Raw genomic sequence first — 288,358 nt, 5'->3', positions numbered from 1 at the left:
ATGAATAGTGAACTGACCTAGCTTGTTGAAGGGCTGCTGACGAACATGTTTCTGCTAATGTTTGTTCACTGAGATTAACTTCCACTTAGGCTCCATGCCCATAACAAAAGGAGAGATGGCTTAGTGGCTAAGAGCACTTGCTGCTCTTGCAGAGGATCCATGTTCATGTACCCAGCACTGGCATGGTGGTTCACAATCATGCCTAACTCCAGTTCCAGGGGATCTGATGACCTCCTCTAACTTCTGAGGGCACCAAGCAAACACCTGGTACAAATACATACATGCTGGCAAAATACCCACAAGCATAAATAAATCTTTTTTGCTGTTGTTTGTTTTTCAAGACAGGGTTTCTCTGTGTAACCCTGGCTGTCCTGAAACTCCCTTCGTAGACCAGGTTGGCCTCAAATTCAGAGATCTATTGCCTCTGCCTCCCCAATGCTGGGATTAAAGGCGTGTACCACCAGATACAGAATAAATTTTTTTTGTTGTTGTTGTTTTCGAGACAGGGTTTCTCTGTATTGTTTTGGAGCCTGTCCTGGAACTCTCTTGGTAGACCAGGCTGGCCTCATACTCACAAAGATCCGTCTGCCTCTGCCCCTGCTTCCCGAGTGCTAGGATTAAAGGCATGTGCCACCATTGCCCAACCCCATAATAAATATTTAAAAGAAATCAACCATGCAGCTGAAAACAAGCTACGGAATGTTAGATAGTCTTATAGAGTGTTTGATGTTTCACGTGATGTATATGTCAGGGTCAGTGGTCTGTTTTGGCCACTTTACATTCAGCCACTTCTTCATAATAGAATTGCCTCAAGACATCCAGAAGATCCAAATGAATGAGACCAAAAGACTTATATACTCAAAATTAAGATCTCTTTTCACAAGATAAGGAAACTTCTCATCCAAAGATAAAGGAAACACAGGGACTATTTGAATAAAGAATATTATTTATAGCCAGGCATGGTAGTGCATGTCTTTAATCCTAGCACTTGAGAGGTAGAAGCTGGTTATCACTGTGGGTTCGAGGCCAGCCTGTTCTACATAGTGAAATCCTATGAAATCACAAAAACAAAACCAACAAAAAGGATGCATCATCATAGATTATTTTGACCTTGGGTAGAAATTAAATGGGTTGTCCTCAGACCCAGAAGTGGGGAAATAGGTTGTTAGGGTTCTCTTTGATGTTTTATGACCACTGAAAGGATTGCAGCTAGGAGAGGATCATAATTTCTGACCCAGAGAGAAACAACATGCTTATGGAGTGAAGTTAACACCAGAGGTCAGTAGAACAGTGTTTCCTGGTATATACTCCTTGGGACCTTAATACCAAGTGTGTCAGCAAGTATGGTGAGGCAAGCTGTTTTCTCAACATTTGTGTTTTTGGGGGAGGGAGGTCTGTGCCACAGGGGTCAAAGGACAGATTGTTGGAAAAGTTCTGTCCTTATACTACCATGTGGTTTCAGGAAATGAACTCAAGTTTCCAGGCATGACAGCAAGTATATTTGTCTGCCAGCCCAAGCCCCTCTCCCAAATATTATTTTTAATTCAAAGGGGGATTTTATTTTACTTAATTAACTTTATTTGAGACAAGATCTTACTGTGTAGACAGGGTAACCTGGAATTCAGTATGTAGAGCAAGCTGGCCTCTAACTTGATAGCCACCTGCCTCTGTCTCCAGAGTGTTGGGATTCCAGGCTTGTGCCATAATAGCTGCCAGGAAAAAGTTTTAAAAATGAGGACCAAATTAACTGATAGAAAGCATCAGTGTTCCAAGAGGCAGACTTTAATTAGAACTTTTAAAAACATTTATTTATGCCTGGTGGTGGTAGCACATGCCTTTAATCCCAGCACTTGGGAATCATAGACAGACATATCTCTGTGGGTTCCAGGTCAGACTGGTCTACAAAGTGAGTTCCAGGACATACAGAGCTGTTACACAGAGAAACCCTGTCTCAAAACGCGCACACACACACACACACACACACACACACACACACACACACACACTTACTTTATGTGTGTGTGTGTATGTACATATATAGTTTTATGTGTATGAGTATTTACCTGTATGTATGTATGTGCACCATCTGTGTACCTGGTACCCAAGGAGGCCAGAAGAGGATGTCAGATATCCTAGAACTGGATTGTGAGCCATCTTGCAGATCCTCTGCAAGAACACTAAGCACTCTTAACTGCTAAGCCATCTTTTTAGTCCCAAGAATGAATTAAAGGCAAACAAATATGGTCTTATTTGTTTTCATTTAATATAACAGTAAGTGACTGCTGGTTGTTACCTTATCAGCCTCCTGCTTCGGCTAATGTTGCTTCTAGAATTTTGTTACTATTTCCAGAATGATTAGAGATTTTACTCTGTCCTTCTCCATAAAACATGAACTGCTTATTGTCCTTTCTCCCCAGGTAACCTGACACTTTCTGTTTTAACTAAGAAGATTGGTAGTGAAAATATCTGATTACAATTCCTTTCTTCTCCAGGATAGAGCACTTGTCTAACATACACAAGGCCCTGGATTTGGTCCCCAGCAACCCCATACAAGGTATATATAGCATCCTACCACAAGAATTCATTTCAACATGATGGAATAACACTACAGGAATAAAGACAACTATATCATCATACAGCCCTTGTCTACCCTCTAGCAGGATAGCAAAACAATGTCAGGTGAAGATCTTGAAGACTCAGTGATGTGTAGCCAGCAACTAGAATAACATGCAGTTATACAAATGACTAAGTTCTCTAGGCATGGTGGTGCATCCCTTTAGTCCCAGCACTTGGGAAACAGAGACAGGGGGAGCTCTGTGTTTGAGACCAGCCTAGTCTACAGAGTAAGTTCCAGGACAGCCATAGCTACAAAGATAACCCTATTTCAAAAAAAATGCAAAAATGACAAAGTTCATTGACAGAGGAATGGCTAATGCTGAACTCTTCAGGTTCTGTATTGTGGTGAGCATCATCCCAGCATGGATCCAGTTGTCTGGGACAGAAACTTTTTCTTCAATTCTTGCATCAGTCTCCTCAGACTTTAGACATAATCACACTTATCAAGAAAGAAAAATACTCTGAAAGCAGCATAAGTCTGATTATTCTACCGTTTCTCAAGATCTGCTGTGGTCTCTTATTAATCTTGAGCAAAAGTCCAGACACAAAAAATGAGTCTGAGTTCTTAAATGTGGGCCAGGGGATCCCAAGTCGCATGCACAAGATCATCCTCTGGGCGTGGATAGAAATGTAAACTTCTGCTAACCAAGAGTAAGAGACAAACAGAAAGAATATTTAAAAGTCCAGAGTAAGCTATGCAAAAGTTAAAAAGAGGCAAGAACTTAGAGGGAGAAGGGGGAATTAGAGTAAGATGGAGAAACAGGAAAGAAGAAACCATTGATTTGTGGAGCTTTGATCTTGGTAGACAGACTCCTGCATCAAGTTTCATCCTATAGCCATTTTCATAATATATGCTCCTTTTCCTTGAGGCCATTTGCATAATATTTGCTCCCTTTCATATAGCCATTTGCATAATACATGCTCCTTTTCCATAAGGCAATCTGAATGGATTTTCATGATTTTTTTTATTTTGTTTTGGTTTGTTTACTTATAAGACAGGGTCTCACTAAGTAGCTCTAACTGGACTGGAACTTTCTATGTAGACCAAGAGGGCCTTGAACTCAGAGTTCTTCCTGCCTCTACCTCTCAGATGCAAAAATTAAAGCATATGCCACCAAGCACCAGATTTCTTTGCATTTTTAAAGCACTTTAAGAGCTGTTTTTGTTTCCTGATGCCATAAAAATCTATCTAATGGGCTGGGGATGTAGCTCAGAGGTCAAGTGCTTGCCCAGCAGGCAGAAGGGCCTAGGATACCTCCACAAAAGTGTCTAAAAATACTTAGTTTCTATCTGTAAGGGATTGTTTAAATATAGCATATCCTTCAATCCATTAGCCAAAAATTTGATCTATGTAGTGCTTCAATTTATTGACATAGATGTTACCGATAAGAGATTAGGTGAAAAAGTCAGAAAAATAGGCATAGTATTTTTAGAGATCATAAAAAGAACGCTATGGTATGCATATGAACGTATTTATTTTGGGGGGAGTAGGTAGGGAAAAATTGGAAAGATATATACCAAAATGTAAGCAGAGGTTATGTGTATTGTGTACTGTGCATGTATTGTGATTTTCAGTTTTTGTTTTCCCTTTCAGATTATCCCAGTTTTTAAAGTGGATGTGTATGCTGGGGCTGGAGAGATGGCTCAGCAGTTAAGAGCACTGGCTGCTCTTCCAGAGGTCCTGAGTCCCAACAACCACATGGTGACTCACAACCATCTGTAGTGAGATCTGGTGCCCTCTTCTGGCATGCATTGTACATTTGGGCAGAATGCTATATATAATAAATCTTTTTTTTAAAAATGGGTGTGCATATGTATATGTGTATATGTGTATGTATATGTACATGTATGTGCATATGCATGTAGAGGGCAGAGGCGACCTTAGGTGTCATTCACTGAAAGGTCATTGACCTCCTTTGGGACAGGATCTCTTACTGGCCTGGAGCTCACCAATTAGGCTAGCCTGGCTGACCAGCGAACTGTCTTTCTCTGCCTCCCATACGAGGATTACAGGCATGCACCTCTACTCCCAGAATTTTCACATGGGTTCTAGGTATTGAACACAGGTCTGCATGCTTGCAACGGAATTATCCCTAAGGGATAATTGTTTTTTTAGAACTAGAAATAGAGACGTTTATAGTAAGAAATTACCAATACGGAGTCAGGTAGAAATATAAGGGTATTTAATAGGGAAAAGCCTTACTTACAGAGCGAACCAGCCAGCCGGTGGTAGTCTGTACAGCAAGAAGCAAAGAGAAACCGAAACCGAAAACTCAGTCCCCCTACTCACTCTGACCACGCCCTCACAAGCCCTCAGGTACTCTTGTAGCCAGCACCTAAGAAGGCGTGGCTACAGCTTCCCCTACAATTCCCCTTTTAGTCTAAAAGAAGATTAAAACTTAAGAAGATAACTATCTATTTTAACTAAACCCTAAAGTCATAAACAATAGGAAGCTATTCCTAACTAGGTATATACACTATCCTAAGTGACAACAATGGGGAAAGGGGGCGTAGCATTTTCCAAGTTACTTCCTGCTGAAATGGGACGATGATAGTCATGTGGGGTCCTGTAGAAAGAAAATGTTAGTATCCAGTCCATGTTAGATGGGATTCACTTGATTGAAGATCTCGCTTGAAATCCTCAACTTGATTGAAGTCAGTACCCGAACCTCTGGCCAGAGTGTCAGTTGAAATGGAGCAAGTTGGATCCAGTGCAGTCGAGGAGATGTGGCCCATTTTCTTTCCAGGGTGTCCAGGGATTGCTGTCAGGCAGGTCTTCATTGGCTGTGTGGGACTCAAACATAAACAGTTAGCAGAGAAATGTTTGCTTGTGTATGTACACATGCTAGGGAATGCAACCATGAGAGCATAACAATTATGAAAGGGTGTACACCTTGAGAGAAAGATCCAAGAAAAGACAAAGACAGTCCCCAAATTCTTCTTTTATTCTGTATTACATCAATTGGCTTCTTGATACAACACAGAAACACTAAAGCTTAGTTAAATAATGTGCTTGGATTTTAGAGGAGGAAAGCCAAATCCACCTCTAAGTCCAGCATTGGTTTAATTGAATAGGGACTAGGAAATAAAGAGAAATAGAGTTTTTTGAGAGACAGCTGTAAAGTTTACCGTATGGCACATTCCTTCTATTTGATGGTTATAGCTACCTTTTCTTCTTAAGTATCTACCCATGCAGTGTCTTTTGCCTTCTGAAGATGAGTTTTCCTGTGAAGATAAAAGCAAAACACTTCCCTTTCCTTTGGGAGGCTTCTATTTAGTTTATAAGATATACCTTAGTAGAATACCTGTCATTTGTCCTTGTCGAGAGGTTTTTCCTTTTTCAGTCGAATCTTGATCAACTTTGATGGTATCCAAAGTGTTTCTTCTCCTGTAGAAACCAATGTAAAACCCCTACCCCAACGTAATACATGTCCTGGTTTCCATGCAGAGGTTAGTACATCTTTGAAGTATACTGGCTGATTGAGTTTAGTAGTTTTTTCCGTAGTCCAATGTCTTTTTGTAGCTGTTTGTCCTTTTTTATTGGCATTAAGAAAGTTTAGTGTTAATAAAGCATTATGTAACCTATGTTTGGGGGGTTTAGTCTTCCAAGCTTGTTTGTTGAGCATCTCCTTAAGTGTTCTATTAGATCTCTCAACCACTGCTTGTCCTGTAGGATTGTGTGGTATACCAGTAACATGCTTTATGTTATAATATTTGAAAAATTGTTCCAATTTCGTAGAGACATATGCTGGAGCATTGTCAGTTTTTATTTGTGCAGGTATACCCATAACTGCCATCACCTCTAGCAGGTGTATAATAACAGAATCAGCTTTTTCAGAGTTAAGAGCAGTAGCCCATTGGAACCCTGAGAATGTGTCTATGGTATGATGTACATATTTCAAATTTCCAAACTCTGTAAAGTGAAAGACATCCATCTGCCAAACCTCATTTTTTCGAATGCCCTTAGGATTACAACCTGCTGGCAATGGAGTTTGATTATAAAAGGAACAAGTAAGACAGTTTTTCACTATCTCCTTGGCTTGTTGCCAAGTGATAGAGAAGTCCTTTTTTAAACCTTTGCTATTTACATGATGTTTCTTATGAAATTCTGAGGCTTCTAGCATACTTCCAATTAATAAACGATCAATCTCATCATTGCCTTGTGCTAGTGGGCCAGGTAGACCCGTATGTGATCTGATATGTATAATATACATAGGATTACTTCTGTTTCTGATAGTTTCCTGTAATTGTAAAAACAGAGAAGTTAATTCTGTATTATCAGGAACAAATTCTGTAGTCTCAATATGTAACATGACTCTCTCTGCATATTGAGAATCAGTAACTATATTAAGAGGTTCTGTAAAATCCTTAAGTACCATGAGAATTGTATATAATTCTGCCTTTTGTACAGATGCATATGGACTTTGAATTACTTTACTTACCTCACCTGCTTTATAACCTGCCTTACCTGATTTGTTGGCATCAGTGTAGAAGGTAAGAACTCCAGAAATGGGAGTTTGTCTTACAATACGTGGAAGAATCCAGACTGTCTTTTTTATGAATTTAATTCTGTCAGTTTTGGGATAGTTGTTGCTAATTGTTCCCAAAAAGTCAGTAAGAGCTATTTGCCAATATTCATTATCTTTCCATAAGGAAGAAATTTCTTCATTAGTTAAAGGTACTATAATTTCTGCTGGATCTTTTCCAGTCAGCTGGCGAAGTCTTAATTTACCCTTTAAAATCAAATCAGAAATCTTTTCTATATATGTCTTTAACTTTTTATTCTGTTTATGTGGCAGAAATATCCATTCCAATATAGTGTCTTCCCTCTGCATCAGAATTCCAGAAGGGTATTCTCTGGATGGCAAGATAACCAGAATACAGTCTAAATTAAGGTTTATCCGATCTACATGTGCATTCAATATTCTGTTTTCTACCCATTGTAACTCTTTTTCTGCCTCATCAGATAATATTCTAGGACTGTTTAGGTCCTTATCACCTTTAAGGGCCATTTTTAAATGCTTTAAGTCATGTCCTTCTACACCAATAATTGTCTGTAATTGAGAAATTTCCCCTAATAATTTTTGAAGAGAATTAAGAGTAAGAAATTACCAATACGGAGTCAGGTAGAAATATAAGGGTATTTAATAGGGAAAAGCCTTACTTACAGAGCGAACCAGCCAGCCGGTGGTAGTCTGTACAGCAAGAAGCAAAGAGAAACCGAAACCGAAAACTCAGTCCCCCTACTCACTCTGACCACGCCCTCACAAGCCCTTAGGTACTCTTGTAGCCAGCCCCTAAGAAGGCGTGGCTACAGCTTCCCCTACAGACGTTTGTTAAGAAGAGAAAAGCACACCCAAGAATAGGTGTGGACTAGTAGGCTGAGGGAAAAGCTACCAAAGTTTATTTTTTTTATTTAATTGCTATTTTTTGAGCTTATACATGATTACATCATTCCCCCTTTCCTTTCCTCCCTACATACCCTCCTACATACATATACATCTCTCTTTGCTCTCTTTCAAATCCATATGAAATCCTCTTTTTTCAAATCCTCTTTTATCATTAATTGTTGTTACATACTCACATACATACATACATACATACATACATACATACATACATACATACACACACAGACAGACACATAACTAAATACTACCTCTTCTGTCTATGGCTGACTGCTCGCTATTGGATATCCAATCGGTGGGCTCTCCCCGGGAAAGACTATTATTTCTCCTGCTCTCAGAATTCCTTGATTGGCTGCAGTTCTTTGTGCAGGGTTGAGGCCTCCTGAGCTTCCCCCATCACCTCAGCATGCCTATTGGTGGTGTCCTTGCTCAGCTTGTGTTTAGACAGTCATGCTGGTGAGACTTTATGGGTGTAGCTACAGACATTCCTAAAAGACCCAAGCTCACAGCAGACTTCCTGATCCTCTAGCTCTTACAATCTTCCTGGCTTCTCTTCTGCAATGATCCCCGAGTCTAAGGTGCAAGAGTTGTGTTGTACACAAACCAGTTGGGACTGGGCCAGCAGTGATTCTTTAGTTGAGTATTCATTACTTTCAGAAGTGTTAGAAGCTATAGAATTGTTTCTATTTAAAACACACACACACATACACACAGAAAAAATTAATCTTGTCAGGATTTTCCTATGTTGTAGAAAGATCAAGGATGAATAATTGGCAGCCAAGAGAGGTACATCATCTGTCAAGCATAATACTGACAGCCACAGTGCTAAATGATGGAAAGATAAGAAGAACTAAGTTTGTCTTTAAGACACTCATAGTGTATAACCAGGATAAATATGCAAACTATAACTCTGTTCTGGCTAAAAACATGGAGCGTCCCACATAGAAAATGAATCTAGGAGAGGCATTTAAATGTGAGTGAAAGGATTTAGAGAATGCAAAGGGAATGTAGTCTACGGAAAAGAAACAGCGTACGGGGCACAGAGCCGGGAGTCACACAGCATAGACAGTGCCATTGAGTCATATATAGTCTGACTCAACTTACTTGGCTGTGTATATTGAAAGGACTTCTTTAAAATACCACTAATTGTTAATACAGATGTTAAATAACTCCAGTGGAGTCCAGATAACAAAAGGAAGACTGTATGTTCCAACATAATGTGAATAAAGATGACTATGGCAAAGATACTGTTATCACACGGGTACAAGAGCCTTCTTCCTAATCTCTGGCTGATTCTCTGCCTTGAGAGGGGATGTGGCAAATGAAAACAAAGCACGTGAACAGGACCCTGAAATGGACTCAATCCATCATCGTGTCTACCGGCTGTACATCAGGGGATCTCACGGTTGAAAGCTGCATGCTGAAACTCACAGACTTAGTGGAAGGCTATGTAGGTTAAATAAAAGCCTTTAGCTTCTGCTTAAAGCTCAGACAATGGGTAAGTGAGGCTCTGCTTATGAGGCACAGTGGGACACATGCACAGCTCTGCTCACAGCTGTTTCTGCCACCTGAAAGTTAATGGGGGAGGATTTAATGTGAGACCAGGTTAGCTTTTGTAGCAAGCATGCTAAGAGGGAATAAAGAGGGTAAATAGTAGTAGTTTGGACACTTACAGGCTAATTGTTTGGAACCAAGTCCATGTAAAGTTTCGTTGCATTAAACAGGAACATGTTTAATTGGGTCACTCTACAGAACAATGTCTCACAGAGAAAGCCACCACGAGAAGATTAGATGAACTGCAGTGCAGAGAACAAAAAATAGGGCACAAACCTTGGGTTTTCTGCCAAGTCCAGAAAAAAATACATTGCAGCAGCCTGTGCAGAGACATGGCTGTCTTTTCATTGGTTGCCAAGAACCTAAGTCTGGTTTTTAAAAGCCGTAAAGGAATAGAAGCAAACGTTAAGGAACACAAACCATTTTTTTTCTTTTTCCTTTCTCTCTTTTCCTTCCTTCCTTCCTTCCTTCCTTCCTTCCTTCCTTCCTTCCTTCCTTCCTTCCTTCTTTCCTTCCTTCTTTCCTTCCTTCTTTCTTTCTTTCTTTCTTTCATTCTTTCTTTTTGAGACAGGGTTTCTCTATGTAGCTTTGGAGCCAGTCCAGGAACTCACTCTGTAGACCAGGCTGGCCTTGAACTCACAGAATGCTGCCTCTGCCTCCCAAAGAACTCATTCTGTAGACCAGGCTGGCCTTGAACTCACAGAGTGCTGCCTCTGCCTCCCAAGTGCTGGGATTAAAGGTGTGTGCCACTACCACCTGGCCCAAACCATTATTTTTCAAATACGTATTTTTATTTTAATATTATGTATGTGTTTGTGTCTGTGTGTGCAAATGAGTGCTGTGCCCAAAGAGGCTAGAAGGAGCTGCTGGGTATTCCTGGAGCTGGAGTTACAGGAGGTTTCGAACTGCCTGACACGGGTGCTGGGAACTGAACGCAGGTCACCTGGAAGAGCAGCAAGCACTCTAATCACTGAGCTTCCCTCCAGCCCTGCCATTACAGTTTTCAAAAGATTGTTGAAAAATAATGACTTACCAACCAAAAATATTTATTTAACTCCTACTGTGTGCCACAATATCACAGGCTCATCTATGGTCTACCAACTGAGTGAGAGATAGGAGAAAGAGATGCAGCTGGTGCCATCTGGCATTTGTAGCTAGATGAAGAGTCAAGACGCATTAGTGTGTAAGTGTGGAGAAGCAATGCTGTAGTGTTCACTCTGTGAGTATTTCCAAAACAATGCCATTTTGTGAAGAAGTGTGTATCCTGACCTTGCACCGGCCTTTGAATAGTTCAGATCTTCATTTATCAAGTGGCTATTTCAGATGAAATAATCTGTAAATTCCTTTCCTGTCCTGTTTAAAAGAGTGTTGTAAACATACTTCAGAGCTGGCAATGTAGCTCAATGGTCCAGTGCTTGCCCAGCATGTGGAAAGCTCTGCGTTTTATCCCTAGTGTACACACACACACACACACACACACACACACACACACCTAAGTCCAAAGACATTGGAAAGAAATGAGCAGTCCTGAAGAAAAACAACTATGAACTTTCTGGGGGCAAATATGTCACACATAAAAAAAAATTCTTCAATTTGATATATCAAGAGATGCTATTCTGTGGGAGCACAGTAAGACCATGCATATCTCTACTGGTGAGCAACAAGAAATGAGAGGTGTCAAAATTGTGTTCTAGAAAGAAACTGAATTATTTTAGACTTGATGCTTGGGTCTTTTGAAGACCCTTTCTTTTTAAAAAAATGTTTTATTTTTTAACTCTCTCTCTCTCTCTCTCTCTCTCTCTCTCTCTCTCTCTGTGTGTGTGTGTGTGTGTGTGTGTGTGTGTGTGTGTGTACGCACTCATGTGTCCATATACAACTGTGCATATGTGGCCTTGGAAGCCCAAAAAAGGCATTAGCACCCACAGCTGGAGTTGTGAGCTGCTTGACACACGTGCTGGGACCCACACTCCAGTCCTCTTCAAAAGCTATGAATGCTTTTAACTTCTTGGCCATTTCTCCAGCCCAGAAAGACCTCCATTTAAAAAATGAGTAAGTAAAAAGCCGACAAACATCATAGAAATAAACATAGAAATCTGGGTATGATAGCACATGCCTGTAATCCAAGCAGTTTTATCGAAAGCAAGAATAACAAGAGTGCAAAGTCATCCTAGACTGTATAGTGAGTTTAAGACCAGCCTGGGATACAAGAGATCCTTCCTCAGATATACAAAAATAAGTAAATGAGTAAACATATAAATTTAAAATCAGGACCTTTCTTCCTCTGCTGCATCCCTTCCATTTCCTGCCACTAACAATACTGTCTGGCACATGTAGACAGCCAATAGATGTTGGATTAATTAACTTGTATTAATGCATTCATACTCCATTGTATAAAGACTTGAACATAGTAGGTATCTAATAAATATTCTACGATGTAAAAATTTTTAGATTTTCATTTATACGTATTATTTAATTAATAATAATTTTTCAGCTAATATTTTTCAACCAATGATTATATTTACATCATAATAAAAATCATGCGGGTGTGTGAGAAATTTGTAACACTGGTATTGAGAACAAATAAATTAACAAATGGACTGTCGAGAAAGACGAAAGGAAGTTGGAGATGCATTCTAATATAAGGGGAAGGCCAAGCAAAGAGTCACAGACATACTACCACGTAGCAAATAAGATATTCTCAAGTCATAGGGATATGATGGAAAACTGGGCTATGAAGTTTGGTAAAGTCTAGGTTATAGTCATACAAAACTGTAGCTGGAGATGTGGCTCAGTGGTAGAGCACTTGCCCATCGTGAATGAGGCTGTGGTGTCAATTCCAAACAGCTCTATCCCCAAATATTGCAATAGCCAGACATGGTTGGCCAGGCTTTTAATATCAGCACTTGGAAGGCTGAATTGTGAACTTAAGGCCAGCTTGAGCATTGTAGTGAGTTCCAGGCGAGCTTGGGGTACACAGTGAGATCCTAGCTCAAAAAACAAAATGAAAGACACGAAAACTGTGGGCTCCCTGGGTAGGTTAGTAATACACCTATAATTCCAACAACTTGGAAGGCTGAAGTAGGAGGACTGTGAATTCAAGGACAGCCTGGGAGAGATAGGGAGACTGTATAGCTTAACGACGGGGGTTTAGGAGAGTCCTATTCTCAACTGTGAACTTCACATGACTGCATTTCCTTGCTTTCTTGGTCTCTGGAGCCATGTGTGACTAATTTTTGGTTAATGAGAAGTAAAGGAACATGTATGTATACACATGAAGAAATATTAAAAAGTTGGGGTAGACTGTTATCCTTCCTCCTACTTCCTAGATCAAGAATGTCATGATCAGAGATAAACAAGAGGGCTGGAGAGATGGCTCAGAGGTTAAGAACACTGGCTGCTCTTCCAAAGGTCCTGAGTCCAATTCCCAGCAACCACATGATGGCTCACAACCATCCATAATGAGATCTGGTGCCCTCTTCTGGACTGCAGGGATACAAGCAGACAGAACACTATACATAATAAATAAATAAATCTTTAAAAATGGGAATACTAAGAGAGCAGCATAGAAGGAGCCTGCCATAGTAGTTTTAACAGCCTGCTTTGGGTTGAGTTTGTTTAGTTATTGGTGCTAGAGATTGAACCAGGACCCTCATATATGCTAAGTGTGAGCTCTATTACAAAGCTCTACCCCAACTTTGCTTTTGAATTTATTTTATGTGAAAGAGATGAAAATTCTGTATGAAACCATGATTGATTTTAATATGCTATTTCAGAAATGAGAAAACAAGAATATTGGGTAGCTGTCTGGTGTTACAAAATTAAGAAGCAAGCATGACTTTCTTTTTTATTTCTTCATAGTTCCGCAAGCATATCATGCAAAGCTTGATGAAATGTTTGGCTAAACCTAAGTTGTTTGGCATAATAGTTTTCATTTATACTCTCAGGTGCTATGTATCTCCTGTAATCAGGTTTTGTTGTTTGCTTTTTTTTTCTTTTTCTTTTTCTTTTTTGTCAAATTAACACAAACCTAAACATACCTGGGAAGAGGGCATCTTAACTGAGAAAATGTCTTCATCAGATTTGCCTGTAGGCAAGTCTGTGAAAGAATTGTAATAATTCTTCTGTACATTGTGAAGATGTGTTGCTCTCATTGTTAACAAAAAGCTGATTGGCCAATGGCTAGGCAGGATTTTGGGGGCACAGAGAATGCTGGGAAGAAGAAGGGCAGAATCAGAGTCATGAGACACAGAGAGAGCAGGGTTGGAATTACATAATGAGATAAATGAGCCTCAGGATAGCACATAGATTAATAGAAATGAGTTAATTTAAGTTATCAAAGCAAGCTAAAACTGAGCCTAAGCTATTGGCCAATCATTTATAATTAGTAATACATTTAATAATAATATAATTAGTAATATAATTAGTTTCTATGTGGTTATTTGGGAACTGGCTGGTGGAACAGAAAAGTCTGCCTAGAAATGACATTCCGGTATGGGGCAAGAATTTCCACATAAGACCTAACAAAGCTTAAAAAAAGATTCTGAACAAACAAAAATAGTGTCAAATGAGGCTTCCTGATAACTGTCATTTCTCAGGTTGGATCAACAAACAGAGGCTCAGCTCCTTTAAGAGGTGGCTTCCTTGGCTTGGTGCTATTGGCAAGCACAGTAGCAGCTCTTTTAAGAGGCCCTGCTACCAAACACTTAATGGGGTTTATGAGCAGCAGACAGTGTGACATTTAGTGACAGTGTGGACCCAACAACTTCCCAGAGCTGGGGCAGTAAACATGGCTCCTGCTGGTGCTTCCACCATGAGGCTAAGCTCTCAAGAAACCAAGTGAGGAGGAGCCAGCTGCCAATGCCATGTCCTAAACTGAGCCATGGCAGAAACTAATACAGCAGTTTAAGATTAAATGTGAAAAACCAAAAAAAAAAAAAAAAGATCTCATGCAATCAAAGAATAATACAGATGTTCAGTAAAAACAGATTCAGACAGAAAAAAACCCTAAATGGGTTAAAGTGTATTTAAAAATATACATAGAGAAAAGAGAAAGGGTATATAGAGTCATAGAATAAAAAATAGTTTAAAATAATAAAGCCCTCTAAACAGGAATAAACTAAAAAAATTTAATAAACCACATAAAGATGGGAAATACACAGAGAGTCTGGATTTGTATGTCTTTAGATTTTCTGATTGCTAATGAAGGAGCAACAGCTACTAAAACACATTGAATTATGAAAATTCCTAGATTAAACCAACCTATATATTTTTAAAATGTCTTGACTTAAAAATGGAGGTCAAAAGGTATGTTACTTTGAGGAGAAGTTTATGCATTTATTTCCACAGGAGATGAGAGGCTGTGGGTTCATTCCAAGTTGATATGAATCCGGCTTAATTGGGGAATACCCACTGCAAATCCTGGCTATAGAAATAAAGAAATAAGCCTAATGATACCTGCTGCCTGCCAGGGCCTGGCCGAGACTGTGGACAAAGCTGCTGGACACTGGAAAATTGATTGCACCCTCTTTGCCTAGACAAAACAAGGTCAGTCTTTTCCATGTCCCTCTTCCACAGAGAGGAAAAAAAAAAAACCTCTCACCTTATAGGCCTGGTGAAGATTGCTATTCTTTGAGACATCTGCCTCCAGCGATAATGGAGAGACTTGGGTATGGCTAACTGTATATGGACTGGCTTCTAACTGGCTTCTGTCACTTTTTAGTAGATTCGGATAAAATATACCCTTCTCAGATCTCTGAAATATTAATGGTTGTCAGCTTGACAGCATCAGACAGTCAGATCCACTATAGGCTATAGTCAGCATGTTAGCTGATAAAGTAATCACTACCTACTGTTCAGTCACAAGTTCAAGGTTTTTAAGTTTATTTTGGTTGTCATCTAGGTATAAACTTAAAGGGCTTTTCATCAGGCCAAAGGCACCTCTGTCCAATCCATATCTGGCTCTCTGGACAGAAGAAAAATGTACATGCTTCTAGCCCAAATCTGTAGTTATTGCTAGGACTCAAAATTATAAGTATGTTCCTGCTGTTTGAACAGATATCCGGATATCTGCTTTTTCTGCACTGTGGGATTCAGTAAATAAGTTTTAACTTCTGTTCCTAGTTTAAACGTGTCTTGAACAGGTTTCTGCTTCTGGCAGACATCTGAGTATCAGGCTGTTCTAAGTAGACTGCAAGCCCTGGACTTGCTGTGGATGTGAACCAGTCCAGCTGATGTGGACACCCCCTGTCTCTACAACAGTCTGTCAACAGCCCCTGGTGGATTCCCCATTGCCTAAATTCCCTTCTTTTGCTTTTGACTAGCATTTCAACCTTCTGGGGTCCCTAACTTCATCCCAAAGTCAGCAGGAAGTAACATGGGAAAGAATTCGCTGCCCATTTTCCTTGGTTAAAATGCTAAGTCAGAAGGGACTCCCTTGCATGGGGATGCCAATATCTCTCACTCCCTGATGGGGGCGCTAGAGAGACAGCAATTCCATGATTGGAATTTAAAAAAAAAAAATGGGGATGAAGGGACCAGCTCCCCATTTCTGCAGCCATGACAGTAACACGTGCTTGTCATGACCTTTTCCTAGTCCCTAGAAGTCAGATGCCTGCCTTATGGCAAGGAACCAATCCAAAGTTAGCTGGTGGCGCTATGCTTTACTGCTCTGGGCGTGCTTTATGGACAAGTGCACACAATGACATGCAGAGCATAGCAACCACCCTGGGAGGGCCTATGGGCCATAACAACCAATTGGCCAATCAACACAGGGCAAGCCCTCCAAGCCTGGAGGCACACCAATCCTAAGCCTGTGCGTACCCCTAGACACTCCCCTTATGCTGCCCTACAAGATCTCTAGGCAGCCGGTTTGAGCTGTCTTTGCTGGCCGTCCACCATGGCGCGTGGGTGAAAGACCCGAGCTAACATGGGGTTAGCTTATTAACGATAATAAAGCTTCATGCAGTTTGCAGCAAAAAAAAAGAAGGAAAGGAAGAAAGGAAGAAAGAAAAAAACCTAGAAGAACTACAAGACATGTGATGTATATTTACCTGCTCAAACATAAAACAAAAAATTATCTTTGGCTGACTTGTGTAAAATGCACAGCCCCTGCTTGTATTCATGCAGATATGTATGTTACCTTTAAAAGTTTATATATTTTCAGAACAGGGGGGCCAGGCACCAACAAAAACAGATGGTCCAGGTGATCCAGCATCCAAAACAGCTTCAAGACTGCTGGCTGAGATGATCTAGCTTCTAGTCAAGACTTAGCAATTATCCCGATTTTCTCAAGGTTCCCCCAAAGATACCAGCACCCACAAACAACAAGAAGTAGTTCCAAGACATGAAGTATGGGTGTGTTTTGGCTATTCAATGGATTATGAGTGTTTGTCATTGTCTGTGAGGGGGTGTTGGTTACAAGTTTTTATTGGTCATAGTAAGAAAAAAAAACTAAACAAAAGAGTTAAATTCAAAGATCTCTTTCTAAAGGGAAAAGAGGGATATTATATAAAAATTATAAGGATAAAGGGTAGACTATTGAATCTACTTTAATTCAAAAAACAACTATTAATCTCAAAATATTTTACATTGGTAAGGATTTTGGTTTATTGATAAAAAATTTAAAGTTAATTTTGTTATACTGTATATATGTTTTTACTCTTGTTTAAGATACTTTTGTAAACTGGGTAGTGGTGGCACACTACCTTTAATCCCAGCATTTGGGAGGCAGAGACAGAAGGATCTCTGTGAGTTTGAGGCCAGCCTGGTCTACAAAGCTACACAGAGAAACTCTGTCTGGGGGCGGGGGGGGGATATTTTTGTATATTGATACAAATTTAAGGTTATTTTTGTTATACTGTAATATGTTTCTATTTTTGCTTAAGGTATTGTGCCTATGCAGCTCATTTAATTATGCAAGGTAAAGTTTTAGTCCTTGAAAGCTACTTAGGATAGTTAAGAAATACAGGTTAATAGTCACACATACCTATCAAACTTATAGTTATGTTAGTTAGGTTTTCAAGGTCATACAGAAATATATTTTAGATAGATAGGTGATCTTCAAACTCTTCAAAGTGTGAGTGTGAGTGTTAAAGCTCTGGAGCTGCAAAGGTATCCTGACTTGGAAGCCAGGCTACCTAGAGCCTTAGGACAACTCTGGAGCCACAATGGGACAGCTCAGCCCTGGAGGGAAAGGTGTCCAGATTTGTCAGGAAGCCAGGCTACCTGAAACTGGAGTGTGGTGGGGAATGGTCTCCGGGCAGGATATAGCAATCCTGCTCCTCTCCTAGAGAGCTGTACCAGTTGAGCTCTGCTCTGTTTCCCCTAAGGTATCGTCCTAGCAGAGCTATCCGCTTCTTCCTCAACCCAAGATGTTACTTCTACTACACTTTTCTAAGGGGGAAGCCCTTACAAGAATGTAGCAATCTCCTCTGGCTCCAGGGAAAAGTTGTTACTTTTTCTGATCAGCCTTGCTCGCACCCCCTAAGGGAACATCTCAGCAAGGTTCTTTTGTTCAGCTTTGCTCAGCCCCCTCAAGGATATGTCTTAGCAAGGTTCTTCTCTTCCGCACTGGTGAATGAAGATCTTCACCCAAGACTCGTTTGAGAAAGATTTATTTGGGAAGGAGGAGTCCAGGAGAGTGGCTGCCTTGCCAAGGTGGGAAAGGACAGCCCATAACTGAACAGGCAGAGGGGCTCATATAGGGTATCTTAGGGACAGAGTTTTCCCTGAGGGAGAAGTTTCTCTGCTCAGGGATTGGTTAGTTTAGTTGGCCAGAGGCAGGGATGGCTGTGATTTCACAGTCAACCTGTGTTTCCTTTCACTGGTCCTTTTTTTAGTTTTGGAGCTCTAATTTTAAGACCAGGACTTATTTCTTTCATTGTCTCTGATTCTAGGGACAAAGTGTGTTTCTTTGGCACTGCTTTCAGAGTCAGGGTATGCTTCTTTGGTTCTAGATTTAGGGATAAAATATTTCTTTTACTAGCTCAGGTTTCAAATCCTGGGTGTGTTTCTTTTACTGAATCTGGATTCAGAGCGGCACATGCGTTTCTTTGGCTGACCCTTTTACCCTACACAAAAACCTACAGAATATAGCATTTAAAATAGGCTTTTCTTGACATTGAGACAGGTCTGCTCTGGTCAGCACTGACCTACTTCAAAAAAGGATGATAGGCATCAAAGAAATTCCATATAGCGTTTGCTTTATTTAGGCAAGAAACTGCCCTTGCCTCAACTGCTGACAGTATGCTGTCCCAACTGGATGAGCAGGTCACAAAGAAAAGTGACTGCCAAACTTTATCCAGACAGGGTAGGATAGTCCTTCAAAACTTTCTGCTTCACAAAAATGTCTGTTAGATATTCTACACTAGTAGGTTGAAGGTGGATGCCCCAACATTACAGAGGAACCCTGGGGTGACTATTCAGGCAGCCAGCTGTTTCTGTCATTCCTCTTAATTTTTGGAAGTGGATTGCTCTGCACTCCCTGTTCACTAAAGTAATATTATATCCTTCTCAGGTCTTTGAGGGGGTTGAAGACTAGATAGTTAAGTTACAATTCTACATAATCACAGTAGGAAGTAAATTAGGTATGAAACTTTGGACTCCCCAGGAGAGGACAACTGATGGGAGTATTTTCTCTATTTTGCCAAATAAAAGTAGACTGGCTATTGTAATTCTTATTCAATAACTGTTCTGTTGTGTATAATTTTGCTATGTTAAAGCTAAAACCTTCCTTTTTAACTAGACAAAAAGGTGGAAGTATGAGACATTTCTTTTACTGTGTGAATATATGTCACTGTGATGGGGTTAATAAAGAAACTGATTGGCCAATAGCTGGACAGGCAGAGGTCAGGCAGGACTTGCAGACAAAAAGAAAATGCAAAGGGGAAAAGGGGAACTGGAGGAGTTTTAGGGTAGATAGGAAATATGTGTTAATTTAATTTGTTAGAGCTAGTTATTAACAAGTCTAAGCTATCTGCTGGGCATTTATTATTAATAATGTCTCAATGTGGGTATTTGAGAGTGGCTGCCGGGACACAGAGAAACTCTGCCCACACAAGTCTGTGTGACATTTTCTTGATTAGTGATTGATCTAGAAAGTCTTCACCCACTGTGGGTAGTGCCATCCGAGGCAGGTGGTTTTAGTGCGATAAGAAAGTAGGCTAAGGGGCTGGAGAGATGGCTCAGAGGTTAAGAGCACTGGCTGCTCTTCCAGATGGACCAGAGTTCAATTCCCAGCAACCACAATGTGGCTCACAACCATCTGTAATGACATCTAGCACCCTTTCTGGCATGAAAGTGTACATGCAAGCAGAATATTGTATGCATGATAAATAAATAAATGTTTTAAAAAAGAAAGAAAGAAAAGAAAGCAGGCTGAGCTGGGTGATGGTGGTGCACCACTTAATCCTGTTTATGAATGCCTGGCTTTAGCTTGGCTGGTTTCTAGCCAGCTTTTCAAACTTACATTACCGGTTTCTTTTTAACCACAGTTTGCCTCTGGGCTTTTACCTTTCTTTATTCTCCATGTTTTTCTTTCCTTCTTACTCCATGGCTGGGTGTGTGGTTGGGTGGCTGGCCCCTGATATACTCCTCTCTTCCTTTTCTCACTATTCCTGTTCTTCTCCCTCAAGCCTAGATTTCTCTTCCTACTTATTCTCTCTGCCTGGCAGCACTTATACCGCTCTTGGTGATTTCTAAATTAGACTCACTATTAAGAGGATAGATTGAGGAGGCAACTGTGGGGGGTGGGGATCCCAAGGAGGAGAGGAAAAGAGTCCCTCAAGCATCAGCTCAGTGATTCCTAGCTTAAAGTTCTAGAAAAGTTACATGTGAGTCTGTAAAACAGAGTATAGTCAAATAGTGCTTTTAAGCACATGTTGGGAAAAAGTTTGTACATGTGTTTTGTGTAATGTAGATGTCAAATCCCATTTAAACAGACAACATCCTTGGGAAGAGCCACACTTTAAGCAGTTAATATCATTTAATGGATTTTCAACTACTGGCTGAGGTAATACATAGTTATTAGTAGAATAAATGGTTAAGATTTCCAGTCTGGGTGTAAGCATTGTGGCAACAGCTCTGATGGGATGGGAATACTGAGTGTTACAGCTCGGATGGAAAGGTATTCTGGCAATTGGGAGCCAAGGAATACCACCGGTCACAGTAAACATAGCAGCTTACAGCCCTACTTCAGAGAAAGGCTTCCCCAGTATAACAGTTCTGCTCCAACAGGGGAGGGTTTCCGGAGAGAGGAGTTTAACAACTTTGCTTCTCCAGGGGAAGGTTTCCCCAATGAAAAGTGGGGGGTCCAGGGTCGTCTCTGCTCCAGCAGAAGAAGGTCTTCATCCAAACCTCATTCAAGAGACTTATTGGGAGGGAAGAATCCAGGAGAAAAGGGCAGCTGGGCAGCTCAACAGCCACAAAACTTAACAGGCACAAGGTTTATATAGGGATTCTTAGGGGGCAAATTTTTTCCAGGAAGACTTCCAGGGTGGGGATTGGCCAGATTTCAGTCCCTGAGCTCATATTGACTGGATCTCCTGCTCAGGGATTGGTTAGTTTTCTGCACAGGTTTAGGGGCAGATTTGGCTCTGATTTCAGGGCCAAAGTGTGTTTCTTTCACTGGTCCTTTTAGCCTTTTGGCTCTAATTTTAGGGCCAGGGTGTATTTCTTTCACTGGCTCTGATTCCAGGGCCAAACTGTGTTTCTTTGGCACTGGTTTAAAGGTCAGGGTGCATTTCTTTGGTTCTGGTTGCAGGGCCAAAGTGTGTTTCTTTGGCTCTGCTCAGGGCGTTTCTTTGGCTGGCCCTTTTTCCCTATACTGGGGACTGGGAGAGGACTCAGTAGGAAAGGCCACATGCTGCCAAGCTGGATAACCTGGGTTCGATCCCAAGACCCACTTGGAAGGAGGGAAACTGTCTTCTGACTTCTAAACATGTGCCATGGCAGGCATGCCTCCCTCCAATAAGTAAATGTAATAATTCTTTTAAACTCCATTTTTGACCTGGCTTCATTTTGCCAAAGTCTGCTTGGTTGGTATCTGAGACAGAAGACTTCTCAGATCTTCTCAAGTCAGGGCTCAACTTTTTGAGACATTCACGTTGTATGCATCCCAAGCTGGATTCCAACTTCTGCCTCAACCTCCCAAATGCTCTGATTACAAGCAAAGCTAACCCAGGCTAAGAGGATAACTTTGATGTGAACTAAATAGTAACAAATTCTGGTGTTGTTTTTCTGTACAATATAAAAGATAAACATCCCTCTGTGAAGGCACAATTTTTTTGGAAGCAGACAAACTTTATTTTTGAAATACACAGGAAGCACAGACACAATTATTCAAAGTCTTTCTGTCTCAAAACTCTCAGCCAGTTTGAATAAAAACACACTAAATTAGTTTGTGTTCTTCAGGGCTTATACTCTTGGAAGTTCTTGACCCGGAGTCTGAAAAAAAATAACAGCAAGTCCATCTCCTGCTCACACAGGTGAAAACCAGCAAACGTTTGTTTGTTTCAACACGTATTTTTTTTTTAAAAAGCATGCAGAGGGGACAAGCAGGGCCTTCTGTGGAGCACTGAAATTAATGATAGGACGACACCTGCAACAAAGCAGCGAGCAACGGTGGTGGTAAGAGTCCCGTCCCTTGGTTTCCAGTCTAGCTCAGAAAAGACAGGGCTTTGAGGTTTCCAATTATCTTTGTGTCCTGGCTTTCTCATCTGTAAAAACCGTTATCGGGGGAGGAGGGATCTAAAACCAGGCGTGGAGAAACAACTTGTAAGCCCCTCTATTGCTAATTCGGAATGTGTCAGCCGTCAGTAACGGCGCATTAGCTGCCATTCACGGGGTGGGGACAGGGGAAAGCTTCTGGACTTTCTCCTCAGCCCAGGGGAGGAAAAAGCAGCAGGGTGTTTTTAAAATAGGAGCACCGCATTCTGGAATTCTTTCTGTCCGTGACAGCAGTAACCTTGGAAACCAGGCTGCAAACACATCTCAATTCCAGAGCTTCCGAAAGAAAGCTCAGCTTCTCCTGCTTGCTTTTGGCGTTGTCTGGGCACCGCTGATTTGTGGGCCTATGGTAGTAACTGTGTCGCTTTTTCCACGCCGTTGGTGCAAACAGGAACGAGCAGAAAACCCCTCTAGACACCTCACCAGAGCCTTCCCTACTAGGTGGTAACAATCCCGGGTTTCATGACAGACAAAACTGCCCAAGGGCAGCCCTAGAGCACGCTCTCCCTAGATCGGGCTTCACAGGGGCCACCCAGGTAGCAGCGGCGGCAGCAGCAGCAGCAGCAGCAGCAGCGGGCACACCCACCCAGGTACGCAGCGCCACCCCGACACCGCAACCGGGACCCCAGAGAACCCTCGCGAGATAGGACCGCAAGGGGACGAGAGTAAGCCCACTATCTCGCGAGAAGAGGGGGCGTTCGGCGGAAACGAGCAAATGGCCCCCTGGGCGCCCCGGCCCCAGCCGGTGGGCGGGGACGTAGGAAACCCGCCCCCTTCCGGCCCGCGTCCCCGCCCCCAGCCCTGAGGCGTCGGGCCGCGGGTACCGGCGCCTCCGTCTCCCGGTCCCCCTGCGGCGGGCGCCTGCTCGGCTTCGGCTCTCTCTCGGAGGGCTCGCGGCAGGGGGCGTAGAGGGGGCGGGGAGGACCCGCGACGCCCCGCCCCTTCCGCGCTCCGGCCGCTAGGCCCGCCTCTGGGGGGAACCTGGTCCCGAGGCGGCTCGGAGCGCAGGCCGGCGCTGCCCGCAGGTGTCGGCGGCGGCGGCGCGCGGCGGCGGCGGAGCACCGGCCCCATGGTGGGTTTCGGGGCCAACCGGCGGGCCGGCCGCCTGCCGTCCTTCGTGCTGGTGGTGCTGCTGGTGGTCATCGTCGTCCTCGCCTTCAACTACTGGAGCATCTCCTCCCGCCACGTTCTGCTTCAGGAGGAGGTGGCCGAGCTGCAGGGCCAAGTCCAGCGCACCGAGGTGGCCCGTGGGCGCCTGGAGAAGCGCAATTCGGACCTCCTGCTCTTGGTGGACACGCATAAGAAGCAGATCGACCAGAAGGAGGCCGACTACGGCCGCCTCAGCAGCCGGCTGCAGGCCAGGGAGGGCCTGGGGAAGAGATGCGAGGATGACAAGGTAAGGTCGAGCCCTTTCCTCGGCCCTCGTCGAGTTTTTCCTTCTCCTCTCCCGGATGAGGTGCTCAGATTAGCCCACCGGCGGTTGCTGTGTGCCTCCAGCGTGGTAGCGCTAGAAGCTCCCCAGCCCCCAGCAGCCCCGTTTGTTGTCAGACTTTGCCGGTATCGGCGCCACATTCTCCCCTCGCTTCCAGAGAGACTGGCTGTGTGAGTTCTAGTTCTCCAGAGTGGCCTGTGTGTGTGTGTGTGTGTGTGTGTGTGTGTGGATGCCACGCCGCCTTTTCTGTAGGAGCTCAGCTGCTGAGCTGGCAGCGGTAATCACCTGGCTTGTGTGGCCGCCTTACGTTCCCCGGGCACACAAATCTGCAGACTGCCAGGTATGATGGTGTGGGCATTGTCTCATCCTCAGTCTGTGCAGGCTGATCAATATTAATTTCTTTATTCCAGAATGGGGCCTCCCTCCCTTCCCTTTTGGTGCTCAATATACATTTTGAAACAGTATGACTTTTAGAATCTCTGTAAGTCGATGCGTTTTATGAAGTAGGTTTTGAAGAACAAATTATTTTTTGTGTTGAAAGTGGTGTGATAGATGAATCAGGAAACGTATGAGCCACACTTGTGACTTGGGCACCGTTAATCCATTATCCATTTCAATTTGAATTGTTAATGGAATTAGCCAAAATGATAGGATCTAAAAATAAGTTCTTAGGAACAGAATCTTAGGTCTGTGTGATTATTATTCTTGAAAGAAAATAAAATTGTGGATGCTGAATATTAGGGCTGGTGTTAAATGCAGATAAAAATACAAAATTTTAAATTCAAAAAACTTGAAACTACTGCGACTGTATCCTACTCATTTGTATTTGTTTTTGTCATTTTATTGATAGGCAACTTCAGTCGGTATAGCAGAATTTTGAAAATCTGGATGGGCACTAGAGTAGATGACTTATTTGTTGTGTGTGTGTGTGTGTGTGTGTGTGTGTGTACATGCCAAAGTACATGTGTGGAGGTCAGAGGACAGCTTTCTGGAGTAGGTTCTTTCCTTCCATCCTGTGGGTTCCAGGGACTGAACTCAGGTCACCTGTCTTGGCTGCAAGTGTTTTTACCTGCTGAGCCATGTTGCTGAACCTTACATTAAGTCTTGTGTGTGTGTGTGTGTGTATGTACTCACCTGAGTGTACATGACAACTTGTAGGAGTCATTTTTCTCCTCCTACCATATTGTTCCCCGGGGATGAAACTCAAGTTCCATGAGATTTCATGAACTCCCAACCGTCTTACCCTCTTTGACCTCTACCTTGCTTCCTATTTCATGAAAACTGAGTCTCTCAGTTGTTTCTTGTAACACTCTTTCTTCTTTACAGAGTATGGACATCTTCTCAGATGGCTAGAGCTCAGCAGACTTAGCACTTGCTACACACTAGACTCTAAACCATGAAAAACTCTTGGATACAGTAGGTAGAAACCTGTGAGAGTTTGGAGTGTTAAAATAGGGGCTTCAGGATGGACCAAGGACACCCTCTTGAGTTAGCTTTGTCTGCCTTCTGATAGTGGATCACACTGTGAGCTCTCAGCTGTTTCTTTGCTCTACCATCTGATAGACTTTAACCCTGTAAAACTATGAGTATTTTAGTTTTCTATTGCCATGAAAAAACACCCTGATCAAGGCAACTTATAGAAGAAAGCATTTTACTTTTGACTTAAATTTTTATTATTTTATGTGTAAGGGTGTTTTGTCTGCATGTTTATCTGTGCACCACATGAATATATGGTTCCCAAGGAGACCAGAAGAAGACTTTGGGTCTTGAGCCACGTTGTGAGTGCTGGGAATTGAAACTAGGTCCTCTGCACCAGGTACAGAGGAACACTGGGAAAGACACGAGTCCTTTGAAACACCAAAGCCTGCCCATAGTTGATTTTTTTTTTTTTTTAATTTTTTGGGGCCTGCCACCCAGCTCCCAAATAAATACATGGAGTATTATTCCTACTTATGAATGCCCAGTCTTGGTTTGGCTTGTTTCTAGTTAGTTTTTCTAATAAATTACCCTGTTTCTCATTAACTACAGTTTGCTTCTGTGCTTTTACCTTTATTCTATATATTTTTCTTTCCTTCTTATCCCATGGCTGGCTGTGTGGTTGGGTGGCTGGCCCCTGATGTCCTCTCCTCCTTTCCTCGCTCTTCCTGTTCTTCTCCCTTGAAACTAGATTTCTCTTCCTAGTTATTCTCTCTGCCTGGTAGCCCTGCCTATTTCTCTCTTCTTCAGCTCTTTATTAAGCTAATCAGATTGTTTTAGCCAGACAGAGAATCAACAGCTTTACAGAGTTAAGCAAATGTAACATAAAAGAATGCAGCACATCTTTGCATCGGTAAACAAATATTCCACAGCATAAATGAATGTAGCCCATCTTAAACTAATATTCCACAATACCTGACCCCAGTGACATACCTTCTTCGACAAGGCCATACCTCAAAATCCTTCCCAAACAGTTCTACCAACTGGTGACCAAGTGTTCAAACATATGAGCCTATGAGGACCATTCTTATTCAAGCCAGCCTTGGAACCAGGAAGGTGATATTTGCTTCCTCCAGTTTATTGTGCCATTTCTGTTATGAGAATAAGAGATCTTGAAAGTGTTCTCATCACTGTCCAGGAACCTGGGAAATCAGACCCATTTCTCTAGATTCTCCCCAATTTACTCTATTTTATTCTGTTCTGTAAAGGATTTTAACTTGGAGGAGTTTTTGGTTTGCTGGGGCTGCCATAATAGTACTGCAGACTAGATATAGAACTTAATTTCTACATAGCCCTGGAGGCAGGGAGGCCCAGGTCAAGGTACTGGCAAGGACTGGTTTTCTCTGAGAGCTCTTGCCTTGACTGCAGATGACGACGGCCTCCTTGCTCCCATTTCCTGCCGTTTCCTTGCTGCCGTTTCCTATGTGTATGCGTCCCCAGGGCTTCATCTTCTTAGATTCTGGGCATTTGGGATTGTGGGCTCTGTTGTACATGACTATTCTTCAAGTAAAACAAACGTCATCATCAGGAGTTTACCTGTGCCTGCTTAGAAAAGAGCATCCCAGCTGGGCTAGTTGAACTGTTCACATCCCCTCATAAATGGAGGAGGGTTCAGCCACTTATACAGCTGTTGTATGCAACTCTGTACTAATTGTTCAGGGTTTCAGGGAGGGACTAGAGTGTATAGGCTGGTGAAGACAGGGGAGAAGGGCTTCGTCTATGTGGCTGTGGGAAAGCTTTCATTTCTCCTGAGTAAAGACCTAGCTTGCCTTGGTTGGCTAAGGGGAGTGCCCACTCTCCTATAAGTAACTCATTACCTAATTGCTGTAAGGAAATCCAAAAAACTTACTGGCTTCCTAGGGGTAGATTTTTTTGTGTGTTTTCCCCTGGGCCCCATACTAGTAGCCTCATTTAGTCACTTCATTAAACTCCAAATATGACTATATTCTGAGATCCTGGAGGTTGAAACTTCAGCAATCATCCTGTATCTTAGAGGAAGCAATCATATACACAATGTAGTCTTTTTCCCCCTTCTTTCTACCAAAAAGACCCTTTGTTACAAGTACTGTATTTTTCTTTTTCTTTTTTTAGTAGACAAGAGTCTCACTATGCTGGGTAGTGGTGGCTGAGCACTTGGAAGGCAGAGACAAGCAGATCTCTGTGAGTTTGAGGCCATCCTGGTTTATAGAGCAAGTTCCAGGATAGCCAGGGCTACACAGAGAAACCGGTTTGAAAACTGAAGGAAAAGAAGAGTCTCACTATATACCAAGGCTGGTTCCAAGTGCTGGTATTTATATGTGTGCCCTCACGAAGCTTGAGATTAGATTCTTGTCATTTTGTCCCATTCAATGCAGCAGATGGTCCAGATCAAGCTCTTGATTGGGGAAAGGATCTATTTGAGTGTAGACAATGTCTTCCTCAAAAGCTATTGTTCTGTTATAATACACATACACAAAGGTTTGATTTTGAAACTAGGTGTGGTGGCATAGGCCTATAATCATGGCATGGGGAGGTAGAGGCTAGAGAGCCATGAGTTCAAGCCAACCTGGGTTACATAATGAAACTCTGTCTTGAGAAAAGAAAAAACACTCAGTTTTGAGGTTTGGAGCTGAACAATTAATTACTCCTTTTTCTCTTAACTGCCATAATCCTGACTGTGAATATATAAATCCCATACTTGTGAGGCAGAGGCAGGAGGATCTCTGAGTTCAAGGTCAGCCTGATCGACAGAGAGTTTTAGGATAGCCAAGGCTACACAGAGAAACCCTGTCCTGAAAAACAAAACAAACTATATGTATGTATTTATGCATGTATATGTATACATATACATACATATATATAATGTGTATATATACATGTATATAATTATATATATAGCTTTAGTTGAATGAAGAAAAGACAAAGAATTGAGAGCATATTATATTTTTCCTTCAAAAATTATCTTCACTCTGTGTACAACACAGTGTATAGGTATATAACATCCACACCCACCAAACATGTATATAAAAGCCCTGGCACACTGCAGATATTCACTTAGAAACCAAATCTGGGCAGTATGTGTGCCCTTTGCCACACTGCATTGCATATCTACTATCTGTATAATCAGGCAAATTATTTCTCTGTGCTTCAGTTATTCTCATCTATAAAAGAAAGATGGCAATCTTCCTTATTGTTTAGAAGTTTAAATAAACAAATTAAATTCATTAAAATTCTTTTTTGTTAAAGGTGTGCATCACCATTGCTCATACATTTTAAAATAAGGCTGGAGAGATACCTCTTTGGTTAAGAGCACCGGCTGCTCTTCTAAAGGACTGGGGTCTGATTCTCAGAACCCATTGGTGCTCACAACCATATGTAATTCCAGTTCCATGGGATCTGAAGCCTTCTGGCTTCCACAAACACCAGGCACATACATAGTACACAGGTATACATGCAGACAAAACTTTATACACATAAAATAAAAATAAGTAAATCTTAAAAGAAAATCTTAAAATGGTGTCTTAGCTATTATTATTCCTTTACTGCTTCTTTATTTATGACTTCCTTTTCTCCAGGATGGGGCTTTGTCTGTGTTCCTGCCTCTAGCTTACCTGTCATAATCTGGCCACTTTATAACTAATTTAATTGATACCTCATGTAACTCAAAATCATGCAAAATCGGTACCTTCATTCTGAGCTTCCTGTCCTACCTTATTAGTCCTGTGCATGATGTTCATATAACAATTATTAAAGCAGGTTAGAATTTTGGGCTTTCCCTTTAAGCAGTTCTCCCCATAAGCAAACCCAAGCACCCTCAGACCTTACTTTCAGAGTGGCTGTATCAATTACTTCATGACGTCAGAATGTTGTTTAATCTTTGAGGTCTTCTGTAGAGTGGCTGCAACCACCTGTGTCTTTCATTAGCTCCTGATCCAAGTTGTTCAAGACTGGCGGTTCTGCTGAATTTTTTCTCCATGTACCTTTCTCCATGTGTCATTATGATTCTTTATGTCTTTCTTCCTCTTCCTTGATTCATCCTCTTGCCCCACCCTTTAATCTACCTTCTGAGCCTTGTATATTCACTCTGTAGCCCCTAGGAATTCTGATCATGCTTTTCTTTTTTATGTATAATTTACATGTGTTATTTGAGCCACACTAGTTTATTTGTTTAGCTAATAGTTTCCTTGTGTTAACCTCCTCTTCTCAACATTGTAAGTTCCTCGAGCACAGACTGCTTTAAATTTTCTCCTGCGTGGTTTCTGTTAGTGTTTACAGCTGACTGAATGTTAAGAGTTCATTTCTGTATCTCTACCATATCTCCACCCCAGATTCTATTAAAGTTTTAATCCCTCCTATTTCAAATGTCACTTTTTAGCTTCTGACATTCCTAGGAGAGACACTTCACAGCAAACTCTCTGTTTCTCTGACTCTTACAATCTTTCTGGCCTCTCTTCTGCAGTGATCCCTGAGTCTTAACTGCAGGAATTGTGTTATAGATATATCAGCTGGGACTGGATTCCATAGCTCCACATTTTGATTGGTTGTGATTTTTTTTAAAGATTTTATTTATTTGTTACATAAAGTGTTCTACCTGCATGTTTGCCCGCACACCAGAAAAGGGCACCAGATCTCACTATAGATGGTTGTGAGCCACCATGTGGTTGCTGGGAATCAAACTCATGATCTCTGGAAAGAGCATCCAGTGAGTGCTCTTAACCTCTGTGCCATCTCTCCAGCCCCCTGGTTGTGATTTTTTTTTTATATGATGTCCATCTGTTGCAAAGAGAAGTTTCCTTATGAAGGGTGAGGGCTACACTTATCTGTGGGTATAAGGACAAATACTGAAATGTAGTTAGGGATCATGGTGGTTTAGTAAAGTGATGACTGTAGGTTCTCCTTTAAGATCCATGGCCTCACCGGGTGTTGGTGGCGCACGCCTTTAATCCCAGCACTCAAGAGGCAGAGGCAGGCAGATCTCTGTGAGTTCGAGGCCAGCCTGGTCTCCAGATCAAGTGCCAGGATAGGCTCCAAAGCTACAGAGAAACCCTGTCTTGACTAGGTTTCTAGTTCCAGACATGATTTCCTTCTCATTGAACTGGTGATAATTCCAGCTGTTGGTTACTACCAAGGTCTGTTTCTGCTCTACTCCAGTTCTCCTGGCTATTAAACTATACCCAAGTAAATGTACAATCATCTGGCTACTATTTTTCTGTCCCTTATCTACAATTATTTACACTTTTACTCCCAAGATTAACTCACCACACTTCATTTTTATTTAATCTGAGAGCTCTCTTCACACTTGTACACCAGTGGTGTCTATTCCTCTGTGGTGTCCGTCACTTCTGTTCCCTGTCCTCAGGCCCACATTGCCATGTTGTCTGTAGTTACCTGGGTTTTTGTGTACAACTACTGTTACTATAGGGTTATCAGACCTTGCTGGTGGTTTGTCAGTTCTAACTCAGAAGTCTCTGGGCCCTGTGTCTGAAAGGCATGAGTTCTTCAGCAAGGGACTTATTTTCCACCTAGGAGGCAGCCAAGGATGATAAGAACAGCTTATAACATTGGAGTCTCTTGGACAAGCCTGGCCAACAACTCAAAAGAAGGCTTCTGATACCTGGTGTTGGAGTTTTTGTTTGATTTTCTTTGGTACTTGGATGGAGCATTGTAAGCCCAGATAGGAAAATTTCATTAAGCTGTACATGTATATTCATACACCAACTAATTGTGTACTATAGGTATTTTAGGTAGATAGTTAATAGTATAATTTCTTAAGACTTTTTCAGAAATCCTTTCTGTATTTATCTCTCTCCTCTTCCCTAATTAGAGCCCCCTTGTTTTTCCGATTTCCCCTTCAGATGATTTGTACCCTGCTATTCTCCTCTTGTGCCTTCCACAAAAGGGTCCCATGGTCCCCTTTTTTTTTTTTTTTACTTTCCTGGTTTCTGAAGTTACTCCAGGATATGCACTTATATCTGAATATTTGGAGCTAGGATCCTCAGAAGGGAGACAATGCGACATTGTCTTTCTGAGTATGGGTTGCTTTATTCAATATGGTCTTTTTTATTCCTATCCGTTTACCTGGCTAGACCCTGAAAAAAGATAGGATAATCTTATTGATGTGTTTTAAACTTTGGCTTATTAAAACAAAAAAAGCCGGACGATGTTGGCTCACCCCTTTAATCCCAGCACTCCGGAGGCAGAAGCAGGCGGATCTCTGTGAGTTCGAGGCCAGCCTGGTGGCCAGAGCAAGTGCCAGGATAGGCTCCAAAGCTACACAAAGAAACCCTGCCTCGAAAAACCAAAAAATAAAAAAATAAAAAAAGGGGGGGGCTGGAGAGATGGCTCAGAGGTTAAGAGCACTGACTGCTCTTCCGGAGATCCTGAGTTCAATTCCCAGCAACCACATGGTGGCTCACAACCATCCATTATGAGATCTGGTGCCCTCTTCTGGTGTGCAGATATACATGGAAGCAGAATGTTGTATAATAAATAAATAAATAAAATCTTATAAACAAACAAAAACAAAAAACTCAGCTTTATATTTATTTTTTAATTTATCATTATCATCATCATCATCATCAAGCATCATCATTATTATTATTATTTTGGTTTTTTGAGACAGGGTTTCTCTTTATTGCTTTAGAGCCTGTCCTGGAACTCACTCTGTAGACCAGGCTGGCCTCGAACTCACAAAGATCCTCCTGCCTCTGTTTCCTGAGTGCTGGGATTAAAGGCGTGCGCCACCACTGCCTGGCTGATTTCTAATTTTTTTTTATTTTATATGTTTGAGTGTCTAGCGGCAAATGTGTCTGTGCACTGTGTGTGTGTGTGTGTGTGTGTGTGTGTGTGTGTGTGTGTGTGTGTGTGTGTGTTACCTAGTGAGGCCACAGATTGTGTTGTATTCCATGCATTGGAGTTACAGATGGTTGTGAACTGCCATGTGGGTGATGTGGGTGCTGGGAATCCAACCTGTGTCCTTTGGAAGAGCAGTGAGTACTCTTAAAAATAACATTGTTGAAGGCTGGAGAGATGACTCAGAGATTAAGAGCACTGGCTGTTCTTGCAGAGGTCCCGAGTTCAATTCCCAGCACCCACATGGCAGCTTATAACCATCCATAATGAGATCTGATGCCCTCTTCTGGTGTGTAGGCATGCATACAGACAGAACACTGTGTACATAATAAATCACTGGGATCGACATGTAAAACAATCTTGTTTCCAATTCAAATAAAAAAAATGGAGGAAAAAAAGAATACCACACACACACACACACACACACACACACACACACACACACAATACAAAACATGTTGTTGATAATTTTTTCATCCGTGTTCATCAGAGAGATTGATCAATGATTTTCTTTTTCTATTGGATCTTTGGTTTTGGTATCAGAGTAATAATATTGGTTTTGTTAAAAGAATTTACAAGTGGTGGTGCACACCTTTAATCCCAGCACTTGGGAGGTAGAGGCAGGCAGATCTCTTTGATTTCCAGGCCAGCCTGATCTATAGAGCAAGTTCCAGGACAACCAAGGCTATACAGAGAAACCCTGTCTCAAAAAAACATTAAAAAGAAAAAAAAAAAGGAATTCACAAATGTTCCTTTCTTTTCTTTTTTATGGAATAATTCAAGGAGTGTTGGTATTTTTCTTTGGAGGTCTAGTAGAATTCTTTGTTGTTTTCATCTGATTCTGTTTGTTGTTGTTTTTAGTTTATATTGCAGGTGTGCACCGTTCTGGTTGGACCTACTTTTCTCTTTTTTTCCCCAAATATATACTATCTCGAGTTTGAAACTCTAGTCTGCACAGGGAGGATGTGTAGCTCAGTAACAGCATGCTTGCCTGTCACGCAGTAGGGGTGTGTGTGTGTGTATGTGTGTGTGTGTGTGTGTGTGTGTTACAAAGAATCCAACCCACGTCCTTACCAATGGTAGGTAAGCACAGTACTGGTGAGCTGTATCTCCACTTGAAGCCCTCAGTTTGATCCTTAGTAATGCAAGAACAAAACAAACTCCAGTCTGGTAGGGAGTAGACAATTGGGAGAGGTTGAGCAACAGGTGCAGTGTTAGTTGACAGGATGAATAAGTTCTGATGTTCTCTTGCACAATTGGCTGACTACAGGTAACAGTAATGGACTGTGTTTCAAGATAACTGTAAGGATTTTAAGTATTTGACCAGCAAGAAATGAAAAGCATTTGAGGTGATGACTGCATTAATTACTCTGCTTTGATTAATATACATTGAATATGTATATCAAAAAATCACATTGTGCCCTATGTATGAGTATTATATATCAAAATAAAATAGAAAATTAGAAAACTAAACACAGATTTGTCACTACAAATTATATGTGGACTCAATAAATATTTGATGACTGATGTAGCAGTTTGCCCTGGTTTTGGAGCCAAGCATGTATAAATATGTGCTGGACTACCCAACACAGATTACCCACTTCTCTGAATGCACTACTTTTAGAAGATACGGTCAAAATATTCTGTTGTAAAACAGTTCATTGTCTTTTTAGCATGAGGAGAATATTGGTTTTGGTTCCTTCATATTTTTTCTCCCACACACCCTCCTAGATTAGTTAATTTTATGATGGAGTCTTTCGATGTTGCTCAGACTGATCTTGAAATCCTGGGTTCAAGGGCAGATGGAGAGATGGCTCAGCAGTTAGGAGGACTGACTGCGCTTCCAGATGACCCTGGTTCAATTCCCAGCACCCACATGGCAGCTAACAACTGTCTGTAACTCTAAGATCTGACACCCTCACACAGACATACATGCAGTCAAAACACCAATGCAAATGAAATAAAAATAAACTATTTTTTAAAAATCTTGGGTTCAAGCTGAACTATGGAAGTCAGAAAGCAAGGTTAGTACATTTAGAGTCTTTCCTCATAATTATGAGTCTTTCCTCATAACTATGGACTTTGATGGCTTGTGCTTTAGTTTTGGCAGGTGCTGACTGTATGCCAAGTTTTACAGCCAGAATGGTACCTCCACTATAGACAGACTTGTGCTAAAGTCTCAGGGCCTACTAAGTCTGGGGCTCTGTTACACTATACAGAGAAGCCCTATCTTGAAGGAAAAAAAAAGTATATATGACTGTTTTGCTTCATGGTATGTCTGCGCACCACATATGTGCAGTGCCTGCAGAGATCAGAAGAGGCTGTTGGGTCTCTTGGAACTGGAGTTACAGACGATTACGAGTCACTTTGTAGGTACTGGTAATTGAACTCAGGTCCTTTGGAAGAATAGCCAATGCTCTTAATCACTGGGCCATCTCTTCAGCACCCACTTCCTTGCCCTTCTCCTCCTCCATCTCCTCCTCCTCCACCTCTTCCTCCTCCACCTCCTCCACCTCCTCCTCCTCCTCAAGGAAGACTTTACTTCAGCTTATGGTTTAGGGGATATCAGGCTGTCATGGCAGCTATCAAGGCTTCCTTTGTTCATTTTGTTTTAAGATTCATTTATTTTATGTATTGAGTGCTCTATCAACTTTATGGCAGAAGAGGGCATCAAATCCCACTATAGATGGTTGTGAGCCATCATGTGCATCCTGGGAATTGAACTCAGGACCTCTGGAAGAGCAGCCAGTGCTCTTAACCACTGAGCCATCTCTCCAGCTCCCAACCCCTTTGTTTATTTTTATATCTAACGTTGTTAGACACTAAGCTGTCATTCTTTATGTATTCTTGGTGTCAGACTCAATTAGACCTGATCTGTAATTTTTTCCTAGATTTTATAGGTTATGTTTTCAGTTTGTCACTAGTATTGTTTGAAGTTTTGAATGTTGATAAGATTCAGTTTTATCTATTTTTTATTTTTTATCTTTTTTTATTTATTTTTATCTATTTTTTTAAATTTGGTTGTCTCTGCTTTTGTTATTAAATTTAAGAAATAATTATAAAATCCAAGATCATGAACATTTTTTTTCTTTTTTTTCTGTTCTAAAAGTTACACAGTTCTTCTTCTGTTGAGGCCTTTGTTCCATTTGAGTTGATTTTCCCATATGGCATGATACAACATTGCTTTGCATGTGGTTTATTCAGTTGTCCCAGCATATTAAAGAATCTAGTCAATTTGATTGGATTGACAGACACGTACGGGGTTAGCATGTCTCTAGTTGTGTCTGTAAGGATGTTTCCAGAGAGTTTATGATGACTCTGACCTAACAGTGGTTTCATCTTCTGATAGATTCAGTATTTGAATAGACTGTTGGGGAGGGGTTCCTTTAGAAGATAAATCTTGGCACTGGTCCATTTTTGTACTGTTCTCTGCTTTATGCTATAAGGTAAACAGGCTCCTGTGTCACACATTGGTGTTAAGATATTCTGCTCTTAACTAGGCTCAGGAGCATTGAAGCCAGCTGTTTTGAAACTTCTGAAACTGATCCAAATAAATGCTCCTTCTTAAGTTTATAGCAGGTGTCCTGTCACTGTGGAAAAACTGACACAGGTCTTTTTTTTCCATTGACTGTCTTGGCATCTATGTAGAGAATCAGTTGATTTACATGTTGATTTGGTTTTTGGCCTCTTAGGGATAGACACTTAACAGTCTTAAATGCCATACTAAGGGAGAGGGTACGGTGTGTGTGGGGGGGAATAATACAATAAAATTTATTTTGAAAAGATAAGAGCTGGACATTGTGGCACATAACTATAAACTCAGGAAATGGAAGCATTTAAAAGTAATGTTCAACTGGGGGAGGTGGGAGTGCCCAGCTGTAATTCCAGCACTTAGGAGACAGAGGCAGGTGGATCTCTGTGAGTTCCAAGCCAGCCTAGTCTACAGAGTAAGTTCCAGGACAACCAGAGAAACCCTGTCTCAAAACACTACTACTACCACTACCAATGATGATGATGATAATGATGATGATGATGATGATGATGATGATGATGATGATAATAATAATAATAATGTTGAGGAGATAATTTTCAGTAAAGTACTTGCCTTACAAATATGAGGACCTAAGTTTGATTCCAGAACCACATAAAAATGGGGGGCTAGAGTATAACGGTTACTAAAGACTAGAGGAGAAGGGTTCCATCTATATAGCTATGGGAAAGCCCTCATCTCTATTGGGTGTGGTCTGTTGGGGGAGACCAGTACCCCCTCCCTTAAGTAACCCTTATCTGTGCTCTGCAAAGAAGTCCAATAAACTCATTGGCTCCCTAGTGAACTTTGGTTCACTTTGGTGGAATCATGCCTCTGCCTGTTGTTGGAATTTGAAGAAAGGGTAGACATTGCTTATATCTCCTCCTGGGAGGGAATTTGACTGACATTGTGTATGTCATATATATTTAGAAGTCAGAGGACTATTTGTGAGGTTTAGTTCTCTTCTTCCACTATATGGTTTTCTGGGATCAAGCTGAGATTGTTAGGCTGGAGGGCAAGTGCCCTTCTTCATACTGTCCCATAGTTAATATTCTTTTGTTTTGTTTTGAGACCAAGTCTCTGTATAACTCTGGCTGTCCTGGAACTCACTTTGTAGACCTCAAACTCAGAGACCTGCTTGCCTCTGCCTCCTGAGTGCTGGGATTAAAGGCAGGTACTGACATTTCTGACTCATAGTTGATGCTCTTGAAGGAGATAGCCACAGGAAAATCATTAACTATGTATTCGGAGTGGAGGATTGAAGTAAGTAGGAGAAGATAATCCCAAATGTACTTTCTTGTAATATAATTAGCTGAGAGCTACTAAAGAGTTGAGAATAGGCTGGATGTGACAGCACATACTTGGAGGCAGAGGCAGGTGGATGCTTGTGAGCTTGAAACTAGCCTGGTGTGTTTAATGAGTTCCAGGCCATCTAGAGACATACAGTAAGACCCTGTCTCAAAACAAAGACTTGGGACCCCCCCCCCAAAAAAAAAAACAAAGCAAAACAAAACAATGGGTAAAGCTAACAAATCTGGTAAAACTTCGTATTACAGAACCAAGACACACAAATCAGTTCTGCTTCTGTTTACAGACAGTGAGCTGTTGGAGCATATCATTAACAATTATGTTCACATTAATAACAAAACAAATAAAACAGTTGGAATTTTAAAAAGGAATGAGAGACTCCTATATTGAAAATTATAAAACACTGATGAAGGAAATTGAAGCATACAAAAATAAATGGAAAGATATCTCCTGTTCATTTAAAGAAAGAATACTGTTAAATATCCACACCAAACACAAACATGGACTGAAAGTGAAAGGATTTAAGTTAATATTCCAAGCAAATGCAAATTGAAAGCAAATGGTGTAGCTGTTCTACTATCTGGTAAAATAGACTTCAAGTCCAAATTAACCTGGAAAGATGAAGAAGGCCTATACTAAGGGAACAGTTCATCAAGAAGACATAATAACTATAAGTATTTATGCATCAAATATTGGGGCTCTCAACTTTGTAAAACAAAACTAATAGGCACCAAGGTATTCATAAGTCCTGATAAAATAATAGTAGATGACTCTAGTTCCTCACTATCATCAGTAGATAGGTCATCCAGATTAAAAATCAAGAAATTTAAAGGTTGAGCTGTACCATACATAAAATGGATTTAAGAGACATTTATATACTATTCCATCCAAGTCTAAGATACATACAAGCAGTGAGATTGAAGCAGCAAAGAAGAGTTCCAACAAAGAAAAGCCCAGGATGGACAGAGTCACTGCTGAATTCTATTAGACTTTTAAAGAAGAGTTTACACCAGTGCTCCTGTCATATAAAATAAAAAGCAGAGGAATACAAACAAATTCATTCTGTGAGTTCTTGTATTACTCTGATACCAAAATCAGGTAAGGACACAGAAAAAGAAAACTTTAGACCAATCTCTATCATGAACATAGAAACAAAAATTATCAATAAAATATTTGCAAACCAAACCACACACTATGATCAAGTTGGTTTTGTTCCACAGTTTCATCCAGGGATGGTTCAAATCAATAAATATAATATAACACATTCATATGCTTAAAGACAGAAACCAGGCTGGAGAGATGGCTCAGTGGGTAGAGTCCTTGCTGCTTAAGCATGAGGACCTGAATTGAGATTCCCATTACCCATATAAAAGGCATGGCAACCTGCCTATAACCTGAGTGCTAGGGACTGGGAGGGAAATGGGGGAAAACAGGTAGATCCCAGCGGCTCTTTGATCAGCCACTGTAACTGAAAAGGTGAAGTCCAAAGTGAGAGATGGTGAAACTGTGAATGACCCTCAAAAAATACAATGAGAACTCATTAGAAGGCAATACATCAACCTCTGACCTTCACACATGTGAACAGTCAAGCACACACACATACATCACATGATCATCCCAATAGCTATGAAAAGGCCTTTGGAAAAGTTCAACATCATTTCATGATAAAAGCCCTAAAGAAACAAATACAAGGAACATACTTCAGCATAATGAAGATAATCTGATAGACCAGCTGCCAACATAATACTAAATCAGTAAGGCATTTCCTTTAAATTCAGAAATGAGACAAAGTATCTCCTCAGTATACTTGAGGACTTAGCTAAAGCAATGAGGCAAGAAAAAGAAGTAAGAGAGATCCAAATAGGGAAGGAAGAAGATAAATTATCTCTGCATGATCCTACACTTAAAGAGCCTGTAGACCAGTGGTTTTTGACCTTCCTAATGCTATAACCCGTTAATACAATTCATGTGCTGATCCCCAACCATAAAATTATTTGAGTTGCTACTTCATAACTGTAGTTTTGCTACTGTTATGAATCATAATGAATCCTATGTGCTGGATATCTGATATGTGACCCTTGTGAAAGGGTCATTTGACCCCCAAAGGGGTCGCTACCCACAGATTAAGAACCACTACTATAGACTCCTAGAGAACTCTTAAAGTCTCATAAATGCTTTTAGCAGTACAGAAGGATACTAAACCAACACACAAAGATTAGTTGCTTTTCTGTCTTTTAGTAATGAACTTTCTGAGAAAGAAATAAGGGGAAGGGAAAAACATTTACAGTAGCTAAAAAACAAATAACAACAACAAAGAAACCTAAAACTAAAAATAAGCCACCAAGGATATGAAAGACTTCCATGATGAAAACTTTAAAACATGGAAGAAGCCGGGCGGTGGTGGCACATGCCTTTAATTCCAGCACTCAGAGGCAGGTGGATCTCTGTGAGTTTGAGGTCAGCCTGGCCTACAAGAGCTAGTTCTTGGACAGCGAAATCCTGCCTCAAAAACAAAACATGGAAGACAGATATTGAAGAATACATAATGGTTTGGCAAAACTTATATTTTAAAAATGGCTATATTACAAAAAGTGATCTACATATGCAACACAATCCCCATCAAAAATTCTAGTGACATGCTTCACAAAATTAGAAGAAAAAAGCCCCTAAATTTTTTATGAAAACAGGAAAGACAGAACAGTTGAAGCAATCCTAGGTAGAAAGAGTAATGCTGGAGACATCACAATACCTGATTTCAAATATACTACCTTAACAAAATTCATGTTGCAGCATGTCACTGAAACAAAACTGTAAACTGACTTGTAAATCAGTGGAATAGAATTGAAGAAACAATTCTCAAAAGAAGAAATAAAAAGAGCCCATGAGATGGCTCAGTGGTGAACAGCAAGAGGACCCAGGTTCAATTCCCAGAATCCACATGGCAGCTCACAACTGTCTGTGACTCCAGTCCCAGGGGATCTGACACCCTTGTCTGACTTCCTTGGGTAGTAGGCACACAAATGGTGCACAGAGATATATGGAGACAAAATACCCCTATATGTAAATATTTAACTTTTTAAAAAAAAGACCAATAAATGTATTTTAAAATGCTCAGTGTTCTTAGTCATGTGGGAATGCATATTAAAACTGCATTGAAGGCTAAGGATGCAGCTCAGTTGGCAGAATGTTTGCCTAACCCCCTCCTTTCCCAGCCTGTATATCCTGCTCTGGAACTCACTATGCAACTTAGCAAGTCTGGAGAAACTAGCATAGTTGGAGAAAGTCCTGTAACCATACTTGTAGAAATTTTTGGTCAGCAAACCCAACAGCCACACCTTAAGTAAATTTCTCTGGGCAGTGTGCCCTTAGAATACTTTTCAGATCTCTTCCCTGTTCAGACCAACTCCTCTTTTCTCACCCTTTTCCTCATTTAAATTCCTTTTCTCAAACCTCAAGGCTGCCCCCTGCCTGTTTAAGAATTATATGGTAAAACTTATTCTACCAAATCTCCAGGCATGCTCACATCTGCACTGTTTTACTCTTTAGTTAAAGTAAGGCCTTCTGCTAATCTTCCTACTTGTTCTTTGGGTGTAATTCAGGGACCTTTAATAAATCTCTCCATAAATTTGTTCCCTTGCTGGGTGGTTCTGAAGCACACCTCTTATACCAGAGGCAGACAGACCTCTGTGAGGATAGCCAGAGCTACATAGAGAAACCCTGTCTTGAAAAAATAAAAACAAAAACTCTATGTAGCATTTAAATACTTGAATCTTCCCCCTTTGCGGTCAGACTTTTTTTGGTTTTTTGAGACAGGTTTCTCTGTATTGCTTTGGAGCCTGTCCTGGAACTCCTCTGTAGACCAGGATGTCCTCAGATTCACAGAGATCCGCCTGCCTCTGCCTCTACTGATGATGCAGTCAGACATTCCTGAAGAGAATTGTTCCTCTCATGTCTGCAGTTTCTTTGCCTACTCCTGTTTCTCCAGTTCTCTATGCTCTTGACTCCCATGATACCAGTTTTCCCTGTTTTTCTCTTTCTTACTGTCCTTTGCTAGATTCACCCCTGCTTAACATTGTTTAGTACTACTCATTCATTTTAGATTGAATCCTCTGTATTTTATTCCTTTCCTCAGTAACCATATTTGCTCACAAAACTTCAGTTGTTTTCTACATGCCCATGACTCCAACAATTGTATCATTTAACCAGAACTCCCTTCTGTTTCTTGTATCTTTCTTTTTGTTGTTTTTTTTTGTTTGTTTCTTTTTGTTTGTTTGTTTTTGTTTTTGTTGTTGTTGTTGTTGTTTTCGAAACAGGGTTTCTATGTGTAGCTTTGGAGCCTATCCTGGCACTCACTCGGAGACCAGGCTGGCCTCAAACTCACAGAGAGCTGCCTGCCTCTGCCTCCTGAGTGCTGGGTTTAAGGCGTGTGCCACTATAACCAGGCTTCTTGATCTCTAATCCTTGCAGGGTCCTTTATCTCCTGGGTACTCAGTATTTCCTTGTGACTGGCTAATGGAATGAATGATTTCAGTGATTTAACAGACCAACAAAATACTTCTTATGCCCCGTCTTAGCACATAGCGCACTCAGTAAATACATTATAAATTATTGATTGAATGAATAATGAATGTGCGCCATAATAAAATACAATTAATGATTAAACAAAAACAATTTTGGTTCATTATAGCCAACCATGACCAAAGACTTTCTGTGCTGATTTTAGTATGTAACCAATAGGGCCAGTGAGATAACTAATGGTCCATCAGGTAAATGCACTTGCTGCCAAACCTGATGACCTGAGTTCAATCTCTTCACCCACATGGTGAAAGAAAGAACCAACTCTCCTGCATGTTTTCCTCTGACCTCCACACGTGTATATAAACATACAAACCTGCAATAAATAAGTTAATACAATAAAATTATTCTTAAAAGCATTTAATAAGACAGGTGTGCTGCATACTTTTAAACCAAACACTCAAGAAGAAGCAGGAAGATTGCTGCAAGTTCAAGGCTATCCAGAGATACATAAAAAGACTTTGACTTACATATCTCACTCCCCATGTAGCCAGATATGGTTTCTACTATTATTTCAAGAGAGACAGATCTTAATGAATCAAGTAAAAGTTACAAGTGTATTTAAAATGTCATTTGCATCTTATGGAATGGAAAAGGTTACTCTCCTGTCAGATCTAATACATGCACAGTGGTCACAGGCACAATCTTTGGATTGGTACTGCTTGGAAGATCCTGAATCTGTGCCTCTGGGAATGCTGCAAGTGCTCTTTGCTGTTGAGCCTTCTCTTCTGCCCCTAATTTAGAGTTCAGACATTGCTCAAAAGTCTATGTGTTAGCCAGCACTCGGGAGAAAAAGGCAGGTGGAGCTCTGTTTGTTTGAGGTTAGCCTTGTCTACAGAACAAGCTCCAGGACAGGCTCCAGAGCTACACAGGGAAAAAAAAAAAAAAAACCTGTCTTGAAAAAAACAAACAAAAAACCCAACATCATTCATATGTACGTACATACATACATACATACATACATACATACGAGTGTGTTTACATAACTACTAAATATTAAAGAAGATAGAATTGTTTGTAGAAATCATTTGAGTTTGATGTGAGATGGAGTTTTAAAAATGGGGTGGGAATGGGAGGCAGACACTGAGATTGTTGACTTTTTGGTGTTGGAGACAAAGGAGACAGAAATGAGGGTAACTTATTGAAAGCTAAGTATATGTAACCTTTGTAGTAATTGGTCATAGCTGTGCTAATTGCCCAAGAACAAGCCATAATGAAAGTGAAGCAGACACAGCTGAGCCATTTTCAGGGCCCAGATGAAAAGGAAAACAGCAACTGGTAATAACTGCCAAAATTAATCTAAACAAATCACAGAGCTGGAGAAAGCATTAAAAAAAGAATTTCAGAAAGGGCTGGTAGGTATAAAGACAATGTTTTAGGTAGTAGATGATGAAAGATTAGAGGAAGTATATGAAATAACTGGGATGAATAAGAAGTATGCTGGGAAATACAAGAAGATAATTCTTCCTGAGGAGACAAGAACCTCAGAAAAGAGGTCACAGGAAGGACAGTGTTGCTGTTTGGACATGAGGTGTCCTTAAAAAATGCTCAGGTGTTTAGGGCTTAGTCCCCAGGAAGTAGTGTTATTTTGGGAGGTCTTGAAACTTGAGGAGATGGAGTTTGAAGAAGTAGATGTTTGGGGGTGGGTCCAAAGTGGTATTTCAAAAAAGAAGACAGGAAGAGTCAGGGATAAAATACCTCAGAGCGGCTCCCTCCCTACACACAATCCTGCTGCCATGATAGTCTGCCCAGATACATGAAGCCAGGTGACAAGACTCCACTCACTGGAAACTGTAAACTAGCATTAAACCTGGGTCCCTTTAGTTTGCTTCTCCACTGTAAGTACCAACTAAGCCCCACTTTGTTTAGGTCTCAAGATCAGATGAGATACTGTGCAATTAGGGCTGTATAACTATAGATTCCCTTAGGTTGTTTCTGTTGATTATTTTGTCACAGCAGTGGAAATGTAACCAGTGAAAAAAAGATGTGAGTGGACCGTTTTTTGTTGTTGTTGGTTTGGTTTTTTTTTTTTTTTTTTTTGTATTACAGAAAAGTAGAGGAGAAATAAACTCTTCAGGCAGTGAAAGTGTTGATGGAATTAAGTGAGGAAGTTCAAAAGTCTGTGAGGGCTTAGGAATGTAGCTTAGTTGGTACAGTGCTTGCCTAGCATGTACTAAACTCAGGGTTCAATCCCAGCACTACATAAACTGGGTATGGAGGCGAAACCCAGCACTGAGGAGATGGATGCAGGATGATTGATTAGAAGTTTCAAAGTTAGCCAGGTGATGGTGGTGCATGCCTTTAATCTCAGCATTGGGGAGGCAGAGGTAGGCTTATCTCTGTGAGTTCAAGGCCAGCCTGATCTACAGAGTGAGCTCCAGGACAGCCAGGACTATACAAGAAACCCTCTCTTGAAAAACAAAGGGGAGGGGGTGGAGAAGTTTCAAGGTCATTCTCACCTACGTACCTACTTTGAAATCAGACTAGGATACCAGACCCAGCCTCTTCCCCCCCCCCAAAAAAAAAAACATTCTTGAAAGCTAATTAAAATTATGCAAGCATGAATGAAGGTAATTTTGCAGGGTACAGTATGAAGTACAAAGCATGTCGAATAAAGTATAGGGGGTCACTCAGCAAGCATACATTTCAGGCTGGCCTCAAACTCAGAGATCTACCTGCCTCTGCCTCCTGAGTGCTGGTATTAAAGGTGAGTGCCTCTTCCACCCAGCTGAGACATAATTCTTATTGAGGGTTGAAAAAAACAAAAAATCTTCCAAACCCTGACTCGAAAAACCAAAAGAAAAAAGAAAAAAAATCTTAAGTGGTATTGTTAAACCCCCGAAAACTCAAGTATCCGGGGTCTCAGGCCAGGTTCGAGGTCACCCCAATCACCAGGCGGATTCGAGAGCTTGCTGCAAACTGCACGAGGCTTTATTGTAATTTAACGAACTAACCCCATGTTAGCTCGGGTCTTTCACCCACCCGCCATGGCAGATGGCTAGAAAAAGACGGCTCCTAAGGTCTCCCCAAAGATCTTATAGGGCAGCGTAAGGGGAGTGTCTAGGGGTACGCACAGGCTCAGGATTGGTGTGCTTCCAGGCTTGGAGGGCTTGCCCTGTGTTGATTGGTCAACTGGTTGTTATGGCCCATAGGCCCTCCCAGGGTGGTTGCTATGCTCTCTACGTCATTGCTGTGCGCTTGTCCGTAAAGCACACCCAGGGTCGTAAAGCATAGCGCCACCAGCTAACTTCCGATTGGTTCCTTGTCACGAGACAGGCATCTGACCTCTACGTGACCAAGGCAGGTTTATGGCAAGCACGTGTTCGGCTGTTATGGCTGCCAAAAGGAAGCTGGTTCCTTCAGTATTTGCATTAGAAATAAGATCATATGTAACTTTTGAAAAAAGTTGTTTTAAATGGACTTCGTATGAGGAGATTACTAGTAGAATCTGAGGCCAGGCAAGTTGTTTCAACATTATAGAACTATATTTATAGTCTCTTTCTCTCTCTCTCTCTTTCTTTCTTTCTTTCTTTCTTTCTTTCTTTCTTTCTTCCTTTCTTCTTCTCTCTCTCTCTCTCTCTCTCTCTCTCTCTCTCTCTCTCTCTCTCTCTCGCTCTCTCTTTCTTTTCTTCTTTCTTTCTTATACATAGTGTTTTGCTATATTTTTCGCATTGTCCTGGAAGTTGTGGGCTAAGTAGTCTTTCTGCCTCAATCTTTCCAGTAGCTAAGAATATATAATTGAAGGTCAGTATTCCCAGCCACCATTTTAAATTTTTGTAATCTGGATTGGTATCTGCCTTAGTCACTGTTCTATTGCTGAGAAGAGACACTAGGACCAGGGTAGCTCTTTTAGAAGATTTACTTGGGACTTCTCTATAGTTTCAGGGGTTTAGCTCATTATCATCATGGCAGCATGCATGCAGATGCTAGAGCAGTAGCTGAGAGCTACATCATGATCTGTAGGTAGAGAGAAACTCTGGGCTTGGCATGGACTCCTAGTGACACTTCCTCCAACAAGGCCACACCTCCTAATCCTCTTAATCCTTTCAAATAGTGCCACTCCCTGGTGACTAAGCATTCAAATATATGAGCCTATGGGAACCATTTTTATGCAAACAGTGTCTGTCTGATTTTAGATGTAATTTGAGCAAGAGATGGGCTATGTTTTTAACTGTTGTCTGTCTGTCCACCCAGCTATACCATTCACCTGCAAAGAAACTTGAAGAACATATATAATAATATAAATAATGCTTTGAGTTCTTGTACTGTTTTCCTGTCCAGAAGATAGAAGAAAAGCTCAAGTTTTTCTAAAGCTTTCTAGAGCATTGACAGTTTAATAGTGTCGCTATGTGGTAAAACCAAATTAATTACTAATTAATTTATAATTAGTCAGTAGTAATAAGAACCCAGATTAGGGGCTAGGCAGATGGCTCAGTGATTAAGAGTACCTTGTTTTCTTCCATAGGACCTGAGTTTGGTTCTCAACACCCACGTTGGGCTGCTGACAACTACCTGTGACTCCAGCTCCAGTGATTTTCAGTTAGCTCCTCATATCTTACTGTACTTTAAACTGTTCCTTGACTGACTTGTCTGTGTGCCTCCCCCACCTCCCCACCCTCCACCCGGCCATGAGAAGTATAACAGGATAACTAATATTCAACAGGCCGATCTACCACATGAGTAACAGGGAGCTCTATCTTGCAAGGCCATGGAGTCACTGGCTGTGGAAATCAGTTGCTCCTGTCTATAATTTCTCTCATGAGTCAGTTCATCTCTTCCCTAAGAATAGCTTTGGGTGTTTCCCACTGCTTGTGTGTATGTCTCATGAAAATATTCCATCTACTGGGCATATGTATCTGTGGGGAGTCATGAGGATGACTTTTCATTTGGCTGTATAATATTGATATATAGAATATATATTGGGTGCCTTGAGTTCCTGAAGGCCCTGGAGGAAGGAAATTCCTTCTCACTCGGGCTTCAGCTGGAAGGCTTAGCCCGAGGTTGGGAGAGCCAGCCTCTGGATTTTACACTACATAGCCATAGTTTTTCCCTTTGATTAGTCTCTAGGGCAGAGAAGTTCCCTTTAATCAGCTAACATTTGGTGAAAATGCTAATGCGGACTAAGTGCCATCCATTTTCCTCCAGAAGTTATGCTGGTTGCCACAACGATGTTTTCCCAGCGGAAGTGCTCAGAGAGTGCACACAACACTGCCTGCAAGTTTTCTTCCCTTTTTCTACATTTACTTGTAACAGACTTCTAGCTTAACCACACAGACATTGTTAACACAGAAACTCCCTTTCTCTCCTCTTAGAAATCATAGCTCCTTCCTCTATGGACCCTTTTCAGATATGCCCATGCACTTCATAGCCACACCCCTTCTGAGATATAAAGTAAGGTAACAGGCACCTGCTTTGTCAGCCTTATCTGTCTTATTGGCCCTGAGAAACACCTGCCTGTAACCTTGATATTGCCAGAGAATTACTAATTGTGTCTCTGTGGGCATATAAACTGGAAACCTTGTGGGAGGGCAGATTTTTTTTTTCTGGAAGAATAAAGAGGCAATGATAAGACACATGTGAGTAGACTCATTCCTTTAGTCCTCAGACCTTAGTCCTTTCACTTATTGTAATGTCTCTTTTGAACCCTGAGCACTTGGTGGTAGGGGATGTTAAGGCTGGCCCTTAAATCCCCCTTTAAGTGTGTATCTCTTTTACATTTATTTATTGGGGTGGAGAACGTGCTCGTGCCATTGTACTTATGTCAGAAGACCATTTCAGGAGTCATCTCTCTCCTTCTACCATGTGGGTTCTAGGAATCAAACCCAGGTCATCAGACTTGGTGGCAAGCACCTTTAACCACTTAACCATCTCAAGGTGCTGCCTTTCTATTCTTGCTCTGTTAGTGTAGGAGTAATCGGACCTTTTCTATAAAAAGCCAGACAGTAAGTACTTGAGACTTTGGAGGCCATATACCATCTCTGTCACTATCACCACAGCTATCAGGCAGGCATAGACACAGGCAGTGTGGCTCATGTCCCACAAAACTATTTATAGACATTGGAAATTGAATTTTATGTAATTCAATATCATAAAATGTATTGGGGGAATTTTCCTCCAATGAATAAACTGTAACCAGTGACCCTTAGTTACTATCCTTAGTTGCTGACCTTATTCAAACAGGCCTACTAAGAGACATTTTCTCTCACCTATACAGTGACCTGGGTTCTTCTGTTTAGTCTTGTCCCCTCTGGTCTACTCATCATACTATAGCCAAATTTACTTGAATATTGAATTCATGCTCTTGCTTAAAAGTCCTTTTAAAGATTCCATGGGAAGTGCCTGCCTTCTTTGTAAGACCCTTGTACTACAGACCTTGATTAATTTTTAAGAGATACATCTTGCTATTTCCCCTTATTTCATTATTCCAGCTCCTTGGGACTGATGGCAGGCAGCTCCTAGAATGTTCACTGATTTTCGATTCTAAGTTTTGATACTTCCTTAAATGATTTTCCTCTTTAACTTCCCTACTTCCTGAGTGAGCATTACTCTTTCTGTAGGAGTCATGTCAGACATTATTGTCATCTCCAGAAGCCCTCTGTTTTCTCCTGAGGCTGGATGGATTTACTTGCTGCTTCTACTGTGTTCTCCTACATGTCTGGAGAACATGGTATCATTTATTTCACTGTGCGTAATTGCCTGTTTTCTTTAGTGTCTCTTCTGAGTAATGAGCTCCTTGAGCACATAGTGTTTGTTCTACCTGCATTTTCCTGTGTGCTGTTCATAGCACACTCAGTATTCTACGGCTCTTTTTTGCATTATAAAATGTAGATGTAGGGCTGGAGAGATGGCTCAGAGGTTAAGAGCACTGGCTGCTCTTCCAGAGGTCCTGAGTTCAATTCCCAGCAACCACATGGTGGCTCACAACCATCTGTAATGAGATCTGGTTCCCTCTTCTGATGTGCAGGCATACATTCAGACAGAACACTGTATACGTAATAAATAAATAAATCTTTAAAAAATGTATATGTAAGCCAGGCATTGGTAGCGCACTCCTTTAGTCCCAGCACTCGGGAGGCAGAGGCAGGCAGATCTCTGTGAGTTGGAGGCCAGCCTGGTCTCCATAGCGAGTGTCAGGATAGGCTCCAAAGCTACACAGAGAAAACCTGCCTCGAAAAACCAAAAAAAAAAAAAAAAAAAAAAGTATATGTAAAAAAATGTAGACAAAAATTGATATAGCAAAATTAACCCTTTTAAAGTATATAGTTCAGTGGGGCTTTTTAGAAGCAAACTTAATAGTGTTGCATAGCTGGTCACCATTGTCTAATTCTAAAATATGTTCATCCTCCAAAAATCCTGTGCACATAAGAAGTCACTCTGGTTTAGTGTTGGTGGCTCATGCCTTTAATCCCAGCACTCAGGAGGCAGAGGCAGGCGGATCTCTGTAAGTTCAAAGCCAGCCTGGTCTACAGAGCAAGTTCCAGGACAGGCTCCAAAGCAATATAGTGAAACCCTGTCTTGAAAAAGAAAAAAAAAAGTCACTCTGCATGGCTGGGGATACTGCTCAGGTGTAACATATGTGTTTGTGAAAGATTCTGGTTTATCCTTAGAGACTCCCCGTTACCTTCTCTCCCTAGGTAGTAGCCATTGTCTTTCTGTCCTTGTAGACTGGCCTTTTCTGTGCATTTCATTCGGATGGGATCACAAATTGTTTGCCCTTTTGTGGTTTCAGAGTGTACCTGTGTTATGCCATGTACTAGGCTTCATTCCTTTCTTACAACTGTGTGTCAGGGTTATTATTTAACTTCTTCAAAGCTCCCAAGACTTCAGCTAGACTCCTGCTCTTGGAACAATTCTACTTTCATCTGCTCTTTGTTTATGGATAAACTTTCACCTTAAGTATTAAGTAATCAGAATTCAGGGCTGAAGAATAGACCCTTCTTGATTCTAAAGGTCCTTCCTTGCCTTGTCCCTCTAGCTCCTTTTCTTACTATTCTTTCTACTGTATCACCAGATAGTACTTTGGAGTCTTCTTACATACCTTAGGCCTTCTTGACACTATACATTTTATTGGTTATTTTCTCTTTCTGAAGTGCTCTTTTCTACTTGCTTCAAATTTTACCTAGCCTTCAATTCCTATTTCAGACAGAATCCTTTCTTCCATGGACTCTCTGAATTACCAGAGGAATTATACTCTTTAAGGTACTACCTTGCCTATTAATTCCTTGAAAATGCTCATGTGCTTTCTCTGTTGTTTCACATTCTTGTCAGTATGTTGGCACTAGATGGTAGGGGAAAAGGAATGTGTGAGAGCTGGTGACATGCCTGTAAAACTGATAACCTGAGTTTGATCTCCTGGATCCACATGGTGGAAGAAAAGAAACACACACACACACACACACACACACACACACACGCACGCACGCACGCACGCACGCACGCACGCACGCACGCACTCGGACATGCACGTGCATATGCACGCACGCACATGCGCACCTATTACTAGCATACAGCACAATGACTACCACTTGGAACCCTGAACACATACCATCCAGAAACACTGCGTTGCCCTATAGAAGTATGATAAGCATGAATTAATTTTTGATTTGATAGTGAATGTTTCAAACAATCTTAGCTTAATATTTAGTTAGTAAGAGGTCTTCTGTAAGATTTGGGGTGGGGGAATCATTAAATAATGTTCAACTCAAACTTTAAAACTTGAAAATTCAGGGCTGGAGCGATGATTCAGCAGTTAAGAGCACTGGCTGCTCTTCCAGAGGACCTGGATTCAGTTCCCAGAACCCACATGACAGCTCACAACTGTCTGTAACTCCAGTTCCAGGGGATCTGACACCTTCATACCAATACACATAAAGTTAAATAAACTTTTTAAAAACTTGAAAATTGTTATACTGTGTGTCAGGTAAACATTCTCATGCAACTTTAAGCATTACAGAATTAGAATTTATGTCTTAATTCTTTTTGAAATAGAGGTGGGGTGTAAATAGAGTTTTATTTGCATTTATGATCAAGTTCCAAGTGCATGTGAGTAAATATGAATGAAACTACGCATTCTTGATGGGTGAAGTGGTATACACGTGTTAGCACTAGAGAGTGGTGGCATGAATATCAGGTATTGAAGGTCACCCTTGACTTAAAAGAGAGTTGAGGCAGATGTGGCGGCACACATCTTTAATCCTAGCACCTGAGGTAGAGACAGGCAGATCTGTGTGAGTTAAAGGCCAGCCTGGTTTACAGAGCAGTTCCAGATGAGCCAGGGATGCATAGATAGACCCTGTCTCAAAAAGAAAAACCTAAACCAAGCAAACAGCAACAACAAACGTAACATAGGGAGTTCAAGAATAGTTTGAGCTACTTGAGCTACTTGGACATTGTGTTAAAGGGGAAAAAAAAAGAAACTACATATTATTAAAATGAAAAACAATTTCTTTTTTAGGTTAAACTACAGAACAACATATCGTATCAGATGGCAGACATACATCATTTAAAAGGTAAGAAACCTTTAATTATAGAGGAAAAGTAAAGACTACTTCATGTCTGAAATCTTCAAGAATTAAGAAATGGATGAAAGAAATAAAATTTTCTGGACATAGTTATTACTCTTATGGCAAAATGTCTCTTTACTTTAAAATATTAAAAAAAAATCACTTAATGTTGCTCTGTATGCAATAAGTGTAAGAGTTTGAGGCCTGTATTTTAATCTTGTGCATAGACAGGGTTCCTACAATAAAATATTCTTTAAAGAATCCTCAGAAGGAGCTGGAGACACGACTCAGTAGGCAAACTGCTAGACCTGTAGGGATAAGAACCAGCATTTGAATCCACAGAATCTATGTAAATCTGTGCAAAATAGCATTAGCATCTGTAATTCTAGCACTCCTGAGGCAAGCAGGAGACAGAAACAGGAGGATACATAAAAGCTAATAGGCCAGTTGGTGTCTGCAGCTGTGAACAAAGAGACCCTGTCTTAAACAAGATGGAAGTAAAGGACCTGTGCTTGAGCTTGTCCTTTGACCTCCGAGAATACTGCATGACACAAATGTGTGCACGTAACCAAAAAGAATTCCTTAAAGAAGGGCTGAGAGGGTTGGTCAGTTAGCAAAGTGCTTGTCATACAGTCCTGAGGTGCCCACATAAAATGCTGGATGTTTTGGATTTGGTAATCCTAATACTGAGGAGATAGAGACAGGTAGTCTATCCTTGGAGCTCGTTGGCCTGGTAGTCTTACAATATGTCTAAGTTCCAGGTCCAGCGATAGATTTTCTTTTTTTGGTTTTCGATTTTTCGAGACAGGGTTTCTCTGTGTAGCTTTGAAGCTTATCCTGGCATCGCTCTGGAAACCAGGCTGGCCTCGAACTCACAGAGCTCTGCCTGCCTCTGCCTCCCAAGTGCTGGGATTAAAGGCGTGAGCCACCAACGCCAGGTTCCGCAAGAGATTCTATTTCAAATAAATAGAGGAGAAGAATAGAGAAGACACGCAGTGTTTGCTCTCTGGACTCCACATGCACGTGTATGCATTTGTGCAAGCACATAAATATAAAAAAGTTCTCAAAGAAAATTGAACTGTAGCTTATGTGACCATCAAGTTTCTAGAAAAAAATGGGGTGTTTCTTCTGCATTGTGTCTAGCATGTGAGGTTCTCTAAGCTTAATGCATTGGGCACTCTGAAGACAGACAGAAACCTGGAATGTAGGGAAATGAGTAATAAATGAATTAAAAGCTCTAACTGTAAAAGTACTCTGTATTAGTTATTTTTCTGTTAATATGATAAAACACCATGATCAAAGCAACTTGGGGAAGAGATGGCATATTTCCTCTGATAGATAGTAGTCCACTATCCACGGAAGTTAAGGCAGGAACCTGGAAGAAAGCAGGAATTGATATAGAGGCCATGAGTGCTGCTTACTGACTTGCTTTCCATGGCTTGCTCAGCCTGCTCTCTTACAGCATTCAGGGCCATATGCTGTTTTGTTTTAGATGAAGTAATAGGAGATAGTTACCACCTTTATAGAAAGAATAGGTAAGGAGAGCAAGCTCCACAGCACTTCACCTGTCAGTTTGTTTTTAGGAATTGGGACATGTGATGGTTTAATCTTCATTGTCAGTTTGACTAGATTTATAATCACCTGGGAGAAACAACTCTGGGCATGTCTGTGAGGGTGTTTTTAAGTGAATATAATGGAGGAGCTAAGACTCACCCTGAATGTGAGTGGCACCATTTCATAGTGTTTTTTAGAAGTTTTTTTTGTTTGGATCTCCCCTCCACCCCACCCACCCACACAGGCTTTCCCTGTGTAGCTTTGTAGACCAGGCGGCCTCAAACTCACAGAGATCCGCCTGCCTCTGCCTCCCAAGTGCTGGGATTAAAGGTGTGCACCACCACCACCCGGGTTTGGAGTAATTTTTTATAAAGTTAAGGTCTTCCTATGTAACTGAGACTAGCTTCAAACTTACAGTGGGTGCTGGCATATAGGCACTATATCTGGAACCCCAAGAATCTTATAATAGTGGCCAGTAGCACCTTCACTGAACATTATCATTGAGTTCATATTAAGGAAATACAGTGTAGCTAGGTATACCTTTAATGCTAGCACTTGGGAGGCAGGGACAGGCAGATCTCTGAGTTCAAGGCCAGCCTGGTCTACTGAGTGAGTTCCAGGACAGCCAGGGCTCGTACACAGAGAAACCCTGTCTAAAAAAAAAAAAAAGAAAAGAAAACAGAAAAAAAAAAAACAGAAAAAAAGAACACTACCAAATAAATAACAGTTAACTAGACATTCTAGTGCAATCCTTAAAGCCTAGCACTCAAGGCAGAAGCAGGTGGATGGCTATGAATTCCAAGACAGCAGAGTTACATGGAGAGACTGTCTCAAACAAACAAACAAAAAAGTGGGACTGCAAGACCATCACTGGTAATGCAATGCAGGATGCATCTAAGAACTTGTGTTCAAATCCTACTGAAATATACAAGTGTTCTGTTACCATGGACCTGCTGAGGAATATAGTTGGTACAAGAGAAGTAAATACAGACTTCAAAGTTGAAGCCAAAGAAAAATGTAAAAAAAAAAAAAAAAAAATATGACAAAGTTGGAAAACAGGTGATATTTGAAATTTCTGGTGCCCCAATGATGAAGCAGCATGGATACTTTTAGAATTTGAAAAAGTTGAGACAGCAACTAAAGCTGTTGTAGAGCTGAATGGGAGGTCTTTGTTAGATGAGTGGTAACAACACGTTTCTATAGTTTGGATGAATACTGGGTTCTAAATTTGGCAGTACAAGTTCAATTTTGAGAATTGGAGTCATCTCAGTGATCTTTAGATGAGCCACAGTATGAACAATGAGGAAGGCCTTAGTAAGCCCTGGAGCTTGTTGACCAGCCAGCCTTGTCTGCTCAGTGACCTTCCAAGGGCTTTTGCATGCATGTGGTACACAGACACACACTCAGGCACATAGGTCACAAAAACATCCAAGGTAGAGGGCTCCTGATGCGCTACACCCAAGGTTGACCTCTCACCCATCACACATGCTATCGCTGTCTAACTTTTAAGAGTATGAGTAGAGCCGAGCATTGGTGGTGCATGCCTTTAATCCCAGCACTCGGGAGGCAGAGGCAGAGGCAGGCAGATCTCTGTGAGTTCGAGGCCAGCCTGGTCTCTAGAGTGAATGCCAGGATAGGCTCCAAAGCTACGCAGAGAAACTCTGTCTTGAAATCCAAAAAAAAAAAAGAGTATAAGTAGAGAAATTGAAAATGTACATAATTGCCAGATGGTGGTGGCACCTGGCTTTAATCCCAGCACTTGGGAGGCAGAGGAGAGGCAGGTGGATCTCTGTGAGTTCTCGAGGTCTACAGATCAAGCTCCAGGACAGGCTCCAAAGCTACAGAGAAACCTGTCTCGAAAAACAATAAATAAATAAAATGTACATGATATAAAGACCTCTTCATAGAAAGTATTTCAGTTTCTTCTGTACCAGTTATGGGCTAAGCTTCATTTCCTTGACCAAATCTCTCTCAATTGCTACATTCCACTTCTGAGAACTGCTTGGAGTGGTTGGTCCAGGTGAAGGTCCCTCACAAATCAAGGTCAGGAGGTTTGAGCCAGGCCTCTTCATGGGCTCACCACACTGTGGGAAATAAATGTAATTCTTGCAATTTCCTTGAAAACTGAAAGATTAACAAAAAAAGATTAGATCACATTTTTCTGGAAGTAATCAGCCCCACAGTTCTGCAGGTGCTGTCTCTTTGGTAAGGTCTGGTAGGCCATTGGGATAGGATCTTCCTCAAACTCCTCAGAACCTTGCAGGATCCCATCCTCCCCTGTGAGGAAGTACAGATATTTGTTGCACAAGAATTGTTACTTTAAAATAGAATTGCCTTTTTCTGGAAAAAAAAAAGGAAGAAAGAAAGAAAGTATTGCAGTAAGTTTGATTATTTTTTGGCTCTTCCCCTTGTATGGCTAGAACAACTGGCTGAGCTTCGTCAGGAGTTTCTTCGACAGGAAGATCAGCTTCAAGACTTCAGGAAAAACAACACATACCTTGTGAAGAGATTAGAATACGAGAGGTAAGATGCTGCATGCTGCAGCCTCTGTGAGTCCCAAGTGTGTGTCCAGTTTTGCACATAATTCAGTTCTTCCTTCCTGTCCTCTACTCTTTTTTTTTTTTTTTCCCATTTACTTTATCTTATCTCTCTCAAAGATTTGGAAATTTTTTTATCTTAATACGTTAAACACTATGAAAACTCTTAATGTGATATGGTGGGTTTTTCTAGATTGTAAAATAGAAAAAAATCTTACTAATGACAGGAGTTATTGAATTGGATATGGTAAGGACTGAAAGAAGAGTCTTTCCTTTTGAGGGACTTCCAAAAGATGAAACAACACTGGGGCATGTCCTCAAAATAGACAAGGGACTTTGCTCTCATGCTTCTGCTGTGTGCTACTGCCTTCTCACTCATGCCTCTGTGTAGTGAAGAGATGGAGAATTCCTTAGGGCCAGATGCTTTTAATCAGCTTTATGGTAAAGCATTGTTTTCTTTAGGTCTGTACTCCAGAAGTTACACTCAACAGTTCATCTGTTTCTGACTACTATAATTATCTGTGTATAATGTATGTATGTATTTTAACTGCCGGTATTTAGGGTTTTTTCATACATCTACAGGATAAAAGACTAAAACAGTGAGATATACTTTATTTTCTAGCATATCTATTTATCAAAACTTAGTTTCTACAATTTGTGAGACCATTGTAGAAATTTTACTTTTCTCTGTATTTCTTGGGCTGGCAAGATGGCTCAGTGGGTAGAAGGCACTTGCTGTGGAACTCCAACTTCCTGAGTGTGATCCCAGGGTCCTGCCATGGGAAGGAGAGGACTGACTCCTGAAAGTTGTCCTCTAGCATCTACACATTCGTCATGGTGCACTATGGCACACACATGTCTACACACATTGTACACACAAACATGTAACTAACAATAATGGTAAAGTAAAATAAATAATCTTAGATTGTTGCATTTTTATTTTTATGTAAGAGATTGTTTCCCCTCTTAGTACTTCACTAGTATATATTTAAAAACATACATATACTAAAAATGTTTTACCAATTAGCTGCTGTATAACATAAATGAAAGATTGCATACTAAATAATTGTGCTAATTTATAATGTAGATATTTTCTCATAGCCCTACCAACATTGTTTATAGTTTGAATTTAATCTGGGAGATGTAAGAATAAAGAAGTACAAGTATATCAGGATCGGAAGTTTAATTTGTGATCATAATGTAAATATTGTGTGTCTCTGTATTCATTAAATGCTTGTTCTTTTTGCAATGTCTATTTGTATTCTTTGACTACTTGTCCAGCAGAAAGCCACCATTTTTATCTGTTTTGACTTTTTTTTCCTGATTCTATAGTGTTTCTCCCTTTCTCCTTATTACATGGATAAACTTGCATTGTGGTGTTTAGAGTACTGTTGTAGGGTAATTTTACGTTGTATGAAGATAACATTGCTATGATTGTAATAAAAACTGAATGGCCAATAAAACTAGGCAGGAGGTATAGGGGGAGTTCTGGGCAGAGAGAAGTAGAAGGAGGAGATAATCTAGGCACATGGGAGATGCCAGGAGACACAGAGGTACAGCATGGAAGAGAGGTGATGCCACATGATAGAACACAGATTAATATAAATGGGTTAATTTAAGTTATAAGAGCTAGGCACATGCCTAAGCTATAGGCTGAGCTTTCATAGTTAGTAAGAAGTTTCTGTGTCATTATTCAGGAGCTAGCTGGTGAGACAGAAAAAGACTCGTTATAGAGGACTATTGAACAAATCAGTAGCTGCCATTCCTTATTGACTCCTAATTCTAGCATTTTTCATGTATTTGATGAGAACCAACAATTTTCTTTTTTACAGTATGCCTTGACAGTTGTTTCTTAATAGGTGAAATTTGTAAAAGGCTTGAGGAAGGATTGTTTGCATCTGTCTGATTTCTGTTTTTTTTTCTTTCTTTCTTTGTTTTGTTTTGTTTCAGTTAACTTTAGCAGTATTTCTTTTCCCCTGTGAAAGATTTAACTGTTCTGTTATTCTTACTGCATTTCACTGTTTTTCTTTTCTGCTGTTCTCTACTGACCAACGTTTTGTCTTTCTAAATGTATGTGCCAGCTTCTGGACAAACTTGGAGAACTCAGTCCAATGGAGTCTAAAAGAATGACTTTCTAATTTAGTTTTCAGTGTGGACAGCAGATCAAGGAATTAAGAGCACAACATGAAGAAAATATTAAAAAATTAGCAGATCAGTTTTTGCAGGAACAAAAGGTAAATTAAAAATAAATATCTAAACAATATGTGCTTTAGTTGTAATACATGTAATTTAGCAGAAGATGTGCTTTTGTCATAACACGTTAAGTATTCTGGCCTGCCTAATTTAAAAAAGGATGTGTATTAACTGGGTGAAGTGGGTGTCTGTAAAACTGTATCAGCTTACTTGTTTTTTCTTATGGCTAAGAATTGAACTTAGCACCATGCATATGCTAGGAAAATTATTATTATTATTATTAATGTTGTTGTTATAGTTGATATCAAATTTTAAGGTGAATGGGTTTTTACTGAAAAGCCTTCCTTCTCTCTTCCTCCTTTTCTTCATTCATCCCTTTCTTCTTCTGGAGACATTGTCTTACTGTATAGCTCAAATTGTCCTTGAACTCCCAACCCTTTTGCCTCAGCATTTCAAGTCCTGGTGTTACAGATGGCTGACACCCATACTCAGATTCAGTTTTTTTATTTTATGAATTTGAGAAAATAGAACAGAATTTGTCAAGCTTTGTAGTAGTCTCTGGTAGTCTGGCATTCTATCTTAAAACAGAAATAATACAACTGCATACTATATAACTGATTTTGATTTGTATTTTCTTCAAGTAATGTGGGTCAGATCTATAGCTCCCTGTATGCTAAGTATATGTTCTGTTGAGAGCTACATGCCCAACCCTGACTGATACAGTTTGAGTCAGCAGACTATTTATTCTTTTTGAGTTGATCTATCATAAAGGTCATTGTAGAAATTAGCTGGGCATGGTGGCACACTATTTTAATCTCACCACTCAGGGAGTCAGAGGCAGGCCGATCTCTGTGAGTTCAAGGCCAGCCTGGTCTACAAAGTAAGTTTCAGAATAACCAGGACTATTACTGTTACACAGGGAAACCCTGTCATGGAAAACCAAAAAGAAAAAGGAAAAAAAAAAAAAAAAAAGAACAAGAAAAAGAAAAAGAAAGAAAGGAATAGAGGAAATTTTATAAAGATCACTAAGGTTTTTTTATATATATACTTTTCAATCTCAGTTGATTAATGTGGTTTGTATAAGATCTTGTAATTAAAAATAAAGTGTGACTCAGTAATGGAAAATATTTTCTTCTTTGGTAACATATAAGGGCTAGAAGTCAAGGCTGTCAGGTTTTTGTTCTTCATTTTTTCCTCAGTTTTTCAATGGGGATATTGAGGGTGTTGTGTCTCTCACAGTTTTTCTGTGTACAAATTGAAACAGTTGCTGTTAATCTGTCTCTCTGCTTTGAAGGGTGAGACTAGGCTAGTGGAAGAAGACAGGTTTGAGTGATCCCTCAGCCATTGTGTAGACGCTGAGTGTAGTGAGAAGACAGTATTGAGATCCTGGAAGTTTAGAGGAGTATAATGAAGTATGAAAAGAAGGAGAAAGGTTTGTTGTGGTGTCGGTTCATTCGTTGCAAGCTTTTATTACTTTCCATGTTTTTACAAAAATAGCTGACAATAGCAACTTAGGGTTGAAAACCCAAAAGAATACTTTTGCATGACATGGAGATACTATTAACAATTCACTGTGTTCATAAATAAAATTTTATATTGTTTTTGTAATACAAGGACAGAAAAACTAGACGATCAGAGGAGAATAAGGAGATTTGAAGACTAAAACACTTTATAGTATATATACTGAGTTAGATCTTGGAATAGAGAAAAGACATGGTGGAAAAATTGGTTTTAAAAAATCTAAATGAAGTCTGAAAGTTTAGTTAATAATAATTTTTTCTTTTTCTGTTTTTTGTTTGTTTGTTTGTTTTGAGACAAGGTCTTGTGTAGCTCAGACTGATCTTAAATTCCCTATATAGTGGCCTTGAATTTTCAATTTTCCTGCCTTTATTGCCTCTGTGCTGGTATTATAGATGTATGCTACCCTGCTCAGCTCATGCAATTCTGGGTATTCAATCCAGCATTTTATGGATGGCTGGAAAGCAATCTACCACTGAAGCCACACCTCCAGCCCAGTAATACTATTGTCTTTGTTTTATAGGTATATCATGGCAATATCTATTTTAACATCAGGAGAAACTGGGTGGGCAGCAATTAATTTTCTATAAATCTAAAATTATTTCATGCTGAGTGGTGGCAGCATATGCCTTTAATCCTAGTACTTGGGAGACAGAGGCAGGCGAATCTCTTGAGTTCGAGGCCAGCCTGGTCTACAGAGCAAGTTGCAGGACAGCCAGTACTACACAAAGAAACCCTGTCTTGAAAGACCAAAATAAATAAATAAATTCCATATTAAAAAGTTTCCTTAAAAACAATGAGGAGTCCACTCACAAAATCACAAAACATTGTTTTAAGATAATTGTCTTGGTCTGGAGAGATGACTCAGCCATTAAAGGCTAGATTCATAACCAAAAACATAAGATAGTGTCTTACCCTACCTAGTTCAATTCCCAGCACTCACATGGCAGCTCACAACTGTCTGTAACTCCAACATTTGACACCCTCACACAGATATACATGCAGACAAAACACTAATAATTCACATAGAATAAAAATAACTATAAAAGTAATTATTAAAAGAAAGAAATTTGTCTTACAGTATGTAAGACTCTACATGGTGTCTTACACTATAATCCCAGCACTTGGTAGGCAGAGGCAGGAAAATCACAACTTTTTAGGCTAGCCTTGTCTATCTTATCTAGGCAGCATAGACTATAACCTTGTGTCTCAAAAGAAGAAAGGGAGGAGGGGGAAATAGACTATTAAAAGTTATCCATTCACACAAAGGTAATAACATTAGAAGGAAACTATCTCTGTTAACTTGTTTTGTTTTTTTTTTTTTAAATATTTTTGTAGCCCTTAGATGATTGAGTGGGTAAGGGCATTTATCAATAAGTCCAATGACCTGAGTTTGATCCTCACTCCCCACATGGTGGTAGGAAAGAAATGACTTCCATAAGTTGTCCTCTGACCTACATATACCTGGCACAACATGCAAACGTGCACATGCACACACACACACACACAAATTGATAGTTTTATCAGTAGCTTAGTAATTCAAAACTGAAACATACTTACTGTTTACCAAATTTTATCTTTGGCAGGAGACCCATAGGAGTCAATCAAATGATGGAAAAGAGTTGGGTATAAATGATCATGTAGCACCTAAAATTATTCCAAACGTGGCTGAAAATGATGCAAATAAGAATGAGGAACCCTCAAGTAATCATATTCCACATGGGAAAGGTAATATTATTGTTTTGTGTTTGTTCAGTCATTGAGAACATTTGATTCTGGTTTTGAGATGATTTAGTGTCTGTATTCTTTAAAATTTTGGTCCTTTGATAGAAGAGAAAAAAGTAAGATAATTTTAGTTAAAACTGTATCAGGGCCAGGGAGTTGGCTCAGATGGTAAAGGTACTAGCTATGCAAGTATAACAACCAGAATTCAGTTCCTCAAATCTACATTAAAAAGTTGACTGTAGTGGCATACCTCTGCAATCTCAGAACTCCTACGATGAGATAGGAGATGGAAACTGATTTTTCTGGAAGCCCTCAGGTCAGTTAACCTGGTGTTTGCAGCACACACAAGAAACCCTGTCTCAGCAGTGAAGGAAGGTGCTGCTTCCCTCTGACTCCACATGTGGACATGTGCATAGACACACACACACACACACACACACACACACACACACACACACACACACACTGAACAAAGTGGGTTAAAACAAAACTAAGTTCTAAACAAGGTGTTCAGTTGTAACCTGTGGCTTTAGAAACTGATTTTTGCTTTCCTTCAAAGCTTTCCCGATTTATATAAGCATAAACATAATTGTATCTTATTTTGTTACTTGAGCAGAACAAGTCAAACGAATTGGTGATGCAGGGATGCCTGGAGTAGAAGAGAATGATCTAGCAAAAGTAGATGATCTTCCTGCTGGTAAGTGGAAGTTACCGGAGAATTGACTAAAGTGATTATATTGTTTTTATGTGCCCCATTCTCTTTAATGTTGCAGTTTTGAGACAGACTTCAACTTTGTAGCCCAGGCTGGCCTTGAACTTTCTTTGTAGTACAGGCTAGTCTTGAACTCAGATTTTTCTGCCTCAGTTTCCTGAGTGATGGTGTTACAGGCATGTACCACCATACTCTGTTCTCATTGTGTTTTTGTAGGACCTAGAAAACCTACAGATATATGTGTGGTTGGTGCTGCTCATTAATTATCAGAATTTAAAACAAACCTTTTATTGTATTTATTAGTGTGTGTGGTGAGGGGGTTAAGTGTAAGCCTTGACATATGTGTGAAGGTCAGAAGACAATTTGTGGAAGATAAATCAAAGTCAGGTTGTTAGGCTTGTTGGCAGTTACCTTACACACTGAACCATCTATCTGGCCAATTGCCAGGATTTTTTTAAATGTAATTTTTATGAAGTTTTTTCTAAGTATACAGTAGGTTGAGCAATACACAGAGGCAGAAAGAGATGAAAGTGCTTTGCTGCTCTGTTGTTATATCACCTACACTTTCCCTTCTACAACACAGAAGGCTAATATGAACATGGTGGTATCATGACAGAAACCACTGTTCACATGAGTGTTCATAAAGAACCATCCAGCTTTGAGAAGGATAATAAAGTCTTTATTGTTTTAAGCTACTACAATTGGAGGATGTCTATTGAGAGATCATATCCTAGTCTATCCTAACTAGAATATGTTACTTGGGTCATTTTTATAATTTGCTTAAATCATTTTATGTCACTTATTATTATATAGTTTCTAAACTTAAGTATACAGGAAGTCTGGCATTTACTCTGAGAAAAAGCAGCACTCAAATACACATCACTGGTTCTCTCATCACTTTGTCACCTGGTTTGTTTCTACTACCATCTGCAATATACAACACACATTTCTGCACACAAAGCAGCTGGTAACGACCAACTAAAGCCTTTAGAGAAGAGCACTTCGCTAGGACCAAAAGCGTAACTGTGACTTGCTAATGTACCCAGGGACAGCTTGGTACTGTCTTTAAATCTGCTGGTCACTGTTGTCCTTAGCATAAAAATCCTAAGACAGATGGAGGGTGCTTGTTGGTCTTTGGATAAGATCAAGTACAGAGCCAGGCATTGGTGGCGCAATGCCTTTTATCCCAGCACTTGACAGGCAGAGGCAAGTGGATCTCTATGAGTTCAAGGCCAGCCTGGTCTACAAAATGAGTTATAGTACAGGCTCCAAAGCCACAGAGAAACCCTGTCTCAAAAAAACAAATCAAAAAAAAAAAAAAAGTGCAAAAGAGAGAGAGGCATCTCCATTACTAATACCAGTGATGCTAAGATTTATATTATATACACAAGGATGAACCTAGATAAAACTCGAAGCAATGGTGGAGAGGGTACCTGAACTAGCCTCCCCTGTAATCAGGGGATTATTGTAATTGTAATATTGTAATTGTGTAATTGTCATCACTGAACCTTCACCCAGTAACTGATGGATCCAGATGCAGAGATCCATAACTAACCACTGGGCTGAGCTCCCAGAGTCCAGTTGAATAGAGGGAGGAGCGATAATATGAGCAAAGGAGTCAAGATCATGATGGGGAAGCCCACATAATCAGCTGACCTGAGCTAGCAGAGCTCACTGACTCTGGACTGACAGCTGGGGAACCTGTATAGGACCAGGCTCTATCCCTAGTGCACAAACTGACTTTTTGGAGCCCATTCCCTATGGAGAGATACTTTGCTCAGCCTCGACACAGGGGGGAGGGCCTTGGTTCTGCCTGGTGATGGGGCAGACTTCATTGACTCCCATGGAAGGACTCACCCTCTCTGAGGAGCGGGTGGGGTGGGTGGAGTGGGAGGAGGGAACTGGGATAGGTATGTTAAAAAAAAAAAAAGATAAAACTTGTATTATATTGCCTCCTGCTCAAGAACAAGGTGACTTTAAAAACAAACTATGGAGTTGGGCAGTGGTGGTGTATGCCTTTAATCCTAGTACTTGGGAGGCAGAGGCAGGATGATCTCTGTGAGTTTGAGGACAAGCCTGGTCTACAGAGCAAGTTCCAGGACAGGTTCCAAACCTCCAGAGAAAACTTGTCTTGAAAAACCAAAACCAAACAAACAAACAAAAAACCTGACAAAAAAATATGGTTTAGATCAGTGGTTCTCAATCAGTGAGACCCAACCTTTTCACAGAGGTTTTCTAAGACCATCAGAAAACACAGATAATTCCATTATGATTCATAACAGTAGCAGTTACAGTTATGAAGTAGCAACAGAAATAATTTTATGGTTGGGGTTTACCACAACATGAGGACTGTAGTAAAGGGTCACAGCATTAGGGAGGCTGAGAACCAACCATCTAGACAGACAGGTAAAACAAGACTGGACTAAACAGACAACCCTTTATGAGACTCCTAGAGAATCTTACAAGTGATATAACAACAGAGCAGCAAAGCACTTTCATCTCTTTCTGCCTCTGTGTATTCCAAGCCCACCTGAGCTACAGTGTGAGACCCTGTCATATAGAAATAAATAAAACTCATGTTTTTATTGAGGGTTCAGCATGATGACTCAGTGGGTAAAGAAAGGCACCCCTCCCACCACACCTGATTATCTGAGTTCAATCCCCATGTAGTGTCTTGCCTCCCCATGCCCCCAATACACTCATCTACACAAAATAAGTAAATGCAAGTGTAAATTTTTGAGCAACTGAGAGTACTTACTATATTCTTAATGTTTTACCTAATCTGCAAAGTGCAAATTTTTGGTTATACTTATTTATATACAAAGATCTATCTCAATATATGAGATAAGCCATTATATATGAAAAGATCAACTTGTTTGTTTATTCATAAAATCTTTGCTGAGTATCTGTTATGTGCCAGGATGTGTTAGAATATAATAGTCAGAAAGACAGAAGAGATAGTACAGTGTATTAATTAATAATCATAACAAGAAGGAGGAAAAGAAATGGTAGGGACCTCCTGCTTTGGAGCTTTGAGGAGTCTGAGAGACCCATGGAGGTTCTGAGTGGTGACACGGCAGCAGAAAAGGAGTCGGCAGAGCCCAAAATAGTTCTGAAACAGCCAAAGAGACAAAATGGAGGGGGGACGGGACGGGACAAGTCTTATGTGAGGAAAGAAAGACTTTAGAATAGTTCTGTGCATTGCACTTCGCCGCCACATTTCAGCTAGCAGACTGCAAACACAAAAGGTCATGTTCCATGAGCCATGGGACTGCCTGTGCCCATGATAAGGGGATGTGTAATGGCTTGGAACTGCCACAGAAACAGGTCCTTGCTGAATAAGGCTGGGCTGGCCAGCCTCTAACATGGAGCTGCTGATACTGATGCCTGTGCCGATTGGCCTGCTGAGAGATGGAGAGTGTAGGGCTGTATGTGATGGAGAGACGGGAACGATGGAGGAATGGAGCTGTGAGTGCACATTGGGGAGAGGCAGAGCTAGAGATGCAATGGCAGTGACAGGTGTGAGAGAAGGCTACAAAGGCCGTGGTGGATAGGGGATAGGGTGGGCACCTTGCTGAGTAGGGCCGACAAAGTGGTGTGCAGTATCTGGAGCTTGAGCAAACTCAGACCCTGAACATGCTCCCCAGCTGCATGATTGCCCTAGTTCTGAGCAATGACAGGATGTCTAAGATGAAGTGTGGTTCATTTAATAGATTGGACTTCCTTGAAAGACCTCTGTGGTCCATGGTGCTCCTGGAGACCACTTTGGTATCCCCTGAGGTTCATGTGGTTTTCAGTGGTCCTATAGCAGCCAGGTGCTGTGTTGATGTCCATGGCCCACGTTACCACTGAAGTCCATGAAGAAGCCTGTGCTCTGTGCTGCCATCTCAAGCCATGTTGATGTCCATGGGGCTGTGTTGCCACCAAAGGCTGGCCATGATCTGTGCCACCACCTGAGGCCATGTTGATGTCTGTGATCTGTGCTGTTGCAGAAGTCCATGTTGGGATCGATGGTCATGCTGCAGCCAGGGGTGGTATTGATGTCTGTGGCCTGTGTTTTCACCATAGACCAGGCAGATGTCTATAGTCTGTGATACTGCCAAGGGCCATGTTGATGCTCATGGGGCTTCAGTTGACACTGAAGGCCATGTGGGTATCTGTGGTCTGTAATGCCACCTGAGGCCATATTGCTGAATGGAGACCATATTGGTGTCCTTGGCCTATGCTGCCATCAGGAGCTGTGATGGTGTCTGTGGCCCAGGCTGATGCAGAGAGCCAGGTTAATGTCTGTGCTGCCACAGGAGACCATGCTGAGGTGTTTGACACATGCTGATGCCAGAGACCATGAGGATGTCTGTGGTCTATAGTTTATATGGTCACCAGAAATCATGTGAAGTCCAGGATCCATGCTCCCACTGACTTTAAAGAGCATAGAAAGCTACTTTTGCAGTGGTATTAATACCTGCAGATGCACAATTATAAAGAGGGACATAGAAGGTTTCTGTGACAACCCCCATCCCACCCCCCAAAAAAAAGTAATAACCTAGACAGAAAGCCATGGAGGAGAACTATTAAAAACTGTGATAAGGCTGCTGAAGTGTAGCTCTCTGCAATTAATGACTTCTGCAGGTGGGGTGGGGTGGGGGGAACTGGGAGTTTGACTGTGCTCCAGTGAGTATATAGGCAACACAAATTGCATTTGTTGGGGTTTTTTCCCTCTCCTTTTTTCAGGGGGAGATATTACAAGAGTTGGTGGGGAGTGCTAGGAGGACTGGAAGGTGGGTGGGGTACACGATGTAAAATTCCCAAAAAATCAATAGAAATATTATGTAAAAATAATAATAACCATACAAGAGTTATTTATTATGCCAAGGATAAGGATTATAAAATTAGGATAAGTTGGGGCTGGAGAGATTGCTCCGTGGTTAAGAATACTGACTACTATTCCAGAGAACCTGGCTTCAATTCCTAGCACCCACATTGCTGGTCATAACTGTTTGTAACTCCAGTTCCAGGGTATCTAGCATCCTCATACCAGTGCAAGAATTATTTTAAAAATTAGCATAAGCATCATAGGATTACTGCAATGTAAATTGATTCCTGGTGTTTGGCTTTTAGGAATCATAGTAATAATGGGAATAATGTGGATCTTTCTTGTCTTGTAGCTTTAAAGAAGCCCCCTGTGTTAGCTTCTCCACATGAAAGTCATCAAACAATCTCCCATCTTCCAACTGGACAGCCTCTCTCACCTAACATGGCTCCAGGTATAAAGTCTCACTTAGCATTCAAGTGTTACTATAGAGTGAGTAGAACATGCTATTTTAGCAGCATGGTGAAGTAGCATTCATTCTTGAAATTAATATTTTTAAATGATTGGCAAAAAGTTCAGGGAGAAATAATCATCTAAAGCTGCACTTTTAGGTCTGAGAACGTTGCCTGGTTGGTAGAGTGCCTGCCTTGAATGTACAGAGCCCGGGGTTCTGTTGTCATCATCCCACAGAACTGGCCATGATCGTGTATGCTTAGAGTGTCTTAGAGTTTCTATACCTGTGAAGAGATACCATGACCATGACAACTTTTCTGAGGAAATAATTAATTGGGGTGGCTTATAGTTTCAAAGATTCAGTCCATTATCATCATAGTGGGCAGCAAAGCGGGGAGCATGGCCATGTGCGGGCAGACATGATGCTGGCTACATCTTGATCAGAAGGCAATAGGAAGGACAGTGACACTTGGTGTATCTTGAGGGTAGGAAACCTCAAAGTCCATCCCCTCAGTGACATACTTCCTCCACAAGGCCATACCTACTCCAACAAAGCCACACTTCCTTTTTTTTGTTTGTTTGTTTTTGTTTTTGTTTTTTGCCAGATAGGGTTTCTCTGTGTAATAGCATTGGCTGTCCTGGAACTCACTCTGTAGACCAGGCTGGCCTCGAACTCACAAAGATCTGCCTTCCTCTGCCTACTGATTGCTGGGATTAAAGGTGTGTGCCGCCACCACCCTGCTAAAGCCACATTTCCTAATAGTGCCATTCCCTATGAGTTTATAGGGAGCAATTACATTCAGACTATCACACCAGTATACCAGAGGATGATCAGAAGTATATGTATAGTGTCCCACAAGCTTCTTAAAATTAGTATGTCTATTAAACCCTTTATTTAGGAATGTGTTTGTTTTCTCCTTAACACCAATTTGATTTTACAGTACTATTCTAACATAAAAATAGGTGTGATTAAAGGAGTTGCTGTGAGGAGATAATGAAAAAGGACAATATAGAAACTAGGACTAGCCCGGCGGTGGTGGCATGCATACACCTTTAGTCCCAGCACTCGGGAGGCAGAGGCAGGCAGATCTCTATGAGTTCGAGACCAGCCTGGTCTACAAGAGCTAGTTCTGGGACAGCCTCCAAAGCCGAAGAGAAACCCTGTCTTGGAAAAAAAAAAAAAAAATTGCATTTTTTAAACTTGATGTTTTTATTCCATAGATTCACAACTAAACCAGAATGAAAATCCTGGGATTTCAAAACAGAACCCTTCAAATCCTCTTCAGCGCTTAATTCCAGGCTCAAACCTGGAGCGGGAACCCAGAATTCAAACAGACACACTAAAGCAGGCCACCAGGGACAGAGTCAATGATTTCCACAAATTGAAGCAAAGTAAGAATCAATTGACAAATACTATGCTAATAGGAGTTCTTTAAATACAATGTATTTGCTTGCAAGACTGAATTATGGTCTCATTGTTATGCTCTAACAAATCTATAAAGAGAAAGTATGGTTCTGTTAAAATTTAAAAGAAAATAGGTTTTAAATAGAAACTAGTCTAAAGAAATTATAAAAGGCTTGTCTTGGTCACCATTGTTAATATATTACAGGTGAGTTGATTTCTTAAAAAATGCTCGGTTCTTGTGCATTTGAATTTTTAAGAAGTAAGATAAAATACACTTTGTGAGTCTAATGACTGGGAACTTTGATTAGAAGGGCAGAAAGGTAGTTTTGAAAAGTGGCGTATTCTGGGGCGAACTGGTACCTGGTGCGGCTGCTGTAGTGGGAGGCTCAATATCACTCCCTCCTCTGTTTCCTCCAATTGTTTCTGTTTCATGTAGGTGTACAGTCACAGAACTGGCAAGTGTGTTGCTTAGTTACTTCACAGGCATTGATTTTTGGCAAGTTAAAATTTCTGTGAATCTATGGAACTCTAGTTAGTAGATTCTTGAAACCTACAAGGAAAACCCAGGGTAGCAGAGAGAATTTACTGCAGGAGCTGCCCCTGACATCAGCTCTTTAAACTGTGCTTTCCATTCTGTTTTCTTTTAATGGCTTCTTCTCTTCTCCAGTTCTGAGTAGACAGAATGTTTAAAAGCTCCAGTTATGGTAGACTGTCCAGAACCATCGTTTAAACACAGGTTGCTTATAGGTTGAGAACTGGACCGCATATGTAATTATTCAAATACTTCTGTTGTCTTCTAACAGTTACTTATATGTATGTATACATGAATATAGAGTTTAGCTATTACTTGGCTTTCCTTCCATATTTTAAAGCATATGTGTGCATCTTGATTAAAATGATACATAATAATGTTTTATTTGTAAGAACGTAGTTAACATCTTCAATATGTTGGGAAAAAATATTTTCTTAAAGTCCCACTGTGGAATTGGCCTGTGCGTTAGTTACTCGTTTGATTACTGTGACAAAAATCCCTGAAGAAAGTAGTTTAAGGAAGGTTTATTTGGCTTACAGTTGAAGGTACAGCCCATCAAGCTGAGGAAGGCACGCCAGCAAGAGCTTGAGGCAGCTGGGCACAGTGCCGCCTCAGGCAAGAAGCAAACAGTGCTGAGTGCTCTTGCTCAACTCACTTTCTCCTTTTTATTCAGTCTGGGATCCCAACCCATGGGTGATACCACCCACGTTTAGAGTCTAGATAATCCTCCACAAACATGTCAGCGACTTTTCTCTTCAGTGAGCCTAGATCCTGTCAACTTGACAGAATTAACCATTACAGCATGAAAACAGTTATCTCAACAAGGACAGAGGACAACATCAAACAAGAGGTTTGAAGAATTGGTCCTGGTGGCTAATGCCTATACTCCTAGGCACTTTGAAGGCTGAGAGGAGGATCACGAATTTGAAGCTAACCAGCCTGAACTGCAAAGTGAAACCTTGTCTAAAAAGGGGTTCGGGGTAGGGGATCTGAGGGTGCATCTAATTTGATAGGGTGCTTGTCTGTCATGCATGAAGCCCTGGATTTGATTACCAGCACCACATTAACCAGGGTGACAGTGCATACCTGTAATCTCAGCCTTAGGAGGTCGAAGGGGTGTGAATTCAAGATTATTCTTGGTACATGTTGAGTTTGTGATATTTGCAATTCTCTCAAGGAAAAAGAAAAAAAAAAAAAACAGGGCTGGTAAGATGGCTCGGTAAGAGTGCTTGCTAACAAGCATGATAATCCAAGTTTGATGCCCAGTGAATAAAAGAGGTAACTAACTTTAGCAGACTGTCCTCTGACCTCAATATGCATGTGCCACATCACACATGTACTAATGCACAGGCATGTGTACACACACACACACACACACACACACACACACACACACACACACACACACACACACACACACACACGTTGAAAAAAAAAAAAAGTAGTTTTTAATGACAAAATAGGGCCAGGCATGGTGGTTTATGCCTTTAATTCCAGCACTTGGGAGGCAGAGGCAAGCTGATCTCTTGTGAGTCTGAGGCCAGCCTGGTCTACGGGTAGTTCCAGGACAGCCAGGGCTACACAGAGAAACCCTGTCTTGAAAAAACAAATAATAATAATGATAACAAAATAAAGTACCTTAATTTGTCACTTTAATTAATTATAACATTGATGCTATAGAATTTTTTGCTAGTATTGATTTGTATTTATGTATATGTGATCATTCTGTAGTTAAATAATGTCTGTAAATGCTAGAAAATTACAAACTTATCTTGGGAGGACCCTCACTGAGCCTTAAATTATTTTCTGTGTATCATTAATGTATATGAAGTACTGCTGTCACTTTCTTTAAAGAAAAAATGTGTTTTGCTTACATGCATGCATATGCACCATGGACATGTAGTGTGCTTGGAGTCAGAAGAAGACAGTGTTGGGCCTCTTAGAACTGGAGATACAGGCAATTGTGAGCCACTGTTTTGGTGCTGGGATCTGAACCTGGGTCCTTTGTAAGAGTAGTAAGTGCAGCCGGACATTGATGGAGCACACCTTTAATCCCAGCACTCAGGAGACAGAGGCAGGCGGATCTCTGTGAGTTCGAGGCCAGCCTGGTCTCCAGAGTGAGTGCCAGGATAGGCTCCAAAGCTACACAGAGAAACCCTGTCTCGAAAAACCAAACCAAAAAAAAAGAAAGAAAGAAAGAAAGAAAGAAAGAAAGAAAAAGAAACAAGCCTGTTTCACATGTCAATCTCTGCTCCCTCCCCCGTCCCCCACCAACCTCCCACTCCCCAGGGAAGGTGAGGCCTTCCATGGGGATCCCCAACGTCTGTCATACCATTCTGGGCAGGGCCTAGACCCTCCCCCATGTGTCCAGGCTGAGAGAGCATCCCACCACATGGGATGGGATCCCAAAGTCCTTTTTTACTCCAGGAATAAATACTGATCTACTCACCAGAGGCCCCATAGAGTGCCAAGGCCTCCTCACTGACATCCACATTCAGGGGTCTGGATCAGTCCTATGCTGGCCTTCTGATGGCCTGTTTTTTAAATAGTAGTTTTGAGACAGGATCTCACCGTATTCCCAGGCAGACCTGAACAGGAATTCACTTCACTGCGCTCACATGACTTCCTTAGCCTGCTGAGCAGCCTGGCTGTTGTTTTATATGAGAAATTTTATTTTATTTTATTTTAATGATTTCCTGGTATGTACTCTGTATGTTGATTTTTTTTTTTTTTAGCCACTTACCCTGAAAGTTTTATAGATTGTTTCTGTATACTTACATCAAATATTTCAGAATAATTCAGATACTCCCCTTTAATAAATTACTTCTTAATGTTTATCCTACTCTTGTGCCTTTCCTAGTTGAAGGCTTTATTTATTTATTTATTTATTTTCTTTAATTGATTGATTTTTTTATTTATGTGTATTTTGGCAGTAAAGGATGTGCAAATGTATGTACAGGTGCCTACAGAGACCAGAAAGTTCTGGGTTCCCTGGAACTGGAGTTACAAATAGTTGTAAGCCACCGTGTGGGTGCTGAGAATTGAACCCTCATCCTCTGGAAGAATAGCCATTAAGTTGTCATTCCCTATTCTCTCCTAAGAGCCCCTGGCAACCACTAATCTGCTATTGTAGATATTTCAGTAAATAAAATCATAAAATATGTGGCTTTAAACCAAGTGTGGTAGTACACTCCTGTGAACCCAGCCTATGAGAGATAGAGGCAGGAGGATGTGAGCTTCAAGATCATAGCAAATGAGAAGGTGCCCTTTAGTGCCTGGCTTCGTAGCATGTATCACTGTTTTGTTCCTTATAAGCTAGATAGCAATCAGTTTATAGATGTATTTTGTTTATTCATCTATTTTTTTATTTTATTTATTTATTTATTTATTTGTTGTTTTTTTGAGACAGGGTTTCTCTGTGGCTTTGGAGGCTGTCCTAGAACTAGCTCTTGTAGACCAGGCTGGTCTTGAACTCACAGAGATCCGCCTGCCTTTGCCTCCCGAGTGCTGGGATTAAAGGCATGCGCCACCAACGCCTGGCTTGTTTATTCATCTATTAATGGGCACTTGATTTACTTCTACTTTTTGACTATTATGAGGATTGCTATCATGAATATTCACACACAGGTTTCTTGCTAGACACCTGTTTTCTGCTTTTGGGGTATGTACCTAGATGTGGAATTGCTGAGTCACATAATTCTATGTTTAGCTTTTTGAGGAACTGCCAAGCTGTTTTCCATAACAGCTGCAGTATTTTATTAATACATTCCTCCCTGTAATATGGAAGAGTTCCAGGGCAGGGAGTATGGCTTCGTTGGTAGAATGCTTGCCTAGCACACAGGAAGCCCTGTCCTGTCTTTGATTCTTTGATTGTCAGAACCACATAAAACCAGACATACTTGTAATCTCCGCTTCCATAGTGAGTTCAAGTCCAGCCTGAACTACGTTGAGACAGTTTTCAAGAAAAAAGCTGCCATTTCCCCAGCCTCCAGCAACATTTACTCTTCCCCGTCCCTGCCTCTCTCTGTGTGCTGCCACCCCACTGTTTGTTTTCAGGGCTGGGGGGTCCCACCCAGGCCTTGCACTGGCATCCTAGGCTTTGGTTCTTTTGATACTGATTTGTGTCCCTCAAGACTGACCTCCTTTTGGTGTTCTGTTTGTGTATCCTCTTTGAAGAAATGTCCATTTAAGTCCTTTGCCCAGTTTTAAAATTGTATGTTTTGTTGTTAAGTTGTAAGAAATTATTTTTTCTTTTTTTTATTCTTTGTGAATTTTATTAAGAGTTTCTTATATATTGGGGGTACTATAGCTATTAGCTTTCAATATGTATTCAATGCTAGAAGCCTTAGCTATAACATCTGCAGTCTCCCCTCAGACAGGGTTTCACTGTGTAGCCCTGTCCTGTGCTCTTAACCACTGAGCCATCTCAGCTCCTCATTGTTCATGTTTTGAGATAGTCTTGTTTTGTAACTCTGATTGGCCTGAAACACAGATCAGTCCCCAAAGCCTCCTAAGTGTTGAAATTACAGGTATGAGCCACCATAAGTAATATTTAAAAATTCTTTACATTTACTTTGTGTGTACATGTGTGTAGTCTATTCTCTTCTGGCACCGTGTAGGTTCCAAGGATTGCATTGTCAGGCATGATGGCAAGCTGCTTTACCCACAGGGCCATCTTCTCATTGGCTTAACATGGTTTTTTGCTTGTTTGTTTGTTTGTTTTAAGACACGGTCTCTACCTCAAGCAGGATGGTACTCTCCTGAACTAGCTGCCCTTTCAACTTCTGATTCTCTTACCCCCTACCTCCACTTACTCAGTGCTGGGTTGTGTGATAGCTATGTAATCACCATACCTGAATAATTTTTTTCTTCCCTTTTAAGTTTATAATGACTCAAGTTTTCTTTATATCTATGTCCATTTGTTTCAGCATTGTTAGTAAAGTTCATTTTACTTTGGGAATGATCTTAGTTAGATTTCAATTGCTATGATGAAACTTGATGACCAAAAGCAACTAGGGTAGTAGGAAAGGGTTCGTTGCACCTAATAGTTTACAGTCCTCATAAAGGAAGGTCAGGACAAGAACTCAAGACAAGAACTAGAACAGAAACCATGTAGTAGTGCTGCTTACTGGGTTGTACCCCCTGGCTTGCTCAGTTGGTTTTCTCATACACCCCAGGACCACCTGCCCAGAAGTGTCACCATTCACAGTGGACTTCTAAGTAAGTCATTAATTTAAAAAAAAAAAAAAAAAAGTGCTTTCAGACAGTTTGATGAAGGCACTTCCTCAGTTGAAGTTTCTTTTTCCTAGATAACTGTAGCTGTGTCAACTTGGCCAAGAACAGTGAGGATGGGGATAGTGCTTGTGGTCAGTTATTTACATATTAAAGTATCTTACTTAAAACTTTAGTGGCACATACCTTTAATCCCAGCACTTGAGAGGCAGGGACAGTCAAATCTCTGATTTTGAGGCCATTCTAGTTTTCAAAGTGAATTCTAAGCCAGCCAAGGCTATAAAGTGAGACCTTGTTTTGTTTAAAGTAATAATTTTTTTTTTTTTTTTAATTTTTCGAGACAGGGTTTCTCTGTGGCTTTGGAGGCTGTCCTGGAACTAGCTCTTGTAGACCAGGCTGGCCTCGAACTCACAGAGATCTGCCTGCTTCTGCCTCCCGAGTGCTGGGATTAAAGGCATGCACCACCACTGCCCGGCTTATAAAGAAACTTAATGCCAGTTGTGGAAATGATTTTATAGAATTATTTTCATGATTCTTAAATTACTAAAATCAGCATTTCTGATAATGTTTAAAATGTTAAATCTCATGTTTTTCTTTTTAAGTATAAAACTGGCCTTTGTGATTAAGTTCACCTTAGAGTCCAATTTTTTAAAATGCTATCTTGAGATCTGTAGATCTATGACTTTTACTGCCATTATTATTTATATACTCAGATAACGTCATCAGTATTCTTACTTTCATTCAGCTTTGTTTTCCAGAGGCTAAACATCATTGAGTCATGACTAAACTTTAAAGTGTAGTTTCACCTTGTAATTTTCTTCCTTTTGGATTTTATATTAGTTACTTTCATTGCTGTCACCAGAACATCTTGCAAGAAGCAACTTAAGAAGGGAAATGTTTATTTTGGCTCATAGTTCAAGGTGGCAGGGTTCATTATGGTAGGGAAAGCATGTGGCTGGGGTGTGATCATAGAAAAAATGGAAAAGGACGAATGCCTATGTATGCTTTCTCTTTTTCATCCAGAGACCCTAGCCCATGGGATGATTCTATACACATTCAGGGTGGGTCTTTCCTCTTCAGTTAAACCCTTTCTAGAAATTTCCTTAGACACATCCAGAGGTGTATTTACATCAGGATTTTGAATCCAATCAAGTTGACAGTGAAGATTAGCCCTCACAGACTTTTCAGTTTCTTGTTTGTTTTTGTTGATTTTTTTTCTTTCTTTTTTTTTTGTGTTTTTTTTTTTTTTTTTTTTTTTTTTTTTTTTTGAGACAGGATCTCTCCAAATAACTGTCTGGCGTGGAACTCCCTATGTAGACCAGGCTATCCCCCAACACATACATCTTTCCTGCCTCTGCCTCCTGAGTTCTGGGATTAAAGGCATGTGCCCTCATAAGCCGATATCCTTGTTAAGTTTTTATATCATGGTCAACAATTTTTAATAACAGGATTGTTAGAACTGTACTGCACAAAGAACCGCCAGGATGATCTTAGGCAGCACTACTTCTCAAAGAGTAGGTGAATAACAAAGAGCAGCCACTGTCAGATTGCTCTGAAGATTGTGGGTCCTGACTTAGACCTCTTTCTACATGTACACTGAAGCTTGAGAATGCTGCTTTGGGAACATGCTGTCTGCTCAGGTACGGGGGACAGAGTCCAGGGTGTGCTCATGCTAGGCAAGTGCTCTATTACCTATTTCCAGCTCTAAACCCAAGACTTTTACTTGGTAGTAGAAATACTCTTTATTGTCTTTGTTCTGTTTTTAGCAAACTCCTATTTGTATTTTGAAACTCTGTTGTACTGTCAGATATTTGCTACAGTCCTAACACATGTCTGTACAATCTTGTCCAAGCAGTTTTTCTTCTCATACTCTGTCAAGAGTATGTTTTCATTAGTATGTACAGCATGTCACATTGTTCTGTAATGGCTGTTTACTTTTCTCTCCTTCTACTAAAGTGACAACATCAGTAGGGTGACAACATCTCCCAGCCTAGCAAGCATTTCTTAAACACTGATAAAGTTCTAACATCATTTGAATTTTGTATTTCTTTAGATAAGAAATGAGATTGTTTATTTAATACACAATCATACTTAATGCACAATTAATGTTTTCATTTTATATTTTTTGGTTTAAGATTATTAGCCCTAAACAGGGTTTCTCTGTATAACAGCCCTGGCTGTCCTGGAACTAGCTCTGTAGACCACTCTGGTCTTGAACTCACAGAGATCCACCTGCCTCTGCCTCCCAACTGCTGGGATTACAGCCATGTACCACCACCACCTGGCTAACTTAAACTTTTTGTATCCTCTTTTATTTAAAAATGATAAGGACAGCCAGGAGGTGGTGGTGCACGCCTTTAATCCCAGCACTCTGGAGGCAGAGGCAGGCGGATCTCTGTGAGTTTGAGACCAGCCTGGTCTATAAGAGCTAGTTCCAGGACGGCCTCCAAAGCCACAGAGAAACCTTGTTTCGGGGGGGGGGGGGGGAAGATAAGGACATCTTTAATCCTATAACTCCAGAGTCACAGATAGATGGATCTCTGTGAGTTCCTAGTCAGTCTGGTTTACATAATGAGTCCTAGACCAGACAGAGCTACAAAGTGAGACCATGCCTCTAAATAAATGAATGAATAACCGTGTGTGTGTGTGTGTGTGTGTGTGTGTGTGTGTGTGTGTGTGTGTATTTCAGTTTTTATTTAATCAGTAGGGTGGAAGGGCTCACTGGTGGGCCAGCCTAACTGAAATGAAGAATTAATTCCAAGTTCAACAAGAGACTTGGGGGGAGGGGTGCTGGAGATAAGGCTCTGAAGTTAAATTAAGAGCACCTAATACTTTTGCAGAAGACCTGAGTTTGATTCCCAGCACCAGATCCAAAGGATTCAGCCTCCAAACTACACACACACACACACAGTCCACACAGTCTCCCCCTCTCTCTCTTAAAAAAATAAATGAAAATGATAGAATATTTTGCTACTTTATTCTGTTGATGGAAATTTCTGGCATGCCTAGTCCTGTTGCCATTTAGTCACAAATACAGAGGCTTATATTAATTATAAGCTGTTTTGCTAGTGGCTTAGGCTTCCTACTGGCTAGCTCTCTCTTAATTATTAACCCATAACTATTAATCTGTGTATCTCCATGTGGTCTTGGATTACCAGAGAATTCCCAGTGTCCTACCTTCCCAGTGGCTGCATGGTGTCTCTCTGGAGAGTCACTCTCTGCACCCCTCTTCCCAGAATTCTCCTAGTCGGTAGCCCTACCTATACTTCCTGCTTAGCTACATCCTGCCAGTCCATTGGCCGAAGCAGCTTTATTCATCAACCTATAAGAGAAGCATATATTCACAGCATACAGAAGGACATCTCCCATCATTATTCTGATTTTGTTCTTCATCTAGAAGCATTAGAACATTTTTTTCCTATGAGTTTTGTTTTGTTTTGTTTTTCGAGACAGGGTTTCACTATGTGGCCCTGACTATCCTGGAACTTTGTAGACCAGTCTGGCCTTGAACTCAGAGAGATCTGTGTGCCTCTGCCTCCCAAGTGATGGTATTAAAGGTATGCACTGCCATACCCAGACTTGATTTTAATTATTTATTTTCTTGCTTTAGCTACATTCCAAATAGTGAAAGAATATTTGGGATTAAAGGTAAGGATTAAGCCTTCTTCTTTATTAGAAGATTAAGGTTAATAGGAATGGTCACACTTCTATTACATTTGGCTGTTTGATCTTTTATTGGGTTATAGCAATGTTTTGTTAAAAAAAAAACTTTTGCAGAGATAGAAAACATTATGATCCATGGCTATACCTAGCTAACATGGAATTGTTGATCTATGTGATGTTTTTTAATTGGAAATGATTGCCAATATTTATTACATTTATTGTGTGTGTGTCATACACTTCCTTCAGTGTGTACATGTTAGCCAAAGGACAACTTGACCCTCTCTCCTCCCACCTTTTGCATTTTGGTTGTTGTTGGTGGTTTGCTTTTTGTGTTTGTTTGTTTGTTTGTTTGTTTGTTTGTTTGTTTTTCCTTTGAGATGGTTTCAGTCTATAGTCTTGGCTGTCCTGTAGACCAGGATGGCCGTGAACTCACAGAGATCCACCTGCCTCTGCCTTCTGAGTGCTGGAATTAAAAAGCATGCACCACCATTGCCCAGCTCACTGTGTGCCTTTAGGGATGGAATTCAGGTCCTCAGGCTTTGCTGCAGATTCCTTACATCCTTAGTAAATTAATCTCATTCCTATTTGGCAATTGCAACAATTTTCTTATTTTTTAAATGTGTGTCTACGCACACCTGTGCACCATGGTAAGGTATAGAGGTCATAGAGTAAATTGTGGTAGTTATTATTCTCCTTTCACCTTTGCTTTAAGTTCTGGGATTGAACTCAGGTAGTCAGACTTTGTAGATAGCACCTTTACCAGCTAAGTCATCTCTCTTGCCCTTTAATATTAATTTTAATGCTGATAAATTTAATGTTAATGTAGTTATGTGGAGGTTTTATTGCTTGCTTTGTTGTAGGTCTAGGAATTGAACATATAGCCTTACATATCCTAGACAAGTGATCCACCACTAAGCTTTACCCCCATCCTTCCCCGTTTGTGGATTAGATTTTAGTGTACCTGGATTGTTTACTTGTACACATTTTGGAATGTGTGTTTGTGTATCAGGAAGAGAGAGTCAGGCATGGCAGAAGGCCTCTTACCTGTTGAGCCATCTCACTGGCCCCAGTTTTGCTTTTAATGTCCAGGTATTGAACAGCTTTTTATGTGAGGTATTAAGTTTATTGCCTTTCTTGAATTTTCATTGTTAATGAAAGTATAATGATTTGATATAGACCAATTTCTTTAAGCTTCCATTGACATTTAAAAAAAAAAACCTGACCTAGGAAACTGCAAGGGATAAGCTAGGGTTTTTTTCAGGGCAAATACTAGTAAGGATCTGATTTGTTCTGTCTGCCATGTCTCCTTAGAAGCTCATGGCTATGGTGAGTCAGTATTACTGAAGGAATTTGAAGTAGTCTTCAGATGGTGTTAGTTTGTCTTACAATGCAGAGAGGATTTAGCTTGCACAGAACTCATTGATTGCTTTTTAAAAAGTCTTCAGATCATTCATGATATGCAGCAGTAAATGACTACAGATTTCAAGTATGTATTATATTCTTTCCCTAAAATGTCACTTTCTTTTCTTTTTAAGGGTTTTTGAGGCAGGGCTTCTCTATGCAACAGTCCTGGCTGTCCTGGAACTCAGTTTGTAGATCAGGCTGGCCTCAAACTCACCACCTGCCTCTGCCTCCTGAATGCTGGGATTAAAGCCGTACACCACTACTGCCCCGCTAAAATGTCACTTTCCACCAGTACTTACATTAATGAAATATAGTGGTACACGCCATTAGTAGGTCATTAGTAAAGGAATTCTAAACATGGCACCCTTTTCTTTAAGAAAACTTTCAAGTCACCAGCATTGGGGAGACCAGCCTGAGCTACACAGTAAGACTTTGTCTCAACAAAACAGCTTTAAATCTTATTTGGTAGGACTAGCTGTCCTGGAACTGGCTCTGTTGACCAGGTTGGCCTGGAACTCAGAGATCTGCCTGCTTCTGCCTCCCGAGTGTTGAGATTAAAGGCATGTGCCACCACCACCTGTTAAATCTTAACAGAAATACTAAGCACAGAAGAGAAATTGTTGACTAAATTTTATTTGGGGGTGCAAGCAGGGACAGAGTTGTTGCTCAGCCCACTATTCTCTTGAAGTATGATCGATAAACTGATTTTTTAAAAGGTATTTTTAGTCTTCATTCTTAATTGCTTTTGTCCTGTATACTCTTCATGAAATGTGTTCTTTTGTGACCAGTACCCTGAAAGTTTCTGGGTTTCCCTTGCCTGCTTTCTCATCTGTCTTCAGTACAGGTCCCTTCTTTTCTGCTCTTTACTCTTGAATTAATCCTCTACCTACTTCACAGGCCGATTCTTTGATGAAAATGAATCCCCTGTTGATCCGCAGCATGGCTCTAAACTGGCGGATTATAATGGGGATGATGGTAACGTAGGTGAGTATGAGGCAGACAAGCAGGCTGAGCTGGCTTACAATGAGGAAGAAGATGGTGATGGTGGAGAGGAAGACGTCCAAGGTGAGCCTGGCCTGGCTTCCATGCTGTGACCGTGAAACTCACCTTTTAGGTTTTTGTTGAATTTGTGTAGAATTTCCCCTACTTACAATCGTAGCAGTATCTTAATCTTAAGAGGTTCTATGTAATTTTTCAGTTTTGAGAACTATGTTATGATAGTAGAAGTTTATCTATGAGTAATTGGAAGGGTCTTTTCATTTTTAGTTTATATATATTATTGATGTAGTGACAATTTGAAATGCTGAGTCCTCAAAATTTTAGGATTAAATAGTTTGAAATGACTCTAGGCATTACTTAAGGAATTCCAGAAGAATATCTTTTTTTAAATTTCACTGGCGAACCTTACTATTCTAAATATATACAGATATTGCTCAGACAGCCTTTTTGTTAAAGCAAAGCCACAATGAAAATGGTCTCCATGAGGAACAGAAATCTACTCTGCCACTAGGACACAAGAAGGCGAAGTGTTAGAACTTTGTATTTAATGAGGGGTTTGTAAGATTTGTCTTCATGTTTGATACACAGATTCAACACATTTTTTCTTGTTAACCATTGCTTCTGAGCTTTTTAACTTGGTGAAAGTTCAGAATCTTTCCTGTGTGCATGCCTCAGACCACACTGCTATGCTGTAGTGGGGCTTTGGGCTTCTTTTCTGCCTGCTTGTGTTCGGTAGTATTTATGGAATAAATTAAAATTATGGAATTTTAAACTCTTTTCTATAAAAGTTACCTATGATCTTGGGTAGAAAATATAAGATTTTTTTTAATATAATGCATGAGTTTTCTGATGTAACCAGTTTTGATTTCTTATTTCTTTTTATAGTTATTAAAATTTTACTTAGGTTCGGGGCTGGCTCAGAAGTTGAGAGCCCTGGCTGCTCTTCCAGAGGTCCTGAGTTCAATTCCCAGCAACCACATGGTGGCTCACAACCATCTGTAATGAGATCTGGTCTGCAGGGATACATGCAGACAGAATACTGTATACATAATAAATAAATAAATATTTTAAAAAATTTTACTTAGGTTCAGGACAAGAATTATTTTCTTTAAACTTAGAAAATAATATAATTGCCCTCATACTATATAGTTAAGATAAAAAGGAAAACTAGTGATCTGACTTCCCAGGCATTATTTTGTGGTGCATTCTAGTTTGGGGATAAAATGTAGTTATCTGTGAAGGAGATTAATAGGTACTGGAGTTCTATGAGGACATCATCTCATTGCTTTATGATTTGATTGAGTTATATTTGTTTGCCATTACCTATAACACTTTATGCCTTTTCTCATGCATGTGTATCATATCACCGATTAAACTGTAAGCTCTTGAGGAACAGGAATTTTCATTTATTTTACTTTGCATTTTATTTGTGTTCTTTTTTGTGCCTGTTCTTCCATAGTATTTGCACTCAGGGCCCAAACAGTGCTATTAACTATTAATGTTATGCTTTTTCATTGGCTTCTGTTCTTATAACTGACTGGGTGAATGCTCTTTAACTTTGGTCACAGCTTGCTTGTTTGGACTTTCAGGAGTCTTTTTTCCCCCTTAAGGTTCTATATCATTTAATTAGATAAATTTAATATTTGCATCGGTTTTATGCAGTGATTTATCTTTGATGATTTCTCCCTTTCTTGAATTCTCCCCACACCCATTTCTCATTACTGTTATGTTTTTCCTGTCACAAAAAATAATAGTAAATTCATTGGTTCTAAGGAATGTAAGAGGCCTAAAGATTATTTTCAGTGAAGTAGGGAGGTGTTTTGTTTTTCCCCCTTAGGTTCTCTTGTAACCCAGGTTCACACTTGGTATATAGTTGAGACAACCTTGAACTCTTGATCTTCCTGCTCCGTCTCCCAAGTTCTGAATTACAAGCTTATGCCAGCACATCCAGTTTTATTTGGTGCTGGGGAAGAAACCCAGGGCCTCACAGGTCGTGAGTGAGCACTCTACCAACTAAGCCATATCCCCAGGTCTAATTTTTTACTTCATTATTTGCAAGTAAATTTTACTTGAGTTGAGAGTTGCTACTTAATGTTTATCTTATTTTTGTATCTATTAGTAATAGTGGAGACTCATCACAGAACAGAAATAAGCAGGAAATAAGCAGTCCCAGGAAAGGGAAATAAACTGGATAAACTGACTTTAACAGAAGTATTTAAAAGACCTAAAATAATTTCAGACATTTTTATAAACCATCCAAAGAGTGGGGAGGGAGACTTAGCCCCAACTTAACAAGTTGGATTCCAGGTGTAAGGTAAGAATTTGAAGAGTTGAAATCATTTTGTCACTGTGTCAATATAATTATAATGCTTTTACAGCCCAAGCAGGTCTTAAAATGGAGTAGTAGGGACTGGGAGGACAAAATCATATATTGGACTTAGAGTTAAAACAAAGTCTGTGTACTGCTTCTTAAATAACAGATATTCTGTGTAGTTTTCATTTAGAACTGGAATGTGGCCCACATTTCAGTGGAGTTGTTGTATATAACTTAATTACTATAGGAAAATACAATTACGATTTCAGAATGCCTGAGGCACATCTACCCCCAAACTCAGGAAAGAAAGTAATGTTTTTGCCACTTTTGGAACCTTAAGACCAGAGACAAAAACCAACCAACCAACCCTGAAGTGTGGCTGGGTATAGTGGCCCACACATGTAATCCTAGCACTTAGGAAGCTGAGACAGGATAACAGAGAGAGCTCTAGGCTATTCTGATCTACAGACTCATGCGTTTTCTTTTACTGTAAGAATTTTCCCCTATTTTATGTGTGGGGGTGTTTTGGCTACATGTGTGTCTGGTGCCAGAGGAAGACAGAAGTGGGTGTTGTGTCTGTCCGCTGGAACTGGAGTTACAGATGGTTGTGAGCCACTATGTAGGTGCAGGGAATCAAACTTGGATCCCCAAAGAGTAGCTGGTGCTCTTACTGCTGAGCTCTCCCTCCAGCACCAAGACCTTGAAAGAAAAAAAAGGGAAGGAAGGAGGACTTCAGAAGCATTACTAAGTTTCTCTAGGCACAGATTCTGCTCTGCTAATTGTGGAAGCAGTGTCTTGAGGTGTGGGGTGTGCAGGGTGAGACTCCAGCTGAAGGGCTAAGAGCCTGTTAAATAAACTCTGACTTGGATATCAAACAAGTCAGGATTGTGAAATGGTAGCTTTGGCCACTAGGAACCTAAAGCATTCCAGCCTTACTCTGTTCTCTGTTCGTACATACTGATACTGGAGTCAGCTGAATTACTGTTACTTCCAGTGTTTGCTTATAGAATTAATAAGGCCTTCTTTTCCTGTGTTGATAATAATGACTTATTTTTGTTTCAAATTCTTAGTGTTATCCTAAAGGAAATAATTTATTTTCATTAGTTTAAAATTTTGATTTTTTTTTTTCCTGAGACATTGTTTCTCTGTATAAGGAGATCTGCCTACTTCTGTCTCCCAAGTGCTGGGATTAAAGGCTTACACATCATTCATTGCCCGGCTACTGTATAAATTTGAAAAGAGTAACTGTGGAAACACTGTGTCTCTAATAGATAACAAATCTTTTAGTTCATTCTTTTTGTTCTGTATTTGTTTTTTGTTTTTGCTTTTTGAGACAGGATTTCTCTTTGTAGCCCCACTGTCCTGGAACTCAATCTGTAGACCAGACTAGCCTCAAGCTTAACTGAGATCCCCCTGTCTCTGCCTCCCAACTGCTGGGATTTCATTCTTTATTCTTATAAGAAGGTAGGAACTTGGGACTAGAGAGATGCTCAGCTGTTCTTCAGAGGACCTGGGTTCAATGCCCAGCATCCACATGGCAGCTCACAACCATCTGTAACTCCAATTCCAGGGGCTCCAACACCCTCTTCTGGCCTCCAGCCCATGTAGGTTGGGCACAAGCAAAACACTAACAAACATATAATTTTAAACTTTTTAAAGATTTGTCATTTTTAAGTGTGTGTGTGTGTGTGTGTCTGTCTGTCTGTCTGTCTGTCTGTCTGTGTGTGTGTGTGTGTGTCTATGTCTGTGTCTGTGTCATCAGATACCCTGGAATAGAGTTACAGATAATTGTGAGCCACCTCTTATGAGTGCTGAGAACTGAACTCAGGTCCTCTGAAAGAGCAGTAAGTGCCCTTAACTGCTGAGCCATTTTTCCAGCTCAAAAAAAGAAATTTGTAAATTTCCTTTACTCTTTAATCTCAAAGAAGTTCCCAGTTTACTTGTAAGTATAGATAAATATTAGGAGCTGTCTGCATCTGTAAGATTAGCTGAGTGTTTCAGAGCCTGCCTCCCAGCAATGAAAAGTCTCATAATTCCCACAACTATAAAGCAGAAATATATGTAGTTATCTAACAAAAGTTATGTAGACTACATGATTTGATAACAGTCAGCACTTAAAACAGAGCTCTTTATTCTTTTGCGGCACATTGTTCTATAAAGCACTGAGTGTTTGCTCAATGATTTTTTAAAATACTTTATTTAACTTTATTTTATGTGCATTGGTATAAGGATACCAGATCCCTTGGAACTGGAGTTACAGACAGGTGTGAGCTGCCATGTTGGTGCTAGGAATAGAACCCGGGTCCTCTGGAAGAGTAGCCACTACTCTTAACCACTGAGCCATCTCTCCAGCCCCACTCAATAATTTTTTTAAGTAAAAGAAAATCTAGAATTTTCTCTGTGGATTGCTTCCTTTGAAGGCCACACTGTGGGTGAGCTTGGACTTGTGGGACTCAGTGTCTTGGCAGCTCTTTAGTTGCTAGTCCTTTCTTACATTTACAGGGAGCTTTACACTGACATCACAAATAATGGCTATCTCTCTGGTTGTATTTCCTTGGTTGTTTCCTCATTGTTAGCTACATTCAGGTTCTGCTGCTTTCTGCAGAAACTAAACTCTCAGTCTGTATAGTTATCTATCATTAGTGTGTCAGTTGATGTATAGGTTTATAGCCAATGTAAAGAAGCCATTGATAGAAACTGGAATTCTAGGTAGAATAACTAGACTGAAAACAGACTGTAGTCTATAAATTCTATGAAATTTATATGAAAACAAACTATAAGCATCATATTGAAATTGTGCTAAAGTGGGACAGGGGCTATCTAGCTCAGTGGTAGAGTGCTTGTCCAGCATATGCAGCTCCTGAAATTAGTCCTTAGCTACACGCACATTCATGGACACACATGCACAAGTAAAGAACATAGACTTAGTTTGTCAAATTTCCCTTACATTTATAGAGGACTTGGCAAATGAAATTGCAGTTACATCATTTTATTCTGAGGTAGGACAGTTGTTCTTGTACTGACAAGGTACAGTGCAGGTCCAAAGAATAGGAACTAGATTGTGTTTAAGTATTTGAACCAGAAGCAAATTTCAGTGCTTTCTATTCTTAGAACCTTTGCTTTTATCTCATTTTCTCTTCGTATTTATTCATATAAAAATTTAGAAAAGTAACATTTTTCCTACAGTAACTTCTGTGTTGAATTTCTCAGAATGTTCCATTGCTCCATAGTGATTGTCTTCATTTAATTACTAATGTCTTGAAAGATGTGTTCATAGGCATGGATTGAGGCCTCATTACTCAGGTTCTCCAGAGAGCATTCTAGAAAAGTCCCCCTTTTAAAACCAAAGATAGTTTTTTTGTTTTTGTTTTTTGTTTTCTTTTTGAAGTGCGGGTTTTGTTTTTGCTTTTTATAAGAAAGTGGTTGTCATTATTACAACACATAAATGTGGATATAGTTAACTTCAGCCTTTACAAATGTTATAATAGATCTGGGGTATATTTTACTTTAGAGATATGTGATCATCAAGCTAGGCCTGGTGGCACAGGCCTCTAATCCCAACTATTTTGTAGGCTGAGAACAGGGGATCCCAAGTTCAAGACCAGCCTAGCAACTTTTAGTGAGATGCTATCTCCAGAATAAAAAGTCAAAGCAATCTAGGGACATGACTCAGTGAGCAATATGGTCAGAGCCCTGGGTCCATCTTTAGCACCATAAAACAGATGAAAAGCAAACGAGCCAACAAATAGAAACAGGCTGAGGGTGTAGTTTGGTGGTAGAGCACTTGACAAGTATGCAGACAATTTGGAGTTCAGTCCACAGCACTCCCCTAAAAAACAAAAACATGATCATTTTTAAGGATATGGCACAAAATGGTTGCCTGCAATTCTATGATTTTAACTGGAAAGTTGTTGAAAGAAAAAAGAAAGTTGGCTTTTTTTTTTTTTTTTTTTGTCATTTTTTAAAAGACCTAAATTGCACATGGAAGGTTAAAACAGGAGGATTATGAGTTCAAGGACAACCTGAGCTACATAGTGATATTGTCTGAAAAACAAACTATTACAGGACAGTTTAGATCTGGGAAGAGTTGGGGTGTGGGGAGTGGGAGTTAATATGATCAGAACATATGTATGAAATTCTTAGAAAAAATAATAAAAAAATTACTTCAAGATTCAGAGATGGTTCCTAATTTATATTGATCCAGCATATGATTTTTCAGCTTTCCAATAGTACACACAAAAGCATACCCTGCTCTTCATTTTCAGTATGGTAGTCAATAAAGTGTGGGAGACACTAAAACATAAATAAAAAAAAAAAAATGAGGCATTGAACAAAGAAAGCCAGCTCCTCAGGCTCTAATTCCTTTCTTTTTTTTTTTTAATTTTGGAGTTTTTTTTTTTTTTTTTTTTTGTGTGTGTGTGTGTGTGTGTGTGTGTGTGTGTGTGTGTGTGTATGTGTGCTAGTTTGTTTCTCAAGACAAGGTTTCTCCGTGTAGCCTTGGCTCCCCTGGTACTCACTCTGTAGACCAGGCTGTCCTTGATTCACAGAGATCCACCTGCCTTTGCTTTCCCAGTGCTGGGACTAAAGAGGTGTGCCACCATCTCCTAGCTCTTCCTTTCATTCTTATTTTAACATGATTTTACTTATTTTGAACATTTATATTTTTAAAACTCTTTTAAAGAGATTGTTGTTGAGAGATAAACTCAAAGTACAGAAATGACAGCTGACAGATAAGCAGACTATAGCCAGAGAAGGCATACAGCAAAAGGTACTCATTAGTCACTTAATACAGCTGCTCCAAAAGGCTGTGAGGGTCTAACATTAGTGTGGGTGTAGTTTTTGTTTGTTTGTTTTTTAAGAAAGTTAAGTTTTGGTTAGTGTGCTGCATTTAGAAAGTCAAGAGAAAGCTATTTGTAGAGATCTTAACTGGCATGTTCTATGCTGGTACTAGGGAGAGCTTATATTCTCCTATTTTCCCATTTTTTTCATGACCACTATAGATTACCTTTATAATTTGAAAAGATGATGGTCGCTTTTTGAGAGTATCTCCTTCAGCTTAGGCTGCCCTTGAACTGGCTCTGGAGCTAGGAATGACCTGAAACTGTGACCTCACAGGCACATGCAAACCCCTATGATCAGCTAAGACGCCGGTTTTTAAATAACATGTGCACAGCACTAGCTCTTTGGTTCTGGGGATTACTAACATTTTGTTAGCTCTTATCTGTGCGACATTTTTCTGTCCCCTTAATACCTGTCAGAGATGGTTCTTGTTCTATTTTTAGATTGGGGATGGTTGTTGTTCTTTTGATTCTTTGAGATGGGGTCTCATGTAGCCCAGATGGACCTTAAGCTCTCTGTGTACTCCAGTTCTTGAACTCCTGATCCTTCTGCCTCCGGTTCCTCCCTAGTGCTGGGATTACAAGGGAGCCACCAGGCCTTACAAAGTAGTGATAGACTTTTCACTCTTCAACCATGCAGCTAAGAAACAGTACAGCTAAGATTGCCATTAAGCCGAAAAACTGGAGACTGTTTGAAGCTGGCTGTCTGTGGCAGCTTTGGAGCCCTATTCTTGATACATATTATTTTGTTTGCAGATGATGAAGAACGAGAGCTTCAGATGGATCCTGCAGACTATGGCAAACAGCGCTTCAATGATGTCCTTTAAGTCTAAGGGATGCTCAAAACCCAAAGTGCTGTGCATCGAATCATCTCTACTTGTCAATTTTGACTTCTGTTGTAAAGATCAATTGTATCAGTTGTAAAGATACATTGAGATAGATTTAAGGAGATTTTAATGAAGGAATGTACTAGTGTACATATGTGAACTTTTTCATATTGTATTATCAAAGCAAATACTTTTTTTGGTTACAACACAGCTGAGCCAAAAACAGTTAATCTTTGCATTTAAAGCAAACTAATGTAAATTTCACATTTTATTGAACCTAATTTTTTTTTCACAAAAAGACAAACAGGAACAAATGTTTGTACAGGTTATATGTTGCACATTGTGTAACAGCAATGAGAAGTTAGTTATTCAGCTGAAAAGTCTAGACACTAATACATTTTTATTACTCCCCCCATAGGTATTCTCTACCACCCCTTGATTAACACTCTTTAAAGAGTTATGTTAGAATAGTTACACACACAGAAAGTGGGGAACGGGATGCCAAGCCATGGGCAATGTGTGTACAGAATGACCTCCCTGCTCCTTTTATTTAACTTGAGTGCTGATGAGATAGGCCTGAGGCCCGATGAAAGCCCAGGTCATCATAACAATATTTATAAGTTATTCCTTACTTAGTTCTTGAAGTGGCAGAATGCATGGTTGACAATGAATTTTTATTTTTTTCAAGTAATACCAGTACTGTTTAACTGTAGTCAGCACTGGCTAAAATTCTTTATATTTTCGGATCTCAGTATGGTGAATGTATTCACCATTCACATATCAGATCCTGAGAGTGACTAAGTCCACTTTGAAATGAGTCTGCAATCAGTACAGCAAAGCTTTTCTGGTAGTTTTAATGATTGTATTTGATTAGACTTTTCCAGAACTACTAAGTAAGGGATTTTAACAGGTTTTTATTAATAAACAGATGAATAGAAGTACCGTGAAGTCTACAACTGTTTTATTGAAATAGCTGAAAACTTTGTAATAAAAATGAACATTTGTAATTAATGTTAGTTAAGAACCCTCCAAGCTCATTTGCTAGACTTACAGAATTATTTTTAGTGCGTTGTGTCTTTTGCCATTATTCCATTAGAATGTATAAGCTAGCTAATCCTTGTATTTTTGGTTTCAAGCACTTTTAATTTGTGTGTGTGTATGTGTGTGTTCCCTAAAAATAAAAGGTTTTGATCATAAGGGGGGAAATGTAAGGCTGTAAACCCTGTTTTTTGGAAAGGCTGTTATTAATTGCACATAAACATGAAATGGAAAGTGACATAGCTCAGTGGTAGTGTGAGGCCTAGGTTTGGTTTCCAACACTGAAAAATAAATCATTATACATGAAAAGTCCCCACACTAAGGCTCTATTCAAAATACTAACCTATAGAAGAAATGATTGTTCACTTACTGAGATACTGAAGTTCCTATACTTCAGTCCAAAGTTATTTAATGGCCAGGAAAAGATGAAGTAATTTATTAAAATTTGTTTTTCTACTGTATCAGGTCATCCAGTGTTGAGGAGGCAGAGACAAATGGATCCCTAGGGCTCACTGGCCAGCCATCCTGGCCTAATTATCAAGTTCCAGGTCCCAGTAAGGGACAGCGCCTGAGGAACACACACACACACACACACACACACACACACACACACACACACACACACACACACACACACACACACACACACGTTGACCTCTGGCCTCCATATATATGCACCTACGCCTGCATACATGTAACTGCTTGTGCACACACTCTCACGTGTACCAAGAAACCAAACAGTTCATACTTTTGTTGTCGGTGAAGTCAGGCCTACAGTCAAAAAGTGACAATTTACATTAAAATGTAGGGGGGGTGATCCACATCCACAGGGGTGAGCAAGGGGAGCTGAATCTATAGTGCTTAGTGGTACTTCATGCTGTACAGAACCATAAGGTCTCCTGCCAACTCCATTGTCATAAAAACGGTCTCTTGGTGGTGTGCTAGCTATGCTTACTCGCAAAAAACTTCATTTAGCAGCCTAGACATTTTATAAACTGGGGAATCTTGGACCAATTGATAATACTTTTGACTGTATTAACATTGTAGTGCTATAAAGTACTATGTGATCTCTTTACATTGTGACATTCTATACAGTCTGTATTAGACATGTGGTTTTGTTTTGTTTACAGTGTTTTACTTCTGCCTTAAGAACTAGGGTTGTTTGTTTTGGTTTCTTTTAATGTATTTTCCATGAATTAAGTGTTATTTTGACAGGAACGCTGCTTTTAAAAATCTTACTGGGTTCTAATAAATTAAAAGTTAAACTTGTTTCACAGTTTTGATTTTGGTACATATATATAAAATTACATGAATATAAACATTTGCATCTTGACACTGTAATATGAATAAATGTTAGCATTTATTTTAGGTTAAACTGAAGTACATGAGCAGGGTTGTTTCCTGTAGGTCCAGCTTATTTGGCAAAGGTAGAAAGTCTTTTGTGGGCTGGAGAGATGGCTCAGAGGTTAAGAGCACTGACTGCTTTTCCAGAGGTCCTGAGTTCAATTCCCAGCAACCACATGGTGGCTCACAACCATCTGTAATGAGCCCTTTTCTGGCCTGCAGGGATACATGTGGGGAGAACACTATATACATAATAAATATTTAAAAAGGAAAAAAAAATCTTTTGTATCCTTAGCATCAGTTCTAAGTAATAAGTGAGTAAGATAGACAAGTTTTGTTGGAGAGCTTACCTTCAAATGGAAGCAGTCAGCACCCAAATGAATCAGACAACATGGGATAAAATGGAGAAACAGGAAAGGGAGGGCTTTACCTGGGGAGGACGGTTAAATAACACTAAGTATACATCAGACAGACACTGGACCTGGATTGGGCTTTTGAAACCTCAATACCGCCCCCAGTGACACACCTCCTCCAACAAGTGTCCACACCTCTTAATAGTTCCACTGCCTAGTGACCAAGCATTCAGATCTTCAAATCTATGAGCCTGTGGGGGCCATCCACCACATAGATGTATGTACAGAGAGAGAGACGGACAGACACAGAGATTGTCTTGGGGCAATAATGTTTCTTGAAACAGCCATGTACTATCTAACAAAACTTCTAATACCATTCATGAAAAACCTCTCTCAAGTTGTTGGGTAACGTAATTCCAAGAGACACAAAACAATATAGGCTCTTGGTGTTGCCCCGGCTGTCTCATTGCTGAAGACTCGATACACCTCAGGTAGAACTTGGAGTAATGGAACTGATCTGGGAATGTCTTCCCTGAGGAGTGGCTCTCATAGTGTCAGTGCTATTCAGGCTGCCAACGAAGAGCAGCACTGGGTATTCCTACCCAGCTGTAAGGTATATGAACCACAATTACTGTGCAATATACCTACTATGGTAAGATAACTTAAAGGTCTGCTGAACAGGAGAGAAATCATGCCTGGTACTATAAACCTAGGCAGCTACCTGTGGCTGCAGAGGTTGTCGACTTAAGAGAAGAACCTACTGTCAACACTTTCCTGACCAGTATAATTCCTAATTGTACTCCAAATACAGATGAGTATAGGTCTCACCCCTCAAAAAAACCAAACCAAGCCAAAGGGGAAAAAACAAAATCAAACAAACTTGTTTTTTGCACCCGGAGACCATTACAGAAAGCCACAGCTAGTCAAAATGCAGAGTACAAGCAGGGCAGTGGTGACACAGGCCTTTAACTCCAGCACTCTGGAGGCAGACCAATCTCTTGAGTTCCAGCCAGCCTGGTTTACAGAACAAGTTCCAGGACAGGCTCCAAAGCTACACAGAGAAATGCTATCTCAAAAAACAGAAAGGGGGGCGGGGCGGAGAGAACAACTGACCATGAGGTACTCAGCCACAACTGAGACATCCACAACACAACTCTTACATTTGAGGGTCGAGAAATAGTTCTGAAGAGGGAACAGAAAGATTGTAGAGCCAGAGGACCAGGATGTCTGCTGTAAGACTGTAGCTATGACAGGGGAACTACACCCATGAAATATCTACCACATGGTTGCCTAAAAAGGACCTGAACAACTGATAACCCAGTATAGATGGGAGCAATCTCATGGGACACGACCCCTAAAGAACTATAAGCAGTTAACTGCTATATTTGTATGTTTATTCGTTTATATGTATATTTAACAACAATCGTTAAAGAGGAGGCCCTGTGAATTTAGGATAGCATGGGGATTACATTGGAGAGGTGGAAGGGAAGAATGATGTAATTATACTTTACATTTTTAAAAGTAAAGATAATTTCTTAGTATTTGTTTATGGAGAGAGAGTTTCTCTGTGTAACCCGGCTGTCCTGGAACTCTGTTAGACCACGCTGGCCTCGAACTCACAGAGATCCGACTGCCTATGCCTGGGATTAAAGGTGTACAGCACCACCGAATGACTTTTAAAAAAATGTAATTAAAAAAAACATTAAAAGTCGCTGGGCGGTAGTGGTGCATGCCTTTAATCCCAGCATGCACTCGGGAGGCAGAGGCAGGCGGATCTCTGTGAGCTTGAGGGTAGCCTGGTCTATAGAGTGAGTGCCATGACAGGCTCCAAAGCTATACATGAAAACCCTGTCTCAAAAAACAAAAACAAAAAATTAACTGTCTAGTAAGACAGCCTGGTGAAAAACATAAACAACTTTTTAAAAAGGTTTATTTGTTATGTATACAGTGTTCTGTCTGCATGTATCCCTGCAGGCCAGAAGAGGGCACCAGATCTCATTACAGATGGTTGCTGGGAATTGAACTCAGGACCTCTGGAAGAGCAGCCAGTGCTCTTAACCTCTGAGCCACCTCTCCAGCCCCCTAAACAAATTTATTTAATATGGAAGCCAAGGGGGATCAAATATCCTTGGTTCTGCACTACTGACCCGAGCTTTGAAGACTCAAGTCCAAAGGCAGGAGGCATGCATAATTAGGTAGTCTTGGTCAAACTGTTGCCTGGCCCTATGTTGTCTCAGTTCTAGTATTTGGAGGCTCTGGAGTGAGTCTCACCACCTGTGGGGGCAGTTTGGGTCTTACTGTGAGGTGTTCCTCTTGTTTAGGGGCCAGGCTCACCACAGAGTCATGTGCAGATCACTCTCCCTGGCAGGTTTGGGGCAGTGGGGCCTCTGGGAGCCATTTCAGAGGTCTAGAAAAGAATATTCTTAAAGGTGGCTGTGGTAACCTGTTGCTTATATTGTTGGAAACTCTTTAAAATACTTTTGTCTTAGTGTCTTGGACCTTGCAGAAGAGGAAGGATTACCTTCACTAGCTGCAAACCCCTTTAGTGATAAGCGCCTCTAGATGTAGAGTGAAGGAGAAATCCAACTCAGTTTAAGACAGCAAGAAGGATAGTGGTGGCGCACACCTTTAATCCCAGCACTCGGGAGGCAGAGGCAGGCAGATCTCTGTGAGTTCGAGACCAGCCTGGTCTACAAGACCAGGACAGCCTCCAAAGCCACAGAGAAACCCTGTCTTGAAACCACCCTACCACCAAAAGACAGAGACAGAGACAGAAACAGGATAAAAACAGAGATGCCAAGCTTTATCCTGCTTTTAGTTTACCCTGTTTCTGCTTGGCATTGCAGAGTCAACTGAGTGGATGATTCTTAGCAAAAAGAAGCTACCAAGCTCTTACTACAGTATTAATACATTTCCATCTCCAACTCCAGCTTTTTTGTCTCTACATCACCTGTGAATCATCAGCATCCATGTCTAATTAGGCCACATCTAGCCAATCCAGCTCCTGTCTATTGTTACTTTTCCAGTTCCTTCAGACTCCTCTCTTAATGTTTCAAGTGAAAATTGAGCCAACTAAGGAAAGGGAAGAAATTTAGTGATCTATGTAAGTGTCTTAGTGTTATTTTTGCTGTAATAAGACATCACAACCAAAAGCATACTGTGTAGCAAAGAGTTCATTTGGTTTACCTATCCACTTCATCAATGGTGGAAGTCCCGGCAGGAACTCAAACAGGCCAGGAATGTGGAAGCTAATGAAATGGCCATGGAGGGCTGCTGCTTAATGGCTTGCTCAACCTGCTGTCTTATAGAAGCCAGGACCACCTGTCTAGGGTTGTCCCCATGGTGGGCTGGGCCCTCTCTGACGAATCACTAATTAAGAAAATATCCTACAGCACCCACATAAGCCAAGTTCATACCAGGCAGTGGTGGAGCATGCTCTGGGAGGCAGAGGCAGTGGATCACTGAGTTCGAGACCAGTCGGGTCTACTGAGTGAGCTCCAGCACATTCAGGGATATACAAGAAACCCTGGCTCAGAAAAAAAAAAGAAAGAAAAAAGAAAAAAAAATGCCCTACAGCTGAATCTTATGGAGGCAACGTTTTCTCAATGGAGGTTTCCTCCTTTCCAATAACTCTAGCTTGTGTCAAGTTGGCATAAAACTAGTGAGCACAGTAAGAAAACTATATGAAAGACAGGAGTCTACTGGACTTAAAGATAAGTAACTCAAACAAGAGCTTGAATGTAGCCAGGGTTTTGTTCCAGCAATTCCCATTTCTTCTTTGCCTGGCACATTTATTCTCAGGCCGGTCTTCCCTTTATCAATTGAAAGTATAGGTTCTAGAAAGTCAAATTCTCCTGTTTTTTGCTACTTGGGCAAATCTAGATCTCTTCCCTTAGCAATAGGAGGGAAGAGTCTTTTGTGTTTGTCTCTCCTGCACAGCTAGAAATTATAAAAGTGGACATGCTGGGCAGCTGTTTCCAGGCAGCCCATGACTCAGTCTTTTTGGCTTTTTGTTTTGAGACAGTGTCACCTGTCCTGGTGTGGCACACAATGGGAGGAAGCAGGAAGATCAAAAGATAGTTCTTATACTAGAGCCCAAGCTGAGCTGGCCTGAAACTCACTATGTAGCCCAAGATCACACCAAACTCATGGCAGTTCCCCTGCCTCAGGCTTCTCAATGCTGGATTTACAAACAGGAGACTGGTAAAGGCAACCATTTTTAAGAGAAAGGGAAACTGGCTGAGCCCCACAATCACCCAGCTCCCTGTGCTGTGAAAAGGTTGGTGTCAGCAAAACACAATGGCTCTGAGCTGAGAACACTGAGACCATTCATTGTAAGGGACAGCTCATACCACTGGAATCCGTTGGGTGGGCTATCAGGGGAGAGGGAGCTGTTGAGAGATAGAACCCTAGAAATCCACAATCTCATATAGGACTGAGAGCTGAGCTGTACAAAGATCAGATTGAGACTGCCTGATATTTGGTAGAGCCTGCCTAGCCTTATGTGAGGCTCTGGATTTGACCCACAGCACTGCAAGAAGAAAAAGAGGGAGGTGCCTGATATGGTGACTCATGCTTTTAATCCCAGTACCTCAGGAGGCAGAGGCAGGTGGATCTGTGTGAGTTCGAGGCCAGCCTGTTCTACAGAGTGAGTTCCAGGACAGCCAGGGCTGTTACACAGAGAAACCCTGTCTCCAAAAACCAAAAAAAAAAAAAAAAAAAAAAAAAAAAAAAAAAAAATGAGAAGGAGAAAGGGAGGGAAGGGGGAAAGGAAGGAAGGCTATCTGTCCTTGGCAGCTAACAATATGTCCTTTTTGGAGGATCTAGTCTAGACCTGCCCTGTTCAGATATAACCAGACATCAAGTCTCTGATAATATTGTCAGAGAAAACACTAGTGAGATTAAATCCTGCCAAGTTAGGATTTGAAAATCTCTTGGAACTTTCTGTAGCTAAGAATGGGATTGGGAGGGGCAGCTTGTTTGGTAGTGTGTGTCTACAATGCATGAGGTCCTGGAATCTATCCTCTGTACTGCGTAAACCAGGCATGACCCTAACACTTGGGAGGTGGAGGTAGAAAAAATCAGAAATTCAAGATTATTCTCAGCTACATAGAGTGTTCAAAGCCAGCAAAATCAAGGAACTAAACCCCAGGGAGATGGCTCAGTAAAGTACTTGCTGCACAAGTTTGGAGCCACAGCATCCACATAGAAAGCCAAATTCATGCTGGAGAGTGGTGGCGCACGCCTTTAATCCCCGTACTTGGGAGGCAGAGGCAGGCAGATCTGTGAGTTTGAGGCCAGCCTGGTCTACTGAGTGAGTTCCAGGACAACCAGGACTACACAGAGAAACCCTGTCTTGAAAAAACAACAACAGCAAAAACCCAAACAACAAAAAAGCCAAGTTCGGGAGCAGAGATGACTCAGTGGTTAAGAGCACTTGTTGCTATTGCAGAGAACCACATGATGGTTCACATAATTCCAGATCCAATGTCCTCTTCTGAGCTCTGCAGACACCAGGCATGTGCACAGTGCACAGACACAAGTGCAGGCTAACTGGAAAGCTACTAAAACAAGAATCAACACTTTTCAAAGATTGGAACAGAATCTGAATCTCTGTATATCCACACTTCCGGGGTTCAATTAAAAAATGACAGGTCTAGGAAAGGAGGTTCTGAGGTGGCTCAGTGTTCAGAGCTCAAAACTGCCTGAAACTCCAGCTCCAAGGAATCTGATACCCTCTTTTGAACTCTGCAGTCACCTGTGCTGACACACATGTCCCCACAGTGACACACACAGACACATCATTTAAAACCAATGAAGAGAAATCTTTAAGAAGTGATTAGCTATATAAACAAAATATAATCTTTGTTTGTTTGTTTGTTTTTGTTTTTAGAGGCAGGGTTTCTCTATCGCTTTGAGGAGCCTGTCCTGGAACTCACACTGTAGACCAGACTTGCCTCAAACTCACAGAGATCCACTTGCCAGGCTTGGCTACATATAGTGAACTAAAAGCCTGTCAGGGATACAGGAGACCCTATCTCAAAAAAGCAAAGTAAGCCAGGGTCTTATAGGGTTTCTATTGCTGCACTGAAACACCATGACCAAATAGCAAGTTGGAAGAAAAGGGCTTATTTGGCTTACACTTCCATATTGCTGTTTATTATTGAAGGAAACAAGAGCAGGAACTTAAATTGATCAGGATCCTGGATCATGCATCAGCTGTGAAGGATGCTGCTTACTGCCTTGCTCCTCCTGCTTTCTTACAGAACCCAGGACCATCTACCCTGGGATAGCACCACCCACCCTCCCCCATTGATCACTAGTTGAGAAAATGCCTTCCAGCTGGATCTCATGGAGGCATTTCCTCAACTGAGGCTCCTTCCTCTCTGATGACTCCAGAATGAGTCAAGCTAATACTAAACCAGCCAGTACAACCAGGCATGGTGGGCTTTATCCCAGAACTTAGGAAGCAAAGCTAGGAGGATCTCTGTAAGTTTGAGCCCATTCTGTCCACATAGCAAGACATTTTGCTGTATATAATCAAAATAGTAATTTGGAGACAAAATCACATAGGCTGTCACTGAATTCAGGCTGTCACTGAATTCCCTATGTACCTGAATTCTGATCCTTCTACCTCCATCCCCAAGTGTTGGGGTTAAAGATGTGTCCTACCATACAGAGGTAGAGATTTAGCCTTAAGCTCTAGATCACGTTTATTAGTCGGGGTTCTCTAGCAAAACAGATAGGATGGGGAAAGTGTATAAATAATTTAATGTATAACACATTAATAAATGGATTAAATCACTTTACATTTTTAACAAGTAGCAGTAGTTGGATCACACCTGAAGGGTTGAGAACACAGGAATTGCTTGGTCCTTGAGGCTGGTTGTGCCTGCATTTGGAGCTGCCCCATTGTGGCTCCCTCACACTAGAGAGGCTGACAACCTGCTAGTTGGTTGGTCAAGGCTGTGTGTCTCAGCAGTTCCAACCTGGCATGGAAAGCCTGAAAGGCTCCTGGAGAACCACTGTCAATGATGGAAGCCTACAAGTGCTGGTTCTCATATCAGCAAAAAAAATCAGCAGTGACAACAGGATAAATCAACTCAGCAGCAAGAGAAAGACCAGTGAGCAAAAAAGGTGTAACTTCCTTGCCCTTTAAAAAACAAAACAAAACAAACAAAAAACCCCACAAGCCTGGGCTGCCCTCAGTAGCCCACACTTGGAGTAGGTCTTCCCACATCAATTGATGCTATCAGGACAGTTCTTCAGTTCTAATTGGTGATGAGTTGATATTAAAACCAACTATCCCTGGATGCTGCCAAGCCCTGGTACCTCCCTAGCCTTTTAAACCATCTCAAATCTTCAAGTCATTTCTAGGCTGCTTACAGTCCTTGATACACTGTGAATGCTGTGTAAATTGTTATTGTATTGTATTGTCTAGGGGACAATAACAAAAAATGGTAGCATATACAGCATAGGCTTTCTTAAATAGTAGGGTTAATCCACTGGATATGGAACAGGTAGTATATTGAAGTTTGAAGTCCAGCTGGATTGCACATGGGGTAGAAGAAAACCCGTCTTTACCGAGATCTAAAATACTGAGGTATAAATGGATGAGAGAAAAATCTAGTTTGGGCCATATAAAGTTTCAGGTAGTCATTGCTGTCAAGTCATTACAGAGCAAAATGACTGCCTGGACATCTCAATATTTAATATATTATTGCATTAATAAATTGATTACACCATGCATTAAATTATTAATTGTGAACTTAATATACCATATAAATCAACTAAAAAATAAATAATATTTCTTATATAGGTTAAGTGATCTGAAATGCTTGGGACTAAAAGTGGTTTGAATTTCAGATGTTTTTAGATCCCTGAATATTCCGTATCTATCAATGAGCTGTGGAGGTGAGACTGTCTAAATACAGAATTTGTTTACTATGTACCTGATATACATAGCCTGAAGTTTTAGTCAACTTGAATTTTGACTGTCACATAAAGATCAAGTGTGGAATTTTCTACTTTTGGTGTCAAAGGTTTTGGATGTCTGGAGCAATTTGTATTTTTTCTTTTTTTTTTTTTTTGTGGAGTGAATTGCTACTTTTCTGTTGCTGTGATAAAGTACTAGGACTAAAAGCAAATTAGGAGTTTAAACTTGTTTCCGTAATCCCGGAACAGCATTGGAGCAGAATTGGGAAGTGGGAATCACAGTTTATCCTGATCACATTTTGACCACACACAGGAACCAGGGAGAAAAAGCAGGAAGTGGGGTAGGGCTATAAACCCTCAAAGGCCACCCCAGTGACCTATTTCCTCCAGAAGCCTGCACCTCCCCAGATATTGCTACCAGCTGGGGACCAAGTGTTCAAAACATGAGCCCATTGGGGACATTCTCATTCAAGCCACAACAGGGATGTCCCACTTGTACCATAAAATAAAGGTCTGAGACAGTGACATTATTTTGTCAATATCATATGCCATTTTATTAATTAAGGCATAATGGCACATGTCTGTAATCTCAACCCTTGCAAGGTATAGGCAGATGGGTCAGAAGTTCAAGGTTATCCTCAGCTACATATGGAGTTTGAGGTCAGACTGAGGTCAGAATCAATCTTCAAAATCCAAAGCCAACGCTGAGTGTGGTGGTGCATAACCTTAATACCAGCACTTGGAGGAGGCAGGCAGATCTCAATTCAAGGCCAACCTGCTGTACATAGTGAGTTGCAAGCCAGCCAAGGCTATATAATTAAACTGTCTCAAAAAGAAACCCCCTGGATGGTGGTGGCCCATGCCTTTAATCCCAGCACTCTGGAAGCAGAGGCAGGCCAGGCAGAGAAACACTGTCTCAAAAAAAAAAAAAACAAAAAAACAAAAGAAAAAGAAAAAGAAACCCAACCAAAATCAACAGCAACAAACCCCTTTAGATTTTTTTTTTGGTTTTTTGAGACTGGGTTTCTCTGTAGCTTTGAAGGCTGTCCTGGAACTAGCTCTTGTAGACCAGGCTGGTCTCGAACTCACAGAGATCCACCTGCCTCTGCGCCTCTGCCTCCTGAGTGCTGGGATTAAAGGCGTGCACCACCACCACCCAGCGTTTTTTGGTTTTTTGAGACAGGGTTTCTCTGGCCTTGAACTCACGGAGATCCACCTGCCTCTGCCTCCTGAGTGCTGGGACTTTTAAAAGGCGTGCGCAACCACCACCCAGCTCATACATAGTAATTTTTATTATGGCATTTTCAAATGTGTATTTTGACCATACCCACTGATCCTTTTTCCTGTTCCTAGTTTCTCTTTCTTCTGTCATGCATTGTGCTTGTGATGCAGTTTTAGTTTCATTTTCTGTCCTGAAACTTGCTCTGAAGACCAGGCTGACCTTGAACTTACTGAGATCTGCCTGCCTCTGCCTCCTGAGTGCTGGGATTAAAGGAGTACGAAGAGTTTAATTAAGTGTACTCTCTGTCTCTGTCTGTCCCTTTGTCCCTCCCTCCCTTTTTCCTCCCTTTCTCTCTCCCTTCCCCCCAACTCCGCCCCTCTCATCATGTTGCTCCACTGGCCTTGAACTATTCTCCTTCCTCAGCCTCCCAAATAGCTGAGTGTTCAGGAGTACAATTGTACCCAGTTAAAATTTTGGACTAGTTATTTTTCTTGAGATAGGGTCTCCGTATGTCAAAGCTGACCTGGAACTCACTATGTAGACTAGGCTGGCCTTAAACTCAAGAGAACCACCTCCCGCTGCTTTCTGCATGCTGGGATTAAAGTCACCATACCTGGCTTGGACATTACCAAAGCTTAATGACATTAACAGTTACCATATTAAAGGGCAAGAAAAGCACCTTGCTGAGTGCTTTATAAATAATCTCATTTGAATGAGAGGGTAGATAAATAATCTTAACAGCCTTTCACTGTGTCATTTACTCTAGGGTACAAATGGAACCTCTAGTATAAGTGAAATTTATATTTAGACTTAATTCACTTTGATAATGGGGGTGTGAAGTTAGTAGAAGTAGGCCAGAGAGCAAATAAATGTGAAAACTAGAAATAATGAATTTATAACTTTTTTTAAAAAAGATTTTATGTATACAACATTCTGCTTCCATGTATATCTGCACACCAGAAGAGGGCACCAGATCTCATAACGGATGGGGTTATTTATAACTCTTTGTGGAAATTTTTTTTTAAGTAATTTATTTTTTTTATGTGCATTGTTGTTTTGCCTACAGTTTTTGTCTGATCTTGGAGTTACAGACAATTGTGAGCTGCCATGTGGGTGCTGGGAGTTGAACAGTCAGTGCTCTTAACTGCTGAGCCATCTCTGCAGCCCCGTGGAAATGGTTTTAGAGGTTAAGCATACCTATAACCCAGCATTTGGGAAGTGAGGCAGGTGGCAGTTTTGTATCCATAGTGAGTTTGAGGCCAGTCTTAGCAACATAAAACCTTGTCTCAAAAAACAAAAGAAAACAAAAAACAAAACCAACCAATCAACCAAATGAAAAAACAAAAAGGGGAAATAAGGTAAACTGCCAAAACATTCGGGTTTATGATCTGCAACTTTTCTAAATGTAACAAATTTAACAATCTTAACATTACTGGGGGTGGGGTGCTGGTGGTGGTATAATGGACACAATGTCGCCTTTAATATTCAATTTAAAAAATTTGTGTGTCTGTGTGAGTTGGTGTTTGTGTGTGGGTAATTCAAGTGCTTGCAGATGCCTCCTGATGCCAGAGGTGTGAGATCTCCTGAAGCTGGAGTTATAGCTGCTATGTGGGTGCTCAGACCTCAAACAAGGCTCTTAACCAGGGAGCCATTTCTCCATACCCCTAAAATTATTAAAATAAAAATTAAAAAGTCGGGTTGGAGAGATGGCTCAGAGGTTAAGAGCACTGGCTGCTCTTCCAGAGGTCCTGAGTTCAATTCCCAGCAACCACATGGTGGCTCACAACAACCTTGAATGAGATCTGGTGCCCTCTGCTGGCGTGCAGGGCACATGCAGACATTAGACTGTATACTTAATAAAATTTTTTTAAAAAAATTAAACTTGTATGTTTCTAAAACCTAAATAAAACCTGCCATTTACAGACTATTTATGTATGCATTTTTATTCTTCCAGAGTTACCGGGTCCAGCACTCTCTTCTTCTGGCCACCTTGGGCATCAGCCACACATGTAGTATATAGCATACATACAGATAAAACACTCATACACATTAAAAAAAAAAAAAGGGGGCCCGAGGTGCTAGCACACGCCTTTACTCCCAGCCCTCGGGAGGCAGAGGTGGGCGAATCTCTGAGTTCGAGACCAGCCTGGTCTACAGAGTTAGTTCCAGGACAGCCTCCAAAGCCACAGAAAAACACTGTCTGGAAAAAAAAAATTTCAAACATCGCCTGGGCTACATAAGAACCTGGCTCCAAAAGAAAAATTAAAAAAAAAAAAAGGAAAAAAGTTTAAAAATCTAACACAACATGGATTGAGAACCAATGGTGTACATAGCACAGAACAAGTTTTGAGTCCAATAGTCACAGGTTCATTAAAGTTTCACCGAAAATCAAAACATAATTAATGGTTATCTAATGCATATGTTGGAAAGAAAAAAAAGTAAATCAAACATCCCCCATTGAGTACTAAAATTATTTTGTGTATAAAATGATATGAATATGAGGTCAGAAAACAATTCTGTGGTTCTCTCATGCTACCTTGTGTGATCCATAGATGATACTCCTGTCATCAGGCCTGTGCACACAAAAAAATCTTGAGATCTGCCTGCCTCTGCCTCCCGAGTTCTGGGACTAAAGGCGTGTGCCACCACCACCCGGGTGTTTGGAAGTTTTTTAACCTGCCTCAGTAATCCCAAACGAGATGATTACCTGTGTCCTACCACAGTGTAAAAACAATTTTATGCTGGGAAGACTCAAATGGACTCTTCGCTATGACAGGATCGCTTCCGAAGACAAACCATCCGTTCCACATTTTGAAGGAGAAACAGTATTTATAAAAGCAATCTACTTACACTTTTTTTTGTTTTTGTTTTTTGTTTTTTGTTTTTTTTTCTCGAGACAGGGTTCCTCTGTGTGTTGTTCTGGCTGTCCTGGAACTCACTCTGGAATTCGGGGAATGCCCGCACACCCCATGTACACGTCTACATTTGCCTTTCCCCACCAACAATCAGTGCCTCAACACAATCCTGTCTTGGAACTTTACTTTTTCTAAGAACACAACTCTTACAAAACCAGACCCCCCTTTTATGCTTCACTTAGTGAAGTCTCTTTTGTTGTTGTTTTTGATTTCCAGACAGGGCAGAATTCTCTGTGTAGCTCTTGCTTTCCCGGAACTCGCTCTGTAGACCAGGCTGGCCACGAACTGACAGAGATCCACCTTCTTCTGCTTCCTGAGTGCTGGGATTTGAAGGCGTGCGCCACCACCGCCAGGCTCACTTGGTTCTAAGTCTTACGAAAGTTGCCCAGACCCGGTCGGTAGCTGGCACAATCATAACACTTCTATAACTTACTTTACCATACCCTTAGGATTGTCTTCGGTGGAGTGTTAACTCTGGGAATGCAGAGACTTGCTTTTCCTAACTCCCTGTTACATCCTTTTTACACAGTTCGTTTCCAATACACGTTGTTTACAGAATAACCAAAACGGCTTTTTTTTTTTTTTTTTTTTTTTTTTTTTTTTTTTTTTTTTTTTAAGAGTTGCGGTCCAAAGCTCAATGCGCAGTCTAGATCAGTGCTGTCAACCTTTGGGTCTCGATCCCGCCCGGCGCGGGTCGGGTGGGTGTCAAAGGACCGTTTCGTACGGGTCGCCTAAAACCATCGGGAAACATAGCGATGTTACGATTCAGAAGGGTGCCAAAATCAGTTATGAAGTAGTAACTAAAATAACTTCATGGTCGGGGGGATCAGCACGACAGGAGGAACTAACTCCATCCGAGGGCCGCGGCGTCAGGGAGAGAACTGCTGATCTGGATGCAGGCTGTCGGGCTCGGAGACCCGAGTTCTCGGCGTTCGTACGGGGTCGCCGTCCGCCCACGGCGCGAGGAGCCGAAGGGCGTGGGTTTGTATCCCAGGTCCGAGAGCCACGGCTGCTCTCGCTAGCAAGAAAGAGAGCCTGGGGGAACCCCGGGGAAGCCGTCAGAGCGCCGGGGGAGCCACAGGCACTGGCTCCCGCTCCAGCGCGCCAAGCCGTTAGCACCGCCCCTCCCGGCCGGCCGGCTCCTCCCACCGCCGCCCAGTCTCTAACCCTGGCCGCCGGGCGCTCCGCGCGTTCTTAAACCCCGCCTCCCGGGCGAGGGCGCGCTCCCCTGGTCGCTCGGCCCTCGGCGGTTCCGTTAGCGGCGGGAGGGAAAACCGTCCCGGCTGGCGTCCCCACCTCCGCGGCTAACGCTTTCCTCCCTACTCCCCCTGCGACCACCCTACCGCCCGCTACGGAGGCCCCCGAAGTACAAACGTCCCCCAGGCCCCGTGCCCCCCCTCAGAAGCTGCGTCCCGTCAAACTCCTCGGGCCCTAAGGCTCTGTGCTCGGTTTTTTTTTTTTTTTTTTTTTTTTTTTGTCCCTTTTGGTTTTGGTCAGGAATTCGCACCGGTGAGTTCCCCAGGGCGGCAGAAACTTAAGCCTTTTCACGGAAGTAAAAGTTGCACCCTCCACCGCCTCCTCCCGCCCCCGCCGCCCAGGCCCTCCTGCATTCCTTCCCTCCCGCCTAGCCCGAGAGTGGCGGGCGGGGGAGGAGGGAGCCAGGGCGCCTGCGCGCAGAGGCCGCTTTCCATCCGGGTCCCTGTCCGTGCGGTGCAGCAGGTCGGTAGGCGGGAAATGGCGACTGGCTGAAGGAGCTGGTTCTGTTGCTGCTGAGGGCTAAGCGGGAAAGACACCACCTATTGCGCACTCGGGACCATTGCCGGAGCCTGAGGACACTTTTCTGTCGTCACAGTGAAGGTAATTCCCTTGGTCCAGACGCTGCCGTGGCTCCCAAGCTCAGTCCTCTTCCAGGGCCGTCTGTCGGGATCTCCTCCCCTTCCCAAGCCGAGCCTTCAGCGGTTCCAGCGCGTCCGTAGGCATGCACTGTTGGCGCCTTGTACGTCCACGGTGTGGAAGCCGCTCTGGCCTGGACTTTCCCCTGGGAACGGAAAGGGAGCTCACTTCCCGCCAGCTTCAGCTCTTAGGCTGCGGCCTGTGTTGTGATTTCTGGGGTTAGATTTCACTGTGCTACCCACCCCCCCAAACCCCATCTCACGTTCCTACTCTCTGACCCGGTGGTCCTTATGGCTAATTAAGTGAGATTGCCTTTTCGGACCTTCGGTAATTTTATTCTTGTAGGGTGCTTTGGGGGGGGGGCGTTGCTCTAGCTCAGTTCTTAGGAACAGCTTTTGAGAATGTGGAGAGAGAGGTTCTAGGAACTTGTGTCTTCTGTACTAGTAAAATGTTGAGTTGACAGTACTACTTTTTAAAAAAAAAATCAATAGTGGTAGTAAAAATCAGACTAGGTGGGAGGCCTTTGGTTTCCATAGTGGTCAGTTATGGGTGAATCTTAATTATACTATAGTTAACATGCTGTTTACTTTGGGTATGTCCTATGAGCTTACCTTTGCATGCTTGACCAGGATTCTGTTATAAATAACTGCATAAGTAAATGGTGTTTATTTACTTCTCACCCTAGTGGTAGCTGAATGTGTGAATGATGTTAGGCACTTCAGGAGCGCCTCAGGGAAACCTATGGAGATACTGCTGGGAAACTACCCTAAACTCCCGAGATGAATGTATTTAATAGATGTTACTCCAAGGCAGGAATTTATCTTTCTAATGTTAGTCAGGCAATACCAAGATGACTCCTTTCCGTGGTATACAAATTAGTGACATGAAATGATAGGCTTATCTGCATAATTTTTAGATCGTAGATTGCTTGTTATTTCCATTCATCAGACGCCAAGTTACACATTTTTGTTTGCGACCTAGCAGTTATCTTTATAAAAGCTTGGAAATGGCAGTTTGAAGCTATTTGTTTTACTCACTTTTTCTAAACATAAAGAGGTCCTCAGGGTTTTTTTTTTTTCCCCCCAGTGTTTTAGTCTTGTAGAATTTGGGGCATTATAGGTGTTTTCCTTCATGGATAAAAATGAAGATTAAAACATGGCTTGTATTACATATCAAATAATGTTTATCATTTAGTATTTTTCTGCTCCATAGGTCGAGCCTAGAGTATTTCATGTTCATGTTAGGATTGAGTTTCAGTAATAACATGCACATGCAAACATCATTATAGTTTTCATTCGAAAGACTTAGCCCAAGGTCATAAAGGAAGTCAAAGTAAAATGTAGCTCTTTTATGAAGTAGTCTTAGGAGTGAACTGAGCCTCACTGCTTTTTTAGGATGGTTTGACTTACGGGGGTTCATCAGTGGAAGTGTAGACATACTGGCTACTTTGGAGTCTATTTAAGAAATGGGGTCAGTTATGCTACTTAGAAGAATTAGAATAAGTTATGTGTCTAATGCAGGCTTTGTATTGTAAGATGTTTTGGGATAGTTTTTTGATAATACTTAGTTTATAGGTAAGAGTCAGTATTGTAGACTGTCTCCAAGGTTTTCCAAGTTGGTTAGTATTACATTCAATTAGTCCTAGTACCTACATCCTTTTTTGTTGTTCTTTTTTTTTTTTTTTTTTCCTTTTTTTGAGACAGGGTTTCTCTGTGTAACAGCCCTGGCTGTGCTAGAACTCACCTGTAGACCAGGCTGGCCTCAAACTCTCAGAGATCCTCCTGCATCTGTCTCCAGAGTGCTGGGAGTAAAGGTGTGCACCACCACCGCCTGCCTACCGGCTATATTCTTAATACTTTTGTGTGCATGATTTGAAAGGATGTAAAAGCTTCTAAGTGGTGTAGTCCTTAACTTTTGTGTGCTGTTTAGCTGTTTAGCAATAATAGGATTGTGTAGCAATGCCAAATAGGATAGGTATATTTTAGAATATTCTGTTCTGCATAGTGCTAGTGCCTTTTGGACATTTCATTTGAGCTGGTGATGTTAATTTTTCCTCCACCATTAGGAAATTGGTGATTGGAAAGTGTATCTTTTCCAAATTAACCTAGCATATTCCAAGACTGATTTTTGGTCAAATGGCTTCTTGGAATGGTTATAACAACATCTGGCTGTGTATGTAGCTCAATTGGTAGAGTGTTTATCTAGCATGCAGGAAGCCCTGGGTTCTATTACCTAAATCCCCGTCGCCACATAAGCCATTTATAGTGGTTTGTCAGGGAGATGGAAGCAGAAGAATCAGAAGTTCAAAGTTACCCCCAGCTGTATTACAAGTTGAAGGCCAGCTTGTGCTATATGAGGCCCTACCTCTAAAAGACATGGACCTGTTTGGAAAGGACAGTAGACTTGTAACTGCAGAATCAGTTGTTGATTGAGTGAAGTAGAATTAAGTTATCTTGGTTACAATACACTGTACTTTGATTGATGAATATAGTGGTTTGCCAGAATTTGAAAAAGGCAGCATCTCATTCTCTGTAGACCAGGCTAGTCTTGAACTCCCAGAGATCCACCTGCCTCTGCCTCCTGAGTGCTGGGACTTAAGGTGTGCACCACCAACACCCAGCTTCTCAAGTTGTTATGGAAATATAAGGGGAAAAGATACTTTTAAGTCACAAATGTCAAATATGTGAGATGATATGTTCTTAAGTAAATTTTTTTTTTTTTTTGAAACAGTTTCTCTGTGTAGCTTTGGAGCCTGTCTTGGAACTTGCTTTGTAGACCAGACTGGCTTCAAACTCAGAGATCCGCCCTGCTTCTGCCTCCCTAGTGCTGGGATTAAAGGCTTTACCACCACTGCCCAACCAACTAATTTTTATTAGTTGGTTAAAGTTGCCAAACCATATTTTAAACTGGATTGGCTATAGGGAGTGCTTTGTGCTACACTGAAGATGAGGTTGTTTATTTACTAGTTTTTGTTTGTTTGTTTGTTTTTTAATGAGACAGGGTCTGGCTATGTAGTCCAAGCTTACTCAAACTAAGATCCTTCTTCCTTAACCAGGAGCACTGAGATTTAAAGGTTAGTGCCAACATGTCCCAAAATTAGGCTATTTAATAGGCATGAAACTTGCTAGAATGAACAATTTTGACTTCAGTTTTTGCTTACTTACCCTAACATCTTTATGCCTTAACCTAAGCCATACAAGGACTAATGTTTGTATGAGTACATGTGAGTACATGTTTTTTTTTTTTTTTAAATCTCTCTCTTAAAAAGCCCCACTGTGGGGCCAGGTGTTGGTGGCGCACGCCTTTAATCCCAGCACTCGGGAGGCAGAAGCAGGTGGATTCTCTGTGAGTTCGAGACCACCCTGGTCTACAAGAGCTAGTTCCAGGACAGCCTCCAAAGCCACAGAGAAACCCTGTCTTGAAACCCCCCCCCCAAAAAAAAAAAACCCAAAAGGCCCCATTGTGTAGTGTTGGCTGGCCTGAACTCCCAGAAATCCTCTTAAAGCCATTGAGTACATCCATTTTTAAAATTAAAGTGTATTGAATTGTTATTGAACCTACCTTACAAATAAGTAGACCTAGTTGGTTGAGATTTTGTTGAGAATTGCCATGCTTGACTTCTGGGAATGCTGGGATTAAAGGCATGCCCCACCAGTATATACTTAGTCTTATGGAATTCTTTCTGAAATGCTTTGTTTAAAATTACAAATTCAGGGCTGGAGAGATGACTCAGTGGTTAAGAGCACTGGCTGCTCTTCCAGAAGTCCTGAGTTCAATTCCCAGCAACCACATGGTGGTTCACAACTGTCTATAACTCCAGTTTTAGGTGATCCGACACCTTCACACTTACATACATGCAGGCAAAGCATGAAAGCACATGAAATAAAAATAAAGTATTTTTAAAAATTCCAAATTCACCTGGATATGGTGGCACACACCTTTAATCCCAGTGCTTGGGAGGAAGAGGCAGGTGGTTTTCTGTGACTTTGAGGCCAGCCTGGTCTACAGATCAAATTTCAGGATAGCCAGGGCTACACAGAAAGAACTTGTATCAAAACAAATTACAAATTCTTAGATAAAATATCATTGTATTTTACTCATAAGTGAGAATAGCTTGTTAAACTACACATAGGTGAGGGTTCAGAGACAGTAGAATTGAGAAATTTGTAGTGCTGGCTCTTCTAGTTCAGTAGACCAGGCTGGCTTCAAACTCAGATTCATGTGCACCACTACTGCCCAGCAAAGAAAGTTAAATTTTTATATACTGGTTGTGATCCGGAGATATGTGGAATTTAAGAGTATTGTCTAGGTAAGACGAGCATAATGAGAATAAAATTTACATAGTGAAACTCTTGGTCTCCAGTGATCCTCTGGTACTTTTGTGAACCTGGCAGTAAGTAACAGTGAGATTTAAGTATGGCCTTAAGATAAGACTTTATAGACAAAGGCTTTTTATTTTGTTTTGTGGCAGGGCAGACAAGATAGGTTTTGAATCTTTTATGTAGCAGGGGCTGACCTTTGAACATCTTGCCTCTACCTCGAAAGTGCTTACATTACAGAAATAAGCCACCATGTCAGGCAACAAATAAAATTTTGACATAAAGTCACAATAGGATAGTTAACTATATTGGGATCCCATATTTCACGATATGCATAGCTTTCTATAGTAGATTGAAAGAAAGGAAGATTACTAGTATTCCATTGGATTTCTAGTATTCAGGCTTTCATAATAGCTGCAATAATTTGTAGAACAAGTACCTTTTTTTGGCTTTTTTTTTTTTCAAGACAGGGTCTCACTGTGTAGTACTGGCTGTCCTGGAACTTGCTCTGTAGACTAAGCTGGCCTCAAACTCACAGAGATTGCCTGCCTCTGCTTCCTGTGTGCTGGGATTAAAGGTGTGAACCACCACTGCCCAGCCTCTTTTTTTTTTTTTTTAAAGAAAGATGAAATAGTATAATGGAAGGTGGCACTTTTGAGTGCCTTGAAATAATTGGGTTTAAACTTCATTAATAGCCATTTGTATATGGTCTCACTGTATCTCTGGCTGACTTTTTGTCTGTTTTTATTAGGTGACAGAGAAGTCTCTCTGAATTTCTTTAGTGACTTAGGTAAGCAGGAGAGAGAAAATGGGTACATCTAACAGCAGAACATTTGTTTCACACTAGAATGTAGACTATTACTTTTTCTTTCATGGATGTCATAATGATTAGGAGTCATAATGATTTTTAAGATAAAGAGTTAATCATAGAATTTTAGATTTAGTGGAGAACAAATTCTTAATTCTTCTAAAAATAAGTTCATTGTTTTCAAACTGAGGTTTTTTTTTTTAATTAAAAAGGTTTATATTGTTTACTGTGTGTATGTGTGTGAGTTTGTGAGTGTGCATGTGTAACACATGCACTGTGGCGTACATGTGGCAGTGAGAGGCTTGTAGGAATTAGGACTTGACTTTCACCATGTGGGTTCTGGGGATCAAACACTTGTCATCAGGCTTGATGGGAAGCACCTTTACCTGCTGAGCTTTTGCCAGTCCAATTATGAAGACTTTTTTGTTTGTTTGTTTTCCAAGACAGGATTTCTCTGTGTAGCTTTGTAGACCAGGCTGGCCTTGAACTCACAGAGATCCACCTGCCTCTGCCTCCTGAGTACTGGAACCAAAGGTGTGCACTGCCACCACCGCCCGGCTAATTATGAAGACTTTTACATGTGTAATAAATATTTAATTAAAGTGCTATAGGATTACTTGTATAAGATACAAGGATGTGGACAGGTTGGATCAATGACTTGTTTTTCACTTTGATTTAGTATATATGTATGCATGCATATTTTGAGACAGGATCTGTAGCACAGGTTGGCCTCAAACTTGGAGTGGTCTTCCTCTCATTTTCAAAATTATAGGCATGATCGTCTTGCTGAGCTCAGCCTTTTACAATCATTGAACTCATGTTGTCAGGCTTGGTTGCAAGCATCCTTACCTGTTGAGCCATCTTTTTTGTTTGCTTGTACTTTTTTTTTTCTCTTAGAGACAGGGTTTTTCTGTGTAACAGAGAACTAGCTCTGTAGACCACAGAACTCACAGAAATCCACCTGTCTCTTGCCTCCCAAGTGCTGGGATTAAAGGCGTGTGCCATCACCCAGCTAAAACATTCTGATTATTTCAGTGATATAATTTTCTCTCCTGTGATCTTTTTGAGAGAAATGGGAAAATTGGGTTGAGTTCAACGAAGACTGGGTTGTGTGTGCGCCAGATTCTTAGGGTTATGGATTAGATGGTTGCCTTAAGGAGTTTTTAAATTCTTTGCAGTGCTTCTACATGCTTAGCAAGGGTTCAGCTTCTGAACTACATCTCCTGTCCTTGCCATCCGGACACATCTATTGAAGGAGATTATCTTGGTGTAATTTAGTAGGAGCTAAGGGAGAGATGACCTCAGGGTTTATAGAAGTTTATGGGTGTGGGGGTGGTTTTTTATTGGTTATATGATACTTGGGCTGAGTTTTAAATAGTGAGGATAACTAGATAATTAGTTGAAATAATCTTTGTGGTAAAGAGGACGGAAACATGGTTAGAGAGTACAGAGTGTCAGCAACTATGATTACTGCAGTACAGAGAATGACAGCAAAAAAAAAAAAAAAAACAATGAAGGAAGAAAGACTGTACCTGGGAATCCTCTCTGGGGGAAGTGGATTGCCAGTGCTGATTGTGTGCTCCAGGCTCTGTAAGACCCTGTCTCACTAAGTTGGAGAAAGACTGAGGAGCGTCCCTGATGTCCTCCACACATGAATACCTCCATGTATATGCACCCCTACACACACACTGCAGTACGTATTGTTGGATGATATATTTGCCAGTGAGTTTAGTTTTTATTGGAAAGCAGTTGATGAGAAACCAGGTAAGAGCAGTAGGCAAACTGCTGTAGTTCAAAGGGTGGATTTAAAGGGAAAGACTGAAAATTTAATTTTAGAGGTTAAAAATCAGAATTTGATAATAGAGGGTAAGGGAAGGATGTCACAACTAGGTGGTTGATGGAGTTTAGGTTTCTTGGTAGGCTATGTGGGTAAATATAGGAGAAAAAAAATACAACAGGAAGAAGATATTTGGGGATTTGTTTACCTGGGCATCAAGTAACTGCAAAACAAATCTATTGCCCAGTTTTTTGTTTTTTGTTTTTTTTGTTTTAGATTTCTGGGCAGCAAACTTTATAATCCTAAATGAGATCTGGTTGGAATGTTACAAAAATGAGTGCTTTATTTTTATGTCTCAAGTTCTTAGACTTAAAATATTATCACATTTTACCATTTTCATTCATTAGTACTAGATTTATTTACTAAACACGATCATGTCCCAGTCTTCTCCTATCTTTTTAAGTGTTATAGAGAAAAATTGTGTGGTGGGTTATAGAGATAGATGGCTCAGTGACTTAGAGTCATACTGCTCTTCCAGAAACCCTGTGTTCAGTTCCCAGCACCCAGTTAATTCATCAGGCAGCTCGCAAAGTGCCTGTAACTCAAGCTCCAGAGATTTGAATATCTTCTGGTACAAATACACATGCAGGCAAAACACCTAGACACATAAAATAAATATATCTTAAGTGTTGATTGGGTTCTGTAGTGAAGCCATCTGGACCTTGTGTTTTACATATGTTTTTTACTATATATTGCGTTTTAAATATGAGGTTAATTGGGCTGTTTAACATTGTGTAATGCTTGGATTTTTGTTGAGACAAGTTTTGCTGTGTCTCATGCTGGCCTGGAAGTCAGATACTCCTGCCTTGGCCTCTTGAGTGCTGGGATTACAGCTGTGTGCCACACTGTCTCCTGCTTGTGACTCATCTTTTGAGGAATTTGCCCATTTTACCTGAATTGGTGAATGTAAATGGTTTGGAAATTCTCCATAATTCTTTCTAAGTCTACAGTCTTTGGTTCAAGTTTTCATTCCCAATATTGACAAATTGTATGCTTTTTCTGATTCTTTTACTCAACCTGCCACCTTGCCAGCTTTTGGAATATTTTACTGAATACTGAATATTATGAATAGAAAGTAAATGCTGGTAGAATGTATTTGGAAAATTGGATTCCTGGACTTGTAAGTGAAGGCCTTTGGGATAGCCTAGTCAAGAGTTGAGTTTTGCTGGGCAGTGGTGGCATGCTCCTTTAATCCCAGCACTTGGGAGGCAGAGGCTAATCTCAATGAGTTCCAGGCCAGCATGGTCTACAAAGTGAGTTCCAGGACAGTTACACAGAGAAACCCTGTCTTGAAAAACCATTTAAAAAAAAAAAAAAAAGTTGAGTTTCAGTTTCCTGCATCATTGTCTTAAGTTCCCTTGTTATTTTGCTCAGAATCCAGCTCTGGGCTTTTGTTTATTCTCCGTGCCTCAGTGTTACCTGGTGAGTGCTATCCTAGTGGCAGTTTGCATCTTCCACCCTTTTCTTGTCCTTAATGATAGCTTCTCTTGTGCCTTAGGTGTTAACTGGACTTGCCACCCCTCCAGAGCCTTCACAGTTTTGTACCTTAGGGGAGAGAATTTGGTTTGGACTCATTGTTTCCTACACTAGGGGTTGCTCCAGCATCTCAGATCTCATGTTAGCTCATGCTGGCCCATGTTCATCCAGTCTGTTAACAGTTTTAGGGACTGGAGCAATGTATAGTTATTTTATGGGTTCATTATTTTATGAAATATTTTTGAAATGAAATTATATTTTATATATATGAATGCTCTGCATGTAACCCTGCAGGCAAGAAGAGGGCACCAGATCTCATTCAAGGTGGTTGTGAGCTACCATGTGGTTGCTGGGAATTGAACTCATGACCTCTGGAAGAGCAGCCAGTGCTCTTAACCTCTTAGCCATCTCTCTAGCCCTCTAAAATTTTTTGAATGTGTGTTTTGCCTACATGAGCATCTGAGTACCAGGTATGTGCTAGTACTTGGAGAGGCCTGAAGAGGGTGTCAAATCCCCTAGGAACTGGAGTCAAAGATTGCTGTGAACCTCCATGTGCGTGCTGGAAATCAAACCTGAGTTCTCTGGAAGAGCAGCAAGTGCTCTTAACTGCTTTACCATCTCTCTAGCCCATCTCCCCCCAATAGTTTCATTTTAAATATGAGCATTTGTATATGTGTTGCTGGGGGCAGAACCTGGGACCTCACATGCTGTACAGTATTTTACACCTTGACCTATAAATCCAATTTTACTGTGTGTGGTAAAATTGAACTCATATGGAAGTGATCCAGCCTTTTTTGTTACTCTTACATGATTATTAGTTTTTAGAATTATATTTATGAAGTTCATTCATCAAATGATAGGTTTTACCCTTAATACAGCTTAAGGTCAAAAGGACAAACCCATTCCCTACCTTGTGAAGAAGTAGAATTTTGTTGTGTAAAATAACTGGACATATTGGGTGATAACTTATGTTATTTTTCTCCTACAGGTTTACATGTGGCACCCATAAAAGATGAAGCTGAGAACACGGAAGGCTTCTCAGCAACCCAGTCCAATCCAAACACAGCGCACTGCCAGAGCAAAAAGGAAATACTCAGAGGTTGATGATAGCTTGCCTTCAGGAGGAGAAAAACCATCAAAGAATGAAACTGGCTTATTGTCTTCAATTAAAAAATTCATTAAAGGAAGCACACCCAAGGTAATACTTTAACCCTACGCCTACATAAAAAGATCATGCTTAGGTTGTTTCCTCTAAGCATATAGAAGAGAAATTGATATTGATAGAGCCCTCTTTTTTTTTTTGTTTTGGTTTTGGTTTTGGTTTTTCGAGACAGGGTTTCTCTGTGTAGCTTTGGAGCCTATCCTGGCACACTCGCTCTGGAGACCAGGCTGGCCTCGAACTCACAGAGATCTGCCTGCCTCTGACTCCCGAGTGCTGGGATTAAAGGCGTGCGCCACCAACACCCGGATAGAGCCCTCTTTAAGGGCTATACACATTTTGGCTTTATTTTGAGTAATATTACATATGAGATATTTAATGAAAGACAGACATTCCACTGTACTAATGATAGCTTTCTATCATGGTTGTTGTTTTGTTTGTTTGTTTGTTTGTGTTTTTCAAAACAGGATTTCTCTGTATAGCTTTGGGACCTATCCTGGCACTTGCTCTGTACATCAGGCTGGCCTCGAACTCACAGAGATCTGCCTCCCGAGTGCTGGGATTAAAGGCATGCGCCACCAACGCCCGGCAATTTATTTTTGAGAGGTATTTGCTATGTAGTCCAGCTAAACTTCAAACTATGGCAGCCTTCTTGCTTTAACTTCCTGAGTGTTGGGATTATAAGTGTGTGCCACTATACCACTAGCCTTCTGGTTTTCAACATAGTATTGTAGAAAGCAAAAGAGGATTTTCTTCATTCTTTTGAATTATTAAAGAAACAAAATTATTAGAAGAAAGAATGGCTTCTGGACTAGGAAGGATATGTATCTTCTACATTGATGTATGAGTTAGTATTAAACCACTTAAGGAAGTCAGTTACTCTTCTAAGCCTCAGGGAGATTGGGATTGGTGCCAAGTGCTTGGTCTCAAAATCATTTTCAGACTAGATGGTACAAAGTGGAAAATCAGTCTTAGAAACTTCCAAGTATGTCGTAAATGTGCATTGTTATTAATGGTATAGATTTTTTTATGACTTTATATTTCTTGGGACAAGTATTTTTGAAAAATAACAGTTTCTTGGCTTGTGTATAGGGATAGGTTTGGTTATATCTCCTTTTCTCTCTCTCTCTCTCTCTCTCTCTCTCTCTGTTTTCTGAGACAAGGTTTCTTTGTGGAACAGCGTGGCTGTCCTTGAACTAGCTCTATAGACCAGGCTGGCCTGAACTTGCAGAGATCCACTTGCTTCTGCCTCCCAAGTGCTGGGATTAAAGGCGTGTGCCACCACCACCCTGCTGAGATTTTTATCTTACGTGCATGGGTACTTTGCCTGTATGTATGTATGTATGTATGTATGTATGTATGTATGTATGTATGTATGACAGTGTTCCTATGAAGAGGACATTTGAACTTTTGGAACTGGAGTTATAGACAGTTGAGAATTGAACCAGAATCCTCTGGAAGAATATGCACTGGTACATCTCTCTAACCCCTTAATTACCTTCAGAAGCTCTTTTCTTCAGTTATGATCCTTTTTTTTTTCTTTTTTTCTTTTTGGTTTTTTGAGACAGGGTTTCTCTATGTAGCTTTAAACTAGCTCTTATAGACCAGGCTGGTTTCATACTCACAGAGATCTGCCTGCCTTTGCCTCCTGAGTGCTGGGGTTAAAGTCATGTGCCATTACCGCCAGCTCAGTTATGATCATATTTTGAGGTATAGCTTCAGCATATGAATATTAAGTCCAACGCCTGGCTTAACTCCTTCGTTTTATTTTTGTTTTTTACATTTAGGAATTGTTTTGATTCTGGGCTCAGTATATATAACTCACTATGTATAATAAGCTGGCCTGAAGCAGATTTACCTGCCTCTGCTCCCAAGCACTGATCTTCCGTGTAGTCCTGGCTGACTTTGCACTGAACCATGTAGTTTAGGCAGGCCTTGAGTTCCCAGGAGATCTGCCTACCTAAGCCTCCTGAATGGGGATTAAAGCCATGTGCTACCACCACCCTTGGCTCTTCTCCCCCTTTATTTGCCCTTAACAAAGTAAGTGGAATCCTCAGTTTGTTTCAAATCTAGATTTTGGCTCAAAGGCTCAACACTTCTGATTTAGAATTTTGAAACTGTTAGCAAGAACACTCAGGAATTATTTACATACAGCCTTTCTGCTTTTGGATTTCTAATATATGTTTGAAGTGAAAGTTTCACAGTTTTGATGTGGTATAATTTTAGTGAAATGCTGAAATATTTATATCTCACAGTAAATCCATATTTACGGATCTCCTAATCATGATCTACAGAGGGAAATATTTTTTATATTATATTACATATGCAAAACAAAACTCGCTATAGATGCAGACACACATTACTAAAAATTGGGCTCATGGCATTCTGTAATCTGGAGAAACAATTTATCACTGAGGTCTCCCTTTGGCTTCCCCTTCCTCATGTAACCCAGGCTAGCCTGATAGGTACTCGGAGCAATCCTCCTGCCTCAGCTTCCAGAGTGGTGAGATTGTACCTCCTGCCTCAGCTTCCAGAGTGGTGAGATTGTAAAGAGCTATAAACCCAATTTTTTCTTTTTTTCCTTCTTTTTTTTTTCTTTTTTTTTTTGAGACGGTGTTTCTCTGTATTGTTTTTGAGGTTGTCCTGGAACTCACTGTTTAGACTAGGCCGACCTTGAACTCACAGATCCGCCTGCCTCTGCCTGAGTGCTGGGATTAAAGGCGTGTGCCACCAATGTCTGGCTATAAACCCAATATTTAACTCTCAATATTGTAATGGACTCTGATCATTTTTGTTCTGTTATTTCTTTTAAAGATGATCATAAAACTAATTCCATTTTATGATTCACTGTTGGATTTATGTCCCTTATCTAAAAAACATTGTTAGGTCATTTGTTTTATTTTGTTTTGAATCAGTCTTAAGAAAAGTCTGGGCCAGCCTGGAACTAGCTGTGTAGACCAGGCTGGCCTAAAACTCACAGAGATCCATCTGCTTCTGTCTTCTCCTGTGCAGCGATTAAAGGCATGCAGCACCGTGCTTTCCCAAACAGTGTTCGTGTTGCATTTATGTATTTCCTACTCTGTCCCCTGCAGTATGCATATCTAGCACTTAGCATTTCTATAAAGATTCTTTGAAGAGCCAGATTGGGGGGTTAGTACACGCCTTTAATTCCAGCACTCAGGAGGCAGATGAAGGTGGATCTGTGTGAGTTTGAGGCCAGCCTGGTCTACAGAGTTCCAGGACAGCCAGGACTGTTAAACAGAGAAACCCTGTCTCCAAGAGCAAAGCAACAGAAGAAAGTATTCCTTGAAGAAATGTTTCATATTAGGGTTTGGATAGTAATACTGTTTGTTTGGTTTGGTTTTTTTCAAAAAACTTATTTATTCATTTATTTGGTTGGTGTTTCAAGATGGTTTCTCTGTAGCTTTGGCTGTCTTGGAACCCTGTGAAGATTAGGTTGGCCTTGAACTCACAGAGATCCATCTACTGCCTTCCAAGTGCTGATATTAAAGGTCTGCACCACCATGCCTGACCTTAGTAATAGAATTCTTAGAATGAAATAACTCAAATACCATAATATGCATTTTTATTCATTTTATTTGTTATGTTCCTGTATATGTGCATGTATGGGTGTGTATGTGCCAAAGCACATGTGTGAAGGTCAGAGGATAACTGGGAGTCAATTCTCTAAACCATAAAAAGTCCCAGAGATCCAACTCAGGTTATCAGGTTGGCGGCAGGAGCCTTTACCTGCTGAGGCTTCTCCCTGGCCCAGGACCATAATAAGTAGGTAATTTTCTCTTCTCTTTTTCCTTCCTGTGACAGTTTCATGTAGCCTAGTCTCACCGTAACCTCTTTATGTATCAGAGAATGACCCCTGAACTCTTGATCCTCCTGTGTCTACTTCCAAACTGCTGGGATTACAAAACACACATCACCACACCTGCTTGGGCTTTTAGGGATCAAAGCCAGAGCTTTGTTCATGCTAAATAAGCACTGAGCTACAGCCCCAGCCCCTTGGTTGTCTTTTGAGACAGAGTTGCTCTACTTCTGGCTGACCTAGAATATGCCATGTAGCACAGGCTGACCTTGAGCTTGCAAACAGATTTTTTTGTTGTTTTTTTTGTTTTTCTGAGACAGGGTTTCTCTGTGGCTTTGGAGGCTGTCCTGGAACTAGCTCTTGTAGACCAGGCTGATCTCGAACTCACAGAGATTTGCCTGCCTCTGCCTCCCAAATGCTGGGATTAAAGGCATGTGCCACCACTGCCCGGCTTTGCAAGCAGTTTTGATTTAGTCTCCAGGAGTGTGGAATTACAGGTGGAATTGAGCCACCACACCAAGCTTAGTATATCAATTAGTAAGCTGAGGAAAAATTCTTCCTCTTCACCCCAATCCGTACATGGTCACCCAGTTAGTATCCTGAATTGCCCTGAATCAGTTTTTGTTTTGATTGTGCCCCAAGTACAGATTCATTATAACATATTTATGTAATTTTGTCTCTTTATAAGTAATATTGTGCTTTCTTTTTTACTGTGTGTGTTTTGTTTTCATAAGTTGAGGTCTTACTAGTATCTTGGGCTGACCTCAAATGGGGCAGTCCTGCCTTAGCCTCTCAATTGCTAGTGTTTATAGGCCTGTTCACTAAGTCTGACTTACTGTTAACCGTGTATTCTGTGAGGAATCTTGGATGACATAAATAGTAACATTGGCTAATAATTCACTGAATTTGAAAATTTAGTGTTTCAGGAACACAGAAAATTTAGGAGCCTTAGAAAACTTGTTCTGGGGATGCTGTCATTACAGTTGTGTAGTATAACAACATTAACACTTTAATATTGTATATTTCATTTAAAATGAAAGAGTAATTATGCTCAATGAAATTTTTCCTATTATGTCTTAAGGAAGAGAGAGAAATTCCTTCAAAACGGAGTAGAATTGAACGTGATATAGATAATAATTTGATTACATCAACACCAAGAGCTGGAGAAAAGCCTAACAAACAGTTGTCTCGAGTAAGACGGAAAAGTCCAGTCAATGGAGGTTTGTTGATGTTTTGATGCTATCTTTCCTTTAGCTGTAAGCATAAATCCCTCTTCACCTGCTATGTTCTTTGTTTTGAAAACCTGCTTTGAGGTTAGGTATGGTATCCTATGCCTGTAACCTCAGTGGATTGAGAGGTCAGGCTAGGCAACAAATCAAAATACCATTTCAGAAAGCAAAAACAAACATTTGGAGCATTTTTAACCTTGTTTTTGTTTTGAGACAGGGTTATTCTGGCTTTGGAGGCTGTCCTGGAACTAGCTCTTGTAGACCAGGCTGGTCTCTAACTCACAGAGATCTGCCTGCCTCTGACTCCTGAGTGTTGGGATTAAAGGTGTGTGCCACCACCGCCCAGCTATTACCTTGTTTTTTATAATTATTTTTGCACTGAGTATTAATTTAAAGCATCAAGTGAAATTAAAAATTATCTTCCTTTGAATTAAAATGAGTACAGGCAGAATACCAAATTTATATTTGGACTAGGGCTAGGAGGAATAGACCTCCGTAGTATTGTGCTTGCATAGCTTGCTCAGTTTCCAATACCAAGTAAAAGTATACGTATCAACATTCATTTATCTGTCGTTCACTAGAAATAGATGTCAGGAAAAGTCTTTTGTCTGAGTGTTGGAATTGATAACTTGTTTGCTTGCTTATAATTATTTTCTTCATTTCCTGTTGTTCTGTGCTGCTTTGAAACCTTTCAGTCTATTTAGCTTTAGTTGTAAATCAACTTTGAAAAAAATTCAGTGAATGTTAACATTTATAAAACATTGTAAATAGACTAAAGTCATTTGATTTATAAGGAATTTCTCCCAGGATTTCTTTAATAAGCACTTTTGAACATTAATGTTAGTCTACATGAAATACTATGAAAGAACTTTAAAAAATGATTTACAGCATAAAACGTGAAATGCAATGTTTTCTAGACATTACTTTTTTTTCTGTTTCCTAGAAGCTGGTGGTTATGAAATGACAAATCAACATATAAAACAAAATGGGAAATTAGAAGATAATCCTTCCTCAGGTAGTCCCCCAAGGACTACATTGCTGGGGACCATATTTTCTCCTGTCTTCAACTTTTTTTCACCAGCAAATAAAAATGGTAAGTAAAAATCATTGTTTTAGATAGTTAAGCTTTCATTATAATTTAGATTTAAAAATTATAGTTTTTCTAGATTTTAAAGATCTTTTTCAGCTGGGAATAGTGGGAGGTCTGTGAATTTGGGGCCTAGCTTACACAGAGAAACCCTACTTTAAAGAAAGGACCAAAAAAGGGGGGGGGGGTTTACTGGTACATTTTGTCATAGAAGAGATGAAGGTGAACATTAAAAAAACCTAACTGAGCCTGATGATTCGAAGGGCATTGGTTTCTTTTGCCAGAACAATTTCAAAGTAACACTTTAATTTGGAAGCTCTATACTATTGACCTAGAAGAATAAAATGGATAGTTAGAAAGGTGGCAAAAGTGTAGAGGTCTGTGAATATTTTAATGTCAAAGAAAACCTAATGAAGTCACTTAGTCTGAAGGAATTGTTTGCATTTATGATATCAAACATATACGTATGCTTAAAGAAAAGAAAGGTCTAGTAGTAAGAGATTGAAAATAGAGGAATGAAAATTAATAGAGGCTATTGACTGATCTGGGGTCAGAAGAAGGGGTATGAACTTACCTGAGACACAGTGTTTTTCCTCAGTCTGAAGGGAAGAAGCTCTAAAGGAGAGTACAAATGTTGGCAAAGTGTTAATTCTGCTACATGCAAGCTAGGAGTTGTGTGTTAGACTTGTAAAATTAAGCAGTAGTATATGGGAGATGGAAGCAAAGAACCACATAGTCACAAAACATTAATCTGAAAGTAGTAGTGTTTTATTTATTTATTTATTTATTTTGGCTTATTAGTGGAAAATCACTAAACTGGTAGCAATGGAGATGAATGTATACTGGAGCTGGAAGAGTAAAAACTTTGGGGATGGGTTCCAGGCAAAGACATACTTTTAGGAGAGGGTTAACTATAAAATAAGGGAAGAGCTTCAGGAAGTTGAGAAAACTGGAAGTCAATTTTGTTATTTTTGTTTAAAATTATACTTGAAGAATTCTAGAAAGAAACACTTGGTGTGATTTCATAGTCTGAGAAGAATTAAGGAACTATTCTTTGTTACTAAAAATGGAATTTTTTCTTACATCTTTTAAAAATTATTTAGTCTTGGGTCTTTTAGTAAAAAGATTCTCATAGTTAGGGAATATCTAGCCCGTTCTTGGATAACATTCCTGTGGTTGAAAATTTAGTTGTCCTCCGTGGCTACAGTGTTTAGTGTATTTGAACTGGAAAGATGAAGAGCTGTTTGGGGTAATGAATGTTTATCAAATGACTCACACACAGTACTTTAATGGAAAGTTCTAAATTGTGGTTGTTATTTGACTTATTAGGTGTTTCTGAACTATTTGAGAACTTAAGGAAAACTTTGCTCATAAATATTACTGTAGCCATGCCTGGTGGCACAGACCTGTAATCCCTAGCTGCTGGGGAGGCTGAGGCAGGAGGATTGAATGTTCAAGCCCTGACTGGGCTAACTTAGTGAGACCTTGCCTCAGAACTTGAAAGGAGACTAGGGGTGTAACTTGATGGGAGAGGGCTTACCTAGGTTCAGTGCCTAGTACTGAAAAGCAAAAACTGAAGCCTATCTTTATTCTCCATTGTTTAGTGGGATTTTTATAGATACTTCAAACAATGGTACCCTCAGTTTTGTTTTTGTATGGGTTATCGTCTAAATAAATTGTACTTTTGATTGCATGTTGCTTTTCTAATATTTGTGTTTTGAAGTGACTCATAGTTTACTGATGGACAATTTCAGGAACGTCAGGCTCAGATTCCCCAGGACAGGCTGTGGAAGCTGAAGAGATAGTGAAGCAGCTTGACATGGAACAGGTGGATGAAATAACTACCAGCACTACGTCAGCTAATGGAGCAGCTTACTCAAATCAAGCAGTTCAAGTGAGGCCATCGATTAATAATGGCTTAGAAGAAGCAGAAGAAACAGTTACCCGTGATATCCCACCTCTTACAGGTGAAGAAAATACCCCTTTAACACATCTTATGAATAGTTATAAAAACATAGCATGTAATATTTTTTCTTTTTTTCTTTCTTTTTTGTTTGTTTTTTTGAGACAGGGTTTCTCTGTGGCTTGGAGGCTGTCCTGAAAGAAACTAGCTCTTGTAGACCAGGCTGGTCTCGAACTCACAGAGATTGGCCTGCCTCTGCCTCTTGAGTGCTGGGATTACAGGCGTGCACCACCACCGCCCAGTTGTGTTTAGTCTTTTTAAGAAGTGAAATATGGGACTGAAGATGTGACTCATTTGGTAGTTTTGTTTTTGTTTTGTTTTTTTGCCTAACATATGAGACCACAGGTTCCATCCCCATCACTAAAATATTAAGTAAAATAGATAAAATCATGAAATTTCTATAAAGCATAACCCGGTAATGCTAGGAAAGATATGCTTTAAATTAACCAACTAAAAGTAACATACCACAAATTTAGTAATACTGAGATTATCAAGCACATCATTAATATCGTGAACAGAAGAGCAAGGAGGCAGAAACAGGTGGATACCTGTGAGTTCAAGGCCAGCCTCTTCTACATAGCCAGTTCCGGGACAGCCAGGGGCTTCACAGAGAAACCCTGTCCCCCCAAAAATAAGATTGTGAATTGATAATTGGTCTGTCTCCCCCCTCCCTTCCTCCATCCTCCCCCCCCCCATGTGGTTGTGTGTCTCTGTGGGTGTGGGTGTTGTGGGTGTCTCCACAGGGTTTTTCTGTATAATAGTCCTGGTTGTTCTGGAACTTGCTCTGTAGACCAGGCTGTCCTTGAACACACAGAGATCTATCTTCCTGCCTGTGCTTCCTGAGTGCTGGGACTAAAGCTGTACACCACCACCATCTGGCTAGATAGTCCATTCTTTATAGTAAGACTTGGGAATAACTTGTCTGTTGCCTATTCATTTATGCTGGTTACTTTGTCAAGTTGTTTTTTTCTTTTCTTTCTATTTTTGTTTTGTTTTTTGAGACAAGGTATCTTTGTGTAGCAATGGATGTTCTGGAACGACACTGTAGACCAGGCTAGCTTCAGACTCAGAGATAATGCTTTCCCCTGCTTCCTGAGTGCTGGGGTCAACGAGTTGTGCACCAGTGCAGCTGGCCTTAGGTTAGGTGAAAATTTACAGTTCTGCCTCAGCTTCCTGAGATTTGTTAACTACCACTCTCAGCTACAAGTATATGGTTTTTGTGATGGGAATTATTGACATGGATGATTAAAGTAGGATCATTGACTCTGAACTTTTTCTTTTGGTTTGGTTTTTTTGAGACAGGATTTCTCTGTGTAGCTTTGGAGCCTGGACTGTGAGCTTTTTCTGATTGAATTAAAGAACCAAATATACAGAAAAATTATGATAGTGCAAGTAGCAAATGTACATTGTAATTATTCTGGAATGTTTTGAAAAGCCTGGCAGAAGTTTTCAGTTATTCATCTTTTAAGGAAGGGAGGGGCAGACAGATATCTGAGTTTGGACAGATACGTTTACATAGTGAAACCCTGTCTTGAAAAACCAAGGGGGGCTAAAATGTCAGTCAATAAATAACATCAATCATAATAAAATGGTGAATGATAAAGGGCTATTTTTTTTTAACTGAGAATATAGCCAAAGATAACAGGAACACTGGAGGCTTGTTCTGACTTTGGACTACTTATTTAAGCTCTTGAGACAGTTTCAACAGTTATTCAAGCAGTTACACTCCCCATCTCAAAAATAAGGAACTAAAAGTAGGTAACTAGCTGAGCTTCATGGCACACACCTATAGTCTTAGCTCTTAACAATTTGTATTGGATTCTCCTTGCACGTTATTTACCTTGTAAGCAGCTCTGCCCTCTTTTGCCATTTTAGAAAATTCTCATAATATTTCTTATGCTCTGTCAGTTGACATGGTCTTGGCTCAAATAGAGTGAACCATGGGACACAGAATATAGAATTGCTTCTGGCTGGGCAGTGATGGCACACACCTTTAATTCTCAGTGGGGAGTCACAGGCAGGTGGGATCTCTGTGAGTTTTGAGGCCAGCCTGGTCTACAGAGAGTTAGTTCCAGGACAGCCAAAGCTACATAGAGGAACATCACCACCCCACACCCGTCTTGACACACACACACACACACACACACACACACACACACACACACACACACACACAAAAAAAAAAAAAATTGAAGGAATGGGTTTTTTCATTTTATCTTATTGGAAGATCACAACAGACCTGAAGCGCAGAGGTCATAGAGCAGCTTTTTACTTATCAGTTTGCCCTTCATGGCTCACTCAGCTTTGCTTTTTTTTGTTTTGTTTTTTCAAGACAGGATTTCTCTGTATTGTTTTGGAATCTTGCCTCTGCCTCCCGAGTGCTAGGATTAAAGGCGTGCGCCACCAACGCCCGGCTTCAGCTTTGTTTTTTATATGAAACTTCTCAGGGATGGCACCACCTACAGTACACTAGACATTCCCATACCAGTCATTAATCAAGAAAATGCCCATAGATTTGCCTGTAGGCCATTCTGATGGAGGCATTTTCTCAATTGGGGTTTCCCCTTCTAAAAGGACTCTAGCTTGTTGAATTAACAAAAAACTAGCTAGCACATTCATTTTATGCTCATTTTTCTTGCTGAAAATGACAGTAATTATTAGACAGTAATAATAAATAGATTTCCGATTAGCTGATAGAAATCTTAATTCTACTAGCCATTTTGTAGTTTGCTATGTCATTGATAGTAGTAATTTCTTTTGGATATAGAGTTAAATCTGTTTTACTGAATGTCTTTAAATCTTAAATCTTGATAAATTATTTATCTTTAATCTAAAATATACAGGACCTCAAGAAGCTCTTGTATAAAGACAGTAAAAATGTGTACTTTGTCGGAAACTTCTGATGAGTGAATGTAATCTTCTTTTCCTCTTACTAAATAGCACCAGTAACTCCAGAGAGTGGTTACTCTTCAGCCCATGCAGAGGCCACCTATGAGGAAGACTGGGAAGTATTTGACCCGTGAGTTGTTTTGTAGTTATTAAATTTTCTTTCTTGAATTTTCTTTCTTGAATGATTTTCAGCTTCATGATGGAACTGAAAAATGATGTTTGTCCAGTAGAAACTGTACTTTGAATTTTGAAGTTCAACTTTTTCCTAAGTGGCAGTACATAGCAGGGTACTCTTTCATGTTGGGCAGAGAACTCTATCTCTGACTTATCCTGTGTTCTCACGAGGGCAGACAGCTGATGTTCTGCATTGTTTAACTTAGGCTTTATATTCTGTTAGTACTATATTTGTTAGTCTAGGTATATCATATGCATTTTTAAACTTACATTATTTTTGTTGTAAACATGGGAGATAAATCCCATGATAAGAGCTTGACCTGTAGGTAGGGTATAATACTTATAAGTGAGTTTTGGAGACACTAATCTGTATACTTTTACTTATGTGTTTTCAAAATTTAGTTTACTGGGTGAAGTGTTGAATTAGTTACTGCTTCATTGCTGTAACTGACAAGAAGCAACTTAGGAAGGGTATGTTTTGGTTAGTATCTTAAGTTAAGGATGCAGTCCCTCATAGCAGGAACTGTGGCAGTGAGACCCTGCTAACTGTGGCAGATAGGGGTATTCAGCTGCTGATGACTTTTTTTTAAAGATTTATTTATTTATTTTGTATACAGTGTTCTGCCTACATGTATCCCTGCAGGCCAGAAGAGGGCACCAGATCTCATTACTGATGGTTGTGAGCCACCATGTGGTTGCTGGGAATTGAACTCAGGACCTCTGGAAGAACAGCCAGAGCCATCTCTCCAGCCCTGCTGATGACTTTGTGTCTGCTATCAGAAAGCAGAGTAGTGAATGTTCTGTGCTGCTAGCTTTCTCCTTTGCCCATGGGACAGTGCTGCCCATGCTTAAATGTCTTAGGAAACACCCTTAGACACACAGAGATGTCTGTCTTCTAGGTGATTCTGTTAGATTGGTACAAAAGTAATTTGCAATCTTTGCAATGTTGAAATATATCTGATATTGGAATACTTAAATAAATGAGGTTATCCTACAAATCATTTTAATGTACATTTCTTTATTAATACACGCTTTTTATTTTTAGGTGGGTCTCACTACGTAGCTTTGGCTGGCCTGGAATTTGAAATGTAGACCAGGGTGGCCTCAAATTCACAAGTGCTGGGATCAAAGGTGTGATCCACTATGTCCGGCCCATACTGTTTATTTTATACTATGGAAATGATACGAAACAAAAAGCAAATTAAAGCCATTTTATTTTTTTGTTTGTTTAGTTTCTTTGTGACAGGGTTTCTTTCTGTAGCCCCACTGTCCTGTAACTTGCTTTATAGACCAGGGTGGCCTTGAAGTCACAGAGATCCTCCTGTTTCCTCAGTGGTGGGATTAAAGGCATGTGCCACCCAGCTCAAGCCATTTTCTTATTTGAGTTCAAAATGTGCTCTATCAGTAGCATATTTGGCCTAGAAATTGTTAGTAAACATACAGTGCAGTGGTGGTTCATGATGTTTTCCAATGGAGACTCGAGAAGGAGCTAGTGGCTGGACAGCAGAAGTTGACAAAGACCAATTGAGATCAATCATTGCTCATGAATCTCTTACAGTTATATAGGAAGTTGCTAAGTAACTATATATTCAATGGTCATTTGGTATTAGAAATAAATTGGAAACGTAAAAAGGTTTGATAAGCGGGTGCCTTATGAAGTGACTGAAAAGAAAAAAATGTTATATTAGGCCGATATCCTCCCTTATTTTAAGCTTCAAGGAATTTTCCCTGTCAGTTGTGACAGGTAAAGAGAGGTCTATTGTATACCACAACTGGCAGATGAACCCAGGGTCTGGACGAGAAGAAGCTTCAGAGCCCCTCCCCAAAGTCAAACACACCAAAAAAAGGTCATGGTCAGGGTTTGGTTGTCTGTTGCCACCAAACCTGATCACACAGATTCCTGAGCCTCGACAAAAGCATTACATCCCTGCTCTGCAGTCTAGCAGATAGGCTGAAATCTCCATAGGACTTCAAAATAGCTTTTTTTCAGGGTAAACATTTCTGCAAACACCAGCATGCAGAGAATTCAGAATCCTGAAGCCTGGATGTTTTACACTAGAGCAGTGTTCTCAACCTTCCTAATACTACTCACATCATGGTGATCTCCTACCATAAAATTAATGCATTGCTGTAATCTTGTTATAAATCATAATGTAAATAAATATCTGATATGTGACCCCTGTGAAATGGCCATTGGATCCCTAAAGGGGTTACATCCCACAGGCTGAGAACTGCAGCACTATAGGAATAAACAGATTTATTTCTTTGGTCTTCAGGAGATGAAAGATAGAAAAAAGCAAACAGTCCTTGTAGTCGAAAACATATTGATTGTTCTTACTGGGATCAATTAAGATGTGTTTGAGTCTAGTTACAGCAATTTAAAATTGAGTGACATAGCAGTTCCTTTTGTGCCAATCTAACAATCCAGTGGGATAGATAATGAAGACAAGCTGTACTGTAGGGATTAAACCCAAGGTCTTGCACATTGTATTGTATAGCAAGAATTGTGTAGCTGACCACATCCCAAGCTAATTAAAATTTAAGTTTAGTAGTGTTTGAAATACATGAAACAGAAATGTTGAAATTTTCCTAAAATTTGATTTATAGCTATTATTTCATCAAGCATGTTCCACCACTGACAGAAGAACAGCTAAATAGGAAACCTGCTCTTCCTTTGAAAACAAGAAGCACACCAGAGTTCTCCCTGGTCTTAGATCTGGTGAGTGTGCTATATCTTTCGGGTACAAAGAATAAGGGTGGAAAGAATACAAGTGAGGAAGCAGTCATATTTACTATGAATGTGTCGTGAGTGTTTTGCAAAGTTTTTATTTGAGTATATACTAATGTTAGGATCCCTAGGGTCTCTAGCATTAGACTAGTTTGGTTGGTATCTGGTATATTTTGAAAATAAATTAGACTTTAATTTAAATACAAAAATAAGAGTTGTTTTCCTCCACATTCTTGAGATCCTGTGATTTGTTTTTAATTTTATTTGATGTTTATTTTTTTGAGGAGTCGGGAATTGATCCAGGGTCTTACATATGCATATGTGTTATATCCTCTGCCTTTATTATGGTGTATGAGTATTTTGCCTACCTGTATCTCTGTGCATCAGTAAATGCCTGGTGCCCCAAGAGGCCAAAAGACAGGACTGGATCCCCTGGAACTGGACCCAGGTCTTCTGCAAGACCAGAGAGGTTTCTTAATCACTGAGTATCTCTCCAGCACATAACTACCCCCACCTCCTTAATTTCCAATTTGATCCTACTAGAATGATGCTTATAATTTAGATTTCCTCTTATTTTTATAATTTTGTTTTCCTGAAGGACCAAATATAATTTGGCTTCACTAAGCTAACTATAAGAACATGCTCTTTTCTACCCTTACCCACCTTGTCTTTTTTTTTTTTTTTTTTTTTTTTTGGTTTTTTCAAGACAGGGTTTCTCTGTGTAGATTTGGAGCCTGCCTGTCCTGATTCGCTCTGGAGACCAGGCTGGCCTCGAACTCACAGAAATCCACCTGCCTCTGCCTCCCGAGTGCTGGGATTAAAGGCATGCACCACCAACGCCGGGTTGGAGGCACACACCTTTAACCCCAGCACCAGGCAGGCCAGCCTGATCTACAGAGTGAGTTCCAGGACAGGCTCCAAAACTACAGAAAAAACAAAACAAAACAAACAAAAAAAGACAAGGTCTCATGTAGCCTGGGCTGGCCTCAAACTCCACATGCAGCTGATTGGTCTTGAACTTCAGAACCTGTTACTGTTATCCCCCTCCCAAGTACTAGGACCATGCCTGGTGTGTTTGATGTTAGGGAAATTGTATCCCCAACCTTCTTTTCCCTGTTTTTATTTTCCAATTTATATAATTACCAATCAACCTTTTAAAATAATGTATTTAATTATCAATAAAATAGATCATTTAATTACCAATAAAATAATTATTTGATTACCAATAAACTTTTCCCCCCTCAGTGTTATTTAAAATTTTCTAGTTGGTGTACCTGGTATGGGATGTGACTTTATGTGCTTTATGGTCTGAACTACAGAAGAGGCTGAGCCACAAAAGCCTGTGAGGGTTAGGGCCAGTCTAGGCAACATATAGCAAGACTTCTGTCAGAAAAAAAAAAAAAATTCTGAGTGTTTTTATACCTTTTTGGGTACCAGAAGAACTTTGAATTGAATATCTTGGTTTTTTTCGAGACAGGGTTTCTCTATGTAGCTTTGGAGCCTATCCTGGCACTTGCTCTGGAGACCAGGCTGGCCTCGAACTCACAGAGATCTGCCTGCCTCCAGAGTGCTGGGATTAAAGGCGTGAATTGAATATCTTATCTTTTGCTAATCTATCTCTCTCCCCTCTCCCTCCCACTCTCCCTTCTTTCCTCTCTATCACTCTATATATTATGTATGTATGTATCTCACATCACATTTACCATTTGCTTACAGTTTTATGTTCTTGTAAAAAAAAAAAAAAGGTGTATCTAGTGCATTGTGCTGGAAAACATTTTGTTTAGCATATTACTGGTATCCTATAATTAGAAATGTGATTTAATTCTCAGAAAATTTATCTTGAAGTAAAGCCAGTTGTTTTATTTTGTTTGGTTTTGGGTTTGGTTTTTTTGAGACAGGGTTTCTCTTTGTATCCCTGGCTCTCCTGAAACTCACTCTGTAAATTAGGCTGGCCTGCAATTCAGAGATCCACCTGCCTCTGCCTCCCAAGTGCTGGGATTAAGGCATGTGCCACTACTGCCTGGTAAATTTTTTTAATTAGTACATAATATTTATTTTTCATAATCGTAGCCTTTATGAGTCAGAGATGTAAAAGAAATAATAGAATCCTAAAGTATTTTAGAAGATAAATACAAAGAAAAAAATTAAAACTGATTATAATGAGTTTAAGAGTCGATATGTAAGATGGAGGAAGAAATTAAAGAGATTTGCTACATTTGGGATTTAGGAGTTGGTATAGTAATAATGAAAGTTTGGCCATAGTTTGAGTTGGAAGGCTAAATATAGAGGGAAAGATAAGTGGCTGAGCATGAATAATTTATTGAAGTAGTTGAAGGATTAATATAATTATGACAGCTTAGAAAATACTTTATGCATAGCTTGATTTGCTCTCTGTATAAAAATATACATCCCTACAAGTATGTGACACACACACACACACACACACACACACACACACACACACACACACACACACACACACACACACACACACACACGTTTATGTACATTTTGTCGTTGTTACAAGGTAACTAACTTATGCTGGCCTTGAACCCTATTCTTCCTTTAGCCTTACAAGTACTGAGTATCCTACCGTACCTAACTTTCATTCTCGGTCTCTATGAGTATGATATTTTGAAACAACAGCTTGCTGTGTAGCATAGGTTAGCGTACCTAACATTTGTTTTATAGACAAGGTTGGCCTCAGATCTTGAATTCATTGCAGTATGCCTTCCTCAGCCTTCCAGAGATTACAAGCTATCACACCTTGCTTCTTATATCAGAGAGCCAAGTGTGTTGGCACTTATCCCAGCAATTGGAAAGCTAATTCAAGCAAATTATGAGTCCAACCCCTCTCCCCCGAGACAGGGTTTCTCTATGGCTTTGGAGGCTGTCCTGAAACTAGCTCTTGTAGACCAGGCTGACCTCGAACTCACACGCCTGCCTCTGCCTCCTGAGTGCTGGGATTAAAATAGTGTGCCACCAATGCCCTGCTCAGATTATGAGTTTAAGGCTGACCATGTAGTGAGAAAAAAATTAAGGTGGGGAATATGGTCCAGTGGTAATAAGGAGATTTCTTAGCATGTGCAAGTTCCTGGGTTTGACCCCTATCACTACCCCTGTGCCTCAAATATATATCTTACAGAGACCAGAAATGCAAAAACAACAAAACCAGCAGCTATTATAAGATATGAATATTCATGTTTAATTTTAGTTCATCTATTTTGTTTTGTTTGTTCTTTTGAGGAAACGATCTTCCAACTTAGCTGTACTCCTGGTCCTTTGTAACTTTCAGGGTTTGAGAAATGCATTGATTTGGATTTTTCTCAAGCAGCTCTTATTTTTCTTATTTTCAGTAAGAAATCAGGATTGATATTCTAAGATAAGTTTTCATTGGCAGTTTAGTTGAGGTGGATGAAATATACTCAGTTATAATGCTAAATTAAGATTCTTTTTTAAAGATGAGTTATATAAAAAACCACAAATAATTATATTCTAAACTTGCATGAGCTAATTTCAAAGAAATGTAGTTAGTATAACAGCATGGTGGCACTGGGTTCTATAATCTCAGCAATTGATTCAATATAAGAGAACTTCATCGGGAATTTGAAGATAGCCCAAACTATATAATCAGACTATTTCTAAAAAAACTAAATGATAATGTTGGTGGTGCACGCCTTTAATCCGGAGGCAGAGGCAGGCAGATCTCTGTGAGTTCGAGACCAGCCTGATCTACAAAAGCTAGTTCCAGGACAGCCTCCAAAGCCACAGAGAAATCCTGTCTCGAAAAACAAACAAAAAAAAGCAAAAACAAAACAAAACAAAAAAACCCAAAAGGAATAACAAATGTTCTTTAACAAAAAGTTGAACTGCAGAGTTCAGAGCAGTGGTTTTCAAACTTGAGTATGCTACAGAGGTGCCTGGGAAGTTTATCACAGCCACTGAATGTGTGAATCATCAGAAATAGAGCTATAGTTCTTGAGGATTCTGATGCTGTTTATGCTCTAAAAATTACACCTGAGGAAAACTCCTGTGCTAATATGCTTCATCATATACATCAATTCCACATGTGAGGGGTGATTGTGACCACATGAAATGGTCCTTTGAAGTTTCTTTTAATGTTTTGTTTTACTCTTGTTTGTTTTAAGGACGAAACACTAGTGCATTGTAGTCTGAATGAGCTAGAAGATGCAGCACTTACTTTTCCAGTCCTTTTCCAGGATGTCATTTATCAGGTAATTAAGACATTTTAAACCTATTTTTTAAACTATTAGGTAAAATTCTGAGCCAAGAAGAAAATTTTGTGATGTTCAGTATGTCTTTCTGTAGATTTATTAATAGTTTACCAATATTTTACTCGTGTGTTACACAAAGTAGCATCATGCTAGAGAGCTACATAAACAACATTTGTAACCAAAGAATACTAACTTTGCTGACTTGTGATCTTTGCTAGTTTCATACTCTTTGCCAGCAGGTGGAGGCAAGGAACACTGCACAGATCCCCAGGAAGAACTTACCCAGTTAATACCTGGGGGTTTTGTCTTTATTTTCCAATTAATATAAAGAAAGTTCATTCCTTGTTGGTCATTTTTATTTGCTACAGTGATGTTATCTGTAAAATCACAGTTCAGTGTACCTAATTTATATTAACCACAGAATTCAAAGACTCCTGTAGTTAATGCTTTATATATAAAGAATTTAGGTACAAGCATTTCTTTTATCTTTGTTGATGAACAAGTTACAGTACAAAGTACAAAGTATAAATATTGTTAACATTTCACTGTGGATTATCTGTGTGGGCCGAATTTTTTGTTAAAATTTCCCATCATAGGATTGACTTAATAAATGAATATACTTTAAAACTGCAAAGTCCTTTTGTGTGTTTGCATTTGTATTAGCGTTACCTTTATATACACTAGCTGCTGAAAGATTGGAAAAGGTCAAAAAGTTTCTTGTCAAGAGGAAGCCAAGCCACTTCAGGGGTTTGTTGTAGCACTTGCCATGTGAGTAATGACTAGGTCCCTGGTTTGTGTGCGCTCTTGGTGGGCAGGTACAGAGTGCTTATGGCTTTTGGTAGATTTCACTTGTTGTCTTGAAGAAATCATGAGATTTCAGAATTAAGTAGAAGTTTTGGGCTACTTTGCCAAACATTTTATGTAGTCATGAGGATTTGTTTTACTAGTGATTTTTGGTCTAATCTAGATAGGTATATTCATATACTTTTAAAATAATCTGGTATTAGTCTTGATACATTATTAGGGGAAGAGGAAAACATACATTTAAAAAATTGATTTAAAATTTTTCCTACTTTGAGTTATTACTTGGCTTAATGAATGTTCCCTGCCAGATTCATCTCTCGTGTTTAGTTCACTTAGGGTGGGGGAGTCTTAAAGGCCAACATAAGTAATGTAGCAGCAATTTAGTGTTCTGTTTCAGTAGCCTTGTTTGTTGTTCTTTGTGGTTTGATTTTTTAGTATTTATTTTGAATGGCTTTGAAAACTGGTTTTAGGCTTTTGGATTTCAAAAGTAAAACTTACTTGAGAATTCTTAAGTCTCCTGATTTGAAATTTATCTCTTATAAATGGCTTCTGGGTTTTTTTTGTGTATAGGTTTTTTTGTTGTTGTTTTGTTTTTGTTTTTTGTTTTTTGTTTTTTTTTTTGAGTAGTTAAATAAATGTGGGAAGTAGATTCATTTGGCTCTTTTCAGTATGGATATATATTGAAATTTTTCTTACTGTTTCCACCGTTTCTGCTTTCTCTTTTAAAAGTTTTTATTTCCTGTGGATCTGGATAATTGTCTTTGTTTGAATAAAAGGCTTATTATATATTAACTGATGCTTAGTAAAGCTATACAATATATTATATCCCTTTAGAGAATTCTAAAAAAATTTTTCACATATATTGAGTTTACTTTCTGAAACTGAATAAAAAGTGACCCAGTCATCTAAATAGCAATGAGTAGGAAGTTTGAGTTTAGAACTATAGAAATGATTGCATTTTTAGTATTATGATTTATTTACCTTATGAAGGACATATTTAATTTCCCTCTACTAAATTTTTTATGATATCTGTAGTTAGTACTGGGTACATTCCCTTGAATTTCTGGTTTTAACATAGCTTTTTAAAAATGGAGAGAAGTCTTTGGCTTAGGGCTCCCCAGTTTTTTTCAGACCAGCAAGCTCCCTTTAAACAGGGAATGATGTCTTTTAAACTTTCAGTGGTGTTGTCTCCATCTACTGGCAAAGAAGAATATACACAAGGGTCTGGGATGAGCTAAGAGATTTTGGAGAAACCACATTATTAGGTAAGATGTAACTTACATATCTAACCACTGTAATGTAACATGGCCCACTTAAAGGTGGAAACCCATAAAATACTGTATATACTCTTATTTTAAAATAATTTTTGAGGTAAAATTTACATAGCACATCCATGACACTTACCTATGTGTTCTTAAATATATCTATCTGTTCCATAGTATCCCCCCTCGTGCGTGTGCGTGTATTTGCGCGTGCGTATATGTGTGCGCGCGTGCCCCGAACATGCATGCATGGGTGCCAGCGTGTGTTTAAAAATCAGCTTCTTGCTCTGAATAAAGGCGAGATAAATACCCTCTTGGGATTTATTTTTGGTTTGTGTTCAGTTTGTAATGGTTCATCTATATCTAATTTCAATTCTACTTTTTATTTTTTTCACTTCAGAACAGTTTTATACATTAAAAATTTTCAAAGCCAGGAGGTGGTGGCGCACTCCTTTAATCCCAGCACTTGGGAGGCAGAAGCAGGTGGATCTCTGTGTGTTCTAGGCCAGCCTGGTCTACAGAGCTAGTTCCAGGACATCCAGGACTACACAAAGAAACCCTGTCTCAAGAAACAAAAACAAAAAAATTATCTAAATCAGGAGTTTTAGATTTTATAGCTCTTGCTGCAACCACTTTTTCTGCTGTTCCAACATGAAATGAACCATCCATGAAAAATAGTTGGGCAGAAGTGGTGGCGTACATCCATAATCCAGCACTTATAATCCCGGTACGGGGAGGCTATGACAGGAGGAAGATGATTGAGACCATCCTGGGGTATATATATTACAAGTTCCTGGCCAGAGTGGGCTACATAGTGAGACCTTGTCTCAAAAAATAGACCAACATACGGTTGTCTTCCAGTAAAACTTAATATTTTAAAAAATAAGTGGTAGGTTGTATTTGGCTAATAGGTCTTAATTTTGACCTAGTAATTTTGGAAGCATATACTATAAATTTATACACTTAAATTCTGAGTAGAAGTAAGTAACCAAATTTTCATCAGAATTTTTACTTTTAAATCGAAAAATTTAGATTCATAGTGATCTGGTAATAGACCTTTTTTAAGTTTCAGGTAGCTACTATACTTATATTTAGATTGCCATACTTCATGACATATACTCTTCTCATTTTGGTAAATAGGAATAAATTCAGATAAGACCAGCCTTAGAATTTTCAGGCAGATAAATCATTCAAGTCTAAATTTAGTGTTTACATGCATTCATTTCAAAAAAGTTGACATGTTACTCCTGATGCTAGATGAAGTAGACAGGTTTGTTTGTGAATATGGAAAATATGAAAGAACGCACTTGTAAGTGAGGGTATTAGGTTCAAAAATGGTACAGATTATTTGAATTGCTGTACTTTTAGTACACATTTCCTAAAAATTGTTGCATAATGGTTAAGAAAGGATTTATTCATAAAATGGTACAGATGCATTTCATTTGGAAAAAAAGGTGCATGATCACTCCCAATGCACGTTTAAACTTGTAGTTAGTTAAATATTGACACATTATCAGGAAATCCATCTCATGGTGTTACTCAGTTAAGAGGTCTCCACTGTATTTAGTTTCTGTTCCTGCAGATCCACCAATTCAAGACTCTAGGTCATCTCACTCCCTCTTCCATCCAGAAGATGACTGCTATCCACAAGCAGAACTGAATCAAAAGACATTTTTCACTTAGCTCTTGAGCTGAAACACCTCCTCAATGACCTTCCTCTGTCTCCATCAAGAACTGGAGCTCAGTTTTTTGAAGAAGTAATAGAGCTACTCAGCCCAAATGTGGCTGATTGAAGACAAAGAAGATACCTCATATGTCTCACCACAGTGCACCAAACGCAACTGTGTTGTCCATCTCCTCATTCTGTACAGTAAGGCAGGGGCATCTGATTTTTTGACTGTACTCACCATTAAGACTTTAGCCAGTCAGTGGCTTTCTGAGGATCAGTAAAATCAACACTCTTTGGGTCAGCTGTCCAGAAATCAGACTATGGTAAGCACTCAAGGAGCTAGGCTGCTGCAGGGAGCTACTTTAAAGGATGCTTTCTTTTATTGGTAGAGGTTGCTTTTATGGAGATAGTTGTGGGGAAGAGGCCAGTGGAGAGCCTGATTAGTAAAGCTCAGCCTCTTCCTACTTTGTTTTATTGGAAAAATCATTCAGTCAGGGTATTTAACATACTACAGAAAGAGAATTAGAAGTGTCATGGCTTCTAGCTCTTCCTAGAAAAACCAGCTTTATTTTTGCTTCATGAAGAAGAAAATATATAAGTGAAGGATTCTGTTGTAAATACCTGATTACATTTTCTCTTTTGCAAATTCTGACTTTATAATTAAAGACTCATTTTGTTGCTGAGTTTTATAAACTTACTTTTGTTGTATATAAATATGTATGTTTGTACATAACTATTTCTTGTATATAGTATTTGGGGTTATGAATATTTAGTACTACTGTCTCATTTAGCTAGGAGAGAATAGTATTTGAATAGTAACTTTCCTGTAGAAAGTGTTAAAAACAACACTTTAGAATAATTTTAAAGTAACTCTCCCATCCTTCTTAGTAAGTAATCATGGAAACTGTTTTCATTATAATTATTTTTAGATTAAAAATGAAATAAATTAAACTTAGTTTTCTCCTTATCAGAAATTTAAAAATATATCATGGAGAATTCTTAAAGTATCTCAAATTAGGAATAATTCATTTAAAAAAGCAGATTATACAGCCAGACAGGTGATGCCTAACTGTCACCAGAGCTCAGAAGGCTGAAGCACAGAGTTTGAGACTTGCTTGGGCTATGTAATAGTGGGTAGGGGCAGATGGACTCTACACTAGAAAGTTCTTATTGAACGACTGAGAATATTTTAAATATAGAAGAGAGGAGAGTTGATTACGAGCACTAAATTGGAGGGTTCATTATCTTTAGAATGAGTTTTGAGAGTGATTTTATTTAGCTTTATTTTTAAGATCTCATTATGTAGCCCAGGCTGGCCTAGAACTCACAATCCTTCAACATCCTGATTGCTTGTTAGAATGATTTGTTGTTGTTGTTGTTGTTGTTGTTGTTACTACTATTACTACTGGAGACAGGGTCTCACTATGAGGCCCTGATTGGCCTGGAACTCACTTTGTAGACCATGGTCACCTTAATAGCAGACATCTGCCAGCCTCTGCCTCCTGAATGCTGGGATCAAAGCTGTGAGCCATGATTTTGGTGTATGCTATAGTGGTTTTTAAAGGCAACATTTTGTTACTTAAATGGCTACTTTGGGTTTTTTTGCTTTTAAAGTAATTGTTTCTTTTAATACATGTTATTAAAAGTTTTATGTATGTACTTATATACTTAAATTTGTATACAAATAAATGGCCATTCTTTCCCCATCATAAACATGCTTCATTGACAACTTAATAAATAGCATACATGAATACATTCAACTTCATTTTATCCTATTTGGACTCTAAACCCCTTTTCAGATTTGAATCTTAACTATAGATAGTTAAGGAAAATTCTTGTAATGGTGTTTTAGTCCCCAGATTGATTATATTTCTACCTCTTACTAATGAATAAATTAACCTATAGGTTATTAAGTTGAGGCCTCCATGGCTTGTATTTGAGCAGCCTTTTTATGCTTGGAGGTTTGGCCTCTGTTTGTGTTTTGGTACTAATGCTAAGACAATAATATTTTTCTTTTAAGAGACTAGGTGGTAGCTGAAAAGCTTTCTCTTTAGAATTGTCTAGTTGCGGCCAGACATTGGTGGTGCACGCCTTAAATCCCAGTACTTGTGAGGCAGAGGCAGGCGGATCTCTGTGAGTTAGAGGCCAGCCTGGTCTCCAGAGTGAGTGTCAGGATAGGCTCCAAAGTTACACAGAGAAACCCTGTCTCGAAACCCCCCACCCCCCAAAAAAGAATTGTCTAGTTGCTCAGTTCTTCCCCATAATACTAGTAACTGGATGCTTTTAAATAAAGAGGTACGTAATAAATAGCAGTTTTTGTCACTTTAAATGCAGTGGCCACAATACCAAATTCTTTACTTTTATCATTTAACCTTTATAACATTGGGATCTGTTTTATAGACTCGGAAATGAAGGGTGCCAAAAGGTTGGAAATTGACAGAGCCACTTTGTATACCATGTATGTCTATAAATTGGAAGATCTCCCCCCACTCTAGTAATTTAGCATTTAATTCTTTAAAAACTCCAGCATATTTTGTTTTCTGCTTTCAGCTACCCAAGTGCAAGGATCACATGTATTGCATGACATGCACCACTGTACTTGTCTCTGCTTAGTAAATAAGTAGTGCTCACAAATTATCTTTTGTTTAAAGGAAAACCTAGTGTACTTTCTCTGATATATATATTTATATTTTATTTTTTAATTTAATTCCATTTTGTGACTCAGACTGGTGTTAAACTCAGTGAAATCCTCTTCACCCTCTGGAGTAGTTGGGCCAAAAGCATATACCTCTAATGAGTTCTACAGACTCTGTTTCTTTTGCTGCTAGCCAAGGAACCCAGGACTCTTTCTAAGCCAAACACACATGTAAACCTTGAACTATACTTCTACTCCATAAACTTACTAATTTTTTTAAATTATAATCATAGTATACCCATATGTTCAAAGGATGTCCTAAGACTTTTTTTTCCGAGACAGGGTTTCTCTGAGTAACCCTGACTGAAACTCACTCTGTAGACCGGGCTGGCCTCAAACTCAGAACTGTTTGCCTGCTTCTGCCTCCCGAGTGCTGGGATTAAAGGTGTGTGCCACCATTGTCCAGCAATTAAAAAAAAAAAAAGTTTTTAATGTTAATCTGGGCTTGAAAAGCATGTAAAAAATGTTTCTCCTAAAAAGGTTAACTAGTAATTTTCTCTTTATTTTCTGACAAGTTGAAATTTCTGTAGGTAGGATTTGCTTTGTTTCTTGGTCTTATTGTTAAAATAACAGGTGTGGTTTTAGTAAACTAATAGAAATAAGTTAAATTTGAATTTAACCATACTTAACCATTCATTGTTTATAATCAATTTATAAGTAATTTTTCTATATAATTGACATTTAATACGTGTGGTGCCTGTTTTGTTAGTACCATGAACACACAGTGAGAGTGTTTTGGTAGCATTTGATATGCTACCAAAGAGGATTCAGAAAATATGCTATTATTCATTGTCAAGTATCGTTAATGTACTGATACTGTAGTGTACTGGTTTCTTATATTCTATATAAATTTAAATTTTAGTAAAATCAGTTCTTAATAGATTATAGTTTTCGTTTTTTTGTTTGTTTGTTTGTTTGTTTTGTTTTGTTTTGTTTTTCTTTTTCTTAGACAGGGTCTCACTATATGGCTCTGGCTGTCCTGGAACTCACTATGTAGACCAGGCCAGACTCTCACAGACATCCCCTGGGATTAAAGGCATGCTTCACTCTGCCTCCTGTCCAGCTTGTTTTTGGCTTTTTTGTTTGTTGCCCTATCCCTTGTCTCTTCCTTTGACAGACTTTCTTTGTATAGCCTTGACTGACTTTGAACTCACTCTATAGACCAGGCTGGCCTCAAACTCAGAAAGATCCACCTGCCTCTGCCTCCTGAGTCAGGGATTAAAGGTGTGCAGCACCACCATCCAACAGATTATAATGTTTTTAATTTTTAAAAATTTGGCAGAATGTTCTTATTTGCAATTCCCCACTTTTGAGTGGTTGTTAGTCTTGCAGATAGTAGTCACTTATTACTATCATTAGGCATTATTTTAAATTTACATATTTTTCAAAATATATTTGGTTTATTGAAAACAAATTTAACATAAATAGCATTTCAATAGGGTTGGAAAAACTTGTGTTAAGTAGAGTGAAATCAATCTTTTGGTCTTTGAGAATTTACACAGGAGTTAAGTTTGGGTGGACATGATTGCACAGACCTGTAATGTCAGTATTGGGAGGGACTACATAGTAAGTTCCAGACTAATCTGGACTGTCTCAACAAAACAAAACGAAGTTGTGTGTTTGAAGAGAATAGTTGTTAGAAAATGAAGGATGGGTAGTTTAGAGTAGAATTCTGTGTGAGACTGAAATTGGAGAAGGAAAACAGAGCTAAGTGTTATATGTGGACTAGGTTTTGGAGACTTTAGAGAATTGCTATGAAGCCTGACAATCTGAGTTTGATCCCTGGGTCCCACATGGTGAGAGAAGAAAATGGATTTTCAAAAGTTGTCCTCTGACTGATGACACCTACACATGACAAACACACCTTGCCCCCAGTAAATAGATCTAATAAAAAACAAAAGACTCTATTATACATAATTTTATTATTTCCTTTAGAACAAAACTTATGTTTTGCTGATTGAAATATATTCTTGTTCATGTCTAAAATCTCAGTGACTTAACTCTGTTGGACTTGTACCTCATCTCTACTATTTTTATTTATGGCTGTGCACATTTGTATCACATGGTACAGCTCCATGTAGCCCTGTCGAAGACCTGACCACTACTTTTTTTTCACCATTAACTAATATATTATCTATGTCTTCTAGTCTTTGTGTGACACCTTTCTCATAAACCTGACTCTGTTGTGCAGATAGGGACCTTGACAGGCAGCTCTTACCCTTTGCATTCTCAGGGTAAGGAAACACTAGCAATGTACTCTTCTGCCGTTAGTGCTTCCTTTGTTTTTGAAAGCATATCAAATTATTAGTTGTGTGTTACATTTAAACATGGAAATAGCAGTAGTGAGCATAATGCAGTTATAGGTTCAGTCTAACCTGGAAGTCACCAGGAAAATGTCACTTTTCTGTATTTTCTTCTGTTGCATGCTTTCCCTGTTTATTATAAAACATCCCCAGAACTGGTATTTTTGTCACACAGGAATATTCAGAATTGAACACTAAGCCTGCATTGGATGTGTAGTCACCACAGCCTTGTTACAAAGTCACAATCTACTTAACTCAGCTTAATGAATATTTATTTATTTATGATATATAAAATCAGTAGTCACCTTTCAATGAAGTATAAAACATTTATAAAATGTAGTCACCAAGTGAATATACGAAGAGGAGTGGGTAATCTTTTGTAAGTAGTTTCAGTGATTATTAATGGCTTATATTTGTGTGATTGTCTGAATATTGCAGCATAAGATCAGTAATGTTAGGAAAGAAGCTGGACAGAGAGATAAGAATAAATAGCTGGGTGGCGCACGCAGTTAATCCCAGCACTCCGGAGGCAGAGACAGGTGGATCTCTGAGTCTGAGGACAGCCAGGGCTACACAGAAATCCTGTCTCAACCCAACTCAATATATATATATATATGAAGTCTTGAATAGTAAGCTTTGAGAACTGTTGTCTTTGTGTACTTACAGACTTTAGTCTTTATATCTGAATCATTAAATGTGAAGGGTAAGTTTGATTCATTTAAAAAAGGGAGGGGGTATTTAAACTCACCAATCCAGATACCACCTTCTTACTATTTTTACTTATCTTAATATAAAAATTAAATAGAGGTATTTTTAACAGGTGTTTGTTTAGAAAAAGTTCTGAGCAATTATTGAGGAAGGTCATTGAGATAGGTCAGCTTAGAGCTGGACTGACCGACTGCAGCGTAATTGGATGGATGCTACCTGGTTGGAAGATGGAGCTGATTGGTGAATCAAAATCTATAATGAGAGAAATCTTCTATTTTTAGTTGAAGTGCATTTTGAAATTGCATTCCAGTGAAGTGCTGTTGTATTTGCTATTAAAAATGAAATGATAACAATTACTGTCTCTAAAAGACATTTTAAGTGCTTCTGGTTCATGGAATATGTTTGGTTTGAGAGGCACTTAGTAAATATTTCTGTTACTTTAAAATAGGAACTTTTAAATTATAGTATGTTTATTTGCTGAAAACTATTTTTGCATCTCTTTAGGTTTATGTGAGATTAAGACCATTCTTCAGGGAATTCCTTGAACGAATGTCTCAGATGTATGAGGTAAATGTGTTTAAACTAATTACCTATGTATTTTTATTTTATTCAATATAGAATCCATATTTAGATCATGTATAATGATTACTTCTTTTCCCTGAATTTGTAGATCATTCTTTTTACTGCTTCTAAGAAGGTGTATGCAGACAAGTTACTGAACATACTAGACCCTAAAAAGCAACTGGTCAGGTAAATTTAATTAAGAAATCGTAGAAATGTCTGTCACACTCATCTATGCAATTACCTTGACTTTATTTAATTTTAATGGCCATTTTCAGTTGGCTGCTACCTAGAGATTTACTGTGTTGAATGATATGAGTTTTTAAGTCCTACAACTCTTTATGAGTTTCTAATTATGTGACTTCAGACAGACATTCCTTAAAGGGTCCCAAAGTCAAATATATTTATTAACTGTTACATCTATATCTTCATTTCTTTGGGAATTTTAGTGGGGCGGGTGAAGCGGGTGGTGGTGGTTGAAGCTTTCACTGTGAGCTTGTCTTACTTCCATGTGTCTCTGAGATACTGCTTGTTATATTGCCTTTGTAATGGCACAGATGAATTGAAAGAGAAATTTAGTAGACAAGATTCCTTAAAAATAGATTTAGCTCCTCCCAAGCAAAGAAAATGTTACATGTACCTATCTGGAAATTAAAATTGGCTTAATTCTTCAGGTTATTCTGATCTGTACTCTGTTCCTTGTGTATGCCATTAACCAGCAGATGAAGTGTGTTGTTCCTGGTTAGCAGGGGATTTTGAAAATGAGTTCCATTATTTCTGTCAGCTGAAGAGACTTGCTCCATCCTCTGAGGTGTAAGAATGAGTCTCACTTAGTGATGAAGAATAGAGAGAGAAAGGATGTAAGAAAGTAGCAGCTATTAAGCTGGATATTGCTTTGAGTATTATCTCCCATACTCTAGTTATAAATCTTAAACCAATTTACTAATGGTAATAGTTTATTCCCAGGTATTGTGGCACAAGACTTTAACTCCAGAGCTTGTGAAACAGAGATAGGCAGATCTCTGAGTTTCGTGTCAGGTTGAGCTATACAGAGCTATACAGAGATGTCTCAACAAACTCAAAAGAACCTTTATTGACTGGTTGCAGTTGTATTGAAAGGTTTTCCCCCAGTGACACTTATTTAGTTTTATTAAACTGATTTTTAATTTTTAATTGAAAGGGTCAAATAAGCTACAGAGATAATAAGAAGTGATCTTTTATCCACAGAAGTAACTGTAATATATGTTCACTGTATGTACCTAACTTTAATAAAATTTAGATTTTCTTTTGACTACGTTAAGAGATTTCTGTTCACTGTTTTTAGCAAAAGTTGTAAGCAGCACAATCCTGGCCCTCTTGCAGCTTTCGTCTTCCTGGGGCATAGTCATGCTGTTACATTGTGTTATAATAGCTAGATGTACAAAATCTACACACTTGGAAATTTCAATTTGTTCTAACATTGGATTTTGAAAAACTTGAGGGATAAAATATGAATGATTGTAATTTTTGGAGTGCTTTACAGAATTTTCTGCTAGTAACTAGGTAGCTAAAACTTCCTCTTTGTCATTGCCACCAGCACTGGACTTTTAAGATGAAATTGTGTGTGCTTTTTAAATGTTTTTTGTTGAACTGGGACAGAGTGTATGGGTAGAAAATACTTATTTTTTTCAAGACAAGGTTTCTCTGTGTAGCCCTGGCTGTCCTGGAACTCATACAGATCTACCTGCCTCTCCCTCCCATGTGCTGGGATTAAAGTTGTACGCCTCCATGCCCAGCTGAAAATTCTCCTTTCTAGGAATTATAAAAGGAAAAGTACAGGCATGAGTAATACATTACTCATGAAAATTTGTTTAGGATTAAGAAGCAAGACAAACTGAATTATTAAGGCATATAGTAAGAATGTATTTCAAGGTGAAAAAAAACTAATAATATTTAGAGAATGGTATATTGATTGTACATTCAGATTGCATAATATTATAGTGTATAAAAATTGTACATATTTTAATAGCTTTTAAAATAACAGAATTTTCTATTAGTTTATAGGATTGGTTATTAGTTTACATTTATAATACTTAAACCTGAATTTTTTTTAATCCCTGTTCTTTGAATTGGTATTACACACAGACACACAGACAGACAGACAGACAGACAGACAGACACACACACACACACACACACACACACACACACACACTCACTCACTCACTCACTCAGAACTAACAGTGTTTGGGGAAAGTTGAAATGATGGAATGTTTTGGCCTCAGCAGCATCTCTTCTCAAAAACTATTAGGAAAACTAAATTATTTTAATTCCAATACAAAAACAGACCTTCTTATATTTTCTATTCTGGCATGTACAGGGATAGGGAGGCTGTGTGGTCTACTGGTTAGAGCAAAGGACTGGGAGCCAGGAGGATCCTGGGTTCCAATACCGGGCTAACCACAGACTTACTGTGACCTTGGGCAAGTCACTTGTGCCTCATTCAACCATCTGGAAAATTGGTTAAAAAGCAGGACCTCGATGACAACCAAATGCTGCATCTGAGCTGAACTTTCCTGGGTAATTAAATTACAAAAACAACTTCCAAGTTTTAATTCCCTTTTTTAATTTATGACATTATAGTATAAACCAAAGTTCTTTAAACCATTAAACCATTGTAATATTTGGTGTTTTTTAAAAAGGTCTCAATGATTGCTAAGAATTTTTCTATTGAAACCGTCCTACAACTTATGCCCAATATTTGTATTTGAATTTGCTTCCTGAGAGAAAAGAATACTTGGAAAGCTTATGGTATATGAATGTTTCAGTACGTGTTTTAAAATTTGTTTTTATTTTTGTCTAGGCACCGGCTTTTCCGAGAACATTGTGTTTGTGTACAAGGAAACTATATAAAGGACTTAAATATCCTTGGAAGAGATCTTTCCAAAACTATAATAATTGACAACTCACCACAAGCCTTTGCCTATCAGGTAGGAAGAAGATTCCTAAAGAAACTCAATTGGAAAAAATACAAAGAAGACAACTGCTGCTAAGAAGAATGTGATAGAAAAGAAAATAGGGTTTTTCTGTTTATTGTGTTCTCTTTTGGGATTAACAATGCCAAATGGATAAGTACTTGTGGAAAATTAAGAAAATTAAGAGAAATCTAAGTGTAAATCTGCATGAGAGGACAATACACCATTTAGTGGCATTTTGATATTTTAAATTATAAATGTTTGAAAACTAAATGTAGCGATATTGGTCTATTGACTTAAATAATTTAAAGGGTTTTCGTAAGTTGTTTAGGCAAGATTTTTCTGTGCTAATATTTCTATAGCTCTGTTCTACCAGCTGAATAACTACACTGGTTGTTTTTGTTCATTTTGTTTTCTTATGTAGCCCAGGCCAACCTCGAACTCAGAGATCAGCCTGCTTCTGCCTCCCGAGTGCTGGAATCAAAGGGCATCATGCCTGGCCAAGTATTTACTTTTTTAAAATTAATGCCTTTCCCACCCTGTGTTTGCACTTTTACTTGTGCTCATGAGTTGATAGCAGAAAAAATGGTCAGACTGAGGTGGAAGGATTGCTTAAACACAGGTGTAGGGCCTGCCTGGGCAACAAAAACAAAACTTTTTTTTTGGTTTTTCCAAATGGTTTTTGTGTGTAGCCCTGTCTGTCCTGGAACTCACTCTGTAGATCAGGCTTGCCTCTGCCTCCAAAGTGCTAGGATTAAAGGCGGGTGCCACCACCACTCAGCTCAAGACCCCTTATTAAAAGAATACAACAGTTATGGGGTGGTGGAGGCACATGCCTTTAATCCCAGCACTAGGGAGGAAAGGCAGGATGATCTCTTGGAATTCTAGGATAGCCAGGAGTGTTTCACCGAGAAACCTTGTTTTGATAAACCAGAAATAAAACAACAGTGATTACAGAGTGAGACCCTGTTTCAAAAAAACAAGGAGAGACAAAAAAAGAAAATAAAAAAGAACAACGAATAGGAAGGGCTTGGTCCTTGTGTAAAGTAAGTACACATGCTTTCTGACAGTGTTTAGGGCAGTAGTGTCTCTTTACTCCAGTGACTAGCACTGTGCTAAAACTTTCTTGAGTGAATATTGTAGAACTTGCTTTAGTAAACCTTATTGTTTACCTTTATATTCACCGAGGAAGTAAATGACACTGACCAATCAGTTAAGCTTTAGTTTATTCATTAAACTCTCTCCTTCATTATTGAGCTGTGAGTGAAACCCTAGTAGCATTTCTTTTCAGAGGAACTTTTATACCCATAGTTATTTAAGTCTGTTTAAGTTTTCCAAAGCAGGCTAATGTAGTTAAAGGGAACTTAATTACATATTTATTGTTTTAGCTTTCTAATGGAATCCCTATAGAAAGCTGGTTTATGGATAAAAATGACAATGAACTCCTAAAATTGATTCCATTTCTGGAGAAGCTTGTAGAACTGGTAAGTATATCATCTATTTGTTTTTTGTTGTTGTTAGTTGAAGTATATTGAACAGATCTCTGTGTGTATTGGCTTTTAAAGTTAACAGTGCACCAACTTGGAAGACTAAGGAGGGAGAATCATCAGATTGAGGCCAGTCTAGGTTACATATGTAACAGCAACAAATAATAAAATTAACTCATAGAAGATTATGGCAAAAGTTGAAAAAGATTATGGTTGGTTTTGTTGTTTTTTAATGAAACTTAATATGCAGTAGAAATTGAACCAGGCTAATTCTATTGAAACAAGTTCTCTGAGTATTGTGGTACACATGGATCATCAGTTGATCTGAGCACTGAAGATCAAGGAGGCAAGAGGATCAGGAATCTCACCTACATGGTGAGCTTGAGGTTAATCTGGGACTAAATGGAACTCTTGTCACAAAAAACAAAAAACAAACAAACCAAAGGAAAAAAACAGTTTTCTCTATAGTTTGTTTCTATTTCATATTGAATAGAAGATAAAGTATGCTGGGTGGTGGTGGTGCAGGCCTTTAATCCCAGCACTCAGGAGGCAGAGGCAGAGGCAGGCCCATCTCTGGGAGTTCAAGGCCAGTCTGGTTTACAGAGTGAGTTCTAGGACAGCCTCCAAAGCTACAGAGAAACCCTGTCTCGAAAAACCAAAAAGAAAAGATAAAGTATATACAAGCACTATAGTCCTCTGTCATGAAATGTACAAAAATAAGCAGCAGGAGTGTCTGCAGGGCTCTTGTAACATGAGAACTCAAACTCCAGAAGTGCAGATAACATCGATCCTCAGGGAGTCCAAACCTTTCAAAAACTTACCCTAGCTTTTGCTTGGTGTTAATAGTAACCAGAAGGAGCGTGAGAGCCAAAAACTCTGCTCAATATTTCCCTGAAATGGAAGAGCCCAGTTGTATGTGTGGTGGATGGGGCAAAAGACACAAGATCACCTGGGAGAATAGGCTAGTGACCTGGGAGTCCTGGTGAGCAAATGCCTTTGGATCCTCATGGGTAGTTCTAATCGGAAGTAGAGAAATTTGTTATCAGCTGGAACTGCCAATGTTCTGCCTCAGGGCACTAAGCCTCCCATGATGCAGCTGGCCTTTAAGGGAACTTTTATCAGTGGTTAGTAAAATAGACCAAAGAAGTAAGTCGAGATGGAATTTTTGTTGTTTGACACAGGGTCTCACTCAGAGACTTGATTGGCCTAGAACTTGCTGTGTGTATCAGGCTGGCCTCCAACTCCTAGATCTGTCTGTCTCTTGAGTGCTTCAATGCCCAACAGGTCAAGTTGTTTAAAGCAAGGCTTTCTTAAGTGATACATGAGGGAAATAAAGGAGAAGCCAGAAGCACTGGAAAGAGCAGAGACTCAGAAAAGGCTTCCTTCTTGTTGTACTTTATAGGAAAAATCCTGGGCTGGAGACTGGGGTCTGGCGTGCTCAAAGACAGTAAATATTTCTCCCCTGGGGGAAGGTAGAAGGCTTAGAAAAAAATTAGTTATTTGTAGCCTCATTTCAGGTTCTAAACCCTGGTCCTTATAGCCCACTATGGTTTTCCATGAACAGTTTTAAATTGTATTAGAAATTACTAAAATAAGGCCTATCCATTTTTAAAAGCTTTCAAACCGAATGCTTTGATGTCACTATTTCATGGCTTCCTCTTTTGTTTACAATTACTCTAAGCTGATGTATTTCACTGTCACTGTCATAATACACATTTAGAAGTACTGCTTTGTCACTGAATCTTTTTATTCTAGGAATTATTTTCTTATCCATGAGGCAGTCAATTGTAGAATGTAGTGGTGTTACCCTTTTACTTAACTATTGGTTTAGCCTCGTTAACTGTTTTTTTTTTTTAAGGGGGGGGCTTAAGTCTAACAGTAGTCACCCCTCCATAGCCCTTCTAGATTGGATCCAGGATCCACCATAATACCAGTGTCTACAAGTGCTCAAATCCCTTAGAGAGTTTAGGGTGGTGTTTGCTTACAACCATCACATACCCTCCCAAATACTTAAAATTACCTCTATAGTAGTAACAATACCTAATACAGTCTAAATGCTAAGGAAATAGTTTGCACTGTATTTAGGAATTAATGGCAGAGAAAAAAGTCTGTCAGTACAGATGTGAGCCTATAGATTGGTTATAGAAGCTGACTGTATTTGGCAAGCAAAGTAATATGTCATAAAGTAAAGTAGTAGTACATTTTCTCTGTAAAGAGTGTTCATAGTGTTATATAGGACCATACCTTAGAAATGATGTGGCTTTTCAAAAAAATCTTTTTTCCACACAGAATGAAGATGTCCGGCCTCACATCAGAGACAGATTTCGCTTGCATGATTTGCTGCCCCCAGATTAAGTTCAGAGACTTGTCAGATCACTGAGGGGGGAGAGAATGCAGGACCCTTTGGACTAAGACAAAAACATTGCCATTACTGTTGAAATTTTGCATTTTTGTACCCCGTCTTGCTTTTCTTATCTTTGGTGCCCAATAATAATGAAGGGTTACAGAAAGAGACTATCTCAGATTGAACACACACAGTGGGTAGGCTAAAACAGAAGCGTCTGTAGAACTAGTACAACTCCAGTGAACTTTTTATGTCCAGGACATCTGCAGTTTATAAAGAATTCTGTTTCTGCCACCAGCAGTTTGACCTGTAGTACACAGGATTTTATGATAATAACAGAGTTGAAAGTGGACTTCCATTTTCTCTCTGTTTGGTGCTCTCAGTGGGTTTGTAGCCACTTTTCTGTTACTTTACTATTCTCATTTCAACAGGAATGGCCAGTAAAAGTTGTTTTATTTTTCCTGTTAAGGTTTATAACCTTTTTACATTTCTGACCTGTATTAGATTAGAATCTCATGATGCATTCCTTTTAGTTGAGGCGCTTCATAGTTTTCTGGAAATAGTCAATTTTTAGGTTTTTTTTTTTTTAATTATACATTTGAATGGCCGTTTTCCTGCTTTGTCTGCCTGCATATTGTATATTTGTTTAAAAATATTCCCTACTTTTAGTCCATGTAAGTTTCATTTTAAAAAAACATGCATTTATATTTTCTGTAATATTCTACTGTAGGTGAAATCTTCAAAAATCAAGAGACTGGGTAGGTAAGAATATATGAATGACTAATATTCAAACAATTTGAACCATTGTGATGACATGTATTCCAGATGGTAATATCTTGCAATGGCACACATTTAATGGAAAAAGGTATACCTCAGACTTCACTGTGCTCATTAACCTTTGAGGAGAACGAGTTCAGTCTCCTGTTGGGCTTGATTCAGTTACTGCTGCCTTTGGTTTTCTCCAGGAATGAAGTATTCAGCACAGTGACTCAGTATTTACTTTGCATGGGCTGGTAGTACCTCTGTTATGCTCTCGGTTACAATCAGTTTAAAACTCTGTGTAACAGTCTTGGTACCTAACAGTGGCTATGCATAATCCTGTGGCACAGTACACTCCCGGCCACCAGTGCAGTTAATATGCTCATAGTGGTTTTCTATGCTATATGAAAATAGTCGTCACGCCTTGGTTCTCTAATGCAGCTACCACAAGAGGTTGATATTTTTATAGTGGCGTGTAATCTCCTTTTCAGGGGGCTTTTTATGGAAGGTAGAATTTGTAAGAGTTAGTATGCTTTGCCTCTCAACTGCATTAACATGCCGCAGGCTCAGACTGTTTTTGTGTAAAGGATGTCAAAGAACGGCACTTTTTCTAAAGAGAAGTTTGATATTTTGTATGCTTGTTAAGAAAGTACAGTATTGGAAATTAAAGGTGGACAACTGATAATTGAGGAGTATGTCAGTTAATTTTTTATGTATATTACTTGTTTACTTGTACAACTTATTGTACAAATTACATGCAGCTTCATTTTCAAATGAATCCTTAAAATAAGGAAATCTTTTTAGGAAAACATTTAATTTTTGTATTTTTGATTTTAAAGGCGCATGAGTTGTCAGTTTTCAGTGTATTAATGAAGATTTTAACTTTTCATCAGGTTGAGTGTTTTCTTACTATATTATCTGTTGTGTATGTAGTTAGCATATTGTGTCACTGAACTGTTTAAAAATCTAGCATGTAGAGCAAGCTTGTTTTGTGGAAAATCCTTATTCATTAAAAAATAATCATGGCAGATTTTCTGCAAAAAAAAAAAGCAAAAGCATTTGCAATTCAGAATACTGATTTTTTTTATTATTTTAAGAAAAGGTATTTTGCTTGCAGGAACAATACTACAGATTCATTTTAATGAGAATCTTTGAAATGTATTTATCTTTAGGGCACCTGGGCATCTTTATGCTGTTTGTCTTATATCTTTCTTGAAATAAAATGTACATACGTTACCTTTACACATGCTCTTGCTCAAAATTGTGAACCTAGTTAATTTCTTCCGGACCCCATCATTTTTATGCTTACATAGCAAACCCCAAACCTATACAAGATCTGAATTTTTGACATGCATAATAGTTCAAAGTTTTCCTAATTAAGTGAATTCAGTCTCAAAGCCCTTCCCACAACTCTTAAGAAAAAATGTAAACACTTGTACCATTGTGCCTGTGGGCACTTTAATAATAAAAAGTAGGCCCATTCAAGGAGAGCTTTAAGTCAGCTGAGTTAAGAACGACAAACTTCTGTAGAGAAAAAAAATACATTGTGGGAAAGTTTATATGACCTAAGAGTTGAGACCACACTAATATATTATTTTTCCATTACTTTATTTGGGTAATTCTAAAGTTTTTAATACAAAGTTTAAACTATAAAGAAACAATTTAGCCAGTGACTTCCCATCTCATTAAATTGTTTTCCAATCCTATCTTTTTTGTTGTTGTTGTTGGTAGCTGTAGAACACTTCCATTTAGTTATTTGGAGGTGTGTAGTTTTTGAATTGAGATGTGCCCAGCCTGTCAGTGCACACAGCAAACATGACTGTAGTAAATGCAGGGCCATGGATCCATGAGGCACAGCAAGCTACCTGTGTACAATTACAACTCTTAAGGACCTATTAAAATTGTGCTATTTCCAGTATGAATGTTTGACTTTTAAGAAATTCTTTTGAATATTTGTATCATTGTTAGAGGATGTTTTAATTGGTTGTATTTTTTAGTCCCATGTAATATATGTAGTCCTGACCAGATTTACTACATTTTTCTCTGGGTCCTTAAAGAGAATCGATGACAATTCGTAACCAGAAATTGTTTTATATTTGCTAGTATGTATATTTATTTATCCAATGGCTTTATTTGTTTCCCAAAATTATATTGGGACTTGTTGAAAGCATTGTGTGACTTCTATAAATGGCTATTTTCTTGTAACTGTCAGTGATATGGATGTGTACATTGTTTTATATATACATATATATATATATATATACATATATATATTTCTGGGGGTAATTTCTTTTTAGGGTCGACAGTGTTTTTTTGTTTTGTTTTTTTAAGTTACCTTTTGCCAATGACTTTTTCTGCTAGCTTTTACTTTCATTCAGCTTTCTAACGGAGTTCATTCTTATTGTGTTGTCAACTTGCCTGTAAGAGAGACTTCATCTCATCAGTGAAGGAGGTGTTTCGTTATTCCCACGAGTCTTACAGCAAGCACAGATTCTTCATAAGGATCAGATCTCTTCCACGTCTGTGTCAGTCACATAAAGGACACTGAAGCCTTCATTTCTTTGTACTGATATGATGGTGTTATACACTACATCACTAGCTAGTTAAGGTTTTGTGACCTGACTTCTTCGTCTTCCTAGGTATTTATTTGTTACCTCTTTAAATCTTGTATGTCTAAATTAACTTAGAATAGTTACCCACCGAATAACTATGCCAAGAACTAGGAAAGAATGTTTATTTTATTTCCCCTTATAGGGGAAGAGTGGACTGGGAACAAAAATGTAAGGCCAGGAGGCCTTAGGTTGTCATTCATTCACTTTCTTATTCCTCTCATGGGCTGTATTGGATTTTTATTTTTTTCCAGTGCTAATGTATTTGATTATACCATTGCTTTTTATGTCTTCCCTTGAGTTGAAAGCCTGCTAGGAATTTGTATAAAATATCTTTAAAAGTTTTCAGAGTTAGAAACACAAAACTCAGTAGTACCTTACATTCAAATGCTACTTAAATTATTGAAATCCAAGTCACACTACTAGGATGAATTTTCATAAAATGTTTCTCTGTTATCTTGAATTGGAATTCCATTGTAAATCAGTTTAGTCTGCAAACATGTTTTGAGATCTTTTACAAAAGGATTTAAGAGAACAAGTTTATTCTAGTTTATGGCTTAATATTATTATTTTAAGATACATTGTGATTCCCAAACCTGCCTGTTCATCAGAATCACTCTGAGGAGCTTTTAAACTACAGACTCCTAAAGCCTACTCCTGGGAACTGTTTCCTTGTGTCTGGAGCCCTTGTATATGGGAGTTCTGTTTTTAAAGTTCTCCCAGTGATTTGCATAGGCAACTTTGGGATATCCCTGTTCTAAATAGTGGTTTGAGGATAGGTTACAAAAGTTCACCAGGCATCTCTCTGTGGTAGTTTTTTAATTTTTTTCTTTCTTTCCCTTTCTTCCTTTTCCTTTTCTTTCTTCCTTTTTTTTTTTTTTTTTTTATGCTGGGACCAGATTTCACAGAACTTATTCAAGCTACAAGGAGGAATAATGAAGATTGAGGCTACTGCTCATTATCATTTTTGTCATTCATACTTTTTAAAGAGTTTGCATTTATAGAACTCTGAATAGCTGACCATTTACATACCTGAAGGACATGTCCCTGAATGAGACCATTATATATATTAACTAAAATATTTCACTATTTTTTTATTTTATAAATCTTTGTAGAAATGAGCAATGAAATGCTACTTTCATCTTTTGAAATGGGATTTTTCAAGGTAGTGTCCTTTTGGCATTAAGGTAGGGGGGAGTTAATATTCTCTCTACTTATTTCCACATGAATCAATATGAAGTCGTGGACATTTAAAAATCTCAATTTAATTTCTACTTATTTACTATGCAGTATAGCCGTGAACAAGTAATGTAGATTTAGTTTCTCATCTTCAAATGCCCTGATCACCCTACCTCACAGGGTTGTTGTGAGGATAAATAAAACTTTTATGGAAGTACTTTTCTTTGATGCCATTTTATCAGCCATCAGAAACAATGGAATTTTGAGCATTCTTCCTTTTTGTTTGATAAGTAGTCAGTGTTTTCATCTTTATTTTTGATACTGACCTTAGACACCCTGTCTAGATCAGAGGTGGGTTATAGATCAGGAAAGACCAATAATAAAAAAGCAAGGTCAAGACAGCTGTGAACCAAGACCAAACTCATGTAGTATTACAATGTGCTAGCATTCTTGTATGACCATGGTTATACATAAACACAAAACTTTTTTTTTTGTTTGGTTTTTGAGACAGGTTTCTCTGTAGCTTTGGAGCCTGATCTGAAACTCACTCTGCAGACCAGGCTGGCCTTGAACTGCCTCCCCCATGCTGGGAATAAAGCTGTGCACCACCACTGCTCGGCTACAAAACTTCTTGCACATCAGTATAGTCCACAAAATACTTTTAAAAATATAGAGCCATAAAACTGGGCCTAAAGGTAACATCCAGTTTTGCAACAAGAAGGAAACTGCAGCTTCCAAATTAACTATTCAGTATGTATGCAGATAAAGGTCACAGCTGGGAGTAGAAATAGATCTCTTAATTCTTACTCCATGATAGTCTTAGCAATTTCTGGGAGTCAAGATGAAAGAAAACATCTGAGGTCAGTCCAAATAAAGAAGGGGTTATCTGGGCAGGTGAGATGGCTCACCTGTTAAGAGCACTGCCTGCTCTTCTAGAGGTCCTGAATTCAATTTCCAGCAACCACATGGTGGCTCACAACTATCTGTAGAGATCTGGTGCCCTCTTCTAGCCTGCAGACAGGCAGAACACTATACATTTAAAGGGGACTGGGTTGCTTTGGGCAGCAAGCTTGATGGGGACTCCTTAAAACAGACATACAAGCTGACTAGAGTCTTGATCTGAATTCTTTCCTGAGTCTCAGTTTTTTATTTTGTAAAGTGGGTATACTAATACCCATCTTTGAGCAGTCTAGATGAACACACAAACTACAAAGCAGTCAACAGCAGGAATGTGGATTTCAAAGTAGATGGTCTTCTGAAGGATGGTGTTTGAAATGGTAACTGGTATACCACACATATACCAGGAAGTGGAGGGCAGCATGGGTTTTATGCATGGTTAGTACTAGGCCAGCCAGGGCTATTGGGTAAGACCCTGTTTCTAAAGTTACTGTAAATATACCACCAAAGAACTCAAGAATTCTTGAAGATGTGAGCACTGGGTGCAATAAGCAAAGAACATTGGGTAAGTCAATGAGAAGGGTACTCAATGGTTGTTGAGAATTTTTATGTTTAGTTAGAAAATGGGTGAAGAAATTGAAGAGGCTGGGGACACAGCATGGGGTGGGTACCTTGCATACTTGAGACCCTGGGTTTAAATCTTAGCCAGGCAAAGTACTTACTAGATAACCAGTGTGAGCAGAATAGATAATACAAAGGACTTGCCATGCCAGAAGCCCCCTTAAATGATAAAATGAGTCAGCCCTCACAGCTTTCAGTAATGAACATACAGAAATCTTTTAACAGTATTTCTTGTTTGTACTACCCTTCCTAAAGACAGATTAAAGGTGTTTGGAAAGCTGGGGATAGTGGGTAGAATGTTTACCTTGCATGCACAAAGCCCTGGGTTTGGTCTCTGGCTTGGATTAAAACTATCATGGTGGCAAATACTTGTAATCCCAGGTGGGGGTAGAATCGTCTGATTCAGTTCATTGTTGACTACATAACTGGTTGAAGCTACTCTAGTATACTTGAGATTATGTGTCAAAATATTACTGGTGCTGTAGCTGTAGCTTATTGTAGTCCTCTTGCTTGATGTATAAGACTGTGGGTTCTATTCCTAATACCTAAAACTAGAGTTCTTTCCTTACTGTTAGTCAACTACTAAACCAAAGATTTCTGTCTGCAAAATTGGTAAGTGCCATAATCTTAGTACTTAGCACTGGAGATCACCATTGGTTACTGCTGGAGAAGGGGTCAGGAAGAAGTGCAGAAGGCTAATGGTCACCAAGTGCCCATGAACAGTTTTCAAGGGACAGGGGAGGGGTTTAAGCAAGATAGTAAGACTCTGATTGCTGACTGTTAGGGAGTGAAAAGACTGGGACTTCTGTTACTCCACACACCAGGGATGTCAGCATCTGGGGAGGTAGAAGCAGCTTCAGGACCAGATCTAAAACAGCCCTTGCTACAGGAGACCTTTTCAAAGCAATGTGTAAGTTAAGAGTATTCCCTTTCTTCAACTGCTGAAGACACTCATTGGCTGCTAGTGTCAGAGCAGACTGCTGAGACTGTCAAATTTGGACAGAGCATGGTTTACTGTCCGAATCTAGAGTACTCCTTGAAGAAAAGCATGTTTATTCCGATGGATAGAGAGAAATGGGAAGTTAGTCTGGAGTTTTCTTATTTTTGATACTTTATTTTTGATACTGGGGAATTGAGCCTTGAGCATGTTGGCAAGTGCTAGAGCTCCACCCCCCATTCCAGAAGCTAATGTTTGTTGTTCTTTTTTGTTTTTTTGAGACAGGGTTTCTCTGTTTTGTTTTGGAGGCTGTCCTGGAACTCGCTCTGTAGATCAGGCTGGCCTCAAACTCCCAGATCCGTCTGCCTCTGCCTCCCAGTGCTGGGATTAAAGGTGTGTGCCACCAAAGGCCGGACAGAGGCTTTTGTTTATCTCATGATCCTTCAGTGGATTTGGTTTGGGGTTAAAGTGTAAAAAGTCAATTAACTGTTTCTGTATCAAATTATAGAAGTAAAACATTTTTTTTTCAAATGACAATTTTGGAATTTTCAGACAAATTCCAAAGTAGAGACAGTCTGCTACTCCCGTCAGCTCTAAATTCCTGGTGGTGGTCCTGCCTCAGCTTCAAAGTATCTAGAACTTACCCAGCAAACAAGAATCCCACCTCTGGAAGGAATTCTTAAAAGTTTGAATTTGGCTGCACTTGGAATTAAAATCTCTTCTTAAACCCTTTCATATTTCATATGTGTAAGATGCTGAGCCTAGAGCTGGAGAGATGGCTCAGAGGCTAACACAGCCTGTTCTTCCATCTGTAATGAGATCTGGTGTCTTCTTCTGGCCTGCAGGCATGCATACGGGCAGAACACTATATACATGAATAAATCTTTGAAAAAAAAAAAATGGGCTGGGTGGTAGTGGTGTACGGGAGGCAGAGGCAAATGTATCTCTTTGAGTTCAAGGCCAGCCTGATCTACAGAATGAATTCCAGGACAGGTGGGGCCATTACACAGATAAACCCTGTCTTGAGCTCTAGGCCAGCCTGGTCTCCAGAGCGAGTGCCAGGATAGGCTCCAAAGCTACATAGAGAAACCTTGTCTCGAAAAAAAACATTATATATATATATATATATATATATATATATATATATATATATATATATAATGTAAAACATAAGGAAAAAAAGGATTCTGAGTCTGGTGCACAAAGTACTTCACTTTAAAAAGCAGCCAAGGGGGCTGGAGAGATGACTCAGGTTAGAAGCACAGACTGCTCTTCCAGAGGACCTGGGTTCAATTCCCAGCACCCACATGGCAGCTCACAACTATAACTCTAGTTCTAGGGGGTCTTGACACACTCATACCAGTGCACATAAATTTAACAAAAATAATAAAAAGTAGCCAAGAAAGCCTGGATTCATTTCTGAAGTCATTTATACTTTGATAGCTTTAGTAACTCCCTGAGATTTCTTGAGCTGAGAGTGATGACCACATGGGTAATCCTAGCACTGGGGGTAGTGGGGCTGTGGTAAAAGGCTTATCCTAAATTCAAGGACAGATTGGGCTATATAGATACAACAAGACTGTCTCAAAACAAGGGAAGAGTCCCTTTGCTTTGTATTATTAGAGGTCAAATCCAGTATGCTTGGCAAGTAGTTTTCAACCACAGAATTACACCCTCAGGCTGGAAGCACAAGTTTCAAAGTGTTCAGTAAAAATGTATCTTTATAGCCTGGCTTACTGAGTGAGTTCCAGGTCAGGCTCCAAAGCTACCGAGAAACTCTGACGCAAAAAAGAAAAAATATTTTTAGCTAGGTGTCGTGGCAGACGCCTTTAATCCCAGTTCTGGGAGACAGAGGCAGGTGGATCTCTGAGTTGGAGGCCAGCCTGGTCTACAGAGTGAGTTCCAACACAGCCAGGGCTCTGTTACACAGAGAAACCCTGCCTCCTCCAAAACCCCCAAAATTTCAAAAATGTTTCATTTTTGTAAATCTGTAGAATAGGAATACAGTCAGTCCTCTATACCTGTCAGTTCACTTTTTCAAACAACTGTTAATTGAAAATATTTGGAAAAATATTGCACTGTACCAAAGTTGTATACTTTTATCTTTACCTTCTACATGATACAGTATAATCATGTGACATTTTCATTTTACTGGTATTATAATACAGAGGTGATTTGCATAATATTAGACATTTACTCAAAATCTGTGTGACCAAACAACTTTTCCTGTATTCTTTATTTTAAGAGGGATCACTAGGTCATCTTTAAGAAAACGTATTGACCATTTACTATGTGGCAGGTACTGGGAATATAACAACAAAGAACACAAAAGACCTACATGTGTTGGCACACAAGCCCCGCAACCCTATCTAGTTGGGAAGCAAAGGCAGGAGGATGAATCTAGAGTGGATGGAAGTTAACTACTTAGCAAGTTCCAGGCTAGCCTGGGCTACACAGTCTAAGTTCTTGTTTCATGCTTTTCTTCTCCCTCACAAGAAAGGGAAACAGGCAAGAGATGTGTGCTTCAGATAGAAAACAAGATCATTACAGAATAAATGCTGTGACAAAACCAGAAAACAGAATGGTGAGATGGAGAGTAAACAGAAGGTCCTTGGCAAGTGTGCACCACACTGTATGATGCTAGGGACTGAACTCTGGGCGTTCTGCATGCTAGGCAAGCACTCTATCAACGGAGCGACATGCCCAGCTCACAGAAGGGACGCGATGGAAGAGAGGCCAGCCATGCAGAGTGTGAAGAGCACCACACAGGCAGACATAGAAGTGAGGCTAAAGCTCCTAGAGGGAAAGAGTAGTCTCAGATGAAGGGTATGAGGGACAGAGGGGAGAGGAGTACAGAACGAAGGAAAAGAATAGGGAGAAAATGAGATCAGCTATGACTGAAAGGAGGTAGGATAGTTTATGCCAGGCTTGCTGGCCAAGAGAAAGGTTGAACTTTCATTTTGGGATGGGTCACATATAACCCAGGCTGGCCTCAAACTCACTATGTAGTTAAGGATGACCTTGTCCTTCTGAGCCCCCTGCTTCCAGCTCCTGTGTGCTGCCACATCATTTATGTGGTGCATTCGCTCAACTCAGGCCCTTGTGCATGTGGGCAAGCACTGTGCCAACTAAGTTACAGTCCCAGGCCAAGTTGACGTTTTTTCTAAAAATAAAAAGTCTTTTACTATTTATTTATTTATTTATTTATTCTGACAGTGTCTTGATATGCAGCCCAGGCTAGCCTGAAACTTTTGGCTTTTGCATGAAGAATGCTTCCATATAGGCCTGGATCATCACACCTGGAATAAATTATTTTGTTGCTGCTGGTTTTTTGTTTTTTTGTTTGTTTGTTTGACACAGGTTTCTCTGTGTAGACCTGGCTGTTCTGGTGCTCACTCTGTAGACCCAGCTGGCCTTGAACTCAGAAATCTATCTGCCTCTGCCTTCTGAGAGCTGGGATTAAAGGCATGTGCCATCGCCTCCTGGCATAAATTACATTTTAAAGCAAGCATACTGTTGTGTGGGGGATGGATTGTAGAGAAAGAAATGATGATGGGAAGTTACAAAACTCTTAGATTCAGGTAGTAATAATTATCCAATTTCAGTAATGGAAACAGAGCTACAAAACTGGGTAACAAATGTAATCCTGGGGGGTAAGGGAGGGCAAGAAGCCAAGGATAGCTCTCAGGTTTTGATTTGCACGTCTCTCTAACTGTCACCACCACTCGAGCTCCTGAAACATAATGCATTCAGTCACTATATCAGGGTTCTCAGAGAAACAGACCAATGGGATACATGGATAAAAGGGAATCCAAAATCTGCAGGGCAGGCGAGCAGGATAGAGACTGGGAGGTCTGATGCTGTGGTATGGAAGCAGAAGTCTTCCTTCCTCAGGGTCCTGTCTGTATGTGGACTCACTGGCTGGATCCACATGTGTTACAGAGCTTTATTTGCTGTACTCAGCTTATTGGCTTGTTAATCATATCTAACAGAGTCGCAGCAACTAGACTGGTGTTTGACTAAAAACTAGGTAACGGGTATCACAGACTAGTCAAGCGATACATAAAATTAATCACTCGCCGGGCAGTGGTGGCACAGGCCTTTAATTCCAGCACTAAGAGGCAGAGGCAGGCAGATCTCTGTGAATTCAAGACCAGCCTGGTCTACAGAGTGAATTTCAGGACAGCCTCCAAAGCTACAGTGAAACCCTGTCTCAAAAAACCAAAAATAAACAAATAAAATTAATCACTCCAATTACTAAGTTCTATTGCCTTTCATCTTCAAATATTTTAAAGACTGGTTCCTTCCTCTCCATTGTCACTAGCTTAATTTAGACTTGAATTCTCGTTGAATTAATTCACTGAAGTTGGGGGTTGCATAGCTCAGTGGTAGTGCAAGGCTTGCAGAAGATCTTGGTTTTATTCCTGGCACAGCAAATTAATTAATGTACTTTTCGAAATGTTGAAGATAAAAATTGTGAATGATTGTGTCCTCAGGGATGTATAGTCCAGCTTTTTGCTACTGTCTCTCTTGCTTACTTTCAATCCACCTTTACAAATAGATGCTTTCTTTATAGATTGTCGTCGCCTCACAATTTAATGATGCTGTAGTACACTTCTTGAAACACCATCTTATTAAATGTTTGTTTTTAGACCAAAAATACACAAGAAACGGAAATAAGAGAATGGCTGATTACTGTCTTTTTAAGAGTTTAAAAACTGTAACTATGTTGGAAAATACATTTAATTATTTATTTAATTAACCAAATACCTAAACTGGCTCGTCCCTTAACATCCTTACAGGGAAGCCCAGTGTCAAAGGAAAAAATTCTGCTTCTTTTAGGTTCTTTATCATCAGTTTACCTGTTCGTTTGCAGTCAGGTGAGGACCACAAGCCTTCTCTCAACCAGAAATGCACCGGAGCACAAGTCACTTGGTTTCTCAAACTCCAACTTCACCAGTGTCTACCGCAGGCAGCCTACCGCAGACAGGGAACTGCAGCCTCCGCCGCCGTTAATGCTACCTTTTTACATCTAACCTCATAATGCTACTTTTTGTTGCAGCCATCGCACTGTGTCGAAATCTGTTTACATAACTATTTTGCTACCGGGCTGAGGGCAAACTAGAGCACACGCCTGGCACAGACCACGGAATTCTTAAATGTTTTCGCCAAAGAATCGCCGTACCGGCCTCAGAGGGGCTCACGGGAAGGGAAAACTCGGAGCGACTGGGGTCGACTTCGACCTCCAGGCCCGCCTGCATGAAGGCTGCGGGAGGACCGCCCCGTCCGCCGTATCCACCGGGCACGACCGCCCGTTCCCAGTAGATGATCAGCGGCCCCCAGGCGAGCACCGCCCTACCCACGCCTGCGCACTCCCTTTTCCTTCCTGGGAGGGGCCCTGGCTGGGGTCGGCGTCCCCTAGCCCAGCGTCGCCCCGCCCTGCCCCGCCCGCCGCGCGCGTCGCCCGAAGGGGTGGAGCCTGGGCCGGGCGCCCAGTCAGCCACGGTCCCAGCCTGCCCCGCGCGGGCCAACGAGAGCCATCCCAGTGACTCACCTCTGCCGCGCTAACTCTTCGCAGCTCTTCCCTTCACACACGCTCACCCGCGACTCGAGATGGCGGCGGCGGCAGCGGCGGCGGCGGCGGCGGGGGACTCGGACTCCTGGGGTGAGCACAGTTCCGGCCCGAGTGCGGGCCGTGACGGCCTCGCTCCCACGCGTGTACTAACGCGACTCGCTCTCTTCCGTAGACGCGGACACGTTCTCTATGGAGGACCCGATGCGGAAGGTCGCGGGCGGCGGCACGGCCGGCGGGGACCGCTGGGAAGGCGAGGACGAGGACGAGGACGTGAAGGTAGGTGCGGCCGGGGGCGCCAGGTAGCTCGGCAGGCGCCGCCTGGGCGGGGGGCGGGCGGCGGCGGGCGGACTCGGGGCCCCAGGGCGCCGCCCGGGCCTGCGGGCCGTGGGTCCCGCGTGAGCGGCGGCCCAGCCGTGCCCCGGTTCCCTTGGCTGGCCGGCCATGTGGGCAGCAGGCGGTGGCGCGTCCCGCCGGACTCTGCCGAGGATGGTGGCAGCCCGTGTCCCAGCCCTTCACCGAGGGTCGGCTCCCCGGCCTGGATCCTAACTGGCGACTAGAAGTGACAGCCAGCAGTCGGGTCGGCCCACGTGCAAGCTTCGCAGGCCAGAACCTCTCATGGCAACGAGCCGACCAGATTGGAAACTCGGCTTCAGTGTCTGTCCCATATGGAAAGTAGGGAGACCCGCCTGCCTTTCCTAGTTTGGGTCTCCCAGATCAGTAACTTAAGTATGATCCTGAGGGTCGGTGGCTGGTTCCAGCGGTTGGATGAGCAGAAAATCTTAGTTTTTCTAAACTAGAATTGGTCACTAAAACAAACAGCTTTTAGGTCTCCCTTCCCCCACCCTGTGGTAAGAAGGATGAACTGAGCACCGAGTTAACCGGCAGGTTAGTGGACGGAAACCTAGGACAGAAGTGTGAGCAGTGAAAAATGGAAAGGTAATAGTCACTCATCTACACAGGTCCAGGCCTAGAAAAATACCAAAGATTTGGTAGTTGAAGTAGACCAGTGGTTTTGTTTGTCTTGTAAGTTCGAATCCGATTCATCTTTATTGTTTTAGAAAACTCCCATGGGCTCATCCTACAGCTTTGGAAGTCATTATCTTCTGTGTTCATTAAAAAAAAAAAGTTACAAGTCTAAGCTCCATGATTGTACTAGTGAAGTTTTCAAGTCTTGTTATATTTGTGCAGATAAAGTTTTGTATGGAATGAAAAATTTTTTCTTCCTTGGATTAATCTAGTACCTTGTAAATCCTCCTGGTGGTCAAATTTTTGAGCTAAGTAATCATTGTGAATTTAATAGTACTCTTTGGATTGTCTTTTTCTGAAGTTTGTTGAAGTGTGTGTCCACTTTACCAGACAGCCTGAATTTGAGGAATGAAGTGAGTTTTTCATACATTGAAGTTAATAATGACTAATAGTATTGTTGAGTAGCTACTTACATGTTTTGTTTACCTATTGTGTACACTACACTTGGGGATGATTTGTTACCAACCTTCTTAACACACGACAGCAGATTTTCAGTTTTGATTTTTCACTCTTCATAGGAAGTGGAAGTTAAGACATAAAGTTAAAGAAGTATAAAAAAGGAGTGGAAGTTAGTCCAAAACAAAATAGGGGGCTGGGGTAAATAAGTGGAATTGGGAATAAGTTCCAGAAAATTGTTAAAAGTTGTCTGTAATGATGTAGTATCTACCTGGGATTATGGAATCTAAATGGTATTATCGTGATGTTAATAATTCTCATCACTCACAGTGGTTCTCAACATCCCTAATGCTTTAACCTGACCCTTTAACATGTTGTGTTTAACATGCCCTCATGTTATGGTGACCTCCTACCCATAAAATTTTTTTTGTTGCTACTTCATAACTGTAATTTTGTTAGTTATGCATCATAATGTAAAATGCCGGATAGCTGATACTGGCCTCCGGTGAAAGAGTCATGAGGCTGGGCGTTGGTGGCCCACGCCTTTAATCCCAGCACTCAGGAAGCTGAGGCAGGCAGATCTAGGTGAGTTCAAGGCCAGCCTGGTCTACAGAGTTCCAGGACAACTCCAAAGTAACACAGAGAAGCCCTGTCTTGAAAAACCAAAAAGAAAAACAAAGGGGGGTCATATGGGTCCAAGGGTTCAAGACTCAAGTTGAAATGTTTTATTTCCATTCTCATGATACAGTATAAGAATAGTTTGACTCCTGGGTTTTAAAATGATACTGATTATAATGTTACCTTAGCATTTTCTAGATTTGTGGCCATAAGCAAGTTATACTGTCTCATTATGTAAATGGTTGTAATGAGACCTGCAATTCAGAGTTACTTTGTTGTTTTTTGCTTGTTTGGTTTTGAGACAGGGTCTCACTGTGTAACACTGTATGGCCTAGATCTCACTATGTAGACCAGGCTAGCATTGAGCCTCACAGAAATCTGCCTAGCTCAACATCCTGAGTGCTGGGTTTAAAAGAAGTGTGCCACCATGAGAGTAACTTTGTATTTTAAGTGAGCATTAAGCAGGGCCACCTAGCACTTGTAGATAATCAGTAAATATAGTTTTCAGTGATGTTTTCTTTTTTTTATCCTATGGACATATTTAGGCTGCTAAGATCTAGTATCTGAGGTTTATTTTGTGCCTCATTTCCTAAGGCCAGAAAGATAAGTATTTTCTATAGTATATATTTACTATGAATTTTGTGGAGTTTGTTTTTTGATTTACATATTTGGAGGTTTGTTAAAATTGAATTTTGTCACCTTACATGGCAGTTGAGTCATAGTACTAGCTTCTGAATTTTGATGTTTTAGCATTTAATCTTTTTTTGTAGGGGTATGCAAACAAGGCTAAATTTTCATTAAACAAAATAATCATAATCCTTAAACAAATTAGTATGTGAATTTAAAAAAAAAAAATACCCGAGTTGAGTATGATGGTAAGTGCCTATAGTTTCAACACTTTGGGGAAGTTGGGGGAGAATCACTTGAATCCTGTACTTGAAGACCAACTTGGGCAACTGAGTGAGAGTTCTATCCCCAAACTATAGAAAATATTCATTTTATGTCAGGATCAAGTGCTTTGCCTTGTAAATGACCAGTTTAATGCTACTTGAAGTATCTTTTTTAGTTACTTGCCCTAATTGACTATCCTTTTCAGTAGACAGCATTTTACCTTTTCAGACCTTTCAGTTGAAAAAATGGACTTAGTAAAGCTATAGACCTCTTAATATTCATGAAGGAAAAAGATAGGATTTTTCCCAGTAAAAAGGTGAGAACTAGTGGCCAGAGAAATTCCTCAGAGGTTAAATGCAGTAGTCACTTCCTGAGGGCCAGAGGTACAATCCTAGCACTCTTGTCACAGCTGTGGCTTTAGCTCCAGGGCATCCGGAGTCTGTTCTTGTGGGTCTGCTGTCACGTACAGACAGGCAGACACACACCTGTCTGTCTGACGGTCTGTCTATCGGCTTATTTATTTATTTATGACGACTAGGGAGCATACATTTCTGGCATTATTTACTTGAACGTTTTTTACTATCCTGTTATGTAGAGGAGTGGAAAAAATGTTTTACTTTGTATGACTGGAATGATGTGCAGGATGTAGATGCAGGGTTGAGTAACCTACTGGGAGGTAGGGACAACGCAACTTTAAAACCATTTTACTAGATTACCTACATTTCAATTGAACAAATTACAAATTAAGTTTATTCAAAAGGTATCCAGAGTTTTAGAGGTAACTTCTGTCTGTGTTCAGCTGTCTCAGGCATTTGCTTTGTTTTTAATCTGTGCATGTATTTAGATTTTTTAGGCAGAATCTCATGTGTCCCCAGGCTGGCCTCAACCTCTCTAGCCAATTTGAATTCTGTTACCTTGAATTCTAATCCCTGCTTCTATCTCTTGTATACTAGCATTTCGGGCATGTACAACTACCCCCAGTTTATGCTGACTTAGGGATAGAACCCAGGGCTAGCTACCAACTGAGCTACATCTTTGGCCCTCAGCTAGTTGTTCTCTAGCTAAATTGATTTATTACACAAGATCTCAGAGAACTGACCCAGGTAAAAACTGAGCATGAAGCAGTCCTGTCTTACTCATTTCCTTTAAGGATCTATTTACACTAGTAGTTTAAGAGTAAGGGCATTTTTCAAGTATTTTGAAAAACAGGACCTGTAGTTTATTTTATTTTTGTTTGTTTCTTATATTCTATTTTTGAGGCAGGATCTCCAATTTGGATCCTCCTGCTTCTGCCATCTAAGTTCTTGGATTATATGTGCATGCCACTTGAAGATGTGTGTTTTAGAGAAAAGTGTGATTACTCAGAAGGTGACCATTTTTGCACAAATAAGTACATTTATGTTTTGGTTTCTTTAAAATGGTGTCTCCTATAGCCCAGGATTTTATCAGATTCACTTAGGATGGCTTTGGACTCTGGTCCCTTGGCTTGGGCTTCCCAAGTGCTGGGATTACATACAGGTATGTGCTTGGTTTATGGGCTTGGTTTATGCAGTTCCAGTGATCAAACTCAACATGCCCAGACTCTACCAACTGAATTGAATCCCCAGCCCTGTTTTATTTGGGAGGTGGGAGAGGCAGGCTAGTAATGTAGACAAGGATGGATTTGAACTCTCAAGGTTCTCCTGCCTCAGCCTTCAAAGTGCTGCTTGGCTGGAAATTTGTATCTTGAAGAGATGACTTTTCTAATTTCCAGAAAATACCGAGTGTACAGAAATAGCTTAGTAAGTTCTTCACTACTCCCTATTCACTCCTCAACTGAATGAAGAGAGTCACTGTCATTTCCCACCCCCATCCCCACCCCCACCCCCCTTGAGACAGCCTAACTTTTGTGGCCCAGGCTAGGTATATAACCCCTGTCAGTTCTCCTGCCTTAGCTTCCCAACTGCTGGGATTATAGGAGTGAAGGAGCCACCACGTCTGAACTTCAACTAGATTACTGTGAAGAAAATCCTAATCATTTCAGTATTGTAATAATTTTTGTAAAAGCAAGTTTTTACTTAGAAAACTTATTGTTAGTATTACTGAAAAGTATTTACTTATTGTATTTGTTGTACTGGGCCATTGCAAATAAATTAGTTATTTGTTTAGTTAGTATTTGGCTTTGGAATTTTAAAGATTAATTTTATATGTATGAATGTTTTGCCTACATATGTGTATGTATACCATATGTGTACATGTGTGTGCCTGGTGCCCATGCAGTCACAAGAGGACATCAGATGCCGTGGACCTGAAGTTATGACTGTGACCCAGTTCCTCCACAAGTAATGAGTGCTCTAAACCACTGAGCCATTTCTTCAATCCTACCTTCAGGGTTTTTTTTGTTTGTTTGTTTTTTAATAATTCATCTATTATTTTACATCCTGGCCACAGCCCCCCTCCCTTTTAATATTTTGATCATGATAGTGCTCAACCAAGAATTTAAAGTAGAGTTCTTTAGTAATCATTCTGAATGTGAGACAGGTAGGCATTGAGCTAGAACACAACTGAGTGCTGAGCCAAACTCAGTGAATTGGATTGAATGCAGTAGAATTTACTGAAACAATTACTTTGACATAAGAAAGATGGTGGAACATTTATTTAGCTTCCTTCCTTCCTTCCTTCCTTCCTTCCTTCCTTCCTTCCTTCCTTCCTTCCCTCCCTTTTTTTTTTTTTTTGTTGTTTTTCCCTGTAGCTTTGAAACCTGTCCTGGAACTTGCTCTGTAGACCAGGCTGGCCTCAAATTCACAGAGCTCTGCCTGCCTCTACCTCCTGACCACTGGGATTAAAGGCATGCGCCCCGATATTTAGCTTTCTTTTAAAAGCTGAATTTTTATGAGAAGTTTAGCCCTGTTGGTTCTGAGGCTGTTTAGAGCAGAAGCCACATAATTTACAGAGTACTAAGAAGTTGTTTTTCCAGTAAGAAATTATGATTTATTTTGTGGGCTTGGGATATAGTTCAGTTGATAAAGTGTTTGCCTAGGATATATGAATCTCTAGATTCCATTTCTAGCATTACATAAACCTGGCATGGTTGTGGTGCCCTCCTATAATCTCAATATTTAGGGTAAGAAGTTCAAGGTCATCTACTCATAGGGAGTTTGAGGCCACTCTGGGCTGCTCTACCTTTAAAAAGAAATAAAAATCAAAAAGTTTTGCTGTATTTAAACCAAATTATTTAAGGAAAAAAGGAAAGAAGTGTATGTTAGCTCCCGGGATGTTGCTATGAGGCAGAAACAGTTTTACTGCTCTTTTGAAGCTATTCCTGTTTGACAATCTATAAATACGTCTTTCTTCAGTTGGAAAGCATTTGAAGCCTATATGCTTTTATTTTGATTTTCCTACTTGCTTGTGTTTGGATAGGAAAAAGATTTTGAACTTGCTAAGTGGTAGTGCAAATGCCTTTAATCCCAGCATTTGGGAGGCAGGCAGATCTCTGAGTTCAAAGCCAGTCTGGTCTACAGAGTTCTAGGATAGTCAGAGCTGTTACACAGAGAAACCCTGTCTTGAGGGGGAAAAAATATTTTGAACTTGAAAAGCAGCCATCTCTTTCAGAGAAATGGTTCAATTCAAATGATGTTGGGTGTATATTTGTTAGGGTATGAGTATGTATGTACATGAGGAAATTATAACTAACCTCTCTTCTAAAGAAGCTGGCTCTTTAAGGAAGGCAACCTGAATGTTTTTGTTTTTTTTATAGTCCAGGCTGGCCTAGAACTCCACACATAGTAGAGGATGGCAGTGTACTGAGCCTCCTGTCTCCACTCTCCAACTGCTGGAATTCAGGCATGAGCCACCAGGATACCTGGATTAAAGGCATGTGCCACTAACGACTGGCAGGAGCCAAAATTTTAAAAATTCCTGTGGAAAGCTACTGAGCCTTCTTTAGTTGGGCTGTAGTGGTGATAGTTGAGGCTGTTTGCTCTCTTAAGAGAGTTAATATGATGGTTTATTAGTAATTTCAGGGCAGGTTTGTTGCTTGTATTTGAGGGTAATGGTAATAGACAGTGGCTTTCCTTTCATGGTCCTTTATGCATTGAGGCAGGTGTCATGACTCTGCCTAGAATTTATTTATAGGAACTGCCTCTTGCTACTAAAATACATTCTGTCCTGGCTTGGTGGCATATGCCACAAATCCTAGCATTCTAGAGGTGGGATGGAGGATTTTTAGGGAGCCTCCTGTTTGCATGGATAGGAGCTGGTTCTCTTTTGTTGTGGGGAACCAGAGAGTAATAGGGACAGGGTATATAGAATTGGTATTGAAGGTATCATCAGGGTGCTGCTTATTTTCAGTCATAGTTCTCTCTTGGCTTTGTAGTACCAAACCGAGACTTGGTGATCAGTATCTTTAAATTTCTAAACAAAATAAAACCTTATGTGCGCAACTTGAAGTTTGAAGGTGTTTAACTGATACAATTGTATATATCTGGACATATTTCATATATTAGTATGTACCTTAGCTCTGCTTTTTTAAAATGAGATTCTCTATGATCTAGGGAAGTTCATTCTAGAACTGATTGAAAGAACACATCTTAGTAAGAGGAACGTAGTTTGCAGTTACTTTATATTCCAAGTCTCAGAGGAAGTTACGTTCTGTGTCATTTTGTTCCATTCAGAGCAAATTCCTATATTGTTTCTTACTAGATCATTTGTTGGCTACATCTGAGCTACAGTTTTCTTCTGTAAAGTGGGATGGTGCTGCTTTACTTTTAGGAGTGTTACAAAGATTAATGTTACAACATGAAAAAGCTTGTAGCATAATTTTGAGTGGAAAGTCAGTGCTCATCAGTATGTGCTGTTAGTATTATTATCTTATTTTAAATCTGCATTCCCTGGAATACACATGTCCCTGCTGTCTGAAACACTGTTTAAGCAGCGTATTATAGACCACCCCAAAATGCCTGATAGTCAACTTTGTTTTGCTCTTTGGTTCCCCTTGTACTACAGTTTTGATATAAGAACTAAGGCAATAATATAGTAAGGTAATACAAACATTTGATTTTTAATTTGTAACTCTAGTATCTTCTTAGTTATCCAAATAATGACTAATTGATTTGTTTTCAGTCTGTTAAAACTCAAAACCATGGTTTAAATTGACAAGTGGTTGTAATAATATATTTACTAGGGGGCTGGCGAGCTGGGCTGCTCTTCCAGAGAACCTAGGTTAGATTTCTCAGCACCCACATGGTAGTTTACAACTGTAACTCCAGTTCCAGGGGATTCAAACTCTCTTCTGGTCTCTGGTACATAGACATACACAGACACAGGAAGTAGAATGTTGGGATTAAAATATACACACACATATAGACAAACATATTTACTTGTATATAAAATTATTCCTGTTCTGCTTGTTCAACACATTGCAGCTTCAATAAAGAGGACAGATTTTTAATTTCTTTGCTGGATGTACAAACTTGTCTTAATTGAGGTTTAGTGTATATATACCTGGATTGATTTAGATCTGTGATCTGTAATGCTATAAAGCTAGAAGCTTGTGTTTATGTCATAGTTGTGGTATATTAGTCAGCTTTTGCCTCTTCTACTAGCGTCAGGGCTTCCTGCTTTGCACCTTCCCTCTGATGGCTCATCTTCAAATGACATGTCACATTGTGTCTGGTGATTACTGAGACTGTGTTCTACCTATAGATTAAAGCCCCATTTAAATTTAAGGCTATCTCCATCCCTACTATATTGGAATCTTCTAAATTCTAGAGTCTTTAGAAAATTAGGTTTGTATGTAGCTCAGTGATAGATAGGCATAGAAAATCCAGGGTATAGGTCTAACTCAGAGGGTCTTGCCCGGCCTAAGGAGGCAGAGCCATAAAGGGTTAATTAGTTCTTTAGACTAATCTCTTAATACTGTGTCTAAAATATTGTGTAATTTGATTCATTGACTATAGTTATATTGTAAGCAATACTGCTAGAAACAAATGACCCATTGGCTAGACAGCAGAATACCTGGTTCATTTGGTAAATGAAACAACTGATAATCAATGGGTAGTACACACATGCCTGTAATCCAGAATGCAGTAAGGGAAGGCAACAGGATTGTGAGTTCAAGGCCATTTGAGGCTACATAGATAGACACTGTCAAACTAAAAATAAGATAGCAATTAGAAATTTGAGCTTGTTACCTTGTATTTTGATTGGTAAGCTTTTTATGGTGTTAGATAAGTGGATATAAAAGCTTATATGGAAAAACGTGATAGTAAACATTTAGAATCCTAAAAGGGTGAACAACATTAAACATACATACATTATTTTAAGTCTGCAGATACTAAACATACCATAAAGCTTTGGTAATGAAAGCAGTGTGGTACTAAGTGGGTGTTAGTTAAACCTATAACCAACCCCTACACTCAGGATTTGGAGCAGGGTCATATAGACTAGCTTAGTCTATATGGCAAGATCTGTGGTTCTTTACTGTAGGTGGATCAGGGATGTAAATATATGAAAAAAACAAAACAAAACAATGAAACCATATATATTCTAGAAGAAAACATGGTGAATTCTTTGAGATTGTCTGACTTAAATCCAGAGGTAGCAAAAGCCAGTGACTTGGAGATTTTATTGTATTTGAGGGACAGTTTCATTAAGAGAGGTGCCTATTTCTGTTCTGCTCACTAGTGTAAACAGAACTAGATTGAGCTAGTACGATTAGAAGAATTAGTAAAACTGGTATGGAGGACCTTCATGTCTTCGATGCCTTGGAGGCAGAGGCATGTAGATCTCTGTGTTGGAGGCCAGCATGGAATATGTAGTGAAACCCTGTCTCAAAAGTACACTCTGTTGTTTTCAGGCTATGTGGTATGGGTTGTATAGTATATCACTTATTCAGAAGCTTGGGGCCACAAGTATTTCCTTCCATTTAGGGACTTTTTTTCCTTCAGATTTTGAGGAGTATATGTGTACACATAATGGTATGGGACCCAAGTAAACATGAAATTTTTTTGTTTTAAATATACTTTACACACATAGCTGGAAGGTAATTTTACACACTATTTTAAGCATTTGTTCTATTTGACTAAAGATCTATCAATGGATCATATGTGGAATTTTATTATTTTTTGGTAGTACTGGGGATTGAATTTTATGCATACTAGGCAAGCATTTACCATATTCCCTAGCTTCCTATTGTTTTTACTTAATTTTGAAACAGGATTTCTTACTTTGTAGAGGCAGGCCTTAAACATTGATCTACCCTACCTCTCAGGTCGCTGGGATTACATTCAGATTTGTGGTCTAGGCCCAGTTGTAAGTGTGGAATATTCTTGTGGCAACATGTTGGTACTCAAAAATCTTTGGAATTTTGGAACATTGAAGATATTTGGATTAGAAAACTTTAAAGAATTGATGATGAACCTAACTTAAGTGTCCTCCCAAATTACTAATGTTCAAAGCCCAATAGCGTTTGCTATATACAAATACCTAATTATAAAGCATGATGAGGGCAAGGGAAACCTATAAAAGCAACAGAATTTAAAAATTTATAGGAATTTACAGAATACTAGGAACAACCACAAAATGAAACGTGTAAAACTTCTTACACTCCTGAGATACAAAAGTAGACTTAAAATGGGAAGATAACCCTAGACAAAGGGCCTTACTGTTATAAAGGCTATAATACCAAAAAGTACCAACAAGCTTGTTTGTGCATATTTAGGTTAACCATAGATATCACATAGGAAAGAAAACATGTAAGAATTACTAATGGAGGTTCTTGTCTTCAGGATAACTGGGATGATGATGATGATGAAAATAAAGAGGAAGCTGAAGTAAAACCAGGTGAGTCACTGATATTCATTCCTTCATTGTTTTAAACCAGATGCCCCTCTATACTTTTTCTTTAAGTACCTGCTGGTTTTCTGTTGGAGAAAAGTGTAGGTGTAGGAGATAGAAAGTAGAGGAAATGGTTATTTGAATGATCTTCCCTTGTCTATTTGCATCTCCCGGGGTGAGATTTGAAATGAAAAGGAAGAGTACTAAAACTTTATCATTTCCAGAATATGTGACTCTGAAAGCTAGGGAAGGTTTCGTCTCTTCAGGTGTTCAATCAAGCATCATGTCTGCCGTAGCCATAGACTAGAAAGTGTTCAATATAATCGTAAATAAAATATTTCTTTCAGAAGTAAAGATTTCAGAAAAGAAAAAAATAGCAGAAAAGATAAAAGAGAAAGAACGGCAGCAGAAGAAAAGGCAAGAAGAAATTAGAAAGAGGGTAAGTTCTATCACTTTCCTTAAAATGTATACAGAATTCATAATGTGTCGGTTGTGGTACAGTGTGTGCCGTCTCCCCCCCACCCCACCCCCGCAAAACAGGGTTTCTCTGTGGCTTTGGAGCCTGTCCTGGCACTCACTGTGGATACCAGACTGGCCTTGAACTCACAGAGGTCTGCCTGCCTCTGCCTATCTACCTATCGAGTGCTGGGATTAAAGGCATGTGCCACCAACGCCCAGCTGTGGTACAGTGTCTTAACTGGCTGCAAATATTACATAGCAATTTGAAGGGCTCTGTAAAGACAAAATGGATATACTGTAAGATAGGTGAATCCCAGAAAAAAAATTGATTTGTAGTTTGCGAACCCAGAAGTCTTATATCTGAAAATATTTTCAGTTTCATCATAACAGTTAGATTGGGCAGTGACCACCCTTAATGGTTTTTTTGTTTTTGTTTTTTTCTTTTCTTTCTTTCTTTTTTTTAAATTTTTTTATTTTTTTTATTATTTTTTTTTGCTAGAACCTGCAGTTTTGTTTTTTTTCTTTCAGTGCTGGGATTGAATTCAGGGCCTCATGCATGTAAGTGATCCCTCTACCACTGAGCTATATGCCTAGCCCACCTGTGGCTATTTCTAATCAGTTATACACAGTGAACACAGCAAACAAATGTTTGTCATGCCCTAAAGTGGTTTATTCTTGATTATTTTGTAGCAGGATCCAGCAATATTGCTGTATTTATTTTAATAGGAAACATTTTCATAATTCAAATATAAAAATTATTACAAAACACTCCTAACCCCTTAGTTACTTATTCTGTCTCCACTATCCCACATCTCATGTAAACACTTGTCCCTTATCTGTCCAAGATACTTTTTTTTTTTTTTTTTTTTTTTTTTTTTTTTTTTTTTTTTTGGTTTTTGAGATTGGATTTCTTTGTGTAACAGCTCTAGCTGTCCTAGAACTCACTTTGGTTGACGCCAACTCACAGAGATCCACCTACCCCTGCCTTCTGAATGCTGGGATTACAGGTGTGTGCCACTACTGCTTGGTTTGTCCAAGATATCTTTATATTTCTGTATGTATTATCCCTGCCTCTTTGTGATAGTCTTTAGCTGTATAACCTAGGGTGACCTAGAACTTGGTTTCCCATTGCCCCCACTTTTCAAATGCTGAGATTACAGACATCACTAACTGGCTGTCCTTTTTTGTGTAGTTTCCACTTTTATTTACTGTAGAGATCTTTTCCATACACAGTGTGGAAAAAACTCTAATATTTTTCCTCACTTTTTTTCCTTTTTGTTTTTTTGAGCATTCTCTCCCCTCCCTCCCTCTCTCTCTCTCTCTCCCCTCTCCCCCCACTCCCCCTGGGTTTCTCTGTCTTGCTTTGGAGCCTGTCCTGGAACTTGCTCTGTAGACCAACTGCCTCTGCCTCCCGAGTGCTAGGATTAAAGATGTATGCCACCAATGCCCGGAGAGCATGCTTTCTCTATGTAGACTTTTCTGTCCTGGAAGTCACTCTGTAGACCAGGTTGGCCTCTGCTTTCTGAGTGCAGGGATTAAAGGCATGGGCTATCATTCCCTGGCCTTCTTTACTTTTTGTTAAGAAAAATCCTCAAATATGAAAGTAGGAAAATAATCAGGCATGGTGTTGCACTCCTGAAATCCCAGTACTCTGGAAGTCTGAATTACATTTGTAATTTGTAATAGCTTGGCTTGTATTGTAAGGCCTGGGCTCATAAAGCCAGATCTGGTGGTATTCATACTTATAATCCTGGCACTTAGGAGACAGAAGGAGGAGGATTTCGAAAAGTTGGATGCTAGCCTGGTCTACATAGCAGTTCTAGGCGAACCAGGGTTACATTGAGTGTGAGACTGTTTCAAAAACAAGTAATACATATCACTTAATACTGTTAATGTGTTGCCAGATTTCATTTATTTTTGCTTTGCTTAATATAACTAATATACATTTTACCTTTAAACCCTGAGAAGGGATTTTTTTTTTCATGATTGCATAAATACCTGATATTTAGAAACAGGTATATATGTGTGTATTTATACATGTATAAATACATACATACATAAGGTTGTTTTACTGCTGTAAGAAAGAGATGTAGCATGAGATTATTGGTAGAGTGCTTACCTATGTGGGAGGTGCTATGGTTCAGTCAGTCCCCAGTATTGCTCTTTTGCGGGAGGGGATTACAGGGGAGACCATGTCTGTGTGTAGCCTTCGCTGTTCTGGGACTTGCTCTGTAACTCAGGCTGCCTGAAGTGCTGGTAGTAAAGGTGTGTGCCACTATGCCCGACTCTGCCAAAAAATTTTAATAATTTTACTTTGTTTTTGTTTTGTTTTTTTGAGACCGGGTTTCTCAGTAGCTATGAAGTCAGTCCTGGAATTCACTCTGTAGACCAGGCTGGCCTCAAAGTCATTCGCTTGCCTCTGCCTCCCAAGTGCTGGGACTAAAGGTGTGTGCTACCACCACCGCCTGTGTAATTCTTCCTTTTTGAATAAACTGGTAAGGTTTTTGTAATTTGTGTTTTACTCAAATACAGTAGTTTATTTGAGAATTATATACTTGCATACATTTAATATTTATGTGTTTAAATCAAACCCCTAGTTCCTCCCTTCCCTTCTTTCCCATTACTCTCCCTCCCAACTTCATAAGCTGTTTTTAACAACTCAGAGTCTACTTAGTGCTGCCAGTATATAGATGGGTATAGGACCATCTACAAAACCCTGTGTTCAATCCTTAGCACTTCATCAAACAATGTGTGGCACATGCCTATAACCCCATTGCTTGGGAGATGGAAGCAGGGGATAAGGAGTTCAAGTCATCCTAAGTTACATACTGAGTTTGAGGCAAGTCCTAGGGAGTTGGGGAAGCTGTCTGTCTGTGTGTTTGTTCACAGCACCCTCCACTACCATATATGGTACACACATACATGAATGAACAACTATATGAAGATAAAAACTTTGAAGTTTCAAGCAGGGTATAGTTCTGCATGCCTATAATTCCAATGGGAGGGTTGAGTTTGAGGATAGCCTGGGGGTACAGATAGAGAGCAAACAAATAAATTTATAATGGGTGTGCATGGTGGTATATACCTGTAATCCCATCCACCCCTTACTACATGGGACTATCTCAAAAAAAATGTATAAAACTAAAAAACTCAAAAAAAAATAAATATTATAAAGTTTAAAGCTGTTAAGTGGAGTTGAGGATTTGTTTTATTTTGTTTTTCAAGACAGGGTTTCTCAGTGTAGCCTTGGCCATACTGGAACTAGTTCTTTTCAATTTGGACTATATCCTAACTTTTTTTTTTTTTCTATTTTTTTTTAAGTTTTATTTATTATGTATACAGTGTTCTGTCTGCATGTGCCCCTGCAGGCCAGAAGAGGGCACCAGATCTCATAATGGATGGTTGTGAGCCATCATGTGGTTGCTGGGAATTGAACTCAGGACCTCTGGAAGAGCAGTCAGTGCTCTTAACCTCTGAGCCATCTCTCCAGCCCCCTATCCTAACTTTTTGAGACAAGGTCTTATTATATAGCTTTGGTTGGCTTGGAATATATGATGTAGACAAGGCTGGCCTCTAACTCAGAATAACACCTGTCTATGCTGGGATTAAAGGTGTGTACCACCTTGTCAGGATTATTTCAGACTACCCCTACCTTATTTTTTTAAAAAAGATTTTAAAGAATATATCCTACTTAGTGTATGTTATGTAATCAAGTGGAAGGTTCTAATGTTATTATTTCCCTTGTGTTATTTTACCTACAGTTTTGTTTTGTTTGTTTGTTTGTTTGTTTGTTTTTCCGAGACAGGGTTTCTCTGTGTAGCTTTGGAGCCTGTCCTGGCATTCACTGTGGATACCAGGCTGGGCTTGAACTCCCAAGTGCTGGGATTAAAGGCATGCAACACCACCACCTGGCTTTTTGTTTTTAACCTCTTTACATTTCCTCTCCATGAACAGGCAGGAACATATGTGAGGATTCAAAGGTGCTTCACTTTTCCCCAGTAACTAATTCAAGTAACATACCTCTGTAGAAAATTATATCACAAGGTGTAGAAAAGAAACTAGACTGCTGTCTACCCTTTCAGAGGGCTTTACATTACTGGGGTGTCACTTGATTATTTTGGTTACATTTGTAATTCTACAATAAAATAGAACTTTTTTTCTGATGCTCTGAAAACACTTTTAATGTCTACATTGTCAGATGAGCAGTGCTACACTTTAACCATTCTATAGTTGAACATTTAGGATGTTACTAAATTTACTTGCAATTATAAATAATATTCTAATGAATATCTTTGTGTTCATCTTAGGTTTCACCCCCTCCTCCCATTTTATGTGTCTGTGAGTTTTGCCTTGCATGCATTTGAGTGCCTGGTGACCTCCGAGGCCAGAAGAGGGCTTGGGTCCCCTTAAACTGGAGTTATAAATGGTTATGAGCCCCCATGTGGGTCCTGGGGAGAACACAAGGTCCTCTGGAAGAACAGCCAGTGGTAATCTTTACCATTGAGCCATCTCAATGCCTCCTCTATTTAAAAAGAAGAGATTTTTTTTGAGTGTTTTCCCTGCATGTATATTTGTACTGTATTCACATGGTAACTTTGGAGGCCAGAAGAGGGCCTTTTATCCTGGAACTAAATTCCTGAGTCAACATGGGGGTGCTGGGATTTGAATCTCAGTCCTGTGGAAGGGTAGTTAGTGTTCTCTTTAGCCATCACGTCAGGTTTCTTTCTTTTTTTTTTTTTGTTTTTTTGTTTTTGTTTTGTTTTGATTTTTGGTTTTTTGAGACAGGGTTTCTCTGTAGCTTTGGGGCCTGTCCTGGAACTAGCTCTTGTAGACCAGGCTGGTCTCGAACTCACAGAGATCCGTGTACCTCTGCTTCCCAAGTGCTGAGATTAAAGGCGTGCACCACCATCGCCCGGCATGATCTACTCATTTTTATCAATAGATGGAGAAATAAATAGCCTCTACCTCCTTGGGTTCACCCTGTTAGATGTTACTTCGTATTACTGTGTGCAAGTTTTATTTAATTATCTGTATAAATGAAATATGAATAGCTAGCCTTTAAAGTGTTTAGAAGAATGCTAAAATACAGTAATCATTTTTATGTGCTTACTTGTTAAAGTGCTGACATAAAATTCATACAATACAAAAATACTGTGTCCACTATAAGTGAAACTTGTGTTTTATTTTAGTTAGAAGAGCCTGAAGAACCTAAAGTGCTAACACCTGAAGAGCAATTAGCAGATAAACTCCGTTTAAAGAAGCTACAGGAAGAATCAGACCTTGAATTAGCAAAAGAAACTTTTGGTAAGATGGTGGGTGCAATGTTGCTATTCCAGGTGAAAAATTCTTCCAGTCTTACTACTTTGTAGAAGATCAAAAACCATGTTTTTAAATGACACATACAGCGTTAAGCTCTTGTTTATATATTTGAGATTACTTGACAAAGTATTGGCATGCTTTCAGATGTTTTGAGTAATTTTTAGAGTATTTAAGATTATAAAACACCGTTTTTAACACATTCCTATAATCCTAACACTTGGAAGGTCTTAGCCTTAGTGGTAGCTAGCTAAGGCTATATAGCAAGACTGCCTCAAGACATCAGTAGACCCGGTAAAGTGTACTGTTGCCTAAACTAGTGAACTGGATAGATTCTGGTGTCTACAGCTTTTTAACTAAAATAGTGGACTGTCTTTGGGGACATCCTGTTCCCCTAAGTCTAAATAGGACTTGGGCAGAACATGTTAGTCCATGTAGAATATTCAGTTTTGGCTTTGCCTTGTGTTCGGAGTTGTTTCTTTTTCTTGGCCTTTATAGTACACCATCTTTCAGGGCCATCAGTTATCTTAACAGCTTAGGAAGTCAGGGCAGGAAGTAAAGCAAAAGCCATGGAGGATTGCTGCTTACTGGCCTGCTCTCAGTAAGTCTGCTTTCTTACAGTTCCCAGGATCACCTGCTCAGGAGTGGCACTGCCCACATCTAGCTGGGCTGTCCCACATAAATCAGAAATCAAGAAAATGGGCCATAGGCCAATCTGGTGGGGTCATTTTCTTTTCTTGGTTGAGGTTTCCACTAAACAAAGGACTTTAGTTTGTGTCGTGTTGATTTAAAAACTAGCCAGCTACCTAAGGAAGAGTTAAAAGACATAGTAGAGAAATCCAGAATACTTCATTTGTCAAATTTGTCATTACCCTGTGAAAAAATTCACCCAAGGCCTTCTCTAGAACACAAGAGACTTGCTTGTTCCCCTTTAGGAAAGTCTGACCATACTCTTCAGTGGGTCTCTAGCAATTTCAGCTGTGAATGTGGGTGTTCCTCTATTCATGGCAGCCCATGTGTGTTCAGAATAGAAAATCTCATGGGATACCAGTTACAAATTAAGAAGTGAAAAATGAAATAACACAGTCATTGTTTGGTTAGTAGGAATTTACTGTTTCTTGCACTTACAATGCTGAATCTGTAGTTTTGCTAGGTCATTTATTGACCTTGAAAAAGGTATATACATAATCATACTTTTCGCCTAGAATTCTTTTAGGCTAGATTTATTTTCTCTCGGTGTTTTTTTTTTTTTTTTTTTTTTTTTTCTTCTTCGAGACAGGGTTTCTCCGTGTAGCTTTGGAGCCTATACTGGCACTCGCTCTGGAGACCAGGCTGGCCTCGAACTCACAGAGATCCACCTGCCTCTGCCTCCCGAGTGCTGGGATTAAAGGCGTGCGCCACCACGTTTTTTTTAACACATGGTTACTTCTGTTTAATTTTTGGGGTTAGCTGGTTATTTTTATTGTATCCATCTTTTTTGTTATCCTTACCCATCTTTGCCCAAGGATGCCTTGGAAGCCAGAGGACAACTTGTGGAGTTGCTTCTCTCCTGCCATGGGAGTTCAGGGGATTGAATATAGGTGGTCACGCTTGGTGACAAATATCTTTACCTACTGAGCCTTCTCCCACTCTATCTCTTTTGTTTTTCTTGGACAGATCTTTTGAGAGCATCCTTTTTTGGACAGCTAGTAAATTCTGTGGGTCCTTTTTTAGTATGGCTTTTGTTTTTGAGACAGGGTCTCTGTGTAGCTCTGGCTGGTCTGGAACTCACTCTGTAGGCCAGGTTGGCTTAGAACTCACAGAGAAGCTTGCATCTACTTCTGAATGCTGGGATTAAAGGTGTTTTCTAACACTTTATTTTTAACAAAGGAAACCTGTTCAATTGAAACAGGAATCAAATCACAAAACAAATCCATGATAAAAGTAAAGATTTTTAGTTTCTAGTGCAGGGGATTGAACTCAGGTCTTCATACATGTTAGGCAAACACTACCTGAGCTACATTCCCAGCCCATATATAGTTTTATTAATTTGGTTGTTGGTTGTTTTGTTTCTTTTTTGAGATGGGTTTTTGCCAGGCTGGCCTTGAATTCTCCATCCTCCCAAGCTGGGAGTATGAATGTTCATAACTACTCAACTTCATGTGTTTTGTTTTGTCTTTTCAAGATAGGGTTTCTCTGTGTAACAGCTCTGGCTGTCCTGGAACTCATAGAGATCCACCTGCCTCTGCCTCCCCAGTGCTGGGATCACAGGCATGCGCCATCAACGCCAGGCCGCCAGGTGCTTTTTAATAGTAGTGCTTGACAGTACTGATCAGACAGTGGTGGGGATATCTGCTCCAGCTGCAGTGTACTCCGAAGGGTTTTTTTTAAATGTTTTTGCCTAAAATTAAAATAGGCGAAAATGCTGAATTGGAGGCTAGTAAAATTCAAGATAGATTTTTTTCTTTTCTTGTTAAAAAGCTCAGTAGTTTGTAAAGTTTCCTAGCGATGGAATGGTGGCTCAGTGGGTATTAAGCCTGATAACCTGAGTTTGATACCCCAGGGCACATATTGATGGAAGGAGTGAAAGTTTATCCTCTGATTTACACATGCAGGTCATGGTGGCATGTGCACACACAATATGACAGTTTGTTTAAAGTCCTGCTTTAGAATAAAACTGATTTTGATAGCAACTTGGTTAATGAACTTTAAGGTTTTTGTTACAGAGAGGGTTGTGTTGAAGTCAGAAGACAGTTTTGTTGTGTAATCATCTTTACATGGGTAAAGCTCTTCTTACCCAGAGAGCCATTCTAGCCCCTATTGATGAAAATGATTGTCTTCTAATGCTTCAGCTCTTTTCTCCTGCAGGTGTTAATAATACAGGTTATGGAATAGATGCTATGAACCCATCTTCAAGAGATGACTTCACAGAATTTGGAAAATTACTAAAAGATAAAATTACGCAATATGAAAAATCACTATATTATGCCAGTTTTTTGGAAGCCTTAGTTCGAGATGTCTGTATTTCATGTAAGTGATGCTGATTTCTGCCCCCTTTGTTAAGACTATATTCTTAACATACTTGGGAAACTTTTTTTGTTGTTACTGTTTGTTTTGTTTTTCTATAGCTTTAATGCTATAATACAGACTTGGGATTTCCTTTTTTAGCAAATATCTCCAGTTTGAATATTTGGGGATGGCTACTTTCATTGTTTTATATAGTAGCTTCTCACAGAGATAGCAGTCTTATGCCATACAAAACAGGTCACAACACTAGGTAACCCTTTTATCCAATAATCTCCTAAAGGCCTACACAGTATCTTTAGAGGGAATGCATTAGGGGCTTCTCAGGTTTAGAGCTCAGTAAGACCCTCAGAAATTGATTTTACAAATGGAGTCTGAGATACTGTCTAAATTGCCCGACAGAACTGGCTCCCTTATGCTAGGATGCTACACCAATGTGATTATTACTCATAGGCGGATTTTATAGGAACTGTTTTTTCCTGTGTTTCTTTTGTGGAGGAGCTATCTAACCAAACCCCAACATTTTCTGTATATAAGAACTGATTTTTTTCCAGCCCCCCCCCCCCAATTAAGTAAAGGATATGTTGTCCGCTAAGTGATGTGGTTCTTGGGCTAGAAAACACAGCGGGGCAGAGGCTTATCATATGTGTTTACTTATCATTGCATGTTCAATGTAGCTGCTACTCAATGATTGTAGAGGCTGTGGTTAGTCTCCCTCCTGTTTAGACTGAGGAAAGATGGGAGAGGTAAAGCAAATGCTAATGAGTTCATAAATAATTGTTTTTTAAGACAGGGTTTCACTATGTTGTATGGAGGGCCTTGACTGTACTAGAGCTCTCTGTAGATCAATCAGGCTGGCCTTGCACTCACAGAGATGTGCCAGTTTGAGTGCTCAGTTTTTATAGCCATTGTGTTTACCATTGTACTTTAGTGAGCTATCACTGAGCCCAGCCATAGAAAGAAGAAATTCGTAGTTGTAGTAATGACATTTTATAATATAAGAATATCTATTTTGATTTTAAAATGAAGTTTAAAAGTATGTCTGTTTCTTTTTTAAAGTGGAAATTGATGACTTGAAAAAGATTACCAATTCATTGACTGTGCTTTGCAGTGAAAAACAGAAGCAAGAAAAGGTAAGGGCAAGCTGTACAGAGAAATGACTTGTGCTAAGTTGGGGCTGTGGGCAGAATTCCCTCAACACAGTAAAGAACCCATTGAAATTTTAAGTTAGAACAGAACAGCAGAGTGGTGCCTGTTGGTCTCCATTCACAGACATACAATAAAAATTGTTGTAGCTTTTAGCATCTCTTTGAGTACATACTGTGACAGATGAAATACCCATAGCAGATAAAGGTTCATGAATTTAACTCTTCCTTCATTTTTAGCAAAACAAAGCCAAAAAGAAGAAGAAAGGTGTGGTTCCTGGAGGGGGATTAAAGGCCACCATGAAAGACGATCTGGCTGATTATGGTGGATATGATGGAGGATATGTACAAGACTATGAAGACTTCATGTGACCTTTTATCTTCTCCTGGTGTCTTCTTTATGTTGCCCACAATCCCTTCAACATGTAGCACAACTTCCTTTCCTTTCAGTTCTGCCAAATGCTACAATCAGAAGTGCAGTATCTTTTGTGCTGGTTATTTAACCCCTTGACACTCAGGTGCTAATGAGCAAATGAGGGAACTTGGATCTTGTTGCCAAGGGGTTAAAATTGGGAACCTCAGTTGCTACAAAATCATAGTTTAAAAACAAAACAAACCTAATAATGTTGTCATTGTTGCTATTTGATTCCATAGCAGCAGTCACTAAATTGGAAACAAAGGTTGCAACATGACAAAAAAAAATTGTGTAGTATTTACCAGCACCATTCAGTAATACAGCCTTAACCATACCTCCTTGAACTACTTCATAACTTGTCAAGAAAAGCAGTTTGCAGCAAGCAAGGGCATGTGGGATGCACCTAGTATTAAAATTGCTTTGTCTTAAAATTGAGCTGAGGATATTAAAAACATGTTGTGAAGAAGACTGCTTATCTCAGAGTGAAGATACTGTGGCTGAAAAATACTAGTTTGATACTTAAGATTTTAATGACCAAAACCCTTCAACTTTGAAGCTGAAGAAGGTAAACCTCTCCGTTATTACAGTGCAAGTGGTGGATGATCCAGTGCATTGACTGTCTAGTTATTTATCAGCTATTTCTACTGATGGAGGACTTCAGATGGGGGAGGGAACTGTTTCTATTTTGCCTGATTCAGGTGTCTGAGAAACAAATCTTGTTCTTCTAGGCTGCAATGGAAAAACTTAACAGGGTTTTGGCATTTCCTTTTCTTTATAAAACATGCTCAGCAAACTGCACCAGTTAACTACAGTTTGGTAAATTGTTATGTTAACAATTATGACATCTGCAATGTTTTATAAAGCAACTAATTTAATAAAATAACTATTGTGAGGACTTAAATTTTGTGTTACCTCCCAAGAGATAATTGAGAGTACAGGATGCAGCTCTTGGGTGGAGTTCTCTGTGTACTCAATCAGTGCCTGATGTAGTTACAGCTGAGGCAAGTGTTTGGGGTCTTTAGTAGTTTAGCTGTAGAGCAACAGAAGCTGTCTTCCTCCTGTTCATTTGGGAAATTATTTTGTTGTTTAGATGCTAAGGCCCAATTAAGTACCTAGAACTATTTATTTGGAGTATTGACACCTACTACTCATGTTATTGCTGTAAGCATAAATCGGGTGATCATTTTAAGTAATGTAACAAAATTTGTGGTTAGGTTTTTGTTTGTTTGGTTTTTTGTTTTGTTTTTTTCTTTTGGTCCCCAAAATTGTCACAGCCAGGACAAAAAAATGCTTTATAGTTTCTCTTCCATAGGCAATAGGAACCTCAAAGCTCTGTAGACCACTAAGTGGAAAACAGGACCATATAAATGACTTGAATTAATAGAAGGCCGTGACTACATAGCAATAACTACAGTAAATACTGTTGAAAGCAGACAAGGGCTAAGATCTACTTAGCAGTAATAATGACAGACACTGAATTAAAACCTATTTTATTATAGAAAGATCAGTTTCTAACTCATGAAAATGTATCCCCTGTTCCTTAACTGTGTAAATAAGATTAAATTACTTTGAAACTGGAACCTGCAGGCACAGGTATTCTTTTAATCACTACTGTTTCTCCTAATGTAGAAGTCATTCTAACAAGCTTTCGATCTTAATACCAATTTCTCCTTCAGTCCCTACAACCACAAATGAATGATGTGATAAGATATATTTCTGGGATTTTCACCTCAAGTGGGGATAAAACTCTCCAAATACTTTATTGCCATATAGGTACAAAAAGATATTAGCTATCTTTCAGATCTTCTAACCTGCAAGCATATCTTTAAGACAGCATCCTGTTTGAGGGTCCTTCAGAAGCACATTCACAATTTCAAAAAATTTGTGTTCATATGCCAGCTTGTAATGCAGGTAGATATCTTCACAATATGAAAGTAACTTCTTCAGGTTTTCTGTGACCCTGTCGGTAGGCTGATGTTGTTTATATCTACACAAAAATGTATAAAGTCCAGGTTAAATACTGTATCATCAACTGGGGGAGAGGGATGAGCTCTGTCTCCACTATCTGTGGGGGTATTGTAGCTTAGGAAATTATTTTGATGAATTAATTCCATTAAAAACAAGTTAGTCGCTGGGCATTGGTGGTTCACACCTTTAATCCCAGCACTTGGGAGGACACAGGCACGTAGAGCTATGTGAGTTTGAGGCCATCTTGGTCTACAGAGTGTTCTGGTACAGTCAGAGCTACACAGTGAAACCCTGTCTTAAGGAAAACAAAAAAACAAAGCCCAAATATGTCAGCACTCACCTTAATTAAATATAGTTAATACTGCAAAAGAAACTTTTGCTAGAGTTTCTAGCTCACAATCAACTTTATTTTAAAGGCAGCATCCTCATATGTAGCCCTGGCTGTCCTGGAACACACTAGGACTTGAAGCAATTGCTGGGATTAGTCAACTTTAAGTACTTACTTTTTGGAAATGTCTTCAAATATATTGGGTCTTAGTAATTTTTGCTGTTTAAATTCTTCCAAGTAACTAAAGTCTCCTTTAAGAATCACTTGTTGGTAGAGAACTTCAGCCCAATCAGGAACAAAGTCATAGGCCTCGGCTACAATAGAAGCCTTAAAAGGATGGGAGTGAAGGGGGTGCTATTAGAGCCCATGCTGCAGAACTGAAGGCAGTGTCTAAGAAACAGCACTGTATATAGTGAACTATGATCACAGGATTAAAGGTTGTCATTCCCTCACTCCCCTAAAAACCCCTTCAGTAACTTGTTTTTAGTCTTCCTTCTAATGGATAGTAAATCGCGGGTGTGAGTAACCATTTCCATAGCCCAGCTTCATGGGAAGAAGGAAAGAGTTGATGCTGGGACATTAGTCCCCTTTGTTTTAAAGGGCTAGAATCAATTTCTGGGCAGACTTGATTTTCAGTGCTAACCTGCACATACCATTCCAGGGACACAGTCTGAAAGATTGCTAAGAGGACAAGCCAAGAAGTCTGCCAAACATGGAAATTCTCTACCCTTTGTCCAAATGATGTGCTAGAGATAATTCATCAGATAGTGCTGGGGGGGGGGGTGTGTGTGCCTTAAATGGTAGAGCACTTCCTAAATTTGTAAGGATCTTGTTTGATTTGAATCACTATGCATATGCATCTCGGATTGCCTCTTCGTGATACTATTAGGCAGCTATATTATGGGGATAGCTAGTTTGCCCTGGTTCTGTCCTTAGCCTGAGACCCCAGTCAGTTACTTAGCTTCTGGATGCCAAGAGTGAGACACTATAGGATTATACTGCAGTGCCTGCCAGAGTCTTCTTACCTGGTAGAACCTAGGTAGCGCCATGATACAGTCCATTAGCTTCTGATGGCTCAAGTTGATAAGCATTGTGTTCTGACCAGTGTTCAGAAAGTGAATCTGTAGTGTTATTAACTTGGTGAGTCGTTTACAGTGTAGGGCCTGTCGTACACAGGAGTCCTGAGGAACAAGGGTAGAGGGAAGCACAAGGGAGAATTTACTCAGCTGCTTGGCCCATTCCACACTCCCTCTTCACTTGGAAGAGCCCAAGCCAAAGTAATTCCTACTACTACAGATGCTGGAGACAAGGCTAGAACAACACTGGTTACCTTGGCATAACTCTCCGCTGCATCCAACATCAGAGTCAGAGCTTTAAGCAGGAGCTGTTTTAGTTGGACTCCATCCTTGAGGCTTTCCTCTGTAGAATAAAGGATACTTGCTATAAAGCTGAGGGATGACTCAGACCACTCAGTGATGGCAGGCAAAATGAGAAACAACCCAAGTAGATGTTTCACTACAGCAAGAAATGCCCTTACTAGAACTTAATTGTAGGGTTTGATGGATTGACACTTTAGGCGTGTAGTCCTAAGGCTCAAACGCTTCTGTGAACTGCCATCTCCTGCCACCTACTGAGTGCCCTTACTCCTAAAGAGCTGACAGGGCTCCTGCTGTGGAGGTGCTGCATTCACTCACCCCAGGGCTGAGACTCGATTAGCTTGAGCTGGATACAGGCTGCTGCCTCATGATTCTCCCCTATCTCCCGGCACATGCTGAAGCACAGGGCAATCATATTGTGCTTTTCACTGTCTCCAGGGCGGCATCGTTTGATGTAGTCTAGCAAGGCTGTCTTCAGGGTACCGCTCTGCCCAGGAAAAAAAGGGATATCCAAGGTCTTAACCAGGGTCACAGGGAGGATCAACCGAGTACCTTGGATTTTCTAAGGTAAAGATGAGTAAAGATGAAAGTGACTACAAATTTTTAAGCTGTCTTTAGGATAAGGAAACAGGAGTCCTTCTTGGGGGTATAAACAGTTAACCTGACCAGAAAGAAGACAGCCGTAAGAGTACACACACCTAGCATTCTGCTTACTAGGCTCTATGCTAAAGATGCAGGTGTGAAGGTGAGCATAACAGATTTAATAGCATTAAAAGCAGCCAGGATGCCCCAAATTAAAGTCTAAGAATACCTTGTCATTGAATTGCTGATGGGAGTCTACACACACACACACGCGCGCGCGCGCGCGGGGGGGGGGGGGATGAACCCAGGGCTAAGCACATACTTTACCACTTAACTATGGCCTCTGCTGCACATGGACTACTTTGGCTTAGGAAATAGCCACAGCAGATATTGTAAAAAGAGAAACTCAATTATCTCTTATTTTCAAAGCATAACATTTTGCTAAAATGTGAATTTCTATATTGGGGTACATGTGCAAAGAAGGGTATATCATATTAGCAGTGGCTGTCTCCAGATGATGAACACTGAGGACCTCTGTATTTTCTAAGTGTCTTATATGGAGTATGTATTACTTTTGTAATCAGAAAAAAGGTTATTAAAATAATTTTAAATGCAAAAAGTGCCTCAAAATAACAATTTTAAAATCTGGGGACCCTGAGGACGGACCATGTCTGGTCTTGCTTCTTTGTCATCAGCATGATTGTCTTGACACAGCCTAACACTAGAAATGAACAAGGCAACCCCCATCCCACATACTTTGTAAACAAAGGCTATTTGAGTGACATATCTCATGTTATAGCACATAATGGGATAGAGATGCTCCAGGGCTCAAAACCCATCGAACTAGGCCTCTGTTTCAAAGGTTTTTCTGGTTGTCATAAATAGTTCTCTGGCCCAGGTCTGTACTTTACTTTCTACCTTGGTATCTTTTGTTGTACTTACTGGCTTTAGAGTGTTTTTTTATATATTTTGATCCTATTCTTTTCTCTGCAGCTCCTCCTAGATCCTCCCTACCCATCCAACCTCATGTTCTTTCTCTTAAAAAAACAAAAACAAACAAAAAAAAAAAAACAAAAAACAGAACAACACAAAACCATGGAGTTTGTTTTGTGGTGACCCACATTTCTGAAAATAGAGCTGGAGTGTGGTTGATATACCCAGTGTCACTATAACCAACTTTTCTCTTTCCCAGAAGAGTCAATTACAAAAAGCTTCTTGGTGGGGCTTTGTGTCCTTTTTCCTTTTTCTATGCTGGAATTTGTCTGGTTTGAACTGGGGCTGGGCTGGTACATGCCGCCAGTCTCTTGAGTTCCTAAGGTGTATGAGCCCTGTTATGTCTGCTCTGTCTAGCTTTAAAATCTTCCTGCCTGAGTCCTCTGTCAGAATGAGAGTCCCACCATGGTTCTCAGCAGCATATTTTGTTTGAAAATACAGAAATACTCTTCTAGCGTTTCAGCACAGCCTTAGCACTGACAGGCCTGGTTGGGGGTGGGGTGGGGTTCTTGCCAGAACAGGCACTTTTTATACAATAGGTTAAAGGCTGAGGTGACAAAGACAAACATTTTCTTCAATATTTAGCATCAATATCATGACAGTCTGAACTCTGCAGATGAAGTCACTGGTCATAGTGTGCACCCAGGGGAAGTCCCTGACCTTCCTGAACATTCTAGAGCCCCATACAGATGCATCCCAAGGGCAGGTGGGACTCATGTCCTGGAGTTCATTACTACATACGTACCGGATCTAGCTTCTTCCTCATCAGAACTTCAAAATAGTGCTTTTGATGCAGCAAGTCAAATATGTATGTCATCTCATTGTACCTTCCAATGCCAGTGAGGAGGCGTACCTAAGGGAAAGGGCACTTGAGCTGCTAAAGCCAAACCACTACTCTCACCAAATGCCAAAAGCTCCATGGTGAGAAGGGTGAATAATGAATGGTCAGGCTGCCATGCTTCATTCCCTCCCAATCATTCAACCGAGGCCTCTCTGGATAATTTGGAAATGAATCAGTGTCATTGGTTGTTACCCCCTTTTTTTTCTTCTTTTTTTTTAAGATTTATTTATCATGTATACAGTGCAGGCCAGAAGAGGGCACCAGATCCCATAACAGATGGTTGTGAGCCACCATGTAGTTGCTGGGAATTGAACTCAGGACCTTTGGAAGAACAGTCGGTGCTCTTAACCCCTGAGCCATCTCTCCAGCCCCCCTTTGTCGTCTTCTTTTTTTTTTAACTGACTACCAAGTGCTACAAAATGTCTCTGAGTGGGTGCTTCCTCTTGTCACTCATCCCACTAGGGTACATTTTACTTACCTAATTGGGGAGGCATAAAGGGCTTGAGTACTTCGTTTATACATCATACCCGAACCTTGCTTGGGGGAGAAACAGTTCTTTCCCCTAGAAAAGTTGACTTCCTTGCAAGAAGATACTGGGACATGGCAGGGGACATTCTGCTCTTTTGGAACACTTATTTTGACAAATCAACCAGCAACAGAGGGCTGAACTGTCTGGCTAGAAATCAAGTTGATATGAGGATCCAGAGGGCAGAATTCCCTGAGACTCTATCAACTGTGAGCTGGAGCCCTTGTCTTTCTCTTCAAAGCTGCCTCAGGATGAGAATGGATTTGAGGGACTACTCACCACCAGCCCATATTCCTCGTTGGGAGCCAAGTGGTTATCTGTAAGCATCCGGGCAGCCTGCAGGACTCTCATGATGCCCTCCATGTGGCACGTAAAGGTGAAGCAGTGGTGGGCCAGGATCAGGAGCTCTGTGGCTGGGTAGTAAATAGGATGTGGGTAAGGGGCTTGTAACTGCTGTTGACTTCTGCTTGGCAGGAAAGTGAAGGGCCTGTCTAGAAAACACTCTCATCCTCCACAGGCTTAAACTTAAATAGCAAAAACTGGAAGCAATCTAAAGGTACTACAACAGTACAAAAGTTTTAATTCTAAGAACTTACTGCAGGACAGCTCCCCGTGGGGGATGGAGGGAATCCTGTCCAGCAACTTCATGCCTACCAGTGTGCGGTCTTGACATACAGTGGTTAACTGAAGAAATGTCTGGCTTTCTGCTGGGTTGAAAGGCTGCTTTTCTCCTGCACAGAGAGATGGAGACAGGCAGTTTGCCATGAGAGAGCTGGCAGAAGGACCAGAGCATGGGGCCAGGAGGTCAACTTTGCACAGGCCTGGCAGCAGGAGGGAATGTTGACAACTCTTTCATCTGCCTTATAGGACAGGGGCAGTCTTCAGAGGCAGAACTATTCTATGATCATAATACAGAGCAGTAAGATGAATGTAAAAGTTTTTTGTTTTTGTTTTTCCTTACAAGAATCTGGAATCTTGAAAGGGCACAAGCTGTATGTGGCTTAATATTAGAATATTTCATACTGGGAAACAGTGCTGTCTGAGAGGTTGGGGAGGTCTGGAGAGAAGGGCACCTGTTCCCTCTGATGGGGTCAGCAGCTCTCGTGTGACTTCTTCGGCCACTAATTCAGCCACAGTGTCTGGCTCAAGGCCCTGGGTGCTGATGAAGACTTGGGCTTGTCTGCATTTGTCAGGCCGCTGAGAAGCCAAGATTGTCCGGAGCATGGTTTCACTGTCCCTGGCAGCAACATCAGCATAGGAGCAGCCCAACTCCTAAGTGGAAGATAACAGAAGCAGAGTCATGCTTTAAGCAAAAAGTAAGAGGATGCGTTCTGAAATGTGTGGGCAGACCACTGTCGCCTGAGTTTAGCAATCCCAGAGCCCCAGATGCAGCCAGTAGTATACTGTCTGGTCCTGTCACTTCACCAAGCCACTTCACCTCGTGTTGAATGCTGATCTTTTCTGTCAGACAGTGTAAAGGAATGGAATGAAATGTGAAAGACCCCTTATTGTTCCTGGAGCATAAGCCGAGGCCTAAGTTTCCAGAAATCCCCAGTCTGAGGCAAAGGGCTGCTTAGCCTTGTTTCCCTCACATTCTTGCACTTTCTGGCTGTTTCTCAACCAGCACAGGGCCACACACAAATCCTGGCTGCTCTGTTTTTTTTTTTTTTTTGTTTTGTTTTTTTTGTTTTTTTTTTTTTGTTTTTTTTTTGAATAAGGGGATGAAAGAGGAGAAAGGGTTTTGCTACACAGCCCAGGCTGGCCTCAAACTCCTGACAATCCTCCTGCTTCAGTGTCCCAAGTCCTGGGATTAGAGGCTTAAGCCTTCAGTCTTTGTATGTATCAACTGTGATGTTTGAACCATAAAGCAAAATCTAATGCATGAAGTCTAGAAGAAACTCAAGTTCAAATTATTATAGAGAAGAGGTAGGAGCCCATGGAAGGTAAATATCTTGCCCTACCTTTCTGGTTGGTTGAGCTACATCCAGGACTCAAACTGACATGGCATCCTCCTCACTAGTCCCCAGGTGGGCCAACATCTTGACAAGGGCCTTATGTACAAGTCATAGTTCCTCATAGTTGCTCATGCTAGGCAAGCACTCTACCACTGACCTGTAGCCCCACTCTTTGATGATTGCCATCTGAAGAGCTGCCTCCACAATGTCCGAAGTCTACCCCAGATTCCCACTTCCCTCCCAGACAGTGCTCTTGTGGGATCCCCCTCACACATACCTTGGCAAGTTCATACAGACAGAGGACCTGCCTGCAGTAGTTCTTCCCGTGGAGGCACTTGCTTGTGAGAGCTTGGAGATTCCTTGCCACTTCATCAGTAGATGGCGCCATCATGAACGACTGACTATCCAAACTTGAAGCTGAAAGCAAATCCAGGTCTGAAGGGAGCTTTGGGCTGGCCTTTCCCCGTCTCCCCATGACTTCATCATTCTGAAAAGCACCCCTAAACTCAACTCCCATGATGCTCCTCAGTCTAGGACTACTTCTGACAGAACCCCTTTCAGGAAATCCAACCATGATTTCTTCAGTGATCTCACACTAGCTCCAACTCAAGGCTTCCTGCATGCTCTAGAGGTCAGCACCAAGACGCCATCAGACACCGCTGCTCCTGAATTCCGCCTTGTGTTTCATAGCCAGCACATCTACTGATCTCCAGAACATCTCTCAACCTCCTTGGTCCTCACTTCACCCTGCTCTGCCTCTGACTGCCAGCCACCCTTCTCCTTCAAACCACTCCTCCACAGACTCATTCTGGGTTTTTGGAAAGGAAATCTTAGGGCCAGGCATACAGCTCAGTGGCAGAGGGCTTACCTAGCACATTTCTAAAGGCCTTAGGTTCAATACCAGTACTGTAAAAATCCTAAGCCTTAACTTGAAATAGGAGAAATGTTTCTTGGTAAAAGGTTTCTATAAAGAAAAAATAAAAGAATATATAATAATTTGTTGTTTCCTTTTTGTTCCTTAGCATCTCATTCTTAGCACCAGCTGGCCTGAAACTCTCTTTGTAGCCCAGGCTGGCCTTAAGTTTGAAGTGATTCTGCTTTAGCTTCCCAAGTGCTTAGATTATAGATGTGAGCTGCCACCCTATTTATGTAACACAGATTTTACTATCAATAACACCATTAAACTATGGTACATCCATTCAGTCCCAGTAAAATAATCTTTCCCCATTAGAGAGCCCATTGGTACATCCCGACAGGGAAAACATGTAGGTTATATGATAGACTCTAACTTTGGGGGAAATGTTTTATATGTGTTTGCACTGGCATGCAGAAAATAACATACCACGCATGCAAAAAATTGGCATTCTGAGAGCTTTGAAAAGATAGCATTGAATTTTCACACACTTTGTGACTGTGCTGTCATTTGTTACACTGAGCATGTTAATTTAAACTTCTATGCTTAAAATATTAAGCACCATGAGCTGAAGATACAGTTCACTCAGCTGAGTGCTTGCTCAGCATGCATGAAGTCCTGTGCTCCACTGCCATCATCACGTAAGTTACGTGGCACTAGCTTGTAATCCTGCCACTCTAGAAGTGGACACGGATATTCAGGAAAAGTTACGGCCACCCCTGGCCATATAGTGATACAAACAAACAGAAAAACAGCTGAAGTCTAAAACACACTTTAAAAGTGAAGCAGGGTGTTGGGGGGCATCTTCTGATCCCAGTCCTTGGGGGTGGGAGATCAAGAGTTCAAGGTCATCCTTGGCTACATAGCCAAGTGGGAGGACAACGTGGGCTATGTCTCAAAACACAACAAACAAATCCCAAATGATGGTGGTGATAATAAATGAAGCACAACTCAGACCATGTTAATCCTTCACTAAGGGCACTGAGTTCTCGTTAGATGAAATGGACTCACTCCACTCTTCCCCCCACTGAACTCTGACCACATATAATAAAGATATACAGTGGCTATATGAGGAAGCTGAGAAGTACAACACAGCAAGCAAACTGAAGATGATCAGAATTGGCATTTTTCCCATCTCTAGTAATCTGTACTAGAGATAGTACAGGGAGCGTGGAGGTGGAGGAGAGACTGTACGTGTGTCCGTACATAGGTGCACTCAAGCACTAGCACTGGTTTTAAGGTGGGGCCTAAACTCTTGTGCTTACTCTCCGCTGCCCTGGCATCCAAGCCACCTCTTGGCTGTGGTGCTAGAGACTGCAATGGCAGTTGAGTGAGTTATGGTTGGGAAGAGGTAAATCCATATTGCTCTTAAAAAAAAAAAAAAGATTTATTGATTACAGTGTTCTGCCTGCATGTATGCCTGCATGCCAGAAGAGGGCGCCAGACCTCATTATAGATGGTTGTGAGCCACCATGTGGCTGCTGGGAATTGAACTCAGGACCTCTGGAAGAACAGCCAGTGCTCTTAACCTCTGAGCCATCTCTCTAGCCCCCATATTGTTTTTTGGAGAGAGAATCCAGGTTCATTTCCCAGTACCCACATAACAGCTGACAACCAACCCTAACTCCTGTTCCAGGGATTGGATGCCCTCTTCTGTCTGCTGAGGGCAATGGATCCACATGGTGCACAAACAAGGTCTACATAGTGAGTTCCAGGCCAGCCAGGACTACATAGACCCTGCGTCAAAAAGGTGTGAGGGGCTGAAGAAATGGCTCAGCAGTTAAGAACACTGGCTGCTCTTCTAGGGAATCCCAGTTTGATTCCAAGAATCCACATGGAGACTCACAACTGTAACTGTTTCCACTGGATCCAATACCTTGTACCGGCCTCTGTGGACACCAGGCACGCATGGTGTACATATATACACACACACAGTGAAAAACACCCATGCACATTTCTTAAAAGAAAACAGTCCAAATAATTCAAAAAACAGGAAATAATCAAAAATCACAAACTATCTAAACTCATCCAAAAGATAACCTTAGTAGTTGCATAATTACAAAAGGGATTCATGATTATAAATATTCTTTATTAAGACTCTGGATGCAGATTTGAGGAAATAACATCAAGTCAGCCACAGTGGCTCATGGCATGAATCCAAGCACTTGAGAGGTGGAGGTAGGAGAGTCGGGATTCAGCATCACCTCAGGCACAGAGAGAACTAAAGGTCAGCCTAGGCTACATAAAATCCCTGGAAGGGATGGGGTGGGAATGGCATTCAGAAAATTAAAATGAAATAAAATTCCAATTTATGAAACCAGAATTACCCCAACTGCTTAAAAATAAAAATAAAATGCCCTGTCGGGCATCGGTGGAGCATGCCTTTAATGCCAGCACTAGGGAGGCAGAGGCAGGCAGATCTCTTCTGAGTTCAAGGGCAGCCTGGTCTACAAAGCTACACAGAGAAACCCTGTCTCAAAAAATCAAAATAAATAAATAACCAGACAAAAACTATTTTTTAGTAATAAACCACAGCTGGGTTTGGTGGTGCACACCTTTAGTCCCAGCACTCTAAAAGCAGGCAGATCTCTGTGAGTTTGAGCCTAGCCTGGTCTACAGAGTGAGTTCCAGGACAGTCAGGGCTATGTCGAGGGACCCTGTCTCAAAGTCAAACATGTGGTGGCTCCAGAGAAAAGAGCAGGAGCAAGAGGAAGAGAGCGATTTCCTGCTTGTCCCTGCTTATATTCTGAGTCTGCCTGCTATGTCACTTCCTGCCTGGATCACAAGACTTCTTTTTACTACATTTCCCAGAATCCCCCCTCGACTCCTAGTCCTACCTATCTTACTTCCCTATTGGCCAACAGTACTTTATTTATCAACCAATAAGACAAACACATACACACAAGGACTTCCCCCATCACTGAACTAGAGAATATTCCTCAAGAAAATGAATACAAGGTCCTCAGCTGAAGAGCTAACCAATCCCAGCTGTATCTATCAAAGGGTAACATGTCTACCTGGGAACACAAGGTCAGTACGGTATTTAAAATTAGTATCTTGGGCTGGAAAGATGGCTCAGAGGTTAAGAACACTAACTACTCTTCCAGAGGTCCTGAGTTCAATTCCCAGCAACCACATGGTGGCTCACAACCATCTGTAATGAGATCTGGTGCCCTCTTCTCCTGTGCAGGCATACATGGAGGCAGAATGTTGTAAACATAATAAATAAATCTAAAAAAAATTAGTATCATATTAATAGTTCACAGAAGGAAAAAACAAACATGACCAGATCAAAGGTGCAGAGACAAACACTAAACAATGGCGATAAAAATCCATCTCCAAACTCAGAGCAGAATAAGGCCGAGTGCTTTCCTCCTAAGATCAGCAGCTAGGAAGTATGCCACGGTCACCCCTCCTAACATAGTTTTAGCCCAGCCAGCATAATGACAAAAAGTGAGAGTGATGGTGACACAGAACCCTCTCTATTTATACATGACATGTCTATGAAAAAAAAAAAAAAAACCAAGAATAAGAAAACAGGGAAAAGCAAGTTCAATACAAATAACAAAATAACACAAAAGTCTATTCTATTTCTATATGCTACCAATGTATAATTATAAACTCTTAAACAAAGATTTGACTTTTAATTCTGTGTTTGTGTATGTGTGAGTGCAGCAGAGTTTAGAAGGTGTTGGCCCCTTGGAGCTAGAATTACAGGTCGTGTGATTGGCCTAACTTGGATGCTGGAAACCAAACTGGCCCCTGCCAAGGTGGTTTATGTGCTTTATATTATTTTTTTCCTTCTAGACCTGGCTGTCTTGGAACTTGGTATGTAGACCAAACTGGCCTTGAATTCATTGACATCCACTTGTCCCTGCCTCCTGAATGCTGACATTAAAGGCATAAGCTCACATGCCTGGGTATTTGTTTGTTTGTTTGTTTGTTTTGAGATAGTTTGATTATGTAGCCCTTGGCTGGCCTCAAACTTATGGGCAATCCTGCTTCTGCCTCCCAGTGCTGGCTTATATAACTTCAGTCAACTAAACTAGCTATCAGCCAAACTCGATTCCCCTACCTGAGCTATACACTAAAGGGTGTTACTTTATTGACTAGTTAATTACCTTGTAAATGCATTACTTGGGGAAAAGTTACTGTCTCCTTATTTAGTGTAAATCCCAAGAGGTCCTCCTTTTAGGAGACAGCGCCACACCATGTGGCAAAGAGGACAATGTGTCACCCTTTACTTACCGCTATGGACTTTCCGAAGAGGGACACTAGGGCTCTCCTGGTCCTCAGGCAGCACAGCACTTGGGAGAAGGGCACGGATCTCCGAGTGCCCGTCTTCCACGCTGGCCTCTGCGGAGGCCAAGGCTCTGCAGTGCAACACTAGCGCTACATCCTGACTGTAGAAGTGGAAATACCGGCACACTCTACTTGCTTCGTGCACACAGCCGCCATCCAGCAGGTGTCCAACCAGAACATTCAGTGATTCCCGCTCCTTGCAGTCCAGTGTGTTCTCACACATCTCTTTGGATGGAAGACCATTAGGGTCTAAGTATTTGGATGTGTTCAAAGCAGCAAGCTTGGAGAAGGAAAACTCATCGGCTAAGCTATCAAAGGACAGTTCCACATCAGCTGACTTCTGCTGAGAGGGGCTGGGCCGGGTTTCCTCTGGGCGGGCGTGCTGGGTGATGCGGCAGATCCAGGTCTGTTTCTCCAGCGCTTCCAGCTCCTCCAAGGGAACAGGCTCTTCTCGGGCGAGCCAGTGCCCCACCAGTGTGAGCAACAGATGGCGCTCCTCAAGATCGTCTTGCTCAGTGGGGTGCTCACTCACCACAGGGACCTGACTGGAGAAGAAGGAAGAGGCTGCCCTGTTGGAAATGGAGTTTTTCTTAAAAATTTCATGGCATTTTTTCCAGAAGTCAATTCTTGTGTGTTTGCGGGGCCACTGCTGAGTGTGTTTCAGGGTCTTCATTTCCTGGGCTAGCTGTGAAATTGAACAAAGCAGACTTCAGCCTGGCAGCGGGTAAAGAACGCAGCCTCCCGGATGTTAATGCTCCCTCCTAAGTCGTGCTGGCTACAAGCACATCTGATGAGTACAGACAAGGACAAGCCTGGGCTGCAGAAAGTGCTGGGCACAAACCTGTGCACAGCTAGTATAAGAACAATTCTCAGTGCATCCAACTGAGAGAGGCCCAGAGAAAGCCACCTTATGTTTATCCTGTTCAAAGGAAACAGCTCAAGCTTATACCACAGCAATGGTTCTCAATCTTCCTAAGGCTGTCCCCTTTAATACAGTTCCTCATGGTATGGTGACCCCCAACCATAAAATTATTTTTCTTACCACTTCATAACTGTAATTTTGCTGTTATGATCTGTAACATAAATAGCTGACAGGCAGGATGTCTGATATGTGACCTCCAGCTTGAGAACTGCTGTTTTACAGGCCATGCTTACATCAAAAATATGTATTCTTCAACATATGCAAAGTGTGTTCACTTCTGAAGCAATGTGCAGAGGGCCATGTCACCTATGAACTGCATCCCATTGGTTCTCTGTTAGGACTGTGAGTAACTTAAACGATCTACCTGTTCAATCACCAAGCTGTCCACAGGTAATGCGGCTAACTCTGCCACTCTCCTGGCCACAGCAAACTGTCCATCTGCCTTCAGCTTTTCCAAAATAGATCTACACTCATGCTGAAAATTCTCAGCGCTGTAGCTGGTAATAACAGCTGGGTTGATGGCTACAGGCGTGTCCTTCAAGATCTGGCTGAGGACACACAGCTTCTGCACATCTGGACCTGTGTGGAAGAGAGGACACAGTCACACAACAGTGCTGCAGTGTCCGAAGTGTGGGCAAACACTAGTGTGAGAGAAGGAGAGACAAATACAGGACTTCCTTTTCCCGTTTTTCTTGTTTGTTTTTGGTTTTTGAGACAGGGTAGCACATAGCCCAGGCTGGTCTTGAACTCATTACATAGCCAAGGAAAACGAACTCCTGACTCTTCAGTCTCTACTTCCCAAGTGCCTACAGGTGTGTGGCATGTGTCCCATACAAAGGGATCTTTTTCTGGATGGTGGTGGCACATACCATTAATCCCAGCACTAGGGAGGCAGAGGCAGGCGGATCTCTGTCAGTTCGAAGCCAGCCTGGTCTACAAGTCGAGTTCCATCCAGGGTAAGCTCCAAAGCTACAGAGAAACCAAAACAAAACAAAACCAAACAAACAAACAAAAAAACCCAATGAATCTTTTATTTTGACCTATTACAGAAGCCTTAAGTTCCGTTCCCTACATAATCAAAATGCTAACTGCTCTCTCTCTCTTCACACAAACACATATGCATATGGATATATATATGTAAATATGAATATGTACATTTATATTATATGGCATTTAGCATTTTCAGTGTACATATGTGTGCATGTATGGGTGTGGGTGTGTGGGTGTGTGTGTGTATACCTTACGAAGCCTTTAGTCAAAGTTTGGTTGAACTTTGCCCACCTTGCTGTAAGAACTGGTAGAGACTAGATTAGCACATGAAATCAACCTCTATTATACACACATGGCTTTTATTAGACAGAACCTCACTGTTAGTCCAGACTGACCTCAGTTTCATGGCAATTCTCCTACCTCAGCCTCTTGGACATTGGTATTATAGGTGTGAGCCACCACGCCCAGCTAAGTGTCTAAGACTGGTGCTCTCCAATGCCATAGCAATATGCTAACCTTGGAGTTGGAGACAATGACTCAGGCTAGCATTCTCTCTCTCTCTCTCTCTCTCTCTCTCTCTCTCTCTCTCTCTGTGTGTGTGTGTGTGTGTGTGTGTGTGTGTGTGTGTGTGTATGTTAGTGTGTTTCTGTCTCTCTCATTTGTTTCTATTTCCATCAAATTTGTTTGGTCATTTGTTCACTCAATACCAGTATCATATGGAAGGGACATAGGCTTGTAGGGCAGCTTCGAGTGTTCTGGCCAGTCCTCAGGCATGGCTACTGCACACTATATCAGAGTGGAGCAATGTTTGTTCCAACTGCTATTTACTCAATACAGGGAGAGCCAGCTACACTCCCTGTTGTCCCTGGAGAGGACTATCCTAGTAACACTAGGAATTTTAGGACTGTGAGTACATCTTGATAGTGCACAGCCTAACTAGCATTGCAAAACAGATGAACAGACACAGTAAGGATTCTCTATCAATACTGTGTGGTTGGGTTTGCTCCTGTTTCCAAGTAGTATTATGTGAATGAAGCCTATGCATGTCCAATTACAAGGAAAGGCACGAGAGGCATCTCATGTAGACTACTTCTGATTTAGGTACTTCTAGAGACAGGGACACACCATACAACAGCCACCAGTACAGGCATGCCTTCTCTCTTTGCTGGCACCATAGAAAACACAAATGTTTTTCTGGGTTTTTGAGACACTCTTGTTAAGTAGCCCACACTGGCCTCAGATCTTCCTGCATCAATCAGCCTCCCAGATACAAGAACTACAGAGTAAAACACAGGCTTTGAAAAAGTATTCTTGCTTGTAGCAATGTGTTGCAGTTTGCTTTTTTATTGCTGTGCTACAACATCCTGACCAAAAGCAACTTGGGGAGGAAAAGGTTTCTTTCAGCTGACACTTCCAGGTAACTGCCTATCACAGAGAGCAGTCAGGGCAGGAACTGGAAGCAGGAACTGCGGCAGAGACCATGGACAAGTACTGCTTACAGGCTTGCTCCTCTGCCTTGGGCTCAGCCAGCTTTTGTAACCCAGGACCAGCTGCCCTGGGGTGGCACTGCCCACAGTGGGCTGGACCCTCCCATGTCAAACAACTGAGACAATCCCTCATAGATATGACCATGTCAATCAACAACCGAGACAATCCCTCATAGATATGACCACAGGCCAATCTGCTCTGAGCAACTGCTCAATCGAGAACCTCTCTTCCCAGGCAGCTGTTGGTTGAGTGAACTTGACAAAACACTAAACAACATACACAGTTACCAGCTAGTGCCACCCTGCAATGCTGCATGTTAGAAACACCCCTTTCTCTTCCCGTCATAAAACCTGGAGCCTATGCTGTCTGGCACGGAGCCCAGCACTCTGCCAGTGTTCTATGGAACGTGTGCTCTTTAGTTGAACATGTGTGAGTTTCAGGCAGTACAACAGGAGGACACTGTCATCCAACAACAACCTGAAAGACCCAAATTTTGATGTGATCGGCAACAATCTTAGAAAGTGCCAACATCTGGAGGAATCCACACACACAAAAGAAGCAGCCCAAATTGTCCCTGAGATGTTCACAATTAGTAATTATTTCTGAAACAGAGTTTGTGGCCATGAGCAATGAGGACATGTTATAGTTACCTGATAGAGAGGAAAACAATGACCCATCAATACAGATGTGTGTGTGTGTGTGTGTGTGTGTGTGTGTGTGTGTGTGTGTGTGTGTGTGTGTGTCCATGTGACAACTGTTTAGAAGGACTGGTTGCATCATGGTTGATGCCACTATTACAGATGACCTCTTCACACTTAGTTGTGGATGTCAGTGTGATGCTATCTATCCGTGCACTCTAATATTCTGAATGCCCTCCAAAAATAATTCAATATGGGAGCTAACTTCTGGCAGCAGCTTCAGGGCAACTCTGGCTTACCATCAGAGAAGAGGTGCTCAGTCCCGACAAGCAGCTGGAGAACCTTCCCCAGCTCATACTGTGTCTGGCATTGCTGCGGCATCAGTTTCAAAAGGAAGCAAACCTGATCCTTCATCCACGTGGAAGGAAGGACCCTCACAGCCATTGTGTCAAGCTAAGAAAAACAAGAAAATGAAAAAGCAGAGCACCCAGATTTGGGAACAGGAAATCCAAAATACTTCTAAGGGTACTCTCTTGTGGACCTATCACAAAGGGAGTGTCTGGGCATCTGACAGAATGGTAGGAAGCAGAGATGGGCTCAAAGGACAGTTCTGCTACTTTTCAGGAAGTGCTGATATTGGGGCTATGTGTATGAAAGTCAACTCAAACACTGGGAAGCATGGAGTTCCCTGGCTTAAATTCTTCATACTATCAAATTAGTTCCCCTGTGTACCACTGTGAAATTAACCAACTATGTTTCACTTGGCAGCTTCCTAGAGGGGGTCTGGGTTGAACTCAGAAGGTTTTAAATTCATATTATGAAGATCATGTAGAAGACTTTCTAACCTCTGTTGAAGAGAATTCCAAGTTCCAGGTCAGCCCAGGCTACAGAGCAATACAATGTCTCAAAAACCCTCATTTGAGTAGACATTTCCTTTCTTTTTAAAATACCAAAGATGCTCTCTTTCATTTACTCTGTGTGTGAGAGAGACGTGATGAGGGAGCTGGCCCTCTCCTTCTACTCTCCACCCTGGGTTCTGGGGACAGCAAACCTGCTGATCCATCTCAATGGCCCCCAAACAAACAAAAGACAAAACATTTTCCTCTCACAGAAAATAAAGCAGTGTCCTGCATTTGTCACTGTCAGGGCCACCCCAGATGGACAAAATGTGGCTGTTGACTATCCCCCTCTTTCTGGGTCCACAGCAGGAACCATCAATCTTTGCCCCATTAAGTTTGGCTGCATCGCCAAGACACAGATTGCAGTAACCATTCTGTGAGGCTTCTCTGTGGCAACTAGGTCACCTCAACACCTGCCTGGCTTCTCTGCAATGACACAAGTGACTCAGCAGTCGTGTGACACAATTCCTTGCCTGCTGCCCCCCCATGCCAGCCACCAGCACAAGAGCCCCGCCAACCAACTTCAGATGGGAGAGGAGGGCACGCAATTCCAGCCTACCGTCTCAAGGCTTTTCTGGAACTCCACAAGCTTAACTTTGGCTTTCTCGTAATTCTTGAAGAACATACATAGTTCATACATCTCCATAATCAACAGAAGTGGGGAATCCTTCGAAGAAGAGTTGAAATTAGAAAATCAGAACATCAAATTCTATTAATAACAGCTTCCAGATCAAATTAAGTCTCATGTGTTAGTTCCTTTTGGGGGAAAAAAAAAAATCCACGAATCCATTGCTAGTTAGTCTACAGACCGTCCACTAGGTGACACTATGCCCCGACAAGCATTTGTGGAGGCAAAAATGCTGTTCTGTGGTACCAACCAGACTATTTTGGAGGGGTTGTTAGGCCAGAAAAGAGAAATTTTGGATTAGAAAGGATGAATCTAAACTGTGAGTGTGCCCACTTATTAAAGCACTTGAGCCTGTGTGGTTTCAGCTATGTGAGCTTTAGTTACTAGACTGTAAAACAAAGGTGATACCACTTCATACCAAACATTATTTTTATATTGTGAGAACTTACTAAACTGATGCATATAAGCACTCTTTTAAATAAATGTGTATCTCAAAGGTCCTGGGGTCTGACGCCTAACACTAAATACACATTGTAGCTCTATTGTTATCTCTTGTCAGCTTACTAAGAAAAAGCCAAGGAGTGCTCTCCCTTGAGCACTGAAGTTCTGGGAAGACCTGAAGAGTGAATGAGTGTGTATGTGAGTGTGTGTACATATAAAAATACCTTAATGAAAAGCCGGAAGCCTCGGATGAGAGTATGGCTCTTCTGCCTTGTCAATACAGTTCTCCAGATCATGGACAGGTCCTCAAGGCTCCAGGAATGATCCTCTACTGAGGCCTGGATGTGTCCCATTGCTTCAGCTGCAACCCTGTCCTCCACAGAGGTGACAATCCAAACACAGAGACAGGGCACAGCACTAGCCCCCTGCCGTTGGATAAGAATGTTCAAAATGAAGGAACTGGGCCTGGGTTATACGGATTCACCAAGGGCACAGATGGGCCTTCCCTCAGAAGAGGTCACTGTTTCTCTGTTCAGGTCGCTCATAAAGCCTCCAGACACGACACAAACTGATGACTAAGCAAGGAACTACCATGAACTGTCCTGAAGGATGTGGCAGGGAAAGGCCACAGAGAGGGACGGATCTCCATTAATTAGCTGAAATTAAAGACTAAATGTCTCCCTTCTCCATCGAGGGAGGAGGATGCCCACCCAGCAGAGCTTTCTCGTGATGGCCAGCCAGGGTCCAAGCTCTGACAGCTGGCTTCACCAGTGTCAAGAGACAAGGAAGAAGCTTAGTGGCTGGGACAGCCTGAGCTGTGGAAGCATGGGCACTGTGAGTGACCCTGGCAGCAAGTGCAGGAGCCTCACTATGGTCCCCAACGCCCATTACAGCCCTTCCTGCCTGCTGCTTGCTTCCCTTCTTCCTTCTTCTTTCTCCTCTCTCCATTTGGATTCTGGGTGTATAAGCATGTGTGTGCTGAGGCTCACAGAAGCTAAGAAGGACAATGGATGCCCTAGGGCTGGAGTGACAGGCAGTGTAGGCAACAAGCACTCTTAATCACTGAGCCAACTCTCCAGTCCTAGTTTGCTTTTTTAAATGTATTGTATGCGTGCATGTTTGTATGCATGCATGTGCATGGATGCCATGGAACATGTATGGAGGTCAGAGGACAACCTGTAGGAATCAGTTGTCTTCCTCCTTCCACCTTGTGAGTTCCAGGAATCAAACTCAGGCTGTCAAGTTTGGTGGCAAGTGCCTTTACCTGCTGAGCCACCTCACTGGCCCTTGTTTTGTTCTTTTGTGTGGTTGTTACTTTACTTTTCAAAAAGGCTTATTTTGCTTTTTATTATGTGTGTGTTGAGTGTCTCTGGGGGGTCTGTGCACACTAGTGTTGCGCCCAGGAAGCCTAGGAGCGTTGGGGCCACTGGAGTTTGAGGTACAAGTAGCTGTGTACCACACGTATGGGTGCTGGGAACCAGACCCAGGTCCTCTGTGAGCACAATACATGCTCACAACCACTGAGCCATCTCTCTAACCTTTGTTTTGTTTTTTTTTAGACAGGCTTTTACCTTATGGCCCAGGTTAGCCTCAAATTTTCCGTCCTCCTAACTAAACCACCCAAGTAAGTGGGATTCCAGGCACCACCACTATGCCCAGTTCTTCTCTACCTTATTGCTTTCTGGCTCCTCAATTTAGGCTTCTCGTGCCCCTCACCTGGAGACAAGAGGCCAGGACACTGAGGATCGGAGCCCGATGTTTCACTGCCTCAGTGAGGAGCCAGCACCAAGAGGCTGACTCTTCTGAGCACTGGTGGAGAATTTCAAAGAAATCCCTCATCTCCTCTTTGTTTTTCTGGAGTTCCTGGAGGTACTTGTGGTCTTGATCACCATCTTCTCTAGAGATGGACCCTGATGACAGTTTCTCAAAAGCCAGCTTCAGGTGGCTCTGGAGGACTGGGCTGAAGTACTGAAGAAGAGATTTCACCTGGAGAGCAGATGGTTAAAATATACTTGATGTTCCTTTCACCTAGAGGAAGTACATTCAGAGAGGCTCAAAGTACATCTTATGATGCTGAGCTGTGTCAGAGGTGACCGTGATGTTTCCAAAGTCATCTCACTTATCTGCAGTAATGTCCTGCTATTTGGCCCAAGGTGGCCTAGAACTTGCAATCCTGCCTTCTCAGTCTCCCTAGTAATGAGATGACAGACCTGAGCCACCACAATTGGTTGCTTTTGAGGGATCCTGAGTGAACTACCATGTTCAACCTGGAACCCTGGAAACTTGTCCAAACTCTGTACCTACGATTACCCTTTTGCCTGACGCCAGTCTAATGAACGCAACAAACATGGGTCTCACAGCAGACAAAAACACAAAGAACACTGTTTTGGAAGTGTGTTTACCTCTTCTGGGTGGTAGCTATGGAGTTGGCTGTGAACCAGGAACTGCAACCAATCGTTTGCTTTGGCACATTCTCTAAGGTAGGACACGCTCAGTTTCAAATTGTGGACTGTGCAGAACTGTAACACTAATGTCCACTGGCTGCTGGATTCACTGGACAACCTATAATCAGAACTGGGGATGGATAGCAGAAGGAAAAAAATACTGAAATACAGCTCAAAGGCCAGACATGGTAGTGCATTTTTGCACTCAGGAGGCAGAGGCAGGGGATGTATACGAGTTTAAAGGCCAGCTTGGTCTATAGAGTGAGTTCCAGATGAGCTACAGATCCATGGTGAGAGCCTGTATCAGAAAAATCGAAATAAGTAAGCAAATAAGATGGATAAGTGGTTGAGAGAACTTACTTCTCCTGCATGGAACCCGGGTTTGGTTCCAGCACCCATGTCAGGTGGCTCACAACGGCCTGTAGTTCTAATTCCAAGGAGTCAATACCATTGGCTGCCATGGGCACCTGCACACATAAACACACACATACACACACACACACACACACACACACACACACACACACACACCCCTGTAATATAGATCTAGTTTAAAACTTGGAAATTGGTAAAAATCAAATTAACCAGAGCATAGTATCTTTAAAAAAGAAAAACAACAAAACAGACAAAAACCCTTTCTACCAGAGTAGGCAGTATCACCCAGGAAAGAACAAATGCTTAATATGCATGAGGCTGTGGTTTGATCTCATTGTGGTAAAAATAAAAATAATTTAAAAATACATAAAATATGTAAAAATAAGAAAAATATATGCTTCTCAAAATATATCAAATATTTATTAGACTTCTTAAAAAAAAAAAAGAAAAAGAAAGCTAGCCAGGTATGGTGGTGCACACCTTTAATCCAGGCAGAGGTAGGCAAGTCTTAGAGTTCTAGGCCAGCCTGGCCTACAGAGCAATTTTCAGGACAGCCAAGACAACACAGTGAAATCCTGTCTTGAAAAACAAACCAAGCTTGGCGGTGGTGGCTCATGCCTTTAATCCCAGCACTTGGAGGCAGAGACAAGTGGAACTCTCTGAGTTCGAGACCAGCCTGGTTTACAAGAATGAGTGCCAGGACAGGCTCCAAAGCTACACAGAGAAACCCTATCTCAAAAAAACAAAACAAAAAACAAATAAACAAAACAACAACAACAAAAACAAAACAAACCACCTCTCCTGGGCTGGAGAGATGGCTCACCAGTTTAAAAACACCTGCTATTCTTGCAAAGGACCCGTGTTCAGCTCTAGCACACACATGGTGGCTCACAACCTTTGGTAACTTTAGTTCCAAGGGATCTGATGCCCTTCTTTGGCCTCCAAGGACACTGAGTTCATGTGGAACACAGACACACATGCAGACAAAACAATTCTAAGAGCCCACCACCTCTCTTGCCTACAAGGAGGAACAGACTTCCTTTTCAGCTGTACAGTGGGAATCCCAGAGGTAAGAGGCAACATTTTGCCTGCTCTATGCTGGTTGAGGAAGACCAGGATTCTGATGAAAGAGCAAGATACTGGAAGATCAAGCAAACACAGGCTGGCACAGTCAGGTTTACTAGAAGAGGCCGGGGCTGCTGCTCACAAACCTGTTCAAACCTTGCTGCGCGATGCTACTCCACACACTTTCTTCCAAAAGAACGAGCAACTCTTCTGTGGTGGCCTTGTCACCATCAGCAAGCTTAGACAATTTTTCAGCTATAAGAAATACCAGCAAGAAAGACCTAAGTGTGGGCACAGTGACACAGCCCCATAGCCCCAGCTATTCAGGACCCCGAGGAAGAGGACTGCTCGGGTACAGGAGCTTGGGGTTACGTGAGCAAGACAAAACACAGTAGGACCCCATCTCCAAAGAACCAAAACCAAGAAAAAGCCCAATAATAAGATCAAAGCTATCAAGAGCATATGTGTGTGTGTATTCCGTGTGTGTGTGTGTGTGTGTGTGTGTGTGTGTGTGTGTGTGTGTGTGTGTTCAATAGAAAAAGTCAGGACCTGGGCACTTCTGTTCAGGTAATGAGGCTCAGGATCATTCAAAGCCAATTAAAATGACCTCCAAGAAAGTGAGATACAGGCCCGGTGGTGGTGGCACACACCCTTAATCCCAGTACTCGGGAGGCAGAGGCAGGAGGATCTCTGTGAGTTCGAGGTCAGCCTGGTCTCCAAAGAGAGTTCCAGAACAGCCAGGGCCACACAGAGAAACCCTGTTTGGAAAAAAAGAGAAAGGAAGTGAGGTATAATATGAACTGTGCAAGAAAAGGGAAAAGTGCCATTTCTGCCTAATGCTTTTGATTACCCCATGCTTCCTCTGGGCAAAGCAGAGCAAAGGTGCTGTACCTAGAGACTCTCTGGTAAAGCTGGGTTGACTGTCTTCATTTCTACACTTGTAGCCCAGAATCACATTTGCCATTTTCATGTCAACTCTGAGCTTGAGGCTGCCAAGACCAAGCAATTCTAAGAAGCAAACACAGGCAGCCCCTACTGAAGGGCTGTGGGAGGAAGCGAGCCCTAAGGTATAGGCCTCATTGCCTACTTGTTGGATCCTGAAATATATAAAAAAAAAATCAGCACTATATCAGACAGAAGCATTATTTTCCACACTGATTGGAGACCTAGCTCAGTGGTTAAAGATCCTGCTGCACAAGTGAGAGGACCTCAGCTCATACCTCAGCACTCACAGATGAGGGGGCCAGGAAGATGGCTCAGTGGGCAAAGTTATTTTGTACCCAGCCCAACAACTTGGGTTTGACCCCAGAGTCACATAGTGCAGAGAACCAACTCACAGGCCTTGTCTGCTAGGCTAGGGAGATGGCTCAACAGTTAAGAGTGCTTACACTCTTGTTGAAGACCCAAGTTAGGTTCCTAGCACCCATGCCAGGGAGCTTGTAGACTGTAACGCCAACTCCAGGTGTCCTGACACCCTCTTTTAGATTCCCTCACGCACATGTTCAACCCCTCCTCCCACTAGACACACAATGAAAATAAAATAGAATCTTAAAACAAAAAGTTATCCTCTGATTTCCAAGGGTATCTTGGTATACACACACACACACACACACACACACACACACACACACACACAGACGGAGACACGATTTTAAAAAACCAGGTGGTGGTGGTGCATGCCTTTAATCCCAGCACTTGGAAGGCAGAGGCAGGTGAATCTCTGTGAGTTTGAGGCCAGCCTGGTCTACAGAGTAAATTCCAGGACAGCCAACGCTACACAGAGAAACCTTATCTTGAAAAACCAAAAATGAAACAAAACAAAAACAAAACACCTGCTTCTCACAAGGACAAGGAAACGAAATTGCCTTAGTGATAGGCAGAGAGCTCTGTATTTGCTCTCTTGCTCCCTCCCTTTCCTGTTTGTTCATTTGGGCTCCAGGGAACCTTTTTTATTTTGGGCACTATAACCCTATTTCCTTAGATTTAAATTAGGATAAACAAACAAACAAACAAACAAACAAACAAAACAAAACAAAAAAACAGGGTTTCTCTGTGTAGCCCTGGCTGTCCTGTAACTTGCTCTGTAGACCAGGCTGTCCTAGAACTCATAGACTTGCTTACCTCTGCCTCCTGAGTGCTGGGATTAAAAAGTGTGTGCCTTTTTAATCTTTTTAACACTGCCTGGCATAATTGGGGAAATTTTAATAAGCATGTAATGCACTCACTACACACAGACAATGGCAATGCCAAAGTTGTGGAACTTCCTTTTTTCTTAGGAAAATTAGTGATTTTCTTTCTCCAGGGAGATTTGGAGAGCCAAGTGTCAGTGGGACCAGTCCAGTCCAGATTTAGGCGACACTAATAACTACCCAGCTGTCCCTTCTCATCTCTGCTTATATTTCTGAGTTCAGCAGAGTTTTATGAGATGATCCACAACATGGCAGTTTTCTCTCCACTCTCTGCTTTAGTGCACCTGTTGAAAGTAGTTTTCTTTCCTAATTCCTTGGAAAGGGGTCTGCAGGAGGTATTACTTCTTCTCTACTGTAAGTGGGTTATTGGTAAGAACAATAATGAGCTTTGTGGTTCGCAACTGGTAAGAATCCATAAAAAGCATCATTGTGCAGCTTGTAAAGAAACGGCTGCAGGAAAAGATTAGAACAGCCGCACTTCTTGTCTGAATTGGCATACACTCAAGGCAGGCCACAGTGACAACTATTTCACAGAAATGGTCTACTGGGACCAGCATGAGGTGTGCTACAGCAGTTTGCTGGGCCAATTTAGAGTTCAAAGTTCTTTTTGCCACTGTGGCCTTCGAGGTCCACATCCCAGATAAATCAAGTTCCAAAGACAGAAATTAGGACAAAGACTCCTTCAGATAACAAGGCACAAGGCACAATTGTGGTGCTTCCATGACTAACGCAGAAGAAAAAGATCTCAAAAGCAGAAAAACTACACCTATCTTTGCAAAGATGTCACTGAAAAAAAGGATCATGGGAAGACATCAGTATCCCAGCACACCTGCCATATGATCACACCTGCCCTGCCAGACTGAGTTTAAATGACAGAACCCTCCAAGACATTTAGGGCACTGATCAAACTGGATTCAGCCAGTTCACGGCATCTTGCTCTAGGGCAGTGGTTCTCAACCTTCCTAATACTCTGACCCTTTAATACAGTTCTTCATGCTATGACCCCCAACCATCAAATTATTTTAGTTGCTACTTCATAACTACAATTTTGCTACTGTTATGAACTGTAATGTAAATATTTTTGGAGACCCAGGTTTGCCAAAAGGGTCACGACACACAGGCTGAGAATCGCTGCTCTAAGGGCAAACAAAATACCCTGGTCCTACTGTGCCAGCCCTGCTGAGCCAGCGCCGCTCATAATGCTACCGTCTGTGACTTGACGACTGTAGCAGCATTACTGATTTGTGTGAGACGTGGCCAATATCAACACCTGACTCTTCTATGAAGGGAGCTGGTTTCCAAAGCTGTTTCCATAGAATGGCTGAGGTGAGACTAGAATCCAGGCCTCACTCAGCGGCCATCTGCTTGGTGGATAGCTGTTGTGGCTGAATTATGTCTGGGGGGACAAATCAATCTTGTTTCAGCAGTGACAGTCCGCACGGTGCTTGCTGCAGTGTCCTCCACAACCCCGTATCACAGGCCTGCCTAGATAAGTCACGGGCGCTGGGAGACAGCTGTGCTTATGTTATCAGAGCCTGGCATTGCAAACAGGCAAACAAAGAGATGCCAGGTACAGCAATGGCTGTGGTACCAGAGGCACCAGGTCAGCTTATTCGGTCACTTAGGTGGAGGGTGGAAAGGCAGAACACAAATGGACCCCAGTGTGAGTGTGGAGGTCAGAGGACCATTTGTAGTAGTCAGCCCTCTTCTTCCACCATGTATATCCTAGGAATCAAACGCAGGCTGTTAGGCTTGGTGGCAAGCTCCTTCACCTGCTGAGCTGTATTGCTGGCCCTAGATTTAAACTAAAGCACCTGTTCACACTTCACAGCACTGTAGCTTCTACCTTTACCCAGGGCACATGAAGACCTTTCAAAAGCATTGCACTCGTGATCAGAGTCAAGTCTGGCTATGAACACGAGCAACCTAGAAAACCAATGTTTATCTTTTAAGATTTATTTTTATTTTATATGTATGAGCATTTGTCTTACTCTACGTCTGTGCAACATGTGTGTTCAATGCCATGGAGGCGGGAAACGGGCGTCAGGTCCCCTGGAACTGGAGTTACAATCTGTTGTGAGCTGCCATGTAGGTGCTTGGAATTGAACCCAGGTCCTCTGGAAGAGCATTCAGTGCTATTAAGCCACTAAGCCATCTCTCAAGCTCCAAGGTTAACATCTGAAGGTGCATTTTAGAGGACTCAGCTGTACATTTATATACATAAAAAGTTTTCTAGCAAGATATACAAGACATTGCCAACCCTGTAATATGAAGAATTGGAGCCCAGACTCCTGTCTTTGACTCCCACCTTTCTGAACTACTAAACTACTTTACCATGAAAACTTACTACTAAAACAAAGCTTTTAGTTGTTGTTGCTTGTTTTGGTTTTTCAAGATAGGGTTTCTCTGTATAGCCCTGGATGTCCTGGAACTCACTTTGTAGACCAAGCTGGCCTCAAACTCACTGAGATCTGCCTGCCTCTGCCTCCTGAGTACTGGGATTAAAGGCGTGTGCCACCACCACCCAGCTAAAACAAAGTTTAAAATGCATCACTGTGTTATAAAACAAAACAAACCATATTTCCCTGTCAGCTACATCAAATAGTTCTCCTAATTCTGTATGAAGTGGAATATAAAAGACAGCTTATGAATATAAAATGCACCCTTGTATAGAATTCCTCTGCTGCAGCTGCTAGTGCCTGAGCCACTGTCGCATGACTTTAAAACGTGTCTCTTTTGAGAGTTATTGTTTTACTTTTTCCCCTGGCAAATATTGTACACAATAAAGCCAAAAACTTGAAATACAAAAAAAGGGGGGCACAATGAAAACAAAATCACTACCGAATACAATCACTATAGTTCCCACCCACCTCAGTGATCTGGGGCTGCTTGGCGTCTGGACAGGGTCTAATCCTGAATTTCAGATCAGTATATTGCTCAATCCTTATCAGCGAAGCTTCTTGTTGCAGTTGATGTCAGTTATCACAGAGACTACCCCAGAGTGCCCAGCCCCTGACTGGGACATCTAGGCCACATCACCTTCCTCAAGGTTCAGGGGTCTATGTGGAAATGGGACCAGAAGACTGGGGAGCCAGAGGCAGTGGATGATGTCAAGAAAACAGTGCTCACCAGACACAGCGGGGCGGGTACATGTGAACTTGAAGAGTGTGACAGCGTGCACAAGACCACAGAAGCTCAGTCAGACGCAATCCCAGCCCGGAGCTGGGAAGGCACGAAGCCCCACGCCTAGCTGAGGAGCAGCTGCCATTTGACTGCTGCTGGGAGGGGGAGAGTCCTGTTCTTTAGTGGAGTGACACCTGGTATACTGGCCACACTCCAGGGCAGGCCTCAGGCTCAGCTGTAGTCAGCCCACACAAAGTGGGGTCAAGGGGACACGGACACACAGAACATGAAGCTGGGAAAGTAGGGAGGTGGGGACACCTGGGAGGAACTGAGGTGAGGGGACGAATATGATCAAAATGCATCACACGAAATTCTCAAACATTTAAAACAATGACAACATGGTTAATGATCAGTCTCACTGCTTTTTAAGATGTACCAGTAAAATACACATATGCTTTTTAAGAGCGGAAATTGGGCTCTCGACACTTACAGTTGTTTGGGAGTCTTACTCTTGATTAACTCCTGGACCAGAAAAGTACCAAAGGCAAATGATGGGCGTCCGTGATGTAAATAATACGCATAATTCAGACGTTCCACTACAGCGTATTTACTCACCAGGTCAGGGCTGGAAAAATGTGGGAGACGGTTGGTTGTATCTGGGGAGAAAGCAAAGCACATCAACCCTGGCCACATGACCAGCACTGTGTGTGCAGGGCTGCTGCGATTATTCTGCACACTGTACAAGGCATACAGAACATGTTTAATTCATAAAACAGATGCATCAGAAAAAATATTTTTTTTCCATTTTGGTTTTCGAGGCAGGGTTTCTTTGTAGCCCTGGCTGTCTTGGAACTCACCCTATAGACCAAGCTGGCCTCAAACTCAGAGAGCCTCCTGCCTCCCCGAGTGCTGGGATTAAAGGCAAATGCCACCACTGCCCACCCATCATAGAAAATTCTTTTTTTTTTTTTTTTTTTTTTTTGAGACCGGGTTTCACTGTGTAATCTTGGCTGTCTGGAACTCACTCTGTAGACTAGGCGGGTCTAGAACTCACAGAGATCTGCCTGGCCTCTGCCTCCGAAGAGCTAGGATTAAAGGTGTACACTGCCTGGCTTGAAAATTCATTTTTTATTCCTGGGGGTTATAGCTCAGTGCTAGAGTGCTTGATCAGAAAATTCATTTTTAGGTAGTCAATATGTTTGACACATATCTACTATATTTTTGAGGTCAAACGTTTTTGAGATACTTCCTGAGCACAGATAGTATGAATTTAACATTACAAGCATGGAGACAGAGGCATTGTCTATGATATTAAACACTAACCCTAACCTCAAGAGAAACAGAAATGGAGTGTTTAAAATGGCACAACACTCAAAAGAATTCTTATACCCTGCAGACGACAGCAGTGTGTGTGGGCCTGGTATGTAATAAATGAGAGTGGTAAAACGCCTTGTTCTTAGGGATGAGACTGGAGCTCAGTTGGTACACTGCTTGCATAAAGCCCTGTACTTGATCCCCAGAACCATCTAAGTCAGATGTGGTATAAACTCAAGTACCCCAGAACCAGGGAGGTAGAGGCAGGAGGATCAGATATCCAAGGTCAATCTGACTACACAGCAAGTTCAAGACCAGCCTGGGCTATCTGAGACCCTGTCTCAAAAACATGTCAACCAACCAAACTCAAAACACCCTGTCATCTTTACAACACATGAGAGGGATACTATTATTAGCCTTATTTTAAAGAGCACTATGCTTAAGGTCAGACAGTCATTACAAGGTGAAACCATAATTTATTGTCTGTCAACACCAACACTCAAAACAGGGGATTCTGAAAAGGAAGAGCTGCAGAGAGGCACATATCTGCTCCGTAACATGCTGTCCTAGAAACTCAACATACAGACTTTCAATTTACATGTTCTCAATTAGTTTCAAGGAATGTGTCTTCCATTGAGAAGTACTTTTACTTTTACAATAGAAAGCACTGGAAAAAAGGGATTAACTTTATGTATAAAAATTTCTACTCTTATGCCAGGATAGGCTCCAAAGCTACACAGAGAAACCCTGTCTCGAAAAATCAAAAAAAAAAAAAAATTCTACTCTTAATATGACCTGAATGCTTCCAAAGCAAGAAATCCCATGACTTACCTCCTATTGCTAGTGTGTTGGCAGACTGCCAGCCAAACAATCTGCTAGGATCAAAGGGTGGCAAAGACTGAAAAGGAGTAAAAGTCAATCAGACTCAAAAGTTTATTGACCCTAAAACAAATAAACAAAATGATAGAAGGACCTACAGAGGAAGTCATTTTGTAGGACTCTGGTAGAATGTTTGCTAGCACACATGTATTAAGGAACAAAAGGAGCTTATGATAAGGATATCCTTTTATTAGAAAAACACCAGCCAAAGGCAAGCCAGAGCGTGCCAGGGGCAGCAAGGCAGGCAGGCCAGAGAGAAGGGCTCTCATGTGCCTTGCAGCCCCTTAAAACTCTATCACGAGTCATCCTGACCTCACCTTGACTACGCCCTGACAGGCGTGGTCAGGCACACTATAGCCAGCTTCTAGCAGGCATGGCTTACACTGTCCCCTACACACATGGGACCCTAACCTTGATCCTCAGAATGAAACACAGCTAAATACTCTCTCTCTGAACATAAATTCTTTGAACACAGCCCCTCCCCATACCATACCCTCCCCCAAACATGAAACAGCTCCTAAGGACCGTCATTCAAGGCTGGTCTTTGATCTTTGCATACATGGACACACATGTGTACTTGCACACACATGAAGACCCACAAGAACATAAAAGTGCACACAGACAAAGAGCTGCCAGGGCGCCAGGCATGGTGGTGTGTGCCCACAGTGCCCACGTTCAGGAGGCTGGGGCAAGAGGATCACTTGAGCACAGGAGTTGGAGATGAGCCTGGGCAACACAGTTAGACATTGCTTTAAAATAAATAAACAGCCAGGTGTGGTGCACACCTGTAACACCAGCACTTGGGCAGCAGAAGAGGGGGGATCAGGAACTGAATGCCAACCTCGATTACATAGTGAGTTTGAGGGCCACATGAGGCACCGTCTCAAAAATCAAAACTTACAAAATGATGTAAGTCAAGAAGAAAAGAGAATGAAGAATAACTTGAAATGGTTTGTGTTTGAAGTTGATTCAAATATTTCAGAAGCAAGGAACTCTGTACGCCTTTGATCCCAGCACTTGAGACACTGAGACAGGAGGATCACTACATTGAGACAAATCTGGACAGAGCACCGTGTCACTGAAGCATCTGGTTTACACCAATGCGACACACAGTGCTGCTCTGCATGGCAGAGACTCCTGCAGCACAGGGTGTGAAGGCAGCACAAGGCTGTCTTTGCCAGGACATTCTTCTTCTAAGGATTCCTGGGCGTGAGTCTTTTGCCCGAATGTGTTTACAGCACTGTGTGTCTAGTCTATGGAGGCCAGAAGGGCACATCGGATTCCCAGGATTAAGAGTAACAGATGGCTGTGACTGGCCATGTGGGTGCTGGGAATCAAACCCAGGTCCTATGGAAGAGCATCTGGTGCTTTTAACCACCAAGCCATCTCCCTAGCCCCATTCTTTGGAAAAGTCCTTACAGAAAACTGACCTCGAGGCATGATGGACTTGCATTCTACCCTAGCACAGGCTGCTAATCTCATATATTCCAGAAACAAACAGTCCTGGCACATCTGTGAACCAATTAGTTCACCCCCAAAATTCTTCACATTAGAGCAGGGCAGATTTCATCTCTCTAAAGAACAACACAACTTACACTGGGTTGAAGATACTATGAACATGTAATGTATGAACATATATGTAATGAAGAAAGCATATTGAACGGAGACATGGGCAAAAGATGCTTCTAACACAGCTCCTGAATAGGCCTGAGAGGGTCTGCAAATCCCTGTGAAATAGAAGCAAAATTGCAGGTTCCCAAGTGATTCTTCTGGATGTAGGCTTATAGCTCCATCCTTCTTTGCCATAATTCTTATCCTGAGTGTTGAAAGGAGGTAGGGCTTTCTGTTTTCCTGGCAGAGACCTGGCAGATACATCTAAGAGCCAGCTCCCTAAATACAGTACCTGAATGAGGTGGTAGAGTGTAATATCAGAGGGCAGAATACTAGGAGCAGTGCACTGTGGGAAGAGGGCAGCTTTGAGCTTTGGGTAAGGTGTTAAGGCCATCTTCAATAGCTGGGGGTCCACTTTCTTCAAACAGTTCTCACTTTCTTCATTCTGAATGACCTATGCAAGAAGACACATTACAGAAGGGGAGTGGTGTTTAGATAGTACATATTTTGAGATTTAAAAACTAGTCACTATAGAAGAAGGGTCCTAGTGAAACAGCACCAGCAAAACAGTCATCCGATCCTAGGACCTAATGGCTGTATGACACTGGAATAGATGTTTAGCATCAAGCCTCCATTTCCTGCAAGATTAGGAAGAGAGCTAGATCCTTGTTCTCAAACCGTATGTTGTTTGAAAAAAAGCCATCTCTACTATATTTATATTTAATTATTAATTCTTTTTTTTTTTTTTTTTTTTTTTTTTTTGGTTTTCAAGACAGGGTTTCTCTGTATAGCTTTGGAGGCTGTCCTGGCACTCGCTCTGGAGACCAGGCTGGTCTCAAACTCACAGAGATCCGCCTGCCTCTGCCTCCCGAGTGCTGGGATTGCCACCAATGCCCGGCTTATCCATTAATTCTTAAAAGATCCAACAACTATTACTGTGGCGCATGATGGTACCGGTATATAGTCCAGCATTTGGGAGGCTGAGGCAGGAAAATCACTAAGAATTCAAGACTAGCATGGTTTATACAGGGAATTACAGGCCAACTTGGACTAGAGAGTAAAGCTGCCTCAAAAAAACAAAAACAAAAACAAAAACAAAATAGTTGTGCAATGATGGCACATGCCTTTAAACCCAGCACTTAGGAGGCAGAGGCCTGGTCTACACAGTGAATGCAAGGACAGCCAGAGCTACTTAGTGAGACCCTGTCTCAAAAAAACCAAATGAAAAACAAAATAACGGATACCATCAAAGCAGATGACTACCTAGCCCTTTCGTGACTATAGTTTCTGACTGGTAGCTAAAAGCAGGCTCGAGTCACTCAGCCCTGTGAGTATAGCGCAGCAACCTAAGGGTAATCACCACCAGGGAGAAACTACGAGGACAAGACATCCAGCAGTATTCTCCTTCTAGCCAGCCACACTCTATGTTCAGAAAACAGGGGCACATCCACATGGGGTCCCTCAAAGAACTTACAGGGAAAGCTAAAAAGTATGCTTTAAGATAAACTTTCTAGAAGGGTAATCAGCAAAGACATGTTACAAACTACACATCTAAAATACATCTACTTGCAGAGGTAACCCAATCCTGACTCTATCCTAGAGCTACGGAAAACACACCAAAGGGACAAAGAATCTCTGTCCATGCATGAACTCCATTTCAGCTCAGGACATGGAACTGTAAATTCACCTGTTTCACGCTCACTCATCCAACAGGATACTTAAAAGCAGTCATGCTTTAGATCATGCTTTAGCACCAGCTAAGGTTTAAGCAGTCCTGGTTATCTGTGCCAAGTTTCAAATCAACCCTATTTCATCACAATAATTCCGAGGGTCACCCATACCTGGCTGACACCCCCAGGAGCATACATGGTAGTAGCAAGGGCCAGGAGGGTGTGTCCTTCCAACAGCATACTGCTTACACTGGCCTGATTGGTGGGAATCAAAATCTGAGCATTTGCAAGGCTAGCCTGGAAGATCAGTTTGGGATCTGAAAATAAAAGGGATAATCATTAAATTAAGAGAGATATAATTCTGAGAAAGATATTTTTAACCCTGTCCACAGTAAGAACAACTTTCTAAGTTTAGAAACACTGAAAAACATGGGGTGGGGGGATGGGCAAACTCAAAAGGTTCATCTTCATAAAAATAAAGATTTCAAAGAAATAAAATGTAAAGGTAAAAAAGAGTCAAGAGGAGAATCCAACAAGTGATATTCTATAGGAATAATACCCTATGGACAAAGAAAGAATCAGCTGACAATGAACTAGAAATGCTAAAGCCCCCACACACAGCTCCCTAGCAGGGGACTTAATTAGATGCTTCAAGTATCAACTGTATCAGCAGCAATTTAAAAAAAAAATCAGTGTTACTGTTTATTGGTCATCATGAATAGACTGTGTACCTAGGCAAAGGTACAGCCTCAATGAACAGCAATGTGACCTGATGGTAAAACCCTTCCAGTGAACAGCCTTCGACTTAGCAATTTTACATGTAGAAACCTGTATGTACTAAAGAGTTTGTCTGAAACAAAAGCAACAATTTTAAGTTAAGATATAGTCAAGATAATTATTTATAATTGGAAAAAATGTAAAGATGAGCTTGCTGTCAAAAAAACGAGAAAATAATAATTTAATTGAGGGCCTATTTACTAAGGTTAATGATCAGTGTCTCTAAGGGTGCAGGGGAGTCTCATTACACACAAAGGCAGTTACAAAACACAGATGTTGCCGGGCGTTGATGGCTCATGCCTTTAATCCCAGCACTCGGGAGGCAGAGGCAGGTGGATTTCTGTGAGTTCAAGGCCAGCTTGGTCTCCAGATCGAGTGTCAGGATAGGCTCCAAAGCTACACAGAGAAACCCTGTCTCGAAAAACCAAAAAAAAACAAACAAACAAACAAACAAAAAAAACCCACAGATGTTTCCTGCACTTCTGCACAACGTATGGATACCTGCTGGACAACAGAAAGCAAAAAGAAACTGGAAGGAAACATGGCAATGCTACCAATGGCCACTTGTGGGCAGTCATCTTCCCATAAGCCCAGACTGGGTCTATGCAGGTGTTACCTTGGGGAGAGTTGTCTGTGGCTTCCTTTGTTTGTTTGTTTGAGACAGGGTCTCACTATACAGCCCTAGGGCCTGGAACTCACTATGTAGACCAAGTTGGCCTTGAACTCACAGAGATCTGCTGGCCTCTGCCTCCCATTACAAGAATTAAAAGGTATGCACCACCACCTGCAACCCAACAAAACTGGGCACTTTATATATGCACTTTATATAAAGGACTGGTTTTTGACATTGCTTGATGTATAGTTGCTTGCCCTGTACCTTTCCTGTACCTTTCCCCAGAATTTGGGAAGAACACTACTAGCTGGTTAGTTTCTTCAGCAGCTCCCCTCCATGGACACAACAATCCCACACATACATGAGGTTTTAGTTTTCCTTTTGTTTTGTCTTGGTTTGGTTTTAGTTTTTTTTCCCCCTTCCATTTGGAGCTCCAGACTGAAAGATTTATAAGTTCCTAGAACCCACCTAAAGGTGGAAGGAGAGAACTGACTCCACAAATTTGTCTTCTGACCTCCATGTATGTGCCTGGGGCATATGTACTTAGCATAGGAGAGGCCCTAGATGGCAAAAGAATAGAAGGGAGGGAGGAAGACAGGGAAGGAGGGAGGGAGAGAGAAAGGGTGAAGGAAAGAGAATATAGACAGGAAGGAAGGAGGGAGAGAGGGGGACAGAGGAAGGGAGGAGGGGAGGAGGGGGACCATTCCTAGAAGGTTTCTGGAAGGCAGACCAATTCTTCGGGAGAAAGGGGTGTCAATGTACCAAAGCAAGAACTGTGCCTGTGACAGGTGGGTGGGGTGACAGTGGCAGAAGCAGAGCACAAGGCAGAGTGAGGGAAATCTAACTTCATAAGCTGTCAGCTCCAATTCTGACATTTTTTAGTTTTCTATTTCATTACTAAAGTGTGAGCCTGGATTACAGTCAGATATTTGAGTGCAGTCAAAGGATTAACTTCAAGAGTTTCCAAGTTAATGACCATTCAATAGACTCACAGTTTATAAGAGAAAGTTTACATATTTAATACTGAACATAATACCTGTTAAGTTACTGGAAACTTGCCGACACTGAACCAAAAATTCAAGCCAAGGGTGAGCTTCATGTAGTTCTTTCTTTTCCAAAAAAGGACAATTTCCAGGACTAAGTCTATATTTAAAGACAAACAAACAAACACCTTTGGGATTATCACATGGGGCATGACTCTACTGAGCAAGTTTGCTCAGGTGACAGCTAGCTTCAGAAAAGCAATTTTGGAGCCAGGCGGTGGTGGCACACGCCTTTAATCCCAGCACTGGGGAGGCAGAGGCAGGCGGATCTCTGTGAGTTCAAGACCAGCCTGGTCTACAAGAGCTAGTTCCAGGACAGCCTCCAAAGCCACAGAGAAACCCTGTCTTGAAAAACCAAAAAAAAAAAAAAAAAAAAAAGCAATTTTGTTGTAGGAGTCTAAGGCAGCAAGCATTCCAGGCCAGCCTGGGCTACACAGCAAAACCCTGTCTCATAAAAAATTAGATAGGGTTGTAGCTCAGAAGTAGAGCAGTTGCCTGGCATGCACAGCACCTTGGGAGGCTAAGGCAGGAGAACTACTGTAAGTTCAAGTCCATCCTGAGCTACAGAGTAAGACAAATACCTCCTCTTCATACACACACACACACACACACACACACGTGTGTGTGTACACACACACACACACACACACACGTGTGTGTGTACACACACACACACACACACAGAGAGAGAGAGAGAGAGAGAGAGAGAGAGAGAGAGAGAGAAAGAGAGAGAGAAAGAGAGAGAGAGAAGGAAAGAGGTATAATAACAACATATAAAAGTTATGTGAAGGATGGGGCTGAGGAAATGGCTCAGTGGTCAAAGCACTTGCCATGCAAGCATGAGTGATGACAACCAACATAACTGCAGCCTCAGATAATGAAGACAGCAGATCCCCAGAGCAAACTAGCTAGCAAGACTAGCCACATTGGTAATCTCCGCTTTGACTGAGAGACAGTATCTGCTGTGCAATAATGAGAACCTGAACTCAGATCCCCAGTGCCCACACATAAAATCTAAGTGACTCAGCAGTCTGAAATAAAATCTAAGTCTCAGCTCTAGAGAGATGGAGTAGAGACAGGGGAATTGCCAGGAGTCCATTGGCCAGCTATATAGCCCACCAGCAAGTCTGAGGTCCAATGAGTGACCGTAACTGAAAAAGTAGGTGGACAGGGGCTGAGGACCTCACTCAATGTCAACATCTGGCCTCTATGTGCACCCAACCGTCCACACAAGCACACACATTCACACACATTTCATATATCAAAGACGACATCTAATGCTGCTGATACTGATCCAATAACAATTAGCAATGGCCACAGACAGGATTCTACAAGGTGGTCTTAGGCGGACATATACTGGTCTATGTAAATTTATCCATATAAACCTACATTTTTAAAAATTAATCCATTTTACAGTGGCTATGAAATTAAAGTTTTTTTAGAGTTCTCTGAGAAGAATCAAGAACTGCTAGTGAATTCTATCTTTCTTTTAACATCTCTTCTTCTTTTAAGCATTTTAGAACAAACGTGCTTTTCATTCTATCATTTTTTTTAATGCAATGATGGCAAATGAATCCATGGGCTCTCACACACACGACAGACATGGGCTTTGCCACTGACAGACATCCCCAGACACATCATTTTATTCTAATCTCAAGTAATCTGAAGGTTAGTAAGACGCTACATGAAATCATTGTCCATAAAGCGCACACCTGTCCTTAGCTGAACATAACCTTGAGATAACACACGTGCCAGGTGTTAGAGTGGAAGAAACTACTTCAAAAGGATCAGTTTCTCCATGTTTAATGTTTTCTCCAAGCAGTTCAGGTGCCAAACGTGGCAGCTGATGCCTTTAATCCCACAATTGAGGAGGCAAAAGCAGGCCTCTGTGAGGCTGTGGCCAACTTGGTTTACACAGTGAGTTCCAGGGCTACATGATGAGACCTTGTATTAAAAACAAATAAAAACACAGCAGTTCATGTCGGCAGGCACACGACACACCCTTGTAATCCCACCACTTAGGCAGCAGAACAGGACGGTCAAGAGTTCATGCTTATCTTGAGGTCCTGTCTCAAGCCTCCACTCGCCCCCCAAACAGTTCCAAAGCCGTCTAGAAGGAATATTTGCACATGTGAAGCAGCTCTCAGCACTCACTTGTAGTAGTCAAGATAGACGTAGAGAAGATGCTGTAGGTCGTGCTCCAGACAGTAGAGGATGAAGTGCGAGTGAAAATCCCACCCTCCCGAGGCTCTGTAGCTCTGCACGGGGAGGGCGTCTTGCATCACACCCCCAATCCGGCTGAGTCTCAGGAGGAACAGTTCAAAGTCTTCTAGTTCAGATGCAAGAAAAGTCCCACTCCTGTGGGGCAGGATTGAGAGATGAGAAGTAAAAAAAAGTTCCAAGGTTCAAGTTAACGCACATCCACAAAAATTGCTAAGAAGCCACAGCAGTTAAATACACCAACTACTAAACAATGATAGAAATCTGTACTTTTCATAAATTTACTACTAAACACATCAAAACTGCCATACAAAAAGATCTTGAAAACACACACACACAGTTAAAAGAAATGCCATATAAGGGCCAGAGAGATGGCCTGGTGGTTAGAACACAGACTGCTCTTCTGGTGGACCTGGGTTCAATTTCCAGCACCCACACAGAGGCTCACGAATATCTGTAACTCCAGTTCCAGAGGATCTGATGCCCTCTTCTGGCCTCCATGGGCACTGCATGATTGTGGCACACAGACTCACGTGTAAGCAGAACACTCATGTACATGAAATAAAATAAATTAATATTTTTAAAAAGTACAGATACTTTGATAATAGAAATATCACATAACTGGTACTCTGATTATAGACAGTTGTGTTTTGAAGCTACTGGTGTATTCCTTCCCACTTCGTGCTCTACAGCAACCCCTATTTGCCTGACTTTGTAGTCACTAATTCTTAACTTTTAATTCAGTTTTATAACTATAACCAACCTCAATAGTATGTAGTTTGATTTTTGTATACTTTGAACTTTACTCTAAAAAATGAGTATATTATTCTCTACCCTAATTCTTTTTTTTTAATTTTCTTTTTATTTATTCTATATCTTTCACACCATGCCTCCTGATCCCACCCATCCATTCCCCCTCCCCCCCCACAATAAGACAAAATAAAATTCAAGAGAAAAAAGGGAAGGAGACAGTCCTGTCCTGGAAGCTGCAGTGTGACCAGTGAGTCATGCAGTGAAACCTTTTATCCATATATTCTTACATGCAGGCGTTCATTGCAAAGAATCATGGTCTGGTGGGAGGCCCTGGTCTCTGCTACACTATCCATACTGGGCCCTCACTGGACTCTTCCTGGACATACCATTGCTCCCTGTGTCATGAAGATTCTGGAGTCCACAGCCTCCCCAGCTCCCACCCCTGTGCTCCAGCAGATCACAGATGGGGTGGATTTTGGAGTGGGCCAATATAACTCTGGTTCTGGGCCTGAGTACTTACAGGGTTGGTCAGCCTACCAGCTCTCCTCTGTCTTCGCCACCAGGGTGAGCTCTCCAGCTTTGCCCTGGCTAGTTCACCCCTTGCAGCGGTGAGCAAGGCCAGGGCCAGTTCTCTGGCTTTCACATCCTCAGGGTTGGCTTTCCTACACCTAACCTTCAGGGCCAGCTCTACTGAGTTGCCCAGGTGAGGTATAGGGGCAGGAACAGCTCTCCCACTTGTATGACCTCAGGGCTAACTCCTCCACCTGCCTCAAGCGTTGATGGTGGGAGGCATGTGGGCATCTCTCCCCAGTCCATGAACCACATGACAGATGAGTAATGGGGACAGCTCTCCTAAGCTCACAACTTCAGGGCTCGCTCATCAATACCTTAGGATGGTACGATTTCCCCCTTTAATATAATTATATGATAGATATTGTGATCTTTCTTTCCTACTTATTTATTTACTTACTTTTGGTTTTTCAAGATAAGGTCTCTCTACATAGCTCTAGCTATCTTGGAACTCAGTATGTAGACTAGGCTGGACTCAAACTCAGAGATCTGCCTGTCTCTGCCACCAGAGTGGGATTAAAGACACATGCTACCATGCTTAGCATGAATTTTTCAATTCATATTAAATCAGATAAATTAGTTTTTTTAAACAATGAAATGCTAAGGCAGCATAGTGATCATCTAAATTCTACCATAAAACCAGATGCCAAAGGACCCCACTGCATAAGTGAGAGGCTTAGGCAAAGCTCTTCATCACTTCCCTGGATCTGACTCTGCATCTGCACGCTGTGAGGACCGACAGCGTAAGTGCATTCCCAGTAAGTACAAACGGAGAGCAACGTGTGAAACAGTACAAGAAACATGCTGATGTGCACACCTGACTTTCCTCACAGGAAGACAGATGAGATGGAATCACAAGAAACCTGACAGTCAACTACTGCTGACTCACACAGACGACAAGCTCACATGGTTAGATCTAATACAATTATCTTTAGACACGAGCTAAAATTGCCACTCTGCTCTGTGTCTTATTCCCACAGTCCTCTGCAGGTCAAGACCATACAGCAGATGGATGTGGTGACTTATCGTCCAAGAAGAGCAGACACAGTCACAGGGAACCTCATCTTGGGGCATCCATGTCTTGCCTCCTGTCACTTGCTCCTTAAAGTTCTAATGACAACTGTACATCAGAACACGATGTAGCAAGTTCCAGCCCAATCTGGGCTACCTCACAAGACCCTGTCTCACAACAAACAACAGAAGGCACAAAATGCTGTGGGGAGAGCCTCCATCTAGAATTCAAGAATCTCTTCACCACCACGACATTAAAATAATCCCATTTAAATGTTGTGTGATGAAGCAACACTGCACTGAATGTGTGGTCATTTAAAGAGAAAGGCCTCATGTGTGCAATCGTATACCTTGAGCACACACACTGACACAGCAAGGGCCTGCAGGCACAGGGAAGCACTCTCCCCTCACCATTACTGTTAAGTATTATTTTTAATTTTCCTTTCTTTTATCCTCCCCACTGGACTTTAATCTCATGGTTACAGTACCTGGCCAGCTTGTCTAGAATCTTATTCTTCATGTAATTGTTGCAACAAGTATTCTGATCAATGATGTCAGCACTCAGAGGGGGCCACTTGTTCTGATGAGGTGGCCCTGTTTCCTGGGTCTGAAATTCTTCAATCCACAAGCTAATGTTTGACCAGTCATGGCGAGCCGTGAGGTACCTCCAGAGGGAGTCCGGGGAATGTGCTTTGTATTCTATATGAGGAACAAGACACCTTTTAAAATAGCAGTGAACTATGGTTTCTGACTTGTAATTCCATATGCAATGGTCACTGACTACACGTGCCCATATCATGTGTGGTTCACTCAGGCCCCCTGCTTCTTTTTGTTTTCTTTTTTATAATCAACCCTATAGATGGGAAGAGTGAAGGGTTCCTCACTACAGAGTTAGAATGAAGCTGAATGGCACTGAAGCTGTCGGCCTTCTCCTCTGCAACATGAGAAACTCAGGCTACACAGTAAGCATGAATTTGATGCTATAATTTATCATTGATCACCAGTTAGCTATGCTCCAGAGCCTGGTGTAAAACTAATCCCCAATAAATGTAAGAAACTCAGAAACTGTTTGGAAAAACAGACCCACTCTGAAGCTGCAGTGATAACTTTTGGCTTTGACAATATCCACTCATTGAACCTCATGAACGTTTTTCACCACCACATTTAGTTCAATGGCTGAATTTTAAAGAAAGTGAACCTCCCCCACCAAAAGGAATTCTAAAGTAGAGATGCCCAAAGATTAAAACATTAATGACTAACTTACCCCCCAACCCCATTTAATATGCTCACATTTCAGGTGCCTTCGTACTTGCCTTCTGGACTTATCCTGGGGAGAAGGATGCATTCTTGTGTTTGCTGATCCCACCAGTGAGCCCAATTCAGCGCAATTCTTTGGTGCTGGTCATTAAACTCATCTTTCTGATCATGCTTGAGGAATGTGTCCAAGATAGATTTGTGCTTGAGATAGTCCTGTTCCTTTATCCAATATCTAAAAACACTGTATGTAAATTTTTGTTTATTTTTTTTAAGGCAGGGTTTCTCTGTGTAGCCCTGGCTATCCTGGAACTCACTCTATAGACCAGGCTATCCTAGAACTCAGAGATCCAACTGCCTCAACCTCCCAATATTAAAGGGATTGAAGGTGTGTGCCACCACTGCCCACCCAGCTGATGCCCTTCTTTAAGATATAAATTTTACCTTCCTGAGGAATGGATGCTCAGCTCCATGTAAGAAAGGAATACTCACAATTATTACAGATAAGTGCTACCCACAGTCTCCCTCCATTAGTACCTATGGGGACTAATGAACCTACCTGGGAAAGGGCTGCATCTGCACATTTTCTTGGAAACGTCCTGAATAAAACTTTTCAACTTGATGAACAAAGTCTATAGTTCTTCTTTCTTTTTCAGAAAAACATTCCTTTTCTTTTAAAATTTCAACCTTGGATAAAAAGCAATTAGAGTAATGACCACACAAAAATCAGGAACATTTGCAAAACAAAGGCCATGAGATTAAATGCCATTTAATAATTATATTCTGGGGTGGAGAATGTGGCTGGTAGAATGTTTGTTTAGCGTGCCTCAGGCCCTGGGCTTGATCCACAGTACCACAAAAAAAGAGTTGGGAGAGGGGGAGGAAGAGGAAGGGAAAGGGAGAGAAGAAGAGGAAAGGAAGTAGGGAGAAAGCAGGGGGGGAGGAGAGGAAATTGTATTCTACACTAAAAATGTTTTATTCCATTATCTATTTTGTATGTGCGTGTGTGGCATAGTGGGTACCTGTGGAAGTCAGAGGTCCCAGGGATAGAACTCAGGCAGCCAGGCTTGCCAGGAGGAGCCGTTATCTACAGAGTCACCTTGCCAACCCTCTAAACTGCATTTTTAAGTTAATTTACGTTCATATAAATTTTCCTTTACCATAATGTCAAATGCCAAAATACTCATAATCATTTAAAAGGATTATCATGTTTACTTATATATTTCTGAGATACTAAAATTATTTATTTTAAAGTTAAAAATTTTTTTCATCAAAATGGTCTAATAAAAATGTAATCCACAGGGACTGGAGAGATGGCTCAGAGGTTAAGAGCACTGACTGCTCTTCCAGAGGTCCTGAGTTCAATTCCCAGCAACCACATGGTGGCTCACAACCATCCGTTATGAGATCTGGTGTCCTCTTCTGGTGTGCAGATATACATGGAAACAGAATGTTGTATACATAATAAATAAATAAATAAAATCTTTAAAAAAATTGTAATCCACAGCCAGCCATACTTATAATCCTAGCATCCAAAAAGCTGAGGCACAAGGATTAGGAGTTGGAAGATAGCCCGGACTACATACCAAGAGCCTGTCTCAAAATGAAAAATGGAAGCTACACAGTCACACCTTTACCTACCAAAAAGTCCCGTATATTTTTATCAGTTGTATAAAAGCATATCTTGAGCAACTCATCTTCCACACTGAAGCCCTAAAATAAAATGAAATTTTAAAAGCTTACATTTGTAATGAACCCATTTGAATATAAATATGTTAGATGCAGAAATGCTCTCCTGTAGACATGTGTCCTGCTAGAACAGCACACTGCTCTTGGGAGTATCTACTTTCTACATCAGTTATATGTATCTATTGCTTGTCCCCAAAGCCCTTATTTATTTTCCCAGAGCAAAGCAAGACACAGTACAATTAAGTTAATACTAGGCAACCGAGGACCAAGAAAGACTACAACAAACTGCTTTGGTGGCTTACTTGTAACCAAAGGTTGACAGAAACAACAAACATATCTGTACTTTCAGAAAAGTTTTCGTGGGCAAGACTCCAGCCACACAGCTGAGGACCCGATCTTAACTTAGCTCAGAAGCCCTGCTTTGTCCAGGACTTCCCTTCTCAAATGAAGCAAAACTAGGGAACATAAAGCCCTAAGCCAGTGCACAATCCACCAGAAAGTTCAAATGCAGATGTAAGGACTCACATGAAGAATATAGATTGTTCTCCAGCAAAACTGAGGCCCTATGCATGACAGGTGTGAAGTCTTCTACGAAAACCATTGTCTCAGAAGGTAAGATAGTACAAGCGCTTGAGAGGCTGTGTCAGGAGGACAGTGAGTTAAAGGCCAGCCTGGGCTACATAGTGAGACCATGTCTAAGAACAAACAAAAACAAGGGATGTGGTGGTTCATGCCTGTAATCCCAACATGTTGAAGCTGGGGCAGGAGGATCATGAATAAGTCTGAGGCCAGTCTGGGCTATAAAGTGAGTTCCAGGTCATCCTGGCTTATAGAGAGACTTTGACTTAAAAAAAAAAAGGGGGGTGGGGTAAAGTCTTCCTATACATCAGAGACAATCATTACCACTCACCATATTCCTCAAGAGCATGGAGGCTTCCTCTACATTGTTCCTTTTCAAACTGTCAAACACCAAATCCAGGCCTATCCTGACCAGCTCCTCGAGTCGTTGAGCAGAATGATTAGTAATCCTGAAGAAAGTTTGTGCCTCTGGTATTTTGTTATTTAAAATGGCATCTGCAATAACTTCCTAGGAAAAAGAAGAAAAATGTAAGTTTAAGCTCCTTGTGGTTTTTTTATTATGATTACCAATGCAGAAAATGTATATACATTAGACACCTACTAAGGGGCTTTTGACTGAAAAATCTTCTTGGAAGGGTGCTGGGGCTGTGAACTGACTCTGCAGCCCAGGACCCCACAGCACCATTTATAGTGCTTGCTCACTGATACAGGCTGCGACATTTGCACAGAAGGAAGAGTGACCGGAAAGGGGGTCAGGTGACTTCTTAGTAGAGACAACTGGTCAGAAGACAGGTATTCCAAAAGGAGGGACACTGTGCAGAAATGCAAAATGAGCCCGTGTGTGCATGAGATGCATTTTATCCTGAAACGTGTGTGGAGCCACTGTACGAGTTTCACAGCAAGAGGGCACACTTATCACTTACTTTAGGAAGCAGCATGGAATGGGCTGAAAGCAACTGAAGGTCAAGATAATGAGGTGTGGGAAGATCACTGCAAAAATTAAAGATCTGAGCCCAGAGAACAAAACGGAGGCTTTCTGAGACAGGGCTTCTCTGTAGAGCCCTGGCTGTTCTGGAACTTGCTCTATATATTAGGCTGACCTCGAACTCACAGAGATCTACCTGTCACTCTTAACAAGGCCTTAACAGCACCGAAAGTCACAGTGTCCATGTGGAAAACTGTGTGAGCACCTGCACACATACGGTTCTGGAGACCACAGCTTACATCACAGTTAACTGTAGTCCCCATCAACACCCAGCCCATACATACACACAGAGAAAGAGTTAAAGATCAGTGATTCTGAGAAAGAGTGTTGACAGTTCTCTAGAACACACTAAAGGGAGGAACACAAGAAGAGAGACCTGCAAAGCAGACAGAAAGAAGGCAGACAAAAGTGAGCAAGAACAGTGAGCTTCTGGGTAGAGAGGGAAGAAGAGAATGAGGAAAAGCAGTCACTCAACGCTCTCTGCCCTCCGCCCTCCAGCAGCAGTCCTGAGGACACAGCCAAAGCTCTGCTTATCCGTTCACTCTGCTGCCATCAGCATCTGCATTGAGCCATTGGCTCTGCCTCTCCAACCCCATACTCATCATGGGGGAGGGACTCTCCCAGGCGCCCAGTCAAACACTTTTAACTAATTACCTCTGTGAAAAGACAAGCAGACAGATGGATAGATGGAAGGGTTAAATGGCAAAAGCGTTCACTAGAATTTGTAACAAGTAGGACTCAAGTGGCTTCCTAGTAATGATGTCATAGGACATCCCTAAGATCTGACTGCCAGAAGAAATTCCGTTTATCCAGAAGTCAAAAAATGCAAGAGGCCAAACGCCCTGGAGAGAATGGTGGTACAGGTCTATAACCCAGCACTTGGGAGGCAGAGGCAGGTGGATCTCTGTGAGTTCGAGACCAGCCTGGTCTATAGAAGCTAGTTCTAGGACAGCCTTGAAAGACACAGAGAAACCCTGTCTTGAAAAAACAAACAAACAAACAAACAAACAAATAAATAAATAAATAAATAAGCAGGACCTAGAGATAACAGATTTGAAATCATGTCCTGGGAAACCACATCAGTAAAACCAAAGCTCCATACCATAGTGTACAGACTCTAAATTCTGTTTCTTCTGTGTGTTCTTAGGCTATCTGAATCCAGAAAAGAGATATGATGAGTACTCATAGTTACCTCAAAGTTGAGTTTCTCCCAAATTTTTCCCTCCTTTACTGTGAGGACATCTTGGTTTATGTCATATTCATCAGTGGCATCTGCTGGCTTCCAAGGAAACTTTATCATGAAAGTACGAAGTTCATTGATGTAGCTGGTCAAAATGTCCACTCCCTTCTGCAGATGCTCATCTATCACTGTGAAATACATCAATTTTCCAGTTTGCATGTGCATGTATGTGAGTGAGTGCACATGAGTATGAGTGTGTGTTTGCATGTGCATGAGTGTGTATGTTCATGTGTAAACCAGCACAAAAATGGAGGGGGAACACACTACATACAACTTATTGAAAGGAATTCTGGGAATTGTCAAATTTCAAAACAGTATTTTCAAACAATAAATCTGAGGTGTTTTCTCTTCCTACAAGCAGCTGCATTTAGCACAGTCCTCTCTCTCCACTCTACACAAACACTATCCTGAGATCACCCTGCCAGTGCACTTAGTGCCAAACCCATTCCCCTCACACTGCTCTCTTCACTGTGGTGTGTCCCTCCCTTCACTGTGGTGTGTTCCCCCTTCACTGTGGTGTGTCCCCTCTTCACTGTGGTGTGTCCCCCTCTTCACTGTGGTGTGTCCCCTCTTCACTGTGGTGTGTCCCCTCTTCACTGTGGTGTGTCCCCTCTTCACTGTGGTGTGTCCCCTCTTCACTGTGGTGTGTCCCCTCTTCACTGTGGTGTGTCCCCTCTTCACTGTGGTGTGTCCCCTCTTCACTGTGGTGTGTCCCCTCTTCACTGTGGTGTGTCCCCTCTTCACTGTGGTGTGTCCCCTCTTCACTGTGGTGTGTCCCTCCCTTCACTGTGGTGTGTCCCTCCCTTCACTGTGGTGTGTCCCCTCTTCACTGTGGTGTGTCCCTCCCTTCACTGTTGTGTGTCCCCCCTCCACTGCGGTGTGTCCCTCCCTTCACTGCGGTGTGTCCCTCCCTTCACTGTGGTGTGTCCCCTCTTCACTGTGGTGTGTCCCCCTCTTCACTGTGGTGTGTCCCCTCTTCACTGTGGTGTGTCCCCCTCTTCACTGTGGTGTGTCCCTCCCTTCACTGTGGTGTGTCCCCTCTTCACTGTGGTGTGTCCCCTCTTCACTGTGGTGTGTCCCCTCTTCACTGTGGTGTGTCCCTCCCTTCACTGTGGTGTGTCCCCCTCTTCACTGTGGTGTGTCCCCTCTTCACTGTGGTGTGTCCCCCCCTTCACTGTGGTGTGTCCCCTCTTCACTGTGGTGTGTCCCCCCCTTCACTGCGGTGTGTCCCCTCTTCACTGTGGTGTGTCCCCTCTTCACTGTGGTGTGTCCCCTCTTCACTGTGGTGTGTCCCCTCTTCACTGTGGTGTGTCCCCTCTTCACTGTGGTGTGTCCCCTCTTCACTGCGGTATGTCCCCTCTTCACTGTGGTGTGTCCCCCCCTTCACTGTGGTGTGTCCCCCTCTTCACTGTGGTGTGTCCCTCCCTTCACTGTGGTGTGTCCCCTCTTCACTGTGGTGTGTCCCCTCTTCACTGTGGTGTGTCCCCTCTTCACTGTGGTGTGTCCCCTCTTCACTGTGGTGTGTCCCTCCCTTCACTGTGGTGTGTCCCCCTCTTCACTGCGGTGTGTCCCCCTCTTCACTGTGGTGTGTCCCTCCCTTCACTGTGGTGTGTCCCCCTCTTCACTGTGGTGTGTCCCTCCCTTCACTGTGGTGTGTCCCCTCTTCACTGTGGTGTGTCCCCCCTTCACTGTGGTGTGTCCCTCCCTTCACTGTGGTGTGTCCCCCCTTCACTGCGGTGTGTCCCTCCCTTCACTGTGGTGTGTCCCCCCTTCACTGTGGTGTGTCCCCCTCTTCACTGTGGTGTGTCCTCTCTTCACTGTGGTGTGTCCCCCTCTTCACTGTGGTGTGTCCCCTCTTCACTGTGGTGTGTCCCCTCTTCACTGTGGTGTGTCCCCTCTTCACTGTGGTGTGTCCCCTCTTCACTGTGGTGTGTCCCCTCTTCACTGCGGTGTGTCCCCTCCTCACTGTGGTGTGTCCCCCTCTTCACTGCGGTGTGTCCCTCCCTTCACTGTGGTGTGCCTCTTCTTCACTGTGGTCTACCCCTCTTCACTGCAGCTTCCCTATTTTTGTTCTGACTAGGCACGGCACAGCCCACCCTCACTGTAATTCCTACCTTCAGTGTGAACAAAAAGCTCCTTTATTTGTTTGTTGAGAAAAGACAGTGTAAGGTGAAGCAGCTGCTCTGCAAAGTGCTTGCTTTGGGTCTCAGAGTCACTTTCTCTAATTGCTGAGCAAAGTAAATCCAGTGCTGGCATCATCTCTTCCACCTCTGGGAACAAATGAAGAAATTAACATGTAAACTATCTCCCCAACTTCAGCACATCCAAATGTTAGCTGCAATGTCTTATTTTTACAAGCTCACACACCTTTATAAAGGCTTACTGCTTGCAAACCCCAATGATTCCAGTCACTCCTAAACATTTACTGGCAGACTTCATGTTTTATAAACTCATTTTTTTCTCTTTTCAACAACCCAATAAGTGCTTACTTCCTTTCCATAGGTAGGAGACTGAAGTTCAGAGAGAGTAAGTCACTTACCCGAGCTAATTCTGAAAGTAAATAAAATAGCAGAGCCAAAATTTGAACTTAAAGCCATTCCAAGAGACATGTGGAGGATAGGAGTGGAAGCCTCTGAAGCCTCTTTGCGATTGAGGGCCCTCTCAGGCGAGATTCCTGTTTAGCTCAGTGTCTGCCCAGCTTTGCAATTGCATGTGTGCAAAAAATTGTGGGAAACACGGGCTCAGGAAAGTTAGCAAAGCTTATTCTCATGCATCTGCTTTCAGATCATTTCTGCCTTTAGCAGTGCAGGTAAGAGAAAAGAGAGTCAAACTATCCAACAGTACAAGAGACAAAGTTGAAAGAGAAGGGGAGAGGGAGGGAGCGAGAGAGAGAGAGAGAGAGAGAGAGAGAGAGAGAGAGAGAGAGAGAGAGTGAGAGAGAGAGAGAGAGAGAGAGAGAGAGAGAGAGAGAGAGAGAGAGAGAGAGAGAGAGGGAAGGAGGAAATATTTATATGAATTTGTTTCTGTTTTGCTTTTTGAGACGGGGTTTCACCAGACAGGGTAACCCTGCCTGGCTGACCTCAAACTCACTATGTAGATCAGTTGTTCTTTAACCCACAGTAATCTGCCTGCTTCTGCCTCCCAAGTACTGGAATTAAAGCCCTGTGCCTGTTTTTGTTTGTTTGTTTGTTTGTTTTGTTTTTTGTTTTTCAAGACATGGTTTCTCTGTGGCTTTGGAGGCTGTCCTAGCTCTTGTAGACCAGGCTGGTCTCAAACTCACAGAGATCCACCTGCCTCTGCCTCCCGAGTACTGGGACTAAAGGTGTGCGCCACCAGCGCCTAGCTGAGATGGGGTCTTATACAATCCTAACTTCCTTCAAATTTACTAGGTGGCACAAACTAGATTTGAACTTGTAATCCTTCCTCCCTACCTTCAGAAAGGCTGAAATTACAGGCATGCAACACCGTGCCTGGCTGACAGAATACTCATTTTATTTTATGTATATGAGTGCTTTGCCTACATGTATGTATATGCACCATGGTGTGTACCTGGTGCCCAAGGAGGCTAGATGCCCTGGAACTGGAGTTGTGAGCTGTCATGTGGTTGCTGGAAATTGAGCAAAGGAGTCAAGACCATGCTGGGGAAACCCACAGAAACAGCTGACCTGAGCAAGTGGGAGCTCATGGACCTCAGTCTGACAGCTGGGGAATGGGCATAAGACCGAACCAGGCCCCCTAAATGTGGGTATCACTTGGGGGCGTGAACAGTCTATGGGCCTCTGGCAGTGGAACCAGTATTTATCCCTAGAGCACAAATGGACTTTGGGAGCCCATTCCTCCATGGAGGGATACTCTCTCAGCCTAGACACACGGGGGAGGACCTAGGCCCTGCCACAAATGATGTGACAGACTTTCATGATCCCCCATGGGAGGCCTCACCCTCCCTGAGGGGTGGGGGAGGTGGGGGATGGGGGGATGGTGGGGAAACAGGAGGACAGGAGGGAGAGGGAACTGGGATTGATATGTAAAATAAGATTGTTTTTAACTGAAATAAAAATTAATTAAAAAAAGAAAAGCTAAAATCTTGAAGAATTGCTAAAGCAGTGAAAATTTTCATAACAAATCCCAGTCTACAGCTGTGCAGTTGAAGTCCAGCTGTCAGCACACCTCTGTTCAAAGGTGGCTGGTTCCCGAAGAGTGGTCCCCTTCACACGTCACTCTCCTGAATCTAAGAGATCATCTTGTCCTTGTGTATAAAAATACAGAGCATAGCGCAGGCTGTGTTCCGTAAACACTGCAGTACCCGGGGTGGCACTCTTCTAGTACTGAGGACTGAACAAGCGTCCCACATGTGGCAGACAGTGCTGCAGCACTGAGCACCTCCGGCCCCTACACGGAGAACATTTACAGACCCTGACACATCCCCTCCGAGTACATAAACTCTGTGAATGAGTTTTGACAAGCCATTAGAAAGCACAGTGATAGATAGGGTGGAGTGATAGGGTGGAGTCAAGAGCGCCTGGCTGCTCTTTTGCAGGCCTGGGGTTCCATTCCCAGGACCCACATCAGGTAGCTTACAACCATGTGTAATTCTAGTTCTAGGGGCTCCCTCTTCAGGCCTCCTCATTTCCCTGTACAAATGTGGGCACATACACATAAGCAGACACACACATACACATATGTTATATAAAAGGGCAATAATTTAAAGATGTCTAAAGTGATAGTATGCATGTAGAACTATTTTACTTACGTCTTAAATATAACTGGGATGAAAAGTGATGATGCAGCTGATCAGGAACAGGAGATTTTGAAGATGGAGTAAGAAGATTTTCCTTGCTCTTCAAGAAGAAATCTACTGTGTCCAGCTGCCGATTTTCTATGCCAGCCTAAACGTGGGGAGGAAAGAAACCAGAGGAGTTTGTTTACCCTGTGTGTGCTGAGAGTTGGGGGGCGGCCATTTTTTTTTTTTTTAACTTCAGAGTTTAATGAGTGGAGACTACAGAATAAATGAAGTCATCTTTACTTTGCATAAGTACCTGGGTTCTAGTGAATTCTGATCATTTTTGTCTCACTTGTTCTCTGAGCCATTTGTTTTCCTTAGCTCATATAAAGTTCTAGGAACAATTTTAGACTTGTCATTTTTATTTATTTATCTAGCTCTGGCTGGACTCTCTGGGAAAGGGTTGACCCTAGCACATTGGGACCCATAGAGTGAAGCTTTCTGGGCTATCATTCCAGTGACAGTTTCTGTCCCAGCAGAAACAGGTTACTGGAAACTCTTCCAGCTCTCTATAACTTAAAACTCTACACCCAAAGCTAAGCAGTTGGGGGCCACTCTTACAAGAAGCTGCAATCTATTTGTTTTGAAATCTTACAGCAGGATACTAATAAGCTAGCTGATCCTGAGTTCAAAAATTAAACAAAAACCTGGGCTACGTATCAGTGGTAGACTATACTCTTGCCTAGCATGCCACAAGGTCCAGGGCTGGCTCTTTAGTATCTCAAAAAGAAAAATAAAGAATGAAAAAGGACTTTCAATTCTTACTTAGATTACTCGGGGTGTTGTGAGAGGCCAAAAGGCCTCAGGAGAAAGGAAGCAAATGCGTGACATCTCCAAGCCTGATGCAACCTCAGAGCTGTAAAGACGTAAGATCAACTATAATCAAATGGGACCAATATGGCTGCAGGAAGTGACCATGGACTACCCCTCACTTCACTATAATGGCATTTCCATATCATTGGCTTTGCAAAATTGTATAATAATTAAACAGCAGCACATAGACTTAGACTATGAGCTCCTTAATTGTAGTCATTAGCACAGCCCGTAAAGCAAGACAGGCTCCCAAAGAAGACTGCCACATTTGATTATTATACTGTGTATGGATGAAAGCAATATTAGAAAGCTGGAGAGAAAAAGTAATCAAGTTAAATACTGCAAAGCTTGGGGTTGGAGAAATGGCTCTATGGTTAAGATCACTTACACTCTCTCAAAGGACCTGGGTTCGATTCCCAACACCTATATGTTGCCTTAAACCATCTCTAATTCCAGCTCCACAGCATCCAAAGCCCTCTTCTGGCCTCCATGAGCATCAGCCACACACATGTAGGTAATACCCTCATACATATAAAATAAAATAAATCCAAAGAGTTAAAGAAGGGGCTGGAAAGATGGCTCAGTGGTTAAGAGTACTGACTGGTCTTCCAGAGGACCCGGGTTCAAATCCTAGCACCCACATGGCAGTTTAAAACTGTCTGTAACTCTGGTTCTAGGGGATCTGTGACACATTCATACCAATGCACATAAAATAAAAATGATAAGTTTTGTTTTGTTTTGGTTTTGGTTTTTCGAGACCGGGTTTCTCTATGGCTTTGGAGATAACTTATTTTTAAAAAGTTACAGAAAACTGACAGCTAAAATGAAGATATTTGGGGACTATGAACACAGGAATAACTCATTATTAATGATCCCTATGTGACTCCAACTCTGAGACACTGTCCCAGCAATGCCTTGGGTACTGCAGGGCCTTTCTGGAGAGGGAGGAAGGTCTTGGACTAGATGGTCCTGTCTGTAAGCTGGCAACTCACTCATTTGTCTTCTGCCCAAAGGTGGTGGCAATCCTTAGGCCCAAATCCTACTCAACTCTTCAGCTGACTTACTTTTTATTGTAAACATAGAGGAAGAAATTAGTTGTATTTTCAGAAGAATGTTTGAGTCAGATAGTTTGAAGTACACATAAGCATACTTGGACTAGTTGGACCTCCCACTTTGCACTGATTATGAAATAGTATAATGAGCAAATATGGGACAAAACAGAGCACGATAAAGCAGGAATGATTTACACACCCAGAGCAGCTGCTGAGCCCATCAAGACTGGGATAGTTTGGCTTACTTAGAGCGGGTGCATGGCCAGCACCCAGTGGTGCCCTATGCTTGTTTTACAGCTCTCTACCCCAGGCTCTCAGTCACAACCGCCCCATCCATGGCAGCCTCTGCTTAACACTGGAAGACTTGTAACTCGGCACACTCAGTACACACACTTGCATACGCAAAGAGAGGAGACGGTGGATATGGCACACGTGTGACACCAGCACTGGGGAGGGTCAAGGCAGGAGGATTGTGAGTTACAGGCCAGCTAGGGAGATGCAGGGAGACCTCCCTCAACAAATAAACATAACCATAAAAGGCAGGAGCCACACTTCTGCGGGACTCATCTTTGCCACTTGGACCTGGTTGCCTTCTCATTTTCTCACCTTATTTGCTCTCATTTGAGAGACTCTACCTCTAAAAATTTAATGACCTCCAGAGATGACACTTGCATGTAGTCTATGTGTGGTCAGTAGAGGGATATATCTTTTTACATGTACATGCAACACAATGTCATGAATTAGGTGAGTATGAAAAAAGACTTGAAAAGGTTGGAAGGAGCTAGACACGGCTCCGTGGCTGAGAATGCATAATGGTCTGCAGAGGACCGACCGGGTTCCATGCCGGCACCCACATGGCTCTCACCACTGTCTGTAGCAACAGCTCCAGGGGATATGATGCCTTTGTTTGGTGTCCAAGGGCACCTGCACTCATGTACACGTATCCCTACACACGTACACACACCGCTTGTACTCAGCTCTGAGGAAGTAGAAGTAGGAAGATCAGGAGATCAAGGCCAGTCTTAGATATATAGCAAGTCTGAGACTTGCCTGGGATGCTCTTACCTTAAAACAAACAAACCACCACACAAAAACATTACGAGAGGCTACATCGTAATGCAGAAATGCCCTGACTCTTATTCTATTTTTTTATTAGTAAACTGTGGTTACTCAAATAGCCGAATGGCCACTCTGTGTCTATTTCTTAATGTATAATGAGAGAGAGAGGGAATAAAAATTACTTAGTCATGGGTAGTTCATGTGATTGTTTTAGGACCAAATTAGGTAATGCATATAAAAGAATGTGTGAGCTATAAAATGCTATATAAATTCAGATTATATATTCTAAAGCTGGATAGGAAGGCATATAAAAATAAAAGATCGTTTCTACTCTGCTCTCCACAGCTTGCTTCTTAACATATTAGCTTGTTGTGGTTTACATGTCTATCACATTACCTCCTTAAAATGCTATTCGTTATTATCTCATATCCTTAGCGCCAATAAAACTCATCAGAGTTAAGGAAAAATGGTCAGACTTGGAGATGAAGGGTGAAAACAGAGACTATATGAATTCTTTCAGTCACTCATTCACACAAGGGCACATGACAGCAAGTGAAGTGGGATGGGTTTCATTTTGTTACCTCTAGAGCGTGTATAGGAATTGAGCACCGTCCCCAACCATTGAGATGACAAAGGGAGTCCACAGTGCTGGCACTGCCATGGATCATTAGTCTATTCAAAAACTCCTCTTGAGTTAGACCAAACAAAATCAGAGACAGACCGTTTTCTATAGGAAAAATAAAAGTTAGCATTAATAAATTAGTAGGAACTTAGATCTTAGAACTATTAGGTAATTAATATCTAATTACCTAATACTTCCATACTATAGCTAAAATACATATGTTGATCTGGGTATAGTGGAGCACATCTTTTACTCCAGTACTTGGTGGGTAGAGGCAGGTGAATCTGAAAAAATCTAGGCCTGTTTGGTTTACAAAGTGAGTTCAAGGCCAGTCAGGACTATGGAGTGAGACTAAATCTCAAAGAAAAAAATTTAAATCTGTGTGTGTGTGTGTGTGTGTGTGTGTGTGTGTGTGTGTGTGTTACCCTGTGTATTAACTACTATTTTACTGCTGTGATAAAACACCATGACCAAACTTGCAGAGAAAAGGGTTTATTTCACATTAAAATTTACCATCTTTCATTTCACAAAGGGCAGCTGAGGCAGGAATCTAGAGGAACTGAAGCAGCAGCCAAGGAGGAGTGCTGCTTACTGACTTGCTCCCCAGGGCTTGTTCAGCCTGCTTTCTTTTAATTTTTATTTTATGTATATGATGTTTCGCTGTATGCACATATGTGCCTGTTGGAATTCCCTGGAACTGGAATTATAGATATTGTGAGGTACCATATGGGTGCTGAGAATCGAACCCGGATCTTCTGTAAGAGCAACAAGTGCTCTTAACTGTTGAGTCATCAGTCCAGCCCCTCTGTCTGCTTTTTATAGAACCCAGTCCCACCTGCCCTGGGGTGGCACCATCCACAGTGGGCTGGGCCCTACAAAGTCAATCATGATTAAGAAAACACATCCAACCAGACTGCCTATAGACAAGTCTGTAGGACATTTTCTCAGTTGAGGTTCCTCTTCCCAGATAACTCTAGCTTGTGTCAGATTTACAAGAATAACCAACCAGGACAGTCCCAATATTGTTGTGGTGTTAATTAACTGATGCTTTATTGTGTGAGTATGTGTATGTGTGTGGACACAAGTGTGTCAAGGTGCATATATTTGAAGATCAAAGGACAATTTATCTACTATGTGGGTTCCCAGGATGGAACTCAAATGTTCAGGTTTGGTGGCAAATGTTTTTACCCAATAGGCTATCTTGCCTGCCCAAGAGTTTTATATTTAAAACACTGATCACAAGGCAAAATTTTTATAAGAACAATAGGCTAGAGAAGCAGCTTAGGAATAGAACATTTGCTTAGCATGCATGAGCCCCTGGGTTAGATCCCCAGCACTACAAAAACAAATAGTAAAAAAAAAAAAAAAAAATACCAGAAGTGCATACTATGAAATGACACTAAAATTGACATTTATACTTCACATTATCTTGTACCTGAAAACTTTATTTATAGAGGTGTCAGTTTCCTGGTTTACCAAAATAAAACAAGTAACAGCATACCTCTGGATACACAAAATGTATTAAGGGCTGAGAATGTTCCTCAGTGGTAGAGCACTTGTCTAACATGTACAATACCCTGAATTCAAGCCATAGTACCAAAGGGAGAGAGGAAGAGAGGAAGGGAGGGGGGCAGGTCACCATTCCCTGACATGGTGGCACACACCTGAAAGGCCTGCCCTTTGGAAGGCTGAGGCAGAAATATCATGGACAGTTCGTGGCTGGCCAGAGAGAACCTGCCCAAAACAGAACAAACAAAAACCAAGCTAGGTGTGGTAGCACATTCCTATAATCTTGGCCTAGAGAGACAGAGGCAGGAGAATGGCCACAAGTTTGAGACAAGTCTGGTCTACATAGCAAGTTCCTGGATGGCCAGGACTAAGTAGTGAGATTCTTTCTGCCTTTAAAAAAGCAAAATAAAATCCAGGCGGTGGTGGTGCACACCTTTAGTCCCAGAACTTGGGAGGCAGAGGCAGGTGGATCTCTGTGAGTTCAAGGTCTACAAAGTGTGTTCTAAGACAGCCAGGGCTGTTATACAGAGAAACTCTGTCTCAGAAAACAAAATAAAACAAAAACAAAAAACTAGGAGGTGAAAAAGAAACAGCAGCTGAATCCCACACAACATTAAACACCTTTGTAGCAGGTTCTAGCACCCACACTGAATGAGGGCATCTTAGATGTGAACTGCTCTGCAACTGCAGCACAGAGGTCAGAGGTCAGGGGACGTGCAAGAAAAGACCAACCAGCAATACAGCAGCCACCAGAGAACCCCAACTTCACCCCAACACTTAAGTTTCTATACCGAAAGGCAGATCCAAATTTTGTATAAATCTGTCATTTTGTACTTTGTATTTATGTTGTCTGTTTTAAAAGCCTACGCTAGTGGTGTAGGCCTCTAGTTCTAAGAACCAGAAGATACAGACGGTAGGATCAGAGTTTTTGTTTTTTGTTTGTTTTGTTTTTTCAAGACAGAGTTTCTCTGTGTAGCCCTGGCTGTCCTGGAACTACCCGTAGACCAGGCTGGCCTTCACCTCACAGATCTGCCTGTGTCTGCCTCCCAAGCCTAGCCTAGGATCAGTGTTTAATGCCAGCATCAGTTACACACACAGCAAATTGGAGGTCAGCTGGGGCTATGTGAGACCCTGCTTTGAAGCCAAATAAAGTAAATCCCCAGTCAGTGCCAACCAAAATGAACATGCAGCACACACATGGCCCATATCAGCTATCTTGTAACTTCTGCTGTGTAGACTCAAGTCACAGGAGGTTTCTCCAAGTTAAAAATTTTATATTACCCTCTCTATCTAGTATTAACATTTAGCCGAAGAGAAATAATTTAAATTAAACACAGGGCTGGAGGGATGGCTCAGTGGTTAAGAGCACTGGGTGCTCTTTCTGAGGAGCCAGGTTCAATTCCCAGCACCCAGATGGCAGCTCACAACCATCTGTAACTTCAGATCCAGGTGATTTGATGGCCTCTTCTGGCCTCTGCTGGCTCCAAGCATGCATGCTGACAAAACACCACAAACATAAATTACAGCACATGAGGCAATGTTAACAGAGAATAACACCAAGCTTCCTCCTAGAATAAGTGCCACTTTGCAGTAAGACTGGGCAGGTGCTGGCACCAAGGCATCAGAAGGGAAATGCACCAAGAGGTCACATGTTGGGCTGGCAAGATAGCTCAGTGTGTAAAAGACCTCCAAGTCTGATCCACATGGATGAAAGAGACAACCAACTTCCACAAGTTGTCCTTGACCTCCACATGAGTGCTTTGGCATTCATTCACACACACACACACACACACACACACACACACACACACACACACACACACTCGGTGTATTCCAATCAGATATGAGACATGCTCACCTGTCAAAACAAGGCACAGCTGCTGGTTCCCACTGCTATCCACAGGAGTACACTTCTGGCTGAGAGAAAAACACTGCGTGCTCTGGGTCTCCAGGTCCCAGAGGACAATGGTGCAGCTGGTTGTTCCTACTGCCCAGGTAAACAGTGCAGTAAATGCAGTCACAGACATACACTTGAGCTCTGCGGGCTGCTCTTGTTCGCTCAGGTGCATTGTCTTCCACAGTCCTGGATCACTAGTCCTGATGTGCCCCTTCTGTGGAAAAGCGCACTGGCGACACGTGGCATCCCCCGGGATGAAAATGTGGTTTGGCACAACGGGAGTGTGGTTACCAGATTCTGGGGACTCCAAACGTAAAACACCCTGGAACCACGGAGCACAACAGGAAACCTCTGGTTTTGAGCTCCTTGTTTCACTCAGTGATGACAGCTGGGCCCTCCAAGACCTGGAAGACAGGGCAGTGCTTAACACCATTACAGGAAGGGCACCAAGTCAAACACCAGCCAGGGTAACGACACTGGGAATGGCAGCTTCCACCTGTGGTCCCAGCACTTAGGAGGCAGAGGCAGGAGGATCATTCTGAGTTCAAGGTCAGCCTACTCTACATAGCAAGCTGGAAGCCAGCTAGGAGTATATTGCCTCCAAACAAATAAATAAATAGTATCTGCCATGTAGAGACTTTTCATGAAATATAATGCCAGAAAGACAAAAAAAATGAAAATACACTAAATCCTAAAAGCGTTTATACCTATCAACTTGAAAGGAAACTTTGGTCAGTTTCATGTTGTGGACAGAGTTAGCAAGGTCGTCCTCATCTATTCCAGTGAGCCCTTCAATTGGAAGGTCTTCCAGTGTTCTTTCACACAGTAGGTGTCCTGGGTGTTGCCTACATTGGAAAAGAATGATAGCTGTATCAAAAAAAAAAATGATAAACAACCCCAAATTTGTATCACAAGTGCTTCTGGGTTTGTGTGTATGTGCTTTTTATTTTCTGGTTTTTTGTTTGTTTGTTTTTTGTTTTTTGCTTTTTTTTGTCCTGTTGGTTTTATCCTTTTGTTTGTTTGTCTTGATTTTTTTTTTTTTGAGAAAAGTGAGGGAGGGATAGACAGAGAGAAACACACACACACACACACAGAGAGAGAGAGAGAGAGAGAGAGAGAGGGAGAGAGAGAGAGAAAGAGAGAGAGAGAGCATACAATGGGGTAGGCAGGGAGGTGGAGAGGATCTGGGAAGAGCTGGGAAAGGGAAGGAATAAGATCAAAAAAATTGTATAAAATTTCTTAATAAAAATGGACATGGGATACAGTGAAGAATGGCATAAATGTTATATTCCCAAGATTGTAGTCTCTCTAACCTCCCATGTAGAACAGTGATAAAGTCAGTATCAAGAATTTGACTCTGTGGGCTGGAGAGATGGCTCATCGGTAAAGAGCATTGGCTGCTGTTCTGAGAATTTGGGTTCAATTCCCAGCATCCACATGGTGGCTTCTAACCATGTGTAACTCCAATCTCTACAAGCACTGTACACACAGGGTACACAGACATATGTGCAGGCAAAACACCCTTCTATACAAAATAATAAAATAAATTTCACAACACCAATAATTGCTCTGTGCAGTAGTTCATTTCACAAAGTAGGAAGAACATTCACAGTCCAGCACATTGCAGCTGTCATGCTGATTTACATAGACTCTTAAGTCTTTCAGCAACCTTCTAGAAGTATAACCCACTTCACAGATACAAACACTTAGGCTTGAGAGAAACATAGAACCAGTCTAATTTAACCATAAAGCTTGGGGTTTATTTTTTTTAACACTTATTTACTTATTTTGGGGGTGGGATAGAGAGGATTCAGGCATTCCACAGAATGCACGTGGAAGTCACATTTCGCCAGCCCAAAGCTAAGGTTTCGTCATACCATAACAAAGCAAGATTTAGGCCAGAGTCAGTAAATGAACAACAACTGCAAAACAATTTGTGTGTGAGAGTTGAGATGGGACAGTTGTGTGGAAAGAGGGCTAGCGCATCTAAGAAACTGTGGTCGCCAGAGCACAGCTAACAAGAAGCACGATGGAGTGGCATGAAGCCAGAGAGCTGGCAGGAGACAGATGGTTCAGAGCCTTGTGGGCTATTAAGGGAAGTTTAACTTTCATTTTTAGGGGAAAAGGCAGCTAAAGAAGGGTTTAGGCAGGACTACAACATGATCATGTGCAGAATATAGCCAGGGAGAGGGGAAAGCGTTTAATGTCATTACACACTTCGGGAGTGTTGAACTTGGAAGGTATTATGTTGACATATGTCACAGGGGTGTTGAAACGTGAGTGTGGCTGAACCACTGATGAGACAGACATTTTAACGATGCCATGTTAACTACTTTGGAGAAAATGGGTTTAGGGGATGAGGACAGACACAAGGAGACTGACCAGGTGTTTGTTAAAGCAATTCAGGTAAGAAGACAGTGATATGGCTTGGGGTAGAAACAGACTGGAGAGAAGACAGCCTGGAGAGACACCCAGGAGGAGAATGGCTGCTCCTTGTTTGTTAACTGGACGTGGACCTGATACTGAAAAGAGACTGTAAATATAGAAAAGAAAGGGAAATAGAGAAAGGTCTGAGGGGGTGGGGAGAGGAAGGGATGAAACTTCACTAAACACAGGGAGCAAAAAGCTAAAGGAGGTCTCACTAGACATCAGATGGCTTGTATTCCCTTTAAAATGTAGGAGGCAAGGTCACTTAAGAAAAGGGAGGAGTAAAGAGCTAGCAGGTCTGAGGAAAAATAGAGGGTTAAAAACATTTTTGTAAGTCCAGGTATGGTGGTACACACACCTATAATCCTAGCCCTGGGAGGCAGAGGCAGGCAGACCTTGAGTTTGAGGCCAGTCTGGACTAGAGAGCAAAACTTTCAAAAACAAAACAAAACAAAACAAAACAAACAAAAAACTACAAAAAGGGGTTGGTGAACACTGTTTTTGCAGTTTTCTCACAAATGCAAAATTGCTTGGGTGTAGGTACTGCAAAAATAGAATAAAGATTTCATTCATGATTGATATTTTGGCAGGCCAAGTGCTACCATGGAGCAAGAGCAAAAGTTTAGAGTTCGTGCAAGAAACTGACTAAAACAATGGATCACAAAATCCATGCTTGAAAAGGGAGGGAAGTGAAGACAGGGGGAGGGGAAGCACAGAAGGTCAGTTAGCTGGAAATCCCAGTGAGGTCAGAGAGCAGGTACTTGGGTAAGCCAGGTAAAAATTTGGGGAATTGTGTTGAGTGGTGTAGAACAGTGATATGGAGGAGTGATTCCAAAGGCTGACAAAGCCCAGAGTTTGGCCATGAGAATGGACAGCTAAGATAAAATGGGAGGAAAAGTCACTCGCGGTGAATCAAAAGAAGAAAAAAAAAAAAAAAAACTAAGCTACTCAGGAGGCTGAACTGGGATGATAACTTCAGCCCAGGAGCTCAGGGACCACCCTGAACAACAAACCAGCAAGGTCCCATCTCAAACAGGAGAAAAAGATTGAAAAAACACACTATTAGATGGATTCTCAAAGAGCATTTGCAAGCTTTATTGGAAAAAATAAAAAAAGAACTATATAAAATTACACAGTTAAGCGCTAACCCAGCTCAGGAGTGGGAAGTGCCACACACACTGAAGAGGAGAAAGTCATGAGTAAGTCTAAGACTCTGGTCGAGAGAGCGCCTGTGAGTACAGGAGTTCAAGAAAGAGCTGTACATGTCAGTGGAGTCCCAAAGGACAGACTGGACAGGAGAAACGGTTACTATTCTGTATTAGGGAAAGAAACATTAGCACAAGGCAGGAACGACAAACACATCTGGACTTCAGAGTACTCTCGGAAAAATAAGTACAGTCAACTCCAGAGAAATGGCATTAAACAGCATTTGTGAAATGATAAACACAGATCACTTGCTTAGTTGGACAGACTGGTCCCTAAGTTAGTTGTGGGGTGTAGGACAGAGCTCTGAAACATACACGGCATGTGATGAGGTGACTAGGCTTCCTTTCCCCACCATTCATGCTGTTTCCAATGAGTGATCAGGAGACATTCTACATACACAGCATATGACTGATGAGTGAAATCAGCCTATGAAATCAGACGAGAGCAGTTTGAGGAAACAAAGTGCCCCACTCAAAGATTTAAAAACAAGGCCAGACATGAGAGCCACTCTTGTGATCCCAGCACTTAGGAGGCTGAAGCAAGAAGACAGGAGTTTGAGAGCAGCCTGGCCTGCATAGTGAGACCTTATATTAAACAAACAAACAAAAATAAATAAATAAATCAGATCACAACATCTCCCCTAATTGAAATTCCATTGATATCTACTCATTTTTTAGAATAAGGTAAATCATAAATAAGTAAATAGCCATTTAGAACAAACTGGGGCTTGGAGTTTATCTCAGTGGTAGAGTGCTACGACTGGGGTTCTGGGTTTGAACCCTAGAAAACATTACAGCTGTAAAGATACCTGGCAGGTATATAAAAATAAATGTACTCTTTTTTATGAACCAACAATAGGCAATAAAACTCAGCAAAAACATTCCCAACTACTCACGTATTTATCTTATTCATATCAAGTAATAATCAAAGGACTAAGTGGTTTTGAATGGCCCTACATATTGTTAGCTCATAAATGTTGAAAGGCTTTTTCAGATCATCAAGTTATATAAGAAGATTATAAGAATATAAAATCAACAGCAGCTAGCAAGCTCATGGAAAAGCAACATAAGTAAGTATTCAGCATTGCTGAGGTTCTTAGAAGGCCACAGAGGGAAACACCCATGGAAATCCCCAGGCAGAAAAGCTAGCTGAATATATCTTGTCATACTCCTTTAAGAGGAACATGAGCCCCAGTGCAGCCAGGATCCCAAGCCACAAAAACAGCAAATCCAACATCAGGTAATTTCCATTCCCTTCTACTCTTAAATGGGACAAGGAAGAGGTGCTATGTGAAAGTGGGGGTTTTTAAACTGTACAACCCTGATTATTTATTTATATGACATAACCCCATACAATACCACTTAAATTGAAACCAAACCTTTGCTATACAAGCCAAAATACAAAGGCAACCAGCAGTCATTTATATATATTCTTTACAGTAACAATCTTTATATAGGAGCCATAATGAGATATAACTGCATAGAAAACTGCTTTTAAAAAAAGAGCCAATGAGTCTATTTTAAGCCTTTTGTGGGTCTATTTACAGCAAATGAGAAATTTGAGTCATCTGCGTACCTGAAATACAAATTTAGGTTAACAGCAACAGCAGTGTTGGATGAACTGACAATCACCAAAACATCTAAGTCTTCAGACACTTTCAATGAGGTAAAGGAAGAAACGTTGGCTGCTTCCTGCTGCTCAGAGTCTTCTTGGAGAAGAGCCAAGTCCACATGAGCTACATGCATGCCATCAACAGTGTCAAAAATATCTTTGAGCTAGAGTTAAAGAAACACCTATTTTATATATAGGACCCTTGAAGTCCCAGAATGGGAAGAGCTATTGTGCAGATTGCTACAACCTTGCAGGTCTAGCAGAAGGGCTGGAAACTGACGCTTCCTCCAATGTGGTAACCAGATGACTATGGAGCCTGTGGAATAACATGCTGATGTGTCCAATCTGCTGTTCCAGATGCCGAGGCACCATTTCCCAGGGTACACCCTATTTAACAATACCCAAATATTATCATCTCAACATGTAACCAACATTAAAAGCTGAGATACTTTATTTTCTTGTAAGCCACCAAAATATGTTACACTTAGAAAACAACTAACTTTGGATACTAAATTTTCTCTCTCTCCCTTCCTCCCCCTTCCCTTTCCTCTCTCTCTTTCCCTTCCCTTCCTCCCCGCTTCCTTCCTTGGCTTTTTGAGAAAAGTGTTTCTCTATGTAGACCCAGCTGTCTAGGAACTTGCTCTATAGACCAGGCTGGCCTTGAACCCACAGATCCACCTACCTCTGCTTCCTGAGAGCTGGGATTAAAGGCACGAGCCACCACTTTTGTGCTTGGACACTAAATTTTCATCAGAAATATCTCACCAATATTTAGACCCCAAGAGTTATAATTGCAACACCAAGAGAAACTGGGCAGGGGATGAAACTAAGTAAATAGAGTGCTTTTCTAGCTCAAGGAAGCCCTGGGTTCAATTCTCCAATACTATGAAATCTGAGCATAATGGCTCAAGCCTGCTATCCTAAGACTTAGGAGGTAGATGCAGAGGACCAGGAGCCAAAGGAGCATCCTTGGCTAAATATAGAGTACAAGCTCACCCTGTTAATTTTTTTAAGTCTGAAAAAATTACATTTATTCTAAATATACTTAAACTCCCTGATAGCCAAACCAAGTAAGTGTCCATATGCTTAGACAATTTCAGATGGTCAGCCTCACACTCCTGGCACCTACTGCAGTAGACAACAAATTTGGAAATAAAAATTAAGTCAGTTTAGTATTTTATGACATTTCTTTGTGAAAAACAATATGTCTAAAATAGAAAAAGCATCCCTTAAAAGCATCCCTTATGGAGGCTGGGTCAGAGGCTAGCTACAAAGTAGGCTGCAGGTTGAGTTCTAGACCAACCTCAGTTACAGAGATCCTGTTTCAAAAGCCCAAAATACAAGGATGTGGTAGAACAGGCTTTTAATCTCAATGGTCAAGAGTCAGAGGCAGGGGGATCTCTGCAAATTGAGAGGCAGTTGGCCTACACAGTGAGGCCCAGGCTAGTGAGTGCTGTATAGTAAGACTTGGCCTCAAAAAATAAGTAAACAAAGGGCCAGGGATTGTAGCTCAGTGCTAGAACATAGCACTCGTGATGCCTCAGGGTGAACCCCCAAAACCATAAAGAAAGGGGGATCATCCATCCCTTTACTCCAGAAATAAAAATCTCAAAAATCATATAAAAGTTCATTTTTAAACCTTCAATAATTTTACTGCTAGATACAAAGTATAGTATTTTCAAAAGCTGTTAACACTTATACAAATCATTCATTAAAATGATGTAATTATCTGGGTGTGGTAACGCATACTGATTGCCCCAGTATTTGGGCATTTGAGGCCTCAAAAAAAAAAAAAAAAAAGATGGAATCATCATTGGATAAAGTAAGTTATATTCATGTGGAAAACGCATGCATTATATCATAAGCAATCATGCACGTTAACTGACACTTAAGAAATACAGTTTGGGTAAATAAATAAAGAATACAAATATGGGGAAGATTATTATGACAAAAAGAATATTTCCGTACATTGAAAAATATAAAGTAATGTAGTTGAGTATTTTATGAGCGTATTTATAAAAACTAATTGCGCTCCCTTCACTCCAGCTCCCCCAAGTGAAAGTGTAGAAAGTCTCATCTTTCTACATATTCTTTTCCCCTACACATTAATCAACATGTCTATGACCAAGGATACAGATCCAGCCTAATGTACTCAGAACAAAAAGAAGTCCCCTGCAGAGCTGTGTGTCAATAATGGTGTCTGCTGTCTGTGCCGGCAAGAGCAGAGGGAAGCAGTCCAGTACACTCCCAGATTCTCTCCCGGCAAATACAATGCGGAGAATGAGACATCTGTTGATGAGCAGTAATGCTGTCTTGTTGTGAAATGACAGAATTCTCAAAGATTTGAAGGAAATACCTGTGAAACAAAAGGATAATATCTCAAACTCATCAATCATACTTTTACAGTTGGTAGATGTGATCTTATAAACATAGAAAAAAACAGATAAAACAAAAAAGGAAACTCCACTTATTCCAACTCAGAGGTTACTGTTCATGTCTGTTCATAGGCATTAGGAGGTAGGTGAAGATAAATAAAGATGGCTCACAGTGCCCCAGGGTTCTTTTTGTTTAAGCCTGAGGTCTTAAAGCACACCAGAAGGTGGATTCAGAAAGGCAGAGTTATCCCTGAGATCACACCAAGTCAATCAGACACTTTTTTCCTTAAGGAAAAAGAAGGAACCTTATAGTCAAGGGTAGAAAGGATGTCACTGTCTTAAAATTAGAGGTCCAGGCCAGGCGGTGGTAGCTCACGCCTTTAATCCCAGCTCTCGGGAGGCAGAGGCAGGCAGATCTTTGTGAGTTCAAGGCCAGCCTGGTCTACAAAGTGAGTTCCAAAACAGGCTACAAAGCTACACAGAGAAATGGTTTCAAAAAACAAAACAAAACAAAAATTAAGAGGCCCAGAAGCTGGGATTTCTGTTCCCTGCCTGCAGCTTATCAGGCCAAGACAGTCAACAGCTCTATAACCAGTTTAGGTCAGCACTGTCTAGTAAAATATAAGAGTCATCATTAATCCATGAGAGAGATATGATTCAGTGCGACTAACAGCCAAAGAAATGGGAGAAATAATTTAATATATATTATTTAACTTATATTATGATATATTAATATAATATATATCATATGTTAATACAATATAAAGTATTGATTAATATACTAATTTAACTTATTAAATAATTGCATATAACATTTAATTAACTTCTCATAAAAGACTGTGGCTAGCTGGTCATGGTGGCACACTCCTGAGATCCCAGCACTTGTGAAGCCGATGCAGGGGGATCACATTTGAGGGCAGCCTCCACTGCACAGTCAGACTGTGTCTCAGAAAAGGAAACGAAAGTCACAAACTTAAGCATGACACTTACTGACTCCTTGATCTTCAATGAGCTTTTGCAGTGTCCTCCCACAACAGCTGTGTAATAAGGTTGCATCGCATCCTCCATCTTTCAGATCAAATTCATATGCGAGCAGTTCATACTCTTCGCTAACAGCAAGCAGCTTGGGCTTGTCTGTGGATATGCTGCTGTCATGAGAATCCTCCCACACGAAGCTAAGAAAAAAAATCTAGACTTACTGTATTTCAACAGCCACTCCAATTTACCACAATAGCGGGGATCAAGGGGCAGAACAAGGAGAGCTTAGTTCACTCGACAGCACCGATTCTGCAATCTAACTTAGGAGGAAGAAAACTACTTCAGGACCCTCTTCCTTCTCCTCACTTCTCACCACTCTGCCCCTCTACACTAAGAGTGAGGGTGAAGTGAGCACAGGACAAGAAACTGTTTCCTTCTACTCCTTCAGTGTTTTAGAAGTCTCTTTTTTAATCCATTCTTTTACCTTAAGCATCAACTGGTATTTTTTAAGAGATTGTCATTATGAATGATAAATACCAACAACCAATTTTTTTTTTTTTTTGAGACAGGGTGTCTCAGTGTAGCCTGGGCTGTCTTAGTACTTGCTATGTAGACCAAGCTGGCCTTGAACTCACAGAAACCTGCCTGCCTCTGCCACCTGAGTGTTGGGATTAAAGGTGTGTGCCAACAGGACTAGCGGTAACTTTATAACTTATAAATATATTACTTATTACAATTAATGAAATAGGTTTATAAAGCTGGAGAGATAGCTCAGTGGTTAAGACCACCTGCTCACAACTATCAGTGACTCCAATTCCAGGGAATCTGATGCCCTCTATGGTCCTGCAGGCACCAGGCACATGGTACACATACATACATGCAGGCAAACACTTGACACATGCAATAAATAAATGTTTTAAATGGGCTTTAACTGAGTTGAACTATTTCAGATTTTATTTATTTATTTGTTTATTTATTTATTTCTTGGTTTTCTAAGACAGGGTTTCTCTGTGTCTTTGGAGGCTGTCCTGGAACTAGCTCTTGTAGAACAGGCTGGTCTCAAACTCACAGAGATCTGCCTGCCTCTGCCTCCCGAGTGCTGGGACTAACAGCGTGTGCCACCACTGCCTACCTATTTCAGAATTTAAAAAGTGATTCTTTACATCTACAGTCTTTGAATACTCCAGAATATTATGGTACTTAGCAACTCTGCCCAACAGAACTTTGTGGCAATGGAAATGTTATTTTTTATTCTAGTACTGCTCAAGGCAGCCAACAACCACCAGGCAGATATGGCTAACAAAGCACTTCAACCGTGGATACTCAAACCAATGAACTGGATTTTAAAGGTCATTTTAACAGCCATATGTGGCTAATGGCTATCATACACAGTAACCAGTATGGGCTAACAAGGATGGAGAGACACCAACTGTAGTTAATTACATTTAAAATAAATGTAAGGGGTGGGGAAGGTGGCTCAGGGGTTATGGAACTGACTCCATCAGCTTGAGAATGGCAGTCTGGATACTCAGAACCCATGTAGAAGTCAGGCAGGCATGGTAGCCCGGCCATCTGTGATACCAGCACTCAGAAGAAAGAAGCAAGAGATCCTGGGGACAAGCTAACTAGACCAGTCAGATACTGTGAGTTCCTGTTTTCAGACAGAAACCTTGCCTCCGGAAATGAATGGAGAGCCAGCAATGGCTCAGCAGGAAAAGGCGCCTGCATGTAAGCCTGGCAACCTGAGTTGGATCCCTGAAACCCATGTGAAGGTGGACACACAGAACCAACTCCACAGAGCTGTTTTCTGACCTCCACAATCTGTGCTGCGCCATGGGTTCGTGAGAATGTGCACACACACCCAAAACTAATAATAAAATTTAAAATGTATTGTGGAGAACAATCTACGAAGATATCCGATATCAATGTTAGGCCTCCACATGTACACATACACACACATGTAAAAATAAACAAAAAAGGGCCCAAGCCAGGCATAGCAATGTGTACACATTATCCTAGCTCCTCAGAAGGCTGAGGAAGGAGGGTCTCTTGAACCCAGGAACTGGACAGCCTAAGCGGCATAGCAAGACTATCACTAAACACATGGAGTCAAATGTGGTGGCTCAACAATAATCACATTCTTCAGTGACTAAGGAGGGAAGATTAAGGTTTGAGGCCAGTCTGGGCTACAGAGAAATACCGTATCTCAAAATCAGTCAGTAGGGCCTGACTCTGAGAACAATGCAGTTGAAGAGATGAGGCTACCACTCTGATAGCTTCAACTTCTTTTAAAACCTTTTTTTTTTTCCAGAATGGGGTGTCTATTAAGTCCTTATTAGAAAGGTGGTGTACACCTTTAATCCCAGCACTTGGGAGGCAGAGGCAGGTGGATCTTTGTGAGTTTGAGGCCAGCCTGGTTTATAGTGAGTTCCAGGACAGCCAGGGCTACAAAGTGAAACCCTGTCTTGAAACCCCCCCCAAATGACTGACAGTTCACATTTCTGATTTTTATATAATGATTTTTTTTCACAAACACCTAATTTTTGTTCACATTGAAAATTTGGGAAATAACCTAAATATTAACTATGGAAAAGGTTAAACAAAGTAAAATATTTAAAGGCACTGTGCTTTCCCAAAGGGAGAACATTGTGCCATTCCATTAAGATCATTATTGTCCATGTGGACAATTCTACCACATAGAAAGGAAATTTGATGAAAGGAACATATGATACACAATAACCCAAACAATATAAAACAGACCTATGCGAATGTGCTGATGCAGTACTCCCACACTACTGGAAAGACCTAAAGAAGAGGATCAAGAGTCAGAAGCTAGCCTGGGTTACACAGGAGAGCCAGTCTCAAAAAAAAAAAAAAAAAAGGAGGCAGCCCAGCCCAGTGGATAAGAGCAGCTCCTGCTTTTCTTGAGGATCCATGTTCAGATCCTAGCACCCACACTGGGCAGTTCATACCTGCCTGCAGCTCCAATTCCAGAGGCTGACACCCTCTTACAGCCTCCACAAGCACTCACACACATGTGGCACGAGCACACACACATACAAGCACATAAAAATGAATCTTCAAAAAACAAGTAAGATTAAAACCTATATATTTTGTGAAAAATAGGACACAAACCATAACTTCTAAAACATTGTCTTTGTTTTTACTCTACAGCATATTTTAACTAAAAAATTCAGTTCAATTAGAACTTTTAAAAAATGGGCTGGAGAGATAGCTCTGAGGAAAAGCATGAGGTTTGACCCCAGCATCTGCATCCAAAGCCAGCATGTAGCTCACACCTCTGATCCCAGCACTGAGAGAGGCCTGCTGGCCAGAGAGAGTATAGCCAATTCAGCCCATCCAGGAGCTCCAGGTTCTGAGAGGCTCCATCTTAAAAAAAAAATAAGGTGACAGAGGAGACACCTACATTGACCCCTAGCCTCCACATATGTACACACACACACACACACACACACACACACACACACACACACACACACACACAGAGCAGACATGTGAACATTCATGGGGGGGGGGAGGAGATTGGGCGTGGTGATGCATGTTTATAATTCCAGCACTGGAGAAGCAGAGGTAGGACTAGTCCATAGCCATCCTTGGTTCAAGGCCAGTCTGAGCTCTATGAGACCTTATGAGCTAAGGCTTATTTATCTCAAGGGGAGGATTTAGCAAACTAGTCTTGTATATACCAAGCTGTTATAGAACTTGGAAGATTCCAAAGTGAGAAACTTCTTGGCTATACAGTCTCATACAGACTGGTCCTAAGATACGTCCCATTATTTAAAAGGTCAGCATATATTGAGGGCACTCCTAAACTTTATGATGTAAACTGTCCCCCTTGGATCAAGATTAATGAAAATGGATAGTAGTACATTATTGCAATTGTCTCTCTCAATCAATCGGAGCCTGTGTCTAAGAAACAGCAGACATGCCAGGCATGGTGATACAAGCCTGTAATGTCAGCATTAAAAAAGTTTAAACAGGAGGATTGTGAATTGCAAGCCAGCTATCTAGATTGTGATTCAAATATGGAAAAAGCAGAACTGGGACAGCTCAGTGACCCCAGAGCCCTTGCATTGAGTGGGCAAGTTTAAGGAGAAGCGGGGGAGAAGGGCTATGTTTGTAAGAAAACATTATTTGGGGAACAAAGATGGATATTTGAAATTATTTAGAAGTAAGCCTCATCTGACACCTTTAAACCAAGTCAGGTGTGGTAGCTTACGCAGAGGCAGGCAGATCTCTATAGGTTCGAGCCCAGCCTAGTCTATGTCTCAAGTTCTAGGACTGCCACAGCTCCATTGTGAAGAGGAGGGTGCGGGTAAGGAAGACTTCCTCCTTTCTGTAACAATCAGTTTGAAGTTAAAAGAATCAGCGCCTGGGCTGGGACCCGTTCGGGGTTCGCAGAAGCTATGGAGGAGTGGGCTGTCTTCTCTGCCCACCCAGGAAGTGAGGTAAGGAGATTCGACAAGGTGAACATTTCACACCTGGGGATGCACGGGGTTCCGAGAGGAATGGGGCTCAATTGTCAGGTGTTTCCCCGCTGTCACCCCTCGGCCACCAACGGCTCAAGTGTCAGACCCCTCCCACGCTCCGCCGCTGTCCAGCACTCCACAGCCGTCCCGCAGCACTTACTGCCCAAAGGGGCCTTGGAGGCAGCAGCTGCTTCCACCCCGACTGCCCGGCGCCAGGGAGAGCACTTGGAGACTGCCCGCAGCCGTCAGGCTCCCCAGGGCCTCCTGCTCTCGGTGCAGCTGTGCCCGCGATCCCAGCTGCGCCGTCTCCTTGGCAGGAATCTGCACCAGCAGCATAGGTAGAACCCGCTCCATGGCCCCGGCACGGCCGGGGGAGGCAAGACTTCCGGGCCCCGGCTTGGCAGTCATCTTGGCCCAGGTGTTCCTTCCGGCAGAGGCGCCCGCATGCGTCACGGACATGCGCCGTGTTTTGTACCTTGTGACAGTCATCTGAACTGCGAGGCGGTCTCTAGCCAGTAAGCGTCTAGCCGGAAGAGCCACGCCCGCCGCCCGCCCGCCCCTCCCCTCCCTCAAGTAAACAAACTCTAGTCCTTTCGGTTGCGCTCTCCTGTGCCGAGGCCTCGGAAAACCCAGTCGCTGGCCCCACTTCACCTTTTGTGTTATTGTTTTGTGCCCTTGTTTGGCCCAACACTCGTGCGGTTTTCTTGGCGGCAAGGACTCTGATAGTCTAGAACCGTTAAAGAACCCCGAAAAAAACAAAAAACCGAACAACAAAAAAACCAGGGCCACAAAACAACCCCCCCCCCCCAAGGCTTCAAGAAATCTGCCCCATGGAATTTTGCAAAGCAGCCATTCCCATCAGATGCCCCAGAGCCTGGAGTTTACAAAAGCAAGCAATCTGATTCCTCACCCACCAGGCAGTTTTGAAGAGCAGTTTACCCCAAAACCATTCACTAGGCCCTTCCTCCTGACTACAAAAACTGATTTTCAGACCCTGCACACTGTGAGTTTTCTTGGATACCCAGTCTCAGGGTTTGGGGGTGCCAATCTCTCAGACCAATAGACCTCCTTTTGGGGGCAAAAAAATCTATTCTTAATGCTCCTACATTGAGGATTCTATTTCTCTTTTCCTTTTCGTTTCTTTTCTCTTTTTTGGTTTTTCGAGACAGTGTTTCTCTGTGACTTTGGAAGCTGTCCTGGAACTCGCTGTTGTAGACCGGGAGGCTGGTCTCAAACTCAAGAGATCGGCCTGCCTCTGCCTCCTGAGTGCTGGGACTAAAGGTAAAGGCGTGTGCCACCAATGCCCGGCGAGGATTCTATTTCTTAAAATCATGAAGGTTAACGTGAATATTGGAGTCAAATGATATCCTTTGTAGCAGCTCACCTCTCAATTCCTTCTGTTTTTCTCAGGAAAGTACAATCCGATATAGAAAAGAAAGGGGGGAGAGCCGAGAGGTGTTGGAAGGCATTTGGGAGAAACCGAACAGTACCTTGTTAAGTAAAGGCTCCCTAGTGGCCCTACAGCAGCATACTCCTTCACAGGGGCATGCCTCCATGCTTAGTTAGTCTTGGTAACACGGCCACTTCCATGATCTGAACATTTTTCACTCAGCTGCAGTGTCTATTATTGCACCGTCCTGGCTCATCCAGTATAAAGCCTTTCTCAACTCCAGTCACTCCCAAATCATCCCATGTTTCCCCACAGTATTTATGACTAATTGATATTTTCTGTCAATTCCTGCCCAACCTCTGTGTAAACCTGAAAGTATCAGAGATTTGTGTACCAATTTTACCCTCCTACCTAGAACCCAGCCTGGCTCATAAAGGTACTCCAGTGTTCTTTGATTGCAGGACTTCATTTGACAAAATGCAACCAAGCATTTCCTATGCCAAGGAAGATGCTTATATCTAAATCTCTCAGCCTTAGCACAACTGTTTGGTTTACATAAAGTTTGGCAACATTGAAGCAACATCCCAGATTATACTTTTATTACATATAACAAGGCCTTGTCTCTTATAAAGGATATTCTTGACACATTCACAAAATGGCCTTCATTGTAATTCTAGACTTACAAACAAGTTTCCAACATATCATTTGATATTTTTTAAATTATACCTAAAGTCATGCCTTAATTTTAGGCAAGTCATTTAGATTTTAAGAAAGGATAGGACAATGTTTGTGGCAGGGTCCTCCAATATAACAAAGTATAGGAAATGTGTAGGCAGGTGATATAGTTTCATTTCTGATATTTCAACTTCTCACATGTAAGTTCCAGAACTAAGAAATCTCTAGATACAGGCAAGCCTAAAGAGAGAACAAGAGTTAACTGCAAACAATTCCATTTTACAAATATTTATGGTTTAAGTCATGCTTGGCTCATTCTAACAGCTGGTAAATTCTGAGGATAGAGAATATCTCTGTTATTTCTTTTATATTTTGGAATAGTCTTTCAACTAGTTTTAAATGAATTAGTTATTCAACTTTTCAGATTACTGCTCTGAAATGGCACCTACAAATGACTGAACATTGGGAATAAATGCAAAAGTTTGGCTGAGCAGTTGGAAGGACCCTAATGAGTCCAGACTGGTTACTCAGTAAATACCTGAGAGTCTAGATCAACTGTTTAAAGTTTTATTACATTTACATGCTTGTTCACACACATACAAGACACACCTTCTCACACACCTACTCTTAACACACACACACACACACACACACACACACACACACACACACACACACACTCCATAGTGAACATTTGGAGGCCACAGGACAACTTTTAGGAGTCATTTGTCTCATTCCACCATGTAAGTCCCTCTGCTGAACAATCTCACTGGCCCTAGAGCTACCTTTTTTTTGTGACAGTATCATATCTCACTATGTAGCCCTGGCTGACCTGGAACTCGCCTCTGAACCTAAGTGCTGAGATCGAGGGCATGCATTACCATGCCCTGCCCATAGAACTCTGTCTAAAGCACATTATTTTTCCATGCTCCCAGTTTATAAGAGATGTTATCCACAGTCCTGAACAAGGGCTATATGACTGTCTCTGTAAGCACTTACTCCATTCTGGCTTCCAACTGCTGAACTAATCGTTTGTCCATGTGATGGCAGAACAGTGGAAGCAGGTTCCTAGGGAAGGATAGGGGCTCTGCCAGGGATGCTGCAGGCAACTGAGAGATCTCCCAGGCAATCAGAATCACCACGTCTGTCCTGATGGACAGAAAAGATAAACCCAGCCGAGTTCTTATATTGATGCAGGAAACTGATATCCAGGAAAATTCCCTTATTATTTGTCCACCACTGCAGCCACTCATCCCATCCCAGATAGCAATTAAGAGGTAACATCTGGGTGGATCTCTGTGAGTTCGAGGTCAGCCTGGTCTCCAGAGCGAGTGCCAGGACAGGCTCCAAAGCTACACAGAGAAACCCTGTCCCGAAAAACAAACAAACAAACAAACAAAAGAGGTAACATCTGTACATTTGGTACATACCCAATAATGCCTATCCATCCTCCTTCCTATTTGACTTTAATAATTCTAAGGAGTTAATAGCACCACTCCAAGATGAAAAAACAGAATAAGAAATGAAATGTCTCAAAGTTACATTGCAGTAGACAGGTCCATTTGACTCTAAAACATGTCTTCTTTAGTTACTATGACCCTGTCCCCTGTGAGAAACCAACATTCTAGGATACTCTGTTCTGCTTTGTCTTCTTTCTCTGCCCAGCTTCCTCCCTAGTACTTGAACCCTTTCCTCAGGATCACCCTACACACCCAGGGATATTGGAATGTGTTGATAAGGCCTTTATGATCTTACCAAACTGCACAGTCACTGCTGGATCGAAGGGAAGCATCCAGGGACACCAGCTGCTCTCCATGACTCAGCAAGGCATAAAGCAGAGATATCCCAAACTGTGAGTGATAGACAGTTGAAGACAAAATGAGGTCACCTGGGTGTTTTGTGCTTCTCTGGTTTTGCTGGCTTCCTCCTGAAGGACAGGCTTTCGTGTACAGATGGAGACCAATACCACAAGAGCCGTCAGATTTTACAGTTAAATACAGAACTCGGACATTGGTAAAGGAATCATTGCCCTGATTTTTCCACAAGCCTCTGAGAGCTGACTAAATGGAGGAATCAATTAGTAGATGAGGAATGGAGCCTGGACTCTGATGCAGGTAGTCGGTGGGCCACATTCTCACCTAAAGCAGGGTGTACAAGAGAATTCACTAGAGATTGACAGACACTGTCAAGTCTAGGGTGGCATACTTCATGACTTGCTGCTGTGGGTTGCTGGAGGAGTGCTATGCTATGCTATGCTATGCTATGCTATGCTATGGGAAGGGCCTAGTACACACAAGCCCTTGCTTGTATGCTCAGTACGAAGAAACGACTTCTCTCTCCTTTAGAAAGAACTAAAATTATAAACATGTGGGACGCCTCCACATTTTTTATTTTTACTCTAAAGGACACACAAAAAATTTTGAGATTTCTGATGTGGAAACTCACACCACCAGCAGTCACAGGGAGTCCACCACAAAAGATGTGTCATTTCCCCAGGTATAGATCACAGATAGTCTAGGCTAGCCTTGAACTCAGCAGAGAGACAAAGGTAATCTTGAAACCCTGATACCCTTGTTTCTACTTTCCCTTACAGATATGCACCACCACACTCACTTTGTGTGGTGCTAGAGATCAAAGCCAGAACTTCATACAAGCCGCATAAGCACTCTACCAACTGGGCCACACCCCCTGCACCCCCCTACCCCCCACCCCCGCAGCCAAGATGTGTACTTCTCTTTTCTAAATGCCAGGAGGCAAGAAGTCCTGTGCCACATGCTATTCCCACCATGGCATTTGTCACAAAGCCTTACCACACACTCACAAGCAACAGTGCCAGAAAGTATGGAAAGAAAAAGGAGAGAAGGAAAGGAAGGGAACAGAGAGAAGAAATGGGGGGAAAACAGATACCCCACCACCAACACACACAGCTCCTCATTGTATTCCTAAGAGTGGGACCAAGGACCTGGTATTTAATAAGCTATCTCCTGATGATCTTGTGTTCACTGGAAGGTTTTTGTTTGTTTTTGAGACAGAGACAGATTTAGAGTGACCTAACACTTGCTATCAAGCTTAAGCTGATCTTGAACTCATGATCCTTCTGCCTCAGCCTCTTGAGTACTAGGAGTACACCATGTCCCATTCTCACTAGACACTGAGAAGGGCTACTGAGGATAAGATTTGTGTAGAGGTGAGACTGTTCTCTTGATTATTTCTTTCTAGTAGCACCATTTAGAAGTCATCTATGGGAGACCTGTCATGGTGTCACATGCCAACATAATTTATGAGTTCAAGGTTATCCTTGGTTACATGGAGAGTTCTAGACCAGCCTAAGCTATATAAAACCCTGTCTCAAAAAACATCAAAACAAACAGTCTGTGGAAAGAAAAGTGTCCCAGATCTATTACCTGATTCTGAAGAACCACAGAGACTGGCCGCTCTGAGGAGCCAGGTGGTAGCAACATTAGACCTCGGAGTCCATGGAGGAGTTGATGGAAGGTCAAATGACTGATATATTTTCCCAGAGGTTTGAACAGTATGTGTAGAGCCTGCAAGAAAATCAGGAAGTGTCCCTCCCAACTCTACTATAGCTTCATCTCCTCATACTTTGCCTCCAGTTCCTTCCCTGGCTGACCACCTCAGACGACCTTCCTGCTCAGGTTCCGTGCCAGGCTGAACACTGCTCACACCTCTCTATTCCGGTAGAGTACTAGAATACTGAATTATTTTACAGTGGCTTTCTATAGGAAATAGATAAGGGTCCTCTGATGAGGGGTGAGTCTCATCTCCTCTCAAACTCATAGTGCACTCAGACCTGTGCAGCCATTCATCTGTTTTCCCTTGCTCATCATGCCTGAAGATGATCTGCTGTTGCTATGGCTGTTTGTTCTGTAATTACCTTCTTTATTTGATGCACTACTCTACATCTTGCTGGCACCTCTAGGGAGGGAGGGTGCGGGGAGGGGAAGACCTCAAACCCATTGAGACCACCCTCTTTGCTACTCATTGCCACAGCACCTGGTCAGACATGTCCCTCAGGATCAGGAGGGGCAGATGGTAGATGATACACAGGAGGAGGCTAACAGCTTGATCATGGGGCAGGAAGGGGAGCAGCCGAGCCACCAAAATTTTCCCTTTCCTCACAGACAGCACCTGCAGAAGGTTGTCTGTCTCCCTGCAGGGAAGAGAGGAGAGTGTTTTGAGAGTTGTGCCAGGAAAGAAGACTTTGTGCCAAGAGCAAGTCCCCACCACTTCAGATCCTCCTCCTCTGAGGCTAAGCTGGGACTCTCTCATACTCACTCCAGGTTGTTTTGCTCCTGGGTCTTTAAGGCCTGAAAGAGCTTCTCAACCTGGTTGCTCTGTTCCCCCGAGTGGTAGAGTTGTGGAAACTCAACATTCTGGCCCTCCTCTATCTTTAGTAACTGAAGGAACATCTGGGAATTTGACAGTTGGGAGGGGAAGAGGTTAATTGAGCAACATCCCATCCTTAAGATTTTTAGCTAAGAGCATCTCCCAGTGAGCTTATCTCACCTTCTCAATCAGGGATAATACTCGGAGCCTCTGACTGCTTGCAGCTCCTGTATCCTAGGCACAAAGAGTCCCTGGCCATCAGCCACACCACCAATGCAGCTGGAAAAGGCTAGACACAAAGTCTGATCACATTGCTTCCTCACCTTTATGTCACAACGTAATAAGAGTTTTTAAACCCAAAATATGAATGTGTTCTAGACAACAGGGGGCAGAAAAAATTCTAGGATAATCCCACACTCCTACCTGCTCTTGAGTTCCATGAGATACAGCATCAATAGCTCGGCGAGGGCTAAAACATGTTGATACAGCTACCTGGCCCAGGGAACCCTCAATTCGTACCACTGCATAAAGAGAGCCAGGAGGAGCATGCTTCTCTATAGGAAGCTATACCACTCACCTAGGTATCCAGACCAAGGCAGCAGTCTGGCCATACCTGACTCATAAACTTCTGCCTTCTGGATGTAAGGTGTGACCAGCTTGAGAGACTTAGTCCTGTTCCTCTGTCCAAGCAGCTCTCTGTCTGCCTGTCTCTTCTCTAGCTTCTGATAGTACTCCTGAGGATCCGGGGAGCAGGCAAAGTGTGTGGGCATTTACAAGGCACTCCGAAGGCTCAAGAAAGTGCACAGAAGTGGACATGCCCATATTTCAAGGGTAGATATAAAGGAACCTCTCAAAAGGATGGAAACAAACCTTGGGTATTTAGAAAACAGTAAATAACCCCATTTGACCAAAGTGTAGGAGACTTTAGAAAGACGGATTCTGCTTTGGAGTGACTGTGCCAGTACCTATCAGATGTGGCCTCTAGGACTTGAAGAGAGGGTCAAGAAGGCCCAGGAGTCCTAACTCATCTGGTCAAGGTCAAAAGCTGGGACTAGGGGCCCAGAGCTTACCTGGTAGTAATAGTCATCCAGGCGGGGGTTCTCACTTTGCAGCTGAACCATCTGCACTTTTATCACCCAGTCCTTCTCCTTTCGGGTCATGAGGTTAGCATAGGTGTCTGGCTTCAGAGACCAAGGCTTCCGGGCTAGGAGACTTCAAGCCAGCAGAAACATCCCTTTAGGCATGCCCTGCCATAGTGACTTCCCAAGAAGTAAACAGGCTGTGGGGTGTTCTTGGAAGGACTAGAAAAGGTGCAGTGTTGGGCAACAGTGATGGAGTACCATTATGCAGTGGGGGAAGATAGGTAGTCACAAGGAAATACCCAGTATACATAGAGACTGCTTCCCCTCAGCCCTGCTTCTCATGGAGGCTTTACCTCACTGTTTGCCTCTGCTGCTGCAGTAGGATCCGCTGGTGCTGAGGGTGGAGCTGGGTCAGATGCCTGGGAAGGCTTAAAAGGAAATCAGCTGAGTGGGAAACTTCTCTACGCACCAACCCTTCCAGATAAGGGTTACTTAGACCAGGTAAGCATCAGTGAACGTCTAAGGCAGCCCTGGGGGTCTACATACCTCCCCCAAACCAAAAAGCAGAAAACATCACAATCCTCATTTCCCGATCCCAAGATATGTCTTCAGTGACTGTCAGCAGACAATCTAGGCATAGCAGGCAACCTTTGGGCATGGATGTTAGTTCTGAGCCCCAGCCTCAGTTCTGCCAGGGTAGCGGACCTTGCCTCAGTAATTTCCTCAGGGCTCTGTTTCCTCAGCTGGGGAGCGGGGGGGGGGTGGGGTGGGCAGATTGGACTATGTTCCTGAATTTTCTTAGTGAACTCTCAGTGTTTTTCTGTGGCAAGTGATAAAAGGTGACAGAGGTGGTCCTTGGCCACCATGTCTTGTGACCTATAGGAGGAACTCAGCTTGTTCTCTTAATGCAATCACTGATACCTGAGTTTAGGGAGCCTCGGGGTCAGTGGGTTATAGAACAGAAGAGGATCTGGTGTAGGCTGTCGAGGTCCAAAGTGGCAGGCTGGAGAGCTGGCTCTTGGGAACACAGGCTGAAAAGGAATTGGCTAGAGATAGTCCAGGGCACAAGGGGGACACACCACTGAGAGAGGAGAGAATGTGCCCTTGCTCAGGTAATTTCCCTTTGGGTTCCTCACTTGCCTTTTCCCCTTAGTAATTTCACCCAATATTTTGCTTTGTTGGGGAATCCTCAAGGTAGCTGTGGAGACTGTGTTCCTGGCCTTTGACAGCTTGCCACCTCCTAAGAGGTGCCTTTCCAGTCCCCGAGGATGGGTGGGGAGGATGTGCTTTTGAACACACCCATGCTTTTGTGTTCTGTCTTCAGCTACCGAGGGCAGACTCCTCTGTCTCTTTTCTGCCTCACTGAAGCCCTCGGCAGAGCTCAGTTACCTTATAGCTCTCCCTACAGGATTTCCTAGTTGTCAGTTCTCACATTATTATGTAGCTCATGGATGGCAGATGTCTTTCCTGTCCCTATGCTCAGCACTCAATCATCTGCTGAGATATTTTATAATGTTGGAGCAGGATTCTATAGTTTGCCCCATTTAGTGTGAGTGGCAGTTGTTCCTGTAGCATTTAAGTCCACTCTGAACCACTTGCCATTTACCAAGCTCTTCAACATGATGTGGCTGTCCACACCGTACCAGTGCCTCATTCTGGGCACTTCATCTCTAGGGTCAGGAGAAGGGTAGATTGAACATAATGGAAGCAAGACACTCAGCACTTCGAGGAATGGAATGCTCTGTATCACTCAGTCACCTCCTCACAGGATGGAGACTAGAGTAGACTCACCGGCTACAGAAAATGAAAGGAAGTTTGTGACATCCCCGGAGCACTAGGGGCCTTAGCTCCAGGGGAACCATGCAGACCTCTCTGGAACAGAAAGGAAGAAAGGCCAGATTCAAATGGACCCACACACTGTCTTCTCCTTTTTTTTTTTTTTTTTTTTTTTTTTTTTTTTTTTTTTTTTTTCGAGACAGGGTTTCTCTGTGTAGCTTTGGAGCCTATCCTGTAACTTTCTCTGTAGACCAGGCTGGTCTCAAACTCACAGAGATCCGCCTGCCTCTGCCTCCCGAGTGCTGGGACTAAAGGCCTGTCTTTTGCTTTTGTTTCCAGAGAAACAAGCCTCGGGCAACAAAGCCAATTATTTCAACAGCCAGGACGTTAACAGCTGGACCTTCCCCTTTACCCTCAAGGCCAATGGGCCAGGATCCTTCTTCCTCTGAAGATGACTAAAACTTTAGGAGTAGATTGCAGGAGGGCTGAGTCACCTAACTTATACTGGAAGTCCTTGTCTTTATCCATTGGTCATGTGAATTTAAGGCATCAAATACTAGGAATGGCCCACCGAGACACAAGGGCTAAAACAAAAGTGATTCACCAATAGTAGGGTTACTATCTATGGGAGACACAGGACTGTGCTGGGATTTTGTGTCCACACATATGTGCAGGTACATGAATGTGCATGCTGTGTGTGTGTGGAGGTTAAAGGACAACTTCAGATGTTAGTCTACAGGGGTCTACAAGGGTCCTGAAACAAGACCTCTCACTGGCCTGGAATTTTGCCACAAAGGCAAGAGAACTGGCCCTAAGTTTCTAAGGTCCCTCTGGTCTCCGCCTCCCATCTCACAGTGGCTAGGAGTACAGACACACACTGCTGTATACAGGGTTTTACATGTGTTCTGAAGATCTGAACTCAGGGCTCACATTTGTAAGGCAAGGACTTTACCAACTGAGTTGCCCCCTGGGCTCCAGCCTTGTGGATTTTTGTTGTTTGTTTGGCTTTAGGGTGTGTGTGTGTGTGTGTGTGTGTGTGTGTGTGTGTGTGTGTGTGTGTGTGTGTGTGTGTGGTCTTTCTGTGACTCTCTATGTAATCCGGACTGGGGCCAAGTTATGATGCTTCTGTTTGTACCTCAGGAGTCTTCGTGCTAGGATTGCAGGTGTGCACCACTACACCTAGCTTAGGACGTGATTTAAGGCAAAAGACAGCTGCAGAAACTTAAATGGGAGATGGGGGAAAGAGGGAAGGAAAAAGCCTCAATTCAGCATCATACCTGAAATAAACAATATTAATTCAAAATAGGTCTTAGCAAAGAAGTAGAGGCGACAAGAAGAGTGTTGAGTGACAGTCTGAACACTGAAGTTCAGGACTGTTCTCTCTATCTCTACCTGACGTGGTACTTGGGTATTTTGGATGGCACTCAGTATGGCTGGATCCCCAAGATCATTCCCTTCCTCCTCCACATCTGGGACCGGATCTGAACACACATCTTCCTCCTCGTTCTCCTTTTCTTCCACATCCTCCAGGTGGAAGGCAGATACTGAGCCTTCTTTGGGAGCCAAGGGACCAGAGAACTTGCTTGGCCTCTGGTGAAAGTGCAGGCCTGTGGAAGAAGATGGAGACACTGGTGTGAGGACTCTGATCTTAAACACAAGCTTCGGTCAGAAGCCATCTCTAGACAATTTTAAACATCACCTCTGTGCTGTTTTAGTCCCCCTGTCCCCAGGACATTCCCAAGTGAACCCCCATTAACACAAATAACACTTGGCAGACACCAAACCCCTTCACTGTCCACCTATCTCTTCAATGCTCTGAATGGATACCACAGGCTTTTCTCCACCCGCCCTTCCTAATCTAACAAGCCCTTCTGTTGCCTCTTGAAACGAGCTAGTCTCAGCTGTCCCAACTCAGTGAGCCTTAATCCTATACGCTCCATACTTCACACTGCATGTCTGCTGAACAGTCATACAGCGCTGTCAGAACATTGCTGATAGTTTTTCCACAGCGGCAAGTAAAACAAAAGCCCAGAAAAATCTATCTCAGTAGCTAGCCACGGAAGAGCTTTCAATCACTGTTACTGAGCCTGGTTTCTTAGCTATGCTGGTGTGTACCTCTTGCCTGTGTACCTCTGGACTTTTTATGTAGACATTCAGCCCACTTGGTAAAACCTTCAAGGCATTTCATCTTGGCAGCTTGGTAGCCTTCCTTGCTGGTTGTGTGCCCCACTGATAGAGAAGCCTCTGGAAGGGAAACCTAGGACAAAGAAGAGACCCAGAGACATTCTCTTCCTCGATAAGGATGGGGTGGTCACTAAAACATCCATGGTCTCTTTTCAGCACAGTGGGCAGAGGATTATTGACCCAAGGCCTCAAGGAGCAAGAGTCTGAGCTCTCAGATGAGCATAACTCTCCACCCTCCCACCTTACCAGCTCAGCTCCAAGGAGGGACAGAAGTTAGGGAGCTGGCTAAGCATTGGAAGAATACAACCGACCACTTTCTGCGCACAGTGACTCCTGCTGCCAACACCCACCACCTGACTGCTGCTGAACTTCCCACGTAGGTTAGCCATGGCAGCCTGGGCCAGTGCCTGCTTGCTTCTCCTAGCTTTTGAAGGCTCAGCTGTGCCTCCTGCTCACCTGTTAAAGGGCCAGCATGCCTCGCTGCTGAGGTGGTGTAGAAGTATGAAACTCTAATAAAGAAAATTCTTAGTCAGGTGTGGTAGCATAGGCCAGTGATCCTAGCACTTGAGAGATGGAGACAGGAGGGTCAGGAGTTCAAGGGTAGTTTCAGTTACTTAGGAAACTTGAGGCCAGCCTGGACTTCACAAGACTGACTCAAACAACAACAAAATAGAAACAAACAAAAAAGAAAATTGTTATCTGACTATAGTGGCCCACACCTGTAATCTTAGCACTTGGGAGGCTTGGGTTAAAGGCCAACCTGGGATACGTAGTGAATTCCAAGTTGGTTTGTTCACCAGAATTTGGCCTTGTCTCAAAAGATAAAAAAGAAAAGAAAAGAAAAGAAAAACAAACAAAATCCCTCTTGATTGGGGAAGAGAAATAAATTGGACATTTAATTGTGTAAGTCTGTGAGTCAGTTCATTGGGCTGACATTTTGGAGGCAAATGCTTAAAAAGGTCCTTTAAGGAAAATTTAGGAGTTTTGTAAGAACTTTGCTTCCAACCGGGGGGTGGTGGTGCACACCTTTAGTCCCAGCACTCGGGAAGCAGAGGCAGGCGGATCTCTGTGAGTTCAAGGCCACCTGGTCTACAGAGTGAGTTCCAGGACAGCCTCTAAAGAGCCACAGAGAAACCCTGTCTTGAAAAACCAAAATAAATAAATAAATAAATAAATAAATAAATAAATAAGAACTTTGCTTCCATTGGATGCCTAAGTTTTACTCCAGCCTAGTTAGAGAAGAAAGTTCTGATGCATCCCGAGGAGGTTGCCTCTGGGAAGGGCATTCAAGCTTTCCCCAAGCCCACCTGAGGGTGCTTGAGCCTCACTGGGTTACATCAAGCAGTTTACTCGCCCAGCTGCCAATGATGCATGGCACAAGACAACACAAACTTGCGTCTGCTCGGCTACTTTAACAGAAAGAGCTGGGACGGTAGGTACATAGGTATATATTTTACAGCTGGTAACATACAATTTGTTTAACTTTATTCTATGTGCATTGGTATAAAGGTGTTAGATCCCCTAGAACTGGAGTTACAGACAGTTATAAGCTGCCATGTGGGTGCTGGGAATTGAACCCGGATCCTCTAGAAGAACACTTCAGTGCTCTTAACTACTGTGCCATCCCTCCAGCCCCCATACAATTATATTTTTATATTATTTGTTATTATGTGTGTGTGGTCTAGACCAGTGCTTTATACATGCTAGCCAAGTGCTCTACTACCTGAGCTACATGCCCAGCACTTGGGAGGCCAAGGCAGGAAGATTGTCTCCAGTTTGAAGCAAGCTGAGGCTTTTTAGTGGGTCCAGTGAGACCGTATCTCAAAGCAAAGAAATGGAGGACGAGCAGGGCAGGAGGAGGAGGAGGAGAAACAAACTGTGCCAAAAGACTATGAAGGGACCACAACCTGACACAGAGATTTCTTTTTTCCTTCAAGGATGCCTAACACTTGTCCATCTAAAAAATGGACCAGTGCAGTGACTGATCTATCCCTATAGGTAAGCATTATTTTTAAATGACACAGGTAGTGACCTGTGTTTTGCCTTGCCTTTGCCTCAACCTCCTTAAATACTCACATCATACATGATGGCATGAAATTCCTATTGCAGTTACTCCTGGATAATTCGTGGTCTTTGGAGAATCTGCTATTGAGGTTGCAACTGCCTCCCTCACACCACCACCGTGTGGCCTACTCCAGCCATGCCTCCCTCCGTGTGGTCCCCTAGGACGTTTCTAAGAATGTAATGATGATACCTCAGCATGAATCTTAAAAGAAAAAAAAAACATAGATTTCATCTTAAAAAGTGAAACCACACTGAAGATATTAATGCCAAAGTAAATTCCAGAAAAAGCAAAGATTTTTAGTAAATAAAACCCCAAACATACTAAAAAATGAGAGGCTGGAAATATGCTCATCAAGTAAAGGTGCTTGCTGCCAAGCCTAATGACCTGAGTTCCATCCCCAGGGCCCCACTCGGTAAAAACTGACTCCTGCAAGTTTTCCCTGATTTCTTCACACACATACCAGGGCGTGTGTGCATGCATTTCCCCTAAATAAATGTTTAAACATTCTATCTAAAAATCCACAAGAAGCTGGAGGTGTAGCTCAGTTGTAAGGGCACTTGCCTAGAATGCACATGGCCTGGGTTATAAAAATCTCAAATCCAGCCCTGTGTTGGTGGTGCGAGCCTTTACTACCAGCACTCGGGAGGCAGAGACAGGTGGATCTCTGTGAGTTCGAGGCCAGCCTGGTCTACAGAGCGAGTGCCAGGATAGGCTCCAGAGCTACACAGAGAAACCCTGTCTCGAAAAACCAAAAACCAAACCAAAACAAAACAAAAAATCTCAAATCCAGGCATAATGGTACACACCTATAACCCCAGCACTTGGAAGGAAGAGGCAAGAGGTTTGAGAATTCAAGGTCTTATGACATAGAGAGCTGAAGACCAGCTTGGGCTACATAAGACAAGAGTCTCAAAAACAAAAACAAAAAAAACAACCCAAAAAACAAAAACAAAAACCAACCAACAAGCCCCTCCCCCAAATTAAAATTAAAATTAAAATTAAAAGATGTTATTGTTTGCATAACCTGTATGCTTCAGGTTACATTATGAGAAAAGTGAATATATAAATAAGAAAAGTTGATACTTTGCCTTTCAAACCTGTATTCAACACCCAGTCAAGTAATTCACCAATGATTTACAGTTCAACATATTAAAAATTTCTTTGTGTGTGTGTGTGTGTGTGTGTGTGTGTGTGTGTGTGTGAGCACATGTGTTCAGATGTATGTGCTCTTGGGAGGCCAAAGGATGAAGTTGGGTGTCTTCTTCTGTTACTTTCTGTCTTAGTTTTTGAGACGAGGTCTTTCACTGAGCCTGGGGCTAGCCATTTCTGCGAGGCTGGCTGGCCACTGAGCTCTTGTGACCTTCCTATAACACCGGGGTTATAGGCACATGCAACCACAGCCAAATTTTATTTAGATCTGAACTCAGGTGCTCCTGCTTTCCCCACACAATGCTCTTACCCATTTAGCAGTTTCTTCAGCCACCACACTTTCTATTACCAACATTTAACTGCTACATTTGCAAAAGCCCTGGGCCAGTGAATCTTTTGACAAGGTCTTGCTATGTAATCAACTTTGACCTGTAATTCCCCATGTATTCCAGGCTGGCCTTAAACTCAGGATCCTTAGGCCCCAGCCTTCCAAATACTTGAATGATAGGTGTATACCACAACCTTGGCTTAGAGGTTGGGCTTTCTGCAGACACATGATAGGAATCTAGAAACCCATCTTGCTCTACCTACAACTTGGTAATTAATCTCCAGTAGGGCTGTGGAGGATCTGGCTGGTGGGAGTAACCGTCCTAGAGCAGGCACAGGTGTCAACGCTAGTCACAGGAGAAGGCTGGTTCTCATGGCCCATCCTGCCAGGTGATCTCAAGCTAGAAGAGATGGATTTGCCCAAGCTGACAGCGAACTCTCAGTCCACAGTGGCTACTGTACTCAGATCTAAAACCATCAAGCATAATTCCCTCCTCAGACTCTGTGCCTTAAAACCTCCTCCAAGTGTTTAGTTCTAGAGAAAAACTGAATGGTTAAAGTAACCCATTTTGCTAATCGTTTTAATACTAAGGATCAAACCCAGGGCCTGTGCATGTCAGGCAAGTATTCTACCACTGAACTACACCCCAGCTTCACCTCCACGACCTTTTCTTTTTAGTGCATGTACAGGTTGCAGGGGGAGGGTGGGTGCACACCTATGTATGCAAGTGTAGAGGGCAGCTGTTCACGTCAGGTGTCTTCCTCTATTGTTCTACACCCTATTCTTGCTGACAGTCTCTCATAGAACCTGCAGCTCTGTATTTGGCTAGCCTGCCTAGACAGCAGGCATCCTGGCTATGACTCGTATATGTTTATAACCCTCCCAGCCCAGGGGGGTTATAGACTTTCACTGCAGTGCCCAGCATTTATGTAGGTGCTGGGATCTGAACTCAGATCCTCAAACTTTAGCGGCAAGCACTTTACCAACTGAGTCTCTCCCCAGCTCCCACCCCACTTATAGCTATTTCTAACAACTAAATTCTATCAGAATACTAGACAGAACTCACGATACCTGTTACTCGGAAGTCAAGGAGCAAAGACAGGAGTTGAGTCTTTAAGTTGCACTTTGCAGAGTCAGCAGTTTGAGAAGGCAGCAGATTAACATCCTAAAAGCTGCTGAGTGGTTTGAATGAGATAGTCTCCCTAAGTCTTGGGCATTTGAATATTTGGTATCTGGTTGGTGGCTGTTTGGGAGGACTAGGAGGTGTGGCCTTGCTAGAGGGAGTATTTAGAGACAGGAAGTCTTTGTGGTAGACAGTGTTTCTCAACCCATAGGCTGAAACCCATTTGGAGGCAGATAGGGGTTGCCTAAGAGGTATTTACATTATGATCCATAACAGTAGCAAAATTAGAGTTATGAAGTAGCAATGAAAATAATTTTATGGTTGGGAGTAATCACAGCTTGAGGAACTGCATGAAAGGGTTGCAGCATTAGGGAGGTCGAGAACTACTGCTATAGGAGAATCTGGAATGTTAAGCACACCAAGTTGTTCCTTCAAGGGAAGGAATGCAAAATCTGTTCTCTGCCCAGAAGGCTGGACCAGACATGCTTACTAGTTTAGTGACTTTTGTTTATCTGTGTGGCTAGAGATTTTCCAGGACCGGATCCTCTCCCAGATCCTGATACATAAATTTGTTTTTCTCAGAAAATCTTTATGGACTTTACAAAGAGTTTTGATGTTTTCCCGAACAATCTGTTTCTCAAGCAGATTTATATATGCTTTGCTGTGCATGTGGGATTGAGTTAATTATCACCAAATAGTTTTCACTGAATTGCACTGTGTTTAAATATGCCTAAAGAAAATTCAAGATCAGACTTCCAAAGTTTGAACCAATACCTGCTACTGAGTCTGTTGAACTGAATGTACTACCTTTTTTTGTGTGTTTTTTGAGATAGGGTTTCTCTATGTAGCCTTGGCTATTTGGAACTAGCTCTGGAGACCAGGCTGGCCTTGAACTCACAGAGATCCGCCTGCCTCTGCCTCCCGAGTGCTGGGATTAAAGGCGTGCGCCACCACCGCATGGCCTGAACTGCCTTTCTGCCTCTGGAAGTTTGTCTTGCTGCTGCCCATGATGCCCACAGATTATGTCACTGAGGACAGGCTTTGAGCTTTCAAATGACCTGTGTCAAATCCCAGAGGCTCTCTGCCTCTTGCTTACAGTTTGAGATGTGAGCTTTCAGCTGTTCCTGCCTCCAAGCCTTAACTCCACCATCATAGACTCTAGCCCTTAAAACATAAGCCCAATTAAATGGTTTCAAGTTGCCTTGGTCAAGGCACCTTATCGCAGCAATATAAAGGTATTGCTTCCATCTCATCTCCAGCTAGCAGGGTATACTGGGAGAAGGTGGATTGGGGGAGGGGAACACAGGCAATTAATTGGTCAGTTGTGTCCTGCCCTGGTCAGGTGGTCAGCACATCCCTTGTGCTCGTCCCTCATTCTGTGGATGTTTGGGCTCAGACACTATTTGAAATGTGAGTCTATAGTTACTTTTTGGCTGGTACCAACCTTATACTCATCCAGGAGCATCTGAGCTGGGGAGTAGTTAGCTCAGAACAAACTATTAATTGTGCAGATGCTAAGCTAGTGATAACACGTATATACAGATACATTTTACAATGTGGACTACAATTAGGTCTTTATAGTACAGAAATGAAAGTGCCCATACCAGTCCCTCCTGCCCCCTAGTCATTTACATCTATAAAGCTCTGTCTTATTGGAAAGGTGGCATCCTGTCACCATGCACTCAGTTTGTTGTCAGCATCATTTATTACCAGTAAGGGAATTCTCCAATTCAGAGTTATGCACATCATGGCATACCATGCACATCAAGCAGTTGTGACTTGGTGTGAACGTCTCTGAAACATTTCCATGTCTGGAATACTTAGAAACAGAATGCAGGCAGGGTCAAGGTTAGGAGACACTGGGTCGTGTTAGAAAAGCATGCAAGAGAATCATTTCTCCATAACCTCCAGGCTTCACAGTATTTTGAATCACTGGCACAAGAGATTCCACTTGTGTTTGGCTTTGATATAGGGTCTCAATGTGTAGCCAGGCTGACCTCAAACTCACCATCTTCCTGCTTAGGCTTCCCATGAGCTGGATTTATAAGCAGAAACCATGTCAGACTAAGTGTATTCTGACCTTCTGACCCTGACACCCCCCCCCCACCATCTCTGAAGACATCCTTGATACCTGGTGGTTTGTCCTGGGTTGTCTCTTGTTACTGGTCTGATCTGATCCATGCTTCAGTGGGTGGAGGGTGAGTGACAGATGTCAAGGAGTTAGTGTAAACAAACAAAAGAGCCACAGAAAACAATTTTTATGGCCAATTTTAAGTAATTAAGAGGTATAAAAGGAGTGGCCCTTAGGCTAAGTCCACCTGGAGTCTGCTCTAGAACTTAATTTTGTCTGTCCTGGGGGGTGACGTCCTAGTATCTTCAGAAGAACAGTCCATGCTCTTTGCTAGGAGCTGGACTTCTGCAGAAAGTCAGTAAACAACCCAATCTTAAAAGGAGAACACAACACACAATCATAAATTAGCAAAGGACCAAAACTGGGGGTGACAGGAGAGCCAAATAGTCGTGATTGGGAGGCTATACAAAGCTGAGCAAGTGAACTTTAGCACAGATACTTAAATAAACTCTGACTTCATTAAGACTTGGTTTCTTAAATAGTTAAAATGCTGACAAACAGCTGAAGACAAAGAATATATATATATATATATACATACATACATACATACATATATATATATATATATATATAATCACAACACATGGGCTCCTTCCTCAAACCCTTATCATGAGTTGGTCAATCAATGTAATCATGACTTAAGTTTTATTGTTTACATAGGATTAAGTTATTTATTGCCAGGAAAATTTTCACCAAATTGTGCCGAGTTTAAAAATTCCTAAAATAGCCTGGTGGTGGTGGTGGTGGTGGTGGTGGTGGTGGTGGTGGTGGTGGTGGCACACACCTTTAATCCCAGCACTTTGGAGGCAGAGGTAAGCATATTTCTGCGTTCAAGGTCAGCCTGGTCTACAGAATGAGTTCCAGGATATCCAGGCTACACAGAGAAACCCTGTCTCAAAAAAACAAACAAACAAAAACAGCAACAAAATTCCTAAAATAAACTGCTCAGGGTCAGACTCCCAAAGTTTGAAACAACATTGGCTACTCAATTGTGTTGAACGAACTACCTCTTTATCTTTATTGTATTGTTACTCTGCTGGCTTTGGTGATCTCGCATTCATGACACACTATAACAAATTGAGATTATTGGGGTTAGGTGGGGGTGGGGACCCTGGGTCAAGTTTGCTAGAATTTACCACACCAGTAGTTAGTCTTATCTGGAACTGATGAGTTCTAGGCTCAACAAGATCCTGCCTGGATAAATAACTTGGGGAAACATCAGTGGAGACATCCTACCACAGCCTCAGGACTCTATGGTGGTGCCCCTTGTGTATGTGTGCCTGTGTGTACACACATTCGACCATGTAAACACACGAGTGGGGGACGGGAGGCAAAAAAGCCAACTTTATAACCCTGTACTTCCTGAGTAGGGTCACAAGCTACTTTTGTTTTTAAGAGAAGCAGAAGCATAATGGTCAGTTCGGCTTGCCAGAACATGTCTCAAGGGACTGTCCCAGGAACTGAGGCTGCACCACCCATTCTAACAGAGCTCTCAGCAATAAACCAAACAAGACAGAAAGGGATTTTACATCAGAGGCCACACAGACCATAATCCAGGGATGAGAACAGAACAGAAAGGGCTTTTAAAATAGAGGCCAGGCAAGTCTTATCCCAAACTAGAAAGTGCAATAATTCAACTGGTCAGGAGAAAGCTATGTCAAGTGTCAGGAAATATAGGAAGGAAAAGTCCCAGAGCCCTCCCAGTAGAGTCTCCAGAATATACAACCTGAAGACGGGCTCATGATCCCTGTTACCAAAGAGGTCCATGAGCAGAGGTGGGACTTGAACCCATAAGTCAGGCTCTGTTCAGAATCAGCAACCTGAGAAGGCGGTGGGTTAACATCTTAAGCACTGCCTTGTCTCCCATCTCAAGCCAGCAGAGTCCACAGGGAGAAGGTGAGTGGGGGCACAGAGTTTGGTATTGCCCCTGTTCAGGTGGCCAGCCACATTTCTGAGACTTGAAATGTGTCTCTTGTTGTTATCCCATCAAGTTCTTCTCTCATTCTGTGGATGTTGGGGCCTGGGAACTTGAAATGTAGAATTCAGTTCAGTTTGTTTCGGCCTGTATCAGGGGCATCTGGATGGGGAGTGGTAACTCAGAACAAGCAAACCATTAACAGTATGTGTGTTAAGATGAAGAGAACAAGCATGTCTTTATAATACAGAATATGAATCTACCTATCCCATCCCATAGCTTATCATACAAATATTCTTTAAATAAACTCTTTTTGTGCTATATCACAGTGTCTTGCTCGTCGTGGTGGCCCTTGCTTTTGATCCCAGCACTCAGGAGGCAAAGGCGGTGGGTCTCTGAATTTGAGACCAGCCTAGTCTACATAGCAAGTCTAGGCCAGCCAGGGCTATACAGTGAGACCTTGTCTCAATACATAGATAGAAGTTACTTGAGCCAAATGTGGCATGCACACCTATATAATTCAGCATGTAGAAGATGAGGGCCAGAAAATCAGTTCAAAGCCAGTCTGGGCTACATGACACCCTATGTCAAATTTGTCTACACACACACACACACACACACACACACACACACACACACACACACACACACACACACACACACACACTCACATTTCCAGTAGCCATGGATTTTGGCTAATAGTACCATAGATAGGGAATTCACAAACAGAAACGCAAAGAGCATACATAAGCTGATCAACACAATCACCTTTAAAGACTGAAAGTAAGGCACTTCTTTTAAATGGCAATGACCATCAAGGGAAGGTTAAGGGAGATAAGCAGATCTCTTAGTTTAAGGTGGGAGGTATAACTTGCTACAAAGTCTCTGGGAGACAGCTTCATGGTGCATAGGATGGGCTACAATCCCAGGAAAAAACTGGAAATGCCCCTAATGAAGGATTGTGTACAAAAGCACGGTGTAACTGGATGTGGTGTAGAAGCCAATAATCTCAACAGTCAGGAGGCTCAAGCAGGAAGACTGAGCATTCATGCCTTCCATAGTGAGAACCATCTTTTTTTTTTTTTTTAAAAAAATACGGTGTTCATATAATAAAATATTATGAAAGTATGAAGACACAGTACATATCTATACTGTCATAGAAAACAGTGTCCATGACATATGGTTACTTAAAAGCCAGTTTACAGAGAAATATATGCAAGAGGATTAGATTTTTGTTAACATGTGTATCCATGCACATATCTTTGTATGAGTAGATGAAGTCCAGACATAAATATCCCAGTGTACTAGCCATGATATTTTGGAAGGCAGAATAACATGTGATCTTAGTTTTGTCTAAACTGTCTGAAATTTTCTTATGGCTGTGAATCTTATAATTAGAAAAAAGGGGCTGGGGTGTAGGTCAGTGTAGAGCTAATGCACCTAGGGCTCTGAGTTCGACTCCCAGGACCCCCAAACAAAGAAGAAAAGTCTTAAGGATCAATGGCGAGGGAAAACTAAACAAATAACAAATACTGTCTCAGCTTGGCATAGTGGCACATTTTTTTAAAATCCCAACACTTGGGAGGCAGATCTCTGAGTTTAGGCCAGCCTGATCTACAGAACAAGTTCCAGGACAGCCAATGCTACACAGAGAAACCCTGTCTGGAAAAAAACAAAAACAATAACACCAAAAAACAAAGCAAAACAACAACAAAAGAAAGAAAGAAAGAAAAAACCAAGCCTGCCTCTGCTGGCACTGCATCACAGTCCAAAGGGGAAAGTTCACATTCTTTCCCTTGGTTCCAAGGTCCTGGGGTTGGCTGTTCCTTACTGGCTCGAAGTAGCATTAGTTGCTTTTCTGGGATCATGATCTATTTACAGGTTTATGAATTGCAGTTCACGAGCTACTCTGGGGAAAATTTCCCCAGTGCTTAGCAGGTAGCAGAAAACAGTAAAGAACTGTTAAGCAACTGAATGATTGTTGTGGGCACCAATGTTAGATGGACGAGTTGGGGCAGATTGTGGATGTATTTGGTAAAGGCTAAGAAGAAAAAGACAAAACTATACACACCTTTGTTCTTTCTGGTCTAGAAGTCCCCTCTTGTAACTCTCAGCCCACTTTAACACTGTAAACCTCAAGTAGGGCACACATGATCTGGCCCATTCGGAATGTGGTATCTATAGAATAACATACATAAGGCATATCACCAGGGCTGGGCCCTCTCATGCTGTGCTGGGCTCACATCATCAGGGATGCCCCAGCTCAGATGAGAGTGATGAGAGGAGGAGAGGACCCAAGACTAACAAAAAATCCCAACTCCCCTCAAGAAGGTATTTTGCTGCTCCCAATGGGAGCATACCCCAAATGCGCTGTGAAGCCAGAGCCTGCTTGGTCAAAGGCAAACTAGACTTTGGAAAGGCAAACATTTATTTGGAACTAAGTTTTTGGTAACCATATCCAAAGCTGTATGTTTCTGGAAAGGAAGGCTGGGTTGGTTTTCTATTGCAGCTGCAATGAATTGCTAAAACCTGATTCACTCAAAACAATTTGGCATCTTATACTTCTGTAGACCCAAAGTCTAGCACAAGTATCATGGAGCTAAAACAAAGGTGTTGGTGGGGCAGCAGTGCTCTCTGTAGGGGAATCTGTTCTCAAGTTGCCTTCTACAGGCTGCCCTCATTTCTTGACTCATGGCTTCTTCTTTGTCTTAACGTAGCTTATTGAATGTCTCTGATTATGCTTCTGTAACAGTATTTTCCTATTAACCAAAGCCAAAAAATAGTTCCCTGATTAAAAGCAATTTAGATTTATTTATTTTTAGGTCTATGAATGTTTTGCCTTCCTGTATGTATGCATACCAGGTGTGTGTCTGGTGTCTGAAGAGATCAGAAGAGGGCATCCGATCCCCTGGAACTGGAATTACAGATGGTTGTGATCCATCGTGTGAATGCTGGGAATCGAGCCTGGGTCCTTGGAAAAGCAGCTGGTGCTCTTAGCCACAAGCCATTTCTCCTTCTTAAGGATCCATGCAATTAAAATAGATTTGCTTCAATTATCCCCAGTAATCTAATCTCAAGGTTCTCAATCTTAATTATTTCAGCAACATCCCTTATGCCTTAAAGATAACAAATTCACAGGTTCCAGAGATGAGGACAGTTGCTGGGAATGGGGGAGCATTATTGTGTCTGACAAGGTCTGATGTGGAAAAAAGTCTAAAGTATTGTTCATTAGAACCCAATTCTATATAGAAACCATACAGAGGTGAGCCAATGCTCCTTAAGAACATTAGGCTGGTAAAAGTTCTAACAAGTAGTACATGGTGGCCCACACTCTTAATCTCAGCACTTTGGAAGCAGAGGCAGGTAGATTTCTGTGATTTTGAGGCTAGCCTGAACAAGAGAGTGAGTTCAGGACAATAAGGCTACATAGTGAGACCCTGTCTCAAGAAACAAAAACAAAACAAAAAAACCCACAAACCACCACCACCTCCAATAACCTTCCTAAAATAAAACCAAAAAATGCTAACAAGTTATTGCTGATATATATATATATATATATATATATATATATATATATAGTCTCACTATGTAGCCCTGGCTTGCCAAGAACTCACTGTGTAGACCAGATTGGCCTTGGCCTTGAACTCACAAAGATCTGCCTGCCTCTGCCTCTCTAATGCTTGGAGAGATTCAAGGCAGGGAAATGTTCTTTGCTGTAAGCACCCTCTGATGTGTAATTTTCTTATAAAAAGATTAAGTTGTTGCCTTGCCTGTTGTATTAGTCAGGGTTCTCCAGAGGAACAGAATTTATATAATGACACACACACACACACACACACACACACACACACACACACACACACACACACAGAGTTTGTTAGAATGGCCTACAACCTGTGGTCCAGCTTCTCCAACAATGGCGTCTACCAACGGAAGATCCAAGAATCCAGTCTACAAGGTGGGATGTCTCAGCTGGTGCTCAGTATACACCAACATTCCAAAGAAGTATGCTCTTTGTGTACAGACTGAAGCTCTAAAGAGTAAAGGAGCCACCACAATGAAATGTTTCTTTTATAAGGGTTGCCATGGTCATGGTAGCTCTTCATAGCAATGAAAACCCCAAGACAACACAGAAGGTGAAAAGTTGAGTTGCTGAAGGTGAGGGAAGAAGAGTTCCAGGCAGCTGGCAAGCCTTAAAGACTGAGGATTCCCATACCAAAGTCTGCTGGGGGCTGCTGGACTGACTGACAGCTGCTGCCGAAAAGCAAGAATTCCATTAGATGATGAATATTTGGCCTTTGACAATCAAAACGCAGAGCATTAAGCCTCCAACATGAGCACCTAGAGCTCACAGTCTAGGTATGCCTCCTCCTGGCTCTAGAAATAAGTCTCTAGTTCTCAGAGCTTGGAAGTACATGTCTCTGAGCCTGGTAATCTAGTCCATTAGCCTTTGGCGTTCAGTGGCCTGTGACTACCAACATTGGAAATGCCGTTTCTTATCTTTTATCAAACAAAAGGACCCCAGCCAGCTTCTGATAACATAACAACATGGTAACTATCTAAATAGTAAAAATAAGCAAATTCAATGAACACACATGAAATTATCTCAATTTTGTAGAACGTCTTCCTCCTATGTATGTACTATTCCTGTTTCAGTTTTCTTATCTATAAATGAAAATGATTACCTTCAAAGCAGTTGTATAGTTTGGATTAGCAGTTTCACATTTGTTGGCGTGTACATGGGTCATCTGGGACTCTGCTAAAGGGGGATTTTGCTACAGTTTATAGCAAAATGAGATGGACCCAAGATCCTGCATGTCTAAGTGTTCCTAGATATTGTTGATGCTGATGTTAGATCATGCTTTGACTAGCAAGGGACTGAGGACAACACTTGAAAGACCTCAGCACAGATGCCCTATTGTTTCTAGTGGATCTGCTGTGTAGACAAATATGTCTCAGAAAACTGCTGATAGAGGTCCACTTACATGAACTTTAACCTATTCCGTCTCTCCACATCAATATCTTACTTTTCTTTCTGTTCAAGCACTTTGCTCTTTTTAAAATCTAGCAATAAGTGTCTGTGATTTTGGAGTTTGTCTTTCTTTTTAAGAGTGTATTTATTTATTTATTTATTTATTTATTTATTTATTTTGTGTACATGTGTACCTGTGCCTACAAAGGCCAGAGTGGGGTGTCAGATCTCTTGGATCTGAAGTTAACAGTGTTTGTGAGCTGTTTAGTGTGGGTGCAAACTCCATGCTCTGAAAGAACAGTAAATTCTCTTAACCATTATCTCTCCAGCCTCAGGGTTTACCTTTTGTAACCATAATAATTAATATACCGTAAGTACATTAAAGTATATGGTGAATAATAATATATGAGCACATCTGTAAAACCACCATCAAACTCTATGTAATTAAGTTTTCACTGCCAACACTTACTCCTACTTCTGATGTTCCTTCTGTGCCCTGAAAACCACTCACTAGCTTTCTGTCACTACAGATTAGTGTATCTTTGGTAAGTTCTATATAAGCAGACTCAATCAGAGTACATTCTTCTATCTGGCTTCTTCCAGAGTGATTATTTGATCCATGCTCCTGTATTATGAATTGATTTCTTGATAGTATTCCATTGACAGAGCTATACCACATTGTATTTATCCATTCAGCTGTTGGTAGCTGTCTGGATCATTTCTGGTTTACAGCTTTTACAAACAAAGCAGCTGTGAACATTCACATACAAGTCATTGTATAACATGCTTTTGTTTTTCTCCCTGGAAAAAACCTGAATACATAGGCTAGATCTGCTGGTTCATTATGTTTAGTTAAAAAAAACTTTTTAGACAGACTTGCTTTGCTTTGCTTGTATGGACATTTTTCCTGCAAGTATGTATGTGCACCATGTGCATGCCCATTGGATCCTCTGAAACTGGAGTTACAGAGAGTTGTGAACTACCATATGGGTGCTAGAAATTGAGCCCCAATCCTCTGCAAGAGCAGCAGCTGCTGTTAACCATGGACCCATCTCTCTAGCCCCAAAGCATTTTTGTTTTAAATAAAATTATTATATTGTTTTAAAGTATTTATACCATTTACATTGCTACCAGGAGTGCATAAAAATTCTTCTACTTCTGAAAGCATTCTTGCCAATATTCACTATTTTGAAATATTGACTGCAAAAACCTTTTTAGGCAATCATATGGGCAAGGGAAAAAAAATCCACCAGTTCCCCAGTTAATTAGTCTCCTGGGAAATAATACTATTAAATTGTCATGTTTAAAAAAATTGTCATGTTTATGGATTCCCAAAGTTGGTCCCCTAAGACACACAGAGCTCTTGTCTTTTCTTTAACTTATTTGTTGACTGAGTGTGTGAGTGTGTAAGTGTGTGTGTGTGTGTGTGTGTGTGTGTGTGTGTGTGTGTGTGTAGAGGTCAGAGGACAACTTGCAGAGCTGGTTCTCTCCTTCCACCATGTGGGCCCAGGGATTGAACCTGGGTTGTCAGGCTTGGTGGCAGCCTCACCAGTACTCATCATTTAAACAATAGTTTTCTTTTCCTTTCATTCTCATTATCCAGACATAGAATTTTAAGAAAACACAGAAGTCCTCACATGCAGAAAACTGGAAACATGTCTGTTTTTCTTCTGGCTCTTCTTTGTGTGAGACAAGCCTTGTTGTCCAGACTGGTCTTGAACTTCTGGCCTGAGCACTCCTTCTCTCAGCTTGCCCAGCACCCAGGACTGGAGTGAGTGCCACTTCTGTCAGATTCCCCACTGTGACTGCTTTCTTTCTGCTTTTACACTGGGTTTATAAGTGAAAAGACTTTGTCTTTAATGAACTTAAGTTTAGTAATTTTAGGTGATATAGTAAACTAGGAACGAAACAAAACAAAACAAAAGCCTTGTAGCTTTCTATTTTCCTAAAGCATTTTCTAGTACAATTCAACGCTAACAGTGTTTAGTATAATTTAACATCAATAGTTCAGGTCTTAAATGTGTTAAACGAGTTGTTTGTTTAAACATTGTATGGAGGAAAGTATCCTAATTCATACCCTTATGCGTAACAAGTCTTATATTTCAAAGTTACAGAAAGGGATGGCAAACTAACACTAATAATTATGATCCTAAACATTACTGGATAAAAATACTGTGTGCTGGGTAGGCACTATAGAAGTGGGTATCTGTTTATTATCTCATTAAGGTCCGTGGAGAATATTCTGTTTTCTCTAGTTTAGACACCGGCTCCACACTAGACATTGTTAATGGTTTTCAAAATATGTCAAAGAAATCCAGAGATTATGTTGCCATGTTCCCCGGGGAAGCCCAAAGTGGCTAGGGTGATTTCCACGATCTCCCTCCAAGTCTCTAGGCTCCACTTCCGCTTTCTACTTCACTCACTAAAGCAGCAGCATCGTGGCTGCTTGTGGTGGTGGTGTCTTCAGAGACTAGGCGGTCACTGCTTGTCTCTGACATGAGCTTCTGGCCAGGAGCGTAACTTCCTTGATGGGCCCACAGCTGATGTAATACACATTCTGAATAAAATTGCCTTTGTCTTCCAAGCGGATAAAGCAGAACCCCCAAGGAAATGCCTCTCAGTCTTATCTCCCTATTCAGAAAAAAAAAGAATTTATTCGTGGATTCATGCCCTTGTTCACTTAGTTTACCAATGGCACTGTTCTAGGGCAGTACTACTAAGAGAATGATCTGGAAACTCTAAGCTGTTGTCTTTCCTCCAACTCACCAACAGGACAGAAATTTACCTCAATTTAGCAAAGCTACCCGAGGAAGTTCTCCATCCAAAGCTCTCAAAGGATTGAAACCTGAGGGAAGCAAGCCAGATTCTACGAGCTGCCCTTAGGGCAGGAGGGTCTTGCACAAGGAATCCTGAAACCGTCCTGGGGTTATAATTCAAGGTTTGAGTTCTGCCAGTTGATACTCTTATTTGTTCTGGCTTTACTTTTCTAAGAATGAAAACTTAAGGTCCTCAGTCCTTCTCTGACTGGGATTCTGTTGGCATTAGAACGAATGGCGGTGCGTCCAGACAGAAATCCCTAGGACGAACGACCGGGCACACCTAGCTCAGAAGCACACCCTTATCGCGGGATACGGAGGCCCAGGCTCTTCTAAGCATCACGGGACTTTATAAGAACATGAAACTGAAAATGGGAAAGTCCTTCTTTAACCTAGCTCAGCGTCACCAGCTAGGAGACTGGTGACGGGCCTCGGAGTCTGGGTCCCGATTGGCTGCGAGCGTGGGGATTTATAAGGGTGCGCGCCCAATCCCGGCCACATTAGTTTCGCTCTGAGCAGCGCCCACGATGGCTCGCTCCGTGGCCGTGGTCTTTCTGATGCTCCTCTCAGTGGTCTGCTTGGATGCCATCCAGCGTGAGTGCCTCTTTCTCCTTTCCGGGCGTTAATTCTGATTTCTTCTTAGTTCTCCTTCCGGACGGGATTGGCCAGGGCTGGGTCTCCCGGGGAAGCGGTGGGAGTCCCGCCGCTCCTTTCTTGCTGCTTCCGGACAGCAGTGTGGATGCGGCCGGTTTCCGACTGTGAGTTGAGACAGGGAACACTTCTCTCCTGCTTTTTGCCTGCGGGAGCCCCCAGACTCTCGGAGCACAGCGGGAGGGTGGGCCTGCCCCAAAGGTGCGGGGTTGGATTCATGGAAGTCGGGGCCGGGACCCGGGAAACTTGGGAAGTCAGCTCGCGGCCACCTAGTAGCTTTTGCACTTTCAGAGCGCCTGGGATCCAAAGGAGCCAAAGTCTGGAGGAATGGGCGTGGGTCCTAGGCTCTGCTGTTTCCAAAGCTTTCTGGCCGTTAATTTACCTTGTCTCATTAATGTTTTTAGTAATAGTCATAAGGCTGCTGGGTATGGCAGTTTTCTGTAATGCTGAGGACTCTTGAGTGCTTTATAACTTTGAAAGTGCGCCTACGATGTAAACATTATGGTTCCTGTGTCTCTCAGATGGGGAGCCTGAGGCATCGAGATTCTAAGTAATTTGCTCACACAAGGGATTAATGGCAATCGGGATTGGAATTGAGGCCAATTTACGCCATCTGTGGTAAAAGTAGGCCTTTTGACTGTAACCCTCCGGTCATAGTCTATCAAGCAGGCTGGGCTGCCTTGGGCCCTTGGTGCTTCACACAGGGCTTCCTTGTTGGCCCGCTGCCTGGTTCTTTCCAAGCATCTACTTTCGGTTTTGAAAACTGCAAGTTTTTCAAAGTCAGGGTGGTTGTGAACTCTGGGTAAAGATATTTCAGTATAGTTACCAAGACTCTTGAGGAGAAAGAACTCACGAAGTCATAGAGGTAGAAAAGTGGCAGAGCCCAGATTCAAACCTCGCCCAGCACTTGTCTTAGTTGTCAAAGAAGAGATTTCTAGGCAGGGTGAACTGGCCTCTGACCTCTGTGGTATTTATTATGGTCTTGTCACTAAAACCTTAAATGAAAGGAGCTTTCTGGCTTATCTTCACTTTAACTTTACAGGAAAAAAAAAAAATTCACGGCTTCATTGAAACCGGAACTCTAATTCTTGTGACAGAGCTAGTAACCTTTCCTCCAGTGCATCTAGAAACATACAGCTGGCCACAGTTCCCAGATGCTCTTCCTTCTCCCTACTGCCTTCTATATGTGGATAATAAGTAGCTGCCCTTTAGAGAGTATATGTGTATTATAAGCCAGGTGTGGTGACTCATGCCTGTAATCTCAGCCCTGGGGAGGCTGAGACGAAAGTTTAAGGCCAATTGGGAGACAGAGTAAGGCTTTATCTCGGATGGATAGATAGATAGATAGATAGATAGATAGATAGATAGATAGATAGATAGTGAAAACACAAAAAAGCCAGTGAAATGGCTCAGCAGGTAGAGACACTAGCCACTAAGCCTGAGTTTGATCTCAGATTCCACTTGGTAGATAGAGAGAACTGACTCTTAAATCCACACAAGAGCTATATGGTGCGCGCGCGCACACACACACACACACACACACAGCAATTGGAACGACCTTATAGTATTTTCTTTCCACGTTCCTGTATCTCAAGGTAATTATTCCCAACATATTTAGTTAGGGCAGTCATTTGAAAGTGCCAACTAGAAATCCTTATCCTACTCTCATATACGATACTCTACTTAGTTCTTGTGGAGTATAGTTTTTCTCATTCATCACATCCCTCACTTCTCCCTACTGTATTTTATCCATCCCAACTCAACCACTTGAAGTTTTGCTAGCCTCTGTAGATACTTAAATGTTGCTTGTTTTCTAGTTCATGAAATCAGAGCTTTGTTTTGGCCTGTTATCTCTGGGCTGGAACAGAGAGATTGTATGTGGCAGGATTGGCCCCTGGACTGACTTGCGTAGGAACCTAAGTAGGAGGAGATAATACTAACATCTACCACCTGAGTGGCAATGCTCAGCTTTCATCTCTGTATCAGATCATACAAGTTAGGAAATCTAGTGGGGAGCAATCAGTAAAAAGGAAGGGGATAAAAACAAAGTGAGAGGCTGATGCAGCATACAAGGGCTTGGGGTGCTGCAGGGGGTGTGCCCAGTGAGACATGAGACCTGGAAAATAGGTGGGCCACAGGATTTATTAAGAGAAGGGATCAGTGCAGTTCTTGAAAGCCCCCAATAAAAGCTTCTTAAAAATCCAGTAGTCTCTAGTGACAGAGACACTGCTACAAGCCAGGTAGGAAAAACCAAAGGCCTATACAGGATTTCAAGGAAAAGATACTAAGTCATGATGTAGTTCTCAAAATGCAGGTAGCCTTTGGGGGAAACAGAAGATCACTTTTCCGAAACAGAAATTGAACTGGGAGAAATAGATGACCAAATGTGACATGGGGCATGGTGTAGACTGAGATGTAGTTAGCTCCAAGGAAAAAGCCCCAGCAAGTTGTCATTTGTCTTTCCCCGTGACTCTTAGGTCCCCCACAAGTGCAAGTCTACACACGCCACCCACCAGAGGATGGTAAAACAAACTTCCTGAACTGCTATGTGTCTCAATTTCATCCCCCCCAAATTGAAATCGAGCTGTTGAAGAATGGAAAGAAGATGGACAAAGTCGAGCTGTCAGATCTGTCCTTCAACAAGGACTGGTCTTTCTATCTTTTGGCTCACACGGAGTTTACACCCACTGCGACCGATAAATATGCCTGCAGAGTTACACACACCACTCTGAAGGAGCCCAAGGTCGTCACCTGGGGTGAGTCTTCAATTTCTTCCTTAGTTCTGGAAGCTCTATCTGTGTCAAGTCACAGCTTAAACCGGCTTTGCTATTTAAAAAACCAATCTGCATACTGAGATTGTTAGGGGCTATCCCCAAAGCACTGATCAGTGGCACCTCCTGAGTAGTTCACTGCTGTTAGAGCACTGTCCCAGACTTCCTGCTGTGGCTTCCTCCAGCTTTCCTGCAACCTGATGCACACAAAGTGCCAAAGAGCATGTTGGGAAGGCACAGGTCTTGGCCTGCAATCCCTGCCCTCTTGTATATACAATTCTGGACTGCTCCAGTGCCTTGGCTAGGTGTGGCACTGAAGATGCCACAGGGGTGGATCTCTGGGTAGCTCTCAACCAACACTCAAGGCTAGCAACAACATCTATTTATTCTACTGGTTTTATTGCTAACACTTTTGGATGTCTGTTAGTATTTTGTAGTAGAAAAGTAAAAATGTTTTCTTTTTCTTTCCATTTTCTTTTTTTACAGAACGAGACATGTAATCAAGCATCATGGAGGTAGGTTTCTTGACCTTAAGAAATGGGCCTTTGGGAGAGGGGAGTCTTGGGGCAGAGCACATGCTGGGGGTAGCATGCATAAGGCTATGTGTTCTATTCCCAGCACTGCAGGGAGAGAATTGTTTGCTTCACTCTCCTAGGAGCTGTTTATAGACAGCTCTAACACCAAAACTGTCACTGTACCAAAGACATTAATCAGGATAGCTTGCCAGTAGCCACAGCAGAATCCTTTGGGGTCACATCCTTTGTCCTGTAGATTGGCAGGAAGAAGGCATGTAATTACAGGTCTGGCTGAGCCATCATCACTAACCCTCTAAAGGGAGAACAGCAACTTCTAATATGTGGCCAGGAGAGGCCTGCAGTTACCTACACTATCTCAAGAGTTTGGTCATCTTCTGTTTCCTTCTTGGCATTTCTGCTGAGAAGGCCTTGGACAATGAACCACTTGCTTTCTTTGTGTGGCAGTGGCCTTGCTCTTCAGCCAGAAGAGTGGGATGACAAAGTTCTGTGGATGCATCTCCCTTCAGTCTCTTGTTCTGTCTCAGAGGGTAGGCACTAGGTTTGTGTCTAAAGACTTTCAGACCACTGAGGTCCAGAGGAAAGGCATGGACATAGAATGTTGTAACTCCATGTAAACACACTATCAGAGCTGTAGCAGAAGGAAGTCTAGGAGCATGAGAGAGGGGAACACAGACTTTTCTGATAGATGCATTGTAGTGTGGAAAAATCCAGATTTTCAGGGAAATCCTACTGTCCAGGGACATTGGGGCCAAAGTCTTGTTCAAATCTTGTATTATATTTATTTCTAGGAAAGCCAGATTGATTTGAGAGAGAGTATTAGAGAGAATAGGTAATCCGGCCAAACAATCACCAAATGGTGGAGCCAGTACTCACTTCCTTTAAGAAAGTGGTTACACACAGATGTTAGACCCGTTGGTGGTGAGATCTGTAATTTGAAAAAAGTAAATGCTCTAATTTCCTCTTTCCCTCCTTCCCTTCCCTTTTTCTTTTCAGGTCTGAAGATGCTTCATTTGGATCAGTTTAATTCTAAAGTATTTCTCAGTTTTTAATATGCTGTTTAATCTATGCACACGGAAGGAATAGTAATGGCACATCATCTTCTATATAACCTACCTTGAATTCTGCATGTTTTCCAAAAACAGATGGAAGAGTAACATCCTAGATATCTGAAATAATAAAGCATCAATGAGTATTTTGATCAGAAACAAACCGTTTTGATAATTTGAATGAAAAAAACTTGCTATTAAATATAATTAAGAACAGTAGTTGATCATATATCAAACCCTTTGTACATCTTATTAGTTGGATGTAGTTATTCATCTTTGGTCTATCACAACATAAATGTTATTTTTTTTAAATCTAAGAAACCTGAGATATTTTCTTTTTTGGTAAAACACACAAGTCCAGTTGAAATCTGTTATTATTCCTAGCAATCCTCTCCCCCAATCCCATAGGTTACTTCCTCTTTGTTATTTTTACTCAAAAAGAAAGAAAGAAAGAAAGAAAGAAAGAAAGAAAGAAAGAAAGGACTTTTGCTAGACATTGCCAGAATGTTACATGAAGTGGTTTCTAGGTAGCCTTCAGTGTCTGCAAGTGTGCATGTGATTTTATTACCAGAAGAGCCAGTGAGTGTCTTAAGAGGTTCTCATAGAAGCAGGCTGCAGAACTAGGGGTCCAGATGAACATGACTAAGAAAGGGCTCCAAAGCAAAGCAGTAGGAGTGTGGCTGATGACAGGAAATAGGAAGGAACTGAGAGGGGCATCAGTGGCTGCAGTGTTTCCTGTTAAATTCTGTTGGGCCTACAGCACAGCCAGTCTGAAAGCCACACCACCAATTCAAAGTTTCTAAGGGCTAATGTTAAAGTGGGAATGCTAATTAATTTAGAACTAA

The 288,358-nt window shown here is 41.4% G+C and overlaps 6 protein-coding genes across 12 annotated transcripts; 4 read left to right on the top strand and 2 right to left on the bottom strand.

Annotated features, from left to right (window-relative positions):
• Positions 1-23,090: 23,090 nt before the first annotated feature.
• Golm2 (golgi membrane protein 2) lies at positions 23,091-89,981 on the top strand. 2 transcript variants are annotated; one of them, XM_027422005.2, is made up of 10 exons: positions 23,091-23,697; positions 50,907-50,961; positions 54,930-55,032; positions 57,190-57,280; positions 60,344-60,485; positions 61,099-61,179; positions 66,360-66,458; positions 67,679-67,849; positions 79,591-79,758; positions 87,601-89,981. In XM_027422005.2, exons 1-10 carry the CDS (start codon positions 23,371-23,373, stop codon positions 87,669-87,671), a joined length of 1,308 nt encoding a protein of 435 aa, XP_027277806.1. In that variant the 5' UTR covers positions 23,091-23,370; the 3' UTR covers positions 87,672-89,981. The 2 variants fall into 2 exon arrangements, with proteins under 2 accessions (XP_027277806.1, XP_027277807.1); XM_027422006.2 differs by lacking the exon at positions 79,591-79,758.
• Positions 89,982-103,985: 14,004 nt separating this feature from the next.
• On the top strand, positions 103,986-153,646 carry Ctdspl2 (CTD small phosphatase like 2). Of its 3 annotated transcripts, XR_003486561.2 has the most exons (14): positions 103,988-104,335; positions 113,800-114,009; positions 118,872-119,010; positions 119,963-120,112; positions 121,861-122,073; positions 125,010-125,088; positions 127,740-127,851; positions 132,009-132,095; positions 142,041-142,103; positions 142,207-142,286; positions 144,940-145,066; positions 146,440-146,535; positions 148,828-152,280; positions 153,150-153,646. XR_003486561.2 is itself a non-coding variant. In XM_027422004.2 (13 exons), exons 2-13 carry the CDS (start codon positions 113,824-113,826, stop codon positions 148,891-148,893), a joined length of 1,395 nt encoding a protein of 464 aa, XP_027277805.1. In that variant the 5' UTR covers positions 103,986-104,335; positions 113,800-113,823; the 3' UTR covers positions 148,894-153,646. The 3 variants fall into 3 exon arrangements, 2 of the variants coding, with proteins under 2 accessions (XP_027277805.1, XP_027277804.1); XM_027422004.2 differs by having other exon boundaries at positions 103,986-104,335; positions 119,966-120,112; positions 148,828-153,646; XM_027422003.2 differs by having other exon boundaries at positions 148,828-153,646.
• Positions 153,647-161,387: 7,741 nt separating this feature from the next.
• Eif3j (eukaryotic translation initiation factor 3 subunit J) lies at positions 161,388-183,444 on the top strand. 2 transcript variants are annotated; one of them, XM_027422002.2, is made up of 8 exons: positions 161,388-161,549; positions 161,632-161,735; positions 172,157-172,211; positions 172,556-172,644; positions 177,854-177,968; positions 180,828-180,989; positions 182,043-182,116; positions 182,369-183,444. In XM_027422002.2, the coding sequence occupies exons 1-8, from the start codon at positions 161,498-161,500 to the stop codon at positions 182,498-182,500; spliced, it is 783 nt and encodes a 260-aa protein (XP_027277803.1). In that variant the 5' UTR covers positions 161,388-161,497; the 3' UTR covers positions 182,501-183,444. The 2 variants fall into 2 exon arrangements, with proteins under 2 accessions (XP_027277803.1, XP_027277802.1); XM_027422001.2 differs by having other exon boundaries at positions 172,553-172,644.
• Positions 183,445-184,017: 573 nt separating this feature from the next.
• Positions 184,018-255,007, bottom strand: Spg11 (SPG11 vesicle trafficking associated, spatacsin). Of its 3 annotated transcripts, none has more exons than XM_027421998.2 (40): positions 254,717-255,006; positions 250,079-250,263; positions 248,848-249,069; positions 246,678-246,870; positions 242,177-242,314; positions 241,431-241,873; positions 238,023-238,168; positions 234,488-234,623; positions 231,852-232,007; positions 229,690-229,865; positions 227,844-228,020; positions 226,886-226,957; positions 225,804-225,931; positions 225,304-225,488; positions 224,479-224,689; positions 221,591-221,794; positions 219,430-219,536; positions 217,175-217,320; positions 215,626-215,787; positions 213,675-213,741; positions 212,020-212,185; positions 207,109-207,314; positions 206,364-206,472; positions 204,736-204,907; positions 204,050-204,319; positions 202,558-202,758; positions 201,824-201,931; positions 200,665-200,818; positions 197,614-197,828; positions 196,274-197,012; positions 191,390-191,529; positions 190,231-190,429; positions 189,754-189,888; positions 189,437-189,570; positions 188,536-188,643; positions 186,534-186,702; positions 186,170-186,258; positions 185,865-186,020; positions 185,015-185,166; positions 184,018-184,530 (listed from the first exon to the last, which is right to left on the bottom strand). In XM_027421998.2, the coding sequence occupies exons 1-40, from the start codon at positions 254,962-254,964 to the stop codon at positions 184,350-184,352; spliced, it is 7,305 nt and encodes a 2,434-aa protein (XP_027277799.1). In that variant the 5' UTR covers positions 254,965-255,006; the 3' UTR covers positions 184,018-184,349. The 3 variants fall into 3 exon arrangements, with proteins under 3 accessions (XP_027277799.1, XP_027277800.1, XP_027277801.1); XM_027421999.2 differs by having other exon boundaries at positions 184,350-184,530; positions 225,304-225,479; positions 254,717-255,007; XM_027422000.2 differs by lacking the exons at positions 206,364-206,472; positions 207,109-207,314 and having other exon boundaries at positions 184,350-184,530; positions 254,717-255,007.
• Positions 255,008-257,645: 2,638 nt separating this feature from the next.
• Positions 257,646-266,014, bottom strand: Patl2 (PAT1 homolog 2). Its single transcript, XM_035446856.1, is given in 16 exon segments — positions 257,646-257,675; positions 257,677-257,770; positions 258,377-258,471; positions 260,026-260,166; positions 260,636-260,792; positions 260,918-261,051; positions 261,149-261,202; positions 261,392-261,489; positions 261,582-261,702; positions 262,039-262,202; positions 262,399-262,478; positions 262,972-263,081; positions 263,281-263,287; positions 263,849-263,922; positions 265,219-265,433; positions 265,999-266,014. Coding segments are annotated over 16 exon segments (1,590 nt in total).
• A 17,003-nt stretch (positions 266,015-283,017) lies between these two features.
• B2m (beta-2-microglobulin) lies at positions 283,018-287,830 on the top strand. Its single transcript, NM_001246674.2, is given in 4 exon segments — positions 283,018-283,103; positions 285,638-285,916; positions 286,418-286,446; positions 287,461-287,830. Coding segments are annotated over 3 exon segments (360 nt in total). The 5' UTR covers positions 283,018-283,036; the 3' UTR covers positions 286,432-286,446; positions 287,461-287,830.
• Positions 287,831-288,358: the final 528 nt, after the last annotated feature.

This window comes from Cricetulus griseus, chromosome 6 (assembly GCF_003668045.3).
Source record: "Cricetulus griseus strain 17A/GY chromosome 6, alternate assembly CriGri-PICRH-1.0, whole genome shotgun sequence".
Lineage (NCBI taxonomy): Eukaryota > Metazoa > Chordata > Mammalia > Rodentia > Cricetidae > Cricetulus > Cricetulus griseus.
The sequence above is the reverse complement of the archived record's forward strand: the minus strand, read 5'-3'. Positions and strand labels throughout refer to the sequence as shown.

Excerpts from the sequence above, each read along its gene's own strand:
- Ctdspl2 (XM_027422003.2), top strand. The coding sequence starts at position 113,824 with ATGAAGCTGAGAACACGGAAGGCTTCTCAGCAACCCAGTCCAATCCAA. Across the intron at positions 120,113-121,860 it reads TTCACCAGCAAATAAAAATG|GAACGTCAGGCTCAGATTCC; the intron begins GTAAGTAAAAAT and ends GGACAATTTCAG. Across the intron at positions 142,104-142,206 it reads GAATGTCTCAGATGTATGAG|ATCATTCTTTTTACTGCTTC; the intron begins GTAAATGTGTTT and ends CTGAATTTGTAG.
- Spg11 (XM_027421998.2), bottom strand. The coding sequence starts at position 254,964 with ATGACTGCCAAGCCGGGGCCCGGAAGTCTTGCCTCCCCCGGCCGTGCC. Across the intron at positions 225,489-225,803 it reads CAGATGCAGCCCTTTCCCAG|TGTTTTTAGATATTGGATAA; the intron begins GTAGGTTCATTA and ends ATTTACATACAG. Across the intron at positions 189,889-190,230 it reads GACCCCATCAGAGGGAACAG|GAGAAAAGCAGCCTTTCAAC; the intron begins GTGCCCTTCTCT and ends CTCTCTGTGCAG.
- Eif3j (XM_027422001.2), top strand. The coding sequence starts at position 161,498 with ATGGCGGCGGCGGCAGCGGCGGCGGCGGCGGCGGGGGACTCGGACTCC. Across the intron at positions 172,645-177,853 it reads AAGAAGAAATTAGAAAGAGG|TTAGAAGAGCCTGAAGAACC; the intron begins GTAAGTTCTATC and ends GTTTTATTTTAG. Across the intron at positions 182,117-182,368 it reads AAAAACAGAAGCAAGAAAAG|CAAAACAAAGCCAAAAAGAA; the intron begins GTAAGGGCAAGC and ends CTTCATTTTTAG.
- Golm2 (XM_027422005.2), top strand. The coding sequence starts at position 23,371 with ATGGTGGGTTTCGGGGCCAACCGGCGGGCCGGCCGCCTGCCGTCCTTC. Across the intron at positions 55,033-57,189 it reads AAGAGATTAGAATACGAGAG|TTTTCAGTGTGGACAGCAGA; the intron begins GTAAGATGCTGC and ends TTTCTAATTTAG. Across the intron at positions 79,759-87,600 it reads TGGAGAGGAAGACGTCCAAG|ATGATGAAGAACGAGAGCTT; the intron begins GTGAGCCTGGCC and ends TTTTGTTTGCAG.